This window comes from Aotus nancymaae, unplaced genomic scaffold (genome assembly GCF_030222135.1).
Source record: "Aotus nancymaae isolate 86718 unplaced genomic scaffold, 86718_ANA_hifiasm-v0.15.2.pri h1tg000002l, whole genome shotgun sequence".
Lineage (NCBI taxonomy): Eukaryota > Metazoa > Chordata > Mammalia > Primates > Aotidae > Aotus > Aotus nancymaae.
In genome coordinates this window covers 38,782,265-39,028,345 of record NW_026988413.1, presented here as the reverse complement: position 1 = coordinate 39,028,345, position 246,081 = coordinate 38,782,265, and the positions used below count along the sequence as shown (strand labels likewise).

Sequence of the window (246,081 nt, the reverse complement as noted above, 5' to 3'; positions counted from 1 at the left end):
ACATTTCTTCCAGGTCTCCTCCAAGACCATCAACGTAGTACCTCTATGAGTCTACAAAAACCACAGCATTATTGGGTCTTGGGCCCAATTCCCTTAAAATACCTGGAAAGCCTTCACAAGAAGGACAGGCACAAACAAGTCCAGACAATGAGTACTACAATAAATATACCTAACTCTTCAATACCGAGATACCGACAAGCATCTACAAGCATCAACAACATTCAGAAAAACATGACCTCACCAAATGAACTAAATAAGGCACTAGAGACCAAACCTAGTGCCTTATTTATACATCTATAAGCATCAACAACATCCAGGAAGCATCTATAAGCATCAACCATCAATATCCAGAAAACATGTATAAACAACATCCCAGAAACATATAAACATCTATAAGCATCAACAACATTGAGGAAATCATGATCTCACTAAATGAACTAAATAAGGCACTAGGGACCAATCCTAGTGCCTAGAAACATACAGGTAACCTTCTAGTCAGAATTCAAAATGGCTGTTTAGAGGAAACTCAAAGAAATTCAAGATAACACTGAGAAGGAATTCAGAATTATATAGAGAAATGTAACAAAGAGATAGAAACAATTGAATCCAGAAGAAAATTTAGAGTTGAAGAATACTATTGACATGCTGAAGAATGCAGCAGAGTCTCTTAATAGCAGAAAGGATCAAGCAGAAGAATGAGTAAGCTTGAAGGCAGGTTATTTGAAAATACACACGGGAGACAAAAGAAAAATAGAATATAAAAAAACAAAACATGCCTATAGGATCTAGAATATAGTCTCAAAAGGACAAATCTGAGTTATTGGCCTCAAAGATAAGAAAGAGATACAAGTAGAAAGTTTATTCAAATAGATAATATCATGAAATTTCTGAAACCTAGAGGAACATATCAACATTCAAGTACAATACATTTATAGAGGCCAGGTGTCATGTCTCATGCCTATAATCCCAGCACTTTGAGAGGCTGAGGCAGGCAGATCACGACGTTAAGAAATTGAGACCATCCTGGCCAACGTGATGAAACCCCGTCTCTACTAAAAATACAAAAATTAGCTAGACGTCAGCATGCACCTGACGTTAAGAAATTGAGACCATCCTGGCCAACGTGGTGAAACCCCGTCTCTACTAAAAATACAAAAATTAGCTAGACGTCAGCATGCACCTGTAGTCCCAGCTACTTGGGAGTCTGAAACAGGAGAATCGCTTGAACCCAGGAGGCAGAGGCTGCAGTGAGCCGAGATCATGCCACTGCACTCCAGCCTGGTGACAGAGTGAGACTCCATCTCAAAAAAACCAAAAAAAGATGTTATAGAACACCAGACAGATTTAACCCAAAGAAGACTAGCTCAAGGCATTTGATAATCAAACTCCCAAAGCTCAAGGATTAAAAAAAAAAAAAAAAAAAGGGATCCTAAATACAGCAAGAGCAAAGAAATTACATGTAATGGACCTCCAATATGTTTGGCAGCAGACTTTTCAGTGGAAATCTTACAGGCCAGGAGGGCATGGCACAACATATTTAAAATGCTGAAGGAATAAAACTTTTACCCTAAATGGTATATCCAGTGAAAATATCCTTTAAGCATGAAGGAGAAATAAAGACCTTCCCAGACAAACACAAGGTGAAGGATATCATCAACACTAGACCTGTCCTACAAGAAATGCTAAAAGGAATTCTTCAGTCTGTAAAAAAAGGATGTTGATGAGCAAGAAGAAATCACTTAAAGGTACAAAACTCACTGGTAATAGCAAGCACACAGAAACACAAAGAACAGTATGACACTGTCATCGTGGTATGTAAACTTCTCTTGACTTATATAGAAACACTAAATGATGAATGAATAAAAAATAATGACAACTACTTTTTAAGGCCTATACAGTACAATAAGACATAAAGGAAACAACAAAAGATAAAAGGCAGGGGGACAAATTTAAAATGTAGACTTTTAATTTTTTTGTGTTTGTTTATGCAATCAGTGTTAAGTTGTCATCAGTTTAAAATAATGGGCAATGGGCTATAAGATAATATTGACAAGCCTTATGGTAACTTTAAATTGAAAAACAACAATACACACACACACACAAAGCAAGAAATTAAAGCATACTACTAGAGAAAATCACCTTCACTGAAAGGAAGACAGGAAGGAAGGAAAGAAGGAAGAGAAGACTGTAAAACAACTGGAAAACAAATAATGAAATGGCAGGAGTAAGTCCCTACATATCAACAATAATGTTGAATGTCAATGGACTGAACTCTCCAACCAGTAGACAGAGAGTGGCTGAAAAAAATAAGACCCAATAATCTATTGTCTACAAGAAACACTCTTCAGCTATAAAGATACATAATAGGCTGAAAATAAAGGGATGGAAAAAGATGTTCCATACCAATGGAAACCAAAATAGAGCAGGAGTAGCCATACTTATATCAGACAAAATAGATTTAAGACAAAAACTGTATGAAGAGACAAGATTATTATATAATGATAAAGGGGTTAATTCAGCAAGAGGATATAATGTTTGTAAATATATATGCACCCAACACTGGATCACCCAGCTATATAAAGCAAATATTATTAGAGCTAAAGAGAGAGATAGATATACTGCAATACAATAATAGAAGGAGACATCAACATTCCACTTTCAGCATTGGACAGATCTCCCAGACAGAAAATCAACAAAGAAACATTGTACTTGATTTGCACTGTAGAACAAATGGGCCAAACAGTTCATCCAATGTCTGCAGAATATCCATTTTTCTCTTCAGTACATGGATCATTCTTAAGGATAGACCATATGTTAGATCACAAAGCAAGCCTCAAAACACTGAAAAAAATTGAATTAATATCAAGCATCTTCTCTGACCACAATAGAACAAAACTAGAAATCAGTAACAAAAGGAATTTTGGACTATGCAAATACTTGGAAATTAAACAATATGCTCCTGAATGCCCAATGGTTCAATGAAGAAATTAAGGAAGTTGAAAAATTTATTGAAACAAATAATAATGGAAACACAACATACTGAAACCTATGGAATACACCAAAAGCAGTACTAAGAGGGAAATTTATAGCTAAAAGTGCCTACATAAAAAATGATGAAAAATTTAAGTAAATAACTCAATGATGCATCTTAAAGAACTAAAAAGCTAAAGCAAAGCAAACTTAAAATTAGAAGAAGAAAAGAAATAATAAGGAACAGGATAGAAATAAATGAACTTGAAATAAAACAATACAAAAAAATCAATGGAACAAAAGCTGGTTTATTGAAAAGATAAACAAAATTGACAAAACTTTAGCCAGACTAAGAAAAATAGAAGACTCACATAAAGTAAGAGATGAATAAATAAGAGATGTTACAGCTGATACCATAGAAATTCAATGATCATTACTGGCTGCTGTGAGCAACTATGTACCAATAAATTGGAAAATCTAGAAGAAATGGATAAATTCCTAGACACATACAGCCTACCAAGATTGAACCATGAAGAAATCCAGAACCTGAACAGACAAATAATAAGTAATGAGATGGATGACTTAATGAGAAGTCTCCTAGTAAGGAAAAGCCTGGGACCCAATAGCATCACTGCTGAAATCTACCAAACATTTAATGAACTAATACCAATCCTACTTAAACTGATCCAAAAAATACACAAAGAGGGAATATTTCCCAACTAATTCTGTAAGGCCAGTATTACCCTGAGACCAAAATCAGACAAATACACATTAAAAAAAAAAGAATACAGACAGATGTCCCTTATGAATGTTGCTGCTAAAATCCTCAGTAAAATACCAGTAACCAAATTCAACAATACATTAAAAGGTCACTTATCATGACCAAGTGGAATTTATCTCAGGGATGCAAGGATGGTTCAACATATGCAAATCATCAATCAATGTGATATATCATATTAACAGGATGAAGGACAAAAAGCATATGATCATTTCAATTGTTGCTGAAAAAGCATTTGATAAAATTCAACATCCCTTTATTACAAAAACTCTAAAACTTTATATAGAAAGAACATACTTCAACATAATAAAGGCCACATACAACAGACCCACAGCTAGTGTCAAAATGAATGGGAAAAAATTGAAAGCCTTTTCTCTTAGATCTGGAAGATGACAAGGATGCCCACTTCACCACTGTTACTCAAACTAGTACTGGAATTATATTGCCTTAGCTACAGCCATCAGGCAAAAAAAAGAAAGGGCATCCAAATTGGAAAGGAAGAAGTCAAATAATCCTTGTTTGTAGATAATATGATCTTATATTTGGAAAAACTTAAAAACTCCACCAAAAAACTATTACAACTGATAAACAAATTCAGTAAAATTGCAGGATATAAAATCGGCATACAAAAATCAGTAGCATTTCTATATGCCAAGAGTGAAGTCTGAAAAAGAATTTAAAATGTAATCCCATTTAAAAAAGCCACAAATAAAATACCTAGGAATTAACCAGAGGTTAAAGAGCTTTGCAATGAAAACTATAAAACATTGATGAAATTGAACAAGACAACAAAAAAATGGAAAGATATGCCATGTTTGTGTATTGGAAGAATCAATATTGTTAAAATATTCATATAACCCAAAGTGATCTACAGATTCAATGCAATCCCTGTCAAAATACTAATGGCATTCTTCCCAGAAATAGAAAAAAAAATCCTAAAATTTATATGGACTCACAAAAGATTCAAAATAGCCGAGGCTATCCTGAGCAAATAGAACAAAACTGGAGGAATCACATTACCTGACTTCAAATAAATTATACTACAGAGCTGTAATAACCCAAACAGCATGGTACTGTCATAAAAACAGACACATAGACCAGTGGAACAGAAAACCCAGAAAAGAGAAACCACAAACAAATCCACACACCTACAGTTAACTCATTTTTGACAAAAGTGCCAAGAACATACACTGGGAAAATACAGTCTGTTCAATAAATGGTATTGGGGAAACTGTATAAGCATATACAGAAGAATGAAACTAGACCCCTATCTCTTACCATATAAGAAATCAAATCAAAATGGATTAAAGACTTAAATCTAAGACCTTAAACTATGAAACTACTCCAAGAAAACATTGGGAGAATATCTCCAGGACATTGGTCTGGGCTAAAATTTCTTGAGCAATACCCCACAAGCATAGGCAACCAAAGCAAAAATGGACAAATGGGATCACATCAAGTTATAAGCCTTCTGTGGAGCAAAGGAAACAATCAACAAGGTGAAGAGACAATGAGATAGCCCACAGAATGAGAGAAAATATTTGCAAACTATTTATCTGACAAAAAAAATAATAGCCGGAATATGTATGGAGTTTATAGGAAAAAAGTCTAATAATCTGATTAAAAATGGGCAAAGATTTGAATAGACATTTCTCAAAAGAAGACATACAAATGGCAAACAGGCATATGAAAACGTGCTCAGCATCATTGATCACCAGTGAAATGCACTGAGATCAAAACTACAATGAGATATCATCTCACCCCAGTTAAAATGGCTTTTATCTAAAATATAGTCAATAACAAATGGTGGCAGGGATATGGAGAAAGTGGAACCCTTGTATGCTATCAGTGGGAATGTAAATTAGTAAAACAACTATAGAGAATGGTTTGGAGGTTCCTCAAAAAACTTAAAACTAACATATGATCCAGCAGTCCCACTGGTAGGTATATACCTAAAAGAAAGGAAATTAGTATATCAAAAAGATAGCTGTTGCATCACTGTTAACAATAGCCAAGATTTGGAAGCAACCTAAATGTCCATCAACAGATGAATGGATAAAGAAAATGTGGTACTTATACACAATGGAGTACTATTCAGCAATAGAAAACCAAGATTCAGTCATTTGTGACAACATCATTGGAAATAAAGGTCATTATGTTAAGTGAAGTAAGTCAGGTACAGAAAGACAAACATCACATTCTCACTTATTTGTGGGATCTAAAACTCAAAACGATTGAACTCATGGAGATGGAGAATAGAATGATGGTTACTAGAGCCTGCGTAAGGGGGGAGGTGGTGATGGTTAATGGGTACGAAAAAAAGTAGAAAGAATGAATAAGACCTAGAATTTGATAGCACAACATGGGGACTATAGTCAATAATAATTATTATACATTTAAAAATAACTAAGGGCATAATTGGATTGTTTATAACACAAAGGATAAATGCTTGAGAGGATGGTTACCCCATTTTCCATAATATTATTACACATTCCATGCCTGTACCAAAATATCTCATGTACTCTATAAGTATATCTCTTCCTATGAACCCACAAAAAATTTTTAAGAAGAAATATATAAAGCTATAGGAGAACATGTGGGGAATGACATTTTAGGGTAAACAAAGAAGTGAAGGATTTTGCTGTTGCTATGTTATCAACTAACAAATAGAGAATTTTTCTTCTGAATAGATGAAGGTAGAAAGGCAAAATGATTGGAGTTAAATCTTGAAGGATATATTTAGGACAAATAGAATCCTTTTTGATAAATCCTGGAATATTAGAAGTAGAGATCGTCCCTTAAAAATTTCAAAAGAAAAATTTTGAAGAGAATTACTATATTATTTAAGAAGTAGAAGTCATAGAGACTGAAAATATAGATAGTTGTAAAAAAGGGTTTATATAGGTTCATGTATTCTATTAAGAAAAAAATAAGGATATTATGAGACTTCAGCTGTAATTTGTTTTTAATTAATTCATTAATTTGGTGGTTTGTTTGTAAAGCCAGGGTCCTCCTATCTTGCCCAGGCTGGTCTTGAACTCCTGGCCTTAAGCAGTCCTTAAGCTGATGGCATATAAGGCAACTATACTGTCCCACGTCACATGCTGTAGTCACACCTGTAAAGCCAGATGAATTAGCTTAAAGGTTATCTGTTAAACTGTCCATTAATCTATGCTTTAACACTTCCAGTGTCAGGAAGAACACTGTCTCATTTCATCATTGGACTATTCAGACATACTGTTTTATGTTAAGAGTGTATCTTCATCCTTTTACTTTCTAGCCTAGGGTCTTATTCCTTTCATGAGACTATGCAGAACAAGTCTAATGTTTTCATCCCTATGAGCATTTCAAATATTTGAAGACAATGTCAAAATATTTCCTACCTTCTTCCTCTTCATCATGGCTCAAGATTAGTAGCCATGACTAGAGAGGCCAAGATACTAGAGATTAAAGTTCATGTTTTGCTCTTAAGATGCTTATAGATTTCTAATAGGCTACAAAAGCACTTAAATATAAAGGAAAATATTAATAAATTAGACTTCATTAAAATTAAGAACTTATTTTCATGAAATGATACTATTAATAGAGATGAAAAGTCAACTTACAGAGGGAAAGAAGATATTTGCAATCAATATACTATATCTGATGAAGAACTTATATCCAGAATATATGAAGAAACTCCTAAAAATCAATGAGAGATAACATGCAAGATAACAGAAAAATGAGCAGGTACTTCACAAATGAATATATTCAGCTGGCCAATAAACATATAAAAATGTACTCAAAATCATTAATCATCAGAACATTTAATTTTAAACTACAAAAGAATTCTATTTACCACAATGACTAACATTAAAACAAAATCCCTGATAATACATAGTATTGTCTTAGTGGTGGAATGACTAGAACTCCCATATGCTCTTGGTAGAATGTGAATTATGAATTGGTACTAACACTTTGGAAAATGATGGAAATATTTACTAAAATTGAACATATGCAAATCCTGTGACACAGATTTTTTTTCCTCCTGGCATATACCTTAAAATGCAAAAAGAAGACAATCCAGATATTTATTAACAGTAGAATGATAAATTTATCAAGTGTATACATACAGTGGAATACTGTGTAGTAAGGAAATAATTACCTTTATATACAATAACATGAATGAATCCTACAAACACAAATTTAGTGAAAGGAGCCAGACACTGAAGAGTACATACTGCAATTTCACTTACCTGAATTTCAAAAACATGCTAAACAAATTGATAGTGGTAGAAGTCAGAGTAGTTTCTTTTGGGAGGAGATAATGATTGAAAGATGACAGGAGGTAGGATTCTGTTTTGCTGATATACTCTATTTCTTGATCTAGTGATAGTTACCTGGATGTATTCACTTTGTAAAACTTTGTTGAGTTGTGTTTCTAAATCTGTATATATATCTATCTGTCTATATCTGTATATATAACTCATATATACATATATAGCTCATATATATGAATTGTATACTTTTTTGCATATATATTAAATTTCAAAAAATTAACCTTAGAAGGAAAAATTGGCCACAGGTGGGTCTAAAAATTCTAGTTACCTAAAATGTAGGGCTGCCATATTGTGCAATTGATAAGCCTGTGCTTTCATAATAAGCACAATGTAAAGATACTGAAACTTATGTGGCACGTAACAAATTAAGTTTTGTATTGGGAGAATCTGAAAAATACATAGAGGCAGTCATTTCCTAATCATTCTCCCCCAGTAAAAGATTTCTAGCTCATCCCTTTTTGAGAATTGGAGTTGGGCAGTAAATGAGTCAATTACCGATCCAAATTAATTTGTTTTAGTCTGGGTTTTTAGAACATATGTGAACTGCTCAATGTAGATTTGGCACATATCAAGCACCTAAGATATAAATTACTATTAAGTTTTTTATATTTGCATCCCATTTTACTCGAGTTTGTTACTAACTGAAATATCAGAATCTCTTTCACAAATGGTAGCACTACAAACCTCATGCTTGTGCATTTTATTTTGATAGAATTTGTTCAATTTTCAGTCTGTTGAAATCTTCATGGATTGGGATTTACTTAATTTTGTATTCAACATTGGTGAAAATGTTGGTCAGGGAGGACTAAAGATAAAGCCCTGTAGACCATCCTTATTAACCTCTATCTTGGCTCACAGTGATCCATTAGACCCTTTTGGATATGGTCATTCAATCAGTTATGACTACTGCTAATGGAACTCACATCTAGTCCATGCTTATTTTGTCAATGAGGATGTAAAGATAGAAATAACATAAAATTGCTGGGTGCAATGACTCACACCTGTAATCTCAGCACTTTAGGAGGCTGAGGCGGGTGGATCACCTGAGGTCAGGAGTTTGAGACCTGCCTGGCCAACACGGTGAAACCTTGTCTTTACTAAAAATACAAAAATTAGCCAGGCATGGTGGGGGGTGCCTGTAATCCCAGCTGCTCAGGAGGCTGAGACAGGACAATCGCTTGAACCAGGGAAGGGGAGGTTACAGTGAGCTGAGATCACACCACTGCACTCCAGCCTGGGCAACAAAGAGCGAAACTCCTTCTTAAAAAAAAAATGGCATAAAATATCTTTCATAATATTTTTAGATGTTTGTATTCTTATTTTAACATAAACTATATAAAATAGTGAAATATTTCTAAATCTTCCTCATTTTTTTACTCTAATCCTAACTCACAGGCAATATTTAATGTATGAATATTGCTTCCAAGAAGAGTGGTGGCAAATTAATTAAATATGAAGGCTAATTAATCTGGTCTTATGAAAAATTTTGTAACACTAAATATTTCTTGTATGAAGTGTGCTTTTCCAGGATGTTTGAAGCGTCTTTACTTTTCACTTTTCTCTTTTCACCAGCAGAGGGCAGGTAAGGAAGACAAAAGAAAATACTGTAAAAGTACCTCATCCTCTATTCAACTATTTAAAACACTTCTCTGATATATTTACAAAGTGATCTATTTTGTTTTCTCTTTAGTTATGCTATTTTGAAAATAATTGATCTAAGTATAAATTTTAATTTCTTATGTATATTTGGCTTAATGAATCACCAATGAAATTAGTACTTTGAATTTTTAATTAAGTTTATTAATTAAGTTTTTGAATTATATTGAAAAGTCTGAATATTCTCTATGTTTTGAAGTGATATGTCTAAAATGTCCCCTTTTATTTTGGGTAATTCAATTAATTAGACTTTTTCCTTTGCTGGTTTTCTAATTCAATGATGTGAATATTTTCCATAGACAGCTTAATATAGCCATTTGGTCATTTACTTCAACATGCAGAGTTGTTAAGCATGGTATTCAGTTTTATTGATCAAGTAATCTATCTTGTAAACATAATTGAACGAAACTCAAATGGGATGTGATAGAGTTTTTTTTTTTTTTTCATTTTTGCAACAGTATACCTTACAGAAATGTTTAAATACAGTTTTAGTAGGTATATTAGGATGTTTTCTCTTGAAACTTTAAATTTGTTTAATTAATAATGAAACATCTTTTTTAGAACATTAGATGATATGATAAACTATGTAATTCAGCAGTTCAGAATAGCTTTCACATAACCTTTGTTAAATCAAAGGTCAGGTGGCAATTGGATTTCTGCCTTTTCAGCTTGAATAATGCCATTGTTCTGGAAGTAATGCAGCAGAGAGAAATTGAGTAAGTCCTGGGAAGATAAATCCCCATAACACTTATTCCAAGTACTAGAAATTACTTCTTTCCTTGAATCCTTTTTAAACTGTCAAGCAAGATTATGTATGAGGGCTCCCCTTGGTCATTCTAAGGAGTATTTCCAAATACTAGACAAAAGATTGTCTAGTATTTGGTCATCTAATGAATACAACCTTATAGTTATTATAGCTTAGGACATAGGTGTATCAGAGAACACAAGGAAATGATTCTCGGGACTAAACAAAAAAGAAATTCTTCCAATTAAGCAGAGTGATGAAATTTCAGGCCTGGGATTGCTGTGACAGCTTCTTTACTGATTTCTCATATGCCTTCTTTCTCCACTAGGCCACCATGTATATTTATTCTGCTATTTTCTTTCTAAAATGCAACACATTGATGTTATTTCCTTACTCAAAACCCCATACTGACTTCCTTTTGCCAATGGTAGTAGGCACGGAGCTTCTTTTTCTGCCATTTGAGACTCTGAACAAGGTCCCAATCTTATTTTCCACATTTATTCCTTCCTCTGCTTTTCACAAACCATGCAAACAGTGCTATTTCTAAAGTATGTCCCTTTCCACTCAAATCTTTCTCATTTGTCTCTGCCGTCAGTGGCCCCTTGTCTTTCAAGACCCATTGTCAATGACATTTTCTCCTGAAGACATATCTTATTCTTAACTGGAAATGATCTTTGGTGCCCATAAGTCTCATGGTTATTTGCATCTAGAGTGGCCCTCATTATATTCTATCATCTATTACAGGTATTCATATATTTGTTTCTCTTTATATGCCAACTATAAAGTCCTTGAGAGCAGGGACTGTGTCTTGGTGTCCCCAGAGATTATCATGGTGTCCTGCAACTGGCAGAGCCATTCAGAGAGACCAGGGCTAGTTGTATTTTTTCAGACCTTCAGTATATTAAAAACTGAAGAAATGCCAGGGTTAGAAAATTGTGGCATATTTTAAATGTTACATCAAACAAATGGGTGTGATGAAAACACATACATGCCCACAACAATCCCCAATGTAATTGTGCTGTTTATAAGATAATTATAGGATTTCTAAAATATTTAACTCATGGTACTTTTCAGTTGGCATAGTCTAATAACTGGACACAAGTGTAATGTTGCATGTTTTGTATGTTGATTTTCTTCTTTCTGTCTTGTCAGTTTATTTCTAGGACTGTTAATCTGAGGCCTTGACCAGAGGACTCTCTAGACTCTGTGAGGGCCCCCCCATGTGGATCTCTGAAATGTTAACTGAAGTGAGTTCAGTTTAATTACACACCAAAACGATGCTATATATAAATATTATACCATAAATTTCTATTTTTGTGTGATCATGCTATTCCGAAATAAGCTTGAAAGTTGTTAAAGTCTAATTAAATGTATAAATTTAACTTTTAATTGTTTTATACTTCGAAGGTCAGAGAACTAAAGTACTCTTTTTTTTAAAAAAAGAAATTATACTGTAAGTTCTGGGATACATGTGCAGAACGTGCAGGTTTGTTATGTAGATATGCATGTGCCATAGTGGTTTGCTGCAACTCGTCTTCTACGTTACGTATTTCTCCTAATGCTATCCCTCCCCTTGCCCTCGACACCCTGACAGGCCCTGGTGTGTGATGCTCCCCTCCCTGTGCCCGTATGTTCTTATTGTTCAACTCCCACTTATAAATGAGAATATGCAGTGTTTGGTTTTCTGTTCCTATGTTAGTTTGCTGAGAATGATGGTTTCCAACTTCATTCATGTCCCTGCAAAGGACATGAACTCATTCTTTTTTATAGCTGCCTAGTATTCCATGGTGTATATGTGCCACATTTTCTTTATCTAGTCTATCATTGATGGGCATTTGGGTTGGTTCCATGTCTTTGTTATTGTGAATAGTGCTGCAATAAACATATATGTGTATGTGTCTTTATAGCAGAATGATTTATAATCCTTTGGGTATATACCCAGTAATGGGATTGCTGGATCAAATGGTATTTCTAGTTCTAGATCCTTGAGGAATTGCCACACTGTCTTCCACAATAGTTGAACTAATTTACACTCCCACCAACAGTGTAAAAGCATTCCTATTTCTCCACATCCTCTCCAGCATTTATTGTTTCCTGACTTTTTTAACGATTGCCATTCTAACTGGCATGAGATGGTATCTCATTGTGGTTTTGATTTGCATTTCTCTAATGAATTTTTTTTCATATGTTTGTTGGTTGCATAATAAAGTGTGTTCAGATATGAATAGAGGAAGTCAAATTGTCTCTGTTTACAGATGATATGATTGCATATTTAGAAAACCCCGTCATCTCAGCCCAAAACTCCTTAAGTTGAAAAGCAACTTCAGCAAAGTCTCAGCAAAAAATCACAAGCATTTCTATACACCAAAAATAGACAGGGAGCCGCATCATGAATGAACTCCCATTCATAATCACTACAAAGAGAATAAAATACCTAGGAATACAGTGTATAAGGGATGTGAAAGACCTCTTTAAGGAGAACTACAAGCCACTGCTCAAGGAAATAAGAGAGGACATAAACAAATTGAAAAAAAAAAATTCCATACTCATGGACAGGAAGAATCAATATTGTGAAAATGGCCATACTGCCCAAAGTAATTTATAGATTCAATGCTATACCCATCAAGCTACCTTTGACTTTCTTCACAAAGTTAGAAAAAACTACTTTAAATTTCATATGGAACAAAAAAAGAGCCCATATATCCAAGACAATCCTTAACTAAAAGAACAAAGCTGGAGGCATCACGCTACCTGACTTCAAACTATACTACAAAGCTACAGTAACAAAAACAGCATGGTACTGGTACCAAAACATATAGACCAATGGGACAGAACAGAGGCCTCAGAAATAACACCACAAACAACCATCTGATTGTTGACAAACATGACAAAAACAAGTAATGGGAAAAGGATTCCCTGTTTAATAGATGGTGTTGGAAAAACTGGCTAGCCATATGCAGAAAACTGAAACTGGACCCCTTCCTTACACGTTATTAACTCAAGATGGATTAAATACTTAAATGTAAGACCTAAAATTATAAAAACCCTAGAAGATAATCTAGGCAATGCCATTCAGGACATAGGCGTGGACCAAGACTTCAAGACTAAAACGCCAAAAGCAATTGCAATGAAAGCCAAACTTGACAAATGGAATCTAATTAAACTAAAGAGCTGCTTCATAGCAAAAGAAACTATCATCAGAGTAAACAGGCAACCTACAGAATGGGAGAAAATTTTTTCAACCTATCCATCTGACAAAAGGCTAATATCCAGAATCTACAAGGAACTTAAATAAATTTTTAAGAAAAAAACAAGCCCCATCAAAAAATGGGTGAAGGATATGAACAGACGCTTTTCAAAAAAAGTACTCATTTTTACTACCTGACTAACTAATTTTATATTTCCCTGCACTATGAGGTGCATGAAGAGTCAAATTGTATCCTCTGTGACTCTCTTGAGTTAGTAACAAAGATGAATGCTTCATGAGAATTAGTTTAATTTTTTTTTCAAAACTGGCTTACAGGTAGAAAATAATGAAGAATTCTATCACTTCAATGTGTATTTAGAAATTATTACATAAGAGTGCAAACCGATATCAATACTCAGTCATTCTTTGATATTGGATAATATAGCTTAATTTTGCCTAGTTAGAGATATCCCTATCCCGAGGAACATAAATACATGAATTATGTATCTTTGTGATTCTCCTTCTAGTATAGAGCATACAAATCAGGCACACCTGGAGTGAGAACTCATCATAAGAATTACCATTGTTTATTTTTTGACATGTATGTATTTAGATTTTTTTCTGATATAATCTCATTCTCTTAGACTAGTTAGTAGAATGATATGTTTCAAGCCCTATTTTCCTAAGTTAACATGAACCCAATCTTTTGTATAAAATTATTTTATAGTGAAAAGGAGAACAAGAAATGAGTTATTATAATTCAGCAGTAAGAAAAAAATGTGGTTGTTTAAACATTAGGTATCAGCTTTTTCTCCTACATCCATACAGCTGAGAGATGTGATGATTTTTCAAGGAGCAAGGATAGAGATGGATTGGACCTAAGGGGTGATGAAGTTTGAATTAATTAACATACTAAATGCAGTTGCTTCTAAAATGTCCTCTGCAAGAATTAGTTATAAGAGATATATAATTAGATATAGAAAAACTTGAAAGATTAAGTTATTTGTGAAATTTATTGATTATTTTAAATCTGTTAATTTATTTGCATTTATCTAAAAACATTTAAAAATCCATAATAGCACTAAAGGTTTTTCTATGACTGGAAGTTGCAATTTGAATAACCCATAGTCATGCCTCTTTCTTATTCTCATTTTTATTCACAAATTTTTATATTCATCAAAAGTAAAAAGCATTTTGTAACTTTGAATTTGTTTTTAAGTAAAATACATGAAAATGTTTTAAATAAATCACACTAGAATTTAACCTTAGGAAACTGAGTATCAATATGCATATGTGATTAAAATAGGATTTTATGGAAAAAAGTGAAGACAGTTTCATAAAACCTAAGGAAGAATTTCAAGAGGACACTTTGTACATATACAAATATGCCTGAGGCCAGGCACAGTGGCTCATTCTTGTACTCCCAGTACTTTGGGAGACTAAGGCAGAAGGATTGCTTGAGCCTAGGAGTTTGAGACCATCCTGAGCAACATTGTGAGACCTCATCTCTGCAAAAAGTAAACAAAATTAGCTGGGTGTGGTGGCATATGCCTGTAATCCCGGCTACTCAGGAGACTTAGGTGGGAGGATTACTTGAGCCAGGGAAGTCGAGGTTGCAGTGGCCTGAGATCACACCATTGCACTCCAGCCTGCATGATAGAGTGAGACCCTGTCTCAAAAAGCAAACAAACAAAAAATATGCCTGAAAGGATAGTTTCCATACTGCCCAGTACTTTCAAGTTGGGTAGGCATATACATGTCCAACAGGCATCTGAAAATATACACTTATTTGTGGACAAAATCCCGTTAATTATCTAATTGTGAACCATGCAACATAGTCCCAATGATGTCAAAGTCTCCATCAAAAATTTAAAATTTATCTTATTTCAAAGGACTGTAATTTTTAACATTTTTGTGCAATGTTACCAAACAAAACGTAGTATGTGGCTTGATTTATATATATAATCACATGGAATTCCATACTGAAGCCCAACAAAACTTCCATTACCCTTCACACCCATAATTTATCCTTTACTGTTTCTGCCAACCACAGATGCTGGACAATGATTTGAGGTCTAGCCTGAGTATTTGAATGAGAGGTGCCCTATCTACTGGACTTCTCCTGAGTATTGGAAAGGTAAGAAGAGGGTTTTGCTTCTTTATTCACTCCTTTCTTGCCCTTTGCATTATAACATGGCTGTCTTGGGATTCAAGGGGACAGACCATACAGTCTCTTTTGCTAAATACCCAAAATAAAGAAGCCAGTTGAATTTTTCAGTCCAAATTATTTCACAAGTGTTACATAGTAAAAAACTTTTTTTCTCAGTTTGAGGTCTCCTGTTAAACAAAATTAATTTTACAATTTCCTATTTTCAATGATTTTGATTTTTTGACTGACATTTTACCCTACAATAATATAGTGAAAAAGTGTGGTCTTGGAATTGGTTAGACCTAATTCAGGACTACCTGTACTAGAGGTGAGGCAAGTATGTTAAAGATTATTTGGAATCTTATTTTACTCAAGAGTAAAATGGTATGTGTAGTAATAATTATTTCATAAGGCTATTGGGAGCATTAAGTGGGGAATAAAAACCACATAGAAGGCTTAGCACATTAGAGACTTAATACAAATCAATTTCCTGCATCTTGCTTATCCTGGATATACCATGGGTTTGCTTCAGATTGGAAAACAAGACAGCAACAAAGATCCATGTTTCATGTTTCAGTGACTTAAAATATCAGTTGTTCTGGCCAGATGCAGTGGCTCACACCTGTAATCCCAGTACTTTGGGAGGCTGAGGAAGGATGACTGCTTGAGCCCAGGAGTTTGAGACCAGACTGGGAAACAAAATGAGGCCTCGTCTCTACGAAAAATAAAAAACGTAGCCAGGCATGGTGGTGCGCACTTGTGACCCCGGCCACACGAGAGGCTGAAGCAGAAAGATTGCTTGACCTTAGAAAGTTGAAGCTGTAGTGAGTCTTGTTTATGCCACTGTATTCCAGCCTGGGTGACACAGTGGGACTCTGTCTCAAACACACACACACACACACACACACACACACACAAATAACACACACGTATATTAGTTCTACAAATAAAAACATTTTATTTTCAAAACATAGTTTACTAAAAGTTTTTCAATAATGGTGTTAAAACTATTATTGGTCAACTTTGACTACTTCTAAAATGCTTTTGTATTTTGAATGAAATGTTACATTTCTTTATTAGTTCATTGCAATACTACTTAAATCTGTAAAGTTGAAAGTCAGTAATGGTAAATATAAAAGAATCAGAGAATAAAATGAGTAGAGAGATGGAAAGCTACAGATTGAATATAATTATTTAAGTAAAATATTTTCCTAGAGAAAATAGACAATAGAACTTCGAGGTTGAATCTCTTTAAATGTAATATTTTTCTAGAATCCAAGTGTTTTTACACCATACAATAGGAGTGGAAATTTGTCACCACTCAGCAGACAAACTCACTTTGTCTTTCTTTCTTTCTTTTTGAGACAGAGTCTTGCTCTTTCACCAGGCTAGAGAGTCTTGCTCTTTCACCAGGCTAGAGTACAGTGGTGTGATCTCGGCTCATGACAACTTCCACCTCCTGGGTTCAAGCGATTCCCCTGCCTCAGCCTCCTGAGTAGCTGGGACTACAGGCACGCACCACCATGCCTGGCTAATTTTTTGTATTTTAGCAGAGATGGGGTTTCACCATGTTGGCCAGGATGGTCTCGATCTCTTGACCTTGTGATCCGCCCACCTCAGCCTCCCAAAGTGCTGGGATTACAGGCGTGAATCACTGCACCTGGCCTCTTTTTTAAAATTTATTTTTACATTAAAAAAATTTAATTTATGTCCAGGTTTGTTACATAGTAAAAAATGTGTTATTTTTAATTTAACACTTTTTAAGTAATGCAACTCTCATAGCAAGTAGTTAATATTACCTTGAAAGTTTGGTATGGTTGATGAATTCTATCCTTTTAATAATCGCTACAGATTTTTGAACATTTGCAGACCAGTTTGAGGGTCCCGGGTTGGCATGAGAACAAGAAGGTTTACTTTTTCCTGTGAGCTTTCTTGGGATGAAGAAATTTAGTTTTTAAAAAAATTTTTGAGAAATATTTATTGACTATTGTTTTGTTTTTTACATGATTTATTTCCCATTGGAAAATAATTGACACTGGAGATAGAATTTTTTTTTAAGTCACAGAGTAACCCAACTTGAAGCCAGTTTTTCAGATTTAGGTGGTTCATGATGTAAGTCCTAGATCACATAGTCACCCTTTCAGGAGAAATATCTAATTGAAAAACATTAATATGAAGAGCATTAATTTTGAAAGTGCTAAAATGACATAAAGGGATTTCACTGGGCTTGAGATATTAAATATTAAAAATTATTAAAGGTTTATATTGTTACTAACTTGTTATTTATTGCATAGAAAATATGCCGAATGTCAGTAAATTAAAGAACTCTTGTTTTTTAAATTAAAATTTACAGAAAAATTGTGATGATACTACAAAGAGGCTCTGTACATGCCACACCCAGTTTCTCGTATTATTAACATCTTACATTAGTATGTTACACTTGTCACAATTCGTGAACCAATAGTGATACATTAGTGTTAACTAAAGTCAGGGTTCCTTTTATTACTGAGTGGTATTAGAAACCAAGGTCTGCACACTGTGGTATGCTAGTTGCTATGAGATGTCATTACTTTTAGATTCTCTCCCAGCTGACAGAGCAAAGAAATATGTGTGTGTATATTAACCTATGTGTACACATGTATCTATAATTATTTCTATATGTAACAAATGTATCTTTATTAAGCTAAATATGAGTTCAATTCTAATTAATTACTGTATAGATCATTCTAGTCTCTTCCTCTTACTTATCTCTTAACTCCCCATTTCAAATAGTGAAAAATCTGTCTTCCACCATCCACTATCTACTTATCTAATTTCTCATTTCCAGTTTATTTATATAATGGTTTCAGAATTATTACATATAGCCCTGTGGGATACAACTTTGTCAATTAGTGGTGTTTATGTAGGTTATCTTTAGTTTTGCTGACTCTACTCATTTCCAAAGTTTCTTAGTCCAGAACATTTCACTACTTCTCCTAGTGAAGTTGTTTCATATGTTAGTAACACAGATTCTTTCTTTGCAGTCTGCATTCCATTTTAGGGTTCCCTCCTCTCCAATCTCCTGAATTATTATTTTTTTAAATTCACATATGTTAAGGTTTATTCTTTGTGCTGTAAAGTTTTCTAGGTTTTGACAAAAACAAAGTGTCATGTACCCATCATTACAGTGTCATACAGAATTGTTTCACTGCCCTAAAAATATTCCTTGTCCTTTGCCTGTTCAACCCTTCCCCTCCTTTCCCAGTTCAACCCTTCCCCTCCTTTCCCAAACTCCTGGCAACCACTGATCTGTTTATCATTTCTATAGAGCTGTGCCTCTTCCAGATGCATATAATTGAAATCATACAATATGTAGACGTTTCACCCTGGCTTCTTTCATTAGCAATATGCATTTAACATTAGTCCATGTCCTTATGTGCCTTGTAGTTCATTACTTTTTACTGTTGGATAGTATTATATCATAGAAATGTACCACAGTTTGTTTCTTTATCCATTAGCTGATTGAAGTATAGCAATATACCTAGGAACATGACTGCTACATTGTGTAGTAAGACTATATTTAGCTTTGCAAGAAACTGCTAAATGTATTTCAAAGTGGCTGTACCATATTGCCACAAGCAACTGTTGCCAGTGATCCAGTATTGTCAGTTTTTTGGATTTTAGCCATTCAAAAAGTTATGGTATCTCATTGTTTTAATTTGTAATTTTCTAATGACAAATGATGGTGAATCTCTTTTTATATGATTGTTTTCCATTTGTATATATTTTTTGGTATGGTGTCTGCTCAGATGTTTTGCTTATTTTTTTAAACTGGGTTTATTTTTATTTTTATTTTTTGAGACAGAGTTTCCCTGTTTCACCCAGGCTGGAATACAGTGGCGTGATCTTGGCTCACTGCAAGCCTCGCCTCCTGGGTTCAAGCAATTCTCCTGCCTCGTCCTCCCAAGTAGCTTGGACTACAGGTGCCTGCCACCATGCCTAGCTAATTTTTTTTTTTTTTTGTATTTTTAGTAGAGATGGAATTTCACCATGTTGGTCAGGCTGGTCTCATACTCCTGACCTCAGGTGATCCACCTGCCATGGCCTCCCAATGTGCTAGGATTACAGGTGTGAGCCACCACACCTGGCCGATTATTATCTTATTGTTGAGTTTTATCTTCCTTTATTTTTGAATGAAGTAAATAAAATAAAACTGGTTGAGAAGATACACATTTTTAAAAAAATCAATGAATTGAATGATACACATTCAGTTCTTTCATAGGAAAAAATCATGGAAGAGTCAGTTCAATATTCAGTGAATCATTAATATGAAGATGTAAAATTTGATACGCAATTTATTGAGCACTTATCCTATGTCAGTGTGCTAAATTTTTTACTTTTATATTAACTCATTTACATCTCACTGCAGCCCTGGGTAATGGAAGCTCTTCTTTCCACCATTTTATAAATGAAGAAACCTTAGATCACACTCAGTGGAAGAGTTCTAAACCCCTATGCCATGCTGTCTGATAGAAAATATGTTTTAAAATGAGATGATCGAAGGTTTGTTTACTTACAGAGCTAAAGGAAAGTATGTCTTAAATTTAATAATGAGTGATTATAGAAATGGATTACAGGAAATAGTCCATCTTTCTTGAATTATCCAAATTGTTACAAGCCTCAAATTCATTTTTGTTTGTATGCAAACTCTTTTAGATATAGTTTTTCCCAGATGTTTAAATTTATTTCACATCACCTTTTTTTCATCTTTACTTTCTTCAAGGAAAGTAGGATAGAATGTAATAATCAAAAAGCCTTTTCTCCCCCACCCCATTAGACCAGATAAATAATTTCCAAGAGCCATTTGCTTTGTTATTGGATAAGTAATTAACAAAAAGAATTCCTAAAAGCAATTAGAATCATGACCAAACTGGGTCTTGAAAACAGCAGTGCAATCACAGTTGATGGCTGTCTTGGTGGCTGGCGATGAGCCTGCAGCATGGGACTGGGTGTTCCACCATGGCTTGGCTGTTGTCCAGGGAGCTGTCAGTCGCTGGGGTTCCCACAGTGCCAAGCACGAGGCAGGTGCAGAAAGGATGAAGGTTTCTGTTCCCCATTAGTGTTGAGGGCATGCAGGTCGTCTGACATGAGGGGTATGAGAAGTGAAGTTCCTGCTTTGCTTTGGGTAAGGAATCTGCATTGATAGGGGCTCATGAACCTGCTCTTACACCTCACATGTCTTGGCCTGGCTTTTGAGATGAGTAGGGAGTTTGAGTTTCCTTTTAGAGAAACAGCACTGAGGCACTTCATTTTTTAGTTTCCTAGTATCTTTTGTTAAGAAAAAAATGAGTTCTAAAAATGTAAAATTTTTAGATTTCAAATTTACATTAAAAAATCAATGCTTTTTTTTTTTTTAGATGGAGTTTTGCACCTGTTGCCCAGTCTGGAGTGCAATTGTGTGATCTCAGCTCACTGCAACTTCCTCCTGCCAGGTTCAAGCGATTGTCCTGCCTTAGCCTGCTGAATAGCTGGAATTACAGATGCCCACAACCATGCCTGGCTAATTTTTGTATTTTTAGTAGAGATGGGGTTTCACCATGTTGGCCAGGCCAGTTTCAAACGCCTTATTTCACGTGATCCGTCTGCCTCAGCCTCCCAAAATGCTGTGATAGGCATGAGCCAGTGCACCCAGCCAAAATTAATGCTCTTAACATGTGAAAAATAAAGTACAGTGGAACTGTGGCAGTTAAACAAGATAATACAACTTCCAATATTTATAAGAATATTAACTGCTAATGAATAGTAGAGGGATTTAGTTATGGATTAAACATTCAAATTTACCTGAGGGAAGTGTTTTTCTTCTACTCCCAACAGGGCATCTTTGTGACTATAATGACTCCTGAGAAGATTTTGTTTTCAGTCTTAAAACAGGAATGGAGGAGAAATGCAGACCTGGGTGGGTACAAAAAAAGGAAACTGAAGGAGACTAGGGAGTTACTGTAGATTTTGCAGTGCTGAAGAAGGTCAGAATAAATAAAAGAGACAATGATGTTGGTAATTGTCTTTGGGTTCAGAGGAGTAATGCTTTGCTTTGCCAGAGTTGTAGTAAAATTTAGATCCAAGAAGCTTGTTGGAAGTTGTAGCAGATTCCTGTTTTGTTTACTTGTCCACTGCCTGGCATGGAGATGGAACACTATAGGCTTTCCAAAAACATTTGTGAAATGGAATCAGAAAGTCACTTTACTTCCTAAGATGCAGTTCTTTATTTTGAAAAAAAATTATTTAAAAAATGTATAATTTATGACATGATCATGACATACATCCTTCCAGGCTTTTTTCAATGCTTATGCAAACATATATATGTGACCTGGAGGTCTCCTTTCACCCAGTTTTTGCAGTACAAATAAGGTCATATCTCTTTTTAGCTTTAAATGTTTAAAACATTGAAGTTAGCAAGAAGTCTAGAAACTTTTTTTAAAGACCTTTTTCCACTCCTAATTGTCCAAGAACTCCAAGGTTGTTTTGGTTCAAAGAAGTAGTTTCCTTTTCTAAACACTAGAAAAAGGAGAATATGAAGGATCTGAATAGTCCATTGTCACATGTCCCACCCCATTTTCTGCTGCAAGAGCCTCTGTCACCACAGCATTGTGTCACTGATGAAAATAGGTCCTCCCATAGTGTCAGATGCATCCAAGTCTACTGCTACTATTATCACCCTGTTGGAACAGATCCCTGCACAGGTCACAGCAGTTCCTGGAGGAAGATGAAACTCATTCTCCCAGCCTTAATATCAGCCAGTAGTACTTTATTCTTGGACTTCGAAAGTCGTTATAGTAGTTTCCAAAGCCCACCCAGCACCTAAGGATGGGTGGGTTAAGACAAGGTTACAGTTTCAGCTGCAGAAACAAGAACCCATCTCCCACCACATAGTAGGTGTTGGCATTAAACCTTATTTCTCATGGTGTGGTGTGTTCTCCTTGGGATCTTTGATGTCTCTGTTTGCATACTCCAATTGGGGTCATTTCAGTGCATCAAATAGATTCTAACTACACTGAATCTCAAAAGAATTAGAAGTAGTCTTTGTCAAGCCACAGAAAAGAGCTTGTTCTTTCTTTTCCTCCTAAACACCTACATACTTTTCATTCCTCTAAGGAAGAGGGTCCATTCAATGAATTCAGAAGAAATAAGAGAAAAAAATTCAAGTCCAGTTTGTGATAAGTCTTTGTTTTCACCTAAACAGAGAAGCAAGAACACAGATTATATAAGGCACCTTCTCTTAGTTAAACAAACAAAAGAGTTCTATGTGGTCTAGTGAAACAGAGATCATGGTGATTAGCTACTCAGCTCTGGATCCAGACCACTGGGTTTGTTCAAATTCTAGCACTTTTTCTTGAATTTGGGCATGGCATTTGACCTTTTGTGCTTAGTTTCTTCATTTGTAAAATGGAATGTTGATAATAAAATATACCAGCTTTATAGGGTCTTCCTTGAGGCACATAATGCAATTTATACAACATACAAGTATAAGTATACATATTTTTTTTGCAAAGATAGTAATATACTAAATTTGCTTTTTTTGAAAAATTATATTTTTAGGTAAAACTTGGTAAGTTAATTTGTTTGGATGAAAAACATGATACAAATTTATCAATTTGATTTTGCTTCATTAGCATTATATACTTTGTTCTAGAAAGGACTTAGGCAATTTTCATACATTTCTTTAAATATAATTTTTGCACATGTAAATAAGAGTTTCAGAGTGTTTTGCTATCATTTCATCAGTGTTGCCTCTCAACAGCCTTTGAAGTGAGGAGATTCCAGTCACTGTCTCAGACACAAGGATGCAGGCTATGGAGGCCAATGAGCCATAGTCACCAAACTGGGAATTGGCTGTCCTTTTGACTAGGCAGTTAATCACTATAGTTTCACCAATCACATTGAACTTGAGGATCAATAAATGACCTGAAAACAATGAGATTTCATAGACTCTTTCTGTATGGTGGAAGTTAAATCGGAAAGGAGACCCTAAACCTGTAAATTCTTGAATTTTTGTTTTTTAGGCCAAAAAGCCTTCTTTAAGTGACTTTATGTCCTGTCCTTGGTTTTTGATCATAGACTGGTATAAGGAATGACCATAAAATGAATGTTTTTGAAAAAAATATAGCTGAAAATAATGTCCATGATGCCATTCAGTGATATAAGTCTCTAAACAGCAAACTTTTCCATGAATGGGATGGAAGGGGGATGGTTTTTATTTCCAGGTGAACTTGCATGTTGCCTTCTATGAGATATCAGACTATGAGAATAATACAATGGACTGGGTTTTGATAGCCAAGACTTTCAGAATTGATGTTAGTACCCATGTGGAATAAAATATTTCTATCCTATCTCTCTTATTATTATTATTTCAAATGCTCTGTTTTACTTGTTTTGATTACTAATTATCTATTTAGAGGGAAAGAGTTATAAATAAATAATTCATTGTTCTATTTACTGTGCACCCCTGCCTTTCTAAATATAACTCTTCTATGTAGCATGTAAATTATCACAGAACTCATCTGAGAAAACATATAACTACTTTTCATTTTAGAATTCAAATTTTTAATTATCTAATTCTATATATAGCATCTGGCTTTCAGCATGATATCACCAATGAAAATTTAATCTGTGTTATGAATTCCCTGGTTTCTAGAAAAGCTTCAGTAGGAAAATGAGAAGAGAACCCATATGAACAATAAAACATTTCATGAATGGTAGCTTTAGAAAATCCTAGAGAATTTAGTAGCTTTTATATTTATGACAAAGTTGTATTTTTGATATTGTTCAGAATTATTTCAGTTTATTAGCAGCATTAATAAGCTCCCATTTAATACAGCTCAAAGATCTTTAAGACTTCCTTAATGAGAAACTACCTTTAAGTTATAGAAGACCCATCAGGGTGCCAGATTCCATCTGGACACAGTTACAAATATACCACTGATGATGAGCTGAAAATTAGAGCAACCAAACAACAGAGCTTTAAAATGTTATTTCAATACAATGGGACATTTTCACCATATACAAATAGAATTTTGCCTCTCAATAAAAATTATTTACAGTTGCAAGTGTACTTGATTTACCCCTTTTCATCTAATTCAAATACGAACAATCTCTTAGAGAACAAGAGATTCCAATGTTCCTGAGAATTCTGACAGCTTTTAGAGAGTTCAGTTTTCTGTAGCATTCTATTTTGCAATACTACACAAATTTCTAATTTATAACCAGTGGTATATAATGATAATTTCTAACATTTATTAAGTGTTTATTAGGTTTTAAGCCCTTTAAGTTTGGTATATTTATCACACTTAATTTATTTCATTTAATGGTTCTCAACTGGGGACAATTTTGTACCTCTCTCCCCAAGATATTTGGCAATCTCTGGAAACAGTCCTGTTTGTTACAACCTAGGATATGTGTGTGGTTCTCTGAGCATCTAGTGAGTAGAAGCTAGAGATACTGCTGAACATTCTACAGTACAAGGGCAACCCCCACATCAAAGAATTATCCACACTCAAATGTCAATAGTACTGAGGTAGAGCGACCATAATGTAATCTGTTCAACAACTGTATAAGGTGGGTACCTTTTTTTTTTTTTTTGGACAAGGTCTCACCCTGTCACCTAGGCTGGAGTGCAGTGGCATGATGGCTCGCTGCAGCCTCCATCTCCCAAGCTCAAGCCATCCACCTGCTTCAGCCTCGCAGGTAGCTGAGATCAGAAGCATATGCCGCCACACCTGACTAATTTTTTTATTTTTATTTTGTAGAGAAGAGGTTTTATTGTGTTGCCCAGGCTGATCTCCAACTCCTGAGCTCAAGCAATCCTCCCACCTCAGCTTCTCAAAGTGCTGGGATTACAGACATGAGCCATGACACCTGACCAAGGTGGGTATATTTAACCTCATTTTCAGGCAAGGAAACAAAATACAGAAAGGTTAAATAACTTACTTAAGGTCATACAGCTAAGTGAATGGTGGTGCCAGATTGAAAACCTGGTTCTTTATTGCTTTAGCCCAAGCTATTTCCACTATACTCTATCATGTTCAGAGAATGTTGATGTCTAGATTTGGAATTTTGAAGGGTGAAGATACTGCCTTATTCTGTGCATCTGCTTTAGCACAAAGGTCTTGCTTGGTGAAAAATTAGTGGTAACCATTCACCTCTTATGCATCTTCAGATGTGCCCTTTAGAATGACATTTCAACTATTAGGTCAGTAACCCCAAGAGAAAATGGTTGTTTGAGTGCATATACTGTATTACAAAATAAGTGGTGAATTCAAAGGAAAACAGAAGATGCAATTCGTGCCTCCAAGGAGGTTGTAGGGAAGAGGGGTTATGTATGTATATAAATAGAAGTTGGTGTGCATGTGTGTTTATAAACAGAATTGTCAGACCAAACATTATTTTGGAAGCAGTAAAAGTAAACTAGAATCTGGCCTACTCATGTCCCAGGACACCTCTTTCTAGTCCTGAAACATCTTTGTGAGACTGTAATATGTGTTTACATCCTAGGTAATCACTGTGGTCCACTGTTGAAGAGCTGTGGCTTTTCTTACCCTTCTAGCTTAGATAAACTTATAAGCACAACCAGAATACATATGTGAAACTGACAAGTCCTTGTATTTTTTTTTTATGAGTTTTTCTTTCCTATAGGAGTGACTATTTCTTTTCTTCTTCTACTTTTTCAGATTTTAGTGCACTTGGGATTGCTACCCACTTATCACTATTAAAGCCCACTCATGAGAGAATCTGAGAAATACTCTCAAATTAAGTTGAACATGGTGGATAAGGAAAGTGTTGTGAAAGTTCACAAACCTGGCAGGGTGAGTAATGTTTGATGGGAAGGTTATCACTTATATTGATATATTGAGATATATTTCATATATTGAGATCATTTGTAAGAAGCACCCAGTACATTGCTGAACACAAAGTAGATTCTAAATAAATGTTGGCTTCCTTTTCTTCTACTCCTCCTCACTCTTCTTTTTAATATACCTTAAAAATGATGCCACACAAATGGTCATCCAGTCTTCTATGTTTAAGGTCATTCTTGCTTAAAACATTAGGAAATTCCATAGGGGAAGTATGTGTAGTCATTAAATGCTTGGGCTCAGGCCACAGATTGTTCAGGTTTAAATCCTAGTTTCCTCTGTTATTATTAATTGTACAACTTGCTTGGGAAAATATTAAACTTGTTGTTCTTCAGTTTCATTATCTGTAATATATAGTTAATGAAGAAGTTACTTGTCCCATGAAGGTATCGTAAAGATTAAAAAAGGAAAATCAGGCTGTGTATTTGTCATTATAATTGGCATATATGGTAAGTGCCCAACAACCGTAAGTGATTATAAAATTGTTATAAAATGATATGAGCTATTATTGAGCAGCTTGGAGAGAAGAGCTTCACTGTTTCACCTGCTCTCACCCTGGCCCATTAATCTGTTTCCTGTTCCTGACATTTCGAAGACACGTTTAGGATTTCAGTGATAACCTTAAGCCACGTTTGAACACTTTTCTGGTAGATAAGTCCTCATTCCCAAATTAGTTATGTACCTAGATGCAAATCCTGAATATCATGTCTCAATTAGTGCCTTTGGACATGCTTGCTAACTGTGTTAAAGCTCTGAATAATGGTAAAGTTTTATTTCTACCAAAACAAATTTGGGCTGTAATGTTTTACGATAAAAATCTAGGGTCTTCCTATGTACACGTGTATGTACATGCTTAAAATGGAATATTACAGTTAAATGTCATTCATTAAAAGTACATTACTCCAGTGGCTACTTAATTTGTAGATTTATGTTTTCCTGTTTCATTGTTGAACAGCTCTAGAAGTTATTATTTCATGAAACTAATGTGAGGAGAAAAATTAGGTGGATGTATAAGTGACAGTATAGAAATACATGAGGGATGATTTGATTAGAAGCAGTATTGCACAGTTATAGGAGTAATGATTTAGAACTAGACTCAGGTTTGAATCTTAGCTCTATCATTATAGGCATTTACTTAACTTTGCTTGTTTGCTTACTCAGTTGAAAACTGAAGATAATAACACCTATTTACATGGTTGTTGTAGGGGTTATATGAATAATGTCTGGCAAATAGTAGGAACTCAAGTAACTGTTTAATTCTTTCCAGAAGAAGAGGATTGATTGAAAAACATTTGGGGTCTCCTCCAGCCATATCCCTTGGTCAGCTTCTACAATCCTCTTTGGAACTTAATTCTTAATTCCTTTATTTTCACTTGCTTGTTGATCACAAAGAAGAACTAATTTTAAATTTATTTCAAAATGCATCTATTATATTTGATGGGCCACACTAATAGGTATCAAGCAAACAACAGTTGGGGGATGGGGAAGTGGATGGAGTGAGTTCAATCACATGTCTGGGAAAAGTCAATAGTGAAGACAGAGTCTCAATTTTTGTCATACTGGAGAGATGAAAACACAGGCAGAGGATTTCAAGTAACAGATTGGATAGTGAGTTAAAAACGCTGAAGTTCTTTCCTGGTGTCTACCTTAATGCAATTTGGTTTATCTCTTTCCTCTTTTCTCTACTAATCAAATTTAGGATAATAAAGTTTAAATGTTTCTAAATCTTACTTTACAATATCAAGAAAAAAAGGTATGCTTTTGTCCACTGAAGTCCAAAGCAGAGTTATGAAAACCTACTGAACACATTCTTTATTTTCAACACATGTGCCTGTCTTTCCACCATTATGAAATGCACCGTTTTATTTGTACTGTGTTTGGATGATAACAAGTCAACAATAATAAATTCACAAGACCCTTGCGTTAGATGTGTTGGCAATAAAGTAATCAGGCCAAAATTTTTACTTTCCTTTAAATTTTACAATTCAGACACAATGTGCGCTTGCTTTTACACAAAAGAGTTTAGGGATTGATTAGAGGGTGGGTTCTTTAAAAACCACCAGAGACACACGCAATCCTCACACCAAATGCTGAGAAGGAAGGTGACTACGCCTGGGAATGCCCAGATGCCCTCAGAGGGTTGAAGACGGCGTTTCTCTGAGTCAGGTCAAAGTTGACACATTACCTACGCTTCAAAGACTGCTTGGATTCCTTTCAGTGGATTAGTCAAGATGTTTTGCTGACTGAGACTAGGAAATCTATAGGAGGGCGGGTTAGTTTACATTGTTCTTTGTCATTGTCGCTAAAACACACCAAAGCCTGCGTTAAAAATGCACACTGGGCTAAAAAGGACAGACAAGGAACAAATCCTGGGCCGGCAATTAGGCAAAGCATTATCTCCTCTTACCTCCTTGTAGATCTTTTTGTCCTTTAAGTATGTCTCCTAAGATTTCTGTGCCATACTTGGAGTTTGCTCACCTAAGCCTGAAACTAACCATGCTTGATTCTCTTCTCCGACACGACACGCAAAGGAAGCGCTAAGGTAAATGCATCAGATCCACACGGCCGCGGAACTTTTTGGCTCTCTAAGGCTGTATTTTGATGCATGAAAGGCATATTTTCCTTCCCTTTTCAAAATGCACCTTGCAAACGTAACAGAAACCCAGCTAGGATCATCTGGAAAAGGAGGAGGAAGACTCGGGGAAGCTGGTGGCAGCTGGTCCTGGGTCTGGCGGACCCTGACGCGAAGGAGAGCCCAGGAAGCTCCCCGGGGAGCCAGTTCTCCTGCTGGCAGTTTTTTGCGTCCTGGAACGTTGCCTACTGGACCTGAAGAGCAGCCGCGACTGTCGCCCACCTGTGGGATGGGCCTGGTGCTGGACGGTAAGGACACGGACCTGGAAGGAGCCCGCGCGAGGGAGGGAGCCTGGGAGTCAGAATCAGGAGAGGGAGGTGCGGGGTGGCGAGGAAGGGAAGGAGGAGAGAAGGAAGGAGCGGGCGGGGGTGCGGCCCCGGGCGGGGTGGGGGGGGTGCGGAGTGGGTGGAGAAAGCCGCTAGAGCAAATTTGGGGCCGGACCAGGCTGCACTCGGCTGGCTTTTAACCTGGGCAGTGGAGGCGGGGTAAGGAGCAAGAGGAAGGGGAGGTGTGTGGAGTAGGGGTGGGTGGGGGGAGTTGGAAGCAAATGACATCACAGCAGGTCAGAGAAAAAGGGTTGATCGGCAGGCACCCAGAAGAGTAGGTCCTTTGGCATTGGGAGCTTGAGCCCAGTCGGCCCTAGCAGGGACCCCAGCGCCCGAGAGACCATGCAGAGGTCGCCTCTGGAAAAGGCCAGCGTTGTCTCCAAACTTTTTTTCAGGTGAGAGGGTGGCCAACTGAGCTTTGGAAGGACACGTGCCCACGAAAGAGGAGGGCGTGTGTATGGGCTGGGTTTGGGGAAATGGAACAAGCAGTTTTTAAAAAGATGCTCTATCATTCATTGTTTTGAAAGAAAATGTGGGTATAGTGGCATGAAACAGCATTAAGAAGAGATGGAAGAATGAAGTTAAGCTGATTGAATAGAGCCACATCTACTTGCAACTGAAAAGTTAGAATCTCAAGACCCAGATATGCTTCTATGTGGTTTTCTTTGATTTTTCTAAGAAACTAAAAAACTTGTTAATAACAAATACGTGTGGTTTATTGGTTCCCCCCCTCAAGCCTTGAACACTTGATTGTCTTCTTGGCACATACAGGTACCATACCTGCATATAGTAGGTGTTCAGAAAACGTTTCTTGACTGAATTCTGCAAAAGAAACTTTTGGGGGGTAGGTAGAAAATATATGCTTAAAGTATTTATTGCTATGAGACTGAGTAAATTTAGTATTTGCCACAAGTAAATTATGCTTCCTTTAAAAATTGAAAGCCAATTTGTTGAAATAGTTATCTTGAAAAAGTTAACTTTACAAGCTATAAATTTTAAAAACCATAGGAATAGATACTGAAGTTATATCCAACTGACATTTAATAAATTGTATTCATATCCTAATGTGATGAGCCATAGAAGCTTGCAAACTTTAATTATTTTTTAAAATAGTGTCTAAGTTTGGAATCTTAGGCGAAGTGTTATTAGATGTAGCACTTCATATTTGAAGTGTTCTTTGAATATTGCATCTACTTTGTTCCTGTTATTTTACCTGTGTGAATGAATGAATAGGTACAGCTCTCTCATGGGACCTTACTTGACTCATAATTACCCAATGAATATGCATACAGATGTATCAAAAAAGTCAAATATATTATAAATAGCTCATATATGTCTGTAGAGGGGAAGGAATTTAGCTTTCATATCTCTCTTATGTTTAGTTCTCTGCATGTGCAGTTAATCCTGGAACTCCGGTGCTAAGGAGGGACCATTGGCCCTTGAAAGAGAGCTCCTCCCTGTGGATGAGAGAGAAGGACTTTACTCTTTGGAATTATCTTTTTGTGTTGATGTTATAGCACCTTTTGTTACTCCATCTTTAAAATTGGCTTATCTATTGATCTGCTTTCCTACTACTTATAAATCAGAATGTTAATTGGCATAAATAATAGACTTTTTTAGCAGAGAACTTTGAGGAACCTAAATGCCAATCAGTCTAAAAATGCAGTATTCAGAAGAGTGAATATTCCATGGATAATTCTAAATACTATTTAACTTAAAAATAACTTACTATTGATCTATCAAAGTGGGTTTTTATATAATTTTCTTTTTACAAATCACCTGATTAATGTAGTTTTAAAAATGCTGTCAGGTTGGTTTGCAAAGAAAATATATTATAAAGCCTACTAAGTTTGTTAAGAGCATACTCATTTCTGTTCTCCAAAATATTTCATAAGTTGCTCTAAGAATAGGTATGTTTTTAAAAGTTAAGTTCCTACTGTTTATAGGAACTGACAATCACCTAAAATACCAGTGATTACAGATTTCCTTCTGGCCTTCTGGACTGCAATTCTAAAAGTATAGGAAACGTATTTTTCTGCATTAAGTTAGGCAGTACTGCTTAGTCTTCAAGAGTGGTAGGCTTTGAAGTCAGATTATTTTGATTCAGATCCTACATCTACTGTTTAGTAGCTGTGTGACCTGAGGCAGGTCCCATAACGTCTCTCTGTGTGACTTGACCTTTAAAATTTGGAGACTAATAGGATCTATATCATAGGAATTAATCCCTTGAGAAAAGGAATGTGAGGAGTTAACCCAATGTTAACTGCTATTATTATGGATTACTATATTTTTACAGTCATTATAGTACTTATACCTTATGTATAGAATATGCTCAATTAATGTTTGTTGAGTATAATTTTGTGACTCTCAATCTGTATATGCAGTGAATGGGCCCGTATGAGAATTTAATTTATGAAAAACTCTGTTTCACATGGCCTTACTGGATATACAGGAAACACATCACATATTTCTATCATATGGTATTAAATGCCTTAGAACTTAACTTTCTGAATAGGATCCCTTCAGTTTGAGAGTCACAAAAGAGTAAAATTGTTATGGTATGGGTTATAGATTGTATTGAATATCTCTTTGTATGTCTAGGTTTTGTCATTGGAAAACCAAAACAGTTTGGAAAATAATATATAAGTTATTTCTTACTTTTTAAATTTTGCATGGATTTCACATCAAGTATAAATTTTGAAAGACATCTGAACTGTCATAACCCATATATGTATAAAATAAACATAATCTAAGAGAATTTCACCATGAAAAATTCAGGTAGTTTGTAAACGTCAAGGCAAACAAGTGAATTAAGTTGAAATTTTTATGAAAATAACATTTATGAAATAGGAAGCTATTTTTAAACCAGAATATATTAGCATAGAATTTATAATTCATATACAAGTGGGATTGATTTATAAATGGTCACTAACAGAGATTGTGCTTTTTTAATTTGGAGCAATTTTTAAAGTTTACGTTTTCTCACAACTTTTAAGGTAGTTATTCTAGTTGTTCTTCTCTGTCTCCTCTCTCATGCCCTGAATTTTTCATGTTTTGTTTAGTTGTGAGAGTGTATATCAAACTGTGTATCAGTTGACATCATTTGAATTTTGGTCATGTTATCTGTGCTACAAGTCTAGGTCTATACTGAGGAATTATGAGAACCTCACAGAATCCAAGTATACAAATGCCACTGATTTCTTACAAGGAATATGGGGTCTCTTGTAAACTCTGCTGATAAGTCTCAAATAAGACCAAAGAGTAAAATATTGTTAGGATTTAAGGTGGAAATTCATCAAAGAATCACATAGTATAAGTCACAAGTTAACAGTAAGATAATTTGAGATGCTTTTGTAGTTATTAAACAAAAAGTAATGAGAGATTTTAAAACAAATACACCTGAATTTATATGTCAGAATAGGTATGCTGGTTCAAAATAGCTACCTAATGAAAACCACACTCGTATCCTAAACATTCTGCCTTTGGTCAAAATAATTTTGAATCTCTTCTTATGAAATTGCCTTTCTAAATAATGCATAAATTTCTTCTCATTAGTATATATTAGCCTCATTATTTTATAGTTATTATTTTATATTCATAGCTTGCTTTAGGTTAAAAATTATATTACTCAGACTAGTTTCTTGGACTTGCTTCCAAGTGACTTTGACTGTATAACAAAATCAAATTCACTCTGAAAATATGAAGATTTTTCATCACAATTTCCTTTGTTAACATCCAAGTGCTACCTAATTTTAGGTGTTTTCATCAAAAAAACTGCATTGCAAACTTTAAAGACAATTCTTTTGTTTGTTTTTAAAAGACAGGGTCTCACTCTGTTGCCCCAGCTGGAGTGCAGTGATGCAATCATAACTCGCTGCAGCCTCCACCCCCTGGGCTCAAGTGAGCCTTCTATCTTGCCTCACAAGTAGCTGGGACTACACGTTTACAGGTGTGTGCCACCACGCCTGGCTAATTTTTTTTTTTTTTAAGTTTTATAGAGACAGTGTCTCACTGAGTTGCCCAGGCTGCTCTCAGAACTCCTGCCCTCAAGTTATCCTCCCACCTTGGTCTCCCAAAATACTGGGATTACAGGCATAAGTCACCTCACCCTGTCAGCCTAAAGACAGTGCTTAATGAAGAGAACTAAGTGCTCCGAGCAATTGAAGTATAATAATAAGTATATTATGAAAGATTTGTAAAGATGACCATTTTTAATGGGACCACACTTATTTGGTTATATAAATTACAATACACTATTACGAATTCATCATGATGATTTTATATTTACATTTTATTTACGTTTGCAATTTTTGAGGAAAGCTAAAATTATGGCTGAGCCATAAATATTTTTGCAGTTTGTTGTGGGTGTTTGTAAAAATGTTGCCGTGGGAGACTAGTTGGCTACTCAAGCAAGGGTTTAGTCTAGTTCTGATCAATACATATGCATTATCTTAGGTTTGTCTCTCAGACAAACCTTAGGCTGTCCAAATCAAACTAACATAGATGCATAAAACAAAGGCCAATATGTGTTGAACAATTATGTTGTGATGTACAGCTGCCAAGATTCCTGATTACTCTAAGTCCTTTTAGTCAGTCCATGGGCAAATGCCAACAATGTGGACAGCCCAGGGTGTCCATATTCTCTTTTGGCTTTATATCCTGTAGGAATTGGAGGAGGCCACCTCTGGAATAGGAGCCCTTCTGTCTTGAACAATGTTGCCTGAACACTAACAAATGTTGACTTTCTACACCAGTCCCTCAGTAGTCTCTTCCATTCATCTTCCTTTTGCTGACCGTGTTTTGTTATTACACAGTTGAGTTTTTTCAGCTGGGAATATGTGTTAATTTTGTGTCAATTTTGATTAACTTAATTCTCAGAGTTCTAAAAGTACCTCCTGTACATGATACGTGACTAAAATTATAATTACTTATGTTTATATATAAAATATCTGTGTATGTATAATTATATAATTAAGTTTCTTTTAGTCAATTTCACAAGTTTTAAAAAGTCCTTCTTTGTTTTGAAGTTTATTCCAATAGTTTATATATGCTAGTTAAATTATTAATCACTTGACTCAAGGAATATTCTTATATACTTATAAGGCATAGTGTAGTTTTAATATTTAATTCCTTGCTAAAGAGAGAAGTGGAATCTATTTTTCTTAGCTGCTTCATCAATATTTTATGTTTGATGTGACAGTCAAAATATCCCTCAGAGCCAACTGTTACACTAGGGAAATCACAGTTTTCCAGTTATGTTTTATGGGAGGGAGTGGAACAGTGTAATAATATTCAATACATAAACGTTAACACTTGTTTAAAGGTCCTTGAGTGAACACTGCTATAAAATGCGTTATTATTGCTAGTGTCTTTCACAAGAGCCTGTAATTTCAGTATGATAGAGCTATAATATAAGCACAGTATTGCAAAACCATCAGGGAAGGATGTTAACTATTTAGCATGCAGTTATATATTGGTTGTCAAACTTTAAAAACTTCTCTGACTCAGCAGCAATTTTGGCAATTTTTATCCCAATGCATCTGTGTAGGGCATCTTCCTGGAGCAAAACCTCTGAGATGCAATGAGGTCAAGAGGGGAAAACAGACTATGATAAAGGTCTGGTTGTTTGGAAATCTTGGCAGAAAGATCAATTTACAAATATGTCAAGTGCATTATCATGGAAGAAAACATTGCTCTTTCAATTGGTTCTCTTCAGCACTCTAGAATCAATGTACCACATAGTTGTTTCAGTGTGAAACTGGCATTACGAAGTGGCTTTACTGTAGGGCTTTGTGTCAGCAAAGAGCTTAGGCTTCTTTTAGCAAGAAGCTTGTACAAATTTAATTTACTATTAGCTTGCTTGATGTAGAGAATTACATTCCTACAGAGCTCTGAAAAATCTTTTTTTCAGAGTTTTTCACAGCTGTATTCAAGTTGCAAGGCGTGTCAAATTTCCTATTTTCTGTGCAGCTCTATTATTACTATCTTTTGACATAAATTACAATTTCAGATTCAAAAACTTTGTATGTCAGGGCCTTTTATAATTTGTTTAGTACGATATTCAGACCATTTCGAGACTCTTCCATGGAACAATTTAATAAAGATCTTTTTGTGATGGTTATGAGTTCATGGTGATCAACCCTGGAGACATATGTATATTGTAGATTGATGACATTCAACAGTCCTGCAGTGCTGGCATCATTTTGATAAAAAGGAGTCAAAGCAACTGAGACCGTGGGCAGATTTTTAATACTTAAAACAATTATTCCATCGAAGTTTTCTTGTGTCCCTTCTGACTTAGCCTTTGTGGGATAGCAGGCTTACTAATTCCTTGCTCATGGGGTAAGGAAATGAAGATTTTTGCTAGGTCCATAGGATTATTAGAACTCTCAGCCTTAAAACTATACCTGGATATAGCCAGAAAATTTTCCCATAGCTTGCTCCAAAGAGCTGAGATAGAGCAGTACTTCTTTTGTGGTCATGATTCTGGCTAACTTGGAAGATAATCTGATTTGAATTCCGTATTCTAAGTGAAACATTACGAAGGTAGAAGTAGACAGAAGGAAATTGTTGCTGCCCTTTATGAAACAAATTATGTGAAACCCAGGTTTCTCAAGGGCTTCATAGAAGCACTCAGCTGGGGCACTTAACCTAATCTAAGGCTGGTCAAGGAAGGCTTGCTGGCGGAAGTGTCTTTTGCAGTCACATCTAAAGGAGGTTATTCAATTGGAATTATCCAAAGAGGGTAGGGATAGGTTAGGAAAAATTTGAACAGATAGTGTGGAGGAATGTCAGGATGAGTAAGCATGGCACCTTCGAAGAACCCTGAGAAGTTCCCTATGACTGGAACATAAAATGTGTGACAGAAATTTGTGGGAGATGGGTCTGGAAACTCTAAAAGGGGCCAGAACATAAGGGGCTTTGTAAGCTTTGTTTGGGCTTGATCATACTGGAAGTGAAAAGCCATGACTTTTAAACAGGGGAGGGACGTAATTAATTCACATACTGTTGCAGTTTTGCAAAAGAAAAGATGAACTGAAAGAGTGGCAGTAGGGAGAGAGAGAGAGAGAGAGCGAGAGAGATTTAAAAGGAGGTAAAATCAACTGGTTTGGTAATTAATTAGCAGTGGAAAAGGAAAGGAGAAGAGTTAAAGATAACATCTAGATTTGTTGATTTGGATAATGGAGGGGATAGTGGTGCTGCTTACTGAATGAGAAAATTTAATTGGAGAAGAAAGTATGGAGTAGGAGTGGAGACCTATGAGACTCTACTTCTGTCAAAAACAGAAAAGGAAATGATGTGTTTGGCTCAGGGTCAGGTAAGATGGTTATTTGAAAATGTTTTAAAGTGATTTAGAGCTTAGCCTTAGGTAAGAGTTATAAGATGTCTGAGGTGACAGTTTTATAAATATTTAGTGTGCCCACAGGTTTGACCTTATTGTGGCATAGCATGACCTGAGAGTAATAGGAACAAGCAGCTGAGTTTTAGGTATGGTACTGGTTAAATTCTACTTAGAAGTTCTACTTAGAACTCTCCTATGTAACCCTCCTATATAACCTGCTAACTGATGTCTGAACCTCCTGATAACTTCACTTCTTTAGGCAGTGCTTTTCACATCATGGGACACAACATATGAGAGGTCATAGAACTTTAATGAGTTATGAAAATCTGCTTGGGACTTCAGATGCTGTCTCCAGTGATTGAATAAAAATAGGACCTCACCTACTATGATGAGGTTTTTGTGTGTGTTAAAAGAAGGTTTTCATTACTTTTGAAAAGGTTATATATCCTTGTTTTATGTTAAAACTTTGATCTTTGTTAAATATGCAGAGTTCCTTCTCAGCACTGCCTAGAAGTGCAGCTACCTCCTACCTGACTTTATATCTACTTCCAAAGGCCTAGTGAAGGCTTAAGAATTTCGAAAAGAGACTCTAGAATTTCATTTGGTACCAGTCAGGCAAATACGTGAAAATTAGGCATAATAGGTGGAATCCCAGGGGTACTGACAGCTGTGTTTAGAGGTGATTCAAGGGCCAGACCTTGGAGTCCAGCATTGGTTATGGGTGTGACACAAAAATGAAGCCTATGTTGACTGGGATTAGCAACCACAGTTCTAGAGGAAGCAAGGTGGAGAAACTATATGGGGGACTCCCTTTGTACATTTTATTTATTTTAAACATCTTTATAAACTCTAGAAATTAAAACAATACCAACACAAAAGCATCACTTTTTCAACCAAAATTTATTGCTATACTTTTATGTGTAAAGGACCAGATAGTAAATATTTTCAACTTTATGGGCCACATAAGTCTCTGCCATAGACAATATACAAACAAATGAGCATGGCTGTGTTTCAATTAAACTTTATTATGAACATTAAAATTTGATTTTCATGTAACTGTCACATGTTGCAAAATACCTTTATTTAAATTCTAATGCAATACGTTTTAAAATGATACAGTTTTTAGTCTTTCTTAGTTTAAAATAAAGATCTAGAAAATATTTTAAGGCTTTTATAACATTATTGTGTTCAGTAATTGAATAATTTTAGAAGTAAGTGAAACATTTAGACATGCAAAATGGACTTTTCAGGAGAAGAAAATGGTAGCTTAACAGTTATTAAATTATTTTCCAGAATAATTTTTGACTTACAAGCATTTGTTGACCATTTCATTGCCTCTTTTTTTTTGGACTATGCGTCTTTTAATGTGTCCTTCAAGGCAAAGGCTCTATCTTATCTATCTTGTGTCTTGCATTTTCCCAGGGCAATGTTTTTCACAGTTGTTTAAAAAACAATATTTTCATCAATTTTCAAAGGAAATCTTCCATGGGACTGCAGTACATAAAAACAGAAGCGGCAATAAAAGATAATAACGCTCCCATATGTACAAAGAAACAGTTAATGTAGTGCTCTAAAGTAAAGGCTACGGTGATTTTGTATAACATTTATGTGCAATTTTCTTGATCCTCCATGCTTGTATTTTTCACAGTGTTATGTTTCTGAAATTGAGACGCCTTTTATAATTGATGTCAAAAGAAACTTGTCCACCACCAGGCCTAGGAATAAGTTGTAATATGGGAACTTATCAATACATAAAATGTATATATTCCTGTGACCTCAGTTGAATTATTTGCATTGGTTGCATACCACAAGGCTGACTTAAAGTTAGTTTGTTGCTTGAAACTTCTTGGGATAAATTACTTTGTGATCTAGTTTGGAAAAAATAAAACATAATATTTAGTCTGAAGTTTGTCTGGCATGCTAAGCAATGTAATTAAAGTAGAAGTTGCCTAAGCTCAGCACTTTATTATGCCTTGAAATTATACTGCCTGTCCTACAGGTGGAGGTGTTATGAATGCAGCTTGTCACTGTAACCCTATTCATAGCTCTGAAAGGCTGAGAGTGACTCAGAAGAATATTTTTGGTCTGAATATGAAGAACGCTTAGACTAAAACTTTAATTATGATGCTGAAGAAGAAAGTGGGTAGGTGATTGCATGAACAAGTGCATAATATTGTTAATTTCTAAAAACTGTGTATAGTTAATATAGTGCTTCTTTTTGAAAAGGCTATCGTTAAATTGATGGTGAATCCTATAACCAATATCACTTTAAAGCAAGTAAGCATGATAAAGTATTATAAAACCATGGTAATATCATATGTGGCTTGTTATTGTTCCCTGGGTGTTGTACAACTCTGTTATGCTGTGATGAGACCTTGTGCAAACAGGTATGTCCAAGATATGATGGGCTATTAACTGAGCTTGGCCCACGTATGCTGTAATGACATGCTCACTAATGCAGTGCAGAGATAACCAATAACAGATCATAACAGGTCTAAATATATGCAAAGAGATGTCAGCAGAAGCTTTCCTACATAGTGGATACTAAACAAATTAGCCTGACAGCCCAGGATAATGTCTGGATGAATCTAGTGTGCTATAATTAACATATATTCACACATTTGAGAATGGGTGATTTTTTTTGTTCCTATCTATAAAATAATATTTTAAAACATATACATTTCAAATCAGAAGTTGTTGAATTCACTGAAATATCTCTAGAGAACACTGGATGTTGGGGCTCACAGTGTGAAAACCACTGACCTAATTCTTCCCCCATATTGGTTGTTCCTGATCTTCCCTTATATCCCTCATTTCACTCATTTGTATCCTTAGAAAATGATCTCATATTCTACTTAATTTTTATCTTCATTGTCAACTCTCAGTTAGCAATATATGATGGAAGGAGCATGCACTTTGGAATCAGACAGACCTGGCTGGAATCCTAACTCTGTCACTTATTAACAATGTGATCTTAGGCAATTTACTTAATCTCTCTCAACCTCAGCTATTCTCATCAGTACAATGAGTTATCCTTATCTTAACATGGCATAGTATTGTGATATGGAAAATTCATTGAGCATTTGTTCTGTATATTAGTCAAGGTTTTCCAGAGAAGTAGAACCAATGGTACACACACACACACACACACACACACACACACACAATTTATTATAAAGAATTGGCTTACATGATTATGATGGCTAACAAATCCAAAATCTGCAGTATGGATCAGCTGGCAGGAAACTCAGGAGAGTTGATGTTCCAGTTTAAGTCCAAAGGCAGTCTGTTGGGGAATTCTCTCTTTCTCTGGAAGGCAGTCTTTTTGTTCTATTCAGGCCTTCAGTTGATTGGATGAAGTTCATCTTTATTAGAGAGGGCAATCTGCTTTACCCAAAGTTTACTGATTTAAATGTTAATCTCATCCAGAAACACCCTCCCAGTTGACATATAAAATTAACCATCGCTCTATGTAAGCACTTTCTATGCATTAAGTGATAGCAAATAATGCCAGACATAGGGTGTCTTTAATAAATGGTAAGCACTGTTACCAGCAACAACAGCATTATTATAATCTAGCACCTTTTCATCTTTCTGTCTGGGTGCTGAGAAAAGTACCTTTCTTCTCTAAATTTAACCTTGCTCTCCTATGAATTATACCCAGTGCTTTCTCTGAATTATGGATGTCACACTCCTCCTACAAATGCCCCTGCCCCCAATTCTACATTTGTATCCTTTGGTTTGCCATTGACTTTTATCCCCAGCTTTTACATTTGCAGGCATATGTCAGTTAACAATGGGGATGCATTCTGGGAAATATGTCCTTAGGCAATTTTATTGTTCTGAGAATACTACAGAGTATACCTATACAAACCTAGATGTCGTATAGCCTACTACACACTTAGGCAATATGATGTAGCCTTTTGCTTCTAGGCTGCAAACCTGTACAGCTTGTTACTGTACTGAATACTGCAGGCAGTTGTAACACAGTGGTGTTTGTGTATCTAAACATGTCTAAACACAGAAAAGGTGAACTAGAAATACTATGTAATGATCTCATGGGACCACCATTGTATATGCAGTCTGCTGTAGACTGAAACGTCATGCAGAACATGACTGTATCTTATATACTCAGAGTATAACCTTTGTTCATTTGTCCCCTTGTATGCATTGTCCTAACATGGAATTTCTCTGTTACTTAGGGCCAGCGTATTAGTTTACTAGGGCTACCATAACAAAAATACAAACTTGGTGGCTTAAAGAACAGAAATTTATTATCCTACAGTTTTGGAGACTAGAAGTGCAAGATCAAGGGGTTGGCAGCTTTGATTTGGCAGGTTTGATTTCTTCTGAGGCCCACGAGGAAGAGTTTATTCCATGCCTTTCCCCTACCTACCGTCTGGTGGTTTGCTAGAAATCCTTGGCCTTCTTTGACATGCAGAGGCATCATGCTGATCTCTGTCTTCACATGATGTTCTCCCTGTGTGCCTGTCTCTGTGTCCAGACTTCTTTCCTATTAATATGACACCAGTCATATTGGAGGAAGGTCCACTCTAGTGACCTCATTGGAATGTTATTACCTCTGTAAAGATCCTATCTCTAAATAAGGTCATATCCTTAGGTACTGGGGGTTAGGACTCAAACATATCTTTTTTGGGGGAAACACAATTCAACCTATAACAATCAATAACAGTCTTTAGGAGCAGAATGACATATGGAAGTAATTTGAAACCATAAAGTATAATACATGTAATTTATGAAAGCTTTTAAAAGCTATATGTACTTCATATATAGTAGTCCATGAATAGCATGGAGACGTTGCAGAGGATGTTAAGTGACACGATACAGGAACAATCTAAGAGGATCATAAGAAAAAGGACCTTTTACTCTTGAGAGGATTGAAGAATAACTTTCCATTTATGAAATTTTGGTACATGTCCACTAACAATAGGATGAAGGCCACACGTTTGGAAGAATATTTTGATAATGGAGAATGTTGCATATGAAAACATTTTATTGAGAATTAAATAATGTTGACTGGAAGCTTTAGGATGATCAACTTTAGGACTCAGAAAAAGAGAAGAAACATTATTAAAGAATGGTCTCTGGACAGGTATAGACACCCTCACATTTGCATCCTGTTTACTATAGAATTGAAAAATGTTTTACCTCTTTTATTTGGGGTTTTAATATTTCTGAACAGGAGTAACAGCTAAGCAGCACCTTTTTGCAATCAGTGTCCTTATGTGGGCTATAAAAATACCACGTTTGTGTAATTAATTAATTGAGGCATTAATTTGTTCAATTTCTGCTCTGTCCCAGGCACTGAACAAAATGAAGGAGATAGAAAGATAGATATTACATCTACATTGTCCTCAAGAAGTGAGTCTTCTGAGGGAAAGAAATTAGCAAATTGTAATATCAATTATGTTCCATGCCTCCTGCAGGGGATTCAGTAGTTAAAAAACACACACACACACACACACACGATCTATAAGGTGTTTCTTCTTGTGGACCTTATAGTCTAGGGTGCTTGGAAACATGGGGGATTGGTAGACAAGTAAATATACATTTTGTGGTAAAGGCTCAGATGGAAGAAGTACAGGATAGAATAGAGCACACCGCAGGGAATTAACCTAGACTTCAGAGAGACTCACACATACATAATTTATATGTGACTATTTCCATGCATTTGAGGCTTCTTGAAAATAGAGGCTAAGTTTTATTTTAAGTAAGTTATCATTTTTTTTCGGTGCGATGTGGCTGAACCAAAGAATGCCATGCCCAGTGATAGTAATAGGATAATCTTTTTCATGCCTAATAAGTCAATAGTTTCATTCAAAGGGAGCTCCTACAGAGTTCAAAAAGAAGAGAATCTGGCACATTGCTTTTAAAGTTCATTTTCCTAAAGCGTGAATGGATGCAAGAGATTATAACATTTTGAGGTAGAAAAAAAATTCTGAAATGCCTATAAAATGTATTTTCTCCAAATTATCATGCTTTGTGCTTTTAATGACCTGATTGCAAAGGTGAACATTTTGAATTCTTAAATTGCTTATTAGAATTGGTTAATGAATCAATTATCCATTATTGTGTTTTTGCTATTGGAAAAATAGCTATTTAAGTGTTTTGCAGACCTTTACTTAAGTATATGTTGCTTTTATGAAAAAAAAGACGTAAATATGAAGTAAAAGGGATTTAAAGCAAGGCTGTTGCAGTACAGTTTTATTAATTCCTTGGTAAACCTTGACTCAATTGCTGTCTATGTTCTCTGCCTCTGTCTTGTTCCTCATCTCTGGGATTCACTGTGGGAATCCGGGGCTTCTGACCAATCCTGCCTCTCTCAAGCTTTGCCATTGGTCTCCCTCCCAGTGATAACAAGGCTTCAAGAAAATGAAAATAGCTTTAGTAGTATTGGTCCTCAAACTCAAGAACAAGATGAAACTTAAATCGTGAGTCACACAATGTGTTTACCTACATTCTCCTGCTCCCAAAAAGGAGAAGTAAAGAAGATGCTAGCTCTACCTTTTAATTTGCAGTACTTCGCAATTTGTTTTCTTGAGGGTTAAGTAATAACAGTGGAAGAAAAAAAGGGTTAAAATGCCACCAAGAACCTAATTCCATGTTTAGTTTGAAAATGGGAAATCAGCTGCCACTGGGAAGTCTGAATCCAATGCCATGATGTTCTTGGAATCCTTCTGAGAAATAATCATGCGTAGCCGTAACGTAACAGCATAACAGAGCAAAGAACATAAACAGATGAGGGTGAAGGAAAGATCACAACAGATGAGAAAAATTCCGGAGTTGACTGACCATTTTATCTGTTTAGATGATTTCAGACAGAATCCTAGAGACCAACTTTATCACAATTGAATTTTGAAAATCACCAGCTTTGTCATTGTGATGCAGCATCAGTTTTAGTATTATCCTTGGAGTATTGTTAATCATCTTCATCTTAGAACATTTTTGAGGTCACTTCTAGTCTCTATTTTACCAATGAACAAACAAGTGAAAATCCCCAAACTGCATCAGGAAGAATTACACAGTGTTTTTTTTTTAAATTTGGGAAAAGTCAATTCAATGCAGTAACTTGCAAGCAAGTGCTAGAAAGGATTTAATAAACAGTGATTTTTTTGTACACATAGTGAGAGGTCATTAAATCATTTCGTTTTTAAAGGTCATAAAAAAGTCTAGTATGCGCTTTGCCTGTAGTGGTTCATGCCAGACAGGTTCCTGACTCTATAGCCCGGAGCTTATCAAAGGATTTATGTCCCCAAAGAGAAATGTCATCTCCACCTTTCAATAAACACTTTAGCAGAGAAAAATCAAATGCCTTTAATTCCAAATGTTGAGTTAATTCCAGAAAGACAACCATGGCTCAGAAAAGACAGGAGTATTTCTCTGTCAAAAGACAGAGAAACCCATTAGAGAGTGTTTACTTTAGGTCCTATTGATGGTATCTGAACAAGCTAGGTAAACAAAGAGCTTCAATAAGGGATTTTGAGGACTAGAAAAAGAGAGGAAATACCAAATAAATGGAATAATTATAAAACAAATACCAGCAAAGTTAAATCAATATATCATATGGGAGATCTCCTCATATCACTCATGTAATGTCTATTTTGTTTCTGTATTAGGCAGAGGAGAGGTGGAACTTGTTTTCCTTTTTCCCTCTCAGCTACGAATGGACATGCTTGAAACCGCTTCTCTGCTTCTGTTCTCTAGAATGTGATTGTCTAACAGTAATAGTGATGAAATTTTGACAGTTGCACAAGTTTCTCTTTTTAAGCTTTAAAAATGCCAGCCAGTAACCCAGTGGCATTTCTACCGTAAAATCTTAAGGCCAATCCATTTCCCCTCTTCCTTATTTTCTTGGTTTCAAATATATTTTTATTGCCAATGGAAATAAAAATCTCTAATTAGAGAGCAATGGTATCCCTTGTCTTGTGAGCAAAGAGCTCCTAAATATGAACTCACACAGGATGCAGCAGTTTATAGGGTAATCATTCTTCTTTCTAGCCAGTTGTTCCAGCTACAGTTTCATGGCTCTTATTGGTGGCATAATGCCTCGATAGAATAAAAATCTACCCCAAATTATGGAAAGGCACTCTGTGGATGCTTCTCTAAAGTAGATGGGCATCAACTATAAATCACAATGCTTTGTTTCTTCTGTTATCTTTCAAGATGGGTCAGGTTTTTTGGGAGGGGGCAGGGGCATTTCTTATTATTGCCTCTTAAGTGCTTGAGTCTTTGAAATCCAAGTCATGTGAGTGAATTAGATACAGCTGTTAGAAGTGGCCTTTCAATGCCAATGGTACATGTTTCTTGATTTCTTTACAATACTATTGCCTTTACCACTTTTTATTTGAATTCATAGTAGTCCCAGAAGTGAAGTTCATTGATTCTGGAGGACAAAAAAACAAAACAATTTACACAACTTACAGTGCATGTCACCAATCCTTAGATCTTCTCATGAGCTATGCATGCAATCTTAAATCACTTGCTGTAGCCAACCAGCTATTAATATATTTAAAAGAGCTTAGATTATCAAAGTCACTATAATGAAAATTTTGATTTCTAGGAGTGAAAAATCAAATGTTTTGTAAAACTTTCTAATATTAACACTGACAGTTGATTTCTAATGCTGTTGTTCTTAATAATAACTTTACTGAGAAATAATTCATATTCAAAACAACTTACCCATTTAACACATAGAATTCAATAATTTTTTTCATATATTCAAAGAGTTGTCTATCACGATAATCAATTTTAGAACACTTTAGTCACTGCGAAAAGAAGCTCCATTCCTATTAGCAGTCATTCCTTATTCCAAATTACCCTGCTTGCCCTAGACAACTACAAATGTACTTTCCATCTGTATAGATTTGCCTATTCTGGAAATTTTATGTAAATGGAACAAAGTGTTCTTTCGTGACTGGCTTATTTCACTTAGCATATATATATATATATATATGTGTGTGTGTGTGTGTGTGTATATATATATATATATACACACACACATTTTTTTCTTTTTTGAGATGGAGTCTTTCTCTGTCACCAGGCTGGAGTGCAGTGGGGCAATTTCGGCTCACTGCAACCTTCGCCTCTTGGGTTCAAGTGATTTCCCTGTGTCAGCCTCCCGAGTAGCTGGGATTACAAGTATGTGCCACCATGCCCAGCTAGTATTTTGTATTTTAGTAGAGATGGGATTTCACCATGTTGGCCAGGATGGTCTGGATCTCCTGACCTCATGATCCGCCTGCCTCAGTCTCCCAAAGTGTTGGGATTACAGACGTTAGCCACCGCACCCCCCTTCACTTAGCATATTTTTTTTTAAAAAAAGATTCACCCCTGTTGTAGCATGTATCAGTGTGTCATTCTTCTTTATTTTATTAGAGTCAGGGCCTTGCTCTGTTGTCCAGGTTGGAATGTGCAGTGGCGTGATCATGGCTCACTGTAGCCTTGAAGTCATGGGCTAAAGCAATCCTCCCACCTCAGTCTTCTGAGTAGTTGAGACTACAGGCATGTGCCACCATGACTGGCTAATTTATAATTTTTTGTAAAGACAGGATCTTACTATGTTGTCCCGGCTGGTCTCAAACTCCTGGGCTCAAGTGATCCTATTGCTACAGCATCCTAAACTGCTGCGATTACAGGTGTGAGCCACAGCACCTGGCTTGCATTATTCTTTTTATTGTTGAAATATTGCATTTATAAGAATATATATTTTACTTATCCTTTCCCCAGTTGATAGATATTTTGGTTGTTCCTAATTTTTGTCTATCATAAATAATGCTGCTATGAAAATTTGTGTACAGGTTTTTGTGCAGACATACATTTTCATTTCTTTTGGGCATATACCTAGGTGTGGAATTGATGGGCCATATAGTAACTTTATGTTTAATATTTTCAAATGTTTTCCAAAGTGGCTGCATCATTTTAAATTCCTACCACCATTGTATGAGGGTTTCAGTTTCTCCACATACTTGCAACACTTATGATTATCTACTTTTAAAAATTACAGCCATCCTACTGAGTATGAAGTGGTGTTTCATCGTGGGTTTTTTCTTTTCCTCACCAATGATTGTGGATTTTCTTTCAATTTTTCTTGATGGTGTCTTTTGAAGCACAAAAGTATTTAATTTTGATAATTTCCAATTTATTTATTTTTTGTTATTGCTGCTTGCGCTTCTAGTGGTGTATCTAAGTGTATGCTACTTAAAAAAATTAATTATAATATGGCAAATTGGATACACATGTGGGCTTTTGTGTCACAATTCTATTTTTAAAAATTCTAACTCTGCTCTTGACAAATTAATTAAGCTTCCTCAGCCTCAGTTTCTCAACTGTAAGATGGAGATATGACCAAGACCTCCTTCTTGAATTGTTGTGGACATTAAATGGAATAATGTATGTGAAATACTTAAAATTACGCAGGTCCGTGGTAATGAATACTCTACTAATGTGAGCTATCATTGTTGTTATAATCCCAATAATAATCTCTGGTGCTTTGAAAATTAAACCAAAGCCAAGGAGTTGATATGAAGAAGCATGTAAAAATGTACAGTCATAATGCTTTACAGACAACATTGAATTTGGCTCCCATGAACATCAGCAATAGTAGTCATGGTAATTATTATCTCCAGTAGGAACTGCAGCTGAGAGATCTTAAGAGCTTTTTCCAAGGCTACATGGATGGGAAATAATAGAGAAAAGGTTACAAGCCAGGGCTGTGTTTCTTCTTAAAATCTTTAGTTCAGTTTTTCTTTTTTTTTTTTCAGTAACAGATTTGTTGTAGGCATCAGGCGACCAGGGATTTGTATTCTTCAGGGTGAAACATTACTCTGACAATCATGTTGAGAAAGAAAAAGTGATTTTATAGAAAATTAATATTGATAGCATTACATGAAAATCATAGAGTTAGAATATATTTGACCAGAAAATTTATGTTAGTAGTTACCCATAGCAATCAATGCATTATAATTATAGGTACCTTTTCTTTAATGAAAAAGAATTTCTTCCTTCCAAAGTTATGCATACTATTGTTAAATATTGGAGCCTCTAGAGAAGCAAAAAAGAAAATATATTTTTGATATTTTCTTAATATGCTTCTGTTCCTAATAATATTTATATTTTAGAAGCAGCTTATGAAATGAGTAGATCGATTTTCTATTTAATGTTTGGATTCATTAGGCATGAAGTTAACAAATTAATTTCCATTAGGGTGCCTGTACGGTTGTAAATCCTGGACCTCCAGAAGATTTTTCAGTATTGGTTTAAAATCTTTTGTTTAGCAGCAAATAATTAGTTCTGCAGAGCTTCTGAAATTAATTGACCACTTTAATGCTGTTTACTTATCTAGAGAAAGAAAAAGAACTTCTACAAGTCCCTTGATAAAATTAAGCCTTGGGAACAATTAATTCAAACACACACATGGCTTCTCTTTAGTAAGCATATACTCTCTAAAGTTGATTAAGCTGACCAAGTGGTTATTGCTTATAAATTCACCATTTTATGGAGAAGCAGCAAACACTGCTAAACACTTTATGGAATAAGAGGAGGGGAAATTAGCAACTTGATCCCAATGCTGTGATTTTAAATTGAATTCTTGAAGCCTACAAGTTTTACACAGGACTTTTTGAGTGCTGGATGCTATCACTTTGTCAAGTCTTATTTTTATTATGATTCTTTGAGAAAAATACATCTGACTAAATAACACTGAATCTAAATTGGGTAAAATAATTGTGACATTCAAAACATTATTTATGATTTTAGAAAAATATCCTTATAGACACTAGATGAATTTTAGTCTCAAATCAACCCTCCCCATCATAGTGATTTATCAGAATTACTAAAGCAAAGTGGTAGAGCTGTGCTCTAGGAGTTTGGGATTTATGATCATAATCTCTTCCAATGAGTCTCTTTCCTTTCCCTCCCTTCAACATTTTTTTTTTCTTTTTTGGTTAGGACTATCCAGATCACGTGGCCTATTTCAAACTCATGGCAAATACATTTGATGCTGAGAAAATTTCTAATGTATTCGAATTTGTCTACACAAACTAGTTTAATCTATATTTAGTTCCTCAAGTATTAGTTATTTCATCCAGAAAGGAAAAAGGCTATTAGTCTAAGTGTATTAACATGTCAGTATTTGGGAGAAGTGTCATGCAACTAGTGGTTTTAATTTGATATTTTATTTTATTACATTTTACTTTATTTACCTAGTTGAATAAAAAGTAATGTTAAATACATGGAAGCATGGTTGTTTTCTACACTAAAAATCATTTTGACTTGAAAAGATCTGATATCTGACCTTCATCTGAAGTTTTAGCAGATGAAAATGTCAGATGTCTCTGTTGAATTAATAAAAGGCAAATGTCAAATCAAAAAATGATTATAAGGTTTAATTATATGACTTTAGGAGGATATGTTGTATGAAAATCAAAGCTTTAATAGTGATTATAATTGGCAAGTTCTTTTCTTTGTAAGGAATTACAAGTCACTTTATATGAAAATTGCAAGTTTTGTCCTAAGAAACGAAATTTACTAAATATAGTGACATCTTTGTGTGTGTGTGTGTGTGTATGTGTGTGTATGTGTGTGTGTGTGTGTATATGTGTGTTTTAAAAATCAAGTGATAGGGCTTTTCCTTAATAAAATCTGAAATCTCTTATAGTTAAATGAACAGAACAGTGTATCTAGGATGCTACACTTTATTTTCAAAGTTAGTTTAAAACTTAAAAATAGTAAAAATTCATATGCCTTATAGATCTCTGTCTGCTACCACATAATGAATGATTAGTTAGTTTCTGTTAGAAATAGCCAGAACTAGGCTGGGTGTGATGGCTCATGCCGGTAATTCCAGAACTTTGGGAGGCCAAGGCAGGAGGATCTCTTAAGCCCAGAATTTGCAACAAGCCTGGGCAGGCTGGTGAGACCCTGTCTCTACAAAAACAAACAAACAAACAAGCGAAGGACAATAAGAAAGAAAGAAAGAGCCAGAACTTTGAACAAAATTTCTAAGTAGACCAGTTTACAAGTCTATTGTCAATATGTAGTGGCTGGTTATGAATGGAGGAGAAGGATAAGATGAACTAGAGGTGAGAGGAGAAGACAGCAGGGGCAAGTGAAAGGCAGAGCCAAGTTTATTGCTTTTTGGTTATTCCAGGTGTATCTGCTTTGTCTCATGAAACACCTGGATGACCATTGATTTCTAGTGGAAGAAATACTGAAGTAAAAGTCCTGACTGTGCACTTTAAAATTCTAGATTTGTTTAATATACTCACGGTTTTTCAAAAGGAAGGGTGACTGGAATTTTGCACTAATTAATAGTTCATAAAGTGTCTAAGTATAGATGTCTGTTTATTTTTTATTTTTTTATTTCTAAGACTGGCCTGAAGTGGGCATGGAGAACTCCTTGATGGGACAGAATTTTCATTCAATTTTATTGGTTTAACCTCACAAAATAAAATATTTTCTTAAGATGACTCTGTGGTCATTGTTGGGCAGCGTATGCTTAATGGATTTTAGTTATCATTATTTACCTTAAACCAAATTTATATTTCAGGACACAACTATAGGTTTTTTGTAGTCAACATTCCAGGAAATACTAAGTGATATTAATAATTATAGATGGTGAACTTAAGTCTTTATATTACTGAATTTGTTTGGTTTGATGATGCTGGGCTATGACATTCTTGCTAACCCAAACTGTGTGTCATGGTGTAACATAACTTATAAAAATGGGCACAGATAACACAGGAAGCTTTTTATAAAAGCAGCCCACAAATTGTGTTTCTTTGAAATGAACTGTCCATTTATGGGAATGGTCACTGGGTTGTAGATATGGACCAAAAGAGTTATGGTCCATATCTTTTAAAAGAGATTGAGGAGATTTATTTTTAAATTTAATGAAAATGCCTTTTTTGTATGGTATTGACAGATAGTGAATTTCTGTTCATTTGTAAACATACTGTCATATTTTAATAATTTCAAACATATTGAAAATGCAGACTTTATTAATTAATAGTGGGAGCACATTTTCCTTTTTTACTAAATGTTCTACAGGTTCTTTTCTTTCCATCCACAGTGCCGTTACCTTCATTTTAAGCCTTTCAGACATCTGGCAGTCAGTGATCTGCTGGACTTGGCTCTTTCCAGCTGAGCTGATTGTTAAATTTTCGGAAAATTTGTGAGCTGATTGTTAGACATGGCCATTATTTAAATTATTTTAACTTATAATTAAATAAATTTATTAAAACAAATGTATTAAAAAACTCAAAAGTTATGACTTCCTAATTATTTTACATTTTACTATTATCTATGCTAGTAAGGTTATTCGTGTTCATTGTCTTTGAAAGGTGGACTATATTCTATTGTACTTTCATTGTAGTATATTCTAATATACAACTGTGTATCTCTTCCTGATTTTGTGTTCAATGACTTTATATTTGGTTGGTTTAATATGGTGACGGTGAGAGTATTTACACCATAGAAATTAGCAAATGCTGTAAGTCAGTTTTTGTTTTTGTTTTCGGGAGAGGGGATTGTTAAATATTTGCCTACATGCAACATCACTACATGCAGTCTGCTATCTTTTGTTCTTCCTGTTTTCAGGCTGTTCTCCCAGCTGTCTGTCTAGCACAACCCAGCATACTTTTTTTTCTTAAATAGGGAAAGCTGAACATGGTTAACGAATGAATGATGTCAGAAAAATGCGGAAAAATCTAGGCTTGCCATTTAGTAGTCTAGACAAATTTAGCATCTCTAAGCCTCCATTTTTTTATCCTTAAAATTGGGCAATGATCCCTTTTTTTTCTACCCATTTAAGAAGATTTTCCAGTGAAAGCCACAACCTGCTCATGTTTATGAAGGGACTTTGGAAAGTGCTAAATATATGCTGTTTTTTATTATTAATACACACTACTTCACGTTTTCACTTCTTGGCTGTTTACAAGGGCTCATAATCTAAATTATATCATAAATTGATGTCCCAGATTTTTTTACAGCCTAACTGCTACCTATATTTTCAACTTTCCTTTTGTTCTTCATGTTAGATACTGGGATAGTGTGCACCAGATAGGTGTGCCATCATTTTCTCAGATGATGCCCACTGAAGACCCTGCATGATCATGGCACTCATTTTCCTGCTGTATTCAGATTGGCCTCAACAATTTTCATTATTGCTCTCCAGGAAAAATTACAAATGAATCAGATTGGGCAACGAAGACTAAACCTAATTATTACTCTTTATTAAAGAAAGCTCTTGTTAAAATGCAGATATTGCAAATTAAGAGAAAAATAGGACATAGTAAATTATAGTCACTCGTTAATATCTTAGTAAGAAATAGTTAATGAAGTCATTTAACCCTGAAGCCCTAATTCAGTTAAGTTTCAATGAAGAACAAGTTGTAGAGATATTGGGAACCCAGGGCAGGAGCCTCCTGAAGAAGTTCCAGACCAAGGAAATGTAAAGAAGGACCTGGACCTTTAGGGTGGGAGCATTGAGGTTGGACGTGAGGGCCACCTGCAAAGTTTTGCCCCAGAACAATGTCAAATGTTTGCATTTGGCATAGAACTTTCTCTTTTTGTTTGAATGGCTTTGCTAGAATATATTTTCTATTATGGATTTATCTTGCTTCTCAAATATTGCTAAGACACTCCCTTTTGATTTTTGGTGGTTTAAAGTGCATTTTGGTACATTACCAAATAAGGTCTGAATTATGCCAAATTTTAGATTTCTCCAGAGAAAAGAAAGATGCTGAGGAAAAAAGCATAGGTTTGGGACTCTCTAAATCCAAGTTCAATTCCTTTCTTTAATAAATACATAAAATTTTACCTGAGAATGCTATCATGCTCTTGAATTTTATTTAGAAATTTCTCTTTGTATATGATTGAGTTCACAATCCTCCTCTGCTCCCTCTTCCCCCTTCTTCTTTCTAGATTTTCCTCTCTTTATACAGATTATTGTGCCTTATCCTCAATAGTTAGAAACAATATTTGTAAAAATCACTAGGGTATACTGCATAGTGATTTCCCATGACAACTTTACTAGTTTCCATTATAAATTGTTATTTATTGGTGCCTAGAGGTCAGATGAGTGTAGCTGCTATGGAGTAAGAAGGCAAAACACAAGAAAGTTATAGTCCTATCCTCAAGTAATGATTCAAACATGATAATTAAGTCAACAAATTGATAGAAACTAGTCACTAACTCTGGCTATACTCAGTTCCTTCAACAAATAGCTCATTGCTGAGTATGCTATGCTGCAGTAAGAAAATTATATAAGGCTGTTGATTAAGTGCCTGTCTTATCTTTCAGAGTTCATTTTATATTTGAAATGGAAGAGGCTGGATTTCAGCAATTTGCTATAAACTGCTAGTATATGATGATTTGGGGGAAGTTATTTTTTAAAAAAATAATTTAAATATGGAATGTTCAGCAGCTTGTTTTTTTCCCTGGGAAAAATCGTATCATTATTCCCAATCCCTCTGACAAAGTGACTGTCACATTAATTCAGAGATGTTGATGTTTTATACAGGTGTAGCCTGTAAGAGATGAAGCCTGGTATTTATAGAAGTTGACTTATTTTATTATCATATTCGCGTGTACCTTATTTTCTACATGCCAGTAAATTTGAATAGGTATCAGACTTCAAATCTGTATTGGAGACCAAATCAATTGAATATCTGATCCTTCTCTCTTTATTTTAGCTGGACCAGACCAATTTTGAAGAAAGGATACAGACAGCGCCTGGAATTGTCAGACATATACCAAATCCCTTCTGCTGATTCTGCTGACAATCTATCTGAAAAATTGGAAAGGTATGTTCATGTACATTGTTTAGTTGAAGAGAGAAATTCATATTACTATTTAGAGAAGAGAAAGCAAACATATTCATGGGCTTAATTCTTATATTTAAAATTAGGAGACATGTATGGCGGCTAATGCCTGTAATCCCAACTACTTGGGAGGCCGAGATGAGAGGATTCCTTGAGACCAGGAGTTTGAGACTAACCTGGGCAACATAGCCAAATTGCATCTCTACACAAAAGAAAAAAGTTAGATGGGCATGGTGGTGCATGCTTGTATTCCCAGCTACACAGAAGGCTGAGGCAGGAAGATCACTTGAGCCCAGGAGTTCAAGGTTGCAGTGGTTGCACCACTGTACTTCAGCCTGGGTGAAAGATCAAGACCCTCTCTCTCTTAAAAAAAATCTGATTTTCATGCTGAAATATTGACTAAATGAAGAATTAAACAATGAAATCATAAAAGAAAAATAATCATTTTCCTGATAAATGATTTTTTTTCTTCCTGAAAAATACACATTCAGTTTCAGAGAATTTATCTCATTAGAGATCATGAGATGAATTTTGTGAAAACTGAAGTAACACCATTATGAAGCAAATTGTGTATATTTGCTTTCAAAATCTTAATACTTGAATACAAATATACTCCCTGGGAAGTCTTAAGGTAATGGCTACTGGCTATCAAACAAATGTAAAAATTGTGTATTTTTGAGTACCTATTACATGCCAGGTAGAATATCTCCTCTCGGCCACAGGAAAGCATCATTATCTCCATTTTACAGAAAAGCAAACTGAGGCTCAGAGAGATGATATATTTTGCCAGTTAATGAATGATGGAGCCATGATTCCAGCTGAGATCTGTACTGCCTTGCTTTCTAGAAATGGTAGTCCCCACCATGAAGAATTTCTCAGTTTCCTTTCTAATCAAAAGGTTAGGACCCTTTTGATTGCCAGTGACAGAAACCCAATTAATTAGCTTAAGTAAATGAAATGGAATTTATTGGCTCATGAAGCCTGAACTGTGTGAAGACCTAGGTAGAGAACTGGTCTTAGGGACTCAGTGGAACCAAGGACTCAAATGCTACCTGGTAGCATTTCCCTTATGCTGGTTTTATTTTTTGAGACCAGGCCAGCTTTCTACATACAGTGGGTCCTTGGTTAGAACTCTTTGCTCCTATCTTCAAGGACCATGAAAGTAAGAGCCCTTTGTTCTTGGCTCAATGTGAAAAATCCTGGAGACTCTTGAGTCACAATGCTTACTCCTTGGGCCACTCATAGTCTAGAATGAGCTAGGCCGAATCTCGTGCCAACAGCATAGGTCTGATGCCAGATAAAAGGGAGAATGAATGGGGATAAAAGATAAAACATAACTATTAAATCATTGTACCAAAGTAAAAATGTTGAGTCGACTTGCAATTTGTTTATTTTAATTAAATTCATTTCCTTTTTTTGGCATTTTGAAGGCAAAGTAAGATATTAAACTTTATTTGTATTGATTTTATTCAAGGAATTAAGCTAGTGGGAATAACAGATTCACAATTCTAAGACCAAGTACCAGCTTCTATTATTGGAAATTTGGTGTGTGCCAGTGCCATGAGGAAGGGATACTTTGTTTTGTTTTTTATTTTTTATTGAATTTGATCTCTTTTATGATGTATCCCCAAGTGCCTAGCATCGGGCCTGGAATATGGTATATACTCAATAAATATTTATTGAATGAATCAATGATTGAATGTGAAATGGCTGACATTACATAGAAACCTATAGCATTGCTGGAGAGATAAAATATATAAACATAATTCATTGCAGATATATTGACAAGTTCAAAATAATATAATGGATATTGAATATCTATCTTTTTTTTTTTTTTGAGACGGAGTTTCACCCTGTTGCCCAGGCTGGAGTGCAGTGGTGCGATTTCAGTCACTGCAACCTCTGCCTGTGGATTCAAGTGATTGTCCTGCCTCAGCCTCTTGAGTAGCTGGTTTTATAGGTGCCCGGCACAAATGCCTGGCTAATTTTTATATTTTAGTAGAAATGGAGTTTTACCATGTAGGCCAGCTTGGTCTTAAACTCCCGACCTCAAGTGATCCATATGTCTTGGCCTCCCAAAATACTGGGATTATAGGCATGAGCCACCATGCCTGTCCTTAAACATCTCAGTTTTAATTGGATGCTAGGGGAATAATTAATCAGAGTAAGTCTGGGTTAATTGAAAAATGTGTACTCCAGATACATTTTTATTTATGGCCAGATAGAGGACATCCATCTGAATTTGCAGAATTATCTGGCTTAACATTTTTTAATTTTCGTTTTCACTGTGTCCCCATGTTGATTCAATTTTAAAAATATGCCTATTTTATTTCGATTCAACAATGCTGTGCCAGTACAAACCCGTAAATTCTATTATTTTTGTTTTGTTTTTTGTATCTCTTCCTCACCCTGTTACTTCTTTTCTTACAAAATTGGTATTTGGAATTGATAGAAACATTTTAGAAGAGTGACATATCATTTATAGTACTTTGTATCTCTGCACCCTTGGGAAGTGACCCTGGCTTCACATTTCATAACTGCCTTGTGATCATGGCCCTCAAGTGGTTGCCAGATGGTTGAAGAATATTAACCCATCTGGCTCAATTTTGTGACCATGGGTTGAATCCTGTACATAACTTCAGTGTGCAAACCACATATCCATTCCAAGATTGTAGTCAGGATATGAGCTTTATAAGAATAAAACTTCTTCCCTTCTGATTTGGGCCTGGTATGTGGTGCTACTAGAACCACACCACCAACTCTTGGTGCTAACAATTTGTGGCACCAAGTTGTTCAAGTTTCACCCATTAAACAAATTCCCTGATCTTGCCTTCTCCTCAGGTAACTACCCCTTTCTTTTTTTTTCTTTCATAGCTAACATTCTCTGCTCTCCTGGTCTCTCTACTTCTTCACTTTCATTTACATCTCAGCTTCTGAAATGTGGTTTCCATCATGTTCCTAAAACTACACTGACCAGGGTCATTAGAGACCTCTTATGAAATATAACGACACCTGTCTACTTCGGTGTTGAGCACTTTTTCACATTGAACCCATTTCATTGATTTATGCCTTCCTTGGCATTCCTATCCAACCCATTTCTCCTTTGATGGAGAAGGTGAGTCTGCTTTAGCTTTTTACTGTATTGTGAGTCACCAAATGTTATGGATGGGAGGTTAGCTCGGTGTATGAGAAAGGGTGGAAAAGAGTGTGGGGAGGTAAATAGATGGGAAAAGGTAATTAAGCTTTATAGAAAGGCTCTTATTAGCAAGCTTCTGGGGGATGCCAAGATCCATGCTCAGAGATTGCCAAGGTTGTCTTCAAATATCAGTTGTATATCACTCCTTTATATTTTTTGTTTGTCTGTATTGTTTGTTTTTGAGGCAGAGTCTCGCTCTGCTGCCCAGGCTGGAGTGTAATAGTGTGATCTCAGACCACTGCATCCTCTGCCTCCTGGATTCAAGCGATTCTCCTGCCTCAGCCTCCTGAGTAGCTGGGACTATAGGTGTGAGCCACCATGCCCAGCTGGTTTTTGTATTTTTAATAGAGACAGGGTTTTGCTCTGTTGGCCAGGCTGGTCTTGAACGCCTGACCTCAAGCGATCTGCCCACCTTGGCCTCCCAAAGTGTTGGGATTACTGGCATGAGCCACTGCTCCTGGCTTATTACTCCTTTAGAGTGATTTAGAGCTATGTTTGGTTATGGTAACTTGATAGTAATGGGAATAACCATTGACGAAATGTAGCCTTTATCTAATCATTTATCTAGTTCTTTCTTGCTTGTGGTTCATGAAATTTTTCATCTCTGTACAGTTTCAAAATTAAGATGATGATAATATTTAGAGATACTTTATTCCTTTGTGAAGAGAAAAAAGGCTTTTATTAACAGAAATCAGTGGCAATAATTTAATAAATACAATCAGCTGGTATTCCTATAGTATTTAAAAGAAAATAGAATGTTTACTAGATTTCAGCCAGTTTTCAGACTACTTGATGTCTATTCTTACTATAATAGAAAATATATAATTTGATCCTGTGCTCATTTTCAAAGACTTTTACTCTAATAAATGATTTCAGTAGTTTAAAATGAAGTTTAATTATATTTATCTTATGCTCCTACTTTTAAAAACAAAGTCTAACAGATTTTTCTCATGATAAATCACAGAAAAAGCCACCTGACATTTTAACTTGTTTTTGATTTGACAGTGAAATCTTGTAAAATCTGCCACAGCTCTAAACAGATAAAGATCAAGGTGTGAGGGAAAAATATAGGATATTTATGTGTTTATTTTTTCCACCTTGTTCTAAGCACAGCAATGAGTATTCGTAAAAGTCTTTCTTTCTTTGTCCACACTTTCCATTGCTCTTTAGAAGCCCCACGCTTTTCTTTAACACATACAATGTGGCCTTTTCATGAAATAAATTCCCTGCACAGTGATATATGGCAGAGCATTTAATTTTGCCAAATATCTGCCTAAGTGTTTGATGTTGGAGGGTCTCCATGAGGTTTTGTCTCTATAATTACTTGGGTTAGTCTCCTTGGATATACTTGTGTGAATCAAACTATGTTAAGGGAAATAGGACAAGTAAAATGTTTGCACATGCAACTTACTGGTCCCACTTTTTATTCTTTTGCAGAGAATGGGATAGAGAGCTGGCTTCAAAGAAAAATCCCAAACTCATTAATGCCCTTCGGCGATGCTTTTTCTGGAGATTTACATTCTATGGAATCTTGTTATATTTAGGGGTAAGGATCTCCTTTGAAATTCATTATGTATCACATAGTTATATGTTAATTTTTGTGATTCTTAAAGGACTAGGAAATCTGGTGAATAGGTGTAAAAATATAAAGGATGAAACCAACTCCAAACACTAAGAAACCACCTAAAACTCTAGTAAGGACGAGTAAAAATCCTTTGGAACTAAAATATCCTGGGACACAAGTGGCAATTTACAATCTCAATGGGCTCAGCAAAATAAATTCCTTGCTTACAAAATTATTTACTGTTATGATTCCAAATCACATTATCTTATCTATATGAGATTACTGATACCTTTATTTTACAGTATTCAACAGGAGAATGTCAGGAGACAATGTTAGCAGAATTAGGTCAAATGCATCTAATTACACATACAAATGTTTGTAATATTTTGAAATCATATCTACATGCTGAATTGTTTCAAAGAAAAATACTAGAAATTTAAAATATAGTAGCAAAGTTCCCTTGCAATATATTTTCTTAACATCTTATGTGTTCACTAGTATGAAGAGTTGCACACCTGAAAATCAGGGCTTTGTGGTGCTTAAGTGCCTTGCGTGTTCCCCAGCTGGTGTCCATTGTGACCCTGATTTATTATTTTTCTACATCATCCATGCATTATTTGAATCCTTGGTTGTAACCTATAAAAGGTAACAGGTTCAAGACTTATTTTGTCTTCAAGTTAAGGCTGTGCACAATATTCACTTTGGGGTATTTACTTCCCATATGGATTGACTTGTGTTCATATAGGTCTTTATGCCTCAGGAAGTTAAGCAGTACTACAGTGTCTCCCAAAGAAATGCCATTTGAGTTACATTCTTAAAAAATTTCAGTTCATACACCCCATGAAAAATACATTTAAAACTTATCTTAACAAAGATGACTACATTTAGATCCAGAATGTTCTCTAATGCACTTGACAATTTTCTAGAAGAAATTTTTCTGACTTTTGAAATCATAGATCCTTAATATATATTCATATGAAAATCTGCAACCATTTGGGAATTTGGAGGTAAAAAGTATTTTATAAATTTAAATGAGGTAGCTGGAGAATTAAATGTCTTTTAGGTTCCCTTTGAGATGATTTTTCTCAATCAGAGTACCACCCAGAGCTTTGATAAACTATTTTATTTACAGCTTCTGATTCTATTTGATATAATTTTTAGAAAATAAGTTTTGCTGGGTGCTTTGAATCAGGGTGTGGAGTACAGTTCACTCTGATCCTATCATATAAATCATGTAAGTATGTAACATTTTCAATAAATGATTGTTGGATTGAAGTGAATGATATTTCAAGCAATTGTTATGTCATAGCTAAGATTTCAGTGAAACTCAAAATTTCCCCTGGTCGTGTTCTCCATTGCATGCTACTTCTATTGATTAACATAAGCGCTGCTGAGTAGAAGCTGGATGAGGGGTCTAATTAGGAGGCCCCTTTCTATGCTCTGCTTGGCTTGTAAAATAATTTATTTCTCTAGAACCCCCAACATAGTAGTTTCACATGAGCAAAAGTGCCCACCTAAATGTCAAAGTTTCTATGATACATGGACATATCTATAGAATATTGTTTTGTCTGATGTATGCCAGAAAATAAACATGATATAGAACAATTTGATATTTATTGAGTACCTAACCTATTCCAGTTCAATATGAAGCTCTTTATGCAGATTATTCTATTTATTTTTCCTAGTAACTCTATGGAGCAGAAATTATCTCTAATTTACATAATAGGAAATTGAACATCAGGGAAATTAAGTAACTTTTCTAAAGTCACACATATGGTAAATTTGAGTGTAACCAAATCTCTTTAGCTCCAAAGACTTTGACCCTTTCACTGAACCAGATTATGATTGCTATTAATATATAATTATAATTATAATGACTGTATTTACATACTCAACAGAATGGTAACTCTAGTAACCAGCCTTGGTTCTGCTGAGCTTCTCTGCATCTTCTCAGGAGAAACAGACTACAGAGCTTGAAGGTTGAGGATTCTTCCAGGGTCACTTCAGGGGCAAATCTGAAGAAACTTCACAACAGGTAGCAGGACAGGAATTGATGAGATCTTCTCACTTATACCCCAGGGAAGGAACTGTGTGAAATCTACCCGAGAACCAGTCATGCTAAGGGTCAAACCTATAGACAAAATAAGGGATAGGAGAATGGAGTAGGTATGGAGAAAGACTAAATTGTTCTTGAACTTCTCAAGATTAAAAATATCCCAGCAAAAGAGATATTAAAGCCCTTCATGGAGTATTAATTATCCATGCACGGGAGTGAGTGGAGAGGTATTCCTGAACCCGAGGCTACAGCTCTGGAACTAGCAGCACATTTGAAAGGCAAAATATGTTTTCACCAGCTCAACTCCTGCTGATAACCAGTGAAATATTGTTAAGTAAAGGATTCTGGGGGGAAGAAGCAGCTGAAATGTGTATGGTGAGAAAACAGAGAGAAGAATATTTATATTGGAAACAGCACAAGTGTGATGAGGTTGTAGGTCTTTCAACCTTGTCATGGAGAAAAAGCCATGCTGAGACCATGCAGTTTTAAATAGGGAGAAATTTGCAAATTGTTAGGTCTTGAATAATTTAGATAACCATAGTGACCATTTAGATGAGTGCAGTTTTTTCAGGGTATTTGATCTCTTGATTTCATTCTTTTTGTCTCTTATAAAAATAAAAGGGGGAGAAAATTTAGCCATTATAGCATTTCTCTAAATTTTCTCTGTCCTTTTAAATAACTTATACCAGTGCCTTCCTATTTATAGGCATTTCTTCTTTCCTTTCATTGAGCAAGGATAAATGAGCCAGGGATTCTTGAAACTGCTATAACATTACTCTTAGAAATAGATGGTCATACTTTCAGAATGTCTACACATTCTTAGTCCCTCTAAACAACGATAGTTTTGGCATAAAAATATTTGGTTGGTTTCAGGACTGATGAGAAAAGTACTATAAAATTTGCTGTTAACTGTGAAAGGTTAAGAAAAAGGAAGTGCCATCATGAAGGAACTAATCTTTCTGAAGTTCTGCTGTAATTTTAAATCATATTAGCTATGGTTCTCACCATTAACTATGCACTTGTTTTTTTCATCTGACTCAGAAGCCAGATAGATGCAACATTGTCTTTAACATTTCTGACTCCTAGCATGGAAGAGAAACTGGCTGTTGAAAAACTGAAGGTGAGAGTCAGTCTAGGATAGTTTGAGGGAAGCCAAGTAGAGGAAGCTCTGTAAGCAGATTGCTGAGAGAATATGATTATCACAATGCATTTATTATGATAAGAAATTCACAAGCATTCACTCAAAAATATTCTTGATTCCTAGGCAGCTCTGGGCATGTTTCTACCAACAATTTGAGGCATATGTCAGTGCAGGTTAGGTCAGACTACCTTTTTTCATTAAACCTCACAAAATTTAAGGACATGAAGAAGTCCTGGTACTCATGCTGCCAGACCGCAGTCTATATGGAAAAAGAGGATCTCTGTTTCTTATGTTTGGATAAAAACACTGGGTATGCATTTGAATACAAGTCTACTGCTAATGTGCGGGCCAAGATCTTTGGCCCCCTAAAGGTTTGCTGAAAAATTACTGACAGGAGGCAGACTGATTAATAGAAGGAAAGGCACACAAATGTATTTAACGTGTATAGATGGGAGCCTTCAGGATGAAGACCCACCCTCTCAGTGCAGTACAGAAGCTTGTATACCATCTTGAGGTTACAGAAAGAATGAGGATTTGGATTGTTGTAAAACAGGTTTCAGTGTCAAGACAGGTTATAAGAGGCAGAAAGGAAGAGGCTTAGGTAGCAAAGGGAGTCTTGTTTTGTAGATAAATCCTTAGCAGCCCACAGAGAAAATAGATGGTAAATGTTTCTTTTCAGACCTGGGCAGGTGTCAGACTCTCAGTTAATCTTTCCTAGATTAAAAAAAGACCCTTAGAAAGGGAAAACCTGGCTGCACTAACAGATATTCTACAAATGCAAATTTCTCCCACAAAATATAGCTGTGCAAGTCCACTTCTACCAGCTGGGCCTGTGGCAACCATTTCAAAATATGTGAATGAAATATATGTAGGGGTAAACTATTTTTATTTATTTCACTAAAGAAGGGATGGTGTTCTCTCGGGAATTCTGTGCATAGAGAGCCCGTGCCTTAGCACTTTAATTTATATATGTCTCTTCCCGTGACTGGCTACCTAGGGACTGCTATCTCCAGCAAGTCTTCTAGATGTCTGCCATGTAGAATTCCTTTCTCATCTCTCTGTCTCACCTCCTTATCTAGCTGCTTCTCTAACCCCAGCAGTGACTTACATGCTGCACTCCCCACAATTTCCTATGTCCCGAATATTTTTACCCCATCCTAAACCCTGTCTCTAACACAGCTGCACTTTCTTGTGCTACCTACTGCATTGTACATCTTCCCCTTAGTCCCCATGATGCAGTTCTGCCCTGTACCAGAAAATGTAATTTAATTGGTCTGGGATAAAACCTGGGATGCTATCATTCTTTTTTTTTTTTTGAGACAGTTTCGCTCTCGTTACCCAGGCTGGAGTGCAATGGCGCAATCTCGGCTCACCGCAACCTCCGCCTCCTGGGTTCAGGCAATTCTCCTGCCTCAGCCTCCTAAGTAGCTGGGATTACAGGCACGTGCCACTATGCCCAGCTAATTTTTTTGTATTAGTAGAGACGGGGTTTCACAATGTTGACCAGGATGGTCTCGATCTCTCGACCTCGTGATCCACCTGCCTCGGCCTCCCAAAGTGCTGGGATTACAGGCTTGAGCCACTGCGCCCAGCCTGCTATCATTCTTGAAATGATCCCCAAGTGATTCTAATTATACAGCTAAGGTTGAGAACCACTTGTAGACAGGCACCAGCACAATGACTGAATAATCTGACTTTTGCTAGATCTAAGGTGAGGGCATTGGAGAGTGGTAACCATAGAAAAAACTGTTTAGTTTAATTGCTTTTTATTTCTTCTAAAAAAAATCCAACAATGGGATACACATGCAGAACATGCAGGTTTGTTACATAGGTACATGTGTGCCATGGTAGTTTGTTGCACCTATTGACCCATCCTCTAAGTTCCCTCCCTCAACCCCTGACTCTCCTACAGGCCCTGGTGTGTGTTGTTTCCCTCTCTGTGTCCACCTGTTTTCAATGTTCAACTCCCTCTTGTGAGTGAGAACATACGGTGTTTGGTTTTCTGTTCCTGTGTTAGTTTGCTGAGGATGATGGTTTTCAGCTTCATCTATGTCCCTGCAAAGGACATGATCTCATTCCTTTTTATGGCTGCATAGTATTCCATGGTATATATGTACCACATTTTCTTTATCCAGTCTATCTGTGTGCATGTGTCTTTATAGTAGAATGCTTTATATTCCTTTGGGCATATGTTCAGTAATGAGATTGCTGGGTCAAATGGTATTTCTAATTCTAGACACTTGAGGAATCGCCACACTGTCTGCCACAATGGTTGAACTAATTTACATTTCCACTAACAGTGTAAAAGCCTTCCTATTTCTCCACAGCCTCACCAGCATCTATTGTTTGCTAACTTTTTAATAATCGCCATTCTGACTGGCCTGAAATGGTATCTCATTGTAGTTTTGATTTACATTTCTCTGTTGATCAGTGATATTGAGCTTTTTAAAATATGTTTATTGACCACATCAATGTCTTCTTTTGTGAAGTGTCTGTTCATATCCTTTGCTCACCTTAATAGGGTTTTTTTTCCTTGTAAATATGTTTAAGTGCCTTGTAAATTCTGGACATTAGACCTTTGTCAGGTGGATAGATTGCAAAAATTTTCTCCCATTCTGTAGGTTGCCGGTTCACTCTGATGATAGTTTATTTTGCTATGTAGAAGATCTTTAGTTTAATTAGATCCCATTTATCAATTTTGGCTTTTGTTGTAACTGCTTTTGCATTTTCATCATGAAGTCTTTGCCCATGTCTGTGTCTTGAATGGTATTGCCTAGGTTTTCTTCTAGGGTTTTTATGGTTTGGTGTTTTACATTTAAGTCTTTAATCCATCTTGAGATAATTTTTGTATAAAGTATAAGGAAAGGGTCCAGTTTCAGTTTTCTGCATATGGCTAGACAGTTTTCCTACCACCATTTACTGAATAGGAGCTCCTTTCTTCATTGCTTTTTTGTCAAGTTTGTCAAAGATCATATGGTTGTAGATACGTGGTGTTATTTGTGAGGTCTCTGTTCTGCTCCATCAGTCTATATGTCTGTTTTGGCACCAGTACCATGCTGTTTTAGTTACTGTAGCTTTGTAGTGTAGTTTGAACTCAGGTAGCTTGATGCCTCCAGCTTCATTCTTTTTGCTTAGGATTGTCTTGGCTATGTGGAGTCTTTGATTCTATATGAAATTTAAAATAATTTTTTCTAATTATGGGAAAAATGTCAATGATACTTTGATGAAAATAGCATTGAATCTATAAATTACTTGGGGTCATATGGCCATGTTCACAATATTCATTCTTTCTATCCATGAGGATGGAATGTTTTTCTATTTGTTTTTGTCCTTTCTTATTTCCTTGAGCAATGGTTTGTAGTTCTCCTTGAAGAGTCCTTCACATCCCTTGTATTGCTAGGTATTTTATTCTCTTTGTAGTGATTGTGAATGGGAATTCATTTATGATTTGACTCTCTGCTTGCCTATTGTTGCTGTAAAAAAAATTCATCTCCTGTTCTTATTTGTGAAATTTTGGAATCAAATCTGTTTGCAAATTAGAAATTGCTTGTGATCATAGTTTTGCAACTTAGATTGGATATGAGAAGATGAGGTATTAGCTCTTTCATTCCTTTGTAGGAATATGGTGCATCTCTCATTTTTATTGCTATCTACTATCCTTTAATGACTAATGATTATGATGTGGTGAAACAAAGTAAAATATTTATGATGCACTAAGTTTGTATTTTCTCCAAAGCTTCAGCATTTTTTTTGTGTAACTCTGTTGGGATCTGCTTTATGCACTGATACCATGAGCTTATTTTATAATCTTAAACAAATGAAAAAAAATTTGTCTGGACCTCAGTTTCCTTAACTATAAAATTGAAGGAAACTGTATAGAATAGCTATAGTTCAGTGTAACATCGCTACCTTAACTTCCATCTTTTAAATTTTGTGTTTATGACATGGGGTCTAGAGAAATAGTATTTTTCTTAAGTTACAGTGGTACTAGCTTATAACTTAATTTTCTAGGTCATGTTGAACTGATAATGATATGTGAACAGATGAGCATCTGAGAAGAAACCAGGTTGTGTTATAACATTTTTGTTTTTGATTTAGGGTTATGAATAAGGGTGGTGATGGGGAGGGGACTTTGGAATCTAAATTCCAAAATCCAATTCAAATATTAGTCCAGTTCAAATATTAGTTTTTGTTTATTTTTATTTTTAATTTTTTGTGGGTACATAGTAGTACATGTATGATGTACATGTGATGTTTTCATATAGGCATGCAATGTGAAATAAGCACATCGTGGAGAATGGGGTATCCATCCCCTCAAACATTGAGTTACGAACAATCCAATTACACTCTTTAAGTTATCAGATCACAGTTTTGTCAGTTACTAGCCATGTGATTTTGGGCAGGTTACTTAAATTCTCTTTATCTCAATTTCATTATTGTAAAGTGGAGATAATGATAGTACATATTTTATAGAGTTGTTGTGAGAATTAAATGCATTAAGCACATAGAATAGATTCTGGCCCATAGCAAGTGCTCTCTCTATATATTTGGTGCAAAAGTAATTGTGGTTTTCGCCATTGAAAGTAATGGCAAAGACCGCAATTACCTTTGCACCAATCTTAGTATATGAAAGGAATATATATATATATAAAACCTATATATATATGCCACATATATATGTCTCTGTCTAACCTATTATAATATATAATATAACATAATATATAACATATTTAATTTATTATAATATAGTAATATATATTCTAAATAAATATATATTACTATAATTAATATACTATATATAATTTTAATATATAATAGGCTATATTATAATATATACATATATGTGTATATATATGCCTTTCATATACATATATAGCAACAATAATAGATAAGAAAATAGAAAACATATATATATATATATATATACACACACACATACACATACACACACACACACATATACAGAAAATCTATCTATCTATATAGCTATGTTTTCTGCCTTTCTTTTTTAGAGACAGGGTCTCATCATGTTGCCCAGGCTGGTCTCAAACTCTTAGGCTCAAGTGATCCTCCTGCTTTGGCCTCCTGAAGTGCTGGGATTTCAGATGTGAGCCACTGTACCCAGTCCCTATATTTTTAAATAGACTCTGTACCTAAGTGCACAAATACTCATTATTTACATTTACTTATTTCTGTATATATGCTATAAGCAAATCTTGAAGCATCAGTTTGATTTCTATAAGGCACAGGAATATATTTTGCTAATGCTTTAAAATGATAGCTAGATTCTAGTATTATTTTAGAAATTAAAATTGATATTTTAATACATCTTTCATTATCATATTGTCTCAACCAAACCTATTATTGCTACTATTTCAGCAAATCCAGGAGCTTTTTCTTATGAAATATGATGAATATAGCTTAGATTTCTAGTGGAGATGTTACCAGTAATAATTTATGAAATCAGTAAGCACTAAAAGGAAAATACCAAAACCAAAGCATTTTGAATTAGTCATTGAATCTAAAAGCATGACTGAAAGGCAGATTTTTTTTTTTGAGATTCTGTTCTAGGTGTAGTATATGTGTGTTTATGCAAAAACTATAAACAATTGTGACAAAGTGAAGGAAATATTTAAAAATAAACCTCTTAAACAATACTTCAGTGGATTAAGCATGAATATGTTTTTATTATCTATGATAAATATGAAAAAATTCTTTTTCTTAGCAATTTGTATGAAGCCAAAAACTATCATGAGACTCTGCTGTGTCAAAATAAACAAAAAAATTGACACTCATGTTTACCCTACGAAAAGCAAAATTGTAAACTTTTGCTTTAATATATAAGCCAGCATTCTTGTATCCTATGATAAGTTCTGAGTGTAGGTGTGTTTGCTTTCTAAAATTTTTTGTATACATGTTTTCTTTTTGTTATTGTAAGTAATAAGATATTTTTATCCAAATTTTAACTTTTCTTAGGTATTTTTTCTGATGAATAATCAGAATGATCAGATAATTATTGATAAATTTGATGTTAATCCTTCCATTTCTTTTCCCATGGGAATTTATACTTCATAAAGGGGAGAGGTGATCATTACATAATATGCTATTTATCTGCTTCTCCTTTTAATGTGTTGCGAATGCCTTTCCATGTCATTAGATGTTTTCTACCTAATTACTTGCATGACTCATATGGCTGTACCATGATTTATTTAATCAGTTCCTCATCATTGAATATTTAAATTGCCTCAATTTTTTTACTGCTATAAAAAGCCCTTCAGTACACACCTCTTTAAAAGCTGACTCTTAGAAGATTTTCTTGACTCTTTACCTAAATGTACAAATACAAATAAATTGTTTTCCAGAAAAGATGGACTACTAATTTACTTTCCTTATACTAAACTACAAAAATTCATTCCTAACAATAGATATTTTAAAAAATGTTTTTCAAAATGCTAGGTGAAAAAGAGCATATTACTATTTTTATTTGCATTACCTTTGGTTCCTAGTGAGTTTAAACTGTTTTTGTACATTATACAATTATATTTCCTTTTGTGTGTGTGAATTGCCTTTCATGTTCTTTGTGTGTTTTTATTTTGATGTATTTGTCTCTTTCTTGATACATGAGAGAATATTTTCCCTAGCCTGTTAGTTGCCTTGTAATTTTGTTTCTAGTGAGTTTATATTTTTTAACAATTAGAAATTTTAATTTTTGAAAAATTTGCTGGCAAATCTATGTATCTTTTTCTTTGTTTTCTGCTTTGACATTATTCTTTTATAAAGGCCATCCCACCCAAATATTATGTAAGCATGCATCTATGTTTTTATTACTTCATCTTTTACATTGAAATATCTACTCTATTTGGAATTTATTGTGATGCATGTATGAGGTAGAAATCTAATTTCAAAAAGATAAGTATCCAGTTTTTCCATCATTTATGGCATGATCTATTCTTTCTCCACTGAATTAAAATGCCATATTTTATAATATATTAAATTATTACATGTGCTTGGACTTGTTTCTGGACTTTCCAGATAAATCAGTCTATTTCTTTTTCATCTCATGTATTATTATGGCTTTATGATTTAATATCCAGTAATGTAAACCCTCTGACACATTATTGTTATTCCTCAAATATTTTTGACAGATTTTTTTCCAAATGAAATTTAGAATCATTTCATTCATTGATTCAACAAATATTTGTTGAGTGGATATTCTGTGCTTGGTATTGTGCATGGTGCTAGGATTATTGCAAAAATTGAGACTGACAGTCCCTACTCTTATGGTATTAAAAATTCACTTCCAAAAAATCTACTTCAAATTTTGATGAAGATTGCACTAATCTTATAACTTGGGGGAGAATGTAATCTTTGTAATATTAAGATTTTTATTTCAGAAAGTTTTAAGTCTCTCCCTTTATTTGACACTTTTAAAATATGCCCCAATAATGTTTTGTGAGATGTGTGTTTTAAGATATATATCTTATTGCTATTACAATGTATCTTTGGTTATATTGTTACTATGAATGGGATATTCATTTAATTAGTTATCATGTTTGGTATACAGGAATCTATTTTCTTAGCATAGTTATGTTTTAAATCTATGCCTATTAAACTCTTAATTAATTTACATTTGTTACACAACCATATTCTATGCTGATATTGATACTTTTTGTTCCTTCTTTCCAATATTTGTACCTCAATCATTTCTCTTGTTAAGTTATATTAGCTAGAAGTTCCAGAAAAATGTTAAATGGTAGAAATAGCTAGTATTCTGGTTTTTTATTGACTCTAAAGGTAATGCATCTAGACTTTTATTAATTATGGCATTGATTGTTATTTTGAAGAAGAAATTCTTTTTCAGATTAAAAATATATCTTTATATTCAAGTTTATTAAGAACATTTATCAGAAACAGATACTGAAATTTTATCAGATTCCTTTTCAGTTGTTATTGAGATAATCATAGGTTCTTCTGTATTCTGTTAATTAATTTCTCAAAATTAAACTATCCTAGTATTCTTGGGATAAAGACTTATAAAGCACTGTATATTTAAAACCAGTGAAAAGCATAATGATGATTTTATTAAGTGACCTCACACAACAGAAAACAATGTAGCCTTAGAAGTTTTCCAACTGATCATTCTACTTAGAAACAACACTGCTTTGGGATCAGAGCTGTAATTTTTAAAGTAAAGTTATCTTGAGATTAATTCATTTAATGTAATTGCAAACCTGAGTTCAGTTTTCTATTTTTTCACCTGAACTTTCCTTCATGGTCTGAATATCTAGGAAAAGCAGACTTTCCTATCTCTAGAAAAATTTGACCCTATCCTAGGTATGCATTGCAATTTTTTAACCAGAAATGGTTAAAGAATTTAGACTCATCTACAGTAACTTTGAAGCTCTGATCTTAAGGTCCTGTGAGAAATGAGATATAACTCCTAGAAAATAAGGAGGTATTTTTAGGCTTCCAAATTTTCCCTGGAAGACTGATCTAAATTGAATCCCCAAATGATTCCCACCAGGAATGCAATCACTTGAGTTGTTTTCTAACCTGAGGCCCTCTACCCAGATGGTCTTCTGAACTCACACACTGTTCAGACTTTTATCCATCTGAGTAGAAAAGAGCCATAGTCATGGCAGGATGAGGGCTAGGACAATTACCCAAGGAATTCTTGGCCTCTGCCTTGTGAGTCTGCAGATTCAGATCATGTAATCAGAGATATTAGCACTGGAGGGGACATCACAATTAACTCTCTCCACCTCTTAGTTTATCAGTGAGGAAAACTGTCCAGAGCAGGGAAGTGACTAAAGTAACACAGCCAGTGTAGGTAATGTGCTAGATAAGAATTTGGAATTCATGATTTTGAATTCAGTGTTTATTTTACCATCACACTGGCTTACACATTGGTATCAGGTTTCTTCTATTATTGAAGTGAACCATTAAGTGAATTCCATCTTGATTTGTGTTTGATAAAGAGTAATAAATTATTTTATTAAATACCCAAATAATTGTACATTCCTCCTTCTTACATGCAAGCCTCAGTTTGCTTGTATTATTTCATGTAGTAGCAAATCAGGACATTTCTTGTGTCTCTGAAAATAGTCTGAACAACAGAGTACAGGCAGCTTTCTTCTACCAAGAATATAGGGTCTATGTTTCTCCCAGTCATTCTGGGGATAATTTTTGTAAAGGATTGCACTTCATGGATTAAGCTAGGTAACAGTTACCAGTGTTTTTTTCCAAATAAAAAAATCAGGTGATATCTGTAAATGGTTCCATTGTAAATATTAAAGAACATGCTGCTTAAAACAGATTAAGGAAAACTATAGAAAGGGAGGGATTTTAGAGTGCTGATTTTGTCCTGGAATGGTAACAGCTCCATGTGGTGGTGGGATTTATGTTGGTTTTCTGTTTGCAGATGATCCTATTATTAGAATTTTTCATACTGCAAATAAACTGCATTTTAGTCTGTAAACATATGCCCGTCCAGAGCAATGCTACCAGTTCTTTGTAACATAGCCACTGTTGTTCAAAGGATGACTATGTTCACGTTGGTTAAGGAAAGATGACAATTAACTCAGTAATGACAATATGTAAAATAGGCATTACAAACCAGGCATGGTGGCATGAGCCTATAGTCCCAGCTACTTGAGAGGCTAAAGCAGGAGGATCTGTTGATCTATAGATTTGAGGCTGTAGTGTGTTATGATTGCACCTGTGAATAGCCCTTGAACACCAACCTAAGCAACAAAGCAAGACCCTGTCTCTGAATTTAAAAAAAAAAGGCATTCCATTCAGTTTAATATACATTTTAATTGTTTTGTTATAAATTACAACTGAATAACAATTTAGCAAATAAGTCTATCATGATAGAGAAAACAAGTTCTGGAAAATATAATGGAGAAATCCAGTGGAAGAGAGTTTAGTACACATTACTCAAAAGGAAAAAATCTTATAGAAGTCTTAACATTTCTAATGTGAAAAATTCTGAGCTAAAATTTTGTTTGGTTGCTAAAATATTTCCCTTTTTTCTCAGAAGGTTATTTTTAGCATTCCACAGACAGAAGTTACTTTTTAAAATGTTGACATACTTGCTTTGCAATGTATTGTTTATCAGTAGTTTTACATTCTTTGAGATAATCTACCCATTCTCTCTCTGTTGATATCTATCTTACATATATGTATAGATATATATTAGGAGAGAAATGAGTTCTGAAAGGGGAGAAATATGTTTATGCTAATCATGATATAAGCAATTTGACTTTATAAGCACTGTTCACAGGTCATACTCTTCCAGTTATTGTCTTACAATGAACAAGAAATGATGCTTTATCTGGTATGTATGGTGAATAATGCCCCTTGCTCTCCGCCTCAAGACCGCATGTGATACTTCTAACATGAGTAGCACATATAAATCCAGTGTCCTTGACTGCAACTCAAGAAAGCATTTTTGGCCAAGTATAAACCCACTAGTCACAAAAAAAAAATCAAATCAAAGTAAATTGATGGTATTGACATTTGTCTATGACAAACAACATAATATAGAAAACTTCTGGGATAAAATATTAATCTAAAATAATTTTAAGGATTAAATATTGCTACTGAAAGCATACTCTAAACAATTAAGTTTGTAGTGCAGATATATTTATAATTTTAAATCCAAGATTTATCTTAACTGTACATTTTTCTAATTTAAAGGAGTTATTTTGAAAAAAAATACTTGAATCTAGAGAAAGTTTGGCAAACACCTGTGGAACTTTGTAAAACCATCCAGGGCAGCACTTTCTCTGACTGTAGTAGCTCAGGAGTAAAAACAACACAACTGCTCCAATGTATGGAAACGGGCAAATAACCCAATTTGTTCACAGGATGGCATGTTATGCAGCACTTAGAATAAATGAGTTGGCTATACAAGTATTGATAGGGATAAATGTGAGAAACACAGTGTTGTTTTTAAAAAGTTGGAAAAAGCACAGTAGGATGCCATTTATATAAATTTTAAAAACCTCAAAATCCATTCTCTCTTGATATATATTCTAAAAATCCACATATATGTAATAGAAGTAGAAAACATACATAAAATAATACACACTATATAGTCATTTGTATACTTATTTACTTTTTAAAAAATGTTTTCAGTGGATATAGCAAACTGTTAACATGTAATATTTGGGTAGGAGGTTAGTGATTTTCTTTTTAGCACCTGCCTGTCTGCTGTCATTCAAACTCACACTTAAAATATGGCTATATGAGTTGATAGAACCATAATATTCCAAGTTTGTGATTAGTTTGGAAGCTTTTTAAAAGTTTGAATGTTTTCTTGCATTCGGAGCCTTGGTTGACACAGTTAATTCAAAATAAAACATTGTATATAAAGCACAGAATGAGCAGCTACACAAAGCTACTCAATCAATGACAGCTCTATGTGGGTTAGGATTTCTTGTGGGGGTGCCACTGTTGTAGAAAGTACGGTCATCTATTGAGAATGAGGGGGCTGGAGGTACTGGATACTTGAAGTTTAGAACATACATTGTAGAAAATAGAAAAAAAAAAAAACAAATTAAGGGATGAGGCAGAATAATGCTTGGCAATATAGCAGGTAGGGGGCAGTCATGCTTGGTAATACATATTTAAAATAGAACCAATTATCATAATATCATTTCCTTGCAGGGTTACCCTCTGATCCTTATTTTACTAGGTCATTATAAAACAAAATGGGGAATTATGTGTCCTACCCTTTTGAAGTCAATTTAGCAAGATGTGTAAGAATTAGACATCCTGGGTTCAAAATCCCTGGATTCAGATCTATTCCTGTATATTCAGGAGAGGTGGTAATAAATTCGGTGGACAGTTTGGTTTAGTAGTTGATTGAGGACTCTGATGAGGTATATTTGGGAAAACATAACTTCTGTTCTCCCTCATTGACTCACAAGCCTTTGAGGAGTCCAGGAGTCATTGGAATCTGGCCTGAGGTTGAGGTTGCTGGCAGACCCCTTCGCCAAAGTCTATTCCTACTGCTGACTGAGAAGGTACTAGTGTTGGAAGTGGCTGACTTTAAGTACTGCTAGTGCTCGTGTGGTCCTCCCTCCCATAGCCAGCTCTGCCTTATATAGTTGCCTTGAGAAGCTAAGTTCATTCTGAAAATAATGCCATTCCCCAAAACACTTTTGGAAGTTCTAGTTTGAAATTACATCAAGTCACTTGGTCTCTTTGGCCTCAGTTTCTTCATCTGCCAGTTGAAAATAATACTGCCTACTCTGTAGCAAAGAAAGTCCCTATAGTGAAAAAATAAAAAAATAATAACGCGTACTCTGATACTGAAAGTTGTTACCAAAAAAAAAAGAGGGAAATGTTTTAGAAACTGTTAGGTGAGTGCTATGTAGATGTTACTAATTAACAAACCATTTTGGAAACCATACTTTTTATTTTGTGGCCACTACTCACTGTTTAATTAAAAATACCTCATATGTAAACTTGTCTCCCCATGACTTTTGCTATAACAAATCCCCAGTCTTATTTCAAAGTAACAAGATATTAAAAATAGTGCTAAGTGTTTCACATACGGTATGACCCTTTATGTAAACTCAATTTAAGTCTCCTCTAAAGATGAAACATCTTATATTGAAATTATCAGGGTGTTTTATGAGAAAGAAATGAAATTTAATTTCCCTGTTTTTCTCCTTCTGCAGGAAGTCACCAAAGCAGTACAACCTCTCTTACTGGGAAGAATCATAGCTTCCTATGACCCAGATAACAAGACAGAACGCTCTATTGCGATTTACCTGGGCATAGGCTTATGCCTTCTCTTTATCGTGAGGACACTGCTCCTACACCCAGCCATTTTTGGCCTTCATCACATTGGAATGCAGATGAGAATAGCTATGTTTAGTTTGATTTATAAGAAGGTAATACTTCCTTACACAGGCTCCATGGTACATATATTCTGTATTGTAAATATTTTAAATGCCAAATTAGGTATTGAGCTGGTACAAATAAGAGATACACGCTGAAATTAATTCCATATGCCTATGAAACAAACAACAGGGATAATTAATACTCTTAATTATCCTTGATAATTTAATTGATTCAACTGATAATTATTGAACATCTTCTGTAAACTGCCTGTGTTGTAGGATTTTTTTTCTCCTAATCATGTTATCATGTTATTGGAATCCATGGTTTCCTGTTAAGATGATTCACCAGCCTACATAAAAGTAATTGATAAAATATCATCTTATGGTAAAATGCTACATAGCTTTATGTTCAGTAATAAGAGTTTAATATATAATTGTTAATGATAACTCAAGCAATAAAAGTTTTCACCTACTAGTTGTCAGAAGTAGTAGTATCCATGGCTTATTTTGAATTGGATTTTTATCATCCTGTGAGCCCTACAAATTTAAAGTTTTTGGAATAGCATGTGCATTGAAACCATAGGAAACTACTCTGCTTTTCTGCATGTGTTGTCCAGACAAGGGCCCAAGTTGCCGAGGCATCATTTAGGTGAATTCAGATTAACATTTAGGCACCTTACAAACAATTTAAGTTTGTCTCAAAGGCATGTGCTTTCATCAACCTGATTCACTACCATGTGTGACTAACTTTGATCTGCAAAGTAATTATAGAAAGCTGTTTTAGATGGACTAATTTGGGTATTGCTTTACCCTTCTCTTTCTTCTTTTACCACTGTAAAAATGTTATATATTAAATACTTGGCTTATAAGGGACATTGATCTGAAATCTGCCTCTAGCAAATAACCTGTAACACTTCCAAGATATAACTGCAAGGTCGACTGTGTTGTAAAACCTCAATAACTGTACTTTATTGTTTAAAAAAAGCCTTTTATGAAGGCAGAAGTTAAAAAAAAAAAAGAACGGAGTTCACAGTTATCACCTCAGCTGCAATCTCATCAGTTCACAAGTACCAGGAAAACATGTGATAAATCAACAAAAGTTTTATTTTGATCCAAACCTTTTACATAAGTGAGGACATTGTTAGGTATCATTTAGAATGTAGACTCTACACAGCTGGCATATCAGAGAAAGTTGAATTCAGTTTAATAAATATTTATAAAAATTGCTTGTTATCTTAATAGCTCAGGATGTACATGACAAACTTTTAAGTGATTAGGTACACCATCTCATTTGATCTTCCACACAACTCTTAATGGTAGGTACTATTATCCCTATCATATGGATGAGGAAACTAAGATTTTAAAAGGTACAGAACGTGTTGTAGACACTGCTTCAAAATTTCTAAAATAGCTAAATCACAATCTTTGAACTGGAGGGTTTTCCAACCACTAGGGATAATAGAGTACTGATATTTAGTGGGCAGACTATACTGCAGGGAGAGAGAGGCATGGGCTGAAGGGGTACAGAGATCAAATACGGGGCAGGTTAGTTTGTAAACAAGTCCATATGTAACATTTAGCACAAATATAGGATATAGGTGCTTTCAGACCCAGATGCATTGATAAAAAGTTGAATGGTATTGTATTTGTCTTCCTTTCTCAACAGTGAGTATCTTTGTTCTTGGCCAGTTTGATTTATCTCTCTAGCCACCCTTATTGGCCTACATTGGCATTATCACCAAAGAAGGCAATCCCATCTCTGTGGCTTTGGTTTGGTTCCTAAAGTGAACCTTGTGTTTACTGTTCCCAGGTCTCATGCTTTCCCATATCTGACCTGTTTGGCCTCATGACCAGGATATGTGGGATGGTTCCTACAATGTTCCAAAGTTTGTAACAGAGCTCTCCTCTGCTTTGTTCCAAATTCTGCAACATTTTACTTTAAATAATGAATTTAAATACAAACAAACTTGAGCTTTGCCTATACTTTTCAAGAATGCAGAAATAATTTAAAAATATTCATTGAGTCCTCACTGTGCACAAAGCTCCATGTTAAGCCTTATGCAGGACTCAAAGTCGCTTGAGACTAAGCCTGTTACTAAGTCATGTGCAATTTAGCTCAATGGATTTTCCCCCTTCATATTGCTCTGATAATGTTTTGGAATTAAGTGCCTTGATTCCTTCTTTTCTCTGCTTATCTACACACTGTTTATTATTGCACACCATCTCAAATTCTAACTCCTCAAGAAAATCCTTCCAGATTTTTCTAACCAGAAGTTTTAACTTTCCTTTAACTACCCTATTAGTTTCTACTTTCCTTAACTCATCTATCACATTATATTTAGTTATTTATATAATAATTCACTTTGAAGAAATAATTATGTTTTAATAAATCTTAATAATCATTGAGGCATCAAGTAGAGTGATTTGCATTTACTAAATGCTCAACAAATATGTGAGAGATTCACTTGAAACTAGAATTAGATAATTCCCAAAGTGAGCTAATAGCAAATCAATTCTTTTTCAGTTTGAAGTCAAATTGAGCAAAGTATGACTCTGATCTTCCATAATCATAGTCAACTTTATCATTTTAATTAAGTAAATTTAATTGGTAGATAAATAAGTAGATAAAAAATAATTTACCTGCTTAACTATTTTTCATATGCCATTGCATTTTTCTTTGTAAAATTTAAGGATTTTGTTGTTAATATACTTTTTCACAAAAGTATTAATTACTCAGCTATTCATCACATACTTTTATTGACTTTAACAGTAATTTTATTCAAAAGAGTTAGTATAGGACTGCATGAAAAATTCAAGGCCAAGGCTTAATCTCAAATTTCCCTCCCTTTGGCTCTATCTTTTAAAACAAAACAAACAAAAAAATCCCATAACATATAAATGGGTATTTAAGTATAATATCATTCTCATTGTGAGAAGAAAAAATAATTATTTCTCTCTAGATGCTGGAAAATAAAACAGCTAGAAGCATGCCAGTATAATACTAACTGTTAAAAGAAATATTTATGAATCCGAGAAGATAGTAAGCTAGATGAATAGAACATAATTTTCATTACCTTTGCTTAATAATGAATGCATAATAACTGAATTTCTCAGTCATATTATAATGTTACTTAAAATATATTTGTATTTTGTTTGTTGAAATTTTCTAACTTCCTGTTTTTCTTTTAGACTTTAAAGCTGTCAAGTCGTGTTCTAGACAAAATAAGTATTGGACAACTTGTTAGTCTCCTTTCTAACAACCTGAACAAATTTGATGAAGTATGTACCTATTGATTTAATCTTTTATGCACTATTCTTATAAATTATACAATTGAAAAGGTAGAGTTTTCCTGGGTCACATAATAGTAATTAGTGGTTAAGTCTTGCTTATCTCCAGCTTCCCTATCCTGGAAACTGAGAAAGGTAAATTGTATAGCATAGCACCGTTCTGGGGTCTGGGTAGAACAACCCAACTCAAAGGCATCTCAGGCTGTTGTTAATAAGATTTTTCAAAACAATTCTTATCATATCTTGCTTCTTTTTAATACTTTAAATCTGTTATATACTTTGGCTGAATATGATACTCGGAGCAATTTTTGTTCTATATTGTCTTATGTGACAAATTCAAGCTCCTTGAGGATAGATAATGTGTTTTACTTATCTTTGCATGTCCAGTACTTAAAATAGCATTGGACCCACAGCTAGTACAAAATTAATTACTGTTGAATTGAGCAACGATTTATTCCTAATGTTTCTGTCAATTGACAGAGATGTGCAGTTGTGTGGATTGAGTCTCTAGAGAGAGTTTTTTGTTCTCTCACGTCCTGTGCTGTGGTTCTTGCTTAATCCAAAAAGAAGTAAGTTACTAAAAACCTGGACATGATACTTAAGATGTCCAGTCTCAATTCCACTGAATAAAAATATACTTTAAAATGCACTTACTTGAAATTTGTTCTTTGGGAAAACCTAGTCTATATGTAGAATGTTTAAGCACATTGCTATGTGCTCCATGTAATGATTACTTGATTTTAGTGTGCTCAGAACCATGAAGTGTTTGGTCATATGCTCCCTGTATTCTCTTTCTTTCATATATGATTGTTTGTTTCTAGGGGTGGAAGATAAAATGCCACCTGTTTTTGCTGTGCTTTTATTTTCCAGGGACTTGCATTGGCACATTTCGTGTGGATCGCTCCTTTGCAAGTGGCACTCCTCATGGGGCTAATCTGGGAGTTGTTACAGGCCTCTGCCTTCTGTGGACTTGGTTTCCTGATAGTTCTTGCCCTTTTTCAGGCTGGGCTGGGGAGAATGATGATGAAGTACAGGTAGCAACTTATTTGCATAGCTTGAAAATTTTAAAAATTATGTTTTCAAAAAGCCCACTTTAATAAAACCAGGACTGCTCTCTACATAGAACTGTGATCTTCGGTGTCATTAAAAAAGCCTTTTTTTTTTCTTTTTAAATTCTATTTTGGAGGCAGAGTCTAACTTTGTTACCCATGCTGGAGTGCAGTGGCACCATCTCGGCTCACTGCAACTTTTGCCTCCCACTCTCAAGCAATTCTCCTGTCTCAGCCTCCAGAGTAGCTGGGGTTACAGGCACACGCCACCACACCTGGCTAATTTTTACATTTTGGTAGAGACATGGTTTCACCAGGTTACTCAGGATGGTCTTGAACTCTTGACCTCAGGTGATCTGCCCACCTCAGCCTCCCAAAGTGCTGAGATTACAGGCATGAGCCACTGCGCCTGGCCTAAAAAAGACTTTTTAAAGTGGTATAAATATTACTTCCTATATCAATGGGAAATTTTTTGCTTGTCAGTCTCTAGAATTTCTTTATAAATATGTTGATTCAGTTCATTTTTTAAGATATAAAACAGCTAAAAATGGATAAAATATTTATGTGAGTTAAAAGGAATACCTAATTTTTGTGTAGAGTTTATTAGCTTTTATGACTCTGGTTTATGGATCATCACACCAGAGCCTTAGTCACTTTGTATTACAGAATAACTAATACCAGTGAATGAATGACTTACACCAGTCACTGCTTGTGATAAAGGGCTTCCTGAGTCAGGTAGAATATGACATAAAGTATAAAAATTTTGGAGTCAAATAGCTCTTTGTTTGAATCCCAGATTGCATACTTACTAATTATATGACCTTAGTCAAGCCAGTTCACCTCACTGTCTTTGTTTTTTTCATCTCTGAATTGAGATACCCACCACTCATAGACTATCATAAGGGACAGGGACAGTGCCACATAGGAGGTATTTACTAAACAGTAGTTATTGTTTTTGCTACCATCTATTTGATAATAAAATAAATGCCCATCTGTTAAACAAAAGAAATATGACTTAAAACCTTGAGCAGTTCTTAGTAGATAATTTGATTTGTTTTTCCTATGAGATTGATTGATTGATTGATTTACAGAGATCAAAGAGCTGGAAAGATCAATGAAAGACTTGTGATTACCTCAGAAATGATTGAAAATATCCAATCTGTGAAGGCATACTGCTGGGAAGAAGCAATGGAAAAAATAATTGAAAACCTAAGACAGTAAGTTGTTCTAATAATTTTAATATTGTTAGTAATTCTATCCTTAATTAAAAAAAATAAGTTTGTGATTGTAGACTTTCAGCTCGTATTTGTTGTTTCTGACAATCAAATTAAGTTATATCAGTATTCATGCATTAGTTCCTTAAATTCATTTTCATGGGCTATAGGTTTATGTAGTTGGTCCAGGGTGTTATTTTGCACTGCAAGTATATTATATTTATACCTTATTAAAGAATCTGCTACATGTGTTCATTGCTGCTCAATACATTTATTTCATTGAAATGATCAAGATACTGAAGGGTGATTATTAACTCAGATGGAACTGGTAGCATATACAATTCTGAACCAAATAAATGATTTTCTATTATTATATCTTAATTTATGTGTTATGGTACATTAACAATGAAAAATTATATTTGATTACAATATGTTTGTTCTTCCTTAACTTGGGAATGACATAGGATAAAATTCATAAATTGTGTTCCTATAATCCTCCACTTGAAGTGAAGTCAGTTCAAGTAATAAAAGATACCTCCTGAGATAGAATCAGTACTTGGCACCCATCTCCAGTGTTCTTTCACCTCATATAACCTTTCACTGATTAGCAAAGATTATGTCCAACAAAGAAAGTACAGCACAGACTGAGATATGATTACTGAGATAAATTTGGGCAAAATATAAACTACAGCATTTCTGTAGCAATGACACCATTTTTCTTCAGTTGAGCTCCATGTTCTACAAGCTGTAATCAAAAAAGGTTCTAGGAGACTGAGTGAAAGTTGATACACTGTTGAAGGGACAAATAATTTCAGCACATGAAAATTTCACAAGGAAAATATACTAAAAAGAGAAGTACGCTTTTGGATGATGTCAGTATGGGTTATGAGGAATTCAGGCTGCTGAGTCCAGTATACAATGATAACTGAGCTGCAGGTGTGTGATTGGAACAACAAAAGAAATGCTGAAAAACAAAAGAAGTCCTTTGCCATGTAAATAGAAAGAGTAAAAGGGCATTTATTTCCCAAACATTATTGGTCACCTGTTTTTGTTATGTCTTTCAAGATAAATCCAGGAAAGGAATTGCATTTTCTTTCCAGAAAACAAGATCTTGGGGGAATTGTTCAATTGGTAAAAGTTGTTTTTCTCATTAACAAGTGAGTGCTCCATTACACTTGCTTGCTGCATCACTCTTCTGCCTGCAGACACATGTATAGCAAGGGTGATGACAAGGATATTCGAAGGTCTGGTTTTCTCAAAACTCATGATAAACTCATGGGTAGGTCATTCTTGGTGCTGACTTTACTTTGTTTTTTGTTGCTTTTGTTCCCTCTTCCTCAAAAGATGAATCTATCCCCTTACTTGGAATTTCTGTTTGATATATAGCAAATGTTTGGTTGCAACCTGTATAATCTGGCATGAAATTGTCACTTGAAAAGGCTAGAAAGTGCTTACATAAATATGGGAGAGCAAGAATTGCTTCTACTCAAGAGAGCAAATATAATGTTCTGGAAGAGATTGGTAGAATTCACATCAAAGGAGTGATTACCCTAGCCTGAGCCACTGTTATACTGGTCAAAAGTCTGTGCAAAGCTCTCTGAAAATCTACTCTTTTATTGCTCTTTAGTAATAAAGTTACTTTCAATTTTAAAAATAAGAGACTGATAAAATATTTTTTTTTTTTTTTTTTGAGACGGAGTTTCGCTCTTGTTACCCAGGCTGGAGTGCAATGGCGCGATCTCGGCTCACCGCAACCTCCGCCTCCTGGGTTCAGGCAATTCTCCTGCCTCAGCCTCCTGAGTAGCTGGGATTACAGGCACGCGCCACCATGCCCAGCTAATTTTTTTTTTTTTTTGTATTAGTAGAGACGGGGTTTCACCATGTTGACCAGGATGGTCTCGATCTCTTGACCTCGTGATCCACCCGCCTCGGCCTCCCAAAGTGCTGGGATTACAGGCGTGAGCCACCGCGCCCGGCCTAAAATATTTTTATGATTCATAACATGTTACTGATTATATTATGGAGAATATGCTTTCGGGGTGATTCTTATAAATATTCTTGGATCCATTTTTTTTTTCTTATAGTACCTCTTCTTCGTGTTTTTTTCAACTCTTTCTAATATATTTCAGTAACAGTTCAACTAATTTAAAAAGATGTTTTCTATCATTTTATTAATACCAGCCTAGTCCATGTTTTTCCTTTTCTTGTTGTGGATAAAGAACACACATTGTAAATTCAAAGTATATAGACCTCTACTGTGCTATTTAATCTTGGCAACAACTCCACAAAGGAGATGATGTGTTTTCCTTCTATAGAGGTGGATTCTGTAAAGTTAGAGGGAAGAGTGACTTTAAGATGGCGTAGCTATAACTGGCAGAACCAGGATTCAAAGCCAAGTAAGATTCCAAAATCATAATCTGATTTCAGTATCAAATTACTGAAATCAGTAAATATTAGACCTAAAAAGACTGAATTGCAATTTGTGTTGGGCACACTGAACTCCATTTTCTTCATCAGTGTGCTCAGATTACATTTTAGCTTTCAGACTAAAAACAGAAAAAAGGATTCTCTCTTAATTCTGCACTTGAGAATGAGAATGGCTTTTCTGAATTATACAAGCAAGTAGAACTAATGCACAAATGCCAGGTACCCATATACTATGCCATGGCACAGCTGTTGTCCCCTTCCACCAGAGCCCCTTGTCTGTATTCTGGTTGACCTTTCCTTGTGCAACAGCTGGATGGGGAGGCTCACAAGTGATTCCAATGTGTGGCTTCTGGAAGACTGGAACTGAGTTGAAGGCAGTGTTACCCTCTGCTTTCTCTGTTTTCTGCCTGCTAGATCATTTAAGCCTTGCATGTGTATTAAAAAAATATTTTCAATTTGCATTTTAGACTAGAAGATTGAACGTATTGTGTAATGTAGTTGCAAATAATTACATTGAAATAAGACAGTGAGAATGTAGTATCTACTTTCATAATTTTTCAAAACCCACCTGCAACTTGAATCAAAAGAATCACTTGGGTTTTTTTTTCTTTTTTTCAAACGCAAATCCTGGAAACCTACTGAGACTCTCAATCAGTAGCTCTGAGAGGCAGGCCTGAGACTGTATTTTTACCTTTTTTTTTTTTTTGAGATGGAATTTTGCCCTTGTTGCCCAGGCTGGAGTGCAATGGCATGATCTTGGCTCACTGCCACTTCCGCCTCTTAGGTTCAAGTGATTCTCCTGCCTCAGCCTCCTGAGTAGCTGGGATCACAGGTATACGTCACCATGCCTGGCTAATTTTTTATTTTTATTAGAGACAGCGTTCCTCCATGTTGGTCAGGCTAGTCTCCAACTCCCAACCTCAGGTGATCTGCCCGCCTCAGCCTCCCGAAGTGCTGAGATTATAGGCCTGAGCCACCACGCCCAGCCAAGACTGTATTTTGAATAAGTATCTCAGGTGATTTTTACACATGCTAAGTAAGGTTTGAGAATCACTTCTCTGTAGCTTATATGTTACTTTCAATGTTCCTCAAAGCCAAGTTAGAATTTCCAGTGTTAAAAATCCATTAGGTAATCACAGAATTGTCTTTTTTAAAATAAATCTTGCAATGTTATTCTCATTTGAACACTTACTTTTTTAAAAACACCAACCAACAAGCAAAAAATGATTAGTCTAACTAATCTTACAAGTTAATAATGAAGTGAATAAAGGCATAAAAATAATGTCATAATAATGTTAATAAGTATGTGCAAAACACTGGTACTTTCATTGTTATCCCTTCATATAAGGTAACTGTGGCCCAGAGAGATTAAATCACATGCCCAGGGTCACACAGGTGATACAATATGGAGCCAGGATAAAAGTATAGGCAGAAACACTCTGGAAACCATGCTCAGATCTTACATGCTAAGATACCTGATATTTGAAAAATAAATAACATCTCAAATTTTATTATTATTATTTTTTTGTAGAACAGAACTGAAACTGACTCGGAAGGCAGCCTATGTGAGATACTTCAATAGCTCAGCCTTCTTCTTCTCAGGGTTCTTTGTGGTGTTTTTATCTGTGCTTCCATATGCACTAATCAAAGGAATCGTCCTCCGAAAAATCTTTACAACCATCTCATTCTGCATTGTTCTGCGCATGGCAGTCACTCGACAGTTTCCCTGGGCTGTACAAACATGGTATGACTCTCTTGGAGCAATAAACAAAATACAGGTAATGTACTATAATGTTGCATCATATACTATGATTTAAGTAATCAGTCAATAGATCAGTTCTAAGGAACTTTGCAAATGTGCAAAAAGATAGAAAAAAATTTCCTTTACTAGGAAGTTATAAAATTTGCTAGCTAATAATAGGAATGTTCACCTTAAACTTTTCCTAGCATTTCTCTGGTCAGTATGATGGATGAGAATGGCATTTTATGCCAAATCACCTTAAAATCCCAATAATGCTGATGTAGCTGGCAGCTTTGAGAAATTCTAAAGTCTTTAGGTGATAAGATTCAATTTATACAAAACTAATTGGATAAACTTGTGTATGATCAAGAAGCAAATAAATGGTTATAATGCTTTTTTGCTGCTTTTTAAAATATTGAACCCAGAAAATATGTCTCTGTGACAGAAATAAAAATGAGGGTGAAGGGTGAACCACTTTTAGGTAGTTCTGCCATTATTTAATCTAGGCCAGAGGTTGCAAATGGTGGCCATACACCTAATTTTGGCTCCTCGACTTGTTTTGTTTAAACTTTAATTAAAAACATTTGAATTGGTTGCCATAAATTAAAACTTAGGAGAACACCTCCCCCCACCCACACACACACACACTCACACTCATGTGTTCAGCCTTTTTTTTGAGAATTGGAATAACTAGTCACTGGGTCCTCCTCTTCCACAAACTGTGGCAGCTCCCTACTTGCAGAGCGCCTGCCCCATCCAGTTCATCACGCTTTCTTCTCAGCCCCATTCCTTAATTATATCACCTGTTTGGCCCTGAGACTAAGTGAGTTTGAGATCTGTGATTTAAACAAAGTGGTGAATGTAGCTCTGAATCATAGTAAGTAGCTCTAGGAATCATCTTGCCTTCTGTTAACCCACTGAGAGAGAAGAGAGAGAAAGAAAGAAAGAAAGAAAGAAGAAACAGACCTGGGGAGAGTCACTGAACAGGAGCATAGAGACAGAGAAATAGATCTTGGAAACCAAACTGACAGCAAATGAGAGAAACCAAAAGAGACGTAGAGAGAAGCAGAGAAGAAAATGAAGAAGCAAGGCAAGGACCAGGCTTTTTTCATTACTTCTTATGGCCAAGACCTCAGGATGCGTGGACTTAATTCTTCCTTATGCTCCTACCTTCCCTAAAGAAACTGATTTAGAGTCTCTAATAGAGCCTTTCTTTTAGAATCACAGTTTGATGCCTTAAGACTAGTTATATACCTTCACATCCTTCCTTAACCCACTGAAGTGATGCTCATGAGGCCTTTAATAAGGAGGGTGCTATTAAGATGAAGACATTCACTTTTTTCTCTGTCCAATGTTGGATTAAGACACATTAGTGGGTAATTCAGGGTTGCTTTATAAGTTCTTCACTAAGGTTAGCACGTAATAGTACAAGGAAGAATCAATTGTATGTTAAATCCAATGTATAAAAAGTTTTATAAAGTATCACATGTTTAAAGAGTATATTTCAAATATGATGAATCCTAGTGCTTGACAAATTAACTGTAGAACACTGTAATAAAATTATTTTATTAAGAAATAATTACTATTTCATTCTTAAAATTCATATATAAGATGTAGCATGATGAGAGTATAAAGTAGATATAATAATACATTAATGCTATTCTGATTCTGTATTATGCTTTTGCTCTTTTTTTATAAATAGGATTTCTTACAAAAGCAAGAATATAAGACATTGGAATACAACTTAACAACTACAGAAGTAGTGATGGAGAATGTAACAGCCTTCTGGGAGGAGGTCAGAATTTTTTTAAAAATGTTTGCTCTAAACACTTAAGCATTTTCTTCTTGGTGAATCTAGATTTCATCCTGATGGCAAATAAAATAAGAATGATAGTATAACTGGTAGAACTGGAAGGAGGATCACTTCCTTAATTTCTAGATTAAGAAGTAGAGGAATGGCCGGGTGTGGTGGCTCATGCTTGTAATCCCAGCACTTTGGGAGGCCAAGGCGGGTGGCTCACCTGAGGTCAGGAGTTCAAGACCAGCCTGGCCAACATGGTGAAAACCCGTCTCTACTAAAAATACAAAAAATTAGCTGGGTGTAGTGGCAGACACCTGTAATCCCAGCCCCTCGGGAGCCTGAGGCAGGAGAATCACTTGAACCCGGGAGGTGAAAGTTGCAGGGAGTGGAGCTGAGAGTGCACCACTGTACTCCAGCCTGGGCAACAAGGCAATACCCTGTCTCAATAAAAAAAAAAAAGGAAATGCATTATGAAAGCTCTTTTATTTCTTTCTAAGTCATATAATCTGTTTCACATAACAGATCAGGAAATAATACAGAGATCATAGGTTTTGGAGCTGAGTTTGAATCCTGGCTCTGCCATTTACTCTCTGTGTAATCTAAGTCAAGTTACTTGACTTTGTGGGCCCTCTGGCTCTCCATTTGAAAAATGGAGAATATTAATATTTACCTTGCAAGTTTGTTGTGAAGACTGCAGGAGAGAATTCAGGTAAAACATTCATCAGAGTACCATGCACACAGTGGTTCCTCAATAAACAGCTTCTCTGATCGCAAGTTCCAGTCAAAAGTGCTTTATATATACAGTCAGTAAAAGGATGTGGGAGAGATAGACCAGTGTATTGTTTTCTACCACTTTTAACCTTTTTCATCCACTATTAAAAATTCTCTTATATTGCTTGACATCAGAAAAAAATATTATCAATGATTTTTAGCCTCTGAAGAGCAATATTTGATTATTGAGAACAACTGTTGAATTTTTAGTTTCTTCTCACTTATATGGGTTGAGTAAAGGTAGGAGGTACAAAACCAATGTCCTGGGTCTAAATCTTAGTATCTTATTTTGGATTCATTTATGTAAGTAACTTGAGCATCAGAGCTTCATTTTACTTCCTTTTTAAAGACATACGTAAGAGAATAATTCCCATCTGCTGAGCAAAATTGTTTTGTGAAAAAGTTTGTGGATCAGATGTATTTCACTTTGATTTTAGGAATTTCAATTATCTTTCTAGGCATGAAGGAAAAATATGAAGTTTGACATTTTCTACAACTTTCAGGTCATTATTTTCTTACTCTGGTGCAAAAATCCTCAATTCCTGTCTCACTCCATCTAATCAAATGGGTGGCATGCTTGAGCCCTTACTATGAGCCGGGCACTAGGATAAGCACTTTATGTGTTTTGTCTCACTTAATTCCCACAGCATTCTATGACCTAAATAAAATTAATATTTTCATTTCACTGATAATAAAATGGAAGATTCAAAAAGTTTGGCAACTTGGCTCAGCTCACACAACTGGCAAGGATGGAAACTGGATTTTGGACCCAAATGTCACAGGCTAGAGCCCTTTTCTCTAAACTATTATCTTCTATCTGATGGCATCCTAGTCCTCCAGTCTTTGACAGTCACCTAAACTCTGGACACCCCTTGATGACATTTGCTTATGATGGTGATGCTTGTTAAACTTCCTGTTTGAGACTTCAACATAGTCTTCCAGTACTGTCCTTAGAACTTATATTTTGTAGTGAGTTCTTCAAAATCTTTCTCTCTTAGTCATATCCTGAGTTTTGTTGGCACCTGAACTTACCTCACTTTGGATATGTCGCATTCTGAAATCTCTTTCTCAGCCTAGAATTTCCTAATCTTCCAACTCTTTGAGTCTTTTAATTCTACATTTACTGCCTTTCCATTTCATCAAAATTTCTAGTCTTGTTAACTCTTCCTTTTGGACTCCTCCTGATTTAACCTCTGCTTATTCAAAGAACAGTAATTTCATTCTCCCAGCTGCACTCTCAAATCCCTTTTCCTTTTGGTGATTTTTTTTTTTCTCTGCCAAACATTTACTTTATCAGTTTTCAAGAAGGAAGTGGTATCTGGGAAACAATAGTGCTATCTGTTGACTCTAGTCAACTGTAAGCTTTATACATTTATTGTTTCAACCTCAAATGGGTCTATAATCCTTCTTGGGAAAATCCTTTCATTTGTCTTTAATTTCCTTTACCATTTCCCTAAAGGCTATTCCAGATTTTTACCACATTCACAAAATTTCCATCTTCTCCCAGGACCTGTTCACCCCCAATAGATGACCTTGTCTCCCACAATACTTAGAGAAAATAGAGGCTACCATCATATTTGAATGTTTCCAACTTCTCTCTTCATCCTTGGGATTATCTTTTTCTTCTTTTGTGTCTAAGAGAAAGATGTATGCTTCCTCTTATCCTTGTCTGAACTATTCTACTTTGCTTCATCTTCTCAGAACAGGGGACCAGCAATTATTCTTCCTCCAGAAGCTTCAACATCTTTTGTCAAAAGACTCCTTCTCATGTTTAAATACTTTCAACTTAAACAATTTCATTCCTGACTTTTGCTCATGCAATCTCATGCCCCAAACCTTATTACTCTTCTTCTCTTTGCTGTCAAGCCTGTTCTCACTTCTTCACTTTTTGTGGGCTTCTCCCCACAACATAGATTCTGCTATCACCAATCTATTAAAACTTTTGTGGAAATTATTCTTTAATTTAGCTTCAGTGATCCATTCTTTCCAGATTATTTTAGTTTCAGACCATGACTTCTAAGTCTGCCCTGCCTGCCACTTAAGTGATGATGGGCCACTGGGCCCCCACCTAGGCCTCTGTATTAGTCTGTTTCTTCGCTACTGATAAGGACATACCCAAGAATGGGCAATTTACAAGAGAAAGAGGTTTAAGGGATTCACAGTTCCAGGGGGCTGGGGAGGTCTCACAATCATGGTGGAAGTCACATCCACATGGTTACAGACAAGAGAATAGAACTTGTGCAGGGAAACTTCCCTTTATAAAACCATCAGATCTTGTGAGAATTCTTCGCTATCGTGAGAATAGGTTGGGTAAGACCCACGCTTGATTCAATTATCTCCCACTGGGTCCCTCCCACAACACATGAGAAGTATGGAAGCTACAATTCAAGATGAGATTTGGGTCGAGACACAGCCAAACCATGTCAGCCTCCTTCTGGTTTTTTATGTTCTCTGTGGATGACATCTCTCAGGCTCAAGTGATATCAGTGTGCTGATGACTCTCAAATGCACATCTCTGGCCTCGGTTTCCTTCTTGAACTTCATACCTATGTTTCCAGATTTCCTGTATGTACCTCAAGGTTCTGATTCATCACTCCCCAAGCTTCATAAACCCACTCATTTTAGTGTATTTTCCATCTCCTTTGATAGCATGCCTGAGAGGCAAGTCCCTGATGAGTTATATATGTCTCCTCCCTTGCTCCAAACCTGAGAGTAAGTAAAATTGCTATTTACGTATTAGGAAGCTGAGACTTAGACAATTTAAGTAACTCAAACAGTTTAAGTTACACAACTAGCTGGAGCAGAGCTAAAATGTCAGGCTATGCTTCTGTGACTCCAAAGCCGTTCCTCATTCAGCATATTGTCACTTATTTTTTTTTTAATCACATCTATGATTTTTTTTCTTTAAGAGGCAGAGTCTTAGTCTATCATGTGGGCTGGAGTGCAGTGGCACAATCATAGCTCACTGTAACGTTGAACTCTTAGGCTCAAGTGATCCTCCTGCCTTAGCCTGCTGAGTAGCTAGGGCTACAGGTGCACACCATCATGCCTAGCTAATTTTTTTTTTATTTGAGAAAGAGTCTCACTCTGTCACCCAGGCTGGAGTGCAGTGGCATGATCTTGGTTCAGTGCAATCTCTGCTGTGTGGATTCAAGTGATTCTCCTACTTCAGCCTTCTGAGTAGCTAAATCACTGTGCATGCAGATCCATCTTCCTGGGATTACAGGCACCTGCCACTGCATCTGGGTAATTTTTGTAGAGATGGGGTTTTACCATCTTGGGCAGGCTGCTCTTGAACTCCTGACTTTGTGATCTACCCACCTCGGCCTCCCAAAGTACTGGGATTACAGGTGTGAGCCACTGTGCCTGGCCACCTAGCTAATTTTTAAATTTTTTGTAGAGACAAGATCTCACTACATTGCCCAGGCTAGTCTTGAACTCCTGTTCTTAAACAATCCTCCTGCCTCAGCACCCAAAGGGCAGAGATTACAGGCATGAGTCATTGCACCTGGCCCATGTACATGATTTTTAATGTATGCAAATATACATATTTATTATGTGTAAATATAAATATAAATATGTGGAGTGATATCCATTGAAATGTTAAACATAGTTACTTCTCAGTGGTACAACTATAGGTGATTTCTATTTCCTTATTTCTGATTTTCTATGTTTTTCAAATTTCTTGAAATGTGTCTTCTGTAATCAGAAATACAAGTTATTAGTAACAACAATCTTCCATTCATACAAGTGCTTATTGGATAAAAGTCCCACTTCTAAGCATAGCACCCATAACTTTTAGGTTAATAGCCTTTGTCACCTTGCCATATACATCTGACCCAACCAGTCACACCATTCCTGAGATATATTTTGTTCCTTTGTGCCTAAATCACTGTGCATGCAGAACCATCTTCCTAGAACACCTATAACCATTTCTTGGTCTTGTGAAATCCTACTTACATTCTTCATAGACTAGCATGTATGTCATTTACTTGTTCAAGGGTGAGTTGGTTGTTCTCTTGAATGTACTCCCATAGGATGTAGTGTGATTTCAATTGTAGCACCAAGCACATTGCAATATTCATTCATTTATCATTCTCCCATGTAGGATGCTTGAAGTTGTCTCTAATACAGAGATTATGCTCAATAAATATCTATTAGATAAATAAATGCATAAGGGAATAACAAATGCCTTTGTCTCATTTTAAAATACTTTCATTGTTAGCTACCCACATAATAAAAACTCAGAACAGTAGTCTTCAAGCTTGATTGTTTATGTATGCCTTAAAAGAATTTTGAAAACCTATGTGCCCCAACACACTTTTAAGTTAACTTATAAATTTTTCAACATAGTTTTAAGTAGTGGCAAATGATGTAGTTTCTTGTTTATTTTATACCACTTGGTATGCTACATGGATTTTTGTCAAAACCTTGAAGCTGTAGTTTCAGTGCATTAAATTTGTGGAAAAGAAAGGAATTTATGAAATCAGTTCAGCTAAATATAACTTGCTTTCTGTCAGAAAAAGTCAGACTTAAAAATACAGATAATTAATGACTATTATTAACTTATTAAAATTAAAATAATTAAATAATTGTTAATTAAATGTCTTATTCCTCAACTCATTTCTGCAATTTCACTCTAAGATAGGTAAGACACATAGATTGCCTTAGGTTTGAAATCTGTTAAAATAATTAAATAATTGTTAATTAAATGTCTTATTCCTCAACTCATTTCTGCAATTTCACTCTAAGATAGGTAAGACACATAGATTGCCTTAGGTTTGAAATCTGGGTGAAATAAGATACTGTCTCCTTCAGTATTTCTGCCTTTGCTTTTATTGGAGCCTCTTTCAAGAAAAAGTCATTCTCTCATGGTCCCCTTGTTTGAGTCCCAGAGGTTTTTCTACTCCAGAAAGTGCAATGTAGTAAGACTAGTACTGTACTCCCTTGCATGGTAAGTGAGAAGACTGTCTGTATAAAATAAGGGAAGGACTCATGAGAGGGAAGTAGGTCAGGAGAAATGATAGATTCTCAGGCAGGTTAATTTTTGGAAAGAGTAAACAGAGTCCCTTAAAACAAGGTGCATCATCTGCTTCCTCCTGATCAATATTTAGGATTGTTTACTTTGATTTGAAGACCACTATGCTAAAGCTTCTCAAGGGGGCAATGGTGAGGCAAGGAATTTTTTTTATTATTATACTTTAAGTTCTAGGGTACATGTGCAGAATGTACAGGTTTGTATACATAGGTATGCATGTGCTGTGGTGGTTTGCTGCACCCATCAACCCGTCATCTACATTAGATATTTCTCCTAATGCTATCCCTCTCCTAGCTTCCCACCCCACTACAGGCCTCAGTGTGTGATGTTTCTCTCCCTGTGTCCATGCATTCTCATTTTTCAGCTCTCTCTTATGAGTGAGAATGTTCGGTGCTACCAGTGTGATGGGGTAGAATTCAGATTTGGGTTGTGACTTTAAAGCTACGTGACTTTAGTCATTTAACCGCTGAGTCACAGTCTACGGCTTTGAAGGCAGAGGATTATAAAATCTATCTCATGTTAATGCTGAAGATTAAATAATAGGGTTTATGTACCCGGCTTATAGGAGAAGAAGGGGTGTGTGTGTGTGTGTGTGTGTGTATGTGTGTATGTATATTTGTATATATTCAGTCTTAAATTAAAAAATCTTTAACTTGATAATGGACAAATATCTGAGTTTTGGATCATGTCCTCTAGAAACCATATGCTATATAATTATGTACTATAAAGTAATAATGTATACAGTATAATTGATCATGTGCTTTTTAAATAATCATACATAAAATAAACATCTATTGAAAATATCTGACAAGCTCATCTTTTATTTTTGATGTTTGTGTGCGTTTTTTTAAACAGGGATTTGGGGAATTATTTGAGAAAGCAAAGCAAAACAATAACAATAGAAAAGCTTCTAATGGTGATGACAACCTCTTCTTCAGTAATTTCTCACTTCTTGGTACTCCTGTCCTGAAAGATATTAATTTCAAGATAGAAAGAGGACAGTTGTTGGCGGTTGCTGGATCTACTGGAGCAGGCAAGGTAGTGTCTTTTATTCTTCATTATTAAGAGCTTAATTTGGTATCCATGTCTCTTTTTTTTCTAGTTTGTCTGTGGTATAGGAAGGCATTTTGGAGAAATTCTTACGTGAGTATTAGGAGAATGTATGAGTATAGTGTCTTGTATAATAGAAATTATTCCTCTGATAATTTCCTCTAGCTTTTAATTTCTTCATATTATTTTCAGCAGCTTTTTCTTCTACATCTTTATATTTTGCATCACATTCAACACTGTATCTTGCATATGGTGAGCATTCAGTAACTTTATTGAATAAATAAATAATCCATTTTAACCAGTCTTAACCAGAACAGACATTTTTTCAGAGCTGGTCCAGGAAAATCATGACTTACATTTTGTCTCAATAACCATATAAGCAAAAGGTCCCCATTTTTGTTAATGCTAGAATTTTGGAGAATAGATTTAGATTTGCTTACGATATATTATAAGGAAAAATTATTTAGTGGGATAGTTTTTTGAGGAAATACATAGGAATGTTGATTTATTCAATGGGTCACCCTCTTCTCCATATTCCACTCTAAGAACAACTTAACCTGGCATATTTGGAGAGACATCTGAAAAAAACAGTAGATTAAAAAGAAAAATAGTGAAAGGACTAAACTTTAATGTCAGGAGAGGAGAAGACTTTGTAGTGATCTTCAAGAACATAACCTATTGTGTAGATAATTATAAACATTTGTTCTCTTTTAACTATTGAGGAAATAAATTTTAAAAACATGAAATAATAAATTAGAGATAAGAAAGAGCTTTCTAGATTAGAATGGGCTAAAGGGCAATAGGAATTTGCTTCAGAAGTCTATAAAATGGATCCTTTTTCCCATTTAACTGTCATTCTAGTTATGGTACTTTGTAGAAATACAAGAAAAAGTTTGGTGGTCTTTGAAGCTTTTCAAAATACTTTATGGAATTATACCCAAGGATCTAAGACAAACAGAAAAAGAAAGAGAGGAAGGAAGCAAGGAAGGAAAGGAGGAAGAAAGGAAGTAGGGAGGAACGAAGGAAAGAAGTAAGAGGAAAACAGTGCTGCTGCTGTAGGTAAAAATGTAAATGAAAATAGAAATTAAGAAAAACTCATGAAAAGCAATTATTTATCAATATCTAAGATGATGAGAATCATATTTTGAAGAATTTAATATGAGACTTGGAAAACAAAATGCCACAAAAAATCTTCAGTCAATAAAGTTGGTGTCAGGCTGGGTGTAGTGGCTCACACCTGTAATCCTAGCACTTTTGGAGGTGAATTGCTTGAATACAGGAGTTCGAGACCAGCCTGGGCAACATGGCAAACCCCTCTGTCCAAAAAATACAAACAAAAAATAGCTGGATGTAATATCATGTGCCTGTAGTCCCAGCTACTTGGGAGGCTGAGATGGGAGATCACCTGAGCCTGAGAGGTGGAGGTTTTGGTGAGCTATGATTGCGCCATGGCATTCCAGCCTATGTGACAAAGTGAGACCCTGTCTCAAAAATAAAAAAAAATTTGGTGTTCAAAATGCTGATAATACAATTTGGTTTTTTCCCTCTCCAGTTGTTTTCCTACACATAAAACAAGTAAAGTAGCTGGAATTGTACTTTTTTTCTTACAAAAACATTTTCTTTCTTAGACTGTTATTATTTTCTTTCTATATCTTGTATACTATTACTAGCAGTTTTCACTATTAAAAAATTATACCATAGGAGGGGCTGATACTAAATAAGTTACTGATGATCTAAACAAGGATGTTTATTTGTGAAAAGGTTGTAATTGTGTCTCATAGAATTTTTTAAATTAATTCTGTGTATATTTTCAGGATCAATTCTATGATAGATGTGCAAAAATAGCTTTGGAATTGCAAGTTCCAAGTCTTGCAATTAAATTTCATGCAGTTTTATTAAAAATTGATGAGCAGATAATTACTGACTGACATTGCAATTGCATTTTATGGGAAGCAGTTATGAAGGCAGAGTCAGAGGAAGGCAGTGGTCTCTTGGAAATATTTAAACGCTTCTGAGAAATAGAGTTTGCCAACTCAATCTAGGAGGCTGCCTTTTAATAGTATTAGGAATGGAATCCTTTATAATTTTTTTGGACAGAAGATCTAGCTAAAATATAAGATTGAATAATTGAAAATATTAACATTTTAAGTTAAATCTTACCCACTCAATACAATTTGGTAATTTATATCAGAAGCCTAAAAGATAACCTAATGATGCTTCTACTTCTATAACTTACCCTAATATGTTTGCAGAGATTTTTTGTAAAGATCTTCATTATAACATTGCTTTCAGGAGCCAAAAATTGAGTGGAGGGAGCCCCATAAATGTTGAGTAATAGGGGATTGATTAGATAAATTTTGGTGTAGTTCTATAATGGCATGTTATTCAGCCAGTAAAAGGATTGTTTAAGAATGACTGTGTGCCACACAAGCACAACCTCCCCACCGTCAACATCCCTCAGAAGAGTAGAACATTTGTTACAATCAATTAACCTACACGGATGCATCATTATCACCTGGAATCCACAGTTTACATTAGGGCTCAGTTTTGGTGTTTTATATTCTATGGATTTTGACAAACTGATAATGATGTGTATTCATCATTATAGCATCATACAAAATAGTTTCACTGACCTAAAAATCTTTTGTGCTCTGCCTAATTATTCTACTCCCCTCTAACCTCTGGCAATGACTGATCTTTTTACTTTTGCCGTAATTCTGCCTGTCCTGGAATATTGTATAGTTGCATTGCTCAATGTGTAGCATTCTCAGACTGGCTTCTTTCACTTAGTAACTTATATGCATGTAAGTTTCCTCCACGTCTTTCACTCATTGATAGCTCATTGCTTTTGAGTGCCGAATAATATTTCATTGTTTGAGTGTGCCATAATTTTCCCCTCACCTACTGAAGGGCATCTTGGTTGCTTCCGAGTTTTGGAATAAAACTGCTATAAACATCAAAAAAAAAAAAAAAAATGACTGTGATGGATGTATATGATACACTCTTAAGTGAATAGAGTTACAAAATGTTATGTACGAGTTACAAAATGTTATGTACATTATGATTCATTTTCATAAAAACGTGTATGTATATATGTGTGTCTGGAAGGACAAATTTATCAAGCTATCTCTGAAATTTTGGGTATATTTTATATTCCTGGATTTTCTAAGTTTTAACAATGTATATATATTACTTTCCTGATAAAGTAATAACATTGTTGACTTTTATCACTATCCCCTATTAATAATCATCTAGACTGCAAAGGGACTATATCTTCTTCATTTTTATATTCCAAGGGCTGTCAACAAGTGCCTAACACTTGATAGGTATATTGTAGAAATTTAACTGAATATCTTTAGGAAATAGATTTTTGTTTGTAGTTGTTCTAGTCTACATTAAGTGTCTTACATTTATGAAACTTCCTTGAATTATTTTAGTGAATAAAGCAGTATTAGTGTAGAATTTTGCATCACTGGATGCCCTTGACTGAAGGCTGCCTTGTGGCATCTCCCCAGTGTATGGGGAGTTTCAGTCCTCTGTTGTCTGCATCACAGCTAAAGCAATGCTGGGTTGCTGACAATCCCTGACACCACCTTGTCTCTATAATCTATCATTGCCTCACTATGGTACTGAGTTTTAGCTTACACTTGTAATAACTGGGACTTGTATATATAGAAGAAGCTATTAGCTCATGTTTTTGCTTGCTTTTTATACGGAATACATGTCTGCAAAGAGTTCTATCAATATTTTGGAATTTGGGGAGATATGAAGTTAAACAAAAACATCATTGAATACACACACACATATGTATACATGGCACATGATTTATTTTATTTAATTTTTAAAGTTTTCTCTTTTTTTAGAGAAAGGGTCTTGCTCTGTCATCCAGGCTGAACTGTAGTGACATGATCATAGTTCACTGTAACCTTGAACTCCTGGGCTCAAGTGACCTTTCTGCTTTGGCCTCCCAAAGGGCTGGGATTATAGGCATGAACCACTGTACCTGGTCCAATATATATATAATTTTTTTTAACCTGGATCATCAGAGCTATATTTTGTTTGGGTTTATAAAGCTGTTCTATGTGAAAATATCACTTCTACTTTTAATTTTGAAAAAAGAATTTTACATTGAAATGAAGTAATTCAGTTTTTTTTCCCATATAATAAAAATTGTAAAATTTACTAAAACAAATATTAAAAAGAGATCCTTTCTTTCCTATTTTCCCTATAAGGTGAGAAACTTTTTAAATTAGAGAATATCATCTGTTGGTAATACTGTGGGGAAATCAGCACTCTCATATAGAGTGTATGGCCTTCCTTTCTTCTGAATATATTTTAGGTGATATTATTTATTAAAATTTAAAAATTAAAATTAAAATATGTATAGAGTTGAAAATTCTTGTTCTCTTTACTTTCTGTCATCGGTCCATTTTCCATTCTCCTCCCTTCCCTCATCCAACCAAGGTAGCCAATCTGGGTAATTTTTTTTTAGTATCTTTCTAGAGATGTGTGTGTGTATATATATTTTATACATATATATATACACACACATAAAAATTATATATATGTAATATATAACTTTTATATATATAAAATATATAATATATAATATAATATATAATTTATATATATATATATATATATAATTTTTATTGTTTCCCACCTCTCTTTTTATGTAACAATGTGTGGAGTTTTGTTTCTTGCTTTTCCCAATAAAATAAAAGTCTGAGAAGATAAAGCTAGTGAATGAATGTGGTATCCTGGAACCCAACTGATGTCAAGGAGAAGGGTATTATCAACTAGGTCAAATGCTCATTCATCAAGTAAGATGAAACTGCTGTAATTAACCAGTGTCTTTTGCAGTATGGAGATCATTCGTGACTTAATGAGAGCAATAGTGGAGAAGGTCAAACTTGACCAGAATGAAACTAGAAAGAATAAGAGGAGGCCGGGCGCGGTGGTGGCTCACACCTGTAATCCCAGCACTTTGGGAGGCCAAGGCGGGTGGATCACGAGGTCAAGAGATCGAGACCATCCCGGTCAACATGGTGAAACCCTGTCTCTACTAAAAATACAAAAAATTAGCTGGGCACGGTGGCGCGTGCCTGTAATCCCAGCTACTCAGGAGGCTGAGGCAGGAGAATTGCCTGAACCCAGGAGGCGGAGGTTGCGGTGAGCCGAGATTGCGCCATTGCACTCCAGCCTGGGTAATAAGAGCAAAACTCGGTCTCAAAAAAAAAAAAGAAAGAAAGAATAAGAGGAAACAAAAGATCAAATATAGTCAACCCTTGATGCCTTATTCTCTTTATATACTCCTGGAGTGCACTTGCTAATACAATTGACCCTTAAACAATACAGGCTTGAACTACATGGGTCTACTTATTTGTGGACTTTTTTTTCAATTAATACATTGGAAAATTTTTTGGAGAGTTTTGACAATTTGAAAAAACTCACTGACAAACTGTGTAGCCTACAAATATTGAGAAAATTAAGAAAAAGATATGCCATGAATGCATAAAATATATGTAGACACTAGTCTATTTTATCATTTACTACTATAAAATGTACACAATTTATTATAAAAAGTTAAAATTTGTCAAAAGTTAACACACACTAGCACTTACCCTACCTGGTACCATTCACAGTCAAGAGAAATGTAAACAAATGTAAAAATGTAGTATTAAATCATAACTGCATAAAACTAACTGTAGTACATGTGGTACAACTGTAATAATTTGGTAGCCACTTCCTGTTGCTATTACGGTAAGCTTAAGTGTTGTGGGTATACATTTTAACACCATGTGATGCTAATCATCTCCATGTGAGCAATTGTCTCTCCAGTAAACTGTGTATTGCAGTAAAAGGTGATCTCTAGTGGTTCTCACACATTTTTCATCATGTTTAGTGCAATGCCATAAACCTTGAATAACATCAAGCAATCCATACAAAGTGCCACTAGTGATGCTGGCATGTTATTCAGCCAATAAAAGGGTTGTTAAAGTTACAACTTCTCCCAAGAAGCACGGAGAAGTTGTAACATTATAAGAAAAAGTTGAATTGCTTGGTATTTACCATAGATTGAGGTCTGCAACTACACTTGCCCGCAATTTTGAGATAAATGAATCCAGTACAAAGACTATTATAACAAAAGAAAAGGAAATTTGTGAAACCATCACTGCAGCTATGCGCAGGTGTGAAGACCTTGCATTTTTTGCAAAATACAAAATATGAAATAAGTGTTAATTGACTGTTTATGTTATCATTAAGGTTTCCAGTCAACAATAGGCTATTAGTAGTTAAGTTTTTGTGGAGTCAAAATTATACATGGATTTTTGACTACACAGTGGGTTGGTGTCCCTAACCTTCAGGTTGATAAAGGGTCAACTGTGTATTATTTTAAAATTTTGTATTTATCTTCATAAATAAGATTAAATCTATATTTTAAAGCAATCTTCATAGGATTTTGTTATTAATATTATTCTTTTTCTTTTTTTTGAGATGAAGTCTCAGTCTATCACCAGGCTGGAGTGCAACGGTGCCGCCTTGGCAGACTGCAGCCTTTGCCTCCCAGGTTCAGGTGATTCTCCTGCCTCAGCCTCCTGAGTAGCTGGGACTATAGGTGCGCACCACCACACCCAGCTAATTTTTGTACTTTTAGTAGAGACAGAGTTTCACCATGTTGGCCAGGATGGTCTTGATCTCTTGACCTCATGATCTGCCCGCCTTGGCCTCCCAAAGTGTTGGGATTACAGGCGTGAGCCACCATGCCTGGCCATTAATATTATTCCTACCCAATAAAAACAATTTGGAAGTTTATCTTCTTCTTTTCCCTTGATTCTGTAACAGTTTAAATAGCACTGGCGTTATCTGTTTTTAATCTCTTTTCAAAGCAGTCCCTTATAAGTTTTCTCTATTTTTTATTTATTTCATCATTTCTTATATTGTATTTTTGTAACTTCTTTGATCATAGTTTTATTTCTGATTAGATTACTACTAAAACCAAACAAATTTTCCATGAATTAGCTTTTAGATTTACTTATTAATTTAACTATTCTGTTGTATTGTAACTCATTAATTTATAATTTTATCTTTATTAATTATTCTATTTTTCTTCTGCTTTTTTGTTTTTTGAGTTAGATGTTTGATGCTTTTTTAATATATCCAAAGGATTATAAATCGTTCTACTATAAGGACACATGCACACAAATGTTCATTGCAGCACAGTTTATGATAGCAAAGACCTGGAACCAACCCAAATGCCCATCGATGATAGACTGGACAGGGAAAATGTGGCACATATACACCATGGAATATTATGCAGCCATCAAAAATGATGAGTTTGCGTCCTTTGTAGGGACATGGATGAACCTGGAAACCATCATTCTCAGCAAACTGACACAAGAACACAAAATCAAACACCGCATGTTCTCACTCATAGGCGGGTGTTGAACAACGAGAACACATGGACACAGGGAGGGGAGCACTACACACTGGGGTCTGTTGGGGGGAAATAGGGGAGGGACAGTGGGGGGTGGGGAGTTGGGGAGAGATAGCATGGGGAGAAATGCCAGATATAGGTGAAGGGGAGGAAGGCAGCAAATCACACTGCCACGTATGCACCTATGCAACAATCTTGCATGTTCTTCACATGTACCCCAAAACCTAAATTGCAATAAAAAAAAAAAAAGCTGTGCATTTTCCTCTGGGTAATACTTTAGCTATATATTATGGATTCTGATATATAGTGTTTCTATTATATTGTTTTCTAGAAAATCTATACCTTTGATTTATATTTATTTCGTCTTTGACCTAAGATTTCCTAAGGGAAAGTTTAACATTTTCCAGAAAGAAAATAAGTTTTCTTTGTTTTCCAAGAATGTTGTTCAAATTATTTCTACTGCTTGGAATTTTTATCATTTTTATGTATCCAATAAAGAGTCAATATTTGTAGTTGCTGTCTGACCACATAAAAAGAGTATATTTGTGTAGTTTCTATTAATAGGTTAGAGTTCAACTTGGATATTAAATGTACATCATTATTCATGACATTTAGGTCTTCTACATCTTTACTTATCTTTTTTCTACTTGCTTTGTTATTAATAGATAAAGTTAAATTAAAGGCTTCTCCTACGAATGTTTCTCCCTGTTATTCCTTGTACGTTCTGTAATTTTTGCTTCAGGAATATTGCTTTTTAAATTTAATGTGTAGATACTTAAAATTACACTCTAGCATTATAAAGGACTTCTCTTTTTTATTGAATGTATTTGGGCCTATATATGCCTAACGTGAAAATTATAGTCCTTTTTTTGTTTCTTTGTTTGTATTTATAGTTTTAAGTTCTATTTTCAACCTTTATGCATCCTTTGCTTTAGGTGTGTCTCTTTTAGTTAGCATAAAGTTAGGTTTCTCTTTAATTTCATCTGAAGTCTTTTCCTCTTAATAGATGGGTTAAGCCAGTTGAAAAATAAAACTGACATATGCTTTTATTTCAAATATGTCTTCCACAAATATTTTTTGGATAGATTAGCGAATACACTTTGGAATTTGTTTAAAAAAAGGTTTTGTAGATGACGGGGGGACAGAGATAGCAAACCGCCATGGCATGTGTGTACCTATGCAACAATCCTGCAAGATCTGTACATGGACCACAAAACTTAAAGTACAATTAAAAAAAATGATAATTGTGGTGAAAAACACATAACATACAATGTATCATTTTAATCATTTTTCAGGGCATAGCTCTGTGGCATAAAGTATACTCACATAGTTGTGCAACTACCACTTCCTTTTGATTTTTATTTACTAATTTTGTAAATGTGCTTCATCTGAGTTCTGTCTTATAATGTTTTGTTTTATGTTTTTCTTTCCTTTGTTATGAAGTCACTGTATTACCTGCAGGCTATGTGTATCTGTGAGTATGTGTGTGTATATGTGTGTATTATGTTTTTTTAAAAAAGTCTGTATTTTTGTTCCAGTGAGTATACTTATACTAATAACTTTATGTTAAAATTTTCATTCTATGTGTCTTTAGTTCACTAATATGAGCTCTGATAAAATCAATGCCTTTTCTTCCTCTGGTACCTCCTTTTCTTCTACTTAACTTTAGTCAGTAATATTATCTTTCTTCAGATTTATCTTTGTATTGTTAAATCTGTGTATGATTCTATTAGTGTGTCAGCTTTAAATGATACCTTTTGAATTTCAGCTTTTCTTGATAAGACAAACAGCAAATTTCTTTTATACTCCACACTTATACCCCATTTCCTTTATTTGTTTATTTGGTTTTTACTTCTAACTTTTCTTATTGTCAGAGCATATAACATTCAAATTTTGCTCTTCAACTCTAATTCTACCATTAGTTTTAATTTTTGTTCACAGTTATATAAATTTTTGTTCACTGATAGTACTTTAGGACTATCATCACTTAGATGACTTTATACTCCAAGAATAGCTCATGGGAACAATATTACCTGAATATGTCTCTATTATTTAATTTCTACCTAATAAGATGAAGATAATGAATCTACATTGTAGGATTTCTGTGAAGATTAAATAAATTAATACAGTTAAAGCACATAGAACAGCACTCAACACAGAGTGAGCACTCAGCAACTGTTAGCTCTTACTAACCTTTCCCATCCTTCCTCCAAACTTATCCCAACTGTCTGAATCAGGCACCCTTTCTCTGTGAACCTTTATCATAATACTTGTCACACTGTATTGTAATTGTCTCTTTTATCCCCCCTTGTATCTTTTGTGCATAGCAGAGTACGTAGAACAGGAAGTTCTTTAAATATTTTGAATCAAATGAGTTAATAGAATCTTTAAAAATAAGAATATACTCTTCTGCTTAGGATGGTAATTTGGGGCAGGTGAATACTTAGAGTAATTTGATAGTGATCTAATAATGATGGTTTTTAATTCCAGACTTCACTTCTAATGATGATTATGGGAGAACTGGAGCCTTCAGAGGGTAAAATTAAGCACAGTGGAAGAATTTCATTCTGCTCTCAGTTCTCCTGGATTATGCCTGGAACCATTAAAGAAAATATCATCTTTGGTGTTTCCTATGATGAATACAGATATAGGAGTGTCATTAAAGCATGCCAACTAGAAGAGGTAAGAAATTATGTGAAAAAATTTTGATTATGCATATGAACCCTTCACACTACCCAAATTATATATTTGCCTCCATATTCAATCAGTTAGTTTACATACATTTATGTTTCCTCTAAGGGTAAGCTACAATGAATGGATCAATTAATAAAACACATAAGCTATGCTTTAAGAGGCTTGCAAACACATAAAATAAATGCAATTTATTTTTAAATCATAGATTCATTTTATCACAATAAATGCATTTTATGGAATGGTGAAAATTTTGTTCACTCATTAGTGAGACAAGTGTCCTCAATGGTTATTTATATCGCATGCATATAAATGATATATGTATCTTTAAAAAGATACTCCAAAATTATTAAGTTGATTTTAATAATTTTAATAATACCATAGCCTAATGGAATGAGCATTGATCTGTCAGCAGAGAATCAGAGGAATTAAATAGTGGTGATAGATATTTTATTTCTGGCTTTGAACAAATAACCATATAACTTCTAGTGACTGCAATTCTTTGATACAGAGGCAAAATGAAGATGATGCTATTACTCATTTCACAACAGTATTGGAGAACATTGTTCACTATGTAAATTGTGTGACGGTGGGTTCAGTAATGATAGATGCAAATGTTAGGGCAGGGAATATGTAATTATGAAGTTTATTGGCCGTATTCCCCAAATAGTGATTCTGATTTAAGAGTAATGTCTTTGATAGATGGCATTTTTAATTCCTTTATATAATCTTTTATGAAAAAAAATTGCACAGAAAGTAAAATGTAGCTTAAAATATAGTATCCCCAAAAATGGAAATGGGCTAACTGTGGATTAGATGGAAATGGCAATTCTTATAAAAAGGATTGCATGCTTATATGAATGGTTCTCCATGTATATACTCACTCATTCAACAGTTTTTTTTAATAGCCCCATGCTTATTTTGTATACACTTTGAGAGCATAATGAAAAGAAAAGCTATCTTCTAAAAGTTTGGACTTACCTTGAAGAGGATATACTTCACTCCTCAAAAGGTCTTCTTCCAGGAATAGTATTTCATAACCTCATGGTTGTAAAAATCTGGATTTGTTACCGAAAAAACCTGAATGTTTCTAGTTAACACAGGTATTTGTCTAGCGGGGACTAGGATGCAAGAGTGGTAGTGCCTTTCAAGATAAATCATGGGCTTTATTTACTTATGAGTGGAAAGTTTTGGAAGGTGACTTGCAGACATTTTTTTTCCCTAAGTATGTGTTTTCCAATAGAAATGAATTTATAAATGGTGGTTTGATTTCCTTTAGTCAACCTTTAAAAGTATATTTAGCTGAAATATAGCTTAAGTATATTACTAGTAATAAATTTAGGACTTTGGGTCTTTCATTCTCAAAATGGGCATTTACTAATTTCTGAACACTGTGCTAGGTCCTGGAAATATCAACTTGAATAAGACATGGTCTATTTTCTGAAGGGTTTATAGTGGAGTCCCATGTGTTAATAATGAAGCATTGTATAGTATGTGAATAATATTTCAAAAAGGCTGTTAAAAATAATGAAAAAAGGAGAAGAGAAAGAACATATATATATTTTTTTTTTCGGATTGCATGGCCAGCCTTAAAATTACTATTATTTTGAGACAGAGTGCTCTGTCACCAGGCTGGAGTGCAGTGGTGCGATCTCTGCTCACTGCATTCTTCGCCTCCCCGGTTCAAGCAATTCCCCTGCCTCAGCTGCCCGAGTAGCTGGGACTACAGGTGCTTACCACCATGCCCGGCTAATTTTTTGTATTTTAATAGAGATGGGGGTTTCACCACATTGGCCAGGATGGTCTTGATCGCTTGATTTTGTGATCCATCCACCTCAGCCTCCCGAAGTGCTGTCATTACAGACGCGAGCCACCGCGCCCTACCAAAATTATTTTTAAAGTGTATAATTCAGTGTATTTGTTTAGCATATTCACAGGGTTGTATAATCATCATCATGTTTTTGGCCCTTTGAAAAGAAATCCTGTACCCATTAGCATTCTTGTAGCTAACTTGTAGCTAACTCTCCCCCATTCCAGCTTTAAACAATCACCCATCTACTTTCTGTCTCTATCAATTTGTCTCTTCTGGACATTTCACTTAAATGAAATCATGTAATAGCGTTTTTGTGTGTGTGTGTGTGCCTAAATAAGCTTCTAAAGGAGAAAAAGGTAAGGAGTCATCATTTAGCAAATATTTATTAAGACTTGCTATATTTTATACAGTGTACTAGGAGCTGGAGATGAAAATACGTGTTGAACATGATCCATATACTTCAGGGGTTCATGGACTAGTGGGAAAGATAAACATATCAATAGCAAATCGAATTGGTGATATAATAGAAAATGACAGAGTAATTTCTATAAGAGTAAAAGGAGGTAGCATGGACTCTATCTGGGTCTGCATAATGTGAGGAGTGACCTTACACAAGGAGGCAGAAGACTAATTATCGTCTAATAGAATGATTCACCATGCAATTCTAAGGGTGTCATGAATGAAACTTAGGGCTTCAAAGGAATATTTTGATTAAGAGCTGCCAGTAAAGTAGAGTAAAGATTAGATTGTGTGAAGAAGTGGGAGATTAATGAGTAAATGGTCACTGGCTTGTTGAGAAGATTAAATGAGATGTACATATAAGGTACCTAACACAACATCTTGTACAAGGAGATACTAGTTTGCAGTAGCTCCCTTTGAGGTGAAAAATACTGTTAGAAGTAGTATTTCTACTACTGATAGTATTTCTCCTACTTACACCTCCCTTTGAGGTGAAGCATACTGTTAGAAAGCATGACATAGGAGAAATACCTCTGAAAGTCAGTTCTTGTTAGTGACTATTGTGCAGAAAAGATGGAGGTTGGTGTAATTAAGGGGAAGGAAAGCCATGAAGCCAAAGAATGATGAAAAAGCATCAATATGAATTTTCATGTTGACAAAAGTGGTTATAAAAGATAATTATAAAGATGGTCACTTATAAATATGGCAGTTTTTCTATGTGACACAATCTATAGAAGTTGGTGTATTGTATGGAAGAAAACAGTGTAAGATCCTGAAGGTTTGAAGTGTGGGCACATTGGCTCCATGCTCAAGAAATGGCAATGGGGCTGGGAGGTGATTCTCCTTTGCGTCCCTTTCAGACACACAAACATTACTTGTGTGAGTACCTTGTGCAATACGCTATTCACTGTGGATTGAGCATGGTAGGTATCAAATAAAAACTTTGTTGTCTTTTCTTTTTTTTTTGAGATGGAGTTTCGCTCTTGTTACCCAGGCTGGAGTGCAATGGTGCGATCTCAGCTCACCGCAACCTCCACCTCCTGGGTTCAGGCAATTCTCCTGCCTCAGCCTCCTGAGTAGCTGGGATTACAGGCACGCGCCACCATGCCCAGCTAATTTTTTGTATTTTTAGTAGAGCCGCGGTTTTACCATGTTGACCGGAATGGTCTCGATCTCTTGACCTCGTGATCCACCTGCCTCAGCCTCCCAAAGTGCTGGGATTACAGGTGTGAGCCACCGCGCCCGGCCCTGTTGTCTTTTCTGTCAAATAACTTGTAGGCTGGCTGGGGGTAACAGACCATTTCAATATACAGTGCTGAGCCAGAGGTACCCTTAGGGTACTACAGAAGCCTAGCTGATGGCTTTTAGCCTGGTTCAGGGAGGTTGTCTCTAAAAGCAGACACCTTGAAGGCTGAGTCAAAGACAAAAAATGTATTTTGGACAGAGGAAATTGTATGAACAGAAACACAGGACATGAAACTACTTGGTTGGTGTAGGGAATCATCAGCATAGAACCAGGTAGAACCAGACTGTAAGAAGCCAGAAGGCCATATCATGGAGGCCTTGTATACCAGTCTCAGGAATTTGATTGTGAGAGCTTTCATTAGGGGAATGACATAATCAGCTTTGAAGTGTAGATAAATCACTGACTGTGATAGTGAGGAGCAGAATTAAGGTGGACATGATTAGAAGCTTTGTGAATAGCAGAAAGAACATAGATTTTGAAATCTAAAATACCTGGGTTACTATACTATCTATTTTATAGAGTTTTGTGGATTCTTCTGGCATATATAATAGAAAATAATAAATAAAACAACTATTATTATTATTATTATTATTATTGATGATACTATTTGCTATTCTGACTAGAAGGAGAAAGACTAATAGGAAGCTATTTCAGGAATCCAGATATGATAGACAAGAAGAGACAAGAATTACATAGAGGAATTTTGGGAAGAGAAGAAATGTCATGTTTGTGTACTATTGGCATCCATCAGAAAAGGTATCAAGAAAAATAATCCTCAGGAAAGAGTGATTTTTTTTTTCTTCAAGAAATTAGAAAAGGAGGGAAAATGGTTTCTCTCCTCTTAAGGATTTAAGGACTCCATGCATAACAGAAATTGGGAAGGAAGACAGGTAGAAATGCTTTGGGGTTAGGAAGGAAGAATGCAGAGGTGAACTACTTAGAATTGAGACATCTGATCAAGGCAGAGGGATCACAGCTTTTGCTAACAAAGTACTAGTGGAGGATGCCACTAGGTGAGATTTAATGAATAATTGTTGATAATAATCTCCATTAAAAAAGTAAACAGTTTATCCTTCTTTGCCTAAGTGTCACATAAAACATTCAGCTTTTTATTACAAAGAATCCCTGAGTCACTGTTTTCCTTTTTGTCCTGCTGACTTTTGGAACTGGTTTAGGCTTTCTTTTTTTTTTTTTTCTAGTTATCTTATGATAGAAAAAAAATTGCCCAGGCATTTCCTACATTTCTTGTATTTTAAATGGACAAATGTAATGAATACAATGAGTAACTTAGTATATGCTGTTTTTTTCTCTATGCTGAATGTTTCAGACATGTTCTTTTCTATACAACGACATGGTCGATTCCTTGAAAACATCAACTCCAAAAACTTTATTTTGGTGTACTCTACCTAGCACATTGACAGAGTATTAAATTCTTGCTGGATGACTGTTTCAAAAGTGTTTTGAAGTAGGCATGTCAGTTGCAAAAATTTTGCTCAGCAAATGTTCTGTCTCACAGTCTCAGACTTTGAGCAGATGATTACATGGCGGCACATGATTGCTGGGAGGTAACAGGCGAAAGTAACTGAAAGTGCTCATTTATCTTGACAGTCAAAATCAAAAGTGTTCTATATTTTCAGTGACTTAAGAGTTTCCATTTTTGTATTTTTGGTATTGTTAAATAAGTATTCTCACCTTTGAAAAAGGCCAATGAGAATTCAATACAGTATAAGGCCTGTGTGCCAAAAGAAGGTGCCTTTTAAAAAAAAGTGTGGACAAGTTTTGTTCATGAGAACTTGAGATACCTTCAGAATCCTTGATGGTTAAGCAGCTGGTCCCAGCACTAGAATTCCTCAGTGTGTTCTCTATGAACCCCCAATCACCAAATACAAACATTCATGATTCAGTATGTTTTCATTTTGATTGCCAAAGTTGATCTCTTTCTTAATGTGTTACACCTAGACTTGGAACTGGAGATGAGAACAGAATATTTTCTTCCTCATTTTTGTGTTTTTGTTCAACTCTAATGTCTGCAAAGCACTTGCATATGCAATGATGCTTGGTGTCATAGGAGTAGGTAGGTAAGTGTAAATTTGTCTGGATAGGAGAAAGCACGCACAGCATATTTCACATAGTTTTCTGATTTCAGTTTGTTTTTGCAAATTATTCACTCAGTGAGATAGCGTAAAGACGTTATCACAGGGAAGGGCATGGAGATAGTTCTGTGTTGATAGAACACTCATAATGTACAGCCATGAGTGAGAAGTCAGGTTCAGATTCTTCACCTTCAGTCCTCCTCTTTCATAAACAGCTCCATGTCCTGTTTTACATATCCTACTTTAAATCTAGATTATAGGAGAATGACGTTCTAGGCAAAGTGACACTTACTTTAAAATATTATTATGTCTCCTTGTGCTCATTAACTTATCCTATCATTTTTCTCCCCCTGTCCAAACCACCTTTAGAATCTCCTAAATATTTGTAGCTATTGTAAACAGCACCAGAGACTTTGCTAGTTTAAAAGGCGAAATCAACATAATTAAGCCCTTAATTTACTTATCCCTTATGAGATTATAATTCAGTTTTGTTATTCAAAGAGGAACAGAGTACACTGTTCTCTTGCCTTTTTTTATTTCCAGACTACCACGTCTCCTGCACTTGACAATACCATAGTCTACCACGTAGTCCCATGGCTGACAGGAGGAGAATTCTAGGTAGACCAGTGTTTGAGTAACAAGTAATTGGACTGTCTTTACTCAGCGACTCATTTACATTTCGTAAACGTACCTGGGTTTAGAGAAGTAATTGGCTATTACGAGGGATGCGAGGTGGAGAGCTGGGGTGGGGAGAGTGAGAAAGAGGTCAGAGCTTTAGGATACGTAATTGGTTTCCACAAAGTTGTTGCAATACTTTTGGAACCGTGTAATCGTCTTCATTAAGTAAGTGTCTGTTATGGCAGCCATTATATATGCATTATAATAAAAATTTATTTACTATGTAAGTTAAAGAAGGTAAAATCTGCATGTATTTTCTAAACTCTGCTTGGCATTTTTCATATTCAAGTCACTAGAAGAAAAAATTGGGAGGGAAGCTGGAAAAAATTTACTGAAAGAAAAAATACTTGGGAGGGAAATTGGCAAGAAGTATGAAAAAGCTTGGGAGGGAAGTAAGCAAAGAAATGAGTTAATGACTGTTCTGGAAAATAAATTATATCATGCAGATATCACATGACTGATTAAATTTGAATCTGACCTCTTGCTCTCCAGGTCTGGTAAAAACTAACCTGTAAGAACTTGAAACTTAACCTTTGAATGGTCAATCCACCACTGTAGGAGAATTTATGAATGTTCAATTGGGAGAACTGAAAATAAAAAGGTACCATAGATATTAACATTTGCATTCAGTAGCCAAGACATAATGGACATTTAAAACAGGTATTTGAGGCTTGGTGCAGTGGCTCATGCCTGCAATCCCAGCTCTTTGGGAGGCTAGGTGTGTGAATCACAGAACAGGAGTTTAAGACCAGCCTGGCCAACATGGTGAAACGCTTTCTCTACTAAAACACACACACACACACACACACACACACACACACACACACACGCCAGGCATGTGGTACATGTCTACAGCCCCAGCTTCTTGGGTGGCTGAGGCATGAGAATAGCCTGAACCCAGAAGGCACAGGTTGCTGTCTGCTGAGATCACGGCACTGCACTCTAGCCTGGGTGACAGAGTGAGATTCTGTCTCAAAAATAAAACAAAACCTATATTTGAAACACATTGAACTATGCCCCTTAAGCAAGAATAAGCCATACTAAATGACTGTACCTTGAGCTACCTGTAATTTTCTACTGATAGGTAATTACGCTTCAAAGCACTGACACGTATTTACTGTAATATGAAGAAATAACTTTTTTAAAAAAATAAAACTACCAGAACCAAACAGAAACGCGATAGCATTTTATGAACTAAACTGCTATTTCATTTCATTTGAGCCCTAGAACTAGAAAATAAATTCTAGTTAACATCTGTGAACAGAACATACACATCAGCATTGTGCTAAGCACCTTTCATGATTTGGTCATTAAAGCCTCACTTTCCATTTATCTGGTGACAGCTTCCCCCAGAGTTTGCACCCAAAGTGAAAATGTGCTGAATTCCAAAAATGTGAGCTAGGTTTTAGAAGTTGAAAATCACAATTCTGGAACTAATTATTAGCTTAAAAAATGAGAGTTCTTATGTCTCTCAAACCAAAATATCCCTAAGTCTGTCCCTCCAATAAGATTTGGGCCACTCAGTGGAACAGAAGTATACAAATATAATTATAGCTATCTAGGATCAAACAATCCTATGAATAGATAATAAAATTAAGACACTTACATCATGTTTTCATATTAAAATACAAAGTAAAAAATCATTGTTTTCCAAAGGTAAAAGCTGTACTGTATCATGATATATTTATGCCTGATGTTTCAACCCTCTTGAAGAATTGAGATTCTTGACTCTACACTTAGAGTTTTCTATATTGAACAGATGTCTACTTTTAAAAAGTCAAGAGAAGATCTTACACTTATTTTGTAATAGTACCTTAGACATACAGAAGGAACCTCAGAAATCTCTGAGTAAATCTTAACATCTGCAGATGAGCATCTTACCAGGCTTCTGACTCTGTAGCCGTAGAGAAATGTTCATGAAGGCCTTCCAGGAAAGGGATGTTGATATTTCTAAAAATTGAGTACAAGTATTCTCTAGACAAAACAGCTCCTGGAATGGCAGATTGTATTCCCATTATATTGTAGAAACAAGACATTAATACCTACTTTTTATTGACCAGATTTAGTTATCTTGAATTAGATTTAAAAATTGAAGAAATTAATTTTAACAAATATTTGTTGAGTTCCTGTATGGACACACTGTGTTTGGCATCAGGGATATTGCCTGCAAGTATAACAGGAGTTCATATCTGTAATGAGTTTATGATTTACAGATATTTTTGCAAAGAATATATATGTGTGTGTGTGTGTGTGTGTGTGTATATATATATGAATATATGCATTCATTTAGTAAATACTTAATGAGTGCAAAGTTTCAACTAGGGACTGGGCCAAACTCTAGAAACATATTTGATGACAGAGATACAATCCCTGTCCTCAAAGAGCTTTCATTCTAGTAGCGAGGATGAAAACCAGTACAGTTTGGTTAGTTACATGATATTGGTTAATGTAGGGTTCTTATGTAAGTCTAGAGAAGTAGCATTTAATCTGGTCTTAGATGATCAGGAAAGGTTTCCCTAGAGGAAGTGACATTTAATCTAAGAGAGGATGGATAACTAGGAGTCGTCTAAGTGAACAACAGGGAGAACATTCCAGAAAGAGAACAAAATATGCACAGCCTGATGTCAAGAGAGAACATTCATTGCATTGGGGAACTATAGCCAGTTCTGTGTGGCTGGGTTATGGAATGAAATGAACCTGGATCCAAGAGAACACTTTGCCCTTTGGGGAAGCTGTAGGTATTACAGTAAGGTTGGAGTCTGGAAAGAAAGGGGTATATTGTGAGATCTTAATTGGGAGAGGACAGTTATATCAAGAACTTTATATACTCCAGTAAGGAGATTGAACTTTAAAAAAAATTTATTTATTATACTTTAAATTCTGGGGTACATGTGACGATTGTGCAGGTTTGTTACATAGGTATACACATGCTGTGGTGGTAGTTTGCTGCATCCATCACCCCATCATCTATATTAGGTATTTCTCCTAATACTATCCCTCCCCAATCCCCCCACACCCTGCTATTACTTCCCTAGACCCCCACCCCCCAGGCCCCAGTGTGTAATGTTCCCCTCCCTGTGTCTGTGTGTTCTCATTGTTCAACACCCACTTTTGAGTGAGAATATGCGGTGTTTGGTTTTCTGGTCTTGTGTCAGTTTGCTGAGTATGATGGTTTCTAGTTTCATCCATGTCCCTGCAAAGGACATGAACTCATCTTTTTTATGTCTGCATGGTATTCCATGGTATATATGTGCCACATTTTCTTATCCAGTCTATCATCGATGGCCATTTGGGTTGGTTCCAAGTCTTTGCTATTGTGAATAGTGTTGCAATAAACATACATGCGCATGTGTCTTTATAATAGAATGATTTATAATCCTTTGGGTATATACCCAGTAATGGGATTGCTGGGTCAAATTAAATTTCTATTTCTAGATCCTTGAGGAGTTGCCACACTGTCTTCCACAATGCTTGAATTAATTTGCACTTCCACCAACAGTGTAAAAGTGTTCTTGTTTCTCCACATCCTCTCCAGCATCTGTTGTCTCCTGATTTTTTAATAATCACCATTCTAACTGGTGTGAGATGGTAGGAGATTGAACTTTACATTGGGGACCCTGGGACTCATCAAAGGGCATTAAATTTGGGAGTGGTGATATGACTAGATTTGCATTTTATAAAGATTGTCATTGGCTGCAACATGAAGTATGGAGTATTGGAGGAGCAGCAAGGCTGGTGGCAGGGAGATCATTTAGGAGGCTGTCACAGGGCTTTAGGAGAGGGATAGTAATGACCTGTTAGGTAGGAAGGAGTAAAGTGCTTCCCGATGGATAATTAGAAGATTGAATGGATGGATTTGGTCACTATTTGGTATGGAAGGGGAAGAAAAAAGAGATGTCAAAGATGATGCCAATTTTTAAAAATAATTCAACCTATTTTTAAAGTATTTTTCAGCTTTATTAAGGTATAATTGACAAAAATTATAGGTGTATGCCATTTAAAACATGATGTTTTGATAAACATATACATTGTGAAATGATTACTATAGTCAAGCTGATTAATGTATCACTAGCAAAAATATCATTTTGTGTGTGTGCAGTGAGAACATTAGCATCTACTCTCTTAGCAATTTTCAAGTAGAGAATACATCTATTACCAACTATAGTGGCCCTTACAGTAGAGCTCCAGGACTTATTCATCCTGCCTAACTAAAACCTTTTACCCTTTGACCAACATCTTCCCATTCGTCTCTCTCTCCATGCCAGGTTTCTATCTTGGTCAGTTGGGTGGATAGTAGTACCATTTGCTGAGGCAGTTTGGTAGGGTGAAAACAATGTGCTCCATTTTGGAAATGCCGAGGTGACCAGGGAACTTTCAAGGGAAACTGTCTGGTTCTAGAGCTTAGAAGAGATGTTTGAGCTGGAGACAGACATCAGGTAATCGAGTATATGGGTTGTAAATAAAGTTATAGGAGTGGATGATATCACCAAAGGTGAGTGTAGTATAAGAAGACTGCACTGAGGACAGATTTCCAAGGAATTTCAATACTTAGTAGATATGCAGAGAAAAGAGGGCTGTGAAGGATACCAAGCAGGAGACTAACAGCCAGGAGGGAAAACTTCCAGGAGATTATTGCATCATGAAAGGGAAGAAGAGAGAATATTTTAAGTGATACAAAATGCTCAATAATGGCATTGCTTTAGAGAGGCCAAGTAAGATTCCTAAGTACCCACTAGATCAAGTTCCTTAGTCTTATAAAAACTTATGCAAATCAATAAAGAGATGATAATCCAATAGTCAAAAATGGAGAAAGCATATAAACAGAAAATTTATCAAAAATATTAAACACATTGAACATAGAAAAATGTGTTCAATCTGATATATAATGAAAGAAAAGTAAATTAAAACCACAATGGGCATGCCTAAATAACAATATGAGGAAGGCCGAGGAGAGGAAGCATTTGAAATTTCAGTACAGAAGAGAAAAGAGGTAACTTAGAGAACAAGGAGATAGAAACCATAAAAAATGTTTGGAGGATGAGACTCAAACAGGTAGAAGAAACCGTCTTCTGGAGTAGGATGAATACAGGTAATGTGTGTGGATGCAAATATGAAGTAGGATGTAATGGGAAGTTGAGTGAGTTCATATTTAGTTATTCATTCAAAAATACTTAATTGAGCTACTACTGTGTGGCAAGCATCATTCTAGAAATGGGGGACACAGTGATAAGACAGTTTGTACTCTTGTGTAGCTTACATTCTACTTTAAGAAGACAGATTATAAAGAGATTAAAAATCAATAATACTCTTTTTCAGTGTTAACAATAAGAAAAATAGGGTGATATATAGAGTGCCAGGGAAAGTGCTTTCATGGACCTCTTCATTCTCTCCTCTCCTGGTGTCATTAGCTACTCCCTCATCCATGCTGCCATTTCTCCTTGTTTATGTTTCTAGTGTAGTACTCATCACATTATTGCTATAGAGCCATCTACCTTATGAAGGTGAAGGTGTCATTCTCCTTACTTGCAAAAAACAAAAACAAAAACAAAAAAAAACAAAAAAAGGCAGAAAGACAATGATGCTTTCAAGCTACCATAATCCTTGATAAGTGTATATTTGGGAAAAGCACCTATTCTAGCACACTTGAAATTTAAATAAGTCAGGAAAAATTTTTCCAGATCTTCTCCCAAATTATCTTCTCCTTTTTCCTTTCCCCTTGGGAAAGAATCTCTTCTTGATGCCTCATAATCTCAAATTTAAGCTGTGGAAGTCCAGGTAGGTGGACAGTCAGCAAAGGGAAAGATGGGAAGCTTGTGTTACAAAGCCAACTCTTGACAGAATAAGGATCAAGGTAGAAACTTCAGAAGTAATAGGTAGGTAAGTATGAAGGCCAGCTCCTAAGATCTGAATTACAAAGCAGAAGACTTGTTTACTAGGGAGCTGGAAAGCATGTTAGGAAATCCAGAGCAGGAAGAAGTTCTAGATAACACAGCGATATAGCAATGAAGTACTGAGAAAAGAGTTATTTTTCAGGGATTGGATTTATTCTAGCATTTTAGGTAGCATTTGGGCATTTCTATGTGGGCAGACTTAGAGGAGATAGTTAAAGAATTAGCAGCTCCTAAATGTCAGTTTTTAGATCCATTGAATCAAAATCATCTAAAAAGCTTTCAGAAACCAGATTTTTTTAAGGGCCATTTCAGAGATTCTCGAATCTGGAGTCCAGAAATCAATAGCCAGATGAGTCTACGGTAGAGCTAGAATTAGAAATAAAATAATTTGTTTGTTTCAAATATCCTTTCTAATATTACTTCCCTTACCCCAAACACCTTAAATCACTGCACTCCATAGCCATTCTTTTAAAAATACTTGAGATAGATCTATACACATATAGAAATAAACACTAAAGAGACATAAAGATATTAAACAGTTATATATACTTACAAGTTCATATATATAAAACTGAGTATTAAACAAGTGTTTGATATTAGTGACAAAATCTGTAACATCTATTATATTAGTGTTTTTTTGTATTTTTTGTTGATTCTATTAAAAATTGCATTGGAATTTGAGTTTTCTGTTATATATTTGGTCAGTACCTATCAGTGAAGGAAAAACCTTTTTTATTATTTTATTATTTTTGTATTTTTTGAGATGGAGTCTTTCTCTGTTGCTCAGGCTGGAGAGCAGTGGCACTATCTCAGTTCACTGCAACCTCTGCCTCCCGGGTTCAAGAGATTCTCCTGCCTCAGCCTCCTGAGTAGCTGGGACTACAGGCACCTGCCATCAGGCCCGGCTAATTTTTGTATTTTTAGTAGAGATGGGGTTTCACCATGTTGGCCATGCTGGTCTTGAACCCCTGACTTTGGGTTATCTGCCTGCCTCAGCCTCCCAAAGTGCTGGAATTACCGGCGTAAGCCACCACACCCAGCCCTTTTTATTTTTTAAGCTGATTGAAGACTCTTAGTTCTCATACTTTCTAGTGGTGATTAATCTTTAGCCAATATTTCTATATACAGCTATTTGTAATCATGTTTGACTTAGGTCAACAAATGATGTTTCCTAAAAAATCAGAACCCTAATTTTAATTTCCAAATTATTTAGTATCTATTTTCTGCTGTGGAAGTGGAATTCTGTTTATATATATCATACAGAGCCATGTGACACTTTCAGCTACATATTCACACTTATAATAGCTGTATGAAAAAATGTTTAATTCATTCTCTCTCTCTTTCTAATACTCTTGGCTCTCTCACATTCTCTCACACACTCTACTCTGCCCTTACTCTATTCTTTCTACCTGTTCCCTCTGCTCTTACCACACTTATTTTAGTCCCCCCCCTTGTCTATTTTCCTTGTGCATAAAGCACAACACAGTGCTTAGTAATTATTAAGTATTAATAACAATGGCACTAGCCACCCAATGGTTTTTAAAGACATGCTTTATTGAATGGCATTACCTCTAAAGTTCATGTTTCCTTTACCCAACCAAGCTTCTCACCCTCCTCCCTTACCACAAGCATCTATATTGTCAAGGTTGTTATAAAGAGTGATAAGCCAGCCATTAAAAAAAAGGTTTATGGTGTTTTCCTATCTACAAAGTCACAGGAAGCTCAAATGTACTCAGTAAATATTGCAAAATTACACAAGACCATTAAATGTAACACTCTGCCCTTTAAAGTCCTCTCTCTCTCTGTCAATATAGCAACACCCTATATTATTGCCCTGTTCTATGTGCAAATCAGAGTTAATAAGCTTTGTATTAGCAATTACTCCTTAACAGCTTCTGGTTTGTTTGGTCCAGTTGAATAGTGTTAGGAGGATGAAATTTTGTCACTTAATAAAATTATGAACATTTATGTGAAAAGTGCATATATCACATTGGGTATGTTATGCACTCCTTAATAAAGTAAATTAATCTTTATTGCACACTTATTATAATATTACTTTGACCCTCTCTAGTACTCTTTATCTAAGTATTTTCAAGTGCTTTACAATCTCAAACAGACCCAATGTGTTGTATGCACAGAATCCTTTGAAATTGACTTTTGCCTTTCTGACCAGCTTGTTGTAAAGGAAATCAGCCAGTAAAACAAGTATCTAGAGGAGTAGCTCAAACATTAGTACACCTAATAGTCACAAGTTTAAAATGCAGATAAATTTACTCTGCCCGAATTTTCCTAAGAGTAGTTGAAGATTTTGTTTGTTTGTTTTGAGGCGGAGTCTCCCTCTGTCGCCCAGGCTAGAGTGCAATGCTGTGATCTCAGCTCACTGCAACCTCTTCCTCTGGGGTTCAAGTGATTCTCCTGCCCTAGCTTCCCGAGTAGTTGGGATTACAGGCATGCACCACCATGCCTGGCTAATTTTAAATTTTTGTATTTTTAGCAGAGATGGGGTTTTACTATGTTGGTTAGGCTGGTCTCCAGCTCCTGATTTGGTGATCCGCCCGCCTTGGCCTCCCAAAGTGCTGGGATTACAAGCTTGAGCCACCGTGCCAGGCCAGGTGCTTTTTACTTTTCTTTTCTTTTCTTTTTTTTTGAGGCAGAGTTTTGCTCTTGGGGGCCAGGCTGGAGTGCAATGGCGTGCTCTTGGCTCACTGCAACCTACGCCTCCCGGGTTCAAGCGACTCTTTTGCCTCAGCCTCCCGAGTAGCTGGGATTATAGGCATGCGCCACCCATGCCTGGTAATTTTGTATTTTTAGTAGAGACGGGGTTTCTCCATGTTGGTCAGGCTGGTCTTGAACTCCTGACCTCAGGTGATGCGCTTGCCTCTGCCTCCCAAAGTGCTGGGATTACAGGCGTGAGCCCTTGCACCTGGCTCAGGTGAAGCATTTTTAAATAAGTGCTCCAGGAATTCTGAAATTGGTCCAAGGACTACATATTAAGAACTAATCATCCAAATAATTTGATTTTTTATCTGTAGATAAACCAGATGAAATTGTTAACACCTGAGGAAATTATTTAAAATTAACATGGCAGTGGAGGATGGTTTGAAAGAGGTTTCTCAGGGCCCTTTCAGTAAGAAAATTAATTGAACACAATATTAAAAACTCTATATTTGATTTAAGACTAAGGCTTTAATTTATTCTTAATCTCTGTAATTTTTATGTCATACCCAGTGTCTTAATTCCAGTGAATGATTTTCCACAACAATTTTTGTGGGTAACTCCAAGGGACCTCAGAGGAAGCTATAGTGTGAACAAAGAGAAGTAGAATTTGTCTCTGTGTGCAAGAAGCAGCACAGGCTCTTATACTGCTTTTTAAAAATATTATAATAGCACCAAGTGGAATTGATTTTTTTTTTTTAGATTCACAGAAGGGAAAATCTGCTGTGACAGCTGGAAAACCAACATCCTTAAGATAAACATATTACCATATTTGAGTGCCCTTAGTAATCAGCAAAGATAAATGTTTAAGAGTACATACAAAATGAAGTGTTTTATGTTAAATAGAGAAAGCCAAACACTAATACAAATGAATGACAGATTAGGTAATCAGAACAGATACAGACATTAATAACAGGATATTGGTATTATTAATGTATTTTGTTTTAAAATAATGAACTTAATTACAATTCTCTTCAGCCTACCTCCGCAATTGTATTTTATTTCAGTCTCAGCAGCTTCATATTATGATCTCTGAAACACTTATTATTAAAGATATCCAAATGTATACATTTCTCTTTATATAAATGTTTCAGTCCACAAAAGGAGGCCAAATACATTAGCTCAGAACATCAAATCTTTTCTGACGTGGGAATCTTTTATTTTCACACTTTTAAAGGTAATCTGTATTTCTAGTGTCTTTTATAGACAGAAAACTTTCATATGACAACATTTCTATATTCTTAACTGTGTTGTTAGGGGCTAAGACAAATTCTAAATAGAACTTTTACCCCATTCCTTATCCTTCTTTCACAAAACCCCCAGCTTCAGACAACTGCTGTTATGAATTTGACATGTGCTTTTCCAATCCATTTAAATAAATTTACACCCATATATACATATAGGTATCTAAGAACAATATTTAGTAGCTTTTGTGTATGTGGCTTTAAATTTTACATAAAAGGTATAATTTGTGCATATCCTTCTTTAACTTGCCTTCTTGGCTACTGTTACCTTTTTGAGATCTAGCTATGGCACTGGTATGTAGAATTTTATTTCATTCTTTTTCATTGTTGCTTTGTACTCATAATGTATCACATTTTATTTATTCCTTCTGTTACTGATAAACATTTAGATTATTCCAGGATTTTACTCAATACTGCAATGAAAATCTTTGCATTTTTCTCCTTTGCGCATATACAAGAGACTTTTCTGACATATGTATCTATAGATGAATTGTGTGGTCATAGGATACATACATACTTTTAAAATTTCACTAGATACTGCCAATTTACCCTTTGAAATAGCCATACAATTAAAGTACCACCAGCCACTTATGAAAGTTCTCATGTCCTTATATCATTGAAAATTCTTGTTATTAACAGACATACTAACTCTTGGCATTCTGATTTGTAAATCAGAATCTCTATTGTTCTATCTCTAGTTCAAATTTGCAATTCCTCAATTACTTGTATGATGCTATGCATTTTCATGTTTGTTAATCATTCTGATTTCACATACTTTGGTAAGTTATTGTGGTGGCCATGAGATGTGCCTTCCAGAGGCCTTGCTAGAGGAAATATAATTGAATGACAGCCCCAGATGCTGTGTGTTAAAATCCTTTGCTAAGTTTGTCTCATGATTCTCCTTCCACGTGAATGAATGAGTACAACTGGGATACTAAAGCAGTGGTGTATTTTGGAGGTATGAGACTTCCATATTGGCTGGTTTTTGGCTCACAAATGATTTTGCCAAACCTTCCTTAGACTGCTCAGTGTTCTAACGTCTTCCATGTAGCCTTCTACCTTTCTTTCCTTTACTAGGGGATTGAATTTACATTGAGGTCTCATAGCCTCCTCTGCCTCTCTCCTTATTTCCTTTTATATGAGTATTTGGTTCAGGACCTCCATTCACAACTTGGAGGTCCTGGGCTAACACAGTTCTATACATTGCATTACCATCCTCTATAGTGGGATCTTTTGTTGTAGAGAGTTTTAAAAAGTTTTATATAGTCAGTTTTATTCATATTTTTCTTTATGGTTTGTACTTTTGTGTCTTTTCTTTAAGATATCTTTTCTAACAAATCATAAATATATTCTTCTATATCACAAAAAGTTTTAAAGTTGCAATCATTAGAATTAATTTTTGTATATTGTGTGAGTTAAGAATCTAATTTTATTGTTTTCCATATGGAAAGCCATTTGTCCCAAGGTAAGGTTTTGAGTAGTCCCTTCTTCTCCTATTGTCATTCTGATATCTTTATTCTAGGTTCCAATCTATGCATTTGATTCTTTATAGGAGGAGTTAGCCCTTTGTATCTGTGAGTTTCAAATCCATGGATTCAATCAACCATGGATAGAAAATATTTAGAAAAACATCAGAATTGAACACATACATACATTTTGCTTGTCATTATTCCCTAAACAATACAGTATAATCACTATTTATATAGCATTTATATTAGGTATTATAAGTAATCAAGAGATTATTTTAAGTATACAGGAAGATGTGCGTATGTTATATGCAAATACTACCCAATTTATATAAGGGATTTGAGCATTCATGGATTTTGGAATCTGCATAGAGTCCTGGAACCAATTCCCCACAGATACCAAGGCATAACTATATTTATTCTATCGTCTATTTATTTATTCTCACATCAATATCTACTTTTAAAATAATAATAACTTTATTATTTATTATTATTTATGATTAAAGAGTTTCCTCTGGTGAGGCATCATTAAGCTGCCCATAAAGACAAGTGAGGGTTAGGATCAGTAAGACTGGGCAGAGGAAGATAACACATCTCCTATGCATGAAGCAAAAGTGCAGCTCGGAAGCCAGCTCTGTCATTAGGTTATCCTCTATACCCTCACTAGATTGTAAGCTTTTGAAATCAGAGACTATACCTCTCTCTATGTTACCTACAATACTTCACTCACTGCTTGGAACCTATATGTCTGCAATAATTTAAGCCTTCCCTGGCACCCAAAGCATAGAGCAAATCACATTCCTTCCCTTACCTTTGAGAAGCTCAGTCTTCAAGGGTAGAGATATGTGAACAGATAAGAAGAAAATGAATGACACAGAGCAGAAAGGCATGACTGTCAGAGAAGTCATTGGAGACTTTATAGAGGAAATTAAATTTTTATTGATCTTGAAGGAGCTTGCGAGAGGAAGTAGAAGATAGGCATTTTAGACAGAGGGAGCAAGAGACACAAAAACACAAAGTGATGGAAGGCATGATGAGTTTGGAGAACTATAAAACTTCAATGTGGCTGAAGGGTAAGGTGGTTATAGAGTGCTGGAAGGTGAGGCTGAATAAATTATCTGGGAAAAGTCTTCTTAAAAGTCATTTTTAATAGTTTGGACTTTATTCTGAAGTACACATGGATCCAATAATTTTGTTTTGTGTTGTTTTAAGCAGAAGTGTGACATGATCAGCTTGAATAAATGAACAACTTGAATTGCTTAAAGTGGATCACACAGTCTACTATTTTTAAAGTTATTCTTTGACCAAAATATTCTTTATTAACTAAGGGAAAAAAGGGCTTTCTTGAATTTTTGGGTTGTGGGATATATGATAAGCATTCTTGATTTATCATCTTCAGTCCTGTTACATAACATAATAACCATTGTTATTATCCTTAGCAGTGCTTTCCTCAATAAAATTTAATGGCCTATAAAATGTGACTTTTATTTACAAATATAGTACATCTAACCAGAATTTACATAGCTGCTATCCAAAATACCAACTGCAATTGACCCTTGGACAATGTGGGGTTAGGGGTGCTGATTCCCTATGCAGTTGAACATGTTATATAACATAATACATAACCAGTGTTATTATGTTATATAATGGGATTGAAGATGATAAATCTTTGGAAAGTGGGGCAACTAAATTCTTAAAATTCCATATCTTCCACATATGTTTTACTTTTTTGATAAGAAGTGGTAACCTAGTTCAGAAAGAAAATAATCATCCCCTTTTACTTATGCAGGATACCAAGCCTATCTTAGCACCAAAATAGTGAATGATGGGGATCAAGTTCTATGAATACATTCATATGTACATATATATGGATATATAGCACACATATATGTGCATATACGTATATATACTTGCATATATATGTATATTCTAATGTATATGTATATATAACCAAGTTATTGTAGAGTTGACCTTTGAACAACATGGGTTTGAACTATACAGGTCCACTTACAGATAGATTTTTTTTCCATTTCTGCCATCCCTAAAGCAGCAAGACCAACTCCTTCCCTTGTTCTTCCTCCTCAGTTGATTCAACATGAAAACTATGAGGATGAAGACCTTTATGATGATTCACCTCCACTTAATGAATAGTACCTACATTTCTTTTTCTCCATGGGTTTTTTAAATAACATTTTCTTTTCTCTAGCTTGCCTTATTGTAATAATATTGTATATAATACATATAACATACCTAATATGTGTTAATTTACTGCTTATGTTATCTGTAAGGCTTCTAGTCAACCGTAGGCTATTGCTAGTTAAGTTTATAGTAGTCATAAGTTACATGTGGATGTTCGACTGCATGGGGAGTCAGCACCCCAACCCTCTTGTTGTCCAAGAGAATTGTCCAAGGGTCAATTGTAATTGGTATTTTGGATAGCAGCTGTGGTAAATTCTGGTTAGATGTACTATATTTATAAATGAAAGCCACATTTTATAGGCTATTAAATATTATTGAGGAAAACATTGCTAAAGGGTAAAATCTTGTCTAATGCTTGAAATATCTTCTGTTTCCTGTCAGTTTAGATCTTTTTCAGGTAATTGCAAAAATCTTTTAAGCTAAATTTAACACAACCAGATAGCCAAATATTTACGTTCCACTAATGAAGATATCTAAATTTCTGTTAAAAATGTAAGATATATGTAGAACCCTTCTAATATAACTCATCTTTCTCTCAGTCAAACCTTTTTTTTAGACAATTTCTTTGCTTCTTCCTAAGTAGTCATAGTTCAACAAGGTTGCTATTGAAATTGTCTGACTAAGCATGTTATCTATATAATAAGATGACTGGATAAGAGATAAATATAGAAAATTTAGCTTTTCTCTCTATCAGCAATAACCCTTTAGGAATTAAAATGGTAAACTAATAACTATTTGCTTCATAATAGTAGCAAATCATCAAATATTTAGACATAAATCTAGTAAGAAATTTATAAGACATATATGGAGAAAATTGAATTAAATAAACCCTTATTGAAGTACCTAAAACAAGACTTGAATTGATAGAAAGATCATGATTTTTAATAAAATTTGCATCTTAAAAATGCAAACCCTATCCAGATTTATGCACATTTAATAAAAGTATAAATACATTGTAATGAGGTTGGTTTTGAAATTTTGTTAAATGGAACTTAAATTTCATATGGGAAGAAAAAATTAAAAAATGGTTGAGAGTACATGCTTTGTAGATAAATTGCCTTGGTTGGAATCCTGGCCCTATCATCTATTAGCTGTGTTATCTTTGGAATGGCATGCATCTTTTCTTATAGATATGCTTAAAATAGTGCCTGACGTATAGTAAGCACTAAATATGGATTAGCTATTCTTGTTATTATTTATGTTATTAGTATTGTTAATATTTGTTATTATGTGGAAGACTAAATGACCAAAGAGAGTCAAGAAATTTATGAGTAAGATTTTGTGCTTTCTCAGATATTAGAGCCATTAAAAAATCAAAGTACCAAAATACCTAGCAGGATATTAAAATAGGAATGAAAAATGGATCAGAGGAACCAAACAGAAAAGCCAGAAATGAATCTTAGTAAATATGAGAATATGATAGATACTAAATGAATTCAATATAAAAAATTCATTTAATAAATCATGTCTGCTATCCAAATAAAAAAATGAGATTAGATTCGTGTCTCATACCAAATATAACCATAAATGGTATCTTCATTAAATTTTTTTTTTTTTTTTTTTTTTTTTTGAGACGGAGTCTCGCTCTTGTTACCCAGGCTGGAGTGCAATGGCGCGATCTCGGCTCACCGCAACCTCCGCCTCCTGGGTTCAGGCAATTCTCCTGCCTCAGCCTCCTGAGTAGCTGGGATTACAGGCACGCGCCACCGTGCCCAGCTAATTTTTTTGTATTAATAGAGACGGGGTTTCACAATGTTGACCAGGATGGTCTCGATCTCTCGACCTCGTGATCCACCCGCCTCGGCCTCCCAAAGTGCTGGGATTACAGGCTTGAGCCACCGCGCCCGGCCAAATTTTTTAATTAAAAGAGAACAATAATATTTGAAAAGAAAGATAGGATACTCGATGTATAAACTGAAGGTTGGGTAGTACTTTTCAACAAATATAGGAATTTGTCACTTGGAATACTAGAAGAAAAAAAGACAGCAAACAAACACAGGAATTCCAATTTCAAACAGGTATAATGATTTCATGAACATTGTGCACATGATAGATGGTCTATGGATAGTGTAAAAGAAAAAGAGAAAAGGAAAAATGTTTTTTTAATATATGCAGCAAAAAATATTGTTAACATCTATTACATACAAATAAAAGTGACTGTATAAGGCAGAATTCAATAAAAATAGGCATTTCACAGTAAAGCAATCCACATGTCCAGTATTTACAATTTCATAGGTATTAAGGAAAATACAAATTAAAATGGCAAATTTGCAAAAATTAAGATGTGATTATGGTAATATCTATTGGTGGTGGTGATTATAGGGAAAGGGATACTTTCAAAACTTGCTGATGTAAATATAATTCTTTCAGTTGTTTTGTAAAGGAACCTGGCAATATCTTTTGAAAATAAAGAAAATTCATACTTTTGACCTAGCCATCACATTCATGAGAATATATCTTATATAAATAATATCACAAAAGCATAGAGATTTATGTGCAGTGATATTATTGGTAGGTTTTTTTTTTTTATGAGGAGGGGTATTGGTAGTAAATGCCAGGAAAAATCACATAGCATCTAATAACTATATTTATGAACTACAAAAGCTTACGCTTTCAGTCTAGTCTAATCTAGACTGCAAATAAATTTGAGCAAATGAATTCAAGCACAGAATTGCTTGAAGGCAGCTTGTATCAATCTACTTTCTTAGAGTATGCTGATATTGACTTATTAAGAAGATTACTGTGGTGTTGATTATTAAAATATTTATGTTTCTAGGTATTTTTTGTTCAGTAGTATGTTATTCAATTAGCAACAAGTATAGAGTTTTAAATATATTCTTGTTTGTTTTTACTGCTGAAACGTATTTAGTGGAAATTTCAAAAAACGATTAGTCATCCTAAAAGCAAAATAAATTTTTTTAGAAAAGACAAGGTAAAGAACATGTATATAAAGAACATGTATATCCGCCCTCAATTCTTTTATAAGGTAATAAGATGAATAAAAATATCATGGCACAATTTAGCATTATAAAATAAAATTAATTGGTCATCTCTAGTGTGGTTGTGCTTGGAAGGTGAAAGAAGTCAAGATCTTGTCTGGGAACATCGTGTCTACCTTGACCTCACCCTTAAGAATCCTAACCTTTAGTTTGAAATCACATGGCTACATACATATCAACTTCAACCACAGTATATCTGGCAAGGTCATGCAGACCTGGGACTTGAGCTTCTAATTCTAAGTCCAGTGTTTTTCTGTATATCTTCTCTTGTGCATTCCTTATGATGATATGCTAATAAAAGCTATATGATCAGGGCTTAAAAATCTGCTTTTTTTCCCTAATGGCAGAATGGAGCGTATTATCACATCAGGTAAACATTCTATTCAAGGCTTAATGGAAATGAATGTCATACATAGATCATTGATAAATATCTCATTACAAAATTATGAGAGTTACCAATGTTTGAATGTATATTATGGACCAGCCCTTTATATTACATTACTTCAAATTTTTGTAACTGTTAAAGGAAGATATTATTATTCCCATTTTATAGATGGACATTTTATAGAAAATACTTCCTCAAAGCTGTTATGCAGTAATGAAGACAGGGTTAGAAAACAGGTCATGTTGCTCTCTGACTAATGTTACCACTCATGTTTTCTATTTTGTTTAAAACTTTATTTTATTTCACTTTGTTTATTTTTTGAGCTTGTCACCCAGTCTGGAGTGCAGTGGCATGATCACGGTTCACTGTAGTCTTGACCTCCTGGGCTCAAGCGATCCTCTCATCTCTCAATCTCCAGAGTAGCTAGGACTGCGGGTATGTGCCACCATGCCTGGCTAGATTTTGAAATTTTTGTGTTGCCCAGGCTGGTCTCAAATTCCTGGGCTCAAGTGATTCACCAGTCTTGACCTCCCAAAGTGCCAATATTACAGGCCTGAGCCACCTTGCCCGGCTAAGTTTATTTTAGAATTAAAAATATTCCATGTGGATTGTTACATTTTATCTCATTGCTTTATATTTAGGGAATTGCTTTATAAATGCCATTTTCTTAATTTTCATACTTAGCACTCCTTATGAAACATAAACTATTATTTGACCCAGGTTTTGATTAGAGGAATTGAGTCACAGAGCTGTTAAGTAGCTGCGATTTCACAAGAAGCCAGACAGAGCAGGGTTCAAATTTTGGGTCTTACATTATCCAATTCAGTGTTCCAGCTTTGTTACTTATTGAGCAACCACTACAAGCACAGGTTACATGACATCTGATAGCTCTCAAAATGGATTTCACAAACACAATTCAGATTTCAACTCAGCAGTGACTCAGGAGCAAGGACACTTGGATGCATTTCTTTATGGCATTTTTCCCAGGGTACACACAACCTGGAAGGTCTCTCGAGTATGGGGGAAGGTTTCACCCTGAGGAATCCTATTCCCTCTAAACTGGGACAAGGGGAAGGAGAGTACTGTCTCTCATCAGCCATCTCCTCAGGCAGGCCTGGGGAACTCCTGGGATGCAGGCCATGGCTTACTGACTGAGTGTTGAAAAGACCAGGCACTGGGGCACACTACACTACTCTTAAAAAGGAATCAGAGTAGCTTGTGGTTATACTTGAAATGGATAGAGTTACATGATACCAAGAAACTGTTAGCAATTCCTTCCCTGAATCCCTCATTTTCTTGAAGCATTTTCTCCTTTTCCTCAATAAGCTTTAAATTGGGATTTGAAGAATGGTAAGACTAAAAGGAGGGCTGTTTCTGGTCTTTGAAGGAATTTTGTTCCATTTGATCTAAGTGTGCAAAGCCGGAGTTCACAAGAGATCTTCTAATCTTTTTCTTTCATATTTTTCCACCTTATTCATATGGAAAAGAAGGAAGGGAATACTTAATTTCATTCTCCTTCCTCCTATTTCCTTGACTTGTTTAAAATACAAATGTTATAGACACCTAAGATAGAAATTTGACTGAAACAGCCTCTTATTTATTGTCTTAAAAATTAGTGTAATAAAATAGCATCTGTGGTCCTCAGACATTTAAATCCAGCAGGGATTTAATTCCAGACACAATTGAATATTTAATTCAATTGTGTTTGGACTACAGGTGGTTTTTGGTTACATGGATAACTGATTTATTGGTGATTTCTGAGATTTTGGTATATCTGTCACCCAAGCAATGTACACTGTACCCAATATGTAGTCTTTTATCCCTCCCCTTGCCCCATCATTCCCTATTGTCCCTAAAGCACATTATAGATTTCTTATGCCTTTGCAACCTCATAGCTTAGCTTCCACTTATAAGTGAGAACATGCAATATTTGGTTTTCCATTCCTGAGTTACTTCATTTAGAATAAATGGTCTCCAGATCCATCCAAGTTGCTGCAAAGGCCATTATTTCATTCTGTTTTTTGGCTAAATAGTCTTCCATGATGTATATGTGCCACATTATTTTTATCTACTTGTTGGTTGATGGGCATTTAGGTTGGATTCATATTTTCGCAATTATGAATTGTGCTGCTATAAACATGTGTGTGCATTTTTTTTTTCATATAACGACTTATTTTCCTTTGGGTAGATACCCAGCAGTGGGATTGCTGGATCGAATGGTCATTCTTTATGGAATCTCCATACTGTTTTCCACAGTCGTTATACAAGTTTACAATCCCACCAGGAGTGTAAAACTGTTCCCTTTTCAGCACATCCATGCCAAATCTATTATTTTTTGACTTTTTAATTATGGTCATTCTTGCAGGAGTAAGATGGTATCTTATTGTTTTAATTTTAATTTACACTGCCCTGATAATCAGTGATGTTGGGCTTTTTTTTTTTCTGTTTGTTGATTGTCTGTATATCTTGAGGATTGTCTATTATGTCCTTTGCCCACTTTTTGATGGACTTATTTGTTTTTTTTCTTGCTGATTTGTTTGAGTTCCTTGTAGATCCTGGATACTAGTCCTTTATCAGATGCATACTTTATGGATATTTTCTCCCACTCTGTAGATTGTCTGTTTACTCTGCCGATTATTTATTTTGTGGTGTAAAAGCTTTTTAGTTTAATTATCTCTCATATATTTATTTTTGTTTCTGTTACATTTGCTTTTGGGATCTTAGTCATAAACTTTTTGGCTACACCAATGACTAAAAGAGTTTTCCCAATGTTATCTTCTAGAATTGTTACGGTTTCAGGTCTTAGATTTAAGTCTTTGATTCATCTTGAGTAAATTTTTATATAAGGTGAGTGTCTAAGATCCAGTTTCATTCTTCTACATGTGGCTTGCCAGCTTTCCCAGCACCATTTATTAAAAAGGATATCCTTTCCCCACTTTATGTATTTGTATGCTTTGTCAAAGATCAGTTGAGTTTAAGTATTCGGCTTTATTTCTGGGTTCTCTATTCTGTTCCATTGGTCTACATGCCTATTTGTGTACCAGTACCATGCTGTTTTGGTAACTATAACCTTGGAGTATAATATGAAGTCGAGAAATGTGATGCCTCCAGATTTGTTCTTTTTTTTTTTTTTTAGAGTCTCTCGCTCTGACACCAGGCTGGATTGCAGTGGTGTGATCTCTACTCACTGCAACCTCCGCCTCCCAGTTCAAATGATTCTTCCGTCTCAGCCTCCCGAGTAGCTGGGACTACAAGCATGCACCACCACATCTCGCTACTTTTTGTATTTTTAGTAGAGACAGACAAGGTTTCACTATGTTGGCCAGGATGGTCTCAATTTCTTGACCTCATGATCCGCCTGCCTTGACCTCCCAAAGTGCTGGGATTACAGGCATGAGCCACTGCACCTGGCCTTGTTCTTTCTGCTTAGTATTGCTTTAGCTATGTGGGCTCTTTTTTAGTTCCATATGAATTTTAGGATTTTTTTTTTCTTGTTCTGTGAAGAATTATGATGGTATTTTAATGGAATTGTATTGAATTTGTAGATTGCTTTTGACAGTATGGTCATTTTCACAATATTGATTCTACCCATCCATGAGCATGAGATGTATTTCCATTTGTTTGTGTCATCTGTGATTTCTTTGAGCAGCGTTTTGTAGTTTTCCTTGTAGAGACCTAACTTCCTTGGTTAAATATATTTTCATGTATTTTAGATTTTTTTTTTGCAGCTGTTGTAAAAGGAATTGAGTCCTTGTTTTGATTCTCAGCCTGGTCGTTGTCAGCAGGGACATTTTCTAAAGTGTAGACTGTGGTTTCTTATCTTCTATCTGTTTCTTATTGTCCCCTTCATTTTTCTTGTCCTTTTTTTCCTTCTATTATCTTCTTGATTTTTTTTTAATATACAGATATCTACTTTTTCTGACAATTTTTGCTTTTTCTTTTTCTCCTCTGCACACATTTATTTATTTTCTTATATGTACTTCTTTCTCTCTAGGTTAATATTTGATTAACTCCCCTTCCCTGTCTCTCTTCCTTCTTTCCATAAATCTTTATTAATTTCCTGCACTGGGATAGGATTCTATACCTTCTAAACCTGTAATCTATTTTCTATAGCCAACAGTGTTATAATCATACTGTCACGATAACTACTTATTTTTAATACTTAAGATATTTTAAATTTTTAACCAATTTAATTAATACAATGTTGAGTTCAAATTGGAAAAAAAATGGAAAATTCTAATAATTCTAGCAACCTCCTGCTTTTTAATAATGTATTAGAAAATTTGCCTCTTTTTCAAAAGCCTACAATGAATCTATTCATATAAGGCAAAAACAAACCATTCTCTTCATTCTCTTTTTCTCTCCACAAGATTTTTTTTTTTTTAATATAGAGTCTTGCTCTATCACCTAGGCTGCAGTGCAGTGGTGTGATCATAGCTCACTGAACCCAGGATTCCTGGGTTGAAGCAATCCTGCCTCAGCCTCCTAACTAGCTGGGACTACAGACACATGCCACCATGCCCAACTAATTTAAAAGAAAAAAAATTGTGTACAGATAGGTCTTGCTATGTTGCCTAGGCTGGTCTCAAACTTTTGATCTCAAGCATTTCTCCCACCCAGCCTTCTGAAGTGCTGAGATTGTAAGTGAGCCACTATGCTCAGCCAAAATTAGTTTTTAAAAATAAAATAGGATTTGAAAAAGGAAAATATGAAGTGAGAGAGAATAAATACACATGTGAACTCTCTTGATAATTGCTATAAAACTGAAATCTTTAGCCTTGCGAAAGGAGCACTTCCATGAACACCTCTAATTATCTTATTACCTTCTAAATTAGGTGTGAAATTTACCTTCTAAATTACAAATGAAATCTACTGCAGTTTTTGTTATTTGGATGGAACCCTAGGTACATGGTCCAGTTCATGAGTTGAACAAAAGCGTGTTCATTTAGTCCAAATAGAAAGAAATAAAGAGCTATGTTTTACATGTCTCGCAACACTGAAGATCCTCCCCATAAGCAGTATTTATTATGGGTATTAATGACCCCTTTATGTTTTATTTCTCCAGTGCCTGAGTAGCAGCGTCCACTGAGTCGTGGTACGTCTCCTCCAATATGTCAGCATTTTTTTCCCCAGGCTTTTGGTCACTCTAGATCAGAAATGTTGTTAGCAACAGTTCCTTGAGGGCAGTGGCTAGCATGGTTCCAGCCAACAGGCACTGCCGAATGGCTCTTAATATAAACGACCACTTATTAATCTATTTAGTTTGTGAGTTTGGAGTTTTGCGTGTAAAGTCTTATTTATGTCCGTATGGTAGATAAATGAAACAAATGAATAACAGAAGTAACCATTTTGACACTTTAGATTTAGATAATATTGGATTATTTCTGGATTGTGAAAGAAGAAGGAAGAAACATATGAAAGAGAATTTTTAGTAGAAGGGAGAAAGAAGGGGGTGAAAACAAAAGAATAGATGTATAAGGATGGGAGGAGAAAAGGGAGAGAGCCTTTTTCTTTCTTTTTTTTTTAAACAGAGTCTCGCTCTGTTGCCAGGCTGGAGTGCAGGGACACAATCTTGGCTCACTGCAACCTTCGCCTCTGGGGTTCAAGTGATTCTGCTGCCTCAGCCTCCTGAATAGCTGGGACTACAGGCGTGTGCCACCACACCCAGCTAACTTTTGTATTTTTAGTAGAGATGGGGATTTCACCATGTTGGCCAGGATGGTCTTGATCTCCTGACCTCGTGATCCTCCCGCCTCTGCCTCCCAAAGTGCTGGGATTACAGGCATGAGCCACCGTGCCTGGCCTTTTTTTTTTTTAAAGGCTAATGAGAATTTACTACCTATCTAACTCTTCTCATTCTTCAAGTCTCAGACCAAATCCCGTCTGTTTGAAAGCCTCTAGGATATTCTATCTATCTTATACTTCTGTTATGTGCAAAATTAATTTGCCAATGAATTGTGAACTGTTTTATAAACTATCTTAAAATGGTTAATTAAATCTTTGGGGTGGTATTTAGCTTTCTCCAGGATTATGACATACCTTCTCAACTAGACATACAATGGCTAGGAGTCAAGGACGATTTCTCATAAATTCCAGTCTTGTTTTACAATGCCTAGAATGGTTGTTGTCACAGAAATATTCATTACCTGGGAGAAAGGATGACAGGAGGGGCAGAATGGGTAGAAAGAGGACATGGGAATGAGGTGCTGAGGATAGATGAGGAAGAAAGTTGTTTTAGTTGGGAGGATAGGTGAGAGAAGTATGGAAAGGAATTGCCTTGCACCCAGGAAGCCTGGTGAAGATGCTTAGGTCCTGCAGGGGTGTGAATAGTGTTCTTTTAGTTTTTATTATTTGGAGGTTTCTTCATTTTGGGAGAGTTCTTTTGAAAAGAGTGAACTTAAATTGGAGAGAAGTGCATTTTAGTATGTTGATAGCATTTGAATTTGCAAAATGGGCCTATGGATGATCTATGGTATTTATATACCCATATTTTACTTTTTGTATTTTATAATTATTATTTAATGATCATGAATGACATTTTAAAAATTACAGAAAAATTTACATCTAAAATTTCAGCAATGTTGTTTTTGACCAATGAAATAAGTTGCATTTGAAATAATGGAGATGCAATGTTCAAAATTTCAGCTGTGGTTAAAACAATAGTGTGATATGTGATTCATTAGAAGGAAGATGTGTCTTTCAAATTCAGATTGAACATAATAAAAGTCACCCTCTAATTTTCTATTTTTGATAATAGGACATCTCCAAATTTGCAGAGAAAGACAATATAGTTCTTGGAGAAGGTGGAATCACATTGAGTGGAGGTCAACGAGCAAGAATTTCTTTAGCAAGGTGAGTAACTGATCATTGGTCTAGCAAGCATTTGCTGCAAATGTCATTCCTGTAAAAAACTACAGACATTTCTCTATTGCTTTATATTCTGTTTCTGGAATTGAAAAAGTTCTGGAGATTTTATAGCTAGTGGGTTAAGAATCACATTTAAGAACTATAAATAATGGTATCCTGTCCAGATTTGGTAGAGATTATGGCTTATTCAAAATCTGTGCCCACATTTTAGCATCTGTATATTTTCTTGCCTCATGGTATTGTTTAATACAAATGGAAAACTCTAGGATTTTGCGTAATACTGGAAAGAGAAGGTATGAATATCTGTTAATTCCATCACAGACCCTGCCACTACAATGCACATATCAGCTTTAGGCTTCTGTTTTGCCTTCTTGGTATAGATAAACAAACATTTTCCAAATTTTTGAGTATAATTTTCATAACGAAAGTAGGAAGGCAAATGATGTCCCTTGGCTTAAAATCAGTAATCTTTAAAATAAAGAGGACAAACACATTAACATAGTTGGGGGAGGAGCTCCCTTAGTAGAAACACTCTTGGACCAAGCATGTTAAAGCTGTCAAAGACATGTAAATATAGTTAATGTATGTCAAGGAGAGAGCTTTGTGGTTAAACTGTAACTTTCAGTTTAAACAATTATTGGTGACAGTGACGCGGATGTCAAATGTTTCTCAAGCTTTATCTGAACAAATTTCTTCTCACTCTGTTGCCAAAGTCATTACCAAGAAATCACATTGACTCATTGATGTTTTGGCTCCTTTCCCTTACTTTCTCTTGCTTCCAAAAGCTGAGACAGGAAACACCCTCACTGAGCACCTGCAATTGCCTCATAGTATCCTAGGCGTGTGTGTATTTTTGTGTGTGTGTAATCCCCTTACAGCTCTGCAAAGTAAGAATTGTTCTCCCTTCTTTACAGAAGAGATCGTAAGATAACAGGCTGTTAGATGTTAACTTGACAAAAGCAAGTGGAGTCACAATTGAACCATATATTTTTGATTCTTTCCATTAAACCATGCTTTGATCTTAGAATTACACTGTAAAGTAATAAATCAATAGATATGGATAACTCACAGACAAGAAAATAGTTTCTAAATAAATGGAAGTTGGTTATTTTTATCTGTGAGCCAAGGTAAGACCTATTCTAAGCATTCCACGATTTAGATAAGGTAAAGTATATCGCTTCTAGTCATCCCACATAGAATTGAGTTTGTGTTATCAGTTTAGATTTGGTTTTGCTGTAAGGAGCACACCCTTTAAGGAATTACTAAAAATAATTGTCTATTCATATTCTCATCAGAATGTGTAATGTGTTGTCCAGTGTTGGATGATGAATTTATTATTTCTGATCTCATAAGGAACTGGTCATAGATGTGAGGGAGAGAATTAAGAACTGAGTGTGGGGGAAATAAACTGTGTACATTTTGGTGGGATCCATTATCTAGCTCTTGCATGCTGTTTTCAAAAATAAGTTACACTTTGAAGATTGCTTTAGACTTTATTTTAAAGTTTTGCCATTGGTTTTTTAAAAAAATTTTAAATTGGTTTAAAAAATTTCTTAATCGTGTGCTGGTTGAATACAATTTTCTACAGAAGTACCAATAATTACATGTATAAACACAGAATCCGATGTACTTGAGATATAAGTAAGGCTACTGACAATCACACTTGGAAAATTTAAATGTTATGAAGAAATTATCCCATTTCTATTAATATGGAAACTATGTCTTCATCTTTATTACTGTTCTAAGATCAACTCAATGTAGATTTTACTTGCTTATAGTTTCATATTTTAGTGAAATAGTAAAATATTATGGGTATAGCTTTTGTTGTGAAGTACTCATACTTATTTGGAACTTTTATGAATATGATACAGAGACTGAAACTACAGGAACAAAGTGCAATATTGATTATACAGTTGTGGCAGCACTGCTCTCAAGTTGTTGATAGCAATTAACACTTAGAAAAACATTTTAAAAATAATTTCACATAAGTGCTGCAATTTATTAGCTATCTCTGACATTTTACAGTTTCAAATAGTCTGTTTTCTTCTTGGTGTCCTCACCAAAATGCAAGATCTTTGAGAGCAGGAACTGTATAATTTTTGCCATTGTATTTTGAGCACATAGCATGGTACTGGCCTCTAAATAGATACTATTGATAAAAGGTTTTCTTTTTTAAGGTAATATTTTGAAGTGTATGCTATGGTACAATTCAGTTTGTGACTTTTGCTAGTTTATTCCACTTACATCTAACAAAACCATGTCAGCAGTTCTTGGAATGTTGTGAAAAGTGATAAAAATCTTTTCAACTTATTCCTTTATTCCTTATTTAAATTAATCTACCCTAGTAAAAAGACACGTATAAAAGTGCTACTTCTGCACCACTTTTGAGAATAGTGTTATTTCAGTGAATGGATGTGGTGACCATATTGTAATGCATGTAGTGAACTGTTTAAGGAAAATCATCTACACTAAAAGATACATGAAATAGTGAGGAAATGTAATTTAATTTCCATTTTCCTTTTAGAGCCGTATACAAAGATGCTGATTTGTATTTATTAGACTCTCCTTTTGGATACCTAGATGTTTTAACAGAAAAAGAAATATTTGAAAGGTATGTTCTTTGAATGACTTACTTATAATGCTCATGCTTAAATACAAGAAAGAAAGACTATACCATCATACACTGCATTTTACCTCTTTTTTTTTTTTTTTTTTTTGAGACAGAGTTTCCCTCTTGTTACCCAGGCTAGAGTGCAATGGCACGATCTTGGCTCACCGCAACCTCCGCCCCCTGGGTTCAGGCAATTCTCCTGCCTCAGCCTCCTGAGTAGCTGGGATTACAGGCAGGCACCACCATGTCCAGCTAATTTTTTGTATTTTTAGTAGAGACGGGGTTTCACCATGTTGACCAGGATAGTCTCGATCTCTTGACCTCGTGATCCACCCGCCTCGGCCTCCCAAAGTGCTGGGATTACAGGCGTGAGCCACCGCGCCTGGCCCTGCATTTTACCTCTTAAGAAATATGTTCACCCTTGTTGGTATAGCAAAATGTAGCATGGTATTAACTTAAACCTGATCTTCCCTACCTAGCCAAGATTCAAGATCACTTCCATTAAACCCTTTTCTGTCCATCTCATGCTAAACCAATTTTTCCCATTGCTATACTGTTATAGCAATTGCCATCTATGTAGTTTTTGCAGTATTATTGCCTTGTGACATATATTACTTTAATTGTTTATTATACTTAACATTTTCGTTTACTTTTTTGTGTTAGTATTTTATTCTGTCTTCTCCTTAAATAGTATACTTCTTAAGAAAATACATATGCCAAGTGTTTTACTGGTTTAATGTAGGTGAATGCTTAGACTATTCATCTACCTCAATACTTCTTTGGAGACCTCCTTCTCAGTCACACAGAGCTCAGGACTTATATTTCCTTGGAAGTCCCGTTAGGGTCCAATATACGTGAAATTCCCTAGACAGACAGTTAATTATAGGACCTGATTTCAAAATTTTAAAATGATTTCATGGACTATAAGGTAGTCTATTGGGAGAACAGTTATTATACTCTTCTAGAAATAAAGACTTTAAGCTATAAAGATGGATATGTATATAAAATGGCTGGATTATTCTTAGAAGTACCTTTCTTAAAATTTAGTTAAACTTAATATCCAAGATACTATTTTTACAACCCTGTGACTGTGATAAGTAACTTCTATATCAATATAAACCTTTCTGCATTTGTATTGTTGTGTTAGTGTGTTATGGAATAATCTAGAACGATGTATCTTTCTGTATGATATATAATACTTTAATGCCTAAAAAACCTGATATTTCTTAGATGATTCTAGTCCAGATTTACTTCTAGAATAGATGAAAATTTTATTAGAGGAAAGTCAAATTAATTATCAAATTCTCAGTTATTGTTGCTGTTTTATTTTTAGTGAAACAGATTAGTCTTAATGTAAGCACTTGAGAAATAAATTGTTGGTCAATCTAAAATGTAAAAAAAAGAAAGAAATTAATAGAAAATGTAAAGAACAACAGGACTCTGACATTTAAAAGATATGACTCTCTAGGGACCTTAAAGATCATCTAATACTTTCCTCATTTTCTAGATAAATAAACTGAGACCCAGAGGATAAATGATTTGCTCAAAGTCAAATATCTGCTTAATATAGGAAATTTTATTTCATTCTCAGTCTGTTAACATGTAACTTTTCAATATAGCGTGATATTTCATGCTATCAGAATTCACAAGGTACTAATTTAATTACTACAGAGTACTTACAGAATCATTTAAAATATAATAAAATTGTATAATAGATTATATGCAATAAAACATTAATAAAATGCTAAAATGCAAGACATTATTATAATAAAGTATTTATAAAATTGATATTTATATCTTTTTATATTCCTAAAGCTGTGTCTGTAAACTGATGGCTAACAAAACTAGGATTCTGGTCACTTCCAAAATGGAACATTTAAAGAAAGCTGACAAAATACTAATTTTACATGAAGGTAGCAGCTATTTTTATGGGACATTTTCAGAACTCCAAAATCTACGGCCAGACTTTAGCTCAAAACTCATGGGATATGATTCTTTTGACCAATTTAGTTCAGAAAGAAGAAATTCAATCCTCACTGAGACCTTACGCCGTTTCTCATTGGAAGGAGATGCTCCTGTCTCCTGGACGGAAACAAAAAAACAATCTTTTAAACAGACTGGAGAGTTTGGGGAAAAAAGAAAGAATTCTATTCTCAATTCCATCAACTCTATACGAAAATTTTCCATTGTACAAAAGACTCCCTTGCAAATGAATGGCATTGAAGAGGATTCTGATGAGCCTTTAGAGAGAAGGCTGTCCTTAGTTCCAGATTCTGAGCAGGGAGAAGCAATACTACCTCGCATCAGCATGATCAACACTGGCCCCGCACTTCAGGTACGAAGGAGACAGTCTGTTCTGAACATGATGACACACTCAGTTAACCAAGGTCAGAGCGTTCACCGAAAGACAACAGCATCCACACGAAAAGTGTCACTGGCCCCTCAGGCAAATTTGACTGAACTGGATATATATTCAAGAAGGTTATCTCAAGAAACTGGCTTGGAAATAAGTGAAGAAATTAATGAAGAAGACTTAAAGGTCGGTATAAATCGCTTGCGGGTACTTCACCCCACAGAGTGCAGTTGAGTAGAATGCATTATGTAGCATGTAACAAAATTTACTCAAGTTATGAGATTAGGATAAGGTTTATCTTAAAACTCAGAAAGTATGAAGTTTATTAATTATGCAAGCAACTTTAAAATGTAAAATAACAAATAATTTCTTTTTGCAATGGACATATCTCTTCCCATGAAATGGGGAAGGATTTAGTTTGGAGTCCTTTACCAAGCCAGTGGTAATCATGACTGTAAGTTAGAAAGCACCTGCTTTATTACCATCTTGAACCCTCTGTGGAAAGAGGTGCAGTTTAAATAACTGTGTAAACAAATAGTAGCTTTCATTATTTAGAGCTCACAAAATAATTTGTATGGAAGTAGCTTATATAAGGTATATAAACATTTAGCCTCTTAATAGGACTAACTCACATTCTGGTTTATATATCAGTCTTGCCTGAATTTAGCTAGTGTGGGCTTTTTGTATCTTGTAAGTTTGCTTTATACATTGGGTTTCTGAAAAGATTTCTTTTAAAAAATGTATATGAAGCTCAACATGTACTAGTGCCAATCTTCAGACAGAAAGTTTGTTATATTAGGTTTCAAGTATAAAAGCATTTTATTCTTAAAAGAGGAAAAAATATAATAAGGAAAGTTTTTATTGTTTTGGTAGAAAACTTAATGCCTTGGATGAAATGAGCCATAGGCAGAGTTGTAATGAATTGGTATGTTTAATAGTGTAGATCATTTGAGAATAATGTGACCTTTGACAAGAGACAAGTCATTAACATCTCTAGGCTGAAGTTTCCTCCTTTGTAAAATGAGGGAATAAAATATATCCCTAAAGTGTATAATTTAATGATAATTTGTCTATATAGTTGTTTTTGTTTTTTTTTTTTGAGATGGAGTTTCGCTCTGTCACCCAGGCTAGAGTGCAATGGCGTGAACTTGACTCACTGCAATCTCTACCTCCCAGGTTCAAGTGATTCTCCTGCCTCAACCTCCTGAGTAGCTAGAGTTACAAGTGTGTGCCACCGTGCCCAGCTAATTTTTGTATATTTAGTAGACAAGGGGTTTTATCATGTTGGCCAGGCTGGTCTTGAACTCCTGACCTTGGGATTTGCTTGCCTCGGCCTCCCAAAGTGGTGGGATTACAGGCGCCCATCCTGAGCCACTGAGTCTGGCCTGTCTATATAGTTTGTTATCAATCTAAATGAATTTCTCAATCCTGAGCCTAAAATTTAGTTGTAAAGAATAATATCCTTGTCTAATAATTGTTACTATTTGTGGATTTCTTCTAGTGCTAGGCACCTTATATTTAGTCCCCACAACTACCCTGGAAGATACTTACCATTTTTCACATTTACAGATAAGAAAACTAAAGTTTGGCAATATGTTTGAATTCTAGCAGCCCCTAGCATGTTAATGGTGGAGGTTGGGTTCAAATCCAGATCTGTCTAACTCAAAAAATGCATACTCCTAACCAGTGCACTGTATCCCAATTCCATAGGACCGTTCTTTATGTTTCATAGTGCTTTCCTATAAGTTTTGTTGATTTTGTGAGAAACAAAACTATCTTTTCCTTTGGACTATCTGGAATCTCTCTTTTTCAAATTTTTGAAATGTACCTATTTGCCAAGAGACAAAGATTTCTAGAGGAATATGCCCAGGATCGGAATTATGTAATTTAAATCATAGCTGGAAAGAGAGATAGTCCTAAGCTACTAAGGAATGTTCAAACATAAATGGGCTTTCAGTCTATTGGAAGACCTTTATAGCTAGTAGTATATTGAACTGTACTTGTCCATGGACTCCTGAAGAAACAGGTTAAATCAAGGAGAGTTCTGGGAAACTTCATTTAGATGGTATCATTTATTTGATAAAAGATATGCCACTGTTAAGCCTTAAAATGGTAAAATTGTCCTATAATTTTGAAAAATTATGGTGTTTCTCAACTTTAATAAAGCCGTGTTGCTCCAGTAGACGTTATTCTGGCTGTAGAATGACATCATTCATAGAATTTATAATGATTTATATTTATTAAAATACACTTAGATTCAAGTAATAATATTCCTTTATTTCCACATTTAAAAGTAAAACCACAGTGGTGGCATGAAAGTGTACTGTCTTATTATAATAACCATAATTCTTTTATTCAGGAGTGCTTTTTTGATGATATGGAGAGCATACCAGCAGTGACTACATGGAACACATACCTTCGATACATTACTCTCCACAAGAGCTTAATTTTTGTGCTAATTTGGTGCTTAGTAATTTTTCTGGCTGAGGTAAGAATGTTCTATTGTAAAATACTACTATGATTTAAAGTTAAATTAAGAATAGTTGGGAAGGATGTTTACATATTATGCACACACATATAAATATGTATATATACATACATATATGTGTATTCATGTATAAGTATGCATATATACACACATATATAACTATACATATAAATATGTATATATGTATATATTACATATATTTGTAATTTTACAGTATATAATGGTATAGTTTCATATAGTTCTTAGCTTCTAAAGATCAACAATTAGAAACACTATTGATATTTCATATTACATATAAAATACATTTAAATAGAAACATAGGAAGAGTTTTTAATAGATTTTAATAATAAATGTTAAAAGAGTCAAAAGCTCAAAGTAGAAGGCTTTTATTTGGATTGAAATTAAAGGCCAGGCACGGTGGTTCATGCCTGTAATCCCAGAACTTTAGGAGGATGAGGCAGGAGGATTGCTTGAGCCCAGGGGTCAAGACCAGCCTGGGAAACAGTGAGACATTGTGTCTGCAAAAAAAATTTAAAAATTAGCTGGGCATGGTGGCATGCGCCTGTATGGCTGAGGTGGGAGAATCTCTTGAGCCTGGGAGGTTGAGGCTGGCATGAGCTGTGATTGTGCCACTGCACTCCAGCCTGGGTGCCAGAAAGATACCCTATCTCATAAATAAATAAATAAATAAAACACTGAAACAAATCTGTACTAAATTTTAAATTCATTTGACTCTAGATCACAGGTAAGCTTTTGGCTTCCCTGGGCCACAATGGAAAAATAAAAGAATTGTCTTGGGCCACACATAAAATATGCTTATGATAGCAGATGAGCAAAAAAACAAAAACAAAAACAAAAAAAGAAAAGAAAAGAAAGATCCATGCATAATCTTTGTGATATCTGCCACCACAGATAAGCAAAAAAGTCCTCTCATGCAAAAAGTTGAACACAGCTGCTCAAGATATTTTATTATTAAATATGCAGGCAATTACTATTTAAATGATGATTTCTTCACAAAATGAGATTAAATATATATTAGTGGCTTAGCATTCATTTTAGACAATCCTTTTAGAGATTCAAATAACCTACTTGCTTACAGAAATTTTGTTGTCTTCAATGTCTTCATTGTGGTTCCTTTACCAACCCTTTACTGTTCTTTACATCACCAAGTTAAAAAAAAAGGGAAGAATGAAAATCACATGATAGGCCACAAGTTCAGATATTCATCAGCACAAGAGGTGCCTGAAGCAGTGGATGAGGCTTTTCTCTGGATCAGGAGCAGCCACATAAATGCTTAAAAGGGCCTGGCAGGGAGCATCAGTGGGTGCTGTGGCTGGGAGGCTGAATGGAGAGCATTTGTTCTTCAGTTATCTATAGAAGGCAGCTGTCACTCAGCACCAGCGAAGGCCTTGCCATGAGGGAATTGGGGATCAGGTTTGCCAGATATTTTTGTGTATCAGGATAAGACAGAGATCCAGCTATTTTTTGGTAATATTTTCCTATTTTAAAATATGGGTAGTTGATTAAATAAAAAAAAAATGAATACCATATAGGCACAACAAAACACATCTGTGGGTTGGATTCAGCCTGTGAACGATTACTGCAGATGTTTGTTCCAGAGGACACCCTGGGTATGTCCCAATATAAAACCTAAATCTAAACTCAAGGCCCATGCTACCTTCAGGGAATAAATGACCCAGAAGAAGAGCCACCTCTCCTAAGGAAGTATAAATGTATAAATAACTGAGACCTAAATTTGTAACTATACATTTTTCCCATTGTTGGTTGTTGCTAACCTCAATTAAGAAGGCTTGATGATATTTGTAAAGTATCATCACTCCACCATGGTCCAGTAATATCTGAATGGTCAAGAAATATCTAAAGATATGTACCAAAAAGTTGTGCATACAACTGTTGTAAATTAACAAAGCAAATGGAGGCTTGATGCAAGATGCAGTATAGCATAGTGCCAACTCTGGAATCCAACTACTCTGAGTGTGAATTCTAACACTGTTCTAACCATGAAACTGAGCAAGGTAGTTAAACTCTCTGGGCTCATTTTCTCATTATTTCATGGAGATTTTAATAGTACAGCTACATAGGCCATTTTGTGATTTAAAAGACATCATGATTATAAAGCACTTAATGTAAGGCTTGATATATAACGAGCAAGGTTTGTTGCTGTTATCATTAGTATCCTTAATTATCATTATTATAATACTTAAGATAGTATGAGGTGAACAAGTTCATAATAGTAATATAATGAAAATTTTAATGATTCCTTTTATACTTTAACAAAATATGAGATTGGGTAATTTATTACTTTTATGTGAGTAATAAATATTGAATTAAAATATATTTAAAATTTACATTAGTCTCTGCCAGTCGTGCCAAATGACCAATGTGAATGTGAATAAAACCCAGTCTGTGCCCACTTAATCTCAACCAGCTCTTTATAATTGTTAATGACTTGAACCTCTGCCTTGAAAGATCACATTACTTAATTATCTTCAACTTACCTGAATGTGGTGGTGATTTCTGTAAATTTATAGGACCTTTGTCTCATGCAGCTCCATGGGGTTGAACTTATGCACCTTTAAAATGGTATGTACTTAATTAATTGAGTGTTGATCTGCTTCACATGTGTACAATATTATGTACTCACTAAACCAAGAAAACAGTGGTCCTTTAGGGCAAGAAAATAAATTATAACAGAGAATTTAAATGCCATATAAATATCTATTATTAGTTGAACTGCCACAATTATTGCAAAAAATGACCTTTTAGTAGACAAAACAATTTATTTTAACCTTTTCTGGGCAAGAAATAATATAATATACTATGCATATTTTTGGCCAGTATTCTGTAGGCCTTGCCAATTAACTGGTTCTCAAAATTTTGAATAATAAAAACTTGGTGATAATAGAAAAAAAATAGTAATTTTAAAAAACTATGCACCCCATTATACAACTAAACAATTTATTCACCAGTGTTCACAATTCTATTGCCTTCTTTGAATCAAAATTTACAGTTTTTCTTTTAGATGAAGCTCCTTTATGAGACCAGTGTGCCCATTTCTCATTACCATTGAAATGTCTCATTAGCATGTCACATTCTGGTACAACTGCTAATCCAAGATGACAGTTTAGTTCTTTTAAATTCAATTGAGAACCTTATACTCATGATCAGAGAACCTAAAGGAAGGTTAAGATATATTTCTTCCTTGATGTAAGTGATTTGTCTATTTTTAGTTTTCCTAAGGGTCATATTTCAATTGAGATTTATGTTTTTATAGGTTAGGCAAATTATGCTTCCCTTTTGCAATATGAAATACAAAGTTTTTTAAAATATTTCTTCAAAGCTATTAAACTGAAAAAAATAATTTGGTCTATTCAGTTTGTTAGCACTTACCATTTTTGAAAGGGAATGAGTCTACTTTTGTATTTTGTACCATTTTCCCCGCTATAGGACAGTATCTTCTGTAAATTCTTAGACATTAGCAACAAAGAAATAGGCAAAAAATTATGTTAATTCTTAGACCCCTGCTTGGCAGTGCATCATTGACTAGATGAAGAAGAAATGAAGACAATACATTAGGAAGCAGTTTCTTGGTTATCTTTATTTTTTATTTATTATACTTTTTTATTATACTTTAAGTTCTGGGGTACATGTGCAGAACATGCAGATTTGTTACATAGATATACACGTGCCATGGTGGTTTGCTACATCTATCAACTGGTCATCTACATTAGGTATTTCCCCTAATGCTATCCCTCCCCAATCCTCCCCACCCCTGCTAACCCTCCCCTAGCCCCCCACCCCACAACAGGCCCCGGTGTGTGATGTTCACCTCCCTGTGTCCCTGTGTTCCCCTTGTTCAACACCCACTTATGAATGAGAACATGCGGTGTTTGGTTTTCTGTTCTTGTGTCAGTTTGCTGAGCATGATAGTTTCCAAAAAAGCTCACCATCACTGGTCGTTAGAGAAATGCAAATCAAAACCACATTGAGATATCATCTCACACCAATTAGAATGGCAATCATTAAAAAATCAGGAGACAACAGATGCTGGAGAGGATGTGGAGAAATAGGAACACTTTTACACTGTTGGTGGGAATGTAAATCAGTTCAACCATTGTGGAAGACAGTGTGGCGATTCCTCAAGGATCTAGAAATAGAAAAGTCATTTGACCCAACAATCCCATTACTAGGTATATATCCAAAGGATTATAAATCATTCTATTATAAAGACACATGCACACATATGTTTATTGCAGCACTGTTTGCAGTAGCAAAGACTTGGAACCAACCCAAATGCCCATCAATGATAGACTGGATAAAGAAAACGTGGCACATATATACCATGGAATACTATGCAGACATAATAAAGAATGAGTTCATGTCCTTTGCGGGGACATGGGTGAAGCTGGAATCCTGGTTCAACAACCAGAGTCTTATTGTTGACTAGAATATCTGAAGATCCTGTTTAATGCTTTCATTCTGATTGTTAAGAATATGTCATAGAACTGCTGTATCCTGTTTCTTTATGACTTCCCTTCTGTTTGTTGATTAGAAATCCCTGAATGACTTTACATTATTAGTACGGTAGAGATGTAGTATATTCCCATAAAACCACTGCTGCTATTGACTGATAGTAATCATTTTAGAGCAGCGTTATGACAGTTGGTTTATGTTTTAGGGTGTCATTTGACTTGTGAAGCATTGAAATCTGTGTATTAAGCATACTGTTTTCCATGTGGTATGGAATTATATTTAAAACCCTGAGAAAATGGAAGATAAAAATATTTTTACTTTTCACCTTAATCATCTAGGACTATCACTCTATCATAAGCTGCATAAATTTTATAATCTCAAAACATTTTGGAAATGAAATGACAGAACTTGCTTACTCAATTGTTTCTATATGCACCAAATATTTTTTAAAGTTGTTATGTTAAGTCCTTGAAAATATTTTGTTCTAGTCAATATAAGAAGTTTAGGTTGGTAGTTCTATGTGGAAACAGCCAGGAAACAACTTTATATTATGATGACTAGACCAGTCCTTAGAACATTGCTTTGGTTATTGTTCCATTAGTAAATGTTATAAAATAATTATTTCTGAGATTTACTCACCATCAAAGAATGTTGGCAATGGCGGCATTATTGACACTCCTCTAATTAGAGCAAAGAGGAAATATAATAACAAAATATGATAATAGCCAAATAAAGAGTCACTCAGAATGTATACCCTTATCTAGGATCTTGAGTAATTCGATTATTTTTAGGAAATAGACATTTGTACCAGAAGACTTTTAAAATAGCTAGATTGTTTCTGGATTTCTTTTCATTTTGAATTAACTTGAATTTTGAGGAAGTAAGGGTAGTTTTTTTATTGATACAGTGCATAGAAGCTCTGCGTACAATGAAGAAAATTAGGAACCTGAGAATAATGCCATTAGATTTTTTGTCATTATACTTCTATCTGATATGTGAATTTAACTAAAACATATACCTCATTAAAATATAATACTTCCTAATGTAATTTCTTAATTTAAATGTTCCCTATATGGTTTATATATTCTTAAGTACTGTTAAATATTTAAGGCAAATTCCAGTATAAAATAAGACTTGTAGATATCTTATTCTAAGCATCTTTGTTTCTCTCCTATTTATTTTTATTCTGTGTTCATTTCTAAAATTGTTTTACTCACAACTGTTTTTTCTATTTCATTCTATGGTAAAGGTATTATTTGGCTAATTGTGTAATTTCAGGGTCATTTCTAATATTCCAATTGTGATGGTATCAACACAAGATTATATTTCTCTATAGGGTTTACAAGAATGGAATGCCACATTGAAATGGAATAGAACACAGATGATCTAAATATAAAAAGGACTACAAAAATCACAGTTGTTTAAAAAGGTTTTTTGGTTTGTTTATATATGGTGTAGAACCTTTCTCCCTCAGCCAAATGTTTCCACCTTGAGAAAGCTATAGAGGTTCAATGTTGTCCTAGTAACAATAATATGTTTTAACCTGAATGCACCTTATCTTTATTCATAAACTGTGACTTTTTACATTGTTGAAACTTTTTTTTTTAAGGCAGTCTCACTCTGTTATCCAGCCTAGAGTACAGCAATAGTGTGATTTTGGCTCACTGCAATCTCTACCTTCTGGGTTCAAGCAATTCTGGTGCCTCAGCCACCTGAGTAGTTGGGACCACAGATGTGTGCCACCAGGCCTGGCTAATTTTTTTTTGGTATTTCTAGAAGAGATGAGGTTTCACCACATTGGCCAGGGTGGTCTTAAACTCCTGGCCTCAAGTGATCTGCCCACCTTAGCCTCCCAAAGTGCTGGTATTACAAGTGTGAGCCACTGTGCCTGGCCTGAAACTTTTAATTCATTTCCATTAATATTAATCTCACCTTTTCCAATAATTAATTTGTTTTCCAGGTATTAGTCCCCTATAATCATTGAATGGCAAATGAAATTATTTATGGCAAATAAACAGATTAATTATCTGTCAGCAGGCTTATATTTGTGTTTATTATTTTTATATAACATATTTATGAAATATGTATTTGTGAATGTTTTAAATAATAAACACAAGAGATAACACAAATATATAGATATAGATATTTGTGTTATCTATCTATAGATATAGATACAGATATATCTAAATATATAGATATAGATCTATATATTTGTGTTATCTCTTGCGTTTATTATTTAAAACATTCAACTGTGATCTTGGCTCTCTTGTGAGATTCAATAGTTTCTATTGAATAAAGGAGAAATGACAAAGAATTTACTTCAGTGAAATTTGAATTTTATTAACTTAATGTGTTCTCATCACAAATAATGGTACTTAGAACAACTATTACAGCTGCTGGACCCAGGAACACAAAGCAAAGGAAAATGAAATTATGTGTACATTGATGTCGGTACACACATCAAATGGTGTGATGTAAATTTAGGTGTGGCCATGGGAGGAATAGGTGAAGATGTCAGAAATAAATCAACTGTGTCTTCTTCCATTTCAGGTGGCTGCTTCTTTGGTTGTGTTGTGGCTCCTTGGAAAGTGAGTATTCCATGTCCTATTGTGTAGCTTGTGTTTTATTTCTGTTGATTAAATATTTTAATCCACTATGTTTGTATGAATTGTAATCCACTTTGTTTCACTTCTCCCAAGCATTATGGTAGTGGAAAAACAAGATTTTTTGTTTAAATGATAACCATTAGTTGGACAAGGTGGCAAATGCCTATAGTCTAGCTTCTCCACAAGCTGAGGCAGGAGAATCACTTAAGCCCAGGAGTTCAGGGCTATAGTGTTCTATCATTGTGAATAGCCACTGCACTCCAGCCTGTACAATATAGTGAGACCCTATATCTAAAATTAAATAAATAAATAAATAAATTGTGAGCATGTGCAGCTCCTGCAGTTTCTAAAGAATATAATTCTGTTCAGTTTCCGTGAAATGCAATAAAAATATTTGAAATAACATTACACATTTAGGATTTTCTTTAAATATTTTAATTTAATAAAGATAAACTTTATCAATGGTAAGAAAACATATCCATTTTCTTGCAGTAAATAGTAAGTTTTTGAGATTAAGCATACATGCTCTGTTAATGCAATATGTTATATTTCTTTAGACTCAAATTTAGTTCCATTTACATGTATTGGAAATTCAATAAGTAAGTTTGGCTGCCAAATAACAATTTCCATTTTCCTTTACAGCACTCCTTTTCAAGACAAAGGGAATAGTACTTATAGTAGAAATAACAGCTATGCAGTGATTATCACCAACACCAGTTCGTATTATGTGTTTTACATTTATGTGGGAGTTGCTGACACTTTGCTTGCTCTGGGATTCTTCAGAGGTCTACCACTGGTGCATACTCTAATCACAGTGTCGAAAATGTTACACCACAAAATGTTACATTCTGTTCTTCAAGCACCTATGTCAACCCTCAACACATTGAAAGCAGGTACTTTACTAGGTCTAAGAAATGGAAGTGTGACCCACCATCAGTAGGGCCTGTAGTTTTGTTGGTTTTCTAATGACAGTGCTGGCTTTTGTACAGAGGCATCTGCCTTCTGTTAAACCTACTTTTGACTGGCATGCACATTTCCCAGATATTATAGGTTATCATATATTGTTGCTCCTGATATTTCTGTGTTAGATAATTAGAGTAGCTCAGTTTGTAAGAATGTGATGGTGAGACTGTAGCAGAATAAGAAGGCCCTTATGGGTCAGACATACCTCTCTTTTCAAATATTTGTTCTAGCTTTCTTCTGGGCACCTTGTTGCCAATATATAGTGTTGTTCAAAGGGCAGGAGATTTGAAGTGATCAAGGAAAATGTGATTTTTCTTCTATTGATTAAGTTTTTTGATGGAGTAGAATAATCTAGTTTCATGTAACTGCTCAAAGTTATATAGTAGGGGGGATCCCACATTTATTTTTAAACTATTTTTGTATCATCATATTTGAAGAAATAGAAAGTCAGAATAGTAGAATAAAGGTCCTAAAAATTAAAAAAACTGATAAGGTACTTTGAAAGAAATCAATTCTGTTGATTCCTCATTAGATAGATTTGCATTTAAAGACAGGTTAATAAGGCTTCCCCCAAGTTTTTTCACAGCAATCTGTGAGCATTTTCTCTGTTGAGGCATTTACTCTGTGGTATGAAAAGATGAATCAGGGAATCAGGCACAGTTCTTGCCCTGGAGAAAGTCAGAGGTGAGAGGAGGAGTTGACACAGAAATAGCTGATATGAAGCAAAGATTAAATTCCAAGACTGAACTTCTCAGAAATCTAAAAAACTCAAGAACAACCCATCATATTTTCTGGATAACAAAATTTCAGTGTAATTAGTATGTAGGAAGATCTTGATATTTATTCTGAATCCCATGTGTGTTGCTGAAATCTTGCCTCATTTGAATATAGTCATCACCGTCCTCTGTTTTGGAGCTAGGAGTTTTAGACTCAGTATGTCCAATTAACTTGATCCAGTGATTTTATTTTTCATGGAAATCTGAGACCCAGACAAGGCAGGGGATTTGTCCAAGTTTCTAGAAGAGTCAGACATGAGCCAGGAGGCACAGTGGAAAGAACATGAGCACTGCCTGAGCTCCAAGTTGACGCCATAAGAGCAGTGATCACAGGCAAGTGACTCTTCTGAGCCTTGGCCTCCTCACCTGTTAAGTGGGGAAAAGAATATCTCAGAGAATCTTTGTGAAAATGAAATGAGGCAATTTACTTGCCTGCTACAAAGCCAATGGGAAATCAATATTAGTTCTCCATGGTTCCCTTCTGTGGGTGTTGTTTTCACAGAGGATGCACTGGTCATTCCACCTCTTCTTTTTCAAGCTCCTCATTCCCTTTAACACTGTTCACAGTTGGTTCCAAACCATTTGAAATGTAATAAGCAGCAGGATGGTTTTTCTTTTCACCAAAGCAAATTTCATTTTCTGTTTATAAATGTTCATTTTCACTGTTTATAAATACCATGGGCTATTTTTTTCAAGTTTTGATTATCATGAAAAGATACAAATATGTTTAATTAAATATGCTAAAGAACATATTAATCAATCAGCATGTATTAAATAATTACTACATATAAGGCCTTTTTGCCTAGGGCTATGGGTGATATAAAATAAATGCGGCCTGATCCCATTGACCTCTATCAATTTACATCCTAGAAAAAGAGTTAAGATACGTTTGCATATAGTCATTATAACAGAGGTGCAAAGAAGATTTATTAAGTATGTCCAGAGGAGGCAGAGATTAATTCCAGCTGGAGGAAACACTGATGCTTTCTTGCAGGAGGGGCATTTGAGTTGAGCAAGGGAGGAAACATAGATTTTGACAATGAGAGATGAGGGGAAAGGAGTTTCAGGTGGAGGGGACCGCATGGGGAAAGCAGAGAGGTAGGAAAGTGTAAAGTGTGTTTAAAGAATAGGTCAGTTTTTGGCTGAAACGGGATATTTGGGCAGATGAAGCTGATACTAGGTAGGCAGGTTGAGGCCAAATTATACAAGGCATTAAATATTAAACTAAGAATTTTGGACTTTATCCTGCAGTTTATGGGGGATAAATGATAAGATTCAATATCACTTTATTTGTATAGTATTATGTTTCCTTTTCTCTAATTGTTAGTTTAATTCCTCTCTAGGCAATGAATTCCTCAACGGCAAGGAGCATGGCTTATTCACCTCAGTTATCTCAGTGCCTAGCATTGTGCCTGGTACATAGTAGATATTTGTATATACATTTTTTTAATTGAAGCAACAAGTTATCAAACTTACAAATGTTAATCCATGATTCAGATGGCAGGTGGAAATGTAGACTGTCAGCGAAGAGGGTAGAAAGAGAATATGACAAAGGAGGACCAGATAGTGTGACAGGCAGGGAGAGAGAGCAGCCACGGTGTCCGTAGAGGTATGTCAAAAAGGTTTGGAGGTCAGGAGGGGGAGAACCCTATGTTATGGAATACAAATGGAAGGGAAATGATGACAGCATATCCATTAAGTTGTCATTAAATGCAAGGTTGGAAAAATAAGATTGTAATAGCAGGATGAGTACCTACCCATTCCTGACATAATTTGTAGTAAAAGCTATTTCAAAGTCATCTTTGAATCTTACAGGAATCTGATACTTTAAAAAGGTTTAAGAGTACAAGACAATAACTTGAACCCAAAATTTTCTAAGTCCTTATTTATCTGATTACATGCTAATTCTTATTTAGGATCTGAATGCGTCTACTGTGATCCAAATTTAGTATTGGAAATATTGATACCTCTTTTAAAAATTACTGGTTTTTGAGAAATTTATCATCTTGTATATTATAGGTGGGATTCTTAATAGATTCTCCAAAGATATAGCAATTTTGGATGATCTTCTGCCTCTTACCATATTTGACTTCATCCAGGTATGTAAAAATTAGTACTGTTAAGTATCTTTGTATTTGCCATGTTATTTTTAAAATAATAACAAGAAGCAAATGTGATTTTGTTTTCATTTTTTATTTGATTGAGAGTTGAAGTCCCGTCTATTGCATGAAGTTTGTGATCATCCAAAGCCTTCAAAACACATAAATTTAACAAATTCAATAAGTCAGAACTGTTTACCTGTTTACCTGGCCCAAACGTGAGGCAATCCCACATTTAAATGTAACAGTTGTCTACCTGGGAGTGATTTGAGAGGCACAGAGGACCATCTTCCCTCAAATCATTGGCCACAAAGTGTGACATTTTGGCATTGGCATCACTATTTGATGGAAACCAACCTACCCCCAAAAGACCTGTGTTAGAATGAAGATGGATTCCCTGGGTGGGTTACACTTGAGACTAACCTCACCGGTGAACACTTTGGCACAGAGTAGCTAGCCCATTCCCCCACAAAAAGGACCATAAGGAAGGGACAGAAGCAAAGATAAGTTTTTGAACAAGAGAGAGGGGAAAGAAACATCTAGGTTTTTATGAGGGCTGTCCCTGAGTGATAGATATGAATAGGCCTCCAGGGAAGCCTGGCTTAGAGGCTGATTCTCTGGGTCGGGGTGACTGACCGGTGGTGAGAGTGGAGGAGAAGGAAAGGGGGTGGAGGAGGTGAAAGTGACCTTGGGACATTAGGTCTCCAGAAGTGACAGGATTTAAGGAGTGTTGTAAGCTGTGATTGTTGGACTAGGTTTGAGAACAGCTTCCTGAGCTTCCTGACTGGTTTAGGTCAAGCTCCAGAGAGCAAATGCCACAATCCCAGTGATCTCCTTGGAGAAACAGTTGGAATAGGATGCTGCCCATCTTGGGATGAGTGATTGTCCCCTCTTGCTCTTTCCCCACCCCTGCAAAATAATAACACTGTATTTGACTGAACATATAAAACAAAAGAAGGATTACCACATACTGTATATATATAACCAAGATTGGCAGGTGCAGAAAAACCAGACTGTCAGTTTGCCTCATCTGAAATGATTGACACAATCAAATATATTTACTGTTCCAAGTGAACTTTAGCATTTTGGATATCCTTCAGTTGTCTTGTTTAAAGATATAACTTAGAAGCAGCTGATGGAATATTTAAATCCACGCTTTGAATTCATGCATTCAAAGAAACATGTACTGTGTCACTAAATGCTGGATATTTGTTTATAATGTTAAGAGTATAAATAACTAGTCCCAAATATAGTATTATTAAATCAGATAAAAACTGGAATGTGAACCTCTTGACCTGATTGCAAAAGTCTTTGCCAATGGTGCTTCTTGATAATTATTTAAGACTCACTTCAGAACTCCTCTGGAAGAGTTAATTTTTGAATATTTATTTTATAAGCTAACATTTTTGACATATGTGACAGCTCTCAAATTTCTTTTCTTTTATGCCAATTTGAATCATTTCTGCTCAACTTGTTTTTTTTTTTAATTGAGACAGAGTCTTACTCTGTTGCCCAGGCTGAACTGCAGTGGCACAATCTTGGCTCGCTGCAACCTCTGCCTCCTGGGTTCAAATGATTCTCCTGCCTCAGCCTCCAGAGTAGCTGGGATTACAGGGGCCCACCACCATGCCTGGCTAATTTTTTATTATAATTATAGACGGGGTTTCACCACATTGGCTAGGCTGGTCTTGAACTCCAGACCTCAAGTGATCCACTCGCCTCAGCCTCCCAAAGTGCTGGAATTATAGTTGTGAGCCACTGCACCTGGCCCTGCTCAACTTTTAATGCTGAGATTCATTTGATTCATTTGTCGTTGCTTCACAAGTGATTAGGCAGAGGTCTTTTATATTAATTTTATACTATTTTATACTTTTATACTATTTTGTTTGTAAATGACTCTCATATTAAGGAAGCATAATATATGACAATCCAAATACAGCACAAATTTGATGAATTCTGATTTTATTAAATAATTAATCACAGGGGTCCTTTAAATTGTGAGCTCCTCTGGTTATATTTAATTGTGTCATACCTCTGGTTATACTTAATTTCAAACAAATGAAATTTTGTTCTGTTCATGATATTTCAGAAGCAGATCTGTTGCACAAAATAAAGCTTATCTATAATTTTTTAAAAATATTTCTGTTGACTCTATTCTCTATTTTTTTCTCTTTAAAATTTTAATGTTATTGTGGCAAGTCCACTTAACATGTGATTTACCCTCTTAACAGATTTTTATGTGTAAAATACAATATTGTTCACTACGGGCAGAATGTTGCACAGCAGATCTCTGAAACTTATTCATTTTGTAATACTGAGACTTTCTACCTGTTGATCCCTCTCTCCCCTGCCCTATTACCCATGGTTCTGCTCTTTGCTTCTGTGAGTTTGAGTATTTTGATATCTCATATAATTCTTCTTTCTATTTTCTAACTTTTGACAATGTTCTGACAAATTTGCTTTCTGGATTGGAGCACTGTAAAATGAAAATTGAAAATCTGGGTTCTCTTCTACAGATCCCACTATTTTACCTTGATCAGACATTTACCTTAAAGGGTCTCAGTCACTTATCTTGTCACATGTAGAATGGAGAAGATAAGCGTGATAATGGTCCTTTTCAGTTCTAAAGTTATATCAGTTGAAAATGCATGTGTTGCTCATGGAAACTGGTGAGTTTCCTCACTGAATAGCATATGGATGTTATAAAGTGTTTTTTTTAATATACTTTCTGCTGACAGTTACTTTATTCAAATGGGTTATTGTGAAGTAATTGTTAGCAAACTTCGTACCTTTTAAAAACATATGTATTTGGTGTAAAGTAGAAATATAAAATTTATTAAGTATGATTTCTTTCAATGTTAAGCATGAGAAAATAGGCTCCGAAAGGTTAGATAGTTTGCCTATGTGACAAGCTTATATTTCAAGCAGAACTTTCTGAATCAAAAGACTCCAAGATGGAAGTCCAGCTTTCAAAAATTGTCTAACCAAAGTAAGTCCTAAAATTCACCTTCATACTAAAATTATTTGAAAAGTTTATTTTAAATTAATAGTCAATTAAAATTTATCATACAATACTTTAAAGTGTCTAGGAAATGAAAATATTCCAAGATCAAAGAACACTGTGTTTCAAAACCTCAAAAATGTTATCAGTGACCTAAACAGTTTTTAAAATTTTCATAAAGCCTATGAAAAATGTACTTGCAAATGGCTACTTTCCTATTAGGAACAGAATAGGGAGAGTATTTAGAAATAAATCACTGACACATTTTGTCCACTTTCCAATGTGAAAACATTTACTCACCAACATGTTTTCTTTGATCTTACAGTTGTTATTAATTGTGATTGGAGCTATAGCAGTTGTCTCGGTTTTACAACCCTACATCTTTCTTGCAACAGTGCCAGTGATAGCAGCTTTTATTTTATTGAGAGCATATTTCCTCCAAACCTCACAGCAACTCAAACAACTAGAATCTGCAGGTATGACAGTGAATGTGCGATACTCATCTTGGAAAAAAGCCACAAGAGCCATTTGAGATTCTTTATTGTTAATCTACTCTTCAAAAAAAAATTCTTCTTTTTAACTTTTACATCATATAACTAATTTTTTTCTACATGTCTGTGTATATAAAAGGAAACTACATTACAAAGTACACGTGGATTGTTTTTCGTAATTAATGACCATGTGACTTCATTTTGGTTTTTAAATAAGTGGATAGAGTCTTCCCATGGTTGGCGTACAGGAGATTCATTTATAATGTACTTATATCAATTAAATTAGAAAATGATAGTGCTGCTCTTACTAAAGGTTTGTCTGGGTTCCCAAATGATACTTGACCAAATTTGTTCCTTTGGCTTGTTGTCTTCAGACCCCCTTTTTTCATGTGCTGGAGCTGCCATTTCGTGTGCCCCCAAACTCTACTTGAGCTGTTAGGTAATCCCATTTTGCAGTGCCAGCCTTAATATGGGTACATTTTCAGGGAATAAATAAATTTTCAGTATGTTTTGGCTTTGTAGGTTATTAGCTAAATCAAATCACATAAACTTTCTTAATTTAGATACTTGAAAAAAATTGTCTTTAATTTAGAATTACCCAAAAAAACAACTCCCAGTGGTAGCCAAGAAAAACGAATAAATAGCAGTCATGATTTTTTAAGTTCATATCTATGGTAGCCAAGTAAAAAGAAGGGTAACTCATTGATAAAATAATAAATCATATCTGTTCAAAGTATGGCATCATCATGAAAAAAACTTCTTTTACCAATGACATTTGTGATATGATTAATTTAGCCTTTTTCAGGTACATAGTATTATGAAATTATATTCTGTGTTTATGTTATTTGCAATGTTTTCTATGGGAATATTCACAGGCAGGAGTCCAATTTTCACGCATCTTGTTACAAGCTTAAAAGGACTATGGACACTTCGTGCCTTCGGACGGCAGCCTTACTTTGAAACTCTGTTCCACAAAGCTCTGAATTTACATACTGCCAACTGGTTCTTGTACCTATCAACACTGCGCTGGTTCCAAATGAGAATAGAAATGATTTTTGTCATCTTCTTCATTGCTGTTACCTTCATTTCCATTTTAACAACAGGTACTATGAACTCATTAACTTTAGCTAAGCATTTAAGTCAAAGCTTTGTCAGTGAATAAAATGCTGCATTCTTATAGGTTAACAATTTTAGATATCTTTAGAGTTTTTTGGGAGTTTAATGATTAACAAATTTATTGGTTTATCGTTGAACAAATGATTTCTTTGAATTTTTATTGTTTTATTGTTGAACAAATAATTTCTTTGAAATTGGAGATATATGTTGTGTTATCCCTATTTTCACAGTTTTAAAAACTGAGACACACAGATTGTCAGATAGCAATTTTGTGATTGAAGGGAAAAAAAGTCACTTCTTCATACTCATATTGATGAAGAGTCCTGGCCTCAAAATTAATAGATCTGTAAAGAGCTATCTGAATAGGGTAAATGAAACATTCCCATTTACACACACACACACACACACACACGAACACACTCTAGTTCCCTTTGTCAGTATGTTTTGTTTTTCTAAGATCTCTTCTTGGTAAAATTTGTTATCTAATGTGAGTTTTGCACAAATCAAATTGACACAGAAAAGAAAGAAAGTGCCATGTTTTTCAGATACAAATGTTCTGGATTTTAGGATCTTTAGTCAAAAACAAAATATTTAATAAGTAAAATAAAAACCTATGTAGGTAAATTTGTTCCTTTAATTTAAGAATTTGAATTTCTGAGTATTTATGGTAAATGTTGAAGTAAATTGTTATATGTGACAGTGAATATTCATAGAAAATGCCAAATCAATGCCAAATCTGTAGGCTCATTTGATTGTAGGAACAGAAGTCTGCTCAAACTAAAAGGAGGCATTTGTTGGAGTTACAGGAAGGCCTCGGGGAGTACCGAGAAGGTGGTGCCATTGGCCCTTAAAGAAGCTGGAACAAGCACAAGAGAGTCAGCTACAGCTCTTCTTTTTCTTGAGTCCATATCTGCTCTGGGTCCATTCTGTTCTGTGGCAGTTTGATTCATTTCTCTCTCTGAAGACTAGTTTTCCTGGTGTATCAGGGCTATTCCACATTGACTTTATGTAGTATCTCCATTCTTGCCTCCTGAATTAACAGCAGAGTTCCTCTATACAATCACAAAGTCCTGGAGAGAACAGAAAACAGGTTCCTTTTGGCTCAGGGGTCCACCTGCAGTCTACTCTGCTGCTCTGAGGATAGTGGGTTTGCTACCTTTGTTGTTCTCGCAGCTAGGGCAGTGGAAAGTGACTCTACGAAAGGAATATACATGGGCAGGCAATGTACTAATCCTCATCGGTACTGTAACTTTAAAAATTTTTTTAAGTTATTTGAAAATAAAATCAAAGAAGGCTGAATTACATAAATAAAGATTTGTTAACAATTAATTCAAACTAGTATTACACATGCTATATAACATGGTTGAGTGTGGCTGAGTCTTGATTTACTAGGGTCAATAATCAAAACATTTAACAATCAGTATAATACAGAACTTATCAGTCAAATCAGATGCTCAGCCAGAGTGGATGTTGGCCACCCAGCTATTATTATCCCTGGCTCAACTAGTCTTCAACTGCATTAGCTTGCAAACATTAATTAACTCTCTAAGACCCTCATTTTTCTCAAGTGTAAATAAACACAATAATCTCACCTATTCCATATATGTGTGGTGACTATTAATGTGATAATTTGTGCAAAACACTTAGTATAGTGCCTGGTCCTTGGTAAATACCAAATAAATGTTATATGACTTCTTATTATTAAAATTTTATCTTCTCATCTTAACCTTAAGAACAAACAATATATTGGGGCCCAAATAAATCTTACCTATATCAAAATAATTTAGTACTACATGCAGGTGTATGCTGTATATATTATGCCTTCTGTTAGAGGAATTGTAGAAACGAAAATTTCAATTAATAATAATGTGAATTGTTTCTCACAATTGTAGAACCTTTTGACAATTTTATCATGCATTATAGATGTAAGAACTCTCGACTGGGACTTGATAGCCTAATTTTTAATAATTTAAGAACATTCTCCTTAGAGAATTTTTTGGCCATAATACCGAATACTTACGAATTTTAATTAGTGGTCCTTATAATTAAACACTTAACTATTGTTCTTCGCAGGTGCAACCATCTTTTTTTTTTTTTTTTTTTAAATAAAGGGCAATCTTTTCTCTTTCCAAATAGCAGACCTGTTAGTTTTCTGACTCTCTGGTGAAGTGCTAAGTATACTTACTTCCTAACAGCATGCAATTAGCAAGGGTCCTCCTTGCAAAGGCACAGAGTACATCTAAACATCTTGCAGATGCTATTTGGACACACTCCTCCCCTGCTTTTGTATTTTTTGTAGGGGAGCTCATCTGGATACAGGACCTTTATTCGCCATTGCCTATTCTAATATTTGTTACAGTTATTACTTATAGAGTAATAATAGAGAAGACCAATATGGTACCTACCCAATACCAACAACACCTCCAATACCAGTAACATTTTTTAAAAAGGGCAACACTTTCCTAATATTTAATCACTCTTTGATTTGAAGCCTTGGTTGAATACTTACTATATGCAGAGCATTATTGCTATTAGTAGATGCTGTGGTGAACTGAGACTTAAAAATTGTTAAAATCAGCATAAAATTGAAATGTAAATTTAATGTGATATGTGCCCTTGGAGAGGTGTGAATAAAGTAGTTCACAGAAGAGAGAAATAACATGAGGTTCATTTATGTCTTTTGTTCATCTATAGGAGAAGGAGAAGGAACAGTTGGTATTATACTGACTTTAGCCATGAATATCATGAGTACATTGCAGTGGGCTGTAAACTCCAGCATAGATGTGGATAGCTTGGTAAGTCACTATCATCTTTTTAACTTTTATTAAAAAAAATTCAGACAGGAAAAAAGTATGAGTAATAGCATGAGGAATAGCTGTATACTCTATATTGAGCTTAAGAAATAAAACATTACAGATAAATTGAGGGTTACTGTGTATCTTTCATTAAACCCATATCTCTTCTTTCCTCCTCATAGATAGCCACCATGAAGATCTAATACTGCATTGAGCATTCTTTCAGCTATTTTCTCGTTCAGGGTTTTTTAGAACAAATACCTAGGAGTGATTTTGCTGGATCATAGAATCCACCCATGCTTAACTTTACTGGGTGGTGTCAAATTGCCCTCAGGTCTGTTGTACCAACATATATTCCCGTCAAGAGAGTACAAGAGTTCTCATAGCTGCATATCTTCAACAATACTTGATATTGTTGGACTTTGTCATTTTGGCAGTCTGATGGAAGTGAAGTGATTACTAAAAATATAGGGCAGCTTGATACATATTTATTGGCTTTTGGTGTTCTCTAACATTAATTTCTTATTCATGTTGTTCATGAATTTGTTACCTAGATTTTTTTTTCTTCCTTAATTAATTTGTAGTAATTTATAAATTCCGGATTGATTGTCAGTTCTATACATTTCAAACATAATCCCTCAGTCAGTGGCTTGGCTTATAGAGCCTTTTGATGAAAAAAAGTTTTTAAGTTTAATAAAGTTCAATTTATTGTCTTTTCCTTTATGTTTTATGCTTTTGGTATCTTGATTAAGAACTCTTTCCTTATCTCAGGCTCTCAATTTTAGCAGCATGATGTTTTCATGATATTATTTAAATTTTTTCACATTATTTAGTGATAGCTCTTGTCTTGTTCCTAAAGTGTTTATCATTGTCTTCTCTCTTCCTGCTTGATAAATATTGCCACACATTTGTATACCTTATTCATGTGTACAAAGACCACATTTTAATTGTGTTATTTCTCTTGTTTTGGTTTCCTAGAACGCAGAGCCATTAATATTATAGTAATGTTTATGTGCTAATACCATATCAGGGGCACAAATCCCATTGAAGTAGAACTGAGAAATTAAAGGAAATGATGCACATTTCCCCATTTTTATTTAAAAAAACCAAATGCATGATTTTCAATCAGACTAAATGGTTAGTCTGGATAGCTTCATCACTGACTTTTTAAAGTCTTTTTGTACTACTGTATTTAAAATCATTCTTTCACCACTGCTTTTGTAGAAGGTTTAGAAACCCAGGTTAAGAATGATTGTACAACACTATTATTATACTCTTTTTAAAATTATACTTTTTGCTTAAGTTTCTTTCCCTGTTCTCTGAGACAGAGCTTGTGTTCCCAAACCACACTCATTTCAGCTATGAAATTCATGTGATCAACTCTTGTTAGAACAAACATCATTATAAAATATATCTCCAGGGAAAAGAAAACCTTTTAATGCTCTCTTCTGGTTCATATGTCTTATTATTTTCTTTAAGCATTTTTGTAACCCATTGAGCTGTAATTTAAACTGGAAATGATTTACACTAAAGTTCGTTTCTTTACCTTTACCTTTAACTTTTTTTTTTTTTTTAGTTTGATCAGCTCTTTTTAGCTTCTGCAGTCCTGTCTTTAATTCCATTCTAGTATGCTTTTGGAGTTGGTTCTTATAAATGTATAGATATGTTTCTGTTGGAAAATAGCAGGAAAATATTAAATAAATATTTTGCTTACATTTATTTAATTCTTTGTCCAACTTTCTACAATTCTGACTTTATATTTAAGCTTCTCATGCACTTACATGTTTCTTTACCTAAAAACATCTCTTCACCATGGATATGTACAATTCCTTTCTCTTTGCTGTATTAATTTTCTTGGTTTACATAATAGCCTCTACCCATTGATGTCAAAACCTCTGTTTGGTGCATTTCTATTCTGCCTGTTCAATCTCTATGAAAGTTTCTGTAAGGTGTTTTCATTCCTCTAGTTTTTCACATGTGCATTCTGAGCTTTGTGATCTGTGCTTTGACATCGTGTCTTTCATCTTGTGCAATAAAAGGATCTTTGCAAGGACCTATTATGTTATAATACAGTCTATGAAAAGTATCAATATTTGCATTTGATCACATTTAAAAAATCACGTTCTTTTGTTTGAATATCAGAGTGAATATGTGAGTTTCTATTTCCTTGCCAAATAGCACAAGTAGCCTTTTCCTGGGTGTTTATGGGCATTTATCTGGTTATTGATTCCCATCATATTGCTGTTAACCATGCCATTGCTAAAGTTATACAGTAACTTTTTTGTTTTCACCTTGGCATATGTTGAGAGTAGGAAATAGATATGGCTATGCCCTCAAATTCCATGTTTATATGATGTTAACCCTAAAGGTCTTTGTGACTTCTGAAGTAAAAACTCAAAGTGTTGTCATTTTACTTACTGAGTTGTTAACTGAATTTAGAGTTGAGTTTATAATGGAATAAACAAGATTTTTAGTTTGATGTATACTTTTAGTTTTTCAGAAAAAAAAAATGTTTATACATGGAAAGAATATTTTATTCCCCCGTTTGGCCTAGTTTAGGACAAGAACACAGAATCAAATGTTGACAGAATTCTGAAGTTATAAAAATTACAGTGTGGCTTTTTTTTTTTTTTAGCTTCCCCCTGCTGCTTATGCCCAGGTGCCTAGCTTTCTTTAGTTTTCAACTAGTAAAGGTAATGTTTGGATGATAACATTTAGCCTCAAACTGCACTGCATTTATGATCACATATCTCAAATATTGGTACACAAAACTGTACAGTAACATTTTTATTAGATTTTCCTATGAAATTTTTTATTATATTCCCAAAGGTAGCTTTTTCCCACCTTCTCCCTTCTCAGGTGCTCCAATAATTCCACCCCCTGCACTTTCAGCCAGTGACTTTATTATATCTTTTTAAAAAATCTAAAAATACTGATGCAACCAGAAAGAATTTTCTTTTTTCTCTCTACCAGTTGCACCAGGCTACTGCACCTCTCCTCATGCACCACGTTCTGCCCATGTTCTTGCTCCTATATTCAGGAGCAAGTAATTTGCAATACCTTCCCCTTTGTAGGACCTTTCTCATTAGCGTAAAGATACTTCCCCTTGATCTCCAGCTACTACCCCATTTCTTGGCCTATATATAGCTAACTGTTTGAGAAAGGGCCACTTTCCATCTTTTCCTCAACCTGCTTCCATTCCATTCTTTTCCTGAATCCACTTTCATTCCATTGTTTCCTCAACCCATTCTTTCCACAACCTACTTCATTTTATTTCCATCACCCCCATTACTCGGGACCAATATCTTGCCAGAGCCAATTTCTCTGTCTCCCTGAACAGCTCCAGCAGTATTTATGCCATGGACAAATTCTTCTTCTTGTGATACTTTGTCTCTTGCTTCCATGACACTACTCCCACTTCATTTTCCTTCTACCTCTCTGGCTCCTCCTTTGCCCCTTTTGCTGGCCTCTTTTCTCTTTCAGATCTCTAAATATCACCTATATCCCAGCCCTGTTCTATGGACACTCTCCAGCTGTTATTTTCTAAACCCATGCTTCAGAAACCATCTCTTGATGAATCTTGGAAGGCTAAGCTGGGCGGATCACTAGAGGTCAGGAGTTTAAGACTATCCTGACCAACATGGTAAAATCCTGTATCTACCAAAGATATAAAAATTACCTGCATGTGGTGGCATGCACCTGTAACCCCAGCTACTTAGGAGGCTGAGACACGAGAATCGCTTGAACTTGGGAGGCAGAGGTTGCAGTGAGCCAAGATCATGTCATTGCACTCCAGCCTGGGCACCAGAGGAGACTCAAAGAAAGAAAGAAAAAGAAAAGAAACCATCTCTTGAATAATCATAAATTCATATCTCTAGTTTAGACTTCTATCCTGCTCTCTAAATGTGTATCCAACTATCATCTTGACACCACCATATGTTCATAAAACATAATTATAGAATGTCTTTCAGTAGACTTGACATTTTAAGGCATGAGTTTCTGTTTAGTATCTCCTTAAAATATACCCAGGGTCTCAAGAGACTATTAACAGGACAAAACTTCTATTCTACTTACTAATGTGTCTGGCCTTATTTAGCAGGTTGGAAAAAAAAAGTCATCTGAACATCATCGCTTTATGAATAATATAGTTTAATAGTTTGTGAATCACCCATGTAATTTAAAAAATAGTAAAATTATCAGAATATAATTTAATAATTCCTATTAGAAAACCCCATGTTAGGGGGGTTTCCAGTTATTTAAATTGATATCTCAATATTTTAAAAATTGTTTATTTATATTAATAATTCACTCTTTATTTTAACATAAATTATGGCTGTCTCTATTCTTTTCAGTTGTATTTCTCCTACCATTCTGTAGATGGGGTGAAAATAAAAGTGTTAATTTTTTAAAACTCCATCCTTAAATGATATATGGATTTATAGCTGTTATTGCTAAAGCAATTATCTTATATTTTTTCCTCCAAAACAAAGTTGTGTACTGGTTTATTTATTTATTTTTTGGACTCATAAGATGCCTTCCTTCCATTTTTAATAACATAAATCTTCTCTTTCTCCTATTCTTAACTACTTAAGCGTTATGTAACTTAAGCACTTAAGATTGCTATCTATATGAATGAATAAAGATTAAATAAATAAGATCTAGAAAGGGTGACAAGGTGATGCTTCAAACTGAACCATATCAAGCCATCTAGTGATTGATAAACTATGCACACTCATAGTCACATTGTCAGAAAGAAGCCATTGACAATTCAGTTTGTTTCAGGACTGCCTACCACATAGTGAGCACAACTAAAAGACTACTTTTTATCTTTTACTGTTTGTTTTGGGTTCCAGTAATGATCAAGTGACTGATTGTACAATGACCATCAGGAAGTCTGATGCCTAGAGAAAAGGGGAACCTGGCTTTTCTGCATTACTCCTATGTGAATATTATTCTGCCTCTTTAATTCTCCAAGTGAAGCAGCAGATAAACCATCCCTGTTTATGTTAGCTGTCTACCCTGTTCAACTGGGTGTTTCTAATAACATAAGAGGAAGAAAGCCACCAGGGTGAGCAGGGAAGGCAGTGAATCTGCAGGGCTTATGGATAGATTCCTGTTAGTGAGGCTCTAGAAAGTTCTTGCAAGATTGATGCAATCTGAGAAGAGTTTTCTGTCAATAGAAACTCCCTCGGTTTCTCCTTTGTCCTTTTATTGCCTGTGTTTGTTTTGGGTTCCAGTAAAGATCAAGTGACTGATTGTACAGTGACCAACAAGAAGCCTGATATGCGGAGAAAGGGGAACGTGGCTTTTCTGCATTACACCTGATGTCTAATTTTCTTGTACTGAGTGTAGCTTTTGCTGTAAGAATCTGAGGGGAGGAGTCATTTCTTCAATTTTTTTTTTTCTGGTCTCCTTTCAATGGTTTCTTGACCATGTCTATCTTTTTCTGTCTTCACGAGTCTTTTAAATTTTCCTCTCATGACCTCTGCCTCAAGACATTTTTCCACCCATCTTTTCTCATTTCATCCTGTAGAATGTCTGTGGTGAGAGTCCTGCATTTCACTCTGGCCTTGCTACATGTGGCCTTGGGCAAGTCCTGGCCTCCTTGAGGGCCTTATTTTTCTCATTTGTAAAATGAAACAGTTTGGTTAGAAGTTTTCTAAAGTTCCTTCCAGCTCTCTCTCTTCTGGATCTTTTTCCTATGAAAAATTTCAACTCTTGAATGCTAGAGTCCATTGATTAAGTTATTCACTGCTGCAATTATCAAAGCTGATCAAAGAACTCTGAACCAGTGCGTTACTAGAACCAACAAAGAAAATGCCATTATGATGTTTTAGAGTCTTGAACTAGTAGACGAGGTTTAATGAGAACCCTGAGGGATTGCTGAAATGTTAAAAACAAAAACAGGTTGAAAACTAAAAAATTCACTGGGCTTCATGCCTATCACTTTAACTTCCTGGGTTTAGATAATCTCATTTATGCAATGAAGGAATGGATTAGATCACAAATTCTCATCCTACTAGCACATGCAGAATCTTTATAAAAACACAGAGTAGCCAGGTGTGGTGGCCCAAGCCTGTAATCCCAGCACTTTGGGAGGCTGAGGCAGGCGGATCACTTGAGGATTAGAGTTGAATACCAGCCTGGCCAACATGGTGAAACCCTGTCTCTACTAAAATTACAACAATTAGCCAGGCATGGTGGCACATGCCTCCCAGCTACTGGGGAGGCTGAGAGGCAGGAGAATCTCTTGAACCCAGGAGGCAGAGGTTGCAGTGAGCGGAGATAGCTCCCTTGCACTCCAGCCTGGGTGACAGAGTAAGACTTCATCTCAAACAAAACAATAAAAACAGAGATTACTCAGGGTCCACTAAGACCAGTGAAGTCAGTTCTCTTGGTAGGAAGCAGGGTGACTGGGCATGATGTTTGTAGTTTTAAAAGTGCTCCAGGTGATGCTAGTGTGTATCAAGCAAAGCTTGTGAATCACTGTACTATATGCTCTCTAAGATTCATTTTAGCTCTGATGCTCTGTGAGTCAAAGCAGAGGGCTCAGGAAACTTTTTCTATAAAGGCTAAAATAGTAAATATTTTCAGCTTTACAGGTTGTAATGTTTTTATGACAACTCAATTCAGTCTTTGGAGGGCAAAGCAGCTGTAGATAATATGTAAACTAATGAGAGTAGCTGGATGTGTCCTGTGGGCCATAGTTTTGCTGACCCCTGGTCTACGTCATAGAATTTCCTTTTGAATTGATGGACCACCAGCAAACAATTTTTGTCCTATATCAATCAATGATACCTATATACATCTCTACAAGACATGTGAAAAATGAGGCTTAATAAGAGAGTACTTTGAGGAAGACACAATATTTCAAAATTAAGATGCTTGGAAAAAAATCTTATTAAAATACTGAAAACTGTGAGAAGATGTTTTGATTTGTTGTTTTGGATTTCTCTTTTTGCAAATTATTTTGAAATATTTTTAGTGGAAGCCACATAGATCCAGTTGCATTCATCAAGCTAGATTGTAATTAAGCTTCAGAGTAAGTAATAGATTTGATGAGTGAGGTCTGACCTTTTTCTTTTTTTGAGACGGAGTCTCGCTACATTGCCCAGGCTGGAGTGCAGTGGCATGATGATCTCAGCTCACTGCAACCTCCGCCTCCTGGGTTCACGTGTTTCTCTTGCCTCAGCCTCCTGAGTAGCTGGGACTACAGGTGTGTGCCACCATGCCTGGCTAATTTTTGTATTTTTAGTAGAGACGGGATTTTACTATATTGCTCAGGCTAGTCTTGAACTCCTGACCTCATGATCCACCTGCCTCAGTCTCCCAAAGTGCTGGGATTACAGACAAGAGCCACCATGCCTGGCCAATGTCTGACCTTTTACATGGAAGGGTAAGTTTGAGTCTTCTTTTGCCCATTGGCACACTTAGTACCATGTTTATCAAAGTTTTTAGCTATTGAAAATGGGCACCAGTATATTTTGAAACCTCAGTGTTAACTTGGGATATGCCTTTTGTCATGCTGCAAATAGATTTTCTTTCTTTTGTGTGAAGATCACCATCTCTGTCCCTTCTGATAGGAAAAGTGACACTGACTTCTCAAGTGATTTGCCACAGGTAAAAATATGTAAACCATTTCTGTAGAGAGCAAGCTATAATAATATACTAAAGGGCTAGGTTTATAGTACAGAATAAGTAACTCATTTATGCTGTTAATAATTTATAACAACATGGCAATTGACTGACTTTTTATGTGCTCTAGGAGTGTAAGTAATAGATGTAAGTAAAAGAACATGTTTTGGGCAGAGTCTGTTTTCTTGCTAACTTGTCTCTTAAGTTTATGTGCATGGCCTAAAGATTATGCTAATTGATCTAACTTGGCCTTGGGTGTCAGGTCTGTGTTAGTGAGTATTGAAAAGTATAGTTTGTGCCTACTGGGAAGGATTTATGATTTAAAAGCCCTAAATCTCCCCTTACAAGTACTTCATACTTAGAATTCTTTTCCTATAAAATGTGTGATTTTTTTTACATTGTGCCAGCTTTCTAGATGATTCTCTTCATATTTATTTCTTGCAATCCTCCTATAACTACCAGTCATGAAGTCTCTTTATAGTATTGCCTGCCAGATCTCTGGTGTGTGAAGTGTATTTTCTATGATGGCACATAGTTTGGGTGTTAATGCCTAATCTTGATGTGCTGGCTTCTGAACAACCAAAAGGATGAAAGGAAATCGAACAAATAGTTTTGTGAAGGAGAGGAGTCTGGCTTCTTGACTTATTCTAGAATAAGCCTATAAGCCTTCTCTTGCCTCTTTGTCACACAAAGAGAAAAGGAAAATCAAGAATTATTTTTTTCTTGGCTTAAATGCATCCGTTATAAAGTAAGATTGAGATTAGGCTGTGAAGCTATATTTTTGTCAAGACTGTCATAATCCCAAAAGACTTTGTTCTTCTAATGCTTAGGTTAGTAACTTTAGACATTCTTATAAAGATAATGAGGTCCAGTTTTAAGGACTGATCCCTTCTCAAGGGGCTCAGAAGAGGTTTTGAAGAATAACAAAATTAAATAATAAAACCAAGGATTTAAAGCAGATGAAGATCCTTAAGCAAAAATCCCACTAAATTTCGGCTAAATTCTAATGTACAGAAGTCTGCACAAATTCTGTCAAGTTTTCTTCCCCACAAATGAAGAATGGGGTTCATTGGGTCTGTACTTGGGTCTCATTTTGGCTTCATTTCCTATTTCTCAAAGTCTAGGAGAAGTGCTCCTACTGAAGCAGATGTTGGGATTTTGCTGCTGGCAGGGCAGACTTGCTGCTCTAAACAGAGCTATCCCTCCACCCTCCTTAGGCAACTCTTTTCTATGCACAGGAAGCAGCAGGCTGGTGTTAAGGAGTTTGCCAATCCAGTCATTCTGATAATTGCTGAATACAAATTTCCATCCAGCACAATCTAGGTAGCTACACAATGGCACAGTAGTTTTTATGCATCACATGAAAATGTTTAGTAGGCACTCTAAATGAGAAAAAACGTTAAGTGAGGTTAAAAGCTCAATGAAAACAAATAGATGAGACTAAAAATAGTTTGATATGTTGTAACTTCCTTCTAATCCAAATAGCAATGAATACTTTGAGGCTGAGGAGCTGAAGGGTAAAACTGCAGCCTGCACTACTTGCTAATGTACTTGCAGCACTGTCATTCTTACTGCACAGACACTGCTTTCTGCATAGGAGGTAGAATAATGGATTCATTCATTATTAGCAAAGATTTATTAAGTGACTACATGGTACTAAGCACTAGATGGAGAGGGATGTTTTGAACTGTCCATTGTTTGAATACAACAAGGAACGCTTTGAATGAGGTTACTATAATAGGCAGAATTGGTTTAACATGAAGCGTATGAGATATAAGCTGCAGGTCCTCTCACTTGCATGAACTCCTTTGAAGGCCCTATATTTAATTTTGTATGCATAATTTGGATTTCGATTTTTTTTTCTTTAAGAATTCCCCAAATTACTTAAACTTCAGCCTCTACAAAACCTGGATCCATCCCTGGTAGCAGCTATGAATCTTTGGCTCTGTAATTAAGTGTGCAAGAAATATGACTTTACTTTTTCTGTGGTTGAGTTTATTTTCTATTTGAGCATGCATTTCACTGAGTGAAAGAAATAATAGAATTAAATTCAGAGATTTTGCTGGGTTCTAAGTGGAGTGTGCAGAATACCATAATATTAGGGATTAAGGTGTGTCTTGACCTGCATCGTCTTTTGTCTGTGCTCACTGTCTCTGAAGGACTGATGTTCCTATCTGACCTAGAGGTGCATGGTCCATGTAGATGGAGTCTTTGTCTTTCTTGTTCTCACTGTGAGCTCTCCCTTGCTGAGCCTTCTTCAGCTTCTTCCATGCCCCTGACGGGTCAAAAGATTCAAATCTGAAGCTATGTCAAGTCATCTGTGTATAGACATTCCAAGCAACCATGTTCCTTCTACTGCTCCCACATCATGCAAGACACAGGAAGCTTCACTAGGGCATGAGTCTTTCCTGGGCTTTGCCTTGGAATTTAGGCATAGGCCTCCTTTGTTCTAAATTTTCCAAATCACCTTGAGGACAGAACCAGGATTTGGTTGCAAGGCAGAACTTTTCTTAGAGGACCTGGTATCTAAACCCTCTTGTTACTCCCATTTATGGACAGCCTTTCTTGAGTCGGATTGTGGGGAGAGGCGAGTGACTGCTTCTAATCCATCATAACTTTGTCTATGGCTACTGTTTTTGCATAAACACTGTGCATTGAGTCCTTAGGCTTTGGCTTTTGGAGCTTAAAGGCCAATATTCACATGGTTCAAAATTTTCAAATGATCAATATCTGACTTGAATTTCAAAAGCCAGTTTTTGAAACTTAAATGACCAGAATTGATTTGTTCTGCTCTGGTTCTGATGTGGCCTTTCCTGCCAGAAGTACTGGAGGTAGAATATCCAAGCTGGAAAGCCCTCAAATACAAGGAACTGGTTAGTAATGCATAATCTAATTTGTTATCTGTCCACATTTATTTAATAATGGCATTTCAGTGGCTACACACTGACCATGGTGGAAGTGTCTGCACAAGCCACTTTTTCTTCCTGTCAGAAAGTATTCTAACCCACTTTATTGAATGACTGTCTGTTCATATGCTATGACTGAGTGCCCAGTGTTAAGATGAAATTACATGTTCTTGGCTAGGCATAGTTGACCATGCCGTACGGAACCATGATAGCCCGTCTTAGAGTCACATTAAGCCGCTAGGCTGTAAGAAAGACAATGAGTGGGACATTCTCTAAATTTGATTGGTACATTCCATTTGTTACATTTGACATTAGAAGTTCTGGATTCACCCTCTAGGTGAGTTTCACTAATGGAGAATGTAATTTGCAATGCTCAAACACAAGTCCTAAACAGAAAACATTGTATGTTACATTCCAGTGCTGCCAAAATAGTGGTTTTGAAAGCCCTTATTTTCTAATAATACTATATGTAATTCTGAGTCATTTAGATAACAGTAGTTAAATGTTTTACTGATTGTTTGGAAGTATTAAAATGTGAAGTATTTTTGTTATATAGTGTCTTTCCTGTCTTGCTTAATAAAAAATAAGTTTAGAATTGTGTATAGAATTAACAGGCATAAATATCAAGTCTCAACTTTATGCAGCTAATCTACATTTGTGTATACCCTTCAGTTATTTTAAGAGAGGGATGCTATTCTTACGCAGGATAAATACATTAAGAAATTTTAAATGCATTAGAACTAAATCTCTGGCAGTTTCTTCTCAATAGTAGTTGCAATTTTATCTCCCAGACCTTATTATAGACTAGCAGCTCTCTATGAAAATTAATGACAGTGTAAGAGTGTATTTTAATTCAAAGTTAATCAAGAATAACTGAGTCAAGACTTATCTACCCTGAAAGTCACTCACAATTCAGAATTTAAAGTATTACATGTGTACAGTCATGACTATATGCCTTTTACTTCCTTTACTGTTGTTTAGTGTATAGGCTTTGGGGTCCTTTTCACATCCATTAATAGTGGGCTTGACTTCAAAGGATTCTTTTCTTGAATCTTGAATAATTACTGGAGACAATTTGAAGATATTTTCAAGAATAAGGAAACTGAAGCACAGAATTGCCAGAATGAAAAAGAACTTCACAAACAGAACAGGCTTGATCAATGGCATGTGAAAACAGGCAATACAATTAGAATTGCTAAGATGGAATTTTAATGTTCAATTAAGGATCTATGTCTAAACTTCTCTGCTTTATCTACCAATCATTCCATACTAAAGATGAAGAATTTTTCCCATTCCACCTTTTGATAATGAAAAATAGAAATAATAGAAGCAAATGAACTTTTGCCCACATTTTTTTCCAAAAAGGATAATTTTTAAAGTCTAAACGTTTGGTATAAATAAGATATGTTAATATCTTAAAGGAAAGTTAATAAACTCTTTGACTGAATAAAGCCAGCATCAATAATTTTAGTAAGACTTACTTAATTTTAGTAAGACTAAAAATAAGAGCAGTAAAATTGTGTCTAGTCAGCTACTAATGCCTGGGAAAGATTGAATCACAGGATCAAGGATGATATATTTTACAAATAGCACTCTGGGAGGCTGAGGCGGGTGGGTCACGTCAGATCATGAGCATCCTGGCTAACATGGTGAAACCCTGTCTCAACTAACTAAAAATACAAAAATTAGCTGGGCATGGTGGCACATGCCTGTAGTCCCAGCTACTTGAGAGGCTGAGGCAGGAGAATCGCTTGAACCTGGGAGGTGGAGGTTGCAGTGAGCCGAGATCGCGCAACTGGACTCCAGCCTGGTGACATGGCAAGACTCTATCTCAAAAAAAAAAAAAAAAAGAAGTTGAATGAATTCAGAGTCTTCAAATTCTTTCTTCATATTCATTTATATTTATTTACTCATTAGTATATTCATTTCTTTATTTATTGTTCTAATATTTATTGGGTACTTACTATATGCCAGGTTGTTTTTAAAATCATATTCCACATTCCAATAAGTCATAATTATTCAGAGAAGTATGCTTTTGTTTAAAAAATTGAACACCTTAAAAATTATGAAGTCATTTTCTTTCTGTGTGTGTTAAAGGTATACTTTATTAAATATTACATGAATAGATTTATAAAGCAGTTACATATTTAATTTTAAATATAACCCTTATAAGCAATTACATTTTCTTAGCACTAAAAATGAATATTTAAGTAATTTAGATTAAAAGCATAATTATTTAACTGCAGATATATGCCAATGACTTAAATTGTTTGAAGATTAGAGTGAAGTTGTTTAAAATTATCTAATGATCAAGAGTTCACTTAACCACATGGTTGACACACAGAATTATAGTTAGTTACTAAGGTAGTTCGAGAGAAAGAGAAGAATCTTCAGTAGTGGTTTTGAGTTGCGGTACATTTTATTATAATATACCAGTTGTACAGCATTGCGCAGTGTTGTTCATAGTAGAAATAAATTTTCTCTTTGATGTCATCTATTCCCTTGAGAATAGTTTGGCTATTTATGTGTGGCTTGCATAACTGAGAATTAGGTGATCACAAAAATAAACAGGCCTATACAGAGCCCATTTATATAAGTCCTAGTTAATTCTCTTCAGTTAAGCTTTTAATTATATCCAATTATTTCCTGTTAGTTCATTGAAAAGCCTGACAATAACCAAGTGACGAGTAGCAAGTGTCCCATTTTACAAGTCATTTTTTAGGAAACATCAAACTATGAAATGGTTTGCCAATCTTAAAAACAAAAATGTTGTTATTTTTATTTCAGATGCGATCTGTGAGCCGAGTCTTTAAGTTCATTGACATGCCAACAGAAGAAGGTAAACCTACCAAGTCAACCAAAGCATACAGGAATGGCCAGCTCTCAAAAGTTATGATTATTGAGAATTCACACGTGAAGAAAGATGACATCTGGCCCTCAGGGGGTCAAATGACCATCAAAGACCTTACAGCAAAATACATAGAAGGTGGAAATGCCATATTAGAGAACATTTCCTTCTCAATAAGTCCTGGCCAGAGGGTGAGATTTGAACATTGCTTGCTTTGTTAGACTTGTGTTGAATAAGTGAATCCCAGTAGCCTGAAGCAATGTGTTAGTAGAATCTATTTGTAACATTATTATTGCAGAGTAGAATCAATATTGAACATACATCTTTTGCTATTATATGGAGTCATTATTTTGAATATAAAATTTAATTTTCAGAGACCTGAATCTATATAATAGGTTTACTTTAAATGTGATTGTACTTGCAGAATCTGATTAATTGCTAGGTTAATAACTAAATAAGCCATTAAAAAATGAAAATTATGTTGTAGATTTTCCATCTTGAAAATATCTTCCAATAAGAATAATATTTTATTGTTGACTCAATCTAATGTCTTAAATTTTAAAACAAGTGACACTTTTTTTTTTCCTAGGTTTTTTTCAGTTTGTTTGTTTTGGTTTTCTTTGAAGTTTTCACTGAGATATAAATTTTTTTTCCTAGTTATTTACTACATTTATTAAGCATAAGTAATTGGCATTATTTTGAAATACTTCTTATGGATCCCAGCACTGGGCTGAACACATAGAAGGAACTTAATATATACTGATTTCTGGAATTGATTCCTGGAGACAGGGATGGTCATTATCCATAGACTTCAGGTTCCATAAACATAGTTCTTCATTGTCTTCAAATCTGTAATTCTAGACTGCTCTATAAATCTAGACCAGCGTATTATATATTTTTGATTGATTTTCTTTTTTATTTAGATAAAATAAAAGGGAGCTGAAAACTGAATTGAAAACTGAATTTTAAAATTTTATCTCTTTGTGGTTAATTGCAAATACAGATACAAAAATATATAGAGAGATATAGTTAGTAAAGATGTTAGGCCACCGTTCTTAACACTGACGTAGAAATAGTTTTGCTCATGAGTTTCAGAATATATGCTATTAATTTTTGCCCATGGATTTTAGAGCATTTGATAAACATTTAATGCATTACACAAATTCTGTAAAAACATATATATAGGATGAGCAAAAAGTCTCTGTGTACCATGTGAAATGGCTTAAAATGGAACACTGGAAATTTTGACACATCTTTTTGCCTTATAGTTGGATAAATAAATTCACATACCACTAAAATGAACTCTATTATATTTGTGTTCATCAAGAATAAGATTTGATTTATTTTTTATTTTCCTAAGGGAAAACAGTTTTAAATGGGCATAAATGGAAAGATTTTCCATTTCATATTGAATTTGCCCCTAAGTGTTAGGATGAGTATGTTTATGGATATTTGAGTTATAACTTGAGCCCTAATGAAACCTCTACAATTTTTAGCATTTTTGCTTCATTATTTAATTTGCAGAGATGTTAGTTGTACTTTGGAACTATGTAGAATTAATGATTTGTCTTGGCTCCTTTCCTGCACTGGAAAAAGTAAAATTAATACTCTGTTTTGCTTTACATATCGATGAATACCATAGCTGAAAGTATTTTTTTCTTGGGGTCACCAAGATGAATGCCAAAAGTAATATCATTATTATAAACAATAGCAAGAATAGGTGGGTATAAACCTAGATAGAAAGTCTTGGTAAATTGACTTTCTCTCCTCCTGACATCCTGCCACCCCTTTGCTTTGCTGATGCTCATTTGCCCACTTATTTAAATTTAAGCAAGCCCTAGAGTAATAGAATTTGTGGATCCTCATTCTTATGGAAAGTTTCCCTGATTTGAGATTAGTAATTAGAGATGTAGCAAAATGAGAAAGAATTAATATGCTCAGGTATTTCATTTTCTCTAAACCTGTATATACAAAATAGGCCATGTGTGTTCAGTAACAATTCACTGAAAGGCACTCTCTAGGTACTTTGGGGGAATTGAAATTTACTCACACAAGGCTATGGATGGTGCCATTTGTCAAAAGACAAAATGACAACAAATTTAGTTTAAATATCTCAGTTAGCTTTATTTTCTATTCTAGATTTGGCCAATCCTTCATTTCACAAATTGGAATAAGTGTTCCAGTAAGTTGAGCAAAGGAGATTGGTTTATAGACCAAAAAAAGGGCCAAGGAAACAGAAACAAAGAATAAGAAGTGAATTGGTCATTTCAAAGTTACTTTTCTTGAAAAGTGGGGACAAAGAGACAGAATAATAGAAAAGTCACTGGTTAGTTAACATTGGATTAAGAATTAAAACAGAGGGAACTTTAAGATGGAAGTCTGAAACTGACTTGTTTGGGAAATCAGGCTGTCATCTTTGTTGATTTCTTAGAAGGACAGATAACAGCTTAGTTTTGCTTTGGTGAACATGGGTGACTCCATTTTTATTTTTAGTCTGGTCTGTTGAGGCCTTATGAGAGAGCTTAATCCAAAACAATGACTTCCTAGAATTTTTGTTTGACACATCCAAAGAGGGACTCTAATATTTATTGAGAGCTTATCATATTCTAAGCGCTGTTTAAACACTTTGATTTACTATTACATTTTATCCCATTATAACCCTAAAGGCAGATAGTTTGCTTTTATTTTCCACACTGGAGGAAACTGAGGTTCAATTAAGTGAGTAAGTAAGCAGGGATCTTAAACCCAGATCTGTCTGAGTTCAAGGTACTTTTTGACCAGATGCCATTGCGTCTCTTTAAAGAAGGTGAAAGAACAGAAAACATGGGGCTGGGGAAGAGAGAAAGTTTCTGTCCCAGGAGATGATAATCTGAAAGGGGAAATATAAGATCCACTGAAACCTGAGGCAGATTTATTGTGATGATAACAAAGCTTAAATTTCACAGAACTTCATTTGCCTGAGCCAACTTTGAAGGCCCTGTATCTAATTTTGTATTTATAATTCTATAATCTTTATTCTTGGAAAGAGCCCTCCCTCCAAATTTACAAGCTTTGGGGCCCCCAAATCCTTGAAATGCTCTTGAATAAGAGATATACAGGTGAATGTTATGGGAATTCAGAGAAGGAAGCAGTTAGTACCAATTGGTGGAGAGTTAGTCTATTCAGGGAAGGTTTTATACGGGAAGTGGCATTTAGAATAAGGCTTTGAGAACTGAGCTGTGTATTTGAACAAGTAAAAGTGGTGTTGCAGAAATTTGCTCCTTAGTTCAGCTAAAACTCGAGTTCTTGTCACACTACCAGGAAAATTTAGGCACATAGACACATTGAAAAGTGAGTAGAGCAGGATTTTATTGGGCAAAAAGAAAAAAAAAAACAAACCTCAGCAAACTGAAATGGAGACTTGCTCACAGATTGAATCCCAGGCCACCACACAGGAACTGAAGAGAGTAGCCTCCTCCCCTGCATAAGGTGCAAATTCCTTGTGGCTCCACCCAGTTCCCTTCAGCCTGCCTGTGGGATTCCAAGTCTGCTGTGGGCATGCCCAGACAAGCCCTAGGTAGGTTGCCATCTGCCTGGGCATTTGGTTGAGTTAGTTGAGTGAGAAAGGGTGGTCGAGGCAGAGGGCATAACATGAGGCAAGGGGCATACACAGAAAACAGTGACTGGTTCAGTCAGGTTGGGGGATGGCAAAGGAAGTAATGGAAGACAAGACTGGAGCAAGATGGGTGATAGATTGTGGATCCCTTTTTTTTTTTTTTTTTTAACAGAAATATAAATATAAAGACAGGGTTTTACTATGTTGTCCAGGCTGGTCTCAAAGTACTTTTTTGTCCAGGCTGGTCTTAAACTCCTGGCCATAAGTGATCCTCCCATCTCAGCCTCCCAAATTGCTAGGATTACAGGCATGAGCCACTGTGCCTGACCTCCAATTTTGGGATTTGAAAGCTAAAGCAATATAGTTGAAAACTCAGATAATCCAGGTAGATTTTGCTGTTAGGTGCTATTTGATTTCTGGTACAGAGCTTCTAAAACCCTTGGAATTTCCTAAGTGATAAGAGCGACAGGAGCATCTTTTGTTCTGTTTTTTTCCCCCTAGTTCCTGAAATAGATCTAGAGCAATAAAAGCAGATAACATCCTTTGTTATTCCTAACAAGCCCCTTTCAACTATGCCCCAGTTTGTATTTATGAGGTGGCCTTTGAAAAGTCCCTAAGGACAGGAATGGGGAAGGGCTGGTTGCCAGGGGGTCCAGTTGAAACTTTCAGCTTTACCCCTTGACCTCCAGGGACCCTTGAGGGGCTGAAAATTGTGTACAATCAACAATGGCCAGTGATTTAATCAACCATACCTATGTAATTAAGTCACTCTGTAAGTCTTAACTGGAAGTTTTTTGGAGAGCCTCCAGGCTGGTGAACACATTGAGGTGCTCTGAAGATGGTATGCCAGAGAGAGCACAGAAGCTCTGTGCCCCTTCTCACATGCCTTTTGCTACGCATCTCTCCCATCTGGCTGTTCTTGAGTGGTATCCATTTATGATAAACTGGTAACCTAGTAAGTAAACTGTTTCCCTGAGTTCTGTCAGCCATTCTAGCAAATTATCAAATCTGAAGAGTTCATGGATTTACAGATACACAGTCAGAAGCACAGATGACAATCTGGGCTTGCCATTGGCATTTGAAGTATGTTGGGAGGCAGTCTTATGGGAATGAGCCCTTATCCTGTGAGGTCTATGCTAACTCCAGACAGTTGTCAGCATTGCTTGGTGTCGAAAACCCACATTGTTGATGTTACGATACATTTACAATGTGTATTGTGAGTAGTATAGGGAAAACAATTTGTTTTTTTTGTGTGTGTGGTCTTTGGTCATCTTCAAGAGTAGGACTTCTCAAAGTGTGGTCCCTGGGCCAGCATCATCTGTATCACTTAAGAATTTATGAGAAATGTACATTCTTGGGCCCCAACAAAGTGAACAGGGGTCTGACTTTCAGCACAACTTCCAGATGATGCTGATGCACTCCTGCCCAACCATGAAAGCCCTTGTTTAAGAAGGCCATTAGGGCTGAGTGTGGTGGCTCATGCTTGTAATCAAGCACTATAGAGGACACAGTGGGAGGATCACTTGAGCCCAGGAGTTCTAAACAAGCCTGGGTAACATGGCAAAATGCTGTCTCCACAAAAATTACAAAAATTAGGTGAATGTGGTGATGTGTGCCTGTAGTCCCAGCTACTTGGGAGATGAGGCAGAAGGACCACTTGAGCCCAGGAGATGAAGGCTGCAGTGAGCTGTGATGGCACCACTCTAGCCTGGACGATAGAATGAGACACTATCTCAAAAAAAAAAAAAAGAAGAAAAATGAAAAAGAAAGCCATTAGGTATAGAGGACTGATGGTAAAAGGCCAGTTGCAAAAGGTTAGGGAATGGGTGAATACTGAAATAAGAAGCTATGTAGAACACCATTGGTGGTGGTAGGAAGTAGAAAGCAAGAGCACTGGTCTTTGGGGGATGGCCATATCAAATGCAATATGGAGGCATTTGCCTCTGCACTGAGGAGAAATCTATCTTCTCCAAGATAGGAGGAAAGGAGATAAGTGAAGTTAAAGAGAACCTTTGAGCAAAGAATTGGGAAACTGAAGGTATTTGTGTTGTGCTGCCTCAATCTTTTAATTCAGCTATAAGCTAAACTCATGAAACTTGAGTAGTGTTAGGTTTTTTTTTTTTTAGGACGGGGTTTCACCATGTTGGTCAGGCTGGTCTTGAACTCCCAACCTCAGGTGATCCACCCGCCTTGGCCTCCAAAGTGCTTAGATTACAGGCATGCGCCACCACACCCAGCTGAGTAGTGTCAGTTATCTGGCTTTTTTCTTCTTTTGATACCGTGTCGGCTATTCTGGGTCTTTTGCCTTTCTTTATATACTTAAGAATCAGTTTGCCAATATAGGTTAAATAACTGGCTGGGATTTTGTGATCGGCTTGAATCTATAGATGAGTTAGGAAGGGCTGACATCTTGACAATGTTGAATCTTCCTATCCATCATCATGAAATATTTCTCCATTTATTTGATTTGTTGATTTTTTTATCAGAGTTTAGTTTTCCTCATATAGGTTTTTTACATATTTTGTTCAAGTATTTCATTTTCAAGGAATGCCAGTGTAAATGGTATTGTGATTTTAATTTAAAATTCCACTTTTTCATTGCTGTTATATAGGAAAATGATTGATTTTGCATATTAGCCTTATATCTTTTAACTTTGCTATAATCACTTGTTATTGATAGTTTCAAGAATTTTTTGTCAATTATTGAATCCTCTATGTAGATGATCATCATCTGAACTTAATTTTATTTATTCCTTCCCCATCTGTATGCCTTTTATCTCCTTTTCTTATTTCATTAGCTAGGACTTCCAGTATGATGTTGAAAGTAGTGGTGAGAGGAGATATCTTTGTCTTGTTCTTGATCTTAGAGGGATAACTTCAAGTTTCTTATCATTAAGTGTGATTTTAACTGTAAGGTTTTCATAGAAGTTTTTTTTTTTGTTGTTGTTTTTTAAGTTGAGGAAGTCTATTCCTAGTTGGCTGATTTTTTTTTTTTTTTTTTAAGAATCAAGAATGGGTGTTAAATTATGTGAAATGCTTTTCTACACCTATTGATTTGAACACTTTATTTTTCTTCTTTAGCCTGTTGATGTGAAGTACATTAGTTGATTTTTAAATGCTGAATCAACCTTGTATACCATACCTGGGATTAATTCAGTTTGGTTGTGGTGGTATATAATTATTTGTATACATGTTGAATTCAATTTGTTAATACTTTTTAAGAATTTTTGCGTTGGTGTTCATGAAAAATATTGGCGTGTAGGTTTTTTTGTGACAGCTTTGTCTGCTTATGGTTTTAAGCTAATGATTTTCTGATTTTACCAATGGAAGTTAGAAATTAGTTAACATTTCTAATTTTACCAGTCCTCTGCAATCTCTTCCCAAATGCTTTTACATGTCTGTTCTCTCTGAAAGTAATATAGCCTCTCCAGTTTTCTTTTGATTAGTGTTAAAATGGCCTGTCTTCATCCCCTTACTTTTAGTCTATATGTGGTTTTAAAGTGAGTTTCTTACAAGCATCAAATAGTTCAGACTTGTTTTTTGATCCACTCTGACAATCTTTGTCTTTTAATTGGTGTATTTGGACTATTGATATTTTAAATGATTATTGATATAGTTAGATAAACATTTACCATATTTATTCCTGTTTTCTGTTAAACTACTTGTTCTTTGTTCATATTTTTATTGTCTACTCTTTTTCTTTCCATTGTGGTTTTAATTGAGCATTTTATGTTTCCACTTTCTTTCTTTCCTTAGCATAGTAATTCTTCTTTAATTTTTAGTGGTTGCCCCTAGAGTTTGCAATACACATTTACAACTAATTTAATTCCATTTTCAAATAATACTAAATGATTTCATGTGTAGTGCAAGTACATTATAATAATAAAATGCTCCCAGTTCTACCTTCCAGTCTCTTGTATTGTAGCTATCATTTAGTTCACTTACATATACGTATATACCTAAGTATATACATTATCATATAGATGATTGCATATATTGATGAAATTATTTTGGACAAACTGTTTTCTGTTAAATCAATTAAGAGTAAGAAAATAGAAGTTCTAATTTTATTATAAAATGAAATACTTTCATTTATTCATTCTCTAATATACTTTCTTTCTTTATGTAAATCCAAGTTTCTGACCTGTATAATTTTCTTTTTCTCTTTTTAACTTCTTTTACCATTTCTTACCAGCCAGACCTACTGACAATTTTCCTCAATTTTTGTTTGTCTGATAGATACTTTATTTCTTCTTGACTTTTGAAGAATAGTTCCACAGGGCACAGAAATCCAGATTGGTGATTTTTTCCTCTCAAACCCTTAAATATTTCATTCCACTGTCTTCTTGCTTGCATTGTTTCTGAGAAGTTAGATGTAATTCTTACCTTGGCTCTTCTATAAGTAAGATGTTTTTTCCTCTGGCTTCTATCAAGATTTTGTCTTTACCTGTGATTTTTCTGCAGTTTGAATATGATAAGCCTATGTGTCAGTTTATTTGGCATTATTCAGCTTGGTTTCTTCTGAGTTTCTTGGATATGTGGTATGGTATCTGACACTAATTTGGAAAAATTCTCAGTAATTATTGCTTCAAATATTTCTTCTGTTCTTTTCTCCCCCTTTATTCTCCTTCTGGTATTCCCATTACATGTATGTTACACTTTTCATAGTTGTCCCACTGTTTTGGATTTTCCATTTTCTCAGGGTTTTTTATTTATTTATTTATTTATTTTGCCTTTGCATTTCAGTGTTGGAATTTTCTGTTGACATATCCTCAAGCTCAGAGATTCTTTCCTCAGCTGTGTTCAGTCTACCGATGAGTCCATCAAAGGCATTTTACATTTTTATTACAGTATTTCTGACCTATAGAATTCCTTTTGATTCTGTCTTTGAATTTCCATTTCTCTGCTTTCTGTCTGTTCTTGCATGTTGCCTACTTTTACCATGAAAACCTTTAGAATTTTTTTTTTTTTTTTTGAGATGGAGTCTCATTGTTGCCCAGGCTGGAGTGCAGTGATATGATCTTGGCTCACTGCAACCCCCACCTCCTGGGTTCAAGCAATTCTTCTGCCTCAGCCTCGAGAGTAGCTGGAAGTACAGGTGCCTGTCACCATGCCTGGCTAATTTTTGCATTTTTAGTAGAGATGGGGTTTCATCATATTGGCCAGGCTAGTCTCAAACTCTTAACCTCAAGTTATCCACCCACCTCAGCCTCCCAAAGTGCTGGGATTACAGGCATGAGCCACCATGCCCAGCCTTTAGAATATTAATCATAGTTGTTTTAAATTCCCAATCTGTTAGTTCCAACATCCCTGTCATATCTGACTGTGGTTCTGGTGCTTGCTGTGTGTTTTCAAACTGTGTTTGTTTGTGTTTTAGTATGCCTTGCAATTTTTTATTGAAAGGTGGACGTGATGTACTGGGTAAAAGGAACTGTAGTAAATAGGCCTTTAGTAATGTAGTGGTATGTGTAGCAAAGGGTGAGGGAAGTATTCTATAGTCCTATGATTAGGTTTAGTCTTTCAGTGAGCCTGTGTCCCTGTAGCTTAGAAACACTTGTGAAGTGTTTTTTTTACCCCTTTTGGTGGGACATAGTGACTAGTGTGGGTGGGAATTGAGTATTTCTCTTCCCCTAGGTCAGTTAGGCTCTGAAAAAAACCCTGATAAGTTAGGCATGGTAAAATAGTCTCTTTCGAGGGCAGGCCTTGTTATAAGACTAGAGAGCTCTGGGCCTGGATGCAGTGGCTCACGCCTATAATCTCAGCACTTTGGGAGGCCAAGGCAGGTGGATCACCTGAGGTCAGGAGTTCAAGACCAGCCTTGCCAACACTGTGAAACTCCGTCTCTACTAAAAATACAGAAGTCAGCCAGGTGTGGTGGCACACATCTATAGTCCCACCTACTTGGGAGGCTGAGGCAGGAGAATTGCTTGGACCCAGGAAGTGGAGGTTGCAGTGAGCCAAGATCATGCCATTGCACTCCAGCCTGGGTGACAGAGCAAGACTCCATCTCAAAAAAAAAAGAAAAAGAATAGAATGCTCTGGCATATTTCAAAATGGTTACTTATCCCCTCCCTCTGCTGGAAGCATGAGGGTTTTTTCCTCTGATTTTCACTGTGAGAACCGGGTAAGGATCCTACCCACAAAATTCATAAAACTATAGAAATCCCCCAATGACTGGGCCCACTTGGAATTTTCTTGCTCTCATACTTTTTTCACACTGAATCTCCAGCAATTTTTCACTTACAGTTTAGGTTTCGTACCCTAGCACTTGTTCCCTCAGAGTTTTCTGCTTATTGGTTTCTGTTCTTTAAGTTGTGATTCTCTGTCACAACTTAAAGAACAGAAACCAATAAGCAGAAACATCTGAGTACCTACTTCTCTGTCTCCCATTTTGGGAGGCAGTGGTTTGCCCTGTGATCTCATCTCTCTGACAGATCTAAGAGAAGTTGTTGATTTTTCAGTATGCTCTGCTTTTTACTTGTTGTCAGGATAAAACGACCACTTACAGGATTTCTGCAAAGCAGACCACAATCTGAAAGTCCTGTTTTTTATTTTTTATCCCTTTGTTTAGCATGTCATCTATCTTAATATATTTTAAATAAATGAAAGCATAGCTTCTATCTACTTCTAGGTCATATGCTTCTTAGGAATTGATTCTTAAAATGTTATTTGGCTCACGCTATAATCCCAGCACTCTGGGTGGCCAAGGCGGGTGGATCACTTGAGGTCAGGGGTTCAAGACCAGCCTGGCTAACATGGTGAAGCCCTGTCTCTGCTAAAAATGCAAAAATTAGCTGGGCATGGTGGTGGGCGTCTGTAATCCCAGCTACTAGGGAGGCTGAGGCATGAGAATTGCTTGAACCTGGGAGGCAAAGGTTGCAGTGAGTTGAGCTCACGCCGCTGCACTCCTGCCTGGGTGATAAGAGCAAAACTCTGTCTCAAAAGAAAAAAGTTATGCTGAGCAGTCTCTGAAGAATATAATTTCTACTGCCTTGCCTTTAAAACTTATAACAACATCTTGCAGAGTATCACAAGATGCTCCAAACATATTCCTTATGTGCTGAATTAAGAAGTTGACTCAAATTTAGTATACTAGTAATATTTTTGGATATCCAAAAACACTGCCAGCTCAGCTTTGGGCTACTCTTCTTGGGGGTGATAAAAAGTTGAAATTTAGGACTTAAGTGGGCATCTCATTTAATTTTTAATTGATTTCTGTGGTGTTAATTATGGTGAATAGATGAAAAGAATAAATATTCTGTGCAGAAATATTATTCAATCTTCATGTGAAAACACTTTGTCCATAGCAGTTACCTTATGGAAAAGATGGGCTATTACTTTCTTTGCTCTTAACTGAGGCTTTTAATTTAACGAACCTATACTTTGCCAGTTTTTATCGTTGATGCATGAGAAATGTAGCAGCTATTTTACAACTGTTATTATTATTTTTTTTTTGAGTCGGAGTTTCGCTCTTGTTACCCAGGCTGGAGTGCAATGGCGCAATCTTGGCTCACCACAACCTCTGCCTCCTGGGTTCAAGCAATTCTCCTGCCTCAGCCTCCCGAGTAGCTGGGACTACAGGCACGCACCACCATGCTCGGCTAATTTTTTATATGTTTCACCATGTTGACCAGGATGGTCTCGATCTCTTGACCTCGTGATCCACCCGCCTCGGCCTCCCAAAATGCTGGGATTACAGGCGTGAGCCACCGCGCCCGGCCACAACTGTTATTTTTAAAATCTATTTTTCTTTTTAATCTCAAATAGTTTTTCTTAAAAGCTTTTTATCTAAATTGTAATAGCCAGATTACCTTCTCCAAATAGAGTATCTCATCCTTTTTTGTCATTTCTTTTTCCTCTCAACATGCCGACTGGATCTTAATTTGGAGTCAGATACTTCATGATAAATCTGGACTTATCAAAATTCTTCAGATGGTGTATTGTATATATCACAGTACTGGACAGTCCTCTGATTAAATAGATCTTTAATAGTACTTCAAGATCTAAACTTTTGGATGAACTTAGCTGCTTTCTCCATTTATAGTCTCTTCAAAATACAGAAATGCCAGAAATAATTCATAAGACTATCAAGGGTTCAGATCATATCAGCGCAAACACCTAAATACCTGTTTGCTTTGTCAAACACATATCCCATTTTCTATCTTGATAAAAATTAGTGTAAAGTAGTTGAATCATTCAATGAGTGTATACTATATTTTATTAATAATTAATAGAGATATATGAACACATAAAAGATTCAATTATAATCATCTTGTGGATCTAAATTTCAGTTGACTTGTCATCTTAATCTCTGGAGACCACAAGGTAATGAAAAATAATTACAAGAGTTTTCCATCTGTTGTAATATTAAAATGGCAAGTAAGATACCCTGAAAGGAATGTACTGAGACCGTTCTATTCATGGTACAATGCAATTACAACTAGCACCAAATTCAACACTGTTTAACTTTCCACATATTGTTTTGATTTATCTTGATCCGACATTCTCAGGGAGGAGATGCATTGAAGTTACTAGAAAACACTATCTTAAAAGCTTATTTGTGAGAAGTTCTCTAGCCTTCTTCAACAGATCACTGAGAAGCCTGGAAAAACAAGTCCCGGAAACTAATTATTTTGTGTCAATTATATAAACAAGAAGACATTGTTGGGTACAAACCAATGATTCCTTGCTTTTGAAAAATGTGTCAGACATCATGCATTACCAGCAGTTTAATGACATAAGGAAACCACAGTAATAGCTAAGACCTTTAAAGCTAAACCAAAGATTTACAAATTGCTTCTTCATCCAGTCTTATCCCAACCTAAAAACTAAGTTCTCTAAAAATTTCAGTATTTGCTTCTGAAGAAAAGGAAACATGTCCATTTATCTAATCCTCATTGGAAACCTGACTAATGATAACAAGGATTTAGATCTCAAGCACTTCTTAACAAAATTCTCAACATGACCTTATAGCAAATCACTTTCCCCTGCACCTCACCTGCACTGGACATATTCAGGTTGCTTATACAAAATTTTACTATTGTGTTTGAAAATTCATGACCCATGATAAATGTGTTTGTGCAACATTAGCTGATTCATAAATGAAAATGTGCTTTTAAATTCCATAATATTTTAAAATTAGGAGTTGTTCTGGCAATTGAACAAAATTGATTAAATCCATTATTTGTTAGATCAGTTAAATTACATGAGTTCATTCATCTGCTCATAAATCCATCCATTCTTCCATCTGGCTGTCCCTTAGTCAATTCAAATAAATATTTATGGGGCACTTTGGGTAAGCCAGGTGCCAAGAATTAAATGCAAAACAAGATAGAGTCCCCTGTCCTTGTTAAACTTATGTTTTTGGTACAAACACAAGCAATAATCAAGAAAAAATAAAATAAGTATTGATTGTGATTAATACTATAAAGAAACTCAACAGAGTATTGTACATAACATTTGATTAACCTAGTTTTCTCAGTTGTCAGAAAATAAACATTTGTGAAGGTCTCATTGTAGAGTTCTTATGATGGATAGGAGGCTAACTGTGTCATTATTGCTTATCAGCTTATCCCAAAGAGCTAGTTTATTACCAGGTTGCAAATAGTGTTCGATAAGTAATTCTCATTAAGGGTTGTTATGTACTCTAGAACATTTACTGTGATCCATTCACTGGTTCTGGTTTAGAAACTTACTTGTCTATGATGACATAGTATAGAAATTGAGAGTGAATATTTAGAAATTCATTTTTATATATTTTGAAGTATTGATATGTAGTGAATTAGAAATATAAAAAGAAGACAAAACTGTCCTTCACTACAGATTGAAAAGCATTCTAGTAAAAGACCATTGCTCAGTTATACTATAGAAAGGCCAAAAAAAAAAAAAAAAGAAAGAAAAAAGAAATGTAAGGGGAAGGAAACAAACATTTATTCAATGCTCCTAATGTCAGTCAGTTTATTCAGTGGTCAGTTAATGACCACAAGAGTGTTCTACCTCTCTCAAAGCACCTTCCTCAAGTTCTGGCATCTGAACTGACATCAGAACAGATTTAGGGCTCTCTGTGGGTCACCTCTAGCACTTGATCTCCTCATGCAGTGCATGGTACTCTCACGTCCATGCTATGTTCTCATGGTCTTTAGGCAACACGAATAATTTTCTTTGTTTTCCTTGATATACTTTTTGCTTCCTGAAATTTCCTTCTCACCAATCTGATTAAATGTCAGAATGTGATTTGACAACTGTCCCAAGTGCTCATTCACTGAGGAGTGGCAAGGCCTTTGCCCAACCTGCCTTCTCTGTGAATATACTGCTGCCTGAACATGTTGTTTATTGCCAGGCTTGAACTTGACCTAATTAATTTATTAGGGTCAATATCTAAATATTAGATCTATTTCAGATTAAGTAATTTTTAAGTTGTGTCCACTTTGGGTAGTAGATCAAATTGCAGATCTCTGCTTCCGGCTTAAGTCTATGTTTAGAGATGATGTGCATAAAGACACTCTTTGCTTTTCCTTTATGCAAAATGGGCATTTTCAATCTTTTTATCATTAGTAAAGGTCAGTGATAAAGGAAGCCTGCATCAGGGGTTCAATTCCTTATGGCCAGTTTCTTTATTCTGTTCCAAGGTTGTTGTTCTCCATATATTAACATTGGTCAGAATTGAGACTGTGCCAAAAAGTTTTGAATGAAAACGTGAAAATCTTCCACTGGTGACAGGAGAAAATATTCCAATAGTTTTTATTGAAGTACAATACTGAATTATGTTTATTGCATGGTATCTGTATGTCACAGGAGTTATCCCATCACTTTTACCTTATAGGTGGGCCTCTTGGGAAGAACTGGATCAGGGAAGAGTACTTTGTTATCAGCTTTTTTGAGACTACTGAACACTGAAGGAGAAATCCAGATTGATGGTGTGTCTTGGGATTCAATAACTTTGCAACAGTGGAGGAAAGCCTTTGGAGTGATACCACAGGTAAGCAAAAGGACTTAGTAAAAAAAGCAACTAAATTACATTTTTAACCATTATTTGACACTTGTGCTCCAGTAATTCACATAACTCTGCAAAATCTATTTGCTATGCATTACTGTCTTTTTTCTCCAGTGCACTTTTCTCATAGGCAGAAAAAATGTCTCTAAAAGTTTGGAATTCTCAAATTCTGGTTATTGGAATGTTCATGGCTTTGATGGTGTTTTCAGAAAACCCAATCTACAGTGGGAGTCTTGGGCTTTTGTTTTTAACAGCTCTTTTTCTTCCTGCTTCAGTGGTCTGACCTCCAATTTAGCAACCACCAGGTTTAGAAATGCTTTGCAAGACATGAAAGATGCTCCTGAAATAACAAACACTTGGAATCACGAGGTAGTTGAATTGAAAACAGAAAGTGTAATGATTATTTTTTGTTCTTTGGATGGGATGAACCATGTCAGATTAGTCTGTAGCTTTTTTTTCCTTAAATGTCACTTTTCAATTTGGGTAACAAAGGATCTCTAGCCTCACTGGCTTAGTGTCATTCTACTAATTAGAATGTGTTATTGTGTAAGAGCACTTTTTGTATCTGAGAGAAATAGCAACAGTTCCAGTTTAAAATGATCTAAATGGAAACCAAGAAATGTCTTCACTGGGACCAAATCTTGAAGGCATCTACTGTATTTTTGCTGGTATTTTCTCTAGTCTTTCTGAATATATTCACTCTTAATGATCATTTTTCTCCCTTTGTACTAATGGGCACTGAATCCATTCCACTACCATAGTTCTTTTTAACACTACTCTACTTTTTACACAAAATTAAAATGCCAGGAGCATCTCCAGGTAGACTGACTATAAATCTAGATTGAGAAAAGACCCTGTATTTCCTAATAGATTACCTTTGTGGAACATTCGCTCCTTTCCACTAATGAGGCGCTAAATATTGCAGCTGCTCAACTGGTGCTTTTACTTTATTTGTCTACTCTTTGTCATGTTGCCAGAAGCTTTATCCTGGTTGGAGTTTTGAAAACAGTATTGTTTCCTCAGGGAAAAAAAAGGGATTGTCAGATGATCGAAAGATAAAGAAACACTGGAAATACAAGTATCCCGAGGTGATAGCATCAGGCAAAATAAAAATGTTGAAAAGTGAAATAGAACTGGTTGACAGAGAAGTGTTGTTATTCAGTTCAACCTAAGTCTTCTGGTCCCATTTTTAATGAAAAATAGTAAATTTTTTGTTTTTTGTTGTTCTTGTTCACACAAATCTGCCCATTAGAATAAGCCAAGGTCTAAAAATTAATTTCAGTTTCACTGAGAATCCTGTAATTTATCGACTATGTAGTAGAGAGGTTGTGTTGTATTGCATGCTCATACATATGCAAGACATGGAAAAAAACAGAGTAGGTCAGAGATACGAAAATTCTTTATCTTGCCTTTCTGCCAAAGTGAGTCTTCCAAGGTTGTCTTCTCTTTTTTTCTCATTTTCACTCTTCTATGGTTTCCAGCATTATATAAACCAAACAAAAATATGTGTTCAGAGATTCCTTCAGAAGTGCTGGACGATCCTGATATAGATGCTTCTCGTATATGGGTTTATGACACTGGTTTCTAGGGCTGTCTCTCAGTATCACAAAGATGTCCGTAAACAGGATATGCTATTTCTTCTTTGTGACAACTTTTGAACATTATGTGAATGCCCAAGAAAGAGCAAAAGAGGGCAAACTCCTCATATAGTTTTGCTGTCTAAACCGAGAGATGCTTTTGTTTCCCTAACTTTTCTTTGAAAGTTCAAATTAAGTAATGTTGTCCTTTCCTAAAGTTTAAACTTTAAAAAAGAAAAAAAAAGAGAAATAAGGAATTAAAAATCCAGAAAGAATTATGTTTGTTTCCTTTTCTATTTTTTTCTTCTTTCCAACTCCCAGACCTTGCAAGGGTATAGTTATGAAGATCTCTGACACTGAGACATTAGAGATCTCTGTATCAATGGGACATTTGTTTTCAGACATGTGAAACAGGAACTTTGAACAAGAAATTTCCCCTCACTTTCTCATAGTGATCCTGAGACATCAGCTGTGGAATCACAATGTGTCAGTTTTGGCAGGTCCTTGCAGGTGTTTTTATTTTATTTTATTAATGTTCTTTCCTTCTTTATTTATTTTAAGAATATTTATTTTACTAATGTAAAGAGCATTTATTTTATTAATGTTCTTCCCTCCCTTATTTTATTAATGTTCTTCTCTTCCTTCCCTTGGAAGACTATTGTGTAAATTTCAAGGTGGAGACTCCTTTAATTTGCTCTGTGTTACCTGTGAGCTGTGAGGTTATGAAGAAGAGACAATGGGGCTTATCACCAGAGCCCCATTGGCTTAGGCACTTTGAACAAGATCTAAAATGAATTATTAGCCTTGAAATGTGTTAAAGACTTAATTCATAAAAAAAAAACAGGAAAAAAATTTTAAAATTTATTTCTAACGCTTCAGTTACAAGTTTGAAAGGTGACACACTATTCTGAGGAAATGACTAGGCCTATTCTTGCAATGAGCCTTTATGATCTGAAGAGAATCTATGTCCACACATGACTCCCACTACAAAGTTGGGGTATCTTTTGCTCTGGGAGATATCAAATGGGACCAAAACATGTATTTGTAGATCTGAATGATGATTCAGCAGTAGAGCACTTCTCACTCATTTTATAATAATTAACAACTTAATAATTAATTATTAAACTCCTCTATGCTTAACATTATAAGTATGATAGCTTCTGTGATTACATAAATGGTATAGATAGCACTTCTCTTTGATCTATCACAGTGAGTGCCCAATCCAACCTATGAGCTTCAAATGAAAAGTTCAAAATTACACTCATTGTCATAAGTCAGAGATCAAAGGAAGAAAGGATTTAGCCAAAATGATAAATTAAATATAGGTGATTAAATATAGTCATGGGTCAAGGTATGGGCTAGTTAGGGAGTGTGATGTGGGTAATTATGAAGGGCCAGCTCCCAAGCCCTGTTGTTGCTACTCCCCCACATCTGTGATCCTTCCTTTTTTCCTACTCCCCCTGCAGTGCCTTTCTCATCTTTTCCTTTGCATCCCTCCGTTATATGATTCACAAAGTAGACTTTTCAAAGCAACATGTAAATTTTGCAAATTTGGGGTTTTTTACTAATTCCAACATTCCACTCCCACATTCCAGTCCCACATGGGATTTAGAACCTTGTTTATAAACCCAGCACTTCTAATATATCTTATCTTAGAGTAATCCATGTATTTGTTTAATTTCCACTTAGCATTGTAAATACTTTGCAGGTATCCTAGTTAAGAAAGCAAAGTTTAAACACAAAATCATCAATGATTAAAGCAGACCAGATAAAAGAATGTAATAGAAATGCTAGATAAAACATAGATTTTTTTTCTTATTAATTTTTCTCTCTCTTATAGAGTGAATAATACAGTAGCTTCTTGGTAAGAGTTCAATATACATTGTTTTGTGCTGAATCACTAAATGCTTGATCTCTTTAACAAGAGATTGTGGTTCTATCAGTATCTGAATTTTAGTCTGTGTAATCTTAGGCAAGTTATTTAATTTTTCTGTGCCTCAGTTTTTCTTGTCTGTAAAATGAGCATAATGGTAGTAATGAATGCTTTGTGTTTTTGTAAGGATTAAATGAGTTAATACTTAGTACTCCTCCCTGGCACGTGGTAAGTACAATCTGCTGTGTTGTGGTTGTTGTTATTATTATTTATAGTTCCTTGAGCACAAGAAATCATGTCTCCATCTTTGTATTTTATTGGAAGTATATACCATAGAAATGAACTAAAGAATATAGATAGTTTGACAAGGAAAGTGATAATTAAGGTGGTTCATAAAGGGTCATAAAGCTTGTAGATTTTAGAAAGGTTAAGAGCATGAGGATGTGGAGAGGGTGTTCCAGGATGCCAGGCCAGAGGACAGATTATGGACAAGTACTAAGATGTGAACTAGAAAGGGTTGAGGGGCAAAAGGTCAGAGGAAGCCACATGTTAGGGAGTATTAGGAGAAATAAGTTAATACTTGACAAGTACCAAGATGGCTTCAGGAAGAAGCTAGTGAAAGGGTAGTGGAGGACCCTGCTGCTGCTGGTGGCATGGGGTAGGTGGCAGGAGAAGCAGGGATATGAGCTAGGAAACTCTCCAGCTATGATGTGATGAGTCTGGACTAAAATAAGGACAGTAGGGGTGGAGTCTGAATTCAAGGGAGGAGAGAAAAATAATTGGTATGGAAGTAGGTACAATGCAATTTTATTATTTCTGAGCCTAAAAATGTGAAACTTTTGATTATTTGGTCAGACCAGGAAAGTATTTTCTTTTATGCTATCTCTGAAAAAGTATATACTAAAAAGTTGTAGTATAAAAAGTTTGTAAAGCATGAAGTAATTTTAGAGGAAACAATAATTTGGGTTACCTATAATCATTTGCATGCAAATATATGTATGTTAATATTATAAAATTATTCTGTATTTGTTATAAACCTTAGATAGTTTTGACTGGAGAATATTTTATTCATCTACTTATAGCTACTTTGTTCTAGCTAATAGATATTTTTTAAAACAAAGTCACACTTTTTTTGAGACAGATTCTTGCACTGTCACCTAAACTTGAGTGTGTTTTCTTGAATTCCTGGGCTCCAGTGATCCTCCCACCTCAGTCTCTTGTGTAGGTAGATTACAGGCCCACACCACTATGCCCAGCTGTGTTAGTACATCCTTTCATTGCTGGAAACTGGGTAATTTATAAAGAAAATAAATGTAATTGGCTCACAATTCTTCAGGCTATACAGGAAGCTTAGCAGCATCTACTTCTGAGGAGGCCTCAGGAAGTTTTAAATCATGGCAGAAGGCAAATAGGGAGCATTCATGTTACATGATCAAGCAGGAGCAAGAGGGAGTGAGGGAGGAGGAGCCACACACTTTGGAATGAGCAGATCTCATGAGAACTCAATCAGTGTCATGAGGATAGCACCAAGAGGATGGTGCCAAACCATTCATGAGAAATCCATCCCCGTGATCCAGTTACCTCCCACCAGGCCCCAGCTCCAACAATGGGGATTACAATTTAACATGAGATTTGGGCAGAGACACAGATCCAAACCATACCACCAGCTAATTTAAAAAAAAAATCCTCTAACATAAACTTAGGACCTTAATTTGTTCACACTGAACAGTTTTTATTATACAAATTCAATTTATTTAAAAAAATTGCAGACATTGTCAAAAAGGGAGATCCAAACCACTGGGATATTTATAAGCATTTTGGCCACATTTTGATAGAACTATACATGGAGTGTGTGTGTGTGTATATATAAAATACACTCTATTTACCTACCTACTATATATAACTACATATATACCTACTATATATTACTACATGTATACCTACTATATATAACTACGTAACTATATACATATATAACATACATATATGTGTATATAAAACATATATAACACACTATATACAAAATACATATACTATATAGTATGTTATATATAACATATGTTACATCTATAACATAAAATATATTTGTAACAGACTATATATATATACATTGTATATATAGTGTGTTATATATGTTATATATACATATATGTATGTTACATATACACATATATGTATGTTATATATGTGTAACATATGTACATACTATATGTAGTATATATACTATATATTGTATATATGCTATATATAATATAGTATATAGTATATATAAACAATGTAATTATACAGTATATATAAACAATATATAGTATTTATACTATATATACTATATATTGTTTATATATAGCATAAACAATATATATTGTATATATGTTTATGTATACTGTGTAAACATATATAATATATATTTTATATAGTATATATAAACAATATATAGTATATGTATTTTGTATATATTGTATATAATATACTATATATTGTATATATATACACATATACATACATAAGTATTGTGTGTATATATATATTGTGTATATATATACAATAACTGGTGCAGTGGGAAAATAGGACATTACATACTGAATTGAGTCATTGTCATTTCTGTTCAATTGAATACTTTATTGTAACGTTGAGGGTTACTTTCTGTGGACATCTTAATCTTCCACACACATCCCCTTTTTTGGGAATAAAATTCGGAAAATGGAAAAAAAATAGTATACTATATTGCATATATAGTATAATATACACAATATATATACAATAATATATATAATATACACACCATATTATGTATATTATACACAATATACATATTTTATATTTTATATATATATATTTCCCTTCTGAGTCAAAACCGAAACGGCACTGTGTGCTTAAGGAAAACAGTCACACTTTCCACTTATGTAATTCATATTACATCCAGTCACCACACAAGCCAAACTGCTTTATTGCTTTTTGTTTGACATTCAGTGCTAAAGCATAATGCCAGTTGCAGTGAAATATACATGAACAACTCTGAGAACTCCATATAGGCTCACCTGTTGCCACCGAGTTGAGTTGAGGAATCAAACTGTAGAAAAGAGGTTTGTCACAAAGTGAGTAATGGTGCTCTTACTCTTCCGAGTCTCAAGAAGTGTTCTTTATGACATATATGACATTAAATAAATATCAGATATTTGCACATCCTAACTTTCCCATTGGAAAACTTTCTTTAAAGAGAGATAAAGGGCCATTGTGTGATTGACAGTTTCAGGTATATTTTTTGCTGCACCATCAGTCCAAGTGTACCATGTTGGCCAAACCACTTAACTTCTCAGGGCCTTGAATGTTTCATTTGTAAACCAGAGAAAAGGACTTAAGTGACCTCCAAGGACCTTTCAAATTTAGAGATGAGTTTGTGGAAAGTTCAAACAGTTTAGAAAACAGAACTAAGACACCCACTGGCACCCCTGGAAACAATACAGTGCCAGATACTATTTATAACGCAGGAATGAAATGCCTAATTGTATGAAATTGAATTCTTACTGAACCAGTTCGTGCAGTTAAATTTATTTTCAATTAGAGCACCTACTTCAGTACCTAATGCTAGACAGTAAACCACAGACAAAAGACCTACAGAATTTCTGAATGGTATCAAATTCACCACACTTAAAACTTTGGGATGTGTAGTTTCAACCAACAGTTTTCTTTCTTCATAATGTTGAATTTATATCTACTTTAGCTAAATTAATATATATCAACATATGTTTGAGAGATATTTTATATAAACTATTGGACTATAGTATTGTGAGTAAAAGTTAGGCATTCCATTTCCTAAGCAATTATAAAGAACAATCAAAATTTTAATGGGTTGTTAGTATTATTTCTTTAAAGTCTGTGATACTGATAAACATTAGGACACATTTTAATAGAATTACACATGTTGTGTGTATTAGATATATATATGTATGGCAGAGTATATATATATATATATATATATCTACACACATCTAGATAGATATATACATGTATATCTATACATATGTCTATACACATATATCTGTGTGTATATATACATACATATATCTATGTATATATATAATATGTGTGTATATATATATATTTTTTTTTCTGAGCCAAAACAAAACAGTAGGTTGTAATAGCTATTCTTTCAGAATAAAGAAAAATCACATGTGCTGAACTCTGAGTTTGATGTTTTTGTATTTTACTTCCTATTTTCACATCAGTCCATTTATTCATTCAGGCAGCATTTATTGAGCATATATTATGAACATAGCTTATGATAAGGGCAGGGTATACAGCAGTTATGGTCTAGTAGGAGAGATAGATGTTAAAAACAAATGCTTACAGATACACATATAATCAATACTCACTGTAAGCTATGAAAGCAGAGTATGAGTGTTATGAGACCATATGTTGGGAGACATTATTTGGTATTGAGAATCAGGAAAGATACTCCTGAGGAAGTGATATTTAACTTGAAACCTAAAGGCAGTTGACCATGGAAAGAAGGTAGGGAATGAGATTCCTAGGCAAGGGGAATCCATTGTGTGAAGAAGCTGAAGAAGTGAAAGAAAGCCAGTGTGGTGGTAGTAAGAAAGGGAAGAGAATGGAGAAGGGCACTAAGTGAGCCAGAGAAGTAGGAGGGGCCAAATCATGTAGGGTCATAGTAGGACATCTTAAAGGCTTGAGTGTAGTGGAAAGCCTTTGAAGGTTTGTTAAAAGGTCAGTGAAATGATCTAATTTCTATTGCAGTGAATTGCATTGATTGCTGAATGAGAATGGGTGGGAAGAAATACAAGAGTGGAAGGGAAGAAATCAGTTAGGAGGCTGTTGCCCTGCTCCAGAGAGGACTGATGACTAATTTTATTTGGAAAGATCAGGGAGAATGATAAGTCATGAATGACTCCCAAGTTTCTGGATTGAGGAAATGAAGGTACCATACACTGAGATGGGAAAGCCTAGGGGTAGAGTAGCTTTGAGAAGAAAGGTAGCATTTCCCCATTTCATAAAACATGGAGGATCAGAGGCTGGGTTCCTGTGTGTAGACATACCTTCCAGGCCAGAACTGCATTACTGCAGCATCTTTGAAACCGTATTACTCTTGCATCTTTATGAAAGGCATTACTAAAGCATTGCCTTTCATAACTCTGTGTGTGTGTGGATGCCATAAAATCTTTGGCTTTCCCCCACCATCCTCCCGCAGTCCTCCATGATAATGCCATTATTTCCATTTTGATTTGTGTGCTTTCATTGGATGTGTAAGTCTCCTTGAAAGTTATAAAGAGGCTGTAGCCCAAATGAAACCCTTCAACTCAGGGCCTGTGTAGGATGAGGAAGCTGACCTCTCCAGGAACTGAGCCTGTGGCCAGAGGGATGGATAACAGTTTAAATAAAGAATATGCTGCTGAGCACTGATGGGCTCTTTATGCACCCATCAGCCTGCTGCTGCCCAACCTTTAATCTTTCCTGAGCTTTAAACAGGAAGGAAAAATGGTCCACAAAGGACTCAAGCCATTTTGCTGCGGTAACAAGCACAAGTTTAGAGACAAACACGCCTGTGTTTAAATTCCAGCTCCTACTATCTCCTAGCTAAGTGACCTTGGACAAGTCACTTAACTTTTCCAAGCTTCTGTTTCCTCATGTACATAATAGAATTTACCTCATGAGGTTGACATGAAGATTGAAAGAGATAACATATGGAATGAGCCTGTCCTAGGACATGGTTCATTGTAAGTCTGCCATAAATGAGAGCTAAGTGTCCCATCCTTTTGGTGGAGATAACTGCTGTAGCAGAAAACAATACATTGTTTGATACTTGGTTAACCCTTACAGTTATCATTTCCTGTTCTTCTCAATAATGCTAGAAACTTTTTATTTAAAGAACCACAATATAAAAAGAAAAATATATAAAAAATAGCAAATGGCAAAATTCTATTGGCAAGGCATTTTAACTTTATATACTAAATAAATCCAATTGCTTAAATAGTGAACTGACTTAAGTTCTCAGAGCTGCTTCTTGTTTAATTCTCTTTCATTGGTCAGAATTCTCCAGTAATGCCCTTTGTCTACTCTCTTCAGTTTATTCAGACATTACTTTTATTTACATAGAAGTTTTGAGGAGATACATAAACATATCCATCACATATTTATGATCCTATGAGTCATATGCTCAGATATCTCTTATATTCACTTCTGTAAAGCAATGTAGGTACCTTTCAGGATGGTGATTTTGATGTAGATTAAGAAACATCAGCATGGGGGTCCTGGTTGACCTGTCGAGAGAGTTTCTGAGACATTTGACAACAACTTTTTCTTTAAGTCATAAATTATGCCCTGGGGTATCAAGTTTCTACGTGATCCTCAGTAAACTTGTCTGTCTTGCTGAGGATACTCTCCTTCTGCCTGAGAGATACAGACACCATTAATTCGGGATTGACTTGCTTTGTATTGTTCCTTCTGGACCAGATGGGCACTGAACATTTTCATTTCTAGGCTATTGGTAAAAACTACACTTCAAGAAATTTCATTCTTAGTTCCCCTAAGTGAATGTTATTAACCAAAGGCAAAAGAAAAAAGAGTAAAAATAAATTCTAAATGTTAATAGCAAAAATATTTTCTTCAATTCACCCCTATGCACAGAGAACTAAATATTATTATTGTTGTTGCATCAGCATTCCCCAATGAGACAGTGATTTTTCTTTGAAGACATTTTTAAATAATATAGGCAGACCTAAGTAGTTGGTGATCTGGTAAGTAGACATCTCAGGGTGATAGCTGTGCTGTGCTCCATGTAGGGAATTAGATTGTCTTTTTATTCCTTACCAGGAACATGCATTCAGTTAAACAAATATTTGACTTCTGCTTTTCCACTGATTTCTAAGTTGAGGCTCTCTGCTGTGCCTGTCTGGTCAGATAAGTAGAATCGTGCCTTGGTTTATAGATGAAATGAACATATGTATTTGAATAAGCCTAAGTTAAAGAAATTTCAAAATCCCTTAGGAAGCTAGGTTTATCAGAGAAATCCAAGGAAAATACATTAAGAAAATAGGAATTTGTTCTAACAAGTTAATTATAACTCATAAACTTACTGTTTTTTAACTTTTAAATTTTATATTACATTTGCTTATAATAAGGAATATTGCTAGGAATAAAATTTTTTAATATTCTACAATTTACAATTATCTCAATTTCTTTAAAGACATTGGGATTAGAAAAATGTTCACAAGGCACTTCAAATATTGGTGTAATATTTTGTTTCTTAAAAAACGATACAAAGGAGACATGATAAAATATCAAAATTTGAGAGAACTGGATGGTAAGTACATGAGTGTTTCTTATTTTAAAATATGTTTTCTGCTTGACATATTTTATAATACAATAAGGGAAAAATAAAAAAAATTTGGGTTATTCATACTTTTTTCTTCTTTTCTTCATTGCTATAGAAAGTATTTATCTTTACTGGAACATTTAGAAAAAACTTGGATCCCTATGAACAGTGGAGTGATCAAGAAATCTGGAAAGTTGCAGATGAGGTAAGGCTGCTAGCTGAAATGATATTGAAAGAGGTAACTCATACCAACACAAATGGTTGATATAGCTGAGCTCGTTCTCTACATTTTGTGTGCACGTGTGTGTGTGTACAATTTTAAAATGGAGTACCCTAACATATGTGGAGCAGCAGGTACTTTTGACTGGACCTACCCTTAACTGAAATGATTTTCAAACAGGTAACTCATACCAACACAAATGGTTGATATAGCTGAGATCATTCTATACACTTTGTGTGCATGTATTTGTGTACACAACTTTAAAATGTAGTACCCTAACATACTGGAGCAACAGGTACATTTGACTGGACCTACTCCTCTCCTCAGTGGTAAGGCTCCAACCATCAGGCCCTATCTTGATCCATTTAGGCTGCTAAAATAAAATACCAAAGATTGAGCTGCTTATAAGCAATCTTTGGAGGCTGGGAAGTCAAAGACCAAGGTGCCAGCAAGTTTGTTGTCTGGTGAGAACATACTTCCTTGTTCATTGATGGTGCCTTCTTGCTGTGTCCTCACGTAATGGAAAGGTCAGGACCTCTCTGGGGTGTCTTTTATAATGGCAGTAATCCCATCATGAGGGCTTTGTCCTCATCACCTAATCACCTCCCACATGTCCCACATTCTAATACTATCATTTTGGGGGTTAGGATTTTAACATATAAATTTGGGGGACGGGGGAACACAAACATTTAGACCATAGCATTTCACTCCTGACCTCCAAAGTTCACGTCGTCTTCACATGCAAAATACATTCATTACATCCCAATAGCCCCCAAGTCTTAACTTGTTCCAGCATCCACTTACAAGGTTAAAGTCCAAGGTCTAATCTAAATATCAGCTAAATCAGCACAAACAGCTAAATGAGATAGAGTGAGACTTAAGGTGTGATTCATCTTTAGGCAGATTGCTCTCCAGCTATGAAACTGTGAAATCAAACCTACTATGTGCTTTCAAAATAAAACGGTGAGACAGGCACAGGCTAGAGAGTCCCATTTCAAAAAAGAGAAATAGAAAAGAAAAAAGAAGTAACAGGTCTCTATAAGTCTAAAACTTTAAGGCTTGAGAATAATTTGCTTTGCTTTGCTTTCCAAGCTCACTGGGGTGGTGTCTTACCTCTAGACACACTGGGGTGGATGCTCTATCCTCATGGATTTGAGTGTCTCATTCTTTGTGGCAGGCCTGTGCTCCAGTCCCATGCCTGTAGCTCCCTGAGTGTGCAGTTGCATGCCTGGTGGTTCTACTGGTCTGGGATTGCATAGGTGGCCCCACCTTCATAGCTCCACCGGGCATTTCCCTACTGGGGGCTCTATGTGGTTACCTCACCCTTGTGGTGGTTCTCTACCTGGACCCTGTGACTCTCTGGGTTCTTGAAATCTAGGTGGAGGCAGCCACGCCCCTAGTTTTGCTGAGTGTGGTACGTGAGCACTACGGTCTGCTAGAACTACACCTGGGGTGGTAGAGATGCATGGCAGTAGAGTATGGGGAGCTGATATTGTTTGGCTGTGTCCCCACCCAAACCTCATCTTGGATTATAATCCCCATAACTCTCCCCTCAACTTGTTGAGGGAGGGACCTGATTGGATCATGGGCGTGGTTTCCCCATGCCGTTCCTATGATAGTGAGTTCTGATGAGATCCGATGGTTTTATAAGGCAGGTTTCCCTGCTATTGCACCCTCTCTCTTGCCTGTCACCATGTAAGACATCTTCTTTTCCTTCTGCCATGATTGTAAGTTTCCTGGGGCCTTCTCAGCCATGCAGAGCTGTGAGTCAATTAAATTTTCTTTATAAATTACTGAGTCTCAGATATTTCTTTATAGCAGTGTGAAAATGGACTAATACAGGAGCAAAGTCTGCAGTGTGAGGTGGCAATGTGAGGTGGCACAAGGCAGCTGTAGCCCCTTGTTTGAAATCTTTCTGCCCTACCCCAGGCTTCTACAGTCTGAACCTGTGATGGGCGTGGAAGCTTGGAAGATCTCCAAATGGATTTGGAATCATTCTTCCATTGTCTTGGACTATAAATTCTGGCTTCTGTTTAGGTGGCTGACTAATATCCCCATTGTCTTGATGCAAAGCACCTAGTTTCTGTTGAGATGGCTAGTCCGTAGTAATCTCCTTATCAAGTTTGGCCACACCCTTTGTATTCTCTCCTGAGCAGGCTTTCATTTTTCACAATATGGATAGGCTGAAAATCATCCAAATTTTGAAGTTCTGCTTCCCTTTTGATCAACAATTCCATTTTAAAGTCATTTGTCATCTTGAATTTTACTATGAGCAGTCAAGAGTAACTGAGCTGTTCCTTCAACTTTGCTTAGATTATTTCCTCAAATATTCAATTTCATTACTTTCAAATTCTGCCTTCCACAAAACAATAGGACATAAACAGCTCAGCCAAGTTCTTTGACATTTTATAACAAGGACAGCTTTTCCTCTATTGACCAGTAACATGTTCCTCATTTCCATTTGAAGAGCCGTCAGACTGGCCTTTACCATCCATATTTCTGCAAACATTGTGCTCGTGACCACTTAGGTATTCTGTAAGAACATAGTAGCTTTCTCTACAGCTCTCCTCATCTTTGGAGCCCTCACCAGAATTGCCTTTAACTGTCCATTCACAGCAATGTAGGCTTTTTCTAGCATGTACCTGAAAACTCTTCTAGCCTCTACTCATTACCTGGTTCCAAAGCTGCTTCCACACTGAGTATTTGTTACAGCAGTACCCAGCTCCTAATACCAATATTTTGTCTTAGTCCATTGGGACTGCTACAACAAAATACCATAGACCAGATATCTTATAAACAACAATAAAATTTATTTTTCACAGTTCTGGAGGCTGGGAAGTTCAAAATCTGGTGCCAGGAGATTTTGTGTCTGGTGAAGGCCTACTTCTTCACAGATGGCTGTGTTCTCACTGGGTTGTTACATGGCAGAAGAATGGGCAGGCTAGCTCTCTGGGATCTCTTTTATAAGGGCACTAATCCAAATCTGGATTTAGGGTAGAGCCCTCGTGACCTTAATCACCTCCCAAAGGCCCCATCTCCTAAGACCATCATCTTTAAAGTTAGGATTTCAACATATGAATTTGGCAGGGGGACTGAAGCATTCAGTTTATACCAAACCCCAAAGATAGCACGATTTTGGCCTTCCCTACTCAATCTGCATCAATGAAATGTGAGTTAGAAGAGACCCAGGCAACTCCAGTACACTGGGATTAATCCCAGTATAGGGTATCATCTCCACACCTTCTCATCTACTCCCCATCTGAGTTCTGAAGCTCTCCACTACAAGGAGGAGGCTTTGATTTGACTTGATATACTTCCCTGGGAAACACAGGTTTAGCACAGAAGGGTAATGCTCATTCTAGAGCACCTACAAATGACAATAATTTTCTTTGGAAGTCACCAGGAGTCATCTGCCTTTGGGGTATGTGGCTGTGAGCACATGGCAGGCAAAATGCCACTTGACCTAGATGAGGCATATGCCATCCTTTGAAGCCATTAGGACATTATGTAGGAAATATATTAATTAAAATGGAATAAAAATTTCTAAATAACACCTTATATTTATCCAACAAGTGGTTCATTATAATTGAGGGAATTATACAGAATAATTTGGTGAGGAGGAGAGCTAGAGTGAAATTCTCAGTCTCTTTAACAGAATACTCTAGCTATAAACTTATAATTTTAAGAATATAAGCATTAAAGAAAAAGGGAACATAAATTATTTTGTTTTTATTAAACTTAAGTTCAAAGGTCTGGATTGTGGCAGAATAGAATCAGGGGACCTAAAATGTTAGCCTCAAAGGTCTTCTTAGAGAACAACTGTATTCTACCATTAGCACTTTCGGTGCTTGTAGCCCAATTTCGGTTTATCCCAAATTTTCTTCTGTTTTCTGCCTCCCTTCACAGTGGACCTTGCCAGGAGCTTTGAAATGACTGTGAGTGTTGAACACTTACCCGTTGAGTGCCCAACCTTAACATGCCCCTAATAAAATGTACTTAGATTAACCGTTTTCATTATCAAAGTTTCCTTATTGCCCAACAAAACAGGGGCTTTAAAGAAAACATTAACTAAATTGCAAGTGACACATTTTTAAATCTTTGATGTGACTTCAGAGAATGCACTATAGGAACACAATGCAATGGGAGAGAAACTTGGGAAGAAAGACATTAGCCTTTATAAAATCTGGCCAAAATCAAAGTAAATGTATGAGAAAGCAGAATCATAAAAATAATCTAAAATCTCAGAACCTGTGGTTATGATTTTAAATATTAATATAATGCAAAATGTTTACCTGCTTTGATTTTTATTTAATCAGTTCATATTTAGGTTTATGTTTTTACTGTTCTCCTTTTTAATAATTTGCTATTCACAAAGCTGATGATGTTAGTCTAATTTTAATGTCATGAGTGCTTTGAGTAGTAGTGCTAAGTTTTTGCTGAGTAGTAATGTGCTTTTTTGAGTAGTAGTGATAGGTTTTTGATGAGGAAGCCTGCTAGCAGCATGCAAACAAACAAGCAAGTATCAGCCTAGAGAAGCAGAAAAGGCATTTGGGTTTAAAAGTTACAAGGCCTAGGCTTTAGTCTAATATAGTTGATCATGTAATTTATCCAAACAGGACAGTTTTGGGTGTGTCAGACTCTAAACTGGACAGGACACTAGGACAAATGCCATAAAGCAGGACTGTCCGGGGCTAACCAGGATGTATGTCATCTCACTTAGTCCTCTCTGTCACCTTGCTGTGACTTGTGTCTCTAGAGGTAAATGAACAGAGTAATGACAAATAGCCAAACACCTGAATCTTATCCCAACAGCACTTCATACGTAACTCCCCATTATCCCAAGTGGAAATTAAAAATATATATAGTGACAATTCCAGGCCAAGAAATGCTTTAATTTTTAGCTTGGACTTGGCTCCCAATTCCAGTGTGGAATCTTATCCTTGCTGATCCGGACTGTGTCTCATGAAGCCATGAGGACTTGTGCCTCATTACTAGCTGGAAGGCTTAGAACCAAAGCTTGCCTAGACAGCTCCTTTCTCCTTATTTTCTGGGTCCAGACCCTCACCTTGGCACTCTGCCCTGTCGTTTGATGGACGAATTTAAAGCAAGTCCAAGGGAGGGTAAGAGAGTTTCTAAGACCTAGAACTTAGATAGTTTAATTTACCCATCCCAAAACAGCTTAGGCCCAGACAGCTTCTTCGGTGCCAAACTAAAATTACCAGCTGTGTAGACCAAAGAGAATCTCAAAAGAAACTGAATCCCAAGGGAAAAAAATAGACTTCTGGCATTCTGGCCCAGTAAATTGGTAGGGTTGTTATGACATGTAAAATGGGCTTAGCCCAGTGCCTGGCAAATACAGGTATTAAGTAAAAGTAACTAAAATCATGTTTTTCTTACCTACGCATCCTTTAAATGGTGTTTGACAGAATCCTGGTTCTTGTCTCACTTTACTTAGTTTCCTTGGGAAATTTCATGTGTCCTCTTGGCTTTAACTAATACCTCTACTTTGATGACCTCCAAATCTGCCTATTCCCAGAGCTCCCCACCTGATATCTCAGCATATGAAAAGCACCTTATGTCAATAACTGAGTTTCTTCCCTGCTCCACCAGATACCTGTCCTGTGTTCCTAAATCCAGTGAATGGCATCCCACCCTCCAGTTTTCCAAAGCTGAGACCTGGGACTCATCTTTCACTCTCAAGTTCCTCCACGGGTACCCACATGTCACATCCTGTCAATGCTGTCCCTGCAGAGTATCTGGAATTTATTCACTTTTCTTCATTTCCACCTGACATCACTACTAACACTTGCATGAATTTCTGAAATAGGTTCCTGGCTCATTTTCCTTGTTGACCCCCAATAGTTCATTCTGCTCTTTGCAAGCTCTGCTGATCTTTCTAAACCCCACATCTGATCATTTGTTTCTTTCCTTCATATGGCTCCTTAATGCCTTCTGGACTAAGTCCACATTACTTAAGGTGGCTTACCAGGTCCTTCGTGATTTCATCTTTGCTTGCCTCTCTAAACTCACTCCCCAGCTTCCCCTTACTTCCCATTATTCAGTTATACTAAATTTCGTCGGATCTCTAAAGCACATGTGCTTTCTGTTCTGCAGATGCTTTTTTGTTCATTTGCTGTTCTCTACCTGAGGAAACTCCCTTAGCCCTCCACTGCCTGCTTCTACCATCTTTCAGGCCTCTTCTTATACATCACTTCTTTCCAAAAATCTGCCTTGATGCTCCAGGACTCAGGGACCTTTCTTAGGTGTACCCTATAACTCCACCCCTTTCATAGTATTTCTCACTCTGGCTAGAGATTTACCTTTTAACTTGTCCATGTTCCCCACTGCAGTGGACGTTCCTGGAGGTCAGGGATTATATCCTATTAATTATGGTATTTCCAGTGCCTAGAGTAGTCTTGCGCACATAGATAGTGTTCAATAAATATTGGTTGAATGAATAAAGGGTTCTTTCATTTTATATGTAACAGATCATGGAAACAGCCTTGTGATCGATGCACAGCAGGTATTTTAGTAATGAGGACACAGAACCTTGAGATGTTGGAAGGCCTTGACTGGGACTGCTGGCAGATGTGGGAGCAGAGCTGCATCCCTGCCTTGTGGTTCATAGGCAACTTCACCCCAGCGGGCTATCTCAGGGTCATCCGTAATCTAAGTACAACATCTGTTGATTTTGGAATGAAGGCTTTTTGGGTTATTGTTTGCTTTTTCAATTACTTATAAAATAGTTTCCATCCTTACTCGTTGATAGTTAGGTAAGTTATTTTAGAAAAGCTAAATAGCAGAAATAGTGGCTTTTTAAGTTGAAAATTTACCCTGAAAGATCTACAGAGTAGCAAACAGAGTAGCAAAAGGAGTTGATTGTGTCTATTTTTGTAACTGCCACTTATGGATTATTCAGTCAAACTACAATTCACTTTTCTGATTTTTTTTCTTGTTTCTCTGTCACAAGAGCAAACTCTTGCTCCATAATAACATTCCAGAGTACGGCAATAGCAAAAGTCAACATTTTGAATCCTTTACAAACTCTTAGACCTTTTTTTTTAGTTTAACATGTTATAAAACAAAATTTCTTCTTTCTTGACAGCAATTTGCAAAGTACATGCTATTTATTAGCTCATCAGCATAAAGCTGGCAAATTCTTTTTCCTAAAGTTCTTTATATCTACAAACTGTTGATGTTTGTATTTATTTATTTTTAATGCTAGGTTGTAATGAAAATAATTTGAAAACTTTGGATTCTAGTAAATTTGAAGTTATCTTAGTTTGGACAGGACTGAGCTGAAGTTTATACATATTTATTTTTAAATTATTGAAGAGTGGTTTCCAATGATAGTATTAGCAAGATTATATTGAGGGCTGGGTGCAGTGGCTCATGCCTGTAATCCTAGCACTTTGGGAGGCCAAGGCAGGTGGATCACCTGAGGTCAGGAGTTCAAGACCAGCCTGCCCCAACATGTAGAAATTCCATCTCCACTAAAATACAAAAATCAGCTGGGTGTGGTGGCAGGCAACCTGTAATCCCAGCTACTTGGGAGGCTGAGGCAGGAGAATTGCTTGAACCCAGGAGGTAGAGGTTGCAGTGAGCCCAGATTGCATCACTGCACTCCAGATTGGGCAATAGAGTGAGATTCTGTCAAAAAAAATTAAAAAAAAAGGAAAGAAAGAAAGATTATATTGGATATATATATTTGTGTGTCTATATATACATATTTAAAGGATAAAGGATTCTGCTGCTAATGATTACTAAATCAGATCATCTCAATTTTCTGGTTTTTTTTCCCATAGTGCTTATCTCTTTGAACAGTCATTTTCCACTTATTAATTTTTTCTCCCGGTTTGGACCATAATTTCCTTTAAGGCAGAGCCTAGTGTCATTCATTTTTGAATCGTGGGTTTGTCAGAGTACCTAGAATTTAATAAACTCTCATTAAGAGCCAGTTGAAGGAATACTAATGACTAAGCAGTCATTTACATCCAAAAGATCAGTAGGAGAATTCTTATCGGCACATATGCTTGGTAACAATAACTTTGTATCTTTTCAAAAACAATTACTAATCTATCTTGCTTTCCATTATCTTGCAAAAGCCTATTATACCATGTCTGGCAGAAAATAGGTACTTAATAAAGTTCTTAAATGTTTACTGACTTCAAATTTTAAGTTTTATTAACTAGGTTGACTTTTCTCTAATGAATATGATTCTAAAAATCTTTTTACTATACTTCATAGTGAATAAAACAGTAACATAGGAATATTGCAAAATATCCCCTGTATTGGTCAGTCTTAGTGTCATTCATTTTAAAAATTCTATTCTCTAAATGTTGACAGTTATATATAAATTTATCTAATTATTTATTTCTAATAAAGAATTTCATCTGGGGAAAAACACACTTTGCTCATCTTTTTGCCACGAGGGCAACGTTTAACACAGTCTAATAGCTCTCCTCGTATGGCCATAGGAAATTAGTGTATAGCTGGTGTGAATCTAGGCGGAGAGTACTGCATTCTGACCCAAATCTCAACCTTGTTACTATGGGCGTGACTAACTTCACAGTATTGCAGTACTTTCTGCTAACTTACTTCCCAAGGCAACTTGTGAAAGAAAATTTTTACAAAGCTGGTGTCACACTAGGTAGTGTTTCAGTAACCAAACCCATGTCCTTGGGGTTTCCCAGGCTCCAATAATACGAATAGTTACGGTACATTAGGTACTTAGCACGTGCCATAGTCTGTGGCAGCTGCTTTCCACAACTTATCTCTGGTAATCCTTCGAACAACGCTTCGACATCAATATTATTATTTTCTCCATTTTTTATGTATGAGATAAATGAGATTTGAAATAATGCGCCTGATATCGTCAGCAAATGAGCTGAGGAGGGCAGATTCAAAGCTGATTCTGTTTGACTCTAGAGCTCCATTCAGTCTTTTATTCCACCAGGAAGAGAACTACCATAGGATTTAAAACAGAAATGATATGGTCAAACCTACATCTTAGGAAGATCCCTGGGGTGTTTGTATGGTGGACTCACAATTTGACTAATTGAGATTTGTAGGATGATGCTTAAGAGATGATGATGACCCAGATGGGGGTAACTGTAATAGAGTTGGTAAGGAGGAGAATGATTTAAAAAGTAATTAGAAGAAGTCTAGGGATGGAGATAAAGATTTGAAAATTATTAGCTTATAGGTGGTCATTTATACCCTGAATACCCTGAAAATGACCAGGATCTCAGAGGAGAGTCGGAAGTGGCGAAAACTAATATTCAAAGGGGCAGAAAGAGGGAGAGTTGTCCACACATGACAATGGGAAGGAATGGTCATAGAGAGTGTGGCTTTTTTCTTACTTCATAGTTTTATCTATTTGTTACAGTTTTCGTGAATTCAAGACATGAATAGCAATTTTCCATATGTAATTAAAAAAAAACCGCAGCTGATTATTTTATGCTATCTTTTGTCCTCAATCATGATAGAGTAGAAGATGGGAAGTGGCATCAAGGATGATGTCATAACTCCATCCTTTATGCTACGTTCTATCTTCTGTCTACATAGATGTCATGGTAGAAGGCATACCTGCAATCTATACATATTACCTTTTCCAGCATGATTCAGTTGTGTTGCAATAATTTATTTATACCTTTGTAAACCCCGAGCCTCACAAGAGCCATGTACCATGCATTGTTTCCTCACTACCTTTTGGGATCCCTGGCACCTAATAGGCACTCATTGAAAGTTTTCTGATGAATGAAGTACAAAGAGAAAACAAGTCGTAGACTGATTCTTTAGAGCTGTCGAGATTATAAATAGACTTTTGCTCAATCAAATTCAAATAGTGGCAGGTAGTGGGGGTAGAGGGATTGGTATGAGAAATGTAAGCTTTCAGAACTCCTGTGTTTATTTTTAGAATGTCAACCGCTTGAGTGTTTTTAACTCTGTGGTATCTGAACTACTCTCTCTAACTGCAGGTTGGGCTCAGATCTGTGATAGAACAGTTTCCTGGGAAGCTTGACTTTGTCCTTGTGGATGGGGGCTGTGTCCTAAGCCATGGCCACAAGCAGTTAATGTGCTTGGCTAGATCTGTTCTCAGTAAGGCGAAGATCTTGCTGCTTGATGAACCCAGTGCTCATTTGGATCCAGTGTGAGTTTCAGAAGTTCTGTTACTTAGTAACACAGTGGGAACAGAATCATTATGCCTGCTTCATAGTGACACATATTTCTATTAGGCTGTCATGTCTGTGAGTGGAGGCCTCCCCCAAGATATGAAATAATTGCCCAGTGGAAATGAACGTAAATGCATATTTCCTTGTCTAAGAGCCTTGTGTTTTCTTCTGAAGATAGTTTTTAGTTTCATACAAACTCTTCCCCTTTGTCAACACGTGAAGCTTTCAAATAATGGACATAATCTGATCTTTATGATTGCCTTTATATCCCATTTATACCATAAGCATGTTTATAGCCCCAAATAAAGAACTACTGGTGATTCTACGTAATGAAAAGTATACTCATTTATAAAATTTTCTTTGAAATATTTGTCCTGTTTATTTATGGATACTTAGAATCTACCCCATCATTGAAAAGCTGATTGTGGCTAACTCTGTATCAACATTATGTGGAAAGTACTTAAAGAAACAAGTAATTTAAAGAGATAATAGAACAATAGACATATTATCAAGGTAAATACAGATCATTCCTCTTCTGTGACATTATATGTGGTATTTTCTTTCTTTTCTAGAACATACCAAATAATTAGAAGAGCTCTAAAACAAGCATTTGCTGATTGCACAGTAATCCTCTGTGAACACAGGATAGAAGCAATGCTGGAATGCCAGCAATTTTTGGTGAGTCTTTATAACTTAAGATCTTGTTTGTTTCCCTTGTAATTCTTGATAACAATCTCACATGTGATAGTTCCTGCAAATTGCGACAATGTACAAGTTCTTTTTTAAAATATGTGTCATACAGCTTTGCTCAAAATAGCTGCATAACTTTTTCACTTTGTGATGAGGTTGAAATACAATAAATCCAAAATGGCAGCATATTACTAAGTTACATTAATAAACAGCATATATATACTTTTTAGCCCTTTATTTGGAGACCAAGTCATACAAGTACACTACTATTTAAAATTTTTTTAAAAAAGGTCCTTATCATTCTTTCAATAACTAAATCTCCCATGGATGTGGTCTGGGACAGGTCTGGTTGTCTTACAATCTGATTTATGGTATCAATGACATAGTTGAAAGGCTCAATTAATTTTTCTAGTCATTATTTGGGCTCAGGTAGTACCTTTCTCTACCACCTACTCACTGTTCTTAAAAAACTGTCACAGGGCCAGGCACAGTGGCTTACGTCTGTAGTCACAGCACTTTGTGAGGCTGAGGTGGGAGGATTACTTGAGGCCAGGAATTCAAGACTAGCCCAGGCAACACAGTGAGGCTCCCATCTGTCTTTATTAAAACAAAACAAAACTGTCACAGAGTGATGTTTACAAATTCCCTCTGGTTTAGTCACAAGGAAGTTCTGAGGATGATGTATCACGTCATTTCTGTTCAGGCTTTTGAGCCTCCTGGAGGTAAATGGTTTCCTTGCTGAAGGCTTGTTATTACCATGATCATCACTAAGCTTGAAGTAACAAATTATGGGGGCAGACTCACAACCTCTTGCACTGCCGTGCACAAGATCAAGAATCTAAGTAACATCCTCTATTGTCTGATCTTGGATTCGCTCAACCTGAACAAGCCAGGGAGGCGTATTAAACTCAGGCACATCCTGACCAATTTGGAATTATTAAGCTTCAGATCACTGTTTAAGAGGTTCAACTCTTTATGGTGCTGTAGACTTACACTCATTTTTAAGGTAATACATAAGGGACCTAATACTTTGTTTTCAAAGTATCTTCAGTTCCTCTAAACTTTCCTGAAGAATCTTCCAGCTGCTAAATAGAAAATCACAGCTAATTTCACAGAAGGTAGAACCTCCTTAGAGCAAGAGGATACAGCAGTTAAATGTTATATACCTGATTGTTCAAAATGCAAGGCTCTGGACATGGCATTCTTTTGGCTTTTATTTTCCTTTGAGCCTGTGCCAGTTTCTGTCCCTGCTGTGGTCTGACCTGCCTTCTGTCCCAGATCTCACTAACAGCCACTTCCCTAGGTCATAGAAGAGAATAAAGTGCGGCAGTACGATTCCATCCAGAAACTGCTGAATGAGAAGAGCCTCTTCCGGCAAGCCATCAGCCACTCAGACAGGGTGAAGCTCTTTCCCCACCGGAACTCAAGCAAGTACAAGTCTCAGCCCCAAATTGCTTCTCTCAAAGAGGAGACAGAAGAAGAAGTACAAGAAACAAGGCTTTAGAGAAAGGTGTAAATGTTGGCATGGGATATTTGCTCATGGAATTGGAGCTCATGGAACAGTCACCTCTGCCTCAGACAACAAGGATGAATTACATTTTTTAAAAAAGGGAAACATTTTGGTAAGGGGAATTGAGGACATTGATATGGGTCTGGATACATGGCTTTCTGGCAATGGTCAAATTGTGTGAAAGGTACTTCAAATCCTTGAACACTTACCACTTGTGTTTTGCAAGCCAGATTTTCCTAAAAACCCTTGCCCTCTGGTAGTAATTGGAAAGGCAGCTATAAATGTCAATCAGCCTAGTTGATCAGCTTATTGTCTAGTGAACTTGTTAATTTGTAGTGTTGGAGAAGAACTGAAATTATGATTCTTAGGGTTATGATTAAGTAATGATAACTGGAAACTTCAGTGGTTTGTATAAGCTTGTATTCCTTTTCCTCTCCTCACCCCATGATGTTTAGAAACACAACTACATTGTCTGCTGAGCATTCCAACTATCTCATTTCCAAGCAAGTATTAGAATACTGCAGGAACCACAAGACTGCCCATCAAAATATGCCCCATTCAACATCTAGTGAGCAGTCAGGAAAGAGAACTTCAGATCCTGGAAATCAGCGTTAGTACCATCCAGGTCTACCAAAAATCTCAGTATTTCGGATAATCACAGTACATCCCTTACCTGGGAAAAGGGCTATTACAGTCTTACATAGGGGACAGGATGGTTCCTTTGATAAAGAAGTTGACTGGCTTTTTCCCAGACTCCAGAAAGTGACAAGCTCGTAAGACCTCTGAACTAGAGGTTGGCTGGAAAAGTATGTTAGTGCAGATTGCCACAGGAAAACCCTTCTTTCCACAGAAGCTCCAGGTAAAGGGTGCCATAAGCACTGTGGGTAGATACACATGAAGTCCAAGCATCTAGATATATAGGGTGATGGTGGTATGTTTTCAGGAAGATGTGTGTACTTCATACTGTCTACACTGAGTAAGAGAGAATGAGAGACACCCTGAAGAAGTACCAATCATGAATTAGTTTTATATGCTTCTGTTTTATAATTTTGTGAAGCAAATTTTTTTCTCTAGGAAATATTTATTTTAATAATATTTCAAACATATATAGCAATGCTGTATTTTAAAAGAATGATTATGAATTATATTTGTATAAAATAATTTTATATTTGAAATGTTGACTTTTTATGGCACTAGCTATTTTTAATGATATATTATGCTAAAACTGGGAAGGGGGAGAACCTAGGGTGATACTAACCAGGGGCCATGAATCACCTTTAGGTGTGGAGAGAAGGCTTGGGGCCGATAGAGTTGTTGCCCACACCTGTGTGATTCCCGACCAACACAGGTTCCCTCTTAGATGCAGTTCTGAAGAAGTTGGTACCACCAGTGCTCCCATCAAGGGTACATTGCCTTCCAAACTCCAAACTGACTCTTAAGAAGATTGTATTATATTTATTACTGTAAGAAAATATCACTTGTCAATAAAATGCATACATTTGTGTGAAACTTCGTTGTTTTCAGATGTGTTCACTCTTCATGTCTCTTCAATCTCTTACTCCAATCTCTAAGCTTCATGGAACATGAAACATGAATCTGTCTTTTAGATATAGCCTTTTTTGAGAATCTCATGTGAATTAGAACACAAATTTTACAGTTATCTTTTTAAACTATGGTAAAATATACATAACATGAAATTTTCCAGTTTAACCATTTTAAAGTTCAGTTCAGTATCATTATGTATTTGTATTTTTTGAATGAGGCTTGAAGAAGGAAGATGATCTTCTTAAGTAGATCATACAGTATTTGTATTTTTCTGCTTACTTCATTTAGCATCATGTCTTCAAGCCTCATCCATGTTGCAACATGGGTCAATTTTCTTCCTTCTCAAGGTTGAATGATATTCATTATACAGTAGTCCCCCCTTATCCTTGGGAGCTAAGACTCCAAATGGATGCCTGAAATCACTGAGAGCACTGAACCTGATTCCTCTGGTTTTTCCTATACATGCGTGCCTACCTATGATAATGTTTAATTTATAAATTAAGCACAATAAGAGATTAACAACAATAATCATAAAATAGAACAATTATAACAATATATTATGATTCAAGTGATACAAATGTAGTCTCTCTCTTTCTCAAAATATCTTACTATACTGTGCCACAGGTAACTGAAACCACATAAAGCAAAACCTTGGATGGGGGACCACTCTATGAATATGTGCCCTATTTTTCCTCACCCATTCATCTGTCATTGGCTACTTGGTTTGCTTCTATCTCTTGGATATAGTGAATAATATCAATCTATAAAGAGTCTATAAATGTGGGTATACAAATATTTCTTCATGTCCCTGCTTTCATTACTTAGGATATGTTTGAGGTTATTTTTATTTTAAAATGGAGGCTTATAGAACACAAAAGATTTATATTCTGCAAATGTCCATCTATTTCTTTTAAAGCTTATTCAAAGAGTTGTAGCTATCTCATAGCTTTTGATAAGTTAAAAATCTTCATCAAGGAAAATACTATTTCTGCATTGGCACCTGCGTGGATTTTCTTTGTCCAAATTCCTCTTTTTAATTGATGAGGCTTCTTTGGTCCCCTTTCCTTCCTTGTTGAGCTGCTTAATGAAATGTGCAGGTGCTAGCAATGTGGTGGATGGACTGTAGATCCCTACTGAATGCCAGGCCCTCCGGCCCCTGTGTTCTCTTTCTCGGAGAGGTTTGTTTTCACATGTAGCCCCAAGAGGGCAGTCTCAGAGCATGTTCTACTCTAGTTCTTTTTTTAAAATTACTAAACTTTATTTTTTTTCAGGCAGTTTTAGGTTTCCATCAAAATTGAACAAGAAGTATGGAGAGTTCACATATAACTCCTCCACATATGATAGCCTCCCCCACTCAACATCCCACACTAAAATGGTACATTTGTTACAACTGTGAAAGCAAATAGAATCTCAAGACCCCAAGCTCACTGTGCCAAAGGGGAAGTTAAGCTTCAGAACTGAGTCACTCAACATTGCCTTCCTTTTGTTCTCTAGGTCGCTGTAACATTGCAACCCTGTGTGATAGCCTCATCTGTAAACCAGGTTCCCACAGTGATAGAAGGCCACGTATCTCCCCAAATGGCCTCCCTCACTATTTTTCCCAAGGAAAAGCCTGTGAGCCCCTACATCTTTCAGGATACATATCCCTCCTATACAATAGCCCTAAAACTGAGTGCTGTTGAATTTCACCCTGACAATGGCAATTACCAGCTCGTCTTCATAGGCACAGGATGAGGGAAAGACCGGAAATCATCCCTGTCTTCCCTGCAATTAACACATAACTGACTTTTCCTCTGCTCCCTCTTTTTATTTATAAAATGTGGATTTACTGAGTAGTAATCAGAGCCTCACCAGAATAGAACCATTTGCCTTACTGCCTACCCTCCCTCCTTCTTTTCCTCCTCCTGTTTGCTCTTTACTCTTTAAATATTAAGCTTCCCAAACCCTCTGTGGAAAAGCACAGGTCGCTGATGCTCTTCTGGCTTGTGTTTTTCTGGGTGCATCTGCAAACTTTGGCTAAATAAATCTCTATCAGTTGAGATACCTGCCTCAGTCACTTTTTCCTTAACACAACCAATGAACCTACACTGACACATTATTATTGCCCAAACACAATAGTTTACATTAGGGTTCATTATTGGTATTTTACATTTGATGGGTTTGAACAAATGTATAATGACATGTAACCACCATTACAGCATCATACAGGGTAGTTTCACTACCCAAAAAATACTTTGTGCTCTGCATATTCATCCCTCTTTCTCCCCTAACTTTTGGCAACCACTGATCTTTTAATTGTCTCCATAGTTTTCCCTGTACCAGAATGTCATCTACTTAGGATTATGCAGTATGTGGCCTTTTCAGATTGGCTTCTTTCACTTAATAATATGCATTTAAGTTTCCTCCATGTCTTTTCATGGCTTGATAGCTCATTTCTTTTTAGTGATGAATAATATTCTATTGTCAGATGTACCACAGTTTATTCATTGACCTAGTAAAGGACATCTTGGTGGCTTCACCATTTTGGCAAATTTCAATAAAGCTGCTAAAACATCTGTGTGTGGGTTTTTGTGTAAATGTAAGTTTTAACTTCTTTGGGTAAGTACCAAGAAGTTCAATTGTTGGATCAAAGTTTAGTTTTTTAAGAAACTGCCAAACTGTCTTCCAAAGTGGCTGCACCATTTTGCAGTCCCGCCAGTAACGAATGGGAGTTCTGGTTGCTCCTTATCGTTGCCAGCATTTGGTAATGTCAGTGTTTTAGAATTTAGCTGTTCTAATAGTTTTGTGGTGGTATCTCATTGTTATTTCAGTTTGTATTTCCCTAATGTCATATGATGTGGTGTATGTTTTCATAGGCTTATTTGCCAGCTGCACATCTTCTTTGGCAAGGCATCTGTCAAGGTCTTTGGCCTGTGTTTCAATCAGGTTATTTCTTACTGGTGGGTTCCGTTTTTGGATTTCTTTCTTTTGATTAGTATTAGCATGGTATAACTTTATCCCTTTATTAATCTATCTGGGGCTTTAAATTTAACTAGGTTTCTTATAGACATCATGTAAGTCTCGTTTTTTGATCCACTCTTACAATCTGGTTTTTTAGTTGGTATATTTAGGCTCTTTACATTTAAAGTGATTACTAATATAATTGGATTAATGTCTACCACATTTATTATTGCTTTCTGTTTGTTTCCTTTGTTCTTTGTTTCTATTTTTACTTTCCCATAATTTTTTTTTGCCTTTTTGACTTTTACTGAACATTTTACATGATTCTATTTTCTCACCTTCTTAACATAGCAATTCTACTTTTTTTTAATCTTTTTTAGTGGTTGCCCTACGGTTTGCAATAAACATTTACAAGTAAACTATGTCCCTATAAATAACAATATTCCATTTCATATTAGTGCAAGTACCTTAAATAACAAATTTCTAGCTCTGTCTCTTTTACGTGGCTGGTATTCATTTCATTTATATATTAGCTTATATACATCCCAACACTTGACTTTTCATCATATCAAATTTTCTTTCCTCTTTCCCATTTAAAAAAATAAAATATTTTAGCTACAGACTTTCTATTTTTATTTAATTGTTTTCCGTACTGAAGTCTTGAATTTGAGGCTTTACTTGTTCCTGTCTATGCCCACTCCTATCTGACACACACTTTCTTATTTCCTAGTTGTTTCACTTTGTTTATCTTCATTATGAGGAAAAAAACCCAAAACCTGAAATGAATACGCTTCCTTCCAGTAACCAGGGACCTTCCATGGTTGGGAAATTGTTACCCATTAGAGTAAAAGGCTAATAAAACCCCCAAAGTAAATATTTTTGTAGTTCACTAAAGAAAGAACCTCAAATACTATGTGGAAGACAATATAAAATGAGGTTTAAAGAGCTCAATATAAAAACCTGTTTGACCTGTTAAAACAGGTATGGACAATCACAATTCCCTATTTTAAAATACAGTGAAAAAACCTACAAATGCAAGACAAATACACTGGAGCACAAGAACTCCGAATTGTTAGGTTAGGAATTAGAAGCTGCTCCCAGTGTGTAGAGCTAAGAGACCCAAGTCATTGTCAGTTGACAGGGAACAGGGAGCTGCAAGCCTGTAGGCCCAGAGGGCATGTTACAGTTTTCTTTTAGCTCTGCGGTCTACCGAAGGCTTAAGTGTTAACAGCTCAGTGGGCTTTTTCTCTTTTCATGTGAGGTGGCTCATGTGTACTTGTGTACTTTCTCAATATATCTGTGTACTTTCTCAGAGAAGGGAGAGGTCTTGGCAAAATTTTGGGTTTATCCTTAATTCCATGCAGTGGGAATACTCATTTGCTCATTAATAACTCAGTTTTGATAGGGACAGGAAGCAGAGAAATTCTAAGCAGAAAAAGGTGGGTCCCTGGCAAAACCCCACCCTCAGTCCGAAAAACCTGAAACTGCAGCCTAAAGTGAGAAATTCTATCCCCATTTTCCCATTTGAATGTCACCTTTCCTGGCCTGACCCACCCCATCTTGTGCCTATAAAAATCCTAGACTCAGCTGGTAGATGGAACCATAACTGGACAGTGGAAAGAAGTAGCTTGACTTAAGACCCACAGCTTGACAGCATAACTTTGGAGAAGAATTGGACAGGAGATGGCAGGACTTCAGGGGAAGATCACCTACCTGCCCCATACCCTGTTCAGCTCCCCTTCCCACTGAAAGCCAATTTCATCAGCAATAAGATCCCCTGCATTTACCATCCTTCAATTCATTCATGTGACTTCATTTTTCCTGGATGCCAGACCAGCTTGGGAGCCATGAGTGTGGATACAAAAGGCTGTCATTCTGGCACTTTTCCCTTGCTGGTGGAAGGCAGCTGCCTCACATGAAAAGGCAAAGAACCCACTGAGCTGTTAACACTTAAGCCATCCTCAGATGGCAGAGCTAAAAGAACACTATAGCATGCCCTCTGGGCCTTCAGGCTCACAGGCACCCCTACTTGGATGCTGCCACAGGCTGGCACAGCGTTTGCTCCTGCTGGCACCCCGAAGTGGCTGGCTGGTTCTTGCACTCATTGATTCTGGTTCCTGCACTCATTCATTCACACACTCCCTCTCACAAGGGATAGATAGGGTGAGATAAGTCAGTGAGGCACCCCTGTCTCATGTCCCGTGAAGGGGTCAGGGAAATAGCCTGCTTCAGTTTCTCTAGTTGTAAAATGGTAACGTACATTTTGGTAGGTGGTCAACAATTTTTAAATGAATATGCTAATGCTGGCCTTAATTTTAAAAAGTGACTTGGATCAAAAGTTATGATATACTTCCAATACATCTTCTGTTCATTAAAGTACAGACTCTGTACAAAAAATACAATTTTATCTTCAAAGACTGCTGCCTTGTGGAGATTTGGTTCTATTGTTAAGACAGCCGATTTCCCAAAAGAACACACGTCAACAACAGAAATGAGTACAGAGCCTCACATACTAATGTAAGTGAATCCCGAAGACGTTTTAGCCTTAAGCCATTTTGAATAATAGAAATTAAGCCTGAATACTTTTGGAGTACGAATTGCTCTTTACGATCTTTCCCATCCACCTTTGTCAGTGATGGAATAATAGAAGGAACAAACTTTATCAGCAATGGTAGATGTGCTGATAAATGAAACCAAAACTGAACTGACAAATATTGACACAAATAGTTACAAAGGAAATTTAAAAATCAACCTTGCAATTAATCTCTATGAAATTTAAGTCATAATTTACCAAAAATTATAGAGAAATAAACTTTCTCTGATTTATTAAAAGAAACGATTAACACATTTGGCCACAATTCATTGGCCATCATTTTTGTCAGTGTTCTGTAAGCTAATTAAAAATAAGACTATTTTAAATATAACTATCTTCTTTTTTGTTCCATTGGCAGCAGGTACCATGGGCTTATTAATATTCTAAAAGAAAAGTTGTGTGAGCAAATTTGTCATTGTAGGCAATCCTCTTGTAAGGAAAAAGTTATGACTTTTATTTTCTCTTATCTCCCAATTGAGTCAGATGCTCCAATGTCCTTGAGGAGCCAAAGCAGGAGCCCATGTGCCTTGCACAAATGCAGCTTCCTTCCTGCTTGGAGCTTACACCACACATTTGCACTTGAAGCAAACAATGTTGACAGGCTATTGAGCCACAGAAGTTAAACATTCCAAGTGAGCCTGAGACAACCATTACCTTCTTTCACATTTTCTGGTCGATTAAAACTTTAATTTTTGACATTTAAAATAGATACAAAAATAGACATAGAGAATAATAAACTTCACATCCCTGTCACTGAACTTCAATAGTTATCAGCTCATAGCCAATCTTATTTCAGCTATGTTCCCTCATACTTACTTCCTATATTATTTTGAGCAAATCCAAATAACATGTAACTTTGGCTCCATGTATCTCTAAAAGACAGGGCTTTCTCTTTTTCTTTTTCTTTTGAAACAGATTCATATTATCATTAGCACACTAGAAAAACAGTCATCCTTAATATCCTCAAATATTCACTCCATGTAAAAATGTCATTGTCAATTTCTTCCCAAATATAGATAATCCTCATATTGCACATTAATATGGCACTGTGAAAATCACCATGCAAGGTAATTTAAATAATTAATGGGAAAAAAGTGTTCCATGACCTTTAAAAATATTAAAAATTAAAAACTCTCTTCTGTTGGTTATAAATAATAGGGGTACAAGAACAGTGAAACTAATATTTATTTAGTAAAATTAGAAACGTTAAAAATATTGAGAATTAAAATGTTTCTTTGAAAGTACTTATCAAGAGTAGTTTGAGGAATACTTGGTTTCTTTTGGTTATGTAACTTGCAATACGAAGAAAGCATCTTTTCTATGCCTGGGCAAGTTGTCATACTCCTTTCTAATTTAGGACCAGCTTCCAACATTTTATCCTTTCTGATTTCAATGTTGTAAAATATCTCCATGTGTTTGTTTAAGGTAATGATTTTTGCTGATGTCACTTCCTTTGGGGCATCTTGCAGGCATTCTTGCTGTGTCATCCCATAGCAGAGGCAAAGGCCAACAGAGAGCAAGAGAGAAAGAGGAGATGATCAAACTTGCCTTTTTATAACAAACTCATTCCCACTATAAATACATTAATCCATTCATCCAATTCTTATATCTTCCTATTTTGTCAAAATCACTTTCCTGTTTGTGTCATTAAGTTCACCTCCACTCAACTCCTCAGGCTGTGTATATAGTCTCTTCAATGGCAGAAGTGTCAACACTCCTACAACCAGCTCTTTCTTCTATAACTCCACTCACTTTCAATTAGAATTTCACTTCCAACATTATCCCCTTTTGTTTCTTTGCTACACTTGTAACTTTGTTGGCCATTTCTCTTTTTTGACTATACGTTTTTGTAAAATGTTAGGTGGGTTTAACACTAGGAGACCAGGAGGCAACACAACCACATGCTTTTCTGTCTGTGCATGAACATGTAGTTGTACCTCAGCCAATCACTGACAGACTGTGAAAAAAGTGATGTGATTGGCCACTGATCATGATGCACATCTGCTATATGGTGATTTGTGGACTGAAGAGCTAGTAGCGTGTATAGTTTATGCAATTATTCACAGTTAATATACTGTGGTAACTAAAATTCAAACTGTGTTGCTGAAGGACTGGTGTTATTTAAGCTTTGGTAAAATCTCTGAGCCACTGCTTCAGAACTAAGAGCAAGTACAATTTCCCACCTCTCTTGGGGTAACACCCATGCTTTAAAGCAAGGTTCTGGGTAGGGGTGGGAGACTCTGGTCTGCTAAGTAAGTTTGCCTCTCCTGACATAGAGCCTCTACCCAATGAACAAGCTGGGGTGAGAGCAATTGAGGCCCCAGTATTCTCGGCCTGCTATATTTGGGATGAAAGGCTGTCCTACAGTGGGCTACAGTTTCAGTGTTTGTCCTCTCCAAATTCATGTTGAAATTTACTTATAATTTTAACATTATCAAGAAGTAGGACCTGAGGGACCTTTAAGAGGTGATTAGGCTATGAGGGCTCAGCTTTCATGAATGGAATAATGCCATTATGGCAGTGAGTTCATTATAAAAGGACAAGTTTGGCCCCCTTCTCTCTCTTTCTTGCTCTCTTTTGGCCGTTTTGCCTTCTGCCATGGGATGACACAGCAAGAAAACCCTCACCAGATGCTGGCCCCTTGATATGGGACATCCTAGCCTCCAGAACTGTAAGCCAACAAACGTGTGTTCATTATAAATTACCCCAGCTGTGGCATTCTGTTATAGCAGCACAAAATAGATCAAGACAAAGGGAACTGCAGGCAGGAAAGGAGCCCCTGACCTTTTAGTTTCACTCATCTGGAATTTAGCCACTACAACGAAGAGCTGGGGCTTGAGGGGATAAGAATTGCTATTTACCTGCACTTCCCAGGGTGATACTACACTACCAGGCTATAAACTCAAGAAAGAGGGAATGCCATCATCTTGGCCACATCAGCCTAAAGTAGCGCTTCTATCACACCAAGCTGGGGGAGGGAAGAGGGAGCAGCTTGTGGGTGAAGTGCCATAAATTTTTGTTCTTACTGAGATCAGTATATTTTCTAGAGAAAACACTGCTTCTTTTGCTGTATGTCCTTTGGGCCATTTTCAGAGACTTTAAATGATTGATAATTTTTTTTACCAGTAATGGTTATTTTGATGGGTTGGTCCACAGAGCTCCTCACCTCACTGTTCTAGAAATTATCTTTTAGCTTAGTATTCATTCCCTCACTTTTCAGTTTTTCTGATCTTTTATCTCCAGGATGACTCTTTGAAACAACTCTAATTTAAATTATTGACTTTGAAACATTTATGTATAATTATCATTTTGCTCTTCACACAATCTCTGTGAAGGAGGTTCTAAAAACTAAGAGGCTTAGAAAAGGAAGGGTATTCCTAGAAATTGCACAACACTCCCAGATTTTGAAACTTCAGAAAGTTTGTATGCGTATTGGAAAATTTAGCTCATTTTTAATCAGAGGGAAGCGATTTTACAGTACCCCACACAGGGAGTCAGATAACTACCTTCTAGTGATGTTTTCCTCTCTAGAAAGCCAACCAGCCCTGCTATACTTTCCCAGGGGGTGTGAAACTCCAGAAATCGGAGAAAATAAGAATGCTTACCACAGGATAAAGCTCATGTTTTCTAGCACTACTACGATTCAGGCTTATGCCTCTGTCTTTGATTTTTTTAATAGTCTTGCTAATGTCAAAGTGATTCTGTCTCACACATCCCAAAGTCTGTAAAGGTGTAATAACAAGGGGTGAGACTGTCTTAAATCAGCAGTTTCTTGATCTGGTTAGTGAGCTACTATAGGTTATTGCAAAACTTCTCAAGGTCTCCAATATCCAAAGGTACATTTTGACTTGGTGAGAGTGGAATATCATGTGTAATGTTTCTCAGTTTGTTTGGCTACATAACCCTATTTCCTTGTGCCGTTTATATCCTGTGTTTTGGGGAAGGTTGGCCTAGAACATTTATTCTAAATGGAAAGGGCATAGGAAATCCTTAGCATTGGCAGTGTAGGGAAGGAAAAATTGCATACTTCTACACATTCAGGTTATTTTGCTAGTTTACAAATTAAATTGACATAAGACAGATTAACAGGAGAAATATAACTTTAATTATGTGTATATACATGGGAGTCCCACAAAAATATAAGACTCAAGGAAGCGGCCAGATTATTGAGACCTATATATTACCCTGAGCTACAGAAAGGAATAGGGGTTTGGGGCTTTTGGGGGATGTGGAGGCAAATTTGGGGAAGGTGAGTAAAGGAAATATATGGTCAATAAAGGTTGCCTCGTGTGGATAAAAGTCTCTCAGGTGATAAACTTGTCTCCAAAAATTAGTTCTCTTCCTGGTACAGATATTTTACTCATGAAGATTTTCTTTATAGATATAAATTTCCTTTACAAAAGAGGGAACTTATAATTTATTTTATGTAGTGGAGAAGTCGGTAGAGCTTTTCTGTGTTGGCTGGTTCTCAGTTTCTTTTAGCTTAAAATGATCAATATGCTGAAGTGGAATATTCTAAAATGACAGGTTCTGAATCCTTTCAGCTGGAATACGTTTTTATATCAACACTGTTTCCATCTGCCATCCCTTAGGGTCTGCTTACGGAAGATAAGCACCTGGATGACCATGACGAAAACCTGGAGATTTTGAGAAAACACTCCATCCAAAATCAATTAAAGAAGAATCTTGGAAGATGGGGTTAGGTTACTGAGAGCTTGAAAGGCTTCCCAGGTGATTCTAATATGCAGAGAGTCGAGAACCACGGATTTTTTTTGATTGGGCTTTTCAGCTGGCTGAAAGAACTGCAATGATCAGGAAACCAGGGGAGCCTAGCAGCAGTGTGACCCGGGGAGACTGAAGCTTGTCAACGGGAACGACAACGGTAGGCTGGTGCCTGGCACCTGAGGGTACGTCAGAGGTGCTCGTTAAAAAAGAGGTGGTGACATCAAGTGAGAATTTGTAACCAGACATTCAACAAATTGAGTGTCGTCTATGGGTTCTAGGTGCTAGGAACACAGCAGTAAACAAGGCAAAGTTCTCAGTGTCATGAGGCTTACATTCTAGTGGGTGGGGACAAGAATAAGTCAATGTAAAAAATACACAGCACATGGTAACTAAAGAGAAAAAGCATAGAATTAGATAATTTGCCGTAGCGTGGTGAAAAAAGTAACTGGTATGGTGGCAATTGAGCAGAAACATGAAGGAGGAAGTCAGTTGTGTGGGTGTCTTAAAGAGTATTTGAAACAAAGGGAAGAGCAAATGTAAAGGCAGAATCATGCTTGGGATGTTGGAGGAGCAGCAAGGAGGTGCTGTGAATCTTGGGGGAAAAGAGGGTTAGAAGATATTCTAAGAATACTGCCTCTGGAAGAATCTTACGGCCTCTGTAAGAATACTGGCTTTTACTTTAAGTGATAAGGGAAACCTTTGGCGTGTTTTGAGTGAAGAGTGATGTGATTGGAGTGACATTCTAGCTGGGTGACTCTGAAGCTGTGCTGAGGCCAGACTGAAAGGTGTGGTGCGTGGAAGCAGGGAGGTCAGTTAGGAGTCTACTGCAATAGTCCTGGTGAGAGACCACGGCGGCTTGGGCCAGAGATGACGACTAAGGTATCTGAGAGGTGGTCAGATTCTGCATTTGTCTTGAGAACAGAAGCATCTAAATTTGCTGATGAATTGTACATAGTGTAGGAAAGAAGGAGAGGACTCAAGGATGATGTGAAAGATTTTGTTCTGAGGCGTTATAAGGATGAAATTATTGAGACTGGGAAGAATGAAGAAGTTGGTGGGATGGGAAGGATTTAGGACATTTTAGACACTGTTAAGTTTGAGGCGTCTTGGTGTAATGACAAGCAAGCAGTGGAATCTGAGTCTGAAGTTCAGGAGGAAGATTCAGGTTGGAGACAGAATTATAAAAGTCATCAAAACGGAGACTGCATTTAACACGAGTGTGAACTAGATTCTTGTTACTTGCACCATCAACATCACCTGGGAGCTTGTTAGAACTGCAGCATCTCAGAACTGCAGCATCTCAGACACCACCTGGGAACTGTTGAGTCAGTATTAGGTTATTGTCATGATCTCAGGTGATCTGCAGGTACTTTAGAGTTCGAACCTTCCTAGATTAGATTACCTAGGGTCTGAATGAATATAGAAGAGAAACACTGAGAACCTGAGACAATCTAACTTTGGAAGCCTTGGAAAAGATATGGAGACCGAGATGATATAGGGAAGGAGAATTTAGAGAGAATGGTGTTCAAATCCAGGTTAAGAATGTGTTTCAAGAAGGAGGGAGTCAAATGCAATAGGTTAATTAATATGAGGAATGCTAATTTACCACTGGACATAGCAATTTGAATGTCACTTGTCACTGCTGTAAGAGCATTTTAATAGCATTCAAGATACTGGGAAGAGAAATATTAGAGACTGAGGAAAGACCTTCATGAGTTTTTTCTAAGCGAAAGGAGAGAAATGGCTGGTAAATGGATGGGAAACTGAGGGCAGGTGAAAGCTTTTGTTTTTAAGGTAGGAGAATGCTGGGAACAGTGGCTCACGCCTATAATTCGAGCGCTTTGGGAGGCTGAGACGGGAGAATTGTTTGAGCCAGGAGTTTGAGACCCCGTTTCTACAAACTTTAACAAAATTAGCCAGGCATGGTGGCATGTGCCTGTGGTCCCAACTACTCAGGAGGCTGAGGTGGGAGGATTGCTTAAGCCCACGTGGTTGAGGTTGCAGCGAGCTCTGATCATGACACTGCACTCCAGCCTGGACAATGGAGTGAGACCCCAAACACAAACAAAAAAGGTGAGAGAAATAACATCCTACTTGTATAGCGGATGTGTAAATAACCAATTAAGGGGTGGGGCATTTGGTGGAGCTGGGAGGCTAAAGCAACTCTCTCTTGGATGGTAATTCACCATGTTGACTTCTGATTAACCCCTCTTCGGGTAATGCCTCTAAGATTTCTATTTTATCTACTGTTTGTGTGTAAGAGCGTGGACTTAGCATAAATCCTGCTGCCCTCAAGCAACTGTCCTATCATCCTTTCTGAAGTGCATATATACCCTTTCCCTATGGTGTGTAAGCCTGGGGTATGGAAAGTAAGGGTGTGGAAAGCCACCATCTTGTCTCCCTGCCACCGAGATACAGACGTGGCTTCTGTTTATAAGTCCCTGTTAAACATTTCTTTCTGAGAAACTAAATATGTCTGCCTCTTTTTTGGCTTCAGCTTCTAAGTTTTGGGGTAGGTTTGCATATACCCACCCACAGCAGAACAGGGGAGTATTGAAAGTCTTTCCAGGATACCTTGAAAAGGTGAGGGGCAAGGAACCCCGGGAACAAGAGAAGGGATCACCTTTGGTGAGAAGGATGGAAAGTCACTCATAGACATAGGAGAAAAGGGAGCTTGGTAGATGTGGGGATAGAAAATTGTGAGTTACCTTTCAATTGACACAGTTGTTGTCAATATGAAGGGAAGAATGTCTTTAATTAAGAATGAGGATAGGAAAGAAGATACTAGGTATTTAAGGAGAGTAAGATAACGCACCATCACTTAAGACAGTTTCCCCCATCATTTTAAAGTCATGACACACATAAAAAATGAGAATATTTGAGTGGCCACTAGAAGGGGATTTGGAGCCCTGGCCAAGTTTACTGGGGCGGGAGGCAAATGGCTCAGGAGTTCTGGTTGCCACTTGCCCAGATGGCTAAAGAAAGTAATACCTTCTGGCATCCTGATTCTGTTTTGACACATGAATTGGGGAGCTCTGAAAGAGGAGATGGAAATGAATGAAGCAGAGACAGGCAGAAAGGTAGCCAGGTAGCAGGAAATACTCCATGTGAAGTAGAATTTGTGAATTTAAAGAGGAAATTGGTCAGGATGGTTGTATTTTTTTAAATTTATTATACTTTAAGTTCTAGGATACATGTACAGATCATGCAAGTTTGTTACATAGATATACACATGTCATGGTGGTGGTTTATTGCATCCATCACCCCATCATCTACATTAGGTATTGCTCCTAAAGCTATCCCTCCCCAATCCCCTCACCTCCTGCTATTCCTCCCCAGCCCCCTACTCCCAGGCCCTGGTGTAAGATGTTCACCTCCCTGTGTCCATGTGTTCTCATTGTTCAACACCCACTTATGGTGAGAACATGCGGTGTTTGGTTTTCTGTTCACAATCCCATTACTGGGTATATACCCAAAGGATTATAAATCATTCTATTATAAAGACACATGCACATGTATATTTATTGCAGCACTGTTCACAATAGCAAAGACTTGGAATCAACCCAAATGCCCATCAATGATAGATTGGATAAAGAAAATGTGGCACATACACACCATGGAATACTATGCAGCATAAAAAAGGATGAGTTCATGTCCTTTGCAGGGACATGGATGAAACTGGAAACCATTATTCTCAGCAAACTGACACAAGAACAGGATAGTTGTATTTTTAACCACTTCAGCTACACAGGTATAGTCGTGCAATAGAGGGAGAACTGGATTTAACTAAGTTTGGGGTTATGCCTAGCAAGTATGATAGAAAGAGAGGGGATGAGGAAGGTGAGGAGAGACGCCAAGTGTAGACTAATTATCATGTAATATAAACCAGGTGAGAAGAGATATTAGGACATGGAATAGGAGGGGAGTATTGAAAAGGGCAGCTTGATGGATTCTGAATTTGGTGGGGCCTCACTGTTTCTGGAGGTAGGAGAGGGAAGGAGATGGCTGGAGAATAGAATGCGTGCAATTGATCATGGATGAGATGCAGGTGTTGGTAATGACAAAGTCAGGGTGTTATATGGGAGTGAGAAGCAGAGGCACTGTGGAGGAAAAGAGGTTGTTGGACTGAGAGGTCACGGTATTGGAGGAATTATTTACATTGATACTAGAATCTCTAAGAATGATGCCAGGTGAGGGTGACAGTGAACCTGGAAATAAAATTTAACAATTCATTTGCTTCATTCAACAAATGAAGCAAATTTAGTAGCATAACCCCAACAAATTGACATGAGTGTCCAAAGAAGGACCAGTGTAGTCTGGTGTTACAGTCTGAGGTCAGAGCTTCAAAAAGGGGCATTTGTTGGGGAGGGACAACGTGTGAAAGTGACGATAAGGAGCAAGGAGGCTGTCATCCTCCACCTACATGTCTGGCTATCAAAGATGTTAGGGGAGGAAAGCAGCCTGCTTGAGAAGGCCCCCGGAAAAACAGTGTCCCCTAAAAGGAACCAGGTTTTCATTAGGACCATGTGGTGAAAGGAACATTCACCGGCTGTTTGAAGATGCCGGAAGTTTTGCTGAGAAGGTGGTGACTCTGGAGGGCACAGGGAGATAGTCCGGGGAAATTGGGAAGGTTTGAGAGATGAGAGCCCATTGAGGGATGTGTGAGGGCCTAAGGAGATGAGAGCTCAAGTGCCCCTGGCTTGAAGAGGCAGACTTCTTGTTACTGAAACTGCTGCTTTATGGTTGCTGGTGAGCAAACAACTCCAGATAGCTTCAGAGTTTTCTACCCAAGCAACTACAAGTTACCTAACATCACTTTTCAGAGATCATAGTTCTTCTGAAGACAGAAAATAATTTCCCCATAATCCAGCTGAGAAAATTGCTTGGCCTTCTTTTAACCCTTTCTTGAAACTTTCCATAAAATTATCAATTCCAGAAATGCGAAATAAGAGATTCTTGTCTTAAGACAGTTCATCCTGGAAAAATGATTATCCATTTTTTTCAAGGCCCTCTCCATCAAACCTGTTTATGGAATCTCCCTTCTGATTTGAACATTGATCCAAATCATAAACAAGCCTCATTCCCTCTTAATGTTATGTATCATGGATGTGAGATTGGGTGTATACTGGTGTATATGTGAGGGAACGGTGGAATCCTGAATGCTCTTTCAACCTGATCTTTATGAATCACCATGATATTTCTATTTACTATGACCTGTGTGATTCTGGTTGTTACTTATCTTGACAAATATTCTTTTTGAAACATTGTACACTGAAGGACACCTAGAAAATTCCAGGAGTCTGTCCAGGTTCTAATTAGATGCAATTTTCTACCTTCACAGCCTTTTATTGGGCAATCTTTGTTGACACTTGTTTTCCAAGTTACTGGATTACTCATTTCAGAGTTCAGTTACCCAGAAACCACTTACTTCCATGCCCACAATAAGAAGCAAAACAAGAGGTTTTTGCAATAAAGACAAACAGTATCTAGGATAAGGGCTGGCATGTGGGCTGGTCCCATCTTTGCTGTGAAGCTACAGGGAGGAGTCTAGCTTTCTCACAGGCTGTTGAGTAACCCCAGCGAGACACCCCATCTCACATCCTGGTAGTTGAATTCGTTGGGCTTTTCAAGGTCACAAGAAGGAATCTTATACATGTCACCTGCAGTGATAGGAGTTTATTGTTAGAATAGTGGGTAGGAGGGGAAGGATGGGAAACTTCCTCATCAGCTGCTAAATTCCTCCTGGTCCCAGGGCTTTGGAGCTAGAATAACACACAACAGACTTCTTACCTGCAATCAAAGGGCAGGCAGGTAATTTGTCTTCTTTTTGTTCCCTTCACACAACGGAGATTGTACAATCAAGTTGGTTTTTGGCCTCTCATTATGATGCTCTGCAACTGGACGTGGTTACCAAGTCACCTCTGTGAAGGTCAGCTTTTCTAGCATTCTGAGTTTTAACGGAGGCTTCAGGGATTCATAACTACCTGGGATTTTATGCCACAATGAGGGTCTGTCCATGTGTGCATTTTCTTGCGAGAAGATATGATTCTGTTTCTAAAGGGGCCTCAATCTTTGCTTCAATTAGATGTGGCTAGTGTAACAGATTTGTGTTTTACTCATGGCCCGTGACAATGCATACAGGGATAAGCCCATTTGACCCACCATCCTCAAAAGGAATCCATGTGCTGGCAGCGAGGGACTCCTCCTGCAGCTGGTCACGTATCAGAATGTTGTATGAGGTAATCCCGTTACTTCCTCCCACTGATTTCTGATACCTCCTCTGGTCATTCTATAAGTCACAGAAATGCCCCTGTCTTCTGGCTGTATACACGTGCTGCTACACCACCCCTGACTCTGTGACAATGTAGAAAAGTTTTCTCGCATGGTTCTATTGCCAAATAAGTCTCTTTCATGCTATTCAAATAGACCCATAACAATGGGTTTCATAGTGCCGCACTCAGTTCTATTTTTCTTTTAAAATGATCGAGGTTGACTAAGTGAAAGGCATTTCAGGATTTTTAGTTCTTAGAAAGCAGACAGTTTATATATCAATCTCCTACTCTTTAGTAGCAAAGATTCTACAACTGCAAACTTCAAGAATTCCAGGCGATCCTAAAGGTTTTTCTGGGCCAAGCCTCTTGCAGAGGTACGTTTTTAGCCATCTCCAGTGAGCTTTTCAGTATTTTCAGCATTGACTCAGTTTCAGTCAACAGCGATATCAAAACAAATGAACATCGAGTCTGAAAAGAGAGTCTGAATACTGTTCTCCAGTCACAAAAAAAGACAGCTGATGTGAACATGTGTTGCTCTTTAAAGTTGGTTATTATAAGTCAAATCCATTTACCTCTCAATATAATCAATAATCTTCATAGCTGGGGGCTGCCTGGGCTTCAGACAGCAGTTAGAGAAAATAGAAAGGTGATTTTTGTGCTGTTTGGCTTTGGAGCAATGCAATATGTGGTTCAAATTCAACCTGATCTCATTAACTCTGTAACCGAATTACCTAGTAGTACCTACCAAAACAAACACATAGAAAACAAACTTTATTTCACCCAAGATTTCAGTTCACTGACATTGAAACGCTCTGGAGACTTGGATCATGTGAATATAATGTGAGAGTCTTACAATTTTAAAAACAAATATGTTGAGAACAGGGATGATCACTATTCTGTCAGCATCAAGAATCATTTCTAATTCTTGAAAACTGTTTTCCATGATAAGATCAAAGTAATTTGTAACAAATTACCCTTGGTTTGGGTCCTTGGAGAAAGCTGGATTCATTTATAAAAAGGGAATGAAAATTAATTTCTATCAAAGACACTTAAGGTTTTTATTTATACTTTTGCATTTGTTTTAGGGAATTTTTATATGTTTATCAATAGTCTTTATTACAATATTTTATCCTTTGAGGTTAAAAACAAAGCTGGCTGAGCGTGGTGGCTCATGCCTGTAATTCCAGCACTTTGGGAGGCTGAGGTGGGCAGATCTCTTGAGGCCAGGAGTTCAAGACCAGCCTGGCCAACATGGTGAAACCCCTTCACTACTAAAAATACAAAAAATTAGCTATGCATGGTAGTGTTCACCTATAATGCCAGCTACTCAGAGGCTGAGGCAGGAGAATTGCTTGAACCCAGGAGGCAGAGGTTGCAGTGAGCTGAGATCGTGCCACTGCACTCCAGCCTGGGCAACAGAGCCAGACCCTGTCTCCAAAAAAAAAAAAAAACACACACACAAAAAACACAAAATAAAAAAAAAAACAAAAAGGAAAAAGAAAAAAAGCTAATATCAGTAATATGTGCTATACAAACCTTAAAGTTCCATATAAACCTAGAATCAATTCTAGGAAAGACACATAAAGCAGGGTGATTATATTTTATTTAACTTTGCCATGGGAAGAGGTTGGGATCATGCTTAAATTAAAACAAAATTTAAAACAAAAGGGACAATACCCCTATGAAGGAGGCCAGGTTGACACAACCAGCTGGCATCATATTTATCTTCTCAGCATAAAAACAAAACAGAACTTTTTGGCTCTACTTCTGACCTTGGCTTTTATATTGGTGTTCATTTGGCTTTCAGAAAGGCTCGGTTCTTTTATTTGAAGACACATCCTATTTGTTGGAAGAACTTCCATTAAATTATCTTGTCAGTTCTCACTAAATTTTTTTTTCACAGCTCTTGCTGTCTGGGTTATAAAAACCCATGGCAAACATGAGAGGCCCCTAAGGAATGTGTGCTGGGATCCTCTTTAAATATTATTGTCCTGGATCCTTTGAGCTCTTTGCCTCCAGAAAGCAGCACGGAGAAGGTGGGTTAGCCTGCATTGTTTCTCAGAATGGATGAATTTTTCTTTCGAGTAGCCATGTAGAGCAGCTCAGGAAATGACTGCTATCAAGCTGACAGGCTGGCAGAATATTATTAATAAATGTGAAATAAGCAACTGTCCTGCAAGTATTTCTTGGCTGCTGTTTGTCCTGATTTCTATCCAGTGCGCTCTAGCACATCTTCTCAGAGTCTAGAAAGTTGTCTCCTTTTTCCCTCAAGCCAAATGGGTTATTGCTTTCAAGATTTTTTGCTATGAAGACAACAATAACAGAACAGCTATGCCTCCTGCTCCTTATTTTCTAAACCAGTTTGATTTCCTCTGACAAACCGTCAGGCCAGTGTGACTTTGCATCACTGGATTAGGTTAGTGTAGGTGCTATGGCTTGAATGTGTCCCCTGAAGCTTGTTGGAAACCTAATCCCCAATGCAACAGCGTTGAGAGGTGGGACCTTTAAGAGCTGATTATGTCTTGAGGGCTTCCTTCCTCATTACTGGGTTAATGTCATTATCATGGGAGTGGATTAATTAGCCAGCAAGTGAGTTCCTGATAAAAAGATAAGTTCCCTACTTCGCCTCTTCTCCTCCACAACAGACATGCTCTCCTGCCCTTCTGCCTTCTCCCATGGATGACTAAGCAAGAAGACCCTTGTTAGATGTGGGAACCTCAGCCTTAGACTTAATCTGCAGACCTGCAAGGAATACATTTATGTTCTTTATAAATTACCCACTCTCTGGTATTTTGCTTCTTTATAGCAGCACAAAATGGACTAAGACAGAGTGTAACTGGATGTCTGCGGAAATGGCCTCTCTCTACATAGGCTGTCTTTGGAGTACAGCTCTAGGTGGACAGTGGCACTTGTTTAGGCCTGCATTAGTTGGAGAACAGCTAGGAGTGAATAAAAAAATCCATTACGCTTCTAGAACTAAAAGGGTCATTTTAATTAAGTGATACCATAAATATAATTTATATTAAAAATAAAGTCATATACAAGTTAGAGAAAAAAAGATAAAGAAATGCCATTTCCTAAGTCTGATTAGAGCATCTTCATTTCTAAAATTAACTGAGTTCTGCTAATGTGCCCTACCCCAAGAATAGGCATGAAAAGGTGAAGGAGTTAAACCACCAGGCTCTGAATCAAGGGACTTGTTTAATAGAATTATGCATATTGAAGAATCCTGCTCACTTTGAATTGAACGTGGAAGTGACTTCACCAAAAGAAGCAGAGAGGGAAGGCACCTTCCATAAAACTCCAGGCAGAACTTTCAAGTTTGAGCCATATGAAACAGCTACTATTTGACCATTTTGCTGAAGAAAACATCAAATTCATATAGATTGACACAATAGAATTAGCAATTTCTATAATGGGAGCTGTGGCCTTTTTCACTTTTTCCTGTCTCCTATATTTGAACAGAAATTTCCAGAAGGGAATAAAACTTGCTCTGCCTCTAGAATAGGCAAGAAATTGTTTTCTCTTTCTCCATTTTTCTGCAACATCAAAAAATATCCCAAGATACATGAATGAATGAATGAACATTATTCCTATTTTCTCCTGGGATTCAGCCATCCAGCCTTCTTTACCCTAGTTAGCCTCCAACTTCTTTTTTTTTTTTTTTTTTTTTTTGAGACAGGGTCTCACTCTATCATCCAGGCTGGAATGTAGTGGTGCAATCACTGGAGCCTCAACTTACCAGGTTCAAGTTATTCTCCCACCTCAGCCTCCTGAGTAGCTGGGACCACAGGTATGTGCTGCCACACTAGGCTAATTTATTTTTTTTTGTATTTTTAGTAGCGATGGGGTTTTGCCATGTTGCCCAGACAGGTCTCAAACTCCTGGACTCAAGGGATCTACCCACCTTGGCCTCCCAAAGTGCTGGGATTACAGGTGTGAGCCACCAAGCTCAGCCCTCAGAGTTCTCTCTCAATTAATCCGCCTAAGTTTGCTGGAGCAGAGGGTGAGTGGGACGGATATGGGAGTACTTTATATGTGTAAAATTTTGCCATAGGGTAGGTTTTAATTATTGTCAATTCTTGTGTTTTCATAATTTCTTGGAGTAAAGAACTACTTCAGGTATTGTTCATGATATGTATCTATAACCTCAACTGACTATCTCAATTAAGATTTTGGTACCCAATGAGTGCAGGCCACATAAGCCTCATCCCTTATAGAATGCTGTTCAATGAGTATTATACCTGTCTAGGCGTGTTTCTTGTTACACTTACGTAAGTTTTAGCTTTCTTGAAGGCTGTCTCAGAATATATTCATATGGCTCAACGCCTTTTATGTTTTTGGCTTCCTGTCAGTAGAGGCCATAGCAATGTGTGTTTGCTCACCTCATCTGCTGTTTAACTGAGCACACATTACCTGGCATGGGGAAATAACTTCAAATTTCTTCAGGCAAAGGTTCAACAGGCCATACAAGCTCATGGTTAGTTCCTTGCTGTGAACAATCTTGTCATTTACAGAATCTCCAACATTCAAAATGAGGAACTTGCAGATCATGATCAAACGCTTTAGCATCCTTTCAACATTAGTCCCATTATAAATTAGGATTAACAGCATTTTTAAAAGAGATAGTGTATTAGCTTCCTAGGGCTGCTGTGACAAGGGACCACAATCTAGATGGATTAAAAAACAGTTATTCTCTCATAGTTTCAAAAGTTCTAGAGGTCTGAAATCAAGGTATTGGCAAGGCCATGTGCTCTCTGAAGGTTCTAGTGGGGGATTCTTTCTTGCTTCCTCTTGGCTTCTGGTGGTTGCCAGCAATCTTTGGTGTTCATTGGCTTGTAAATGTATCCCTTGAATCTCTGTCTCCATCACGTGGTGGTCTCCCTCTGTGTGGCTGAATTTCTCTCTTCTTAACCTTAAGGATACCTTCATCCAGTATGGCTTCATCTTGATATGATTAAATTTGTAAAGATCCTATTTCCAAATAAGGCCATATTCACAAGTTTGGATAGACATGAATTTTGGGGCATACTATTCACCTCAGTACAAGTAGTCTTGAAGATTTGCTTCTAAATATACTAAATCCATTTAAATTAAACCAAATGTGATTCAAATAAATACTTATACATAAATAATCACCACCACGTCCCAAGCTCCATCAGTTCCATGTTTATATTCATTCATTTGTTCATTTAACAAATACATATTAAAGGTCTATCATGTGTCATGAGCAGTGCTGGGGCCAAAATAGTGAACCAAAGGGACAAGGTCCTTGTTTACAGAGAGTTTATGTTCTGGCTTGGAGATAGATACACAAGTGTAATTTCATTTGTTCTCACAAAGCAATATTTATTGAGAACTGACCTGGTAAGTCACTGAGAATGAAGAAAAGGTGAAAAGAATAAAGTCCATGACTTCATAGAACTTACATTCTATTTGTAGGGAGACAATGCATAAATGAGTAGATACGTATACAAACAAATATCATTAGCTAGTGATAACTGCTGTCAAGAAATAGGAAGCAGGCAAAGGGTTGCAGCGTCAGAGAGCTTTGTATCTTTTGATCTGAGCTCTGAAGGAAGCCAGCGAATGAGTCTTGCGAAGTTTGGGTTTAGTGTTCTAGCGGGAGGAACTGCAGATACAAAGACCTTGAAGAGAGCAAGTTCCCGGTGTATTTGGGAAGAACAGGAGACCAGTGAGGCCTCTTGATGTGAACCAGGAAAAAGAAAGGGATTGAGTGGTAGCCTGGGGCTCAAAGAGCCTGGTAAAATGTAACAAGAGCTGTTGTTCCAAGTACTGTGGGAAAGCAAGCAGAGAGTTTTGAGCAGGAGAGCAACATGAATGTACTTGAATTTTAAAGGGGGACCCCATGGCGATTGTGTGAATACTGGACTGTAAGGGGCAGTGGGTGGGGAAGACTCACACTTGGGTGGGATTTTGACTACAGAGCCTATGGTATTCAGGTAGTGGAAAGTGCTATGAAGTAGACATGGCATGATGGAGAGGAGGGTAGGAAGGAAGGTCATTCATTGGGTAGCTAGTAGGTAGAGAGGCTTCCCCAAGAAGGTGATGTTTTCCTTCATATGTGAATGACTAGAAATTGCCAGCCTTGTAAAGATCTTGGAAGATATTTTCAAGTAGAAACAAACATTGGAAAAAGAAAATTGGAAAGCTCTAGCCCTGGTGTGTTGGAGAAAAGAGAGGAGAACAGTTGAAACCTAAAAAGCTAGATGTCCTGTAGGGGATGAAGGAAAACAGGGAGGCCAGGCAGTGTCAGGGGCCCCCTGTGGTCCTTCCCAGTACTGTAAGCTTCCTGAGAGTACTAGAAGGAACAGTCTCTGTCCATAGCTTGCTGGCACCTGCTATTTTGTATGGTATAACATTGCCCAGTGTGAGAGAAGGAAGTGATGACTTTCTGAGGTGCACTGAGTTAGAGGATGTCTCTCTACAAAGTATTACAGGTCACAATTGAAAAATGTCTATTGCCTTATATATAGCAAAATCTTTTCTAGGAATTTATCCTACAGAAACAAAATTAACAATACTTAAATATAGAGCATAAAGATTTTACTGTGGCCTTGACTACAATAGCAAAAGTAACCAAAAATGACCAGAAATACCTGGATACAGTCCATTGTTAAGGAAACAGATATATAAGTTATGGTGTATGTATAAGTGCACATATATTTGGCTATTAAAAGAATGTGTGGGAGCTGTATTTGTTGTTGACTTAGAAAAATGTCCACACTTCATATTTTGCAAGATATATTGACCTACCTAAATAATACATAAATAAACTCTAATACATAAAATATAAAATTATTTTTAAAAACTTACCCTGGTGGTCTGGTGTGGTAGCTCTCGCCTGGAATCCCAGCACATTAGAAGGTAGGCAGATCATTTGAGATCAGGTGTTTGAGAGCAGCCTGGCCAACAGGGTGAAGCCCTGTTTCTACTAAAAGTGCAAAAATTATCTGGGTGTGGTGGCACAAGCCTGTAGTCCCACCTACTTGGGAGGCTGAGGTAGGAGAATCCCTTGAATCCAGGGTCTGGGGTTGGGGATGCAGCTTGCAGTGAGCTGAGATCTTGACACTGCACTCCAGCCTGTGAGACAGAGCAAGACTCCATCTCAAAAACCAAACCAAAACAACAACAAAAACACCCACTGTGGGGTGATGGAAGTGTTTTGCAACTTAACTTTGTTGGTGGTTTCATAGGTGTACAAACTGTCAAAACGCATGGAATTATATTTTAAGTAAATGCAGTTCCTTGAACATGAGTAGTTTCTCAAAGTTGAACACACATATATCTTAAAAAGTGTCTGTCTTCTATCCTTTATGTGTGTATCTACGTTTGAGTAAGTTTCTATGAGCAAAGGAAGAAAATATAGGAAGATACAGTGATTACATAGAGATGGGTTTGGAAAGAATGGGACTTAATTTTATAACCCTATAGTGTCCTTAGCCCCAAATTCCTGTCCAACCAAAATATCTCAACGTGAAGATATACCTTTGTTGTCCGTCAAGCAGAGGTAGCTAAACATTTAGGCTGGCTAAGTAGGGAAAATACTTCTCATGTCACTTCTGCACTTTTTGGACACATGGGAGTTGGGGAGAGGTGGCAAGGACATGCTCCAGCATGATGGCAGTCAGCTAAAATTAAACTTAAACCAGTGATGGGAGCATCAACAAAAGGATAATTATCCTTTTACAGTCTATCATGGAACACAGTGGAAGAACAAGATCTTTGAGGTCAGAAATACCTGAATTTTAACTCCAGCGTTGTCCCTTCCTGGTAGAACAAGTTTTGTGTGGCTTTGGAAAATTAATCTACATGGTCCACATTTCCTCAAATGCAAACAATAACTCCCCGAGTGTTATAGTAAAGACTAAATCAGATAAAATGGTCACAGGGCCTTCTACATTATGGAATGTCAGTACTTGATATCATTAGCCACTGTGGAAGAAAGGATTGTGAAGTTCTTATTCTGAGGATTAGTGAGTTTATTTAGTGTGCTTATTTACATGGCTAGCCTAGATGTTATTCTTCACTAAGGACTAATTCTAGACCCTGTTACAAGCCCACTATACAATATTGTTGTGATCTGATAAACTTTAAAAAATGGAATCTGTAATGACTTCAGTCTGCTCTCCAATATCCCAGTGGAATCATCATGTTTCATCAGATTGTACATGATTTTCTGAGCTCTACTATGCCAAGTTTAAGGCAGCCAGAACTCTCTTCCCTTTCAGCCAGTGAAATGTCTCTGGTTTGAAATGATGGTCATAGATGTTTATATGATGTTCATATTAGGAGGATGACTCACCCCAAATGGCCTCTCAATGCTGGTGGTCTTGTGGTCTATTACCCAGGGAGACACCATTGCTCCTTGTCACATTGGTGACAAGCAGAAGAGATTAGGTTGCCCTTTGATCTATTGATACACATGCCACACTGTCAGATGGTATTTGAGATTATGTCCTGAGCTAGGAGATGCATGGCGTGAGGATGACATATGAAGGATATCTCTGTGTCCCATTACTGTGGAGCAGCCTCTGCTGCAAGACCTAACCTCTCTTGCATTTACAGTAGACCCTCCTTATCCATGGTTTCACTTTCCATGATTTCAGTAACGTGAGGTCAACCGAAGTCTGAAAATAGCTGAATATAGTACAGTGAGAGAGAGAGAGGGAGAGAGAGAGAGAGAACATTTACATACTTGTTACTAAAGTATATTGCTATACACATTCTATTTTATTATTAGTGTTGTTAACTCTTACTGTGTCTGACTTACAAGCTAAACTTTATCATAGATATGTATGTATAGGAAATATATATATATATATATATAGGGTAGAGTACTATATTCAGTTTGAGGCATCCATTGGGGGTCTTGGAACGTATTCCCCACAGCTAAACAGGGACTTTCATACCCCCTGTCAGTGCAGCATGAGGTGTACTACACTATCATCCTGGGTTTCAGTTCCTCTTTACAGCAGACTTGGTAGGTAGCTTTACATTAATCACTCTGGGTCCAAGCTATGCATCTGTAAACTGGGGATAAGGATACTATTTCCATATCTGTCAAAAGGCAGAGGAGTGACCAGATGGTCCTTCCAATTTTAAGTTTTATTACACCCAATTTTATATTTTTCTGCTTTTCTCTTGCCAGCTTCTTTCTGGTTGTCCTATCTTTTATACATAAGACGTCATCACCTTAAATTGAGATATGGAGAACCAAGCTCAGAATTTTATGTTAGAAACTACTATCCATGTACCTCCTAACTTTTAGAGAGACAAAATCAGGGTGACTTGCATGTTTGTCTTTACTCTCCTGACAACTGAGACAGGAAACCAAGGATAGGAGCTCATGAAAGCAAAGAAGAAACAGGTTCAGATGTGGACATGACAATGTTGAAGTCACTGTCTGACTTCTACTTCAAGCCAATTAGATCAAATTTACTAGCCACCACATACATCTATAGTGCTACTAAATATCAGCATATAAGTGGTTAAAACCATGGGAGTGGATGAGATCCCTCAGGAAAATTGCATTGAGTTGAAGAGGATTTCTCAAGGGCAAATTGTGCTTGGATATTTGGAGTGAACAGAAGACATTCCAGTGAAGGAGGTTGAGAAGCACCGTCAGAGCAGAAAGACCGACAGTGCTTGGTGTCATGGGGGCCATGGAAGGAGAAAGGCTTTATGGGGGCAGGAGACGCTTAAAAATCAAACGCTTTAACACCAAACATGAATAGAAGCTCAACGCCGCTGATCATTAGAGAAACGCACGTCAAAACCAAAATGAGATACCATCTCGTGCCAATCAAAGTGGTGATTATTAAAAAGTCAAGAAACAGCAGAGGCTGGCAAGGCTGTGAAGAAATAGGAATGCTTTTACAACATTGGTGGGAATGTAAATTGGTTCAATCATTGTGGAAGACAGTGTGGTGATTTCTTAGAGACCTAGAACCAGAAATACCATATGACGCAGCATTCCCATTACTGAATATATACCCAAAGGAATATAAATTATTCTATTATAGAGATACATGCATATGTATGTTCATTGCAGCACTATTCACAATAGCAAAGACATAGAATCCACCTGAGTGCCCATCGGTGATAGACAGGGTAAAGAAAATGTGGTCCATATACACTATGGAACACTATGCAGTCATAAGAAGGAATCAGATCATGTCCTTTGCATGGACATGGATGGAGCTGGAAGCCATTATCCTCAGCACACTAATGCAGGAGCAGAAAACCAAACACTGCATGTTCTCACGTATAAGTGGGAGCCGAGCAATGTGAACTCATAGATTCAGGGAGGGGCACAACACACACTGCGGCCTGTTGTGGGGAGGGGGGTGAGGAGAGGGAGAGCATCAGGAAAAACAGCTAATGTGTGCTGGGCTGAATACCTAGGTGATGAGTTGACAGGTGCAGCAAACCACCATGGCACACTTGTACTATGAAACAAACCTGCACATCCTGTACATGTATCCCAGAACTTAAAAAATAATTGAAGGCTTTAAAAACTACCTGTTGCTTCTGAAGACCAGAAGGTCATTGGTGATTTTAGGAAGAGCATTTTCACTAATGGAGTAGGCGTAGAGCAAATTTTAGTTGATTAAAGAATAAAGGAGAGGAAGACAAGGCTGGATTAGACAATCTGGGAGGAGATGTCGGTTGTTAGAAGGTACTCCTTTTTGTCTCTTCAGAGGGGCTTTTTGAGTGACATGCAGGCTCAAGGGAAAGATCCACAGCAAGGGAAGATGAAGGCAACCAAGTAGATCATTGAGAGAGCGAAGTCCTGGAGTAATTAATTGTGTAGGTGAAAGGGAAAAGCTTCCTCTTACTATCTTTTGTAATAAGTAGTTCATTTTCTCTAAGAAGCAGTATAAAGATATGATTAGATGTGCAAGAGATTCGTTGGGATAATGCTTGTGAAGAATAAAGAAGAGAGCAAGAGAAAGTGGGGAGACCTTTTGGACCTTAGGAGAAGTCTGACACTTGTGACGGAGAGGGGAAGAAAGGACTATGTAGGAAGTGTCTCTTGCTGTAACCCAGTTCCAAGAAAGGCCTATGGAGTTACAAAGCCTTCAGTTAAAGAAGATGCATGTCTCACAGAAATGGGCATGGAATTGTCCCCTCCATACTCAGTCGCCAGCTGGGAGAAGCATGCTGGAAGCCTGGTCCCAGAGCAGATGGAGAGGAGGACCCAGAGTGTAGCAGCTGAAGTCAGCAGCAATTATGCATGTTGCATCAGGACATCTGTGCAGTGAACTTTCATGGTAAAACCCTGATAGAACTGTGGCTGATCTGGATGTCAAGACAGAACAGGAAGACCAGGGAGTTCCTAAGTGGTCGCCTCATTTATTTTTGAAGTATGAAGTATAAGGATTATTCTAGCTAGAAATGGAAGAGAGAATGGAATTGGGGAAGGAACTTGAGTGATGGTTTAGAACAACAGAAACTCAAAGAGGATGAGACTTTGACCTGACAAGGTCTCATTAAGAATGGGTACCATAAAGGACTGTGATGTGTAGTGGCATTAACACAGCAGGATTATGATTTTCCTCTAAGAGGATGTAAGAATAGAGAAGGTACATTTTGTGACTTATTTCTTTACCGTTAATGTCACGCCTGGTTCCAAGACTGCCCCAGTTTTATAATTTTAAAGTTATTAGTAACTTGTACTTTATCTGATTAACACAAACATACATTTATTGAGCCTTATGTATGAAGCAAAGAAGGAAATATAAGAATGGATTTCTGCTGTCAAGTAATGTGTAACTTAATAGCAATACCTATGATGCAAGGCAGACTATGATACGTGATATAAGAGAAGCAGAAATAAAGTCTATGGAACTTCAGAAGAGGAATAGAGTATGTGAGAGGGTAAAAGAGAGGAGAGACTCAAAGACTTTATGGAGGTGGCTTTGGTTTGGGATTCATAAAGTGAGTATAATTGTGACAAGTTTGTTATCATCTATGTCTACTGTTGTACCAGGCAGAGACCTTTCTTTTCCTTTTTAATCTTCCTTTTCAAGGCCTTCATCTAGGCTTGATGGCGACCACCTCATGCCCAGATTACTAATGAATTGCTCAGTCCCTCTTTAAATCTACCATCTCATGTATTTGATTACAAATACAATTGGGTAAATTATGTTGTTCATATAACCTAGACATTTTGGGGCCCTCTCCTCTGTTTCTCAAATATAACTGATGCTAATGCACTTTGTACTTTTTGCACATTTGTGTGATGTCTTATTTCACTAATAAGTGCTCTCTAGACTGTGATGAACTAGTTGAGTTATAACTTTGGGTAGGAAATTACATATGCTTGGTACATGGTAGTGTTAGGGCAAGGTCTTAGGTATTTGCTTAGTTTTCTCATCTGCCAATGAGTTTGTAAATCATAGTCAAGCTCTTGGTTTAGAGACGGAGCGGGGTAGCTCTGATATATTATCTAATCCAATTTTACCAGTAAACAAGCTAATGCTGAATGTTGATTCTTCACTTGGATGAGACTCCAGTTCTTTATAATATGGAATTGTAACATGTAATAATATTTTCAACCCTCAGTAATAATTCTATAACGAGCTCCTTTTCCACCTTTCCAGTTACTTGGGATAAAAACTACTGGAAATTACAAGATATGCAAAATGTTGTATAATCAGGGCCTCTATCTTAAAAACTGATTTGCTACTATTTTTGGGAAATGTGCCTATTGAACAGTATGGAGATTATTCACTGCTATTGTTAAATTTTTCAGATGAGTTCAACACAGTCCAGCAACTAGCTATGCTTAGCCTCCTTATCTTCGTTTTAAATGTGACACAGTGAACTCCAGTCAAGAAAACACATTTAAGACCCTTGACACTTGACTGATATACTTGAGGCTTTGCAGTGTTATGCAGAGGTACCAGTAAATATTTAATAGTTGTGAATAAAAGTCATGGAACCCTTGTCCAATTAAATAAGCCCCTCCAAGAGACTCCTCTGATGCAGTTTACTCACATAGCCAGTGCTTAGATGCATCATGATTAGTAATTTTTATATCCTTTCCGGAGGTTTTTTGCTCTCAATTTAGAGGTAAACTCTGGTAATAAATTTTTCTCCAGTTTTTGCCTAGTTTTCTACTACTGGTTTATCAGAGTGCCTTTTCTTCAGACGAGAAGACATCATCTTTTAGGAAACCTTGTCAAGGTCAATAAAACACGCTCTCATTTTAATAATCCTTTTGTATTAACAGTATTTACTTTTAGGATTACGAAGACGTATTTATCCTTCCAGGCAGCAGGCTGGGTTGTTGCACTTGAAAAAAAAATGTGGTCTGTTAGAGTTGGAGAATAGGCAGGAAACTTAATGTCATAAAGAAAAGGATGTAAATGGACAGTACCTCAGGGTGGTTAAGAAAGTTCTCTTAGGGAGGTTTAGTCTTCTCTCTCAGATGTGGTAGAAACTTCATGTGAGAACATTTTCTAACTCAGATGAGAACATTTTTTCCGTTCTCCATAAGCCTAACTCTCAGCTCTTTTCTTTTGTACTTTATATTATTCTTTGAGAGGTGGGGAGGTGAGATGCCCTTCCTTTGACTTAAGGTTCTTACTTTTTTGGCTTACAGTTCTCAGAGACTCTGGTTGTCTACATACAGAGGCCATTCAGAGCTCCATTTCAACAAGCAATTGTATCTTTGATCCAATAATCCTCTAGCACCAGGATTTGGCAATCCTTTCCCAAATATTTTCCAAATTGTTCTTAAAACCATCCCTTTCCATTAGGCAAGTGCCAGGTTAATAAACATGGCTAAACACTGTCCATTGCAATTTTTTGTTAGGTTTTTTTTTTTTTTGGTATGGCAGCTTTATTGAGATATAATTAACATACACATAGGATGTCATACAATTTTCCCATTTAAAGTATACAGTTCAGTGGCTTTTAGTATATTCAGTTGTGCAACTATCACCACTATCAATTTTAGAATCACCTCAAGAAGAAAACTCATTCCCTTTAGCTATCAGCCTCCATCCTTTCCATCTCCCTCAGTCAGTCCTAAGCAACACTTAATCTACTTTCTGTCTCTATATATTTGTAATTTTTTAAAAAAAGATTGAGTGTTCAATTGGAAGAATTTTTAAAAGTTAACGTATTCACAATAATATGGTTTATATCTGTTATATATCATTTTCTTGACATATATTCTCTAGCTTGGATTTCTTCCTTTTCTAGATCATTGATGTGGAGAAATACACACTGAGTCCTGTTCTCTACCCTCCATTTGATCTAGTGACCACAACGAAACACACAATTTTCTTCAAAATTTAAGGCAGAACAAAGTGTAATTTTCTAAGACTTTATCTCATGATGTGAAAGCACGCCATTGAAAAGGAAAAAGAAATATTTCAGCTGCACTATGATTAGGGAATATCTTTGACAGGTTTGGGTTAGGCTTTCTTTCCTTTTCCATGACTAAGTTAAATTTGGTATGCTATAGTGGAAAGTTAGGGTATTCAAGACTTTCAGTCACAGGAGACAGAAGTCTGTTTCACACTGGCTTAAGAAAAAAAAAGGGGAAGGTATTGGCTCACATGGAACTAGGGTTCTGTAGGTATTGCCAAATCTCACTGCTTCAGTCTACCATTAAGGCTCAATTTTGTTCTACTTGTTTTTTTTTTTGGACTGACTCCATTCTAAGGGAGTCTTGACTCTCAAGGTGACAGGATGGTTGCCTCTCGTGACAGACTTACAATCCATCCTTTCAACGATGCTAGTAGTGGGGAAAAGGCTTCTATTTAAAGCTGAAACATAGTCCTAGAGTTGAGTGTCTTGGGCTCTGATTGGCCTGGACTGGCCACATGCTAACTCTTGGAGCTGGGGAGGAAGTTAGCTCTTGACTAGAGGGAAGGAATTATTTCCCAAAAAAAAGCAATGGTGTGTCACCAGTAGTGGTTAAAAGGATGGATTTTGGGGCAGACAGAAACAAAGGATCAGGATTAAAGAGTGATGCACCATGAGTCATAAAAATCTGGGCTTCAGTCTAATAGTGTCACTAAGTAGTTTTATTACCTTAAGCAAATTATTTAATCTCTGTAGGCCTTGGTTCCCAATTCTATAAAATTGCAGACTTGCATAAAAAGTCCTCAAAGTTCTCTGCTAGTCTAGAGTTCTAATTCAGAGATGAATTGGCTAGGTATTTTGGTATTAAACTGATATATCTAAACCCGATATTCTTTGAATTTAATACAGTGGCTTTCATGGAATAGTACTATATCCTACAGCCAAGTAGTTTTATCTGGAGTCATGAAGTTGTGTGTTGTCTTTGATAGTGAGTGTTGGCCAGGTGAGCGCGTGGTTTCTGATGCGATTTTGAACTATCAAGGGTGTTCACAAAAGTTTAAATCCTTATTTATTTATTTATGTATTTTTAATCATATTAGGTATCGAGTTGCTTCTAGTGCTTTCTTTATGTTTACATGAACCCTTGTAATGTTGCTTAGAGAACCGATAAATTCTTGAAAATAGCAGGGATTAATTAGGAAAAAAATAAGATAGCGTAACTGACCCTTTCGATACAATTTTTTTTTTAAAAAAAAAGGAAATTTGGGAGGCCGAGGCGGGCGGATCACAAGGTCAGGAGATCGAGACCATCCTGGTCAACATGGTGAAACCCCGTCTCTACTAAAAATACAAAAATTAGCTGGGCGTGGTGGCACGCACCTGTGATCCCAGCTACTTGGGAGGCTGAGGCAGGAGAATTGCTTGGACCCGGGAGGCGGGGGTTGCAGTGAGCCGAGATTGCTCCACTGCATTCCAGTCTGGTGCCTGGCGACAGAGCAAGACTCTGTCTCAAAAAAAAAAAAAGGAAAAAAGGCTGTCTTCTCAAGTTGGGAAGTACAGAAGTGAGCTGGAAAAAGAGTGAGGTCCCCCCCCTCGCTGCCTGCCCTGCCCTAAAGATTCCTAAAGCATCTCATTAGTGCCATGACTAGCAGGCAACATAAGCAGCTGGATTAGCTCACAGTATGATTGACAGGAGATGGAGGAGATGGTGGTGGTGGTGGTGGTGGTGGTGGTGGTAGAATTGGAGAAGAGTTATTTATATTTGGGTGTGGCATATTAGTTTCCTCAGAGATTCTTGCTTTGGATATTAAAAGTGTTTAATTTTTGTAAAAATTTTCAATAAAAAGGCAAATACCTAAGTGCCCTATAGAATTTTAAGACTTATATGCCAATTCAAAAGTCAAGAATTGTGACTGTTCTGAAAGTCCTATGAAACCTTGTATACTTCATCTGTGTAATTTTTGGCAATGTGCATCTTGTCTTCGGCATAGATAAATCACTCACTTGAGTTTTTAAAGCAATAACTTTTTATTTTTCATTTTTTGTTTTTATTATACTCTAAGTTTTGAGGTACATGTGCAGAATGTGCAGGTTTGTCACATAGGTATACACATGCCATGGTGGTTTGCTGCACCCATCAACCCATTATCTACATTAGGTATTTCTCCTAATGCTATCCCTCCCCTAGTCCCCCATCCCCTGTCAGGCCTGGTGTGTGATGTTCCCCTCCCTGTGTCCATGTGTTCTCACTGTTCAACTCCCACTTATGAGTGAGGATATGTAGTGTTTGGTTTTCTGTTCTTGTGTTAGTTTGCTGAGAATGATGGTTCCAGCTTCATCCATGTCCCTGCAAAGGACATGAACTCATCCTTCTTTATGGATGCATAGTATTCCATGGTTTATATGTGCCACATTTTCTTTATCCAGTCTATCATTGATGGGCATTTGGGTTGGTATCAAGTCTTTGCTATTGTGAACAGTACCACAATAAACATATGTGTACATGTGTCTTTATAGTGGAATGATGTATAATCCTTTAGGTATATACCCAGTAATGGGATTGCTGGATCAAATGGTATTTGATTTGTGAGGAATTGCCATGCTGTCTTCTACAATGGTTGAATTAATATACGCTCCCACCAACAGTGTAAAAGCATTCCTACTTCTCCACATCCTCTCCAGCATCTGTTGTTTCCTGACTTTTTGGTGATCGCCATTCTAATTGGCGTGAGATGGTATCTCATTGTGGTTTTGATTTGCAATAACTCTTTAATTTAGGGCAGGCTTTTGTCTTTCAGCTTGGACATTAGTGGTATATACTCTGGGAAGGTGGACACTTCTCAGTCTAAGGGAGGTATCATTCACATGGAATTCTATGTAAATGTATATCAATGGTGTCCCCTGAAGCATAAGTCTGTTGAAGACTCTTTAAAGAGACTATACTGATTAGATTCTACAATATGCAGATTGACTATATCCAGCGAGAAATGTGGCTTGATTTGAAATTAGAAGGCAGACATTCGAATGACTATTCTCAAGTCGCTCCCAAGGTACTGTATGATTGTGATTCTGGACTTCATTTTTTAAAAGTCTACAGTGAAAATGAAGTAGGTCTGTCAAGAAAGGCATGAAAAGAAACAAAATGATCCATCTTGGCAGTGCAAATGCTGTAATGAATGGGGAAGTTGGTAGTTGTGACCCTAACAGGGTGTAGGCTTGTGCTGAAATAAGTAAATAAATAAATAAATACAAACCACAGGACTGATGTGACTGCCCAGTTGTGAACATTGTATAAAGGATAAGCTGGC

At 36.1% G+C, this 246,081-nt stretch overlaps 1 protein-coding gene and 1 long non-coding RNA gene across 2 annotated transcripts; both read left to right on the top strand.

Moving 5' to 3' along the window:
* The first annotated feature begins 11,654 nt into the window (after window positions 1-11,654).
* LOC135274000 (uncharacterized) lies at window positions 11,655-25,693 on the top strand. The gene is made up of 3 exons (XR_010341778.1): window positions 11,655-11,715; window positions 15,709-15,792; window positions 25,587-25,693. It is a non-coding gene; the product is annotated as an uncharacterized LOC135274000 (long non-coding RNA).
* Window positions 25,694-29,898: 4,205 nt separating this feature from the next.
* Window positions 29,899-211,855, top strand: CFTR (CF transmembrane conductance regulator). Its single transcript, XM_064374118.1, has 27 exons — window positions 29,899-30,043; window positions 53,703-53,813; window positions 58,465-58,573; window positions 74,481-74,696; window positions 77,835-77,924; window positions 78,804-78,967; window positions 80,074-80,199; window positions 84,155-84,401; window positions 86,067-86,159; window positions 92,830-93,012; window positions 102,953-103,144; window positions 133,099-133,193; window positions 135,733-135,819; window positions 137,635-138,358; window positions 140,532-140,660; window positions 147,705-147,742; window positions 148,403-148,653; window positions 151,519-151,598; window positions 154,925-155,075; window positions 155,966-156,193; window positions 158,901-159,001; window positions 172,330-172,581; window positions 186,807-186,962; window positions 197,873-197,962; window positions 207,958-208,130; window positions 208,725-208,830; window positions 210,146-211,855. Exons 1-27 carry the CDS (start codon window positions 29,991-29,993, stop codon window positions 210,344-210,346), a joined length of 4,446 nt encoding a protein of 1,481 aa, XP_064230188.1. The 5' UTR covers window positions 29,899-29,990; the 3' UTR covers window positions 210,347-211,855.
* The last annotated feature ends 34,226 nt before the right edge of the window (window positions 211,856-246,081 follow it).

Coding starts and splice junctions, on each gene's coding strand:
- CFTR (XM_064374118.1), top strand. CDS start 29,991: ATGCAGAGGTCGCCTCTGGAAAAGGCCAGCGTTGTCTCCAAACTTTTT. Junction 78,968..80,073: donor AGAATGATGATGAAGTACAG/GTAGCAACTTAT, acceptor ATTGATTTACAG/AGATCAAAGAGCTGGAAAGA. Junction 155,076..155,965: donor CAAACAACTAGAATCTGCAG/GTATGACAGTGA, acceptor GAATATTCACAG/GCAGGAGTCCAATTTTCACG.